Source organism: Periplaneta americana, chromosome 12 (genome assembly GCF_040183065.1).
Source record: "Periplaneta americana isolate PAMFEO1 chromosome 12, P.americana_PAMFEO1_priV1, whole genome shotgun sequence".
NCBI classification, from domain to species: Eukaryota; Metazoa; Arthropoda; class Insecta; order Blattodea; family Blattidae; genus Periplaneta; species Periplaneta americana.
The window spans coordinates 113,566,620-113,847,912 of record NC_091128.1 but is presented as its reverse complement, the minus strand read 5'-3'; the positions used below and the strand labels follow the sequence as shown (position 1 = coordinate 113,847,912).

General features: G+C 36.8%; 2 protein-coding genes and 1 non-coding gene across 5 annotated transcripts; 1 reads left to right on the top strand and 2 right to left on the bottom strand.

Moving 5' to 3' along the window:
• The first annotated feature begins 7,529 nt into the window (after positions 1-7,529).
• mRpS31 (mitochondrial ribosomal protein S31) lies at positions 7,530-62,121 on the top strand. 2 transcript variants are annotated; one of them, XM_069841983.1, is made up of 8 exons: positions 7,530-7,661; positions 8,092-8,260; positions 11,045-11,129; positions 12,542-12,695; positions 16,010-16,180; positions 22,971-23,203; positions 35,052-35,294; positions 61,969-62,121. In XM_069841983.1, exons 1-8 carry the CDS (start codon positions 7,636-7,638, stop codon positions 61,983-61,985), a joined length of 1,098 nt encoding a protein of 365 aa, XP_069698084.1. In that variant the 5' UTR covers positions 7,530-7,635; the 3' UTR covers positions 61,986-62,121. The 2 variants fall into 2 exon arrangements, with proteins under 2 accessions (XP_069698084.1, XP_069698083.1); XM_069841982.1 differs by lacking the exon at positions 61,969-62,121 and having other exon boundaries at positions 35,052-35,448.
• A 17,599-nt stretch (positions 62,122-79,720) lies between these two features.
• On the bottom strand, positions 79,721-232,350 carry LOC138710835 (zinc metalloproteinase nas-15-like). Of its 2 annotated transcripts, XM_069841981.1 has the most exons (13): positions 232,215-232,350; positions 227,789-228,110; positions 216,267-216,327; positions 167,232-167,414; positions 153,889-154,006; positions 152,596-152,771; positions 148,248-148,316; positions 145,417-145,526; positions 117,742-117,823; positions 111,268-111,378; positions 105,912-106,031; positions 95,138-95,233; positions 79,948-80,081 (listed from the first exon to the last, which is right to left on the bottom strand). In XM_069841981.1, the coding sequence occupies exons 2-12, from the start codon at positions 228,086-228,088 to the stop codon at positions 95,157-95,159; spliced, it is 1,407 nt and encodes a 468-aa protein (XP_069698082.1). In that variant the 5' UTR covers positions 228,089-228,110; positions 232,215-232,350; the 3' UTR covers positions 79,948-80,081; positions 95,138-95,156. The 2 variants fall into 2 exon arrangements, with proteins under 2 accessions (XP_069698081.1, XP_069698082.1); XM_069841980.1 differs by lacking the exon at positions 95,138-95,233 and having other exon boundaries at positions 79,721-80,081.
• TRNAN-GUU (transfer RNA asparagine (anticodon GUU)) lies at positions 95,394-95,465 on the bottom strand. The gene has a single exon. It is a non-coding gene; the product is annotated as a tRNA-Asn (tRNA).
• Positions 232,351-281,293: the final 48,943 nt, after the last annotated feature.

Below are 281,293 nucleotides of genomic sequence, written 5' to 3'. Positions count from 1 at the left end.
GATGGATGGATGGATGGATGGATGGATCAAAACTTCAGAAACTGTCTTCAGGGGATAATCGGAATATTCAGTCAGTAAGAGAAAGAATGTCACTAAGCAAATGCAATTTTCATTTTGGAGGAAGGTAGTGAAGATTAATACATCATGAATACACAATGTCTAAGAGGGATGAATAGTGATGTAAGTATATTTGAGATACTGGTACAACAAATTTTAAAATATGTTGAATAACATTATTTGAGAGTCACTAGGATGAACCTGACAGATTTTCGGGTAATACTGATGCAACTCTGTCTTTGGATGCTAATAACGTAATACTGTATCTATGGCATATTTATAGGAACATGCTGTATGTAAATGAATGATTAAAAAAATGTTTATTTTGTTCTAAAAATAAAATTGTACATTAATTAAATAATAACCCAAAGACATGTAATATTCTTCCTAATTTAACAGACTTTCAACAGCTTGCTACTGTTAAACTGTAAAAGATGGATCCGGATGTATTTCTAGTGAAATACGTTAATAAATGGATCTTTTTAAAAATGTAATTTGTTTTCATCAAACTCTTCAGTTTAGGAGTTAGGATCACTTTTTTCTACTTAAGCAATTGATATGCTGAGAGCATGATGCAGTAACCTTAACAACATGCATGTGATGTCACGCAAAGATAAATGTGTTTACAAGAAGCAGCTGCACAAAATGTGAGACTTACAGGAAAACAAAACGTAAAGAGAAAGATAATTCCCAATCTAGTAATAGTGTTATAGAAATTAAAATTTTTACGAGTATAATGCTGCATGTTATTTAAATGAAATATTAAAGCTTCATGCAACGAAGAAAGAGTAATGCAGAATATGTAGGTCATGTGAGTATAAACAACACAAAGCTCAAGCAAAAGCACTACAGACATCTATGTTAACTCTTCTTACACTTTCAATCATAAATAATAAATAATATTATAATCAAGCCAATGAATACTTTCAAAATCTTGTTGGTAATCCATTTGATTATGCATGCAACATATGTAATAGGTGGTTTATGACTGATTTGAGGCAGAAAAGACAAAACATAACTGTATTAGCTCCAGAGTTTCCAGACATAGATGTTGCTCTGTTTAAGGCTTCTCTGTTATGTGTGTCTTAATGCTAAAGGTTTAATTTTAATGCCAAGGTAAAGTTGTTTTAATACAAGACCTAATATTTAACTTTATTCAACATTATATCCTGGAACCAAAGTTCCCTAATCATTTTTTCTTATCATTTATGGTTAAAGGAGGTAAAGATGGGTCGCTGACAAGTTTTCTGTGTGATGTTTCTTGCACATAAGGAAATATGATCGAATTACAGGGAATTTTAAAGATTAAAATTTGAAATCATGATTTGCTACATTGTCACAATGTCGCTAACATGTGGAAAATGGTTCATATTAAATAATTATTTCATTATAGGACAAGAAAATTACAGTATTGGAAGGCCCATAAATCATAGAAAATTTTCAAGCTTTTTTTTTTATTTGCTATTAGATTATACAGGGTGATTCACGAGGATTTACCGTCCTTTACGGAGCTTATTTCTAAAGACATTTTGAGCAAAAACTATCATATAAACATATTCTCAATACACTAATTTAAAGTTGTTTGTAAAATTGTTTTTTCTTTAGTTTGAAGGTAAAAGAATTAATACAAATAGAGAATGAATCATTCAGAAGTATAATTTCTTTAATTGACAAGTATTATGAAGCTAAAAAGTGCTGTGAACGCCTTAGTTGCTTCGTACAGACATCCTTTTCTATTTTAACTAGAAAATTACATTATTCTTATGCACATATCACAACAATCATTACAAATCACACCACTTCCACCGATTTAATTATTTGCAGTTCAATTTTGCATCCTAATTTACAGTCTTGGAGAGTTTACAACACATTTTTAAAAATGTCGCCATCCACTTGAGTACACTTGGCCGCACATTTGTGAACGGCACTCGTTGCGCTGTGTAACTGCATAGTGCTCACGCTGGCTGCTGACCAAGATCACGTGTTCACAGCAATGTGTTCCAATAACGAAATGTACCAGTACCGGTAATTCTGTAAATACGGTATTGAGAATAGGACCCATGTTTATATGACATTTTTTGCTTAGAATGTTTTCGGAAATAAGCTCTGTAAAGGACGGTAAATCCTCGTGAATCACACTGTATATTGAAATGCAGACTGATAGGAAAATAGAAGCAATTAAACAAGAGAACATACATAGTCTGTGGCAATATTGCCAAGACTTTCCATTATTATTGATGCAGATGCAACTTGGTTGATAGGCATATAAGAAGAAATTGAAAAACTTATGAAAAATGTGGTTCTTAAAATAGAAATACAGTTGGAGAATGTATAATTGCTATCACATCAATAATTATTTAATATTTGTTTTCTAGGAAATGTGACTTAAGTTCACTGAACATTTTTCTACCATTTCTGGACCACAGGTATACCTGCATTACAGATAAAAAAATGTTGCCACTGTTAACTTCATTCATAAGACAGTTGGCTATCGTAATCTTCGTAATTGTGACCTCACGATTGTGGTTCAATGGTGGGGGGATGTTTTTGGGCATTTGCACCAGCGAATAGGGATTATAAAGAATGGACACTTCGCGACGGTACCTTTGATGTAGCCGGACTGATTTCAATGACCTTCAAGCTAGCTAAAGCGTGAGATTCTGCTTTCTCCTTAGAGTTGGCGCTGACATCACACCAGCTAGCAGTCGACACAGCGGAAATACAACAATATAATTAATACATCTAGGTACATTATGTACTCAAATAAAATAAATTGGATCCATAAAATAATAAATCCGTCATTAACTTTAATGTCTAGACTCTAGAGTTCCTTTATAATGAGAGTTGAGACGTTGACCCCAACAACAATTAAAATATGTAATGATTTGATAGCGCTGAAAATGGAAAAACAAAACTCTTGCGAGAAGTAAAACCATATACCTATATTATATTATATACAAATATTAAACGAATTCGATACTTAATTTTATATATATATATATATATATATATATATATATATATTTTATTTTAGTAGGTTATTTTACGACGCTTTATCAACATCTTTGGTTATTTAGCGTCTGAATGAGATGGTGATAATGCCGGTGAAATGAGTCCGGGGTCCAGCACCGAAAGTTACCCAGCATTTGCTCATGTTGGGTTGAGGGAAAACCCCGGAAAAAACCTCAACCAGGTAACTTGCCCCGACCGGGAATCGAACCCGGGCCACCTGGTTTCGCGGCCAGACGCGCTGACCGTTACTCCACAGGTGTGGACAATTTTATAATGTATTATATTATTTTATAATATAATTTATGATATCTGAAATATAAAATATTATTATTACAACTAGTTTGTCACTGAGAAATAAGGAAAAGCTGTTAACTTGAATTTATTTGAAGCAAAGCGTTACTGGATTATGCAATAAGGTAGGCGATGTTTGGATCCTGTGTCTCAACTCTATTCTCAATTATTTATCTTAGCGTATGCTCGATTACACTAACCTCTAGCGCTTGAAAGTGGAACTATACGCTGGCGCACAGAGAAACAAAACACAGGAAAATTCGCTCAGTGTCCATTCTTTATAATCCCTATATTTTTCGACGCTCAGGAAACGCAGTTCTCATCCCCACGAACGGAATTCCCCAGAGCGAAACACGTCGATAAAGGAAAGGATAGCGCACAACAGCAAAAAGAAGCTCTGAGGACACTACTATGGAATGCAGAGGGAATTATAAACGCGATACAAATGACGCCAGACAATATGTTCCAGCCATATGACGCAGTGATTCTAACGCAAACTTTTTGAACGAAGAAATGCATACAGAGAACGTCTACTCTATTAACTCTCTCGCTACACAAGGTGTGCATGGAAGACCGAAAGGCGGCCTCACACTGCTCCTAAAAGCCAGGCTATCGCCATTCAACATTATGTTAAAAACAGACTATATTCTAACGGTCAAAATTAATCTGTGTGTTATCATATGCGCATACTTTCAGCCGGACTACAGACAGGAAGACATCATAGACGAGTTGACAACAGCACTAAATTCAATACCACGAAAAGCACCAGTGATACTCGCGGGAGACTTAAACTGTAGAATCGACGCAGACAACCACAAATCAAAAGCAGTAATCAGCTTCTTAGAAGAAGAAGGACTCACGCTGATTAACAAGAAAGAAGCCAAAACATACATCAGTTTCAACGGGTGCAGCACAATCGACTTAGTCTTTAGTAACCAAGAAGCATCGCGACAGCAGGTGTTAGAAAGTGTAGTCGCGAGGAAACATCTGCCAGTGGACAAATGTCACCAATGCACCAGCAAAGAAACAAGAAAGAGTGAAGATAAGGAGAGAACTGGATCTAGCTGCAATAGAGAAAACGGACACCAAAGAAATATGAGACACCATACAAAACTGCAACATAGAGGAGGCAGTAAAAATTATGGAACGGTGCATCCAAGACGCAACTCTGAAAAGCAATCGACAGAATAGAAGGGCGCAACCTTGGTTCAATCAAGAGTGTTACAAGGCAAGGAAACACAATGATGGCACTAAAGAAAGCACTCAGCACACAAACAGTGGAGCACCTAAAGAGATACGTCAGCAGACGAGAATACAAGAACGTAATAAAACGGACAAAAGAAAACTTTCCGGAGGAAGAAGAACGCAAACAAATAGAAGAGGCAGAACAACAATGGTACAAGGCTATATCACCAAGACAACCACGCTTCCCGAAGGATATACCAATGACTGTATGGGAGAATCATTTCAGAAACGTACTCCAGAACAGAGAAACACGACCCAAACTGGAGCACAAGATACAGACGTGGTACCATTCACCGTAGCAGAAGTAGAACAAGCAATGCACGCGGCAAAAATGAAGAAAGCCTGCGGCCCAGACAAGATTTTTAACGAACACCTAAAGACCACGGCAACATACTTCAAAGAAATATGGACAACAATCTACAATAAGTGCCTAGAAGAAGGAAAAATTCTAGAGAACTGGAGGTGTGCAACACTAAAAGTCCTGTACAAAGGCAAAGGTAATATAAGTGACCCAAATTCATACAGGGGCATAGCCCTGGAATGCGCACCATTTAAGATACTGACAAGTCTAATAACGAAAAGACTATACAAGCTCCCAGAAGATGCAATACCAGAAGTGCAGTTCGGGTTCACAAAAGGGAAGTCGACGCTTCAGGCGGTGATGTGCCTCCAGGAACACATAGAAGAAGCACTAAATAAGCAAAAAGGGAAACTGCATGCAGTCTTTATACAAAGGCTTTATACAAAGGCTTTCGATCTTGTGAACAGAACAATACTTATAGATAAACTAGAGAACATCACTGGAAAGAACTACATCACAAGACTATTAAGGAACATCATGGAAAGCAACTATGTGCAAATTGACAACAATATCGACAGATCTCAGCCACTGGAACAGACAAATGGAGTGCTACAGGGCGATCCGCTAAGCCCGCTGCTATTCAACATAGCAGCATCAGATGTCTACAAAGACATTGAAGCAGACAATGTCAAAATCTACGCCTATGCGGATGACATGGTGATTCTATCTACAGACATAGAAGACCTTCAGACAGCGTTCAATCACCTTAAAGAATGGGCAAACAAAAACGAGCTATTCCTAAACGAAAAGAAGACAGTCACAATGACGTTCAGGAAAGGGGGTAGAGCAGCAGTCAACGACGTCATAATGTATGGAACGGAACCACTGACAAGAGTCCCACACTTCAAATATCTAGGGATCACCATGTAGACGCAGGGCAATGTAAAGGAAAGAGCAGCAGCAGCAGTGATAGCCATGAACGGAATAAAAAACCTACATAATATATCCCTGTCGACAGCAATGAAGCTTTTCGAGCTCAAAATCACACCCATAATAACATATGGAATAGATTTAATATGGGAACACCTAAGGAAAAACAATCTAGCAGACATCGAGAGAGTCAAAGCGACATTCCTGAAGAAAGCATTATGTCCATCCAAATACACCCCATCACATCTTACCTATGTATTGTCCAAGGAATCTTTCTACATCGAAGATCTGAAATATCAACTGCTACTGACATCTACAAAGGCATATGACGACCTACTCCAGGAACTAAAGGCAAAAAAAAAAAAAAAAAGAGAGAGCAGATATATGTATGGAGTTCTACGCCACGGACGCAATGATGAACATAGAATGGAAGAAGGCCAACTACGAACTGAGACATGTGATGACGCGATTCGCAGGCCATGGGTTTCACTTCAAGCTATGTAGCGTCGAAAAATACCACCAGCCGAATGATCACTGTGTATATAAGCTCTGTGGAGACATTTGCGACAGATACCATGCAGGGACGTGCGAACGTAGAACAGTGTCATTAACAAAATTTTGTGAATCGTAATTAGGTTACTAACTATATGCACATTGTGCGCTTATTATTATTATTATTATTATTATTATTATTATTATTATTATTATTATTATTATTATTATTATTATTATTATTATTATCCCTATTCGCTGTTTGCACTGTCAGAGATACAGAGACATTTAACATTTTGGAGCTACATCTCAGCTCCATCACAAAGGAAGGCAGGAAAAGTGGAAGGAGAATTATCCTTCAGAAGTAGTACATTCTCGGTTACTCTACTTAATCCATAGTTGTAAATGCTTTATTAATTCATTTTTGAGTCTTTATTTTATTTAATAGTTCGAGTATGAAGACTAAGTAATACATTAGAGCTCTCTCTTTTTTGGAGAATTGTTCTACCCCTAACAGGGAACAGGGATTCTATAGTAATATAAAATACCATGTCTTTCTTTGGTAATATTGTATATATACATAGGAACTAATCAAGAAGTCATACCATCATTCACGATGGGAACATAAACATAACAGCAAACATACTTGGTAACCATGGAAACATAACAACGACGCCATTTCGTCATATTCTGTCATATACTTCAGCGCTCCACGATTGTGTTCTGTTTGCAAATCACATAATTAAGCATAAGCATGAAAGTTTGGAGTTTGCAAACTTTCATGTTAACGTCTTACGGTAATGTTTATGTCAATGCTTATGTGAATCATTGTGAATGATCCCATTTGGTAGCCTCGGCGCAAACTTCTGTGTTTATGTTACGGTTATGTTTCATTTTCATTGTGAATGGGCCTTTAAGTTAACGCTTACGTTATGTTTAATTTTCATTGTGAATGAGCCATATGTCTGTATAACACAAATACATGGTACAGCAGTATCGCCTATCCAAATACCCTAAACAAGGAGGAACACCAATTAGGAATTAACGAAGTGTAAAATGAAAAAAAAAATCTATATATCAAGAAGGAAGAGAAAATTACAGGAAGAGATGTGGGAAATTACTTTTTTTTTTAAATGTAATATGTGATCAGCTGCCTTACGGGAAATTTTTGCCGATGTCAGAAATTTAATTTATAAATGTGGGAAAACTTAACATAAAATGTTGGCGACACTGGACTAAACAATATGTCCGAAATGTGAATTTGTGATTTCGTCGAATGTGATATATTCTTGTTTTCTTTCATTACCATGCTATCAATGCGCATTTTTACAAGGTATGTTGGTAATTATAGGCAGACTCGCTCGTTCCATTATCCACTGATAAACTCCAGAAAATGGATTACACCCTTTCCCTCTTACTTCAAAATTCCAACCTTGTGCACACAAAATAAATTATTGGTACCGAAAAGTGCCTTTTCGTAAATATAATGATGCGCATTCTACAAATGCAGACAAATCTGCTCTTTTTAGTATTTTAAGACATAATTTGGTAGGTTCAATCCGTGTCCTAAAATTTTCCCCACAGTTTTTATGTACAATATGTACAAGACTATGCTTTAGCATTTTTCCATAGAGCATACATACCTGTCACAGTAAATGGGTATCGCCTGTAGTTGATGTGCAAAAAAAGAATCCTGAACGTCCAAAGATTTGAAATTGAGGTATGTGTTGGTAAAATATAATATGTAATTTCTATACTTCCAGAGTTACCTCTTCACAACTGCCGTCTTCATGTCAGTTTCACAAACTATCACCATTGTTCTGCTCAAAACGTGAAGATCCACCGGAAGATAATGGAGAAGAAAAACCACAACCAAAGAAAAATTTGGAAGCAATAAAGAAATTGAATCTGTTACTGAAATCAATGACAGAGGTAAATAATTGTATTATGCCATACAGGGTGGAAATTCAATTTTTTTATGTAGCCTACTGTTTTAAGTCGTTTATATAGTGTGAAGTTATTAGGGCTTTAAATTAAATTTGTATCTCTACATCTTCTGCTTTTTGGAGTATTATTTAATTGTAGCTTACTGTAGGTGGAGCGTATTGAACAGATGATTAGGTGATGTTTATTCTCTATCTCAGAATTATCTACAAAAAACTGTGTCCCCATATTAGACAAGACAGCTACTTAAATTTTTCTTGCTTGTAGTATCTTTAATTTCCATTTTGATGCTTTAAGATTCACATAAATGATCTACCAGATGACTTAGTTATGTACTATGTTATAAAATACCAGACTAGAACTTCTTACTGTTGAAGCTCTGGCAAGTGGTAAACTATTTCAATGTAAGTGGTTTACCACAAGTCCTGTAGTGAGATTGCCAAGCTAATGTCTTTGACAGTTCTGTACAATGTTGTGAACAAACACCAGAAAGTACCTCGTGTGACTACCACAAATTTTATACTCTCTAGCTTTATGCCTGAAATCCCAACAGTTTTCTTCAAATAGGAAGTTTCTGCCTATTTATAGGAGTAAATATGTCGATGCTGGAAAAAGCTCTCTTCTTACTTATTTCTTGTTACGTGCGTCCAATATCATTTTATATGGATTGACTAGTCATCACCATTAGTTTCCTGTAGCTAAATATAGTGCTTATTTTCAAACAGTGAAAAACAGCTGTTTTTCTGCCAGACTTTCTTACATTGCTTCCATGTGGCAGGAGTCATAGCAGTCTCGTCGACTAGATGGGTGTGTGAATTTCCCATGGGTAGGGAAAAAAACCTCTCTTGTATAGGCCCTACTGTCCTGATCTAGCTCTGGAGATAAGAGTCTGGCTCTGTTTGTTAACATAACTTCTCTATAAAGCTTCATTGTTTGATACACTCTTTTAACACTTGTATAATCACTGATTTACGTTATAACTTCTTTACTGTGTTAATATTATAAAAATTACCTGGCTGAGTAGGCTTCGGACAATGACGGACACCATGTCGAAACTAATCAGTCCGGTAATTTTTATAATATTAACACAGTAAAGAAGTTATATCGTCAATAGCTGATAACTATAACATTTCAAGGTCATTAGGTATTTTCTGGGAAAGATTTCTCGCAGCCAAAGAGAGTGAATGGTTAGTTTTTTGTTACTTTCCAAACTGAAAAGAAATTTTAAATTGTTAAACGACATGTTAAAAGTGTTAAAATTAAAAAAAAAAGTTATGTACCTTAGACAGACGGCCCATTTCGACGCCGGTGCTGCGTCATCTTCAGTGTCTTGTAGTTCGTAAGCCACTGAAGATGACGCAGCACTGGCTTCGAAACGGGCCGTCTGTCTAAGGTACATAACTTTTTTAAAAATTTTAACACTTTTAACATGTCATTTAACAATTTTAAGTTTTTTAAACAAAGTGTTAACGTGAACCAGAATCAATGAAAAGAAATGTTCTTCTTCTTATTTCTTGCCACTAGCTTACATTAACTGCTATCTATCAAATGAATCTAACATTTTAGCAGAGTTGCATGCACTCTGTGTATGAGAAAACTGAATAAAATGCACATGAAGTGGAACAGTTGCACAGATCATGTTTACCATATCCAGTCCGAAAAACGTTAAAAAAAAAAATTCACCACATATAGGCCTATACTAGTGTTGCCATCCCTCCCATATTTCTTGGGATCTTCCGTATTTGCCCCTAATTTTTAACAGTCTCCCAGCTCCCATATTATTCTTCTCGCCGAGCATTTTTCTCCCTTATTTTTGCATAATGTAAAACATTTTTATTCTAAACATTTGATTTTGCCATGAATGATAATTGTTTATATGATGAATTTTGTTCAAGACAGACATTAAAATGTGTAGTCTTTATAGAAAGTAATGCTTGCCAGAAATGGGTTTTAGTGCTCACCCATCTAAAATCAAACTATGTTAAAGATATAAATTTTGAAAACTGGCTAGTTTTGCTCTATGCATGCCAAGTAGTAATGCTCATACAAAGAGGATGTTTCATCTCATGAACAATAATTGGACAGATGTTCGAAACATGAAACATGCCGTGAATGATGATTGTATATCAGTCTTCTTAATGTATCCAGCTGTTTCCTGACAACATAAAGTCCACTATAGTCCACTGTAGTCTATTCAGTTGTTGTTTCTCACGAGAAATGAGGGGTATTTTGATTGGTGTTCATTATAGATGCCTGTTGCTAGTAGCCAGAGTTGAGGTGTAGTCAATATATACTGCAATGATGATTGTATATAATTATGATGAATTTTGTTGTTCAAGACAGGCATTAATTCTTGTAGTTTAGCCGATTTGTATGAGTTGTATGATGGATACACACACTTCTGCTAGGACTGACCCCTCCTTCCTGTATCTCTCTCTTTCAGCTACTTGAATTTTTCTGAAATAGGATCATTTCAGAAACTGGTGAAAGATTAATATTTCTGTTGTGTTTATTTTTATATTTTTCTTATTTTATTATTGCATATTTTTGCACAATTCAACGTGTCGTGTAGATTTTTTGCACAAGTTTCTCGAAGTAGATTTATATGTTGATATGCAGTGTTTTGACAGGTTTTTCAAAGTATAAAAAAATCTCTAGTTTCAAGAACTACAGTAAATGCTATAGTGTTACTTGACAATACGTAAATACGAAATGTTTTATGAACTGCTTTTGATCAATACATAACTTAACATGTACTGTATTTTACTGTAGGAAAAATATGAAGCTCCATCATCTGGAATTGGTTCACAGCTAGCAAGACCACCAGTAAAGCCCAAGAAGGAATATGTTAAAAATGGTAATACAACATTTTTAAATTTTGGTATGAGGCAAAAATAGCAGAACTAGAAAATATATGATAAAATTAACATGTTTTTATTTCACATCATCTACAACTAATTGCTTTGTACAATTACATATAGTTTAAGAAATACTTGTTATTTTTGCCTTTATTACATAAGAAATAAGAAAATATTCAAAATATTCTTTTATAACAGATGACGTTTAATGCACTGTATTTGACTTCAAATTTATGAGCAGTACTGCCTTGCAATTTAGATTTAATCAGGGTTCTTATTTTGAGCGGGAAGGGTAACATTTTGAGTGCACTACCCCCCCCCCCCCCCAAAAAAAAAAAACACCATGCACAATGAAGTTTTATGCATGCATATAAGGTACAGTAAGAAATTATGATCTATTTGATACATTAGTACTTCCTCTACTAAATTTCTATACAAGACGTAGAATTCGATGACAAATGGAGGCTTGTAAGAAAAACTATTCTACCTAAATGTCCATATTCTGTCCTTATTCATGAGGATTCTGAATCGACACTAGATATTACACAACTGTGGAATTCTTTGGTCATGTGGTCAGTTGGTGCAACAGGACTGCTAACTTGATACACAAAACTTCCGACTTGGGTGACAACTCTGAATCAGGCTCTTTCATAAAAACTTCGTATATATTAATAATGATAAATTACGTGCAGTAGTAAATAACACACAAAATATTTCATCATCAAATGAGGAATGTTGTCCTAAAAATACACGTAATTATTTTTAGTTTTTCTCAGATTTTTGAAATGATGTTGACAGTGATTGTTCAATTGTTTCACTTTGTTCCTTTTTCAAAATAACAGCACCTTTCAAGTGAAGTTTACTCTTACCATATTCACTGATGCTTTCTTTTTGCTTTTTTAAAAATAATACATAAAACATAAGATTACAACAGAGTGGCAAAATGCAATTCTTATACCACTTTATAAAAAAAGAGAAGAAAAATTCCAAAATATATTCCAAGATACCTAATTTCAAACTACAAACACATTCAGAGAAATTTATGACCGAAACTCAGCATGGATTCAGGAAAAGTTGTTCTTGTATAAACCCAATATTCTGTCTTAAATTACTAATCGAAAAACGAAGAGAATTCAATTTAGAAATTCATCATTTGTTTGTGGATTATGAAAAAGCCTTTGATTGTGTGAAAAGAAAACTTTTGTTTCCCGGGTTTGATTCCCGGTGCCAGAATGAATTTTTCTCAAATTAATATATAATTATAGTATGGCTACTTATAGTCTATGACTATTCAGTGAGAATGACGAGACCTCATTTATGAATATATGTATATAATTGGAACACAAGTTTATGTGGAAATAATCTTTCCTGACTTGAATAACCCTATACATTGATTTTACTTCCTTTGCAGCGGAATCTTTGACTACTGCAGCGAAAGAAGTTGCCGAAGTTCTTGGAGGAGATACAAAGCAGACAGAATCAGAACTACTGAATAAACTGCTGTCCCCTTCACAAATAACAAATAAAGATGAAAAAGAGGAATCGAAGCCACCAGTCATTTTAAGGTAAGTACTTCAGATAGTGTAGGTCCCATTTTTACAGCCTTAATGGATTGATCTATGTTTCTGTGCTAGACCAGGGATAAGGGCAGTTAGGCAAAGTGACAGGTTATGATATACGCCTGTGAAGAAGCAGCTATAAGTAACAATATCGTTCTTCGTATTTCTTGAAAGAAAACATCATACATCTTGATTACACAACTTTTAACACTATAGCACTTCGGAATATGCAGTTTATTGCTTTTGCGTGTTTATTAGGTACAGTACCTTGTTGACTAGTTTCAGCCTGTTGTTGCCTATCCTCAGAACTGGTTGATCCTGGTCTTCACGTCTTTTGTTTGCATATCCTGTGGGGGTGTGTTTGTGTAGTGTAATGTGGAGTCAAAAAGTGTGTGTGTTCTGAAATTGAGTTGTGTGTTGAGAATTTCATGTGGATGTGTTTTTGTGTGCCTATATATTTCGTATTGTTCTAGTGTGTTTAGTTGGTTTTTCAGTTGAATATGTAGAATTTCCATGTCTGTGTTTATGTTGCTGTAGGTCTGGTTGGCATTTGTGATGTGTTCTGCGTATGTGGAAGTGTTTTGTAATTTTGTTAGGGCTGTGATATGTTCTTTGTAACGTGTTTGAAATGGTCTTCTTGTCTGTCCTATGTAGAAGTTGTTGCAGGTGTTGCATTTGAGTTTTGTATATGCCTGTGTGGTTGTATTTGTTTGTTTGTGTGTTGAGATGCTTTTGTTCTGTATGCAATGTTGTAATTTAATTTCTTGAATTAGGTTGCAATCTTGGGTGAGTGTTTGTGTTTTCGTATGTTAGTGTGATGTTTTTTTTGTGTTCTTGTGTTTGTGTTGTATTTCTATGTTTTTTGTAATTATGTTTTGTCTTCTTATTATATTGTCTGTTATGTTGGTGTTGTACTAATTGACACCATAGATGATCCAGGGGTTTAGAACTCCAAACTGAACTGTGCATTCCAGTGGTGTGACTTATGTTGATTATATATAAACAAATAAGAAAAGCATTAGATTCAACAGTTTTGAGTAAATTAACACACACTACTTGCTATTTATTTTTAATTTGTTAATTCATGATTTATTTGTTTATTGTTTATATGTGGTAATTATTATTTTTAATCTTATATATTGGCTCATTGTTATAATTTTTATTAATTATCTGTTTTTGACTTGAAATATTGCTAATGAGTAAATGTATGGAAATATCGCAGCCGCAATGGATGTAATAAAAATAAGAAGCATGCTTATTTTTATTGTTTACTTTTTTAAGTTTTCTTTACCCATACATTTCATCACAATTGCAATTGAAGTCAGTTTCATTGTTACGAATTAATGCTACAGTAGGAAGACAGGAACTGGCCATCCTACCCCATTATGTCCTGGCCTAGTTTCCTCATGAGTGATGCTTTATTGGTGTTACTTGTGAGGATCAAACCTGTTTTCGGACAGTTGACTAAACAACAACAATGCTGCATTTTATTGTATTTTGAATCAAATATGAATGATTTCGAAGAATGCATAATCTTTTTTAATTTTAAAGAATTTTTCATATTTTATTTTGCCGAGAACTTTGTTTTTGTGCAATATGACATACTGTGAATCATGCATGCACAACTTTGATTTTTGCTTTCTTCTGCTATAAATCATGTGGACCAGAGAGTGTATCTCTGATACTCTCGGACATGGATATCGTTCTTGGGCAGGGATGAAGGGAGGCACCAGCTGTTTGTAATATTTTAATTTTGATTCTTAAATTACAATAATTGTCTGTTGTCCTTGAATCGAAACAAGCGACATTCATTCAGTGTTATACTGTTGTAGCAAAATGAGCCATTTTGAGTATATAAGTCTACACATTGTTTATTGCAGTTTCATGGTTTTTGTCTTTTTTTTTGGCAACATAATTGAAACTGTTGTATTTTAACTGAACGGTGTAACATTGTTCGGAGATTTTTTAAAATTTTGCTGTAGACAAGCTATATGACATGCTTTGTTTGAGAACTTTTATTCTAATTTTGTTTCCTTATCGCCAAACCACCATTTCTTTGGCTCTGGCTAACATCTGTAAATTAAATCAGCCGCTAAATCCTTTTAATAAATATCTATATATATTAGTGCTGTTGATCGATCAAAATATTTAATCGATTAACTTTAAATTTAATCGATTAATCGATAAATTAATGTTTTAGTATACTGTAATATACAATTATTGTTAAATTTAACTTGTATTCGGTGATAAGCATAAGTATTAAATGTTGTATATCTGTATATATTGTATCGTTATGTTACAAAACAACTATTTAAATTACTTATTAACATATACATATATTATGAGGGTTATAATTTATTGTGTCAATTTCTCCGGGAATTTTTGAGACAAACATAAATAACAAAAAGTATGAGGACTCACCCAGTTAATACTGCTTCATCCATGATTTTAAACATGTGAGTGCATTCACATGCTCCGAAATAAGTGCCACTCTATGTTTAGGAGGCCCTAACAACGAAAAAATTTTTTTCTGTCAATCACTTCTCCACAGTCGTTCAATTTAAATCCAAACGTTTCACCGAGTTTACCTCTTAAATTCTCATATGACATAATGGAGTTTACACTTTTCACAAACCACAGAAAACTGATTTTTTTTCTTTATCAAACTAAACACACAACCTTCATATACAAACTCTGTACAGACACTGCAACTGCAAAAGTACAGCTGTCTAAACAGAAAAATGGTCCCGATTTTAATCAAACTACCAGATTTTGGAAAGAGAAGAAGGTAGTTACGCTCTTACTTGCACATAGTGTAGACATGGCTATTTTATAAGGGATGAGGGGGACGAATCCCAGAAAAGTATGTGTTTCATATGCTAGGAAGATGAGCTGACAGCAAGGTGGAAGTTTTCTTGGAAAACCATAAAACATAATAAGGGTTTCGCATTGTATTTCAACTTTCAATAGAGGTAGACTAGGTCACTGTTCTCATATCTCCACCTCTTTCTAAAGTGTTTGTGCAAAGGTTTTTCCTATACTACCTGGTTTACAGTTAGAAAATAACAGTACTATTTTGCTTTTAAGTAAGCAATTTCCGAGAGAGAAATATTGTCGGAATTTTTAATATAAGTTTGTATTAACAAATAATAATTAATATCAACTACAACCGATTAATTTTAATCGACTCGATTATTCGATTAAATATTTTTGATCAATTAATCTTACAACAGAAATTGATCGATTAATCGGTTAAATCCCACAACACTAATATATATATATATATATATATATATATATATATATATTTTTTTTTTCAGAGATCTTATATCAAGCATGAAGATTGACCGAAGCAAGAGGCCTGATGTCTTAAGTGAGACAGGAAGAGCAAAGCAAGTGAGGAGAATCCTTGAAGGTCGTGAAACAAGCACAGCGAGAGAACATGATTTACTAGTTGGAGATGATATGAAAGACCAGCATAGACCAAAAATGTAAGTTATTAGATTTTTTGACTTAAGTTTTGAGAGAGTAGTAGAACGAGACAATGATTGATCAAGAAAGATTTAAAAGGTTGAGTCTTGAATGTGTCTGATTTGAGTCAGTCTGATCCAACTCTGAGAATGATTTGTGTTGAGTCTGATCGTTACAATCTGTCAAAATGTTCTTTAGTTATGTCAGATAAGAGACATGTATTTAACTCAACTTCAGTAGATTGTACATGACCGACAATGTTCTCATGGTCAATGTGCATAGAAATATTATTAATCATAATACTATGCAGGTAGAAACGATAATTCTACAGATAACCTACTGTTGTCGATCAAAATAGTGTTGGTAGCACTGACTTATCTCTTTGTGATCCAGTGCCATATTCTTCTTTATTATGCATCCATTGATCTGGCCCCAAATTTCTTGTTGTCATGGCTGCTTATACTCCTTGTATCCAAGTCTTCTTTGGATAATCTATTTTCATTTAGTGCACAAATGTTGTATGTTCACTTGCGGCCAATTTTGAGTTAGTACCATTTTTGAAAGTCTCTTAAACATCTCTACATAATGTAAAGTATAAGAAGTTTAATTAATCTAACAATTATATACAAAACCTTATAATTATATAACAACAAATACGTCATATTAATATGAAAATGAACAAGATCTATAGATCACAATGACAAGATTAATAATTGATTAATAATTATAAAAATATTTCATTTTTAATAACAATATTGTTACCTTATATAAGTTTTGTATAGATACTATATAGCCGTCACTCAGTAAATATTATAGAAATGAAGATCTAACTTTAGATATTCTCTACGCTTACTTATATAACTCCAAAAGGTTTCATTTTCATATCATCAACAAAGCATTAATCCGTATAATTAGTGGCAAATACTCACATCATGGCATTCACTATAATAATATTTCATTTTTAATGGTAATAATGTCATAAAACATTCTTACATTTTGTAGTTTTTAATGTCCAACACACAGACAGCTGTACTCAGAAAATTACACACCACAGAATCTGACCTGTAAATTCTTTTTGGTAAGTCTTGAAGTTTTTAATAAATATTACAGAAACATTCTGAAAAAGTTACATAAATGAAGAACGACATATTGGCATTATGTCAGAGAACGTGAGTCATCTGAACTCTAAATATGGTAGCAATCCTGCAGGTCGTAGCCTTTGTGTGATATTGTTTATTGTAGTGTGTTTGTGTTTTGTTTTCTCAAGACTGACGACAGATGGATTTTGGAAAATAAGAAAATGATGTAGGAAAATTGACATTTCTCTAAAAACTACTATTTTCCTGAAAATTTTCTGAAAAACTTTGGGTTCCAAGCTTCAAAATGAGGGGTCATTTATTAAAATCCGTTCAGCCGTTTTCCCGTAATTTCCATTACCAGTTCAAATTTTATATATATTTATATATAGATATGTATAAGTTTTATTAAAATACTTTTATTTGTTTATGGTTTGCAATATAACTTTCTTCATTTTTGTAACATATTTCGATGTGTGTAATCGGTGTTTTCAAGTGTTATGTTAATATTTATATTTTGCCTTTCAAAGTTCTCCTTCCCACTATTAACTGTAACACCATATTATTAATGTTTTTTTTTTTTTTCCAGCTTTTACTTAAATACTACATATATACAGTATTGGGCTGTGTAGATAAAAAACTACTGTAAAAATTACGTTTACATTAAATTACAATGTATCAGAAATCAGTTTCTAGCTTCAAGGTAGTCTACGATTTTTTAGTCACTGTTTTCACTTCTCTCGCTATCTGTAGAGTTGTCATTCAGATTGATGATGAATGTCTCCATTTCATCCCTTATTATTTCCTTGGCCATTCGTCTGTTTGAAGTTCTTCTGCGTGGTTGAAGCACTTTTCTCAATCTGCAGCGGTCACACGGTCTATGGCTTCTGAAGTAAGTTTTCCTACATCTTTTATTTTGCCTCTCTGCCACGTCTCTTTTGACTTGAGCAAATCAATTCAGTGGGGTTGTACTGGCAGTGGTAGAGAGGCAACCTTATTACCTCATTGGACCCATAAGAGAACAAATTCGTCAAGTTCGTACTTCTTTTGCAGAGAGCAAAAGTTCGGCTCGAGTTTTTTGTTCACTAAAAGATATATTTCCCTTCAGCAACCACTTTTGAGGTTTTTTCTTCTTCCAGCTTTCAAGTAAAGCTGAATGATATGGAATGTTATCCATAATTATTACTGAAGGTTCTTCCAGACTTAATAGCTGGGCTTCTAAAAACCACTTTTTAAAAGATTCCTGGTTCATTTCCGAGTGGGAGTCCGTGCCAGACTTCTTGGAAAAGAACACCCACTTACATTGAGATATAAAACAATATTCTGTCTTTGTAGCAGAAATTTTCTTCTACCGTTAGTCCTCTTGTATTTGGAGCCTAAGTTGTGCAGCACTCATCGCATTGAACATACACTTCCGCTTTATCCATCCAGTCTTTTCATTTAGCTGTAGGAAATTCCCCAGAGTCATGAAATTTTAGCACAGTTCGTCTAGCTACGTCACAGTCAAAATCATTAAGAACACTAATGTCCAGTTTCTGAAAAGACAGTAGTTACCTGTACATACAGAGTTATCTACTATTTAACATGCTGATATGTTTAAAATGAGTTTCTGAAACAATAGTTATTGCCATCTTTACAGTTATCTGTGCTTCAACTGGTAACTGTGTCTTAACCTGTAGTTACCTGGCTGTTAGTACTCAGTCTAACAAATACCGACATGTAGTGCTACTGCATCACTGTTTTATAAGCTATAATAACTGATATTAAATAATAATATAGATTACAATAAATTAATTTACTAAATTACCAGTATAGTTTTAATATTTTAGTATTTTATTTACGTAACTTACAGAGTTAATGTTCTCTTTCTATTACATATTAGGATAATTATGTGTTTGTAAAGACAGTTTCGAATATCTCAAGTTTAATTTTCGTAATCAACTTCAGATTCTATGTCGTCAGTCAAGGAATAATTTATTCTTGAGTGCTCTACCAATACCAATGGTATTTTGGGCTCTGAAAAGTCCACTTGGACACATGAAAGCATTCATATGGAGAATCTAAAATATTTTTACATGTCTCCCACCTCAAAATCTTTGCTTCAGTGGCTGACCATGATAATATCTTTGAAAAATATTGGAGTGCAAGAGGTCAAATGACTTTATTGTTAAATGCCTGGCATTAGAAAACAACAACATTTTTACATGTCTATCAAAATGGGTGTCATAGCCACCACAGCTGACTACAGTTGCAGTTTTGTAGCAGAAGTTACATCTAGTTCTCTCCCCACTAGTATTATTTACCTTGATCACGCCAAATACCAACAATTATTGCTTTTCTACTCGTATTACAATTGAGATGGAAGTGTACATGCACACTATCATTTATCACATGGTTTTTAATTAAAAAGCTTTGCACCTACTAGTACAGAGCTCACTGTACGACTGAAAACTTTTACAAACAAAAGTAACCATATAAAAAAAATTACTAACAAAATATTAGTGGCGATATCTATGAATGACAATAGATACTGAATTTGAAAATACCTCAACTATTAGTTGCAGCTCCTGCATGTGGAGTTTGCTCCTCGAACTACTATGCATCACTTGCAGGTTGTTCAGAGTAAGGCATTACAAATTATCAGTGGATATGATTTTTATACAACTCAGTTTCAAATGCATGATGACTTTGAAATATCAACTATACCTGAATATATCAGAATAGTTGCAAAAAAATTTTGTCATACTGCTAAGAAAAATGAAAACAAATATATTTCAAATCTTGGAAATTATAATCCAGCAATGTATCATAAACACAGAACTCCAAAACATATTTTAATGTAAAATAGTACAGTAGTAACTTATATTTGAATTGCTGTTCATGATGAATAATACCATTATGTTCTGAAAAAGAAGGTTTATTGTCAAGGCTTATATGAAGCCGGAACAATAACAATACTACAAATGAAGAAGGTTGTCATCTATTATAGTCCCGTCGCTCTAATTTCCGGCAGCCAATCGCGTTGCAGGTCGGCTACATTTAAACGTATGCATCTTGTGATTCGCTGAGGAAGACGTTATTCATTTCTTAAGGCCCGATAAATACTTAATATAATCGCTCGCCATTTTGGCTCTTTCGTTGGCATTCGCAGAAAGCACACGAAGACGTTATTTGCCGCTCAATTATTTGCTGAATTACAGTGTGTTTGATTTATTATCATAGGAGCTACGACATGATAATGTTTAACGGTGTGGCAAATAGATTCCTCGTATGGTGGCTCGGCAACGAAAGAACAAAAATGGCGAACGATACTACCTACCTAGACTTTATAGAGCCTTCACTTCCTAAGACGTAAGCGAAGAGGAGTCACGCCGGGAATAACAGCGTCGCGACTATAGTTACAAGTATTGATAAATGTACATTCAACTTTCCAGAAACTCATGAAGGTTATCAGTGCATTTAAATTTATAAATGCAGTTAAGCAACTGAGAGTTAACTGAGGTATACCAGAAACCGGGCATACATTTTTTCCTCCCTTTCATAGTTTTTCCTTGAAAATGCAAACATTTTTTGGTGGGGCGGGAAAGATTTCATTTCATGAATACACCTTTGAACTGAATGAAGGCTAACATTACAGATTTCTGCAGTTACCTCTTTCTTGGCTTTTGTTGAAATTTACAGTTGCAAAAGGTGTGAAAGCTGAAATAATTGAACTAGCTGTTCCACAAGGAACTCCACTAATTGTAATACCAATAAAGAAGAGAAGCTAATAAAGTATAATATAATAAATAAATACCAGCTTCAAGATGTTCAGGTCGGCCAACTTCTGCACGTATTGCAATTTGCAATTACTGATTTTGTTTGGCTGCCTAAATCCTTCTTCTTTAGTCCTTTCAGTCAACTCACAGGGGTTTCTTGTTCCTTTCTCGCACTTACTTTGCACTCTTCAGATAATAGATCCATAGAAACACCAGGCTGAAATCATTCACTATCCATCTTCAATAGCATTATCATAGTGCAGGGACAATAGCTGCATAACAGCGAATGACTGCGGTTGGGCAAACCTATGTTTAGATTATGCTTCTACTAGGCAGCACTGCATAGTGAGCATTGCCAATTCATGCATGGAGGTAAGCGACTCGACCATCTTTCGCTTCGCCATTCTCATATCTGATGACAGCGCAGTTTTTCACACCTGTCTGACTTATCCGCTGCTTTAAATTTATATAGACTGTGATTAGTAATATAAACACCAAGAAAGGGAAGTTTTACCCTGCATAGACATTTTGCTCTCTTTGTATTTAGAGGAAATTAACTGTTACAGTAATCCTACTTGCATAATATAAAAATATTGAATTGTTCCTAAATGCATAAAATGTATAATGAGAAAGTACAGGGTGGTACACGAAATGTCATACCATTTAATTATCACATAAAAATTTTAATATTGTAGTTTCGATGTTTCTAACTGCGCTAGTGGATGCCGAAATTCATGGAAAATCCGATAGGTAGCATCACAATTCAGATGTAACCATAGCTACGAGCACAAACATCAATTTGTGAAATGGCGGACAATGGGCGATTAACTGTTGAACACAAGGTGAAAGTTGTTCTGTGTTGTGAATAAACAAAACGTTCGATTCTGGGTGAGGGAACCTTCTCGCATGCTGCATGAAAAAGAAATGTTCGGGGCAAAAGTTCTTGTATGGGCCGCAATTTCCAGCCACGGAATCATCGGTCCAATTTTCTTCGATGAAACTGTCAACCAAGTTGGATACAAAACCATGTTGGAAATCAGTTTTATCCCCCATCTCATGGCAAAAGGTGTCCCTATGGAAACACACACTGCAAACACCGTTCTGGATTACCTGCACGAAATGTTTCATCTTCATGTGATGTCACATCAACATGGGTGCGGCAAAATGTGGCCGCCTCATAGCCCGGACATAGGTGGCGATTTCTTTTTATGGGGATTCCTAAAAGAGAAAGTGTACCAAAGGAGGCCAGAAAATGTGGTGCAGCTCAGAGCCCTTCTATCTGAAGACTTGTGTCGAAAAGTGGTGACGAATGTAAGGGTTCGTTTGCAAGAGGTTTTGAGGCAAAACGGGGGTCATATGGACCATATTCTGCATTAGAGATAAAATTCCAAATCCTAATTATTAATTCTGTATAATTTTGTAAAGCTTTAATACAAATCAATACGTGTTATGTGTAAAATAAATGGTATGACATTTCGTGTGCCACCCTGTATGTCATCTTTACGATATTCATTTTTTGTCTTGGACTGAATTAATTGCGAAAATGAAATCATACTTTGTTAACCCATGTTGGAAAGGTCCACCTATGCATTGAACCAATATGATCAGCCAAGGCTTAAACTTCTCTTCTGTCAATATACAATGCATAGAATGTTACGGTATGTCTTAATAAGATAAGTTATATAATATACATAGAACGGCCCTGAGGTTCACTCAGCCTCCTATAAAATTGAGTACCGGGTCTTTCCCGGGGGTAAAAGGCGGTCAGAGCGTGGTGCCGACCACACCACCTCATTCTAGTGCCGAGGTCATGGAAAGCATGGGGCTCTACCTCCATGCCCCCCAAGTGCCTTCATGGCATGTTACGGGGATACCTTTACCTTTTTACCTTTTATATAATATACATGTGTAATGAGAGAAGAAGTAGTTGTTGCCGAATATTTCTAGAGTTAATTTGAAAATTTCTATCTTTTCAGGTATGTAAGTAAAGTTGATCTGTTTGGTGGTGAGCCACTTGGTATCTTCACAGTACCAGAATTAGGAACACACGCAATTGATGGTGATAAGGAACAGCTCTCTACCTGGAATCGACTTGAGGCTCGAGAACTTCGCTTAGCTGTGACACACCCTCCAGCTAATATATTTGAAGAAATGATTCAGTGGACAGAACAGGGAAAGTTGTGGCACTTTCCAATCAATAATGAGCAAGGTTCGTACACTACTACTCAATCACTGAATTTGTATCATAGTACTCTATATTATACAGTTCTCTTCATATTACCTCATCTCCTTAATCTACTTCTTCGTCCTCTTCCTTTTCATTGTTATCCTTCTCTAACACGTCATCACTTAAAACATTGTTCTACTTCAATCCTCATCATGATCATCATCTAGTTCGTCATTTTCACTTTTTTCCTTCTTCACTTCTCCCTCTTCTGATCTTCCTCCTACCCATCATCAATGTCGTCGTCGTCGTCATTGTCGTCGTCGTCGTCGTCGTCGTCGTCATCATCATCATCATCATCATCACCCTCACCCTCATCCTCATCCTCATAGTCGTCGTCACTGTTCTTATTGACGTCTTTGTCACTATTTAAATTCTCATTACCCTTTTTTTCTTCTTTTCATTACAATTACTGCCATCCGACTTTACAACTCCATCTCATCATTCACACTGCTATTACCCTTCCTTCCTTTTACTCTTCAAAAACCTCACTATCTCAGGTCTACTTTACTACTTCATTTCATCATCCATATCGTCATTCTTGTTCTCATCTACATTTCATTACCCTCATGCTCATCTTTCCTCCTTACTTCGCCATTTCATCATCCACATCGTTACCACAATCCTTTCCTTTTTTCCTTCCTTACTCTTTACTTCGTCATATCATCATGTACCTCGTTGTTAAACTTCGTTTCTTTTTCTCTTCATTACCACATTTACATCGCAATCTCATTATTCACATCATCATTACACCCCTTCTTCTCTTTCTTACCCTCATTGTCATCTGTCTTTACATGACCGTCTCATCATCCACATCTCCTTTCCTTTTTCCTTTCCTTTAATGGTCATCGTCTTCTTTACTTCGTCATATCATCATGTAGATTGTCGTTAGATTTCTTCTTCTCTTCATTCCCTAATGGTCATCCACATTTACGTCGCAATCTCATCATTCATATCATGTCCACACCTGTGGAGTAACGGTTAGTGCGTCTGGCTGCGAAATGAGGTGGCCCGGGTTCGATTCCTGGTCGGGGCAAGTTACCTAGTTGAGGTTTTTTCTGGGAGTTTCTCTCAACCCAGTATGAGCAACTGCTCATATGGGTAACTTTCGGTGCTGGACCTCGGACTTATTTCACTGGCATTATCACCTTCATCTCATTCAGATGCTAAATAACCTAAAATGTTGATAAAGAGTCGTAAAATAACCTACTAAAATAAAAAAAATTACATCATTATACTCCTGTTCTTCTCTTTATTATCCTCATTGTCATCTGTCTCTACATCACCATCTTATCATCCACATCGTCATTACACTCCTGTTCTCATTTTCTCTATTACCCTCATTGTCATCCACCTCTATGTTGCCATCTACTTATTTATTGTTCACATCATTGTTACACTTCTGTCCTCCTTCTGTTCGTTAGTATTATCATTGTCATCCACCTTTACGTCGCCATCTCATTATCCATATCATCAGTCCTTCTCTTCCTTATCCTCATTGTCATCTACATTTGCGTCACATCTCATCATCCACATCGTCATTACACTTCAGTCCTTCTTCTCTTTATTATCTTCATTGCCATCCACCTTTGTGTTCCTATCTGATCATCCATATGAATGTTAAACTTCTGTCCTTCTCCTCTTCATTATCTTCATTATTTTCCACCTTCGCCACATCTCATCATCCACATTGTCACTACACTCATGGAGCTACCGGCATGGCTCAGTCGGTTAAGGCACTTGCCTGCTGATCTGAAGTTGCGCTCGGGCGCAGGTTCGATCCCCACTTGGGCTGATTACCTGGTTGGGTTTTTTCCGAGGTTTTCCCCAACTGTAAGGTGAATGTCAGGTAATCAATGGTGAATCCTCGGCCTTATCTTGTCAAATATCATTTCGATATCACCAATGTCATCGACGCTAAATAACCTCGTAGTTGATACAGCTTCGTTAAATAACCAACTAAAAAAAATTATACTCCTGGACTACTTCTCTTTTTTGATCCTCATTGTCATCCTCCTCTACATTGCTACATCATCATTCACATCTTCATTAAACTCCAGTCCTCGTTTTTATTATCTTCATGGTCATTAATATTTACGTCATCATCTCATTATCCATATTAATTGTAATTATTGAGTGTAATTAGTTACCACTGCCACCAGGTATTTACCTATTTGCAGTGTTAATAAATACATACATACATACATACATACATACATACATACATACATACATACATACATACATACATACATACATATCGTCGTTACACTTCTCTCCTTCTCTTTATTACCGTCAGGATCAGGCACCTTTACTTCACCACCTCATCATCAACATCGTTATTACACTTTTGTCCTTTATCTCTATTTTACCCTCATTGTCATTCACTTTTACTTCACCATCTCATCATTGACATCGTCGTTACGCTCATGGACTTCTTCTCTTTTGTTACCCTTATTGTCATCCACCTCTACATTGCTATATCATCATTCACATCGTCATTAAACTCCAGTCCTCGTTTTTATTACCCTCATGATCATGAACATTTATGGCGTCGTCTCATGATCCATATCGTTGCTACACTTCTGTCTTTCTCTTTATTACCCTCAGGTTCAGGTACATTTACTTCGCCATCTCATCATCCATATTGTCATTACACTTCTGTTCATCATCTCTATTTTACTCTCATAGTCATTCACCTTTACTTCGCAATCTCATTAGTCATATCATCATTAGACTTCGTCCTTCTTCTTCTCTTCATTACTCTTTTAGTCATCTACCTTTACTTCACCATCTCATCATCCACATCGTCATTAAACTTCTGTCCTATTCTTGATTACTGTCATTGTCATCCATCTTTATGTCGCCATCTTATTGTTTACACGGTCATTAAACTTCCATCCTCTTGTTTATTACCCTCTCTGTCATCTACAGTAGCGTGCAAATTAATCCGAACATGACATATTTTTACATTTTCTGTCATTGTTGGCCTCACAGCTGCTCATACCGCTTTAATTGACATCTGTAGTATGTATAATTCCATTGTTGAAGGTCTGTCGTTATTTTTTTTTTTTTATAATATATCACATTTTGCCTGTCGTCTTGTACCTATAAGCATTTCAGTTGTGTTGAAGACCTAATACTGCAATCCTGTGTACATTCTGTCGTCTTCACAAATGGATACAACTCCACGAAAACGGTCTAAAATTATAACATTAGCAGAGCATTCTTCTATGACACAGAGGCAAATTGCTGCAGAATGTCACATCGGTTTGGCTACTGTTAATAAAGCGATACAGGGAGACTGGATCCATCACACCTCAGAAAGAAGGAAACTGTGGCCGGAAAAGGAAGACTTCACCTGCAGATGATTGTTTAATTGTCAGGAAAAGTAAATTAAATCCTAGACTAACTGCTGTCGACTTAACCCGCAAGTTAATGGCTACCACTGGGGCGAATATTCACGTCACAACAGTGCGGCGTAGGCTTTTGGAAGCTGGACTAAGGGCTCGTAAGCCTATTAAGCAACTGCTAACCCCTTTATGTGCAAAAAACGCTTAATGTTGGCAAAATTACATCAACACTGGACAGTGAATGACTGGAAGAATGTACTTTTTTCCAATGAGTCTCATTTCGAGGTCCACGACCATCGTGTTTCTTACGTACGGAAAGGATCTGAAAAAGTAACAGCAGCTCATCTCCAACAAGCACCCAAATACCCCCCTAAAGTAATGTTTTGTGGTTGTTTTACACGTGAAGGGCCTGGAGCATTAATACCTATCAAGGGAATGATGAATTCTGACAAATATATTCACTTATTGGAAACCAGTTGCAAAAATCATTTCCGGATGGCAGAGGTTCGTTCCAACAAGACCTGGCACCATTCCATAAGTCTCGAAAAACTACAGAATTCTTCAACAAGAAGAATATTCAGGTACTCCCCTGGCCAGGCAACTCACCTGACATCAACCCCATTGAGAACTTGTGGTCAATTTGCAAAAGAAGAATGCAAAAAATGGATTGTCCTACAAAGGAGAAGATGATTTCTGCCCTCATTGGTGTATGGTTTCGCGATGAAGAAATGAAAAATATTTGTGGGAAATTAGTGGAATCCATGCCAAGTCGTCTCAGAGCTGTTATTAGGAACAAGAGAGGCCACATAGATTACTGAGGTATGTCTTAGATCGTTTTTTTATCCCGTTTGAGTGTTTTTGCATAAGTAATTACATTGTTCGGGTTAATTTGCACACTACTGTATTTTAACATTGCCATTTCCTGAGTCGCCGTCCACACTTCTGTCTTTCTGTTCATTACCCTCATTATCATTCACCTTTATGTCATCTTCTCATTTTCGACATCGTCATTACACTTCTGTCCTTTTTCTCTTCATTACTCTTTTGATCATGCTACTTTACATTGCCATCTTATCATCGACATCGTTACACTTCTGTCCTTCTTCTCTTCATTTCCTTTACTTTCTATCTCATCATCCACATCATCATTGCACTTCTGTCCTTTTATTTTTATTACCCTTATCATCCTGCATTGCGTCACTTTCTCATCATCCACATTGTCATTACACTTCTGTTCTTGTTCCCTTCATTACCCTCTCGGTCATTCACCTTACATTTCCATGTCATCATTGATATTGTCGTTACACTTCTGTCCTTCTTATCATTACCCTTACTGTCATACCTTTACATCACTATCTCGTTATACACATCTTCATTACATGTCTTCCTTCTCTTCATTGCCCTCTTGGTCATCCATCTTTATGTTACCATCTCATCATCCATATTGTCGTTACACTTCTGTCCTTGTGCTCTTCATTATCTTCATTGTCATCCACCTTTATGTTGCCATCGTCCACAACGCCATCACACTTCTCTCGTTCTTTTCTTCATTACAGTCATTGTTATCTGCCTGCTTTATTTCTCATCTCATCATTCATATCATCATCACTTCTTTATTTTTTCTCTTTATTAGCGACTTTGTTATCTGCCCACTTTGATTTTTTTTATCTGACCATTCATATCATCATCATCTTTTTTCCTTTCTCTGCACTATTACTCTCACTGCCATCTTCCTTCTTCAGTTTTCTCCTTATCCACATCATCATCATCATCTTCTCTTCCTTCTGATCTTCATTACTCGCATTACTGTCATCTTCCTTTTTACATCTTCATATCATCGTTACTTCATGCTTGTCTTCATCACCCTCATTGCCATTGACTTCATTTACTTCTCCATCTCATCATCAACATTGTCACTACTATTCTGTGCGTCTCCTTTTCATTACCTTCATTGCTATTTTCCCTTTCATTTTTCTACCTCATGCATAAGATCATTTCCCTTCCTTTATTCTCCTCATTACCCTCACTGTCATACTCTTCATTACCCTCACTGTTATACTCCTAATTGCCTTTTCCATCTCATCATTCACTATTATTATTGTTCCCTCCTACTCTTTTGATTATCCTCATTGGCATTCTCCCTGTTTATTTCTTTCCTTTTCCCATTCCTTGCCCTTATAGAAACCCTACACTTCTGCTTTTCTCTCTCTTCAACCACAAAATCATTACCTTCTTTCCTTCTCTTCTTTATGCACATAGTTTCCATCTCATCATCCACATCATTATTACCTTCTTTCTTTCTTTCTTTCTTTCATTCTTTCTTTCTTTTTTCTTTCTTTCTTTCTTACTTTCTTTCTTTATTTCTTTCTCCTGTTCTTTATGCTTATACACTACTCTTTTGATTTTCCATCTCATCATCCACATCATCATTACCTTCTTTCCTTCTCCGTAATTTATGCTTATAGAAACCCTACTCTCTTGCTTTTCCATCTCATCATCCACATCATCATTACCTTCTTTCCTTCTCCGATTCTTTATGCTTATAGAAACCCTACTCTCTTGCTTTTCCATCTCATCATCCACATCATCATTACCTTTTTTCTTTCTCCTCTTCTTTATGCTTATAGAAACCCTACTCCTTTGCTTTTCCATCTCATAATCCACATTAACATTACTTTCTTTCTTTCTTTCTCCTCTTCTTTATGCTTATAGAAACCCTACTCTTTTGCTTTTCCAATCATCATCCATATCATCATTACCTTTTTTCTCCTCCGTTTCTTTATGCTTATAGAAACCCTACTCTCTTGCTTCTCCATCTCATCCACATCATCATTACCTTCTTTCCTTCTCTTGATGCTTATAGAAACCCTACTCTTTTGCTTTTCCATCTCATCATCCACATCATCATTACCTTTTTTCCTTCTCCTCTTCTTAATGCTTATAGAAACCCTACTCTTTTGCTTTTCCATCTCATCATCCACATCATCATTACCTTCTTTCCTCCTCCGCTTCTTTATGCTTATAGAAAACCTACTCTCATACTTTTCCATTTACCATCATCATCATCATTACCTTTTTTCCTTCTCTTCTTTATGCTCATAGAAACCCTACTCTCTTGCTTCTCCATCTCATCATCCACATCATCTTTACCTTCTTTCCTTCTCCTCTTTTTGCTTATAGAAACCCTACTCTCTTCCTTCTCCATCTCATCATCCACATCATCATTACCTTCTTTCCTTCTCCGCTTCTTTATGCTTATAGAAACCCTACTCTCTTGCTTTTCCATCTCATCATCCACATCATCATTACCTTCTTTGCTTCTCCGCTTCTTTATACTTATAGAAATTCTGCTCTCTTGTTTTTCCATCTTATCATCCACATCATCATTACCTTCTTTCCTTCTCCTCTTTTTAATGGTTATAGGAACCCTACTCTCTTCCTTCTCCATCTCATCATCCACATCATCATTACCTTCTTTCCTTCTCTTTATGCTTATAGAAACTCTGCTTCTTTATGCTTATAGAAGCCCTACTCTCTTGCTTCTCCATCTCATCATCCACATCATCATTACCTTCTTTCCTTCTCGTCTTTATGCTTATAGAAACCCTACTCTCTTGCTTCTCCATCTCATCAGCCACATCATCATTACCTTCTTTCCTTCGCCTCTTTTTGCTTATAGAAACCCTACTCTCTTGCTTCTCCATCTCATCATCCACATCATCATTACCTTCTTTCCTTCTCCTCTTTATGCTTAAAACAACCCTACTCTTTTGCTTTTCCATCTCATAATCCACATTAACATTACTTTATCTCTTTCTCCTCTTCTTTATTCTTATAGAAGCCCTACTCTCTTGCTTCTCCATCTCATCATCCACATCATCATTACCTTCTTTCCTTCTCCTCTTAATGCTTATAGAACCCTACACTCTTGCTTCTCCATCTCATCATCCACATCATCATTACCTTCTTTCCTTCTCTTCTTTATGCTTATAGGAACCCTACTCTCTTGTGTTTCCATCTTATCATCCACATCATCATTACCTTCATTCCTTCTCCTCTTTTTTATGCTTATAAAAAACCTACTCTCTTGCTTCTCCATCTCATCCACATCATCATTACCTTCTTTCCTTCTCTTTATGCTTATAGAAACCCTACTCTTTTGCTTTTCCATGTCATCATCCACATCATCATTACCTTCTTTCCTGCTATGCTTCTTTATGCTTATAGAAGCCCTACTTTCTTGCTTCTCCATCTCATCATCCACATCATCATTACCTTCTTTCCTTCTCCTCATTATGCTTATAGGAACCCTACTCATTGCTTTTCCATCTTATCATCCACATTATCATTATCTTCTTTCCTTCTCCTCTTCTTTATGCTTATAGAAACCCTACACTTTGGCTTTTCCATCTCATCATCCACATCATTACCGTCTTTCCTTCTCCTCTTCTTTATGCTTATAGGGATCCTACTCTATTGCTTGTCCATCTCATCATCCACATCATCATTACCTTCTTTCCTTCTCCTCTTTTTATGCTTATAGAGACCCTACTCTCTTGCTTCTCCATCTCATCATCCACATCATCAATTACGTTCTTTCCTTCTCCTCTTTATGCTTATAGGAACCCTACTCTCTTACTTCTCCATCTCATCATCCACATCATCATTTACATTCTTTCCTTCTCCTCTTTATGCTTATAGGAACCCTACTCTCTTGCTTCTCTATCTCATCATCCACATCATCATTACCTTCTTTCCTTCTTCTCTTTTTAAGCTTATAGGGATCCTACTCTCTTGCTTCTCCATCTCATCATCCACATCATCATTACCTTCTTTCCTTCTCCTCTTCTTTATGCTTATAGGGACCCTACTCTCTTGCTTCTCCATCTCATCATCCACATCATTTACATTCTTTCCTTCTCCTCTTTATGCTTATAGGAACCCTACTCTCTTGCTTTTCCATCTCATCATCCACATCATTATTACCTTCTTTCCTTCTCTTTATGCTTATAGAAACCCTACTCCTTTGCTTTTCCATCTCATCATCCACATCATCATTACCTTTTTTCTTTCTCCTCTTTCTTACCCTTATAGATGCCCCAATCTTTTCTCTTTCCATGTTATCATCCACATCATCATTCCCTTCTTTCCTTCTCCTCTTTTTTACTCTTATAGAAACCCTACTCTTTTGCTTTTCCATCCCATCATCCACATCATCATTACCTTTTTCTTTCTCCTCTTCTTTATGCTTATAGAAACCCTACTCTTTTGCTTTTCCATGCCATCATCCACATCATCATTACCTTCTTTCCTTCTCCTCTTTTTTACTCTTATAGAAACCCTACTCCTTTGCTTTTCCATCTCATCATCCACATGATTATTACCTTTTTTTTCTCCTCTTTCTTACCCTTATAGATGCCCCACTCTTTTCTCTTTCCATCTTATCATCCACATCATCATTACCTTCTTTCCTTCTCCTCTTTTTTTACTCTTATAGAAACCCTACTCTTTTGCTTTTCCATCTCATCATCCACATCATCATTACCTTTTTCTTTCTCCTCTTCTTTATGCTTATAGAAACCCTACTCTTTTGCTTTTCCATCCCATCATCCACATCATCATTACCTTTTTCTTTCTCCTCTTCTTTATGCTTATAGAAACCCTACTCTTTTGCTTTTCCACCCTACTCTTTAGCTTTTCCATCTCATCATCCACATCATTACCTTCTTTCCTTCTCTTTATGCTTATAGAAACCCTACTCTTTTGCTTTTCCATCTCATCATCCACATCATCATTACCTTCTTTCCTTCTCTTTATGCTTATAGAAACCCTACTCTTTTGCTTTTCCATCCCTTCATCCACATCATCATTACCTTTTTCTTTCTCCTCTTCTTTATGCTTATAGAAACCCTACTCTTTTGCTTTTTCCATCCCATCATCCACATCATCATTACCTTTTTCTTTCTCCTCTTCTTTATGCTTATAGAAACCCTACTCTTTTGCTTTTCCATCCCATCATCCACATCATCATTATCTTTTTCTTTCTCCTCTTCTTTATGCTTATAGAAACCCTACTCTTTTGCTTTTCCATCCCATCATCCACATCATCATTACCTTTTTCTTTCTCCTCTTCTTTATGCTTATAGAAACCCTACTCTTTTGCTTTTCCATGCCATCATCCACATCATCATTACCTTCTTTCCTTCTCCTCTTTTTTACTCTTATAGAAACCCTACTCCTTTGCTTTTCCATCTCATCATCCACATGATTATTACCTTTTTTTTCTCCTCTTTCTTACCCTTATAGATGCCCCACTCTTTTCTCTTTCCATCTTATCATCCACATCATCATTACCTTCTTTCCTTCTCCTCTTTTTTTACTCTTATAGAAACCCTACTCTTTTGCTTTTCCATCTCATCATCCACATCATCATTACCTTTTTCTTTCTCCTCTTCTTTATGCTTATAGAAACCCTACTCTTTTGCTTTTCCATCCCATCATCCACATCATCATTACCTTTTTCTTTCTCCTCTTCTTTATGCTTATAGAAACCCTACTCTTTTGCTTTTCCACCCTACTCTTTAGCTTTTCCATCTCATCATCCACATCATTACCTTCTTTCCTTCTCTTTATGCTTATAGAAACCCTACTCTTTTGCTTTTCCATCTCATCATCCACATCATCATTACCTTCTTTCCTTCTCTTTATGCTTATAGAAACCCTACTCTTTTGCTTTTCCATCCCTTCATCCACATCATCATTACCTTTTTCTTTCTCCTCTTCTTTATGCTTATAGAAACCCTACTCTTTTGCTTTTTCCATCCCATCATCCACATCATCATTACCTTTTTCTTTCTCCTCTTCTTTATGCTTATAGAAACCCTACTCTTTTGCTTTTCCATCCCATCATCCACATCATCATTATCTTTTTCTTTCTCCTCTTCTTTATGCTTATAGAAACCCTACTCTTTTGCTTTTCCATCCCATCATCCACATCATCATTACCTTTTTCTTTCTCCTCTTCTTTATGCTTATAGAAACCCTACTCTTTTGTTTTCCATCCCATCATCCACATCATCATTACCTTTTCCTTTCTCCTCTTCTTTATGCTTATAGAAACCCTACTCTTTTGCTTTTCCATCCCATCATCCACATCATCATTACCTTTTTCTTTCTCCTCTTCTTTATGCTTATAGAAACCCTACTCTTTTGCTTTTCCATCCCATCATCCACATCATCATTACATTTTTCTTTCTCCTCTTCTTTATGCTTATAGAAACCCTACTCTTTTGCTTTTCCATCCCATCATCCACATCATCATTGCCTTTTTCTTTCTCCTCTTCTTTATGCTTATAGAAACCCTACTCTTTTGCTTTTCCATCTCATCATCCACATCATCATTACCTTTTTCTTTCTCCTCTTCTTTATGCTTATAGAAACCCTACTCTTTTGCTTTTCCATCCCATCATCCACATCATCATTACCTTTTTCTTTCTCCTCTTCTTTATGCTTATAGAAACCCTACTCTTTTGCTTTTCCATCTCATCATCCACATCATCATTACCTTTTTCTTTCTCCTCTTCTTTATGCTTATAGAAACCCTACTCTTTTGCTTTTGCATCTCATCATCCTCACCTTTTTTTTCTCCTCTTTTTTACCCTTATAGATACCCCACTCTTTTGTCTTTCTATCTCATCATCCACATGATCATTACCATTTTTATCTTCTCATTATTACCCCCGTTGCTACCCTTCTCTTTTGCGTCTCTAGCTCAACATCCACAACGTCATTGCTCTTTTCTTTTCCTATTCATTACGCCCATAACCATCCTGTTTTTTTTTCTTCTCCATCTCATCCACATCATTATCTTTTTTTTTTTCACTTCCGTGAATACCACCCTCCTGTTTTAGTTCCCCAGCTTGCCATTCACATTGTTTCAACAGTCATTAACCTTCTTTTCTTCTTCTCTTCATCACCCTCCCCTTTTTCTTTATCATTACCCTTCTTTTTTTTTCATAACTTCCATTGCCGTCCTCCACATTTACTTCTCCCTCTTGTCATCCACATTTTCATTACCATTCTCTTCTTACCTTGTTGAGAGAGGAAGAAAAGAAATGTATTAAATGGCACAGGCATTTCATTTGTTTAATTAAAGAATAAATCATTTCTACTGATGCTCTGGAGCTGAAATGAGTGAAGTCATAATCGAGATTAGTGAAGTTGCTGTGCAGTCAGTATTCGAAAAAAATTCTTCATATATGTTGGTTTGCTGTCTGTTAAATTAGATATTTGTATTATTAACTAATCAATAATAAAAGTATACACGTGTCTTTTTTTTTTGTACATAATGACACCACGAACTGCTGATTTCGTTAGCCTGCCCACCTGATTGTTGTCATATTATTTTTTGAGGTTTCACAAATCTTTGTTTGAAACTGTTTTGGCACCATTTGTAGAACAAGCTTCTTCTTACATTTCAGGTCAAGATGAGGAGTCTAAAGTATACTTTACAGAACACGTTTTCTTAGAGCATCTTTTGGATCCTTGGTGTCCTAAGAAGGGCCCTGTGCGTCATTTTATGGAGCTGGTGTGTGTTGGACTGTCAAAAAATCCGTACATCACTGTGCAGATGAAGATGGAACATATTCACTGGTTCCGTGATTATTTTCAACAGAAGAAACAAGTCTTGGAGGAAACAGGAGCCCTGCCTCATATTAAAGACAGTGAGCCAACTGTTATAAAATAAATTCATGTATTGTAGTGTAGAATTTGGCATAGTTTTAAAGAAAAATTTCAATGGTACTTTGTCTAGCTAGAATTTCTCTGGACTATATGATTATAGTGAAAATATTTAAAAACGTGGTATTTTTAATGATGTTCTGAAAATTTAATAAAGAGGTACAGAAAAAATTCTACTGATTACTTCTTGCCTCCGAAGTTACATTAAATGAACAACGGAAGTGACAATTAAATTAGCTAAATTAATTACATTGATCTTATCCAAATTCCTATTTTTACACAAAAGAAAAATCAATAAATTTATTTAATTAATTTACCATAAATACAGTATACAGTTGAATTTCCGCTAGTCGAATGTCTGTAAGTCGAATTTTCAATATTTCTGAGTAATTTCGCATTTCCAGTGGAAAGTATGATTTAATATTAATAATTTTTTCTTCAACTCGAAGTTCTATTGCTCGACTTTTTTCGTTATCTCGAAGATTTCAAGCCGGAGACTTCAAGCATTCATCTATAAGTCGAATTTATGTACTACTGTATTATCTCGAGAAAAGGCTTTGTAGGGGTGATTTGTATACTGAGGGAAGGAAGTCCACTCTCCTCCCACGCCATTATTCTTACAAATTACAATAGACTCAAGCACTCAACCTGCACAGTCTTCTCTTGACCAGTGGGAATTACAGTCCTTTTTGTCAGAGGTACAGTGACTAGCTTTAAACTCATGAAGAAGAAGCAAGGTTTGAAAGATATGAAAACATTAAGTGAACATGAAAAATTGAACCTCATTAATGAAGTTAAAAAGGCATACAGAAAAAGAAAGTTATCGCTGTTGAAGTTAAAAAGGCATACAGAAAAAGAAAGATATCGCTGCTGAATTCCAATTCCTACAAACACAGTCTTTTTTTTTTATTGATTTATTTACATTTAAATATACAGAATAAAGAATATAATTACAAACAAGAGAAATAGAAATAAAATAATACAATCAATATAAAAAAGGAGATACAGTAGTATTAACAAAATTTGAGACCGAATGAGCAGCGCTCGTGTTCGGTCACAGTTCAGATATAATATTAATAGGCCTATAAGAGAATATAAAATAAAATAGGAAATAAAATTAAAATTACAGTTACAGAAATTATATAATACAATATTAATATGAGAGAAATATAGAAAATAATAAATAAATAAATAAAATAAAATAGGAACTAAAATTTAAATTACAGTGGCAATGGAATTATGTAATATAGTATTAACACTAGAGAAGAATAATATCGCACGTGAAAAGTAGGACAATTTACATATATATATATATATATATATATATATATATATATATATATATATATATATATTTCAAAATTATAGAATACAAATATAATATACGTTGATTAATTCATACACCTAGGCTATAAATGTATTTAATCAAATTGAAGATTAACAACTTTCTAATTTTCTTGTTATATGTTAGTGGGTTACATGTTAGAAGTTCTGGGTGTAATTTAGCTAAAGAATTGTACAACCCAGGGCCAAAATTAATGCTATGCTTTAGACCAGCAGATGTGAGACATTTAGGTTCTACTAATGTTGAATTAATATTTCGCCTTGTGTCATAATTATGTGTCTGTAATATAAACTTATTACGATTTTTATGATAAAATTTTAACAGCGTATACTTATAAATTTGTTCAATATTAAATACATTAAATTCAGAATAAATTAATTTAGTTGGATAATCGAAACGTTTCTTCAAACAAATTTTAATTATTCGTTTTTGTAGTAAATTTAACGGACTAAGATTAATTTTTGTACTTCCACTCCAAACAATTATACCATATTGAATGATAGACTGAATAATGGCCAAATAAACATTTCGTAGAACTCTAATGGGTAAGTAGCATCGAAGATTAACGAGGGTTGTCTTTACACTACAGATAGAGTTCGAGGAGCTCTATTTGCCGCACTTATCAGCTTTGTTTTCACTACACATACAGCGGAGATATGGCGGCTAGAATGTCGGCGGAGTAGCCTTCCCATTTTTTTTTCGAAAATCAGTTTGTGTTCGCGATTCAAATTTTGATACTATCGTGTAAAAAGCAAGTCAAGGGGTAGTACAGGGCCGCATCCCGTTCCTCGGTATTGCCATTATTTCCGGAGTTAGAGACTGAAATATTTTAGGTACCCAAAAATTAAGGCTTTAGCGGTGATTACTAGTGAAGATGTGGGGATGCCACAGTTAAAAGGGCGGGCCCCTGAGTCGCCCCGTTCTCCTTGTGTAGAAAAAATTCTTTTTTGGAGGGTCAAAATGACAATTTTTTGAAATTTTGCAAGTCTCTCCCGTCCAAACGCACGGGGATAGAGAGTTGTCTTTATGCTGGAGATTGAGTTCGAGGAGCTGTATTCAATGCCCCATAGACTGTGTTCCCAGTACACGTACTGCGGAGTTATGATGGCTAGAATGTCGGCGGAGTAGCCTTCCAATTTTTTTTTCGAAAATCAGTTTGTGTTCGCAATTCCAATTTTGATACTATCGTGTAAGAAGCAACTCAAGGGGGAATACAGGACCGCATCCCGTTCCTCGGTATGGCCATTATTTCCGGGGTTAGAGACTGAAATATTTTAGGTACCCAAAAATTAAGGCTAGAATAAAGTGCGGCGGATTTGCCGGATTTGAGCGGTGATTACTAGTGAAGATGTGGGGATGCTACAGTTAATTCTTTTTTGGAGAGTCAAAATGACCATTTTTTTAATTTTGCAAGTCTCTCCCGTTCAAACGCACGGGGATAGAGAGTTGTCCTTTATGCTGGTGATAGAGTTCGAGGAGCTGTATTCAACACCCCCATTGACTTTGTTCCTAGTACACGTACTGTGGAGTTATGGCGGCTAGAATGTCAGCGGAGTAGCATTCCCATTTTTTTTTTTCGAAAATCAGTTTGTGTTCGCGATTCCAATTTTGATACTATCGTGTAAGAAGCAAGTCAAGGGGGAATACAGGGACGCATCCCATTATTTCCGGAGTTAGAGACTAAAATATTTTACCCAAAAATTAAGGCTGGAATAAAGTGCGGCGGATTTGCCGGATTTTAGCGGTGATTACTAGTGAAGATGTGGGGATGCTACAGGAAAAAGAGCGGGCCCCTGAGTCGCCCCGTTCTCCTTGTGTAGAAAAGATTCTTTTTCGGAGGGTCAAAATGACCGTTTTTTGAAATTTTGCAAGTCTCTTCCGTCCAAACGCACGGGGATAGAGAGTTGTCCTTAATGCTGGAGATAGAGTTCGAGGAGGTGTATTCAACGCCCCCATTGACTTTTTTCCCAGTACACGTATTGCGGAGTTATGGCGGCTAGAATATCGGCGGAGTAGTGGTTTAAACCCTTCCCATTTTTTTCTCGAAAATCAGGGGGAATACAGGACCGCATCCCGTTCCTCTGTATGGCAATTATTTCCGGAGTTAGAGACTGAAATATTTTAGGCACCCAAAAATTAAGGCTAGAATAAAGTGCTGCGGATTTGCCGGATTTTAGCGGTGATTAGTAGTGAAGATGTGGGGATGCTACAGTTAAAAGGGCGGGCCCCTGAGTCGCCCCGTTCTCCTTGTGTAGAAAAAATTCTTTTTTGGAGGGTCAAAATGACCATTTTTTGAAATTTTGCAAGTCTCTCCCGTCCAAACGCACGGGGATAGAGAGTTGTCCTTTATGCTGGAGATAGAGTTCGAGGAGCTGTATTCAACGCCCCCATTGACTCTGTTCTCAGTACACGTACTGCGGAGTTAGGGCGGCTAGAATGTATTTTTTTTTTCTTAAATCAGTTTGTGTTCGCGATTCCAATTTTGATACTATCGTGTAAGAAGCAAGTCAAGGGGGAATACAGGACCACATCCCGTTCCTCGGTATGGCCATTATTTGCGGAGTTAGAGACTGAAATATTTTAGGTACCCAAAAATTAAGGCTAGAATAAAGTGCTGCGGATTTGCCGGATTTTAGCGGTGATTAGTAGTGAAGATGTGGGGATGCTACAGTTAAAAGGGCGGGCCCCTGAGTCGCCCCGTTCTCCTTGTGTAGAAAAAATTCTTTTTTGGAGGGTCAAAATGACCATTTTTTGAAATTTTGCAAGTCTCTCCCGTCCAAACGCACGGGGATAGAGAGTTGTCCTTTATGCTGGAGATAGAGTTCGAGGAGCTGTATTCAACGCCCCCACTGACTCTCTTCTCAGTACACGTACTGCGGAGTTATGGCTGCTAGAATGTATTTTTTTTTTCTTAAATCAGTTTGTGTTCGCGATTCCAATTTTGATACTATCGTGTAAGAAGCAAGTCAAGGGGGAATACAGGACCACATCCCGTTCCTCGGTATGGCCATTATTTGCGGAGTTAGAGACTGAAATATTTTAGGTACCCAAAAATTAAGGCTAGAATAAAGTGCTGCGGATTTGCCGGATTTTAGCGGTGATTAGTAGTGAAGATGTGGGGATGCTACAGTTAAAAGGGCGGGCCCCTGAGTCGCCCCGTTCTCCTTGTGTAGAAAAAATTCTTTTTTGGAGGGTCAAAATGATCATTTTTTGAAATTTTGCAAGTCTCTCCCGTCCAAACGCACTGGGATAGAGAGTTGTCCTTTATGCTGGAGATAGAGTTCGAGGAGCTGTATTCAAAGCCCCCATTGACTCTGTTCCCAGTACACGTTCTGCGGAGTTATGGCAGCTAGAATGTCGGCGGAGTAGTGGTTTAAACCCTTTCCATTTTTTTTTTTCGAAAATCAGTTTGTGTTCGTGATTCTAATTTTGATACTATCGTGTAATAAGCAAGTCAAGGACGAATACAGGACCGCATCCCGTTCCTCGGTATGGCCATTATTTCCGGAGTTAGAGACTGAAATATTTAAGGTACCCAAAAATTAAAGCTAGAATAAAGTGCGGCGGATTTGTCGGATTTTAGCGGTGAATACTAGTGAAGATATGGGGATGCTACAGTTAAAAGGGCGGGCCCCTGAGTCGCCCCGTTCTCCTTGTGTAGAAAAAATTCTTTTTCGGAGGGTCAAAATGAATTTTTTTTTAAATTTTGCAAGTCTCTCCCGTCCAAACGCACGGGGATAGAGAGTTGCCCTTTATGCTGGAGATAGAGTTCGAGGAGCTGTATTCAACGCCCCCATTGACTTTGTTCCCAGTACACGTACTGCAGAGTTATGGCGGCTAGAATGTCGGCGGGGTAGTTTACCCTTCCCATTTTTTTTTTCGAAAATCAGTTTGTGTTCGTGATTCCAATTTTGATACTATCGTGTAAGAAGCAAGTCAAGGGGGAATACAGGACCGCATCCCGATCCTCGGTATGGCCATTATTTCCGGAGTTAGAGACTGAAATATTTTAGGTACCCAAAAATTAAAGCTAGAAAAAAGTGCGGCGGATTTGTGGGATTTTAGCGCTGATTACTAGTGAAGATGTGGGGATGCTACAGTTAAAAGGGCGGGACCCTCAGTCGCCCCGTTCTCCTTGTGTAGAAAAATTTTTTTTTTGGTGGGTCAAAATGACCGGTTTTTTTAATTTTGCAAGTCTCTCCCGTCCAAACGCACGGGGATAGAGAGTTGTCCTTTATGCTGGAGATAGAGTTTTAGGAGCTGCATTCAACGCCCCCATAGACTTCATTCCCAGTACACGTACTGCGGAGTTATGGCGGCTAGAATGTCGGCGGAGTAGTGGTTTAAACTCTTCCCATTTTTTTTTTTCGAAAATCAGTTTGTGTTCCGGATTCCAATTTTGATACTATCGTGTAAGAAGCAAGTCAAGGGGGAATACAGGACCGCATCCCGTTCCTCGGTATGGCCATTATTTCCGGAGTTAGAGACTGAAATATTTTAGGTACCCAAAAATTAAGGCTAGAATAAAGTGCTGCGGATTTGCCGGATTTTAGCGGTGATTAATAGTGAAGATGTGGGGATGCTACTGTTAAAAGGCCGGGCCCCTGAGTCGCCCCGTTCTCCTTGTGTAGAAAAATTTTTTTTTGGAGGGTCAAAATGACCATTTTTTGAAATTTTGCAAGTCTCTCCCGTCCAAACGCACGGGGATAGAAAGTTGTCCTTTATACTGGAGATAGAGTTCGAGGAGGTGTATTCAACGCCCCAATTGACTTTGTTCCCAGTACACGTACTGCGGAGTTATGACGGCTAGAATGTCCGGGGAGTAGTGGTTTAAACGTTTCCCATTTTTTTCTCGAAAATCAGGTTGTGTTCGCGATTCCAATTTTGATACTATCGTGTAAGAAGGAATTTAAGGCTAGAATAAAGTGCGGCGGATTTGTCGGATTTTAGCGTTGATTACTAGTGAAGGTGTGGGGATGCTACACTTAAAAGGGCGGGCCCTGAGTCGCCCCGTTCTCCTTGTGTAGAAAAAATTTTTTTTTGGAGGGTCAAAATGCCCATTTTTTGAAATTTTGCAAGTCTCTCCCGTCGAAACGCACGGGGATAGGTGTTGTCCTTTATGCTGGAGATAGAGTTCGAGGAGGTGTATTCTTCGCCCCCATTGACTTTATTCCCAGTACACGTACTGCGGAGTTATGGCGGCTAGAATGTCGGCGGAGTAGTGGTTTAAAACCTTTCCCATTTTTTTTTTCGAAAATTAGTTTGTGTTCGTGATTCAAATTTTGAGACTATCGTGTAAGAAGGAAGTCAAGGGGGAATAGAGGACCGCATCCCGTTCCTCGGTATGGCCATTATTTCCGGAGTTAGAGACTGAAATATTTTAGGTACATAAAAATTAAGGCTAAAATAAAGTGCGGCGGATTTGCCGGATTTTAGCGGTGATTACTAGTGAAGATGTGAGGATGCTACAGTTAAAAGGGCAGGCACCTGAGTCGCCCCGTTCCCTTCGTGTAGAAAAAATTCTTTTTTTGGAGGATCAAAATGACCATTTTTTTAAATTTTGCAAGTCTCTCCCGTCCAAACGCACGGGAATGGAGAGTTGTCCTTTATGCTGGAGATAGAGTTCGAGGAGCTGTATTCAATGCCCCCATTGACTCTGTTCCTAGTACACGTACTGCGGAGTTATGGCGGCTAGAATGTATTTTTTTTTTTTTCGAAAATCAGTGTGTGTTCGCGATTCCAATTTTGATAGTATCGTGTAGGAAGCAAGTCAAGGGGGAATACAGGGCCGCATCCCGTTCCTCGGTATGGCCATTATTTCCGGAGTTAGAGACTGAAATATTTTAGGTAACCAAAAATTAAGGCTAGAATAAAGTGCGGCGGATTTGCCGGATTTTAGCGGTGATTAGTATTGAAGATGTAGGGATGCTACAGTTAAAAGGGCGGGCCCCTGAGTCGCCCCGTTCTCTTTGTGTAGAAAAAATTCTTTTTCGGAGGGTAAAAATTACCGTTTTTTGAAATTTTGCTAGTCTCTCCCGTCCAAACGCACAGGGATAGAGAGTTGTCCTTTATGCTGGAGATAGAGTTCGAGGAGCTGTATTGAACGCCCCCATAGACTTGGTTCCCAGTACACGTACTGCGGAGTTATGGAGCTAGTATGTCGGCGGAGTAGTGGTTTAATCCCTTCCCATTTTTTTTTTTCGAAAATAATTTTGTGTTGGCGATTCCAATTTTGATACTATCGTGTAAGAAGTAAGTCAAGGTGGAATACAGGAACGCATCCCGTTCCTCGGTATGGCAATTTTTTCCGGAGTTAGAGACTGAAATATTTTAGGTACCCAAAAATTAAGGCTAGAACAAAGTGCTGCGGATTTGCCGGATTTTAGCGGTGATTAGTATTGAAGATGTGGGGATGCTACAGTTAAAAGGGCGGGCCCCTGTGTCGCCCTGTTCTCCTTGTATAGAAAAAATTCTTTTTTGGAGGGTAAAAATGACCATTTTTTGAAATTTTGCAAGTGTCTTCCATCCAAACGCACGGAGATATAGAGTTGTCCTTTATGCTGGAGATAGAGTTCGAGGAGCTGTATTCAACGCCCCCACTGACTCTCTTCTCAGTACACGTACTGCGGAGTTATGGCTGCTAGAATGTATTTTTTTTTTCTTAAATCAGTTTGTGTTCGCGATTCCAATTTTGATACTATCGTGTAAGAAACAAGTCAAGGGGGAATACAGGACCACATCCCGTTCCTCGGTATGGCCATTATTTCCGGAGTTAGAGACTGAAATATTTTAGGTAACCAAAAATTAAGGCTAGAATAAAGTGCGGCGGATTTGCCGGATTTTAGCGGTGATTAGTATTGAAGATGTGGGGATGCTACAGTTAAAAGGGCGGGCCCCTGAGTCGCCCCGTTCTCCTTGTGCAGAAAAAAAAAATTATTTTGGAGGGTCAAAATGATCATTTTTTGAAATTTTGCAAGTCTCTCCCGTCCAAACGCACGAGGATAGAGAGTTGTCCTTTATGCTGGAGATAGAGTTCGAGGAGCTGTATTTAACGCCCCCATTGACTCTGTTCCCAGTGCACGTACTGCAGAGTTATGGCGGCTGGAATGTCCGCGGAGTAGTGGTTTAAACCCTTCCCATTTTTTTTCGAAAATCAGTTTGTGTTCGCGATTCCAATATTGATACTATCGTGTAAGAAGCAAGTCAAGGGGGAATACAGCGCCGCATCCCGTTCCTCGGTATTGCCATTATTTCCGGAGTTAGAGACTGAAATATTTTAGGTAACCAAAACTTAAAGCTAGAATAAAGTGCGGCGGATTTGTCGGATTTTAGCGGTGATTACTATTGGAGATGTGGGGATGCTACAGTTAAAAGGGGGGGGGCCCTGAGTCGCCCCGCTCACCTTGTGTAGAAAAAATTCTTTTTGGGAGGGTCAAAATGACCATTTTTTGAAACATTGCAAGTCTCTCCCGTCCAAACACACGGGGATAGAGAGTTGTCCTTTATGCTGGAGATAGAGTTCGAGGAGCTGTATTCAACGCCCCCATTGACTTTGTTCCCAGTACATGTACTGCGGAGTTATGGCGGCTAGAATGTCGGCGGGGTAGTGGTATAAACCCTTCCCATTTTTTTTTTTTTTCGAAAATCAGTTTGTGTTCGTGATTCCAATTCTGATACTATCGTGTAAGAAGCAAGTCAAGGGGGAATACAGGACCGCATCCCGCTCCTCGGTATGGCCATTATTTCCTGAGTTAGAGACGGAAATATTTTAGGTACGCAAAAATTAAGGCTAGAATAAAGTGCGGCGGATTTGCCGGATTTTAGCGGTGATTACTAGTGAAGATGTGGGGATGTTACAGTTAAAAGGGCGGGCCCCTGAGTCGCCCCGTTCTCCTTGTGTAGAAAAAATTCTTTTTCGGAGGGTCAAAATGACCTTTTTCTGAAATTTTGCAAGTCTCTCCCGTCCAAACGCACGGGGATAGAGAGTTGTCCTTTATGCTGGAGATAGAGTTCGAGGAGCTGTATTCAACGCCCCCATTGACACTGTTCGCAGTACACGTACTGCGGAGTTACGGCGGCTAGAATGTCGGAGTATTAGTGGTTTACCTTCCCATTTTTTTTTTCGAAAATCAGTTTGTGTTCGCGATTCCAATTTTGATACTATCGTGTAAGAACAAGTCAAGGGGGAATACAGTGCCGCATCCCGTTCCTCGGTATGGCCATTATTTCCGGAGTTTGAGACTGAAATAGCTTAGGTACCGAAAAATTAAAGCTGGAATAAAGTGCGGCTGATTTGTCGGATTTTAGCGGTGATTACTAGTGAAGATGTGGGGATGATACAGTTAAAAGGGAGGGCCCCTGAGTCGCCCCGTTCTCCTTGAGTCGAAAAAATTCTTTTTGGGAGGGTCAAAATGACCGTTTTTTGAAATTTTGCAAGTCTATCTCGTCCAAACGCACGGGGATAGAGAGTTGTCCTTTATGCTGGAGATAGAGTTCGAGGAGGCGTATTCAACGCCCCCATTGACTTTGTTCCCAGTACACGTACTGCGGAGTTATGGCGGCTAGAATGTCGGGGGAGTAGTGGTTTAAACCCTTCCAATTTTTTTTTTTTCGAAAATCAATTTGTGTTCGCTATTCCAGTTTTGATACTATCGTGTAAGAAGCAAGTCAAGGGGGAATACAGGGCCGCATCCCCTTCCTCTGTATGGCCATTATTTCCGGAGTTAGAGACTGAAATATTTTAGGTACCCAAAAATTAAAGCTAGAATAAAGTGCGGCGGATTTGTCGGATTTGAGCGGTGATTAATAGTGAAGGTGTGGGAATGCTACAGTTAAGAGGGCGGGCCCCTGAGTCGCCCCGTTCTCCTTGTGTAGAAAACATTCTTTTTCGGAGGGTCAAAATGACCGTTTTTTTAAATTTTGCAAGTGTCTCCCGTCCAAACGCACTGGGATAGAGAGTTGTCCTTTTTGCTGGAGATAGAGTTCGAGGAGGTGTATTCAACGCCCCCATTGAGTTTGTTCCCAGTACACGTACTGCGGAGTTATGGCGGCTAGAGAATGTCTGGGGAGTAGTGGTTTAAACGCTTCCCATTTTTTTCTCGAAAATCAGTTTGTGTTCGCGATTCCAATTTTGATACTATCGTGTAAGAAACAAGTCAAGGGGGAATACAGGGCCGCATCCCATTATTTCCGGAGTTAGAAACTAAAATATTTTACCCAAAAATTAAGGCTGGAATAAAGTGCGGCGGATTTGTTGGATTTTAGCGGTGATTACTAGTGAAGATGTGCTTCTGCTACAGTTAAAAGGGCGGGCCCCTGAGTCGCCCCGTTCTCCTTGTGTAGAAAAAATTCTTTTTTGGAGGGTGAAAATGACCATTTTTTGAAATTTTGCAAGCCTGTCCCGTCCAAACGCACGGGGATAGAGAGTTGTCCCTTATGCTGGAGATAGAGTTCGAGGAGCTGTATTCAACGCCCCCATTGACTCTGTTCTCAGTACACGTATTGCGGAGTTATGGCGGCTAGAATGTATTTTTTGTTCTTAAATCTGTTTGTGTTCGCGATTCCAATTTTGATACTATCGTGTAAGAAGCAAGTCAAGGGGGAATACAGGGCCGCATCCCGTTCCTCGGTATGGCCATTATTTCCGCAGTTAGAGACTGAAATATTTTAGGTAACCAAACTTAAAGCTAGAATAAAGTGCGGCGGATTTGTCGGATTTTAGCGGTGATTAGTAGTGGAGATGTGGGAATGCTACAGTTAAAAGGGCGGGTCCCTGAGTCGCCCCGTTCTCCTTGTGTAGAAAAAATTCTTTTTGGGAGGGTCAAAATGACCATTATTTGAAACTTTGCAAGTCTCTCCCGTCCAAACGCACGGTTATAGAGAGTTGTCCTTTATGCTGGAGATAGAGTTCGAGGAGCTGTATTCAACGCCCGCATTGACTCTGTTCCCAGTACACGTACTGCGGAGTTATGGCGGTTAGAATGTCTTCGGAATAGTGGTTTAAACCCTTCCCATTTTTTTTTCGAAAATCAGTTTGTGTTCGTGATTCCAATTTTGATACTATCGTTTAAGAAGGAAGTCAAGGGGGAATACAGGACCTCATCCCGTTCCTCGGTATGGCCATTATTTCTGGAGTTAGAGACTGAAATATTTTAGGTACCCAAAAATTAAGGCTAGAATAAAGTGCGGCGGATTTGCCGGATTTTAGCGGTGATTACTATTGAAGATGTGGGGATGCTACAGTTAAAAGGGCGGGCCCCTGAGTCGCCCCGTTCTCCTTGTGCAGAAAAAATTCTTTTTAGGAGGGTCAAAATGTCCATTTTTTGAAATTTTGCAAGTCTCTCCCGTCCACACGCACGGGGATAGAGAGTTGTCCTTTATGCTGGAGATAGAGTTCGAGGAGGTGTATTCAACGCCCCCATTGACTTTGTTCCTAGTACACGTACTGCGGAGTTATAGCTGCTAGAATATCGGCGGAGTAGTGGTTCCCATTTTTTTTCGGAAATCAGTTTGTGTTCGCGATTCCAATTTTGATACTATCGTGTAAGAAGCAAGTCAAGGCGGAATACAGGACCGCATATCGTTCCTCGGTATGGCCATTATTTGCGGAGATAGATACTGAAATATTTTAGGTTCGCAAAAATTTAGGCTAGAATAAAGTGCGGGGGATTTGCCGGAGTTTTTGCGGTGATTACTTTTGAAGATGTGGGGATGCTACAGTTTAAAAGGCGGGCCCCTGAGTCGCCCCGTTCTCCTTGTGTAGAAAAAATTCTTTTTTCGATGGTCAAAATGACCATTTTTTTAAATTTTGCGAGTCTCTCCGGTCCAAACGCACTTGGATAGAGAGTTGTCCTTGATGCTGGAGAAAGAGTTCGAGGAGCTGTATTCAACGCCCCCATTGACTCTGTTCCCAGTAAACGTACTGCGGAGTTATGGCGGCTAGAATGTATTTTTTTTTTTTTTTTTTCGAAAATCAGTTTGTGTTCGCGATTCCAATTTTGATACTATCGTGTAAGTAGCAAGTCAAGGGGGAATACAGGGCCGCATCCCGTTCCTCGGTATGGCCATTATTACGGAGTTAGAGACTGAAATATTTTAGGTACCCAAAAATTAAAGCTAGAATAAAGTGCGGCGGATTTGTCGGATTTTAGGGCTGATTGCTAGTGAAGATGTGGGGATGCTACAGTTAAAAGGGCGGGCCCCTGAGTCGCCCCGTTCTCCTTGTGCAGAAAAAATTCTTTTTTGGAGGGTCAAAATGTCCATTTTTGAAATTTTGCAAGTCTGTCCCGTCCACACGCACGGGGATAGAGAGTTGTCCTTTATGCTAGAGATAGAGTTCGAGGAGGTGTATTCAACGCCCCCATTGACTTTGTTCCCAGTACACGTACTGCGGAGTTATAGCGGCTAGAATATCGGCGGAGTAGTGGTTCCCATTTTTTTTCGGAATTCAGTTTGTGTTCGCGATTCCAATTTTGATACTATCGTGTAAGAAGCAAGTCAAGGCGGAATACAGGACCGCATATCGTTCCTCGGTATGGCCATTATTTGCGGAGATAGATACTGAAATATTTTAGGTTCCCAAAAATTTAGGCTAGAATAAAGTGCGGCGGATTTGCCGGAGTTTTTGCGGTGATTACTATTGAAGATGTGGGGATGCTACAGTTAAAAGGGCGTGCCCCCGAGTCGCCCCGTTCTCCTTGTGTAGAAAAAAAATTTTTTGGAGGGTCAAAATGACCATTTTTTTAAATTTTGCAAGTCCCTCCCGTCCAAACGCACGGTTATAGAGAGTTGTCCCTTATGCTGGAGATAGAGTTCGAGGAGCTGTATTCAACGTCCCCATTGACTCTGTTCCCAGTGCACGTACTGCAGAGTTATGGCGGCTGGAATGTCCGCGGAGTAGTGGTTTAAACCCTTCCCATTTTTTTTCGAAAATCAGTTTGTGTTCGCGATTCCAATATTGATACTATCGTGTAAGAAGCAAGTCAAGGGGGAATACAGGGCCGCATCCCGTTCCTCGGTATGGCCATTATTTCCGCAGTTAGAGACTGAAATATTTTAGGTAACCAAACTTAAAGCTAGAATAAAGTGCGGCGGATTTGTCGGATTTTAGCGGTGATTACTAGTGGAGATGTGGGAATGCTACAGTTAAAAGGGCGGGCCCCTGAGTCGCCCCGTTCTCCTTGTGTAGAAAAAATTCTTTTTGGGAGGGTCAAAATGACCATTATTTGAAACGTTGCAAGTTCTCCCGTCCAAACGCACGGTTATAGAGAGTTGTCCTTTATGCTGGAGATAGAGTTCGAGGAGCTGTATTCAACGCCCGCATTGACTCTGTTCCCAGTACACGTACTGCGGAGTTATGGCGGTTAGAATGTCGTCGGAATAGTGGTTTAAACCCTTCCCATTTTTTTTTTCGAAAATCAGTTTGTGTTCGCGATTCCAATTTTGATACTATCGTTTAAGAAGGAAGTCAAGGGGGAATACAGGACCTCATCCCGTTCCTCGGTATGGCCATTATTTCTGGAGTTAGAGACTGAAATATTTTAGGTACCCAAAAATTAAGGCTAGAATAAAGTGCGGCGGATTTGCCGGATTTTAGCGGTGATTACTATTGAAGATGTGGGGATGCTACAGTTAAAAGGGCGGGCCCCTGAGTCGCCCCGTTCTCCTTGTGCAGAAAAAATTCTTTTTAGGAGGGTCAAAATGTCCATTTTTTGAAATTTTGCAAGTCTCTCCCGTCCACACGCACGGGGATAGAGAGTTGTCCTTTATGCTGGAGATAGAGTTCGAGGAGGTGTATTCAACGCCCCCATTGACTTTGTTCCTAGTACACGTACTGCGGAGTTATAGCTGCTAGAATATCGGCGGAGTAGTGGTTCCCATTTTTTTCGGAAATCAGTTTGTGTTCGCGGTTCCAATTTTGATACTATCGTGTAAGAAGCAAGTCAAGGCGGAATACAGGACAGCATATCGTTCCTCGGTATGGCCATTATTTGCGGAGATAGATACTGAAATATTTTAGGTTCGCAAAAATTTAGGCTAGAATAAAGTGCGGGGGATTTGCCGGAGTTTTTGCGGTGATTACTTTTGAAGATGTGGGGATGCTACAGTTAAAAAGGCGGGCCCCTGAGTCGCCCCGTTCTCCTGGTGTAGAAAAAATTCTTTTTTCGATGGTCAAAATGACCATTTTTTTAAATTTTGCGAGTCTCTCCGGTCCAAACGCACTTGGATAGAGAGTTGTCCTTGATGCTGGAGAAAGAGTTCGAGGAGCTGTATTCAACGCCCCCATTGACTCTGTTCCCAGTAAACGTACTGCGGAGTTATGGCGGCTAGAATGTATTTTTTTTTTTTTCGAAAATCAGTTTGTGTTCGCGATTCCAATTTTGATACTATCGTGTAAGTAGCAAGTCAAGGGGGAATACAGGGCCGCATCCCGTTCCTCGGTATGGCCATTATTTACGGAGTTAGAGACTGAAATATTTTAGGTACCCAAAAATTAAAGCTAGAAAAAAGTGCGGCGGATTTGTCGGATTTTAGGGCTGATTGCTAGTGAAGATGTGGGGATGCTACAGTTAAAAGGGCGGGCCCCTGAGTCGCCCCGTTCTCATTGTCTAGAAAAAATTCTTTTACGGAGGGTCAAAATGAGCATTCTTTGAAATTTTGCAAGTCTCTCCCGTCCAAACGCACGGGGATAGAGAGTTGTCCTTTATGCTGGAGGTAGAGTCCTAGGAGCTGTATCCAACGCCCCCATTGACTTTGTTCCCAGTACACATACTGCGGAGTTATGGCGGCTAGAATGTCGGCGGATTTTTTCGAAAATAAGTTTCTGTTCGCGATTCCAAATTTGATACTATCGTGTAAAAAGCAAGTCAAGGCGGAATATAGGACCGCATCCCGTTCCTCGGTATGGCCATTATTTCCGGAGTTAGAGACTGAAATATATTAGGTACCCAAAAATTAAGACTAGAATAAAGTGCTGGATTTGCCGGATTTTAGCGGTGATAACTAGTGAAGATGTGGGGATGCTATAGTTAAAAGGGCGGGCCCCCGAGTCGTCCCTTTCTCCTTGTGTAGGAAAAATTCTATTTTGTAGGGTCAAAATGATCGTTGTTTGAAATTTTGCAAGTCTCTCCCGTCCAAACGCACGGGGATAGAGAGTTGTCCTTTATGCTGGAGATAGAGTTCGAGGAGCTGTATTCAACGCCCCCATTGACTCTGTTCCCAGTACACGTACTGGGGAGTTACGGCGGCTAGAATGTCGGCGGAGTAGTGGTTTAAACCCTTCCCATTTTTTTTTTTTCGAAAATCAGTTTGTGTTCGCGATTCCAATTTTGAAACTATCGTGTAAAAAGCAAATCATGGGGCAATACAGGACCGCATCCCGTTCCTCGGTATGGCCATTATTTCCGGAGTTAGAGACTGAAATATTTTAGGTACCCAAAAATTAAGGCTAGAATAAAGTGCGGCGGATTTGTCGGATTTTAGCGGTGATTACTAGTGAAGATGTGGGGATGCTACAGTTAAAAGGGCGGGCCCCTGAGTCGCCCCGTTCTCCTTGTGTAGAATAAATTCTTTTTTGGAGGGTCAAAATGACGATTTTTTTGAAATTTGGAAGTCTCTCCCGTCCAAACGCACGGGGATAGAGAGTTGTCATTTATGCTGGAGATAGAGTTCAAGGACCTGTAGTCAATGCCCCCATAGACTTTGTTCCCAGTATACGTACTGCGGAGTTATAGCGGCTAGAATGTCGGCGGATTAGTGGTTCCCATTTTTTTTTGGAAATCAGTTTGTGTTCGCGATTCCAATTTTGATACTATCATGTAAGAAGGAAGTCTAGGCGGAATACAGGACCGCATACCGTTCCTCGGTATGGCCATTATTTCCGGAGATAGAGACTGAAATATTTTATGTACCCAAAAATTAAGGCTAGAATAAAGTGCGGCGGATTTGCCGGATTTTTGCGGTGATTACTAGTGAAGATGTGGGGATGCTACAGTTAAAAAGGCGGGCCTCTGAGTCGCCCCGTTCTGCTTGTGTAGAAAAAATTCTTTTTTGGAGGGTCAAAATGACCATTTTTTGAAATTTTGCGAGTCTCTCCGGTCCAAACGGACTTGGATAGAGAGTTGTCCTTTATGCTGGAGATAGAGTTCGAGGAGCTGTATTGAACGCCCTCATATACTTGGTTCCCAGTACATGTACTGCGGAGTTATGGCGGCTAGAATGTCGGCGGAGTAGTGGTTTACCTTCCCATTTTTTTTTTTTTTCGAAAAGAAGTTTGTGTTCACGATTCCAATTGTGATACTATCGTGTAAGAAGCAAGTCAAGGTGGAATACAGGACCGAATCCCGTTCCTCGGTATGGCCATTATTTCCGGAGTTAGAGACTGAAATATTTCAGGTACCCAAAAATTAAGGCTAGAATAAAGTGCGGCGGATTTGCCGGATTTTTGCGGTGATTACTATTGAAGATTTGGGGATGCTACATTTAAAAGGGCGGGCCCCTGAGTCGCCCCGTTCTCCTTGTGTAGAAAAAATTCTTTTTTGGAGGGTCAAAATGACCATTTTTTGAAATTTCGAAGTCTCTCCCAACCAAACGCACGGGGATAGAGAGTTGTCCTTTATGCTGGAGATAGAGTTCTGGGAGCTGTATTCAACGCCCCCATTGACTCTGTTCCCAGTACACGTACTGCGGAGTTATGGCGGCTAGAATGTCGGCGGAGTAGTGGTTTACCTTCCCATTTTTTTTTTTTTTCGAAAATCAGTTTGTGTTCGCGATTCCAATTTTGATACTATCGTGTAAGAAGCAAGTCAAGGGGGAATACAGTGCCGGATCCCATTCCTCGGTATGGCCATTATTTCCGGAGTTAGAGACTGAAATATCTTAGGTACCGAAAAATTAAGGCTAGAATAAAGTGCGGCGGATTTGCCAGATTTTAGCGGTGATTGCTAGTGAAGTTGTGGGGATGCTACAGTTAAAAGGGCGGGCCCCTGAGTCGCCCCGTTCTCCTTGTGTAGTGCCAATATGACCTCTTTTTTGAAATTTTGGAAGTCTCTCCCGTCCAAACGCACGGGGATAGAGAGTTGTCCTTTATGCTGGAGCTAGAGTTCGAGGAGGTGTATTGAACGCCCCCATTGACTCTGTTCCCAGTACACGTATTGCGGAGTTATGGCGGCTGGAATGTATTTTTTTTGTTTCGAAAATCAGTTTGTGTTCGCGATTCCAATTTTGATACTATCGTGTAGGAAGGAAGTCAAGGGGGAATACAGGGCCGCATTCCGTTCCTCGGTATGGCCATTATTTCCGGAGTTAGAGACTGAAATATTTTAGGTACCCAAAAATTATGGCTAGAATAAAGTGCGGCGGATTTGCCGGATTTTAGCGGTGATTACTAGTGAAGATTTGGGGATGCTATAGTTAAAAAGGCGGGCCCCTGAGTCGCCCCGTTCTCCTTGTGTAGTGCCAATATGACCTCTTTTTTGAAATTTTGCAAGTCACTCCCGTCCAAACGCACGGGGATAGAGAGTTATCCTTTATGCTGGAGATAGAGTTCGAGGAGCTGTATTCAACGCCCCCATTGACTCTGTTCCCAGTACACGTACTGCGGAGTTACGGCGGCTAGAATGTCGGCGTAATCAGTTTGTGTTCGCGATTCCAATTTTGATACTATCGTGTAAGAAGCAAGTCAAGTGGGAATACAGGCCCGCATTCCGTTCCTCGGTATGGCCATTATTTCCGGAGTTAGAGACTGAAATATTTTAGGTACCCAAAAATTATGGCTAGAATAAAGTGCGGCGGATTTGCCGGATTTTAGCGGTGATTACTAGTGAAGATTTGGGGATGCTACAGTTAAAAGGGCGGGCCCCTGAGTCGCCCCGTTCTCCTTGTGTAGAAAAAATTCTTTTTTGGAGGGTCAAAATGACCATGTTTTGAAATTTTGCAAGTCTCTCCTATCCAAACGCACGGGGATAGAGAGTTGTGTTTTATGCTGGAGATAGAATTCGAGGAGCTGTATTCAACGCCCCCATTGACTTTGTTCCCTTTACACGTACTGCGGAGTTATGGCGGCTAGACTGTCGGCGGAGTAGTTTTTTCGAAAATCAGTTTGTGTTCGCGAATCCTATTTTGATACTATAGTGTAAGAAGGAAGTCAAGGAGGAATACAGGGCCGCATCCCGTTCCTCGGTATGGCCATTATTTCCGGAGTTAGAGACTGAAATAATTTAGGTACCCAAAACTTAAGGCTAGAATAAAGTGCGGCGGATTTGCCGGAGTTTAGCGGTGATTACTAGTGAAGATCCAATTTTGATACAATCGTGTAAGAAGCAAGTCAAGGGGGAATACAGGACCGCATCCCGTTCCTCGGTATGGCCATTATTTCCGGAGTTAGAGACTGAAATATTTTAGGTACCCAAAAATTAAGGCTAGAATAAAGTGCGGCGGATATGCCGGATTATAGCGGTGATTACTAGGGAAGATATGGGGATGCTACAGTTAAAAAGGCGGGCCCCTGAGTCGTCCCGTTCTCCTTGTGTAGAAAATTTTTTTTTTGGAGGGTGAAAATGACCATGTTTTGAAATTTTGCAAGTCTCTCCTGTCCAAACGCACGGGGATAGAGAGTTGTGCTTTATGCTGGAGATAGAATTCGAGGAGCTATATTCAACGCCGCTATTGACTTTGTTCCCATTACACGTACTGCGGAGTTATGGCGGCTAGACTGTCGGCGGAGTAGTTTTTTCGAAAATCAGTTTGTGTTCGCGATTCCTATTTTGATACTATCGTGTAAGAAGCAAGTCAAGGGGGAATACAGGGCCGCATCCCGTTCCTCTATATGGCCATTATTTCCGGAGTTAGAGACCGAAATAATTTAGGTACCCAAAAATTAAGGCTAGAATAAAGTGCGGCGGATTTGTCGGATTTTAGCGGTGATTACTAGTGAATATTTGGGGATGCTACAGTTAAAAGGGCGGGCCCCTGAGTCGCCGCGTTCTCCTTGTGTAGAAAAATTTTTTTTTCGGAGGGTCAAAATGACCATTTTTTGAAATTTTGCAAGTCTCTCCCGTTCAAACGCACGGGGTTAGGGAGTTGTCCTTTATGCTGGAAATAGAGTTCGAGGAGCTGTATTCAACGCCCCCATTGACTTTTTTCCCAGTACACATATTGCGGAGTTATCCAATTTTTGTTTCGAAAATCAGTTTGTGTTCGTTATTCCATTTTTGATTCTATCGTGTAAGAAGCAAGTCAAGGGGGAATACAGGACCGCATCCTGTTCCCCGGTATGGCCATTATTTCCAGAGTTAGAGACTGAAATATTTTAGGTACCCAAAAATTAAGGCTAGAATAAAGTGCGGCGGATTTGCCGAATATTTGCGGTGATTAGTAGTGAAGATGTGGGGATGCTACAGTTAAAAGGGCGGGCCCCTGAGTCGCCCCGTTCTCCTTGTGTAGAAAAAATTCTTTTTTGGAGGGTCAAAATGACCATTTTTTGAAATTTTGCAAGTCTCTCCCGTCCAAACGCACGGGGATAGAGAGTTGTCCTATATGCTGGAGACAGAGTTCGAGGAGATGTATTCAACGCCCCCATTGACTTTGTTCCCAGTACACGTACTGCGGAGTTATGGCGGCTAGAATGTCGGCGTAATCAGTTTGTGTTCGCGATTCCAATTTTGATACTATCGTGTAAGAAGCAAGTCAAGGGGAATAAAGGCCCGCATCCCGTTCCTCGGTATGGCCATTATTTCCAGAGTTAGAGACTGAAATATTTTAGGTACCCACAAATTAAGGGTAGAATAAAGTGCGGCGGATTTGCCGAATTTTTGCGGTGATTACTAGTGAAGATGTGGGGATGCTACAGTTAAAAGGGCGGGCCCCTGAGTCGCCCCGTTCTCCTTGTGTAGAAAAAATTCTTTTTTGGAGGGTCAAAATGACCATTTTTTTTTAATTTGCAAGTCTCTCCCGTCCAAACGCACGGGGATAGAGAGTTGTCCTTTATGCTGGAGACAGAGTTCGAGGAGATGTATTCAACGCCCCCATTGACTTTGTTCCCAGTACACGTACTGCGGAGATATGGCGGCTAGAATGTCGGCGAAATCAGTTTGTGTTCGCGATTCCAATTTTGATACTATCGTGTAAGAAGCAAGTCAAGGGGGAATACAGGCCCGCATCCCGTTCCTCGATATGGGCATTATTTCCGGAGTTAGAGACTGAAATATTTTAGGTACCCAAAATTTAAGGCTAGAATAAAGTGCGGCGGATTTGCCAGATTTTAGCAGTGATTACTAGTGAAGATATGGTGATGCTACAGTTAAAAGGGCGGGCCCCTGAGTCGCCCCGTTCTCCTTGTGTAGAAAAAATTCTTTTTTGGAGGGTCAAAATGACCAATTTTTGAAATTTTGCAAGTCTCTCCCGTCCAAACGCACGAGGATAGAGAGTTGTCCTATATGCTGGAGACAGAGTTCGAGGAGATGTATTCAACGCCCCCATTGACTTTGTTCCCAGTACACGTACTGCGGAGTTATGGCGGCTAGAATGTCGGCGAAATCAGTTTGTGTTCGCGATTCCAATTTTGATACTATCGTGTAAGAAGCAAGTCAAGGGGGAATACAGGCCCGCATCCCGTTCCTCGATATGGCCATTATTTCCGGAGTTAGAGACTGAAATATTTTAGGTACCCAAAATTTAAGGCTAGAATAAAGTGCGGCGGATTTGCCAGATTTTAGCAGTGATTACTAGTGAAGATATGGTGATGCTACAGTTAAAAGGGCGGGCCCCTGAGTCGCCCCGTTCTCCTTGTGTAGAAAAAATTCTTTTTTGGAGGGTCAAAATGACCATTTTTTGAAATTTTGCAAGTCTCTCCCGTGCAAACGCACGGGGATAGAGGGTTGTCCTTTATGCTGGAGATAGAGTAGGCTACGAGGAGCTGTATTCAACGCCCCCAGTTACTTTGTTCCCAGTACACGTACTGCGGAGTTATGGCGGCTAGAATGTCGGCGGAGTAGTGGTTTAAACCCTTCCCAATTTTTTTTTTTCGAAAAACAGTTTCTCTTCGCGATTGTAATTTTGATACTACCGTGTAAGAAGCAAGTCAAGGGGGAATACAGGGCCGCATCCCGTTCCTCGGTATGGCCATTATTTCCGGAGTTAGAGACTGAAATATTTTAGGTACCCAAAAATTTAGGCTAGAATAAAGTGCGGGGGATTTGTCGGATTTTAGCGGTGATTACTAGTGAAGATGTGGGGTTGCTACAGTTAAAAGGGCGGGCCCCTGAGTCGCCCCGTTCTCCTTGTGTAGAAAAAATTCTTTTTCGGAGGGTCAAAATGTCCATTTCTTGAAATTTTGCAAGTCTCTCCCGTCCAAACGCACGGGGATAGAGAGTTGTACTTTATGTTGGAGATAGAGTTCGAGGAGCTGTATTCAACGCCCCCATTGACTTTGTTCCCAGTACACGTACTGCGGAGTTATTGCGGCTAGAATGTCGGCGGAGTAGTGGTTTAAACCCCTCCCATTTTTTTTTTTTCGAAAATCAGTTTGTGTTCGTTATTCCATTTTTGATACTATCGTTTAAGAAGCAAGTCAAGGGGGGAAAAGAGGACCGTATCCCGTTCCTCGGTATGGCACTTATTTCCGGAGTTTGAGACTGAAATATTCTAGGTACCCAAAAATTAAGGCTAGAATAAAGTGCGGCGGATTTGCCAGATTTTATTAGAGATTACTAGTGAAGATGTGGGGATGCTACAGTTAAAAGGGCGGGCCCCTGAGTCGCCCCGTTCCGCTTGTGTAGAAAAAATTCTTTTTTGGAGGGTCAAAATGATCATTTTTTGAAATTTTGCAAGTCTCTCCCGTGCAAACGCACGGGGATAGAGAGTTGTCCTTTATGCTGGATATAGAGTTCGGGGAGCCGAATTCAACGCCCCCATTGACTTTGTTCCCAGTACACGTACTGCGGAGTTATGGCGGCTAGAATGTCGGCGGAATAGTTTTTTCGAAAATCAGTTTGTGTTCGCGATTCCAATTTTGATACTAACGTGTAAGAAGCAAGTCAAGGGGGATTACAGGGCCGAATCCCGTTCCTCTGTATGGCCATTATATCCAGAGTTAGAGACTGAAATATTTTAGGTACCCAAAAATTAAGGCTAGAATAAAGTGCGGCGGATTTGCCGAATTTTTGCGGTGATTACTAGTGAAGATGTGGGGATGCTACAGTTAAAAGGGCGGGCCCCTGAGTCGCCCCGTTCTCCTTGTGTAGAAAAAATTCTTTTTTGGAGTGTCAAAATGACCGTTTTTTTTAAATTTTGCAAGTCTCTCCCGTCCAAACGCACGCGGATAGAGAGTTGTCCTTTATGCTGGAGATAGAGTTTTAGGAGCTGTATTCAACGCCCCCATTGACTTTGTTCCCAGTACACGTACTGCGGAGTTATGGCGGCTAGAATGTCGGCGGAGTAGTGGTTTAAAACCCTTCCATTTTTTTTTTTTCGAAAATCAGTTTGTGTTCGCGATTCCAATTTTGATACTATCGTGTAAGAAGCAAGTCAAGGGGGAATACAGGACCGCATCCCGTTCCTCGGTATGGCCATTAATTCCGGAGTTAGAGACTGAAATATTTTAGGTAGCCAAAAATTAAGGCTAGAATAAAGTGCGGCGGATTTGCCGGATTTTAGCGGTGATTACTAGTGAAGATTTGGGGATGCTAGAGTTAAAAGGGCGGGCCCCTGAGTCGCCACGTTCTCCTTGTGTAGAAAAAATTCTTTTTAGGAGAGTCAAAATGACAATTTTTTGAAATTTTGCAAGTCTCTCCCGTCCAAACGCACGGGAATAGAGAGTTGTCCTTTATTCTAGAGATAGAGTTCGAGAAGCTGTATTCAACGCCCCCATAGACTTTGTTCCCAGTACACGTACTGCGGAGTTATGGCGGCTAGAATGTCGGCGGAGTAGTGTTTTTAAACCCTTCCCATTTTTTTCTTCGAAAATCAGTTTCTGTTCGCGATTCCAATTTTGATACTATCGTGTAAGAAGTAAGTCAAGGGGGAATACAGGGCCGCATCCCGTTCCTCGGTATGGCCATTATTTCCGGAGTTAAAGACTGAAATATTTTAGGTACCCAAAAATTAAGGCTAGAATAAAGTGCGGGGGATTTGTCGGATTTTAGCGGTGATTACTAGTGAAGATGTGGGGATGCTACAGTTAAAAGGGCGGGCCCCTGAGTCTCCCCGTTCTCCTTGTGTAGAAAAAATTCTTTTTTTTGGAGGGTCAAAATGACCATTTTTTTAAATTTTGCAAGTCTCTCCCGTCCAAACGCACGGGGATAGAGAGTTATCCTTTATGCTGGAGATAGAGTTCGAGGAGCTGTATTCAACGCCCCCATTGACTCTGTTCCCAGTACACGTACTGCGGAGTTATGGCGGCTAGAATGTCGGCGGAGTTAAACCCTTCCCATTTTTTTTTTCGAAAATCAGTTTGTGTTCGCGATTCCAATTTTGATACTATCGTGTAAGAAGCAAGTCAAGGGGGAATACAGGCCCGCATTCCGTTCCTCGGTATGGCCATTATTTCCGGAGTTAGAGACTGAAATATTTTAGGTACCCTAAATTTAAGGCTAGAATAAAGTGCGGCGGATTTGCCAGATTTTAGCAGTGATTACTAGTGAAGATGTGGTGATGCTACAGTTAAAAGGGCGGGCCCCTGAGTCTCCCCGTTCTCCTTGTGTAGAAAAAATTCTTATTTGGAGGGTCAAAATGACCATTATTTGAAATTTTGCAAGTCTCTCCCGTGCAAACGCACGGGGATAGAGAGTTGTCCTTTATGCTGCAGATAGAGTTCGAGGAGCTGAATTCAACGCCCCCAATTACTTTGTTCCCAGTACACGTACTGCGGAGTTATGGCGGCTAGAATGTCGGCGGAGTAGTGGTTTAAAACCCTTCCCAATTTTTTTTTCGAAAATCAGTTTGTGTTCGCGATTGTAATTTTGATACTATCGTGTAAGAAGCAAGTCAAGGGGGAATACAGGGCCGCATCCCGTTCCTCGGTATGGCCATTATTTCCGGAGTTAGAGACTGAAATATTTTAGGTACCCAAAAATTAAGGCTAGAATAAAGTGCGGGGGATTTGTCGGATTTTAGCTGTAATTACTAGTGAAGATGTGGGGATGCTGCAGTTAAGAGGGCGGGCCCCTGAGTCGCCCCGTTCTCCTTGTGTAGAAAAAATTCTTTTTTGGAGGGTCAAAATGTCCATTTTTTGAAATTTTGCAAGTCTCTCCCGTCCAAACGCACGGGGATAGAGAGTTGTCCTTTATGCTGGAGATAGAGTTCGAGGAGCTGTATTCAACGCCCGCATTATCTTTGTTCCCAGTACACGTACTGCGGAGTTATTGCGGCTAGAATGTCGGGGGAGTAGTGGTTTAAACCCCTCCCATTTTTTTTTTTTTCGAAAATCAGTTTGTGTTCGTTATTCCATTTTTGATACTATCGTTTAAGAAGCAAGTCAAGGGGGAAAACAGGACCGCATCCCGTTCCTCGGTATGGCCATTATTTCCGGAGTTAGAGACTGAAATATTTTAGGTACCGGTACCCAAAAATTAAGGCTAGAATAAAGTGCGGCGGATTTGCCAGATTTTATTATTGATTACTAGTGAAGATGTGGGGATGCTACAGTTAAAAGGGCGGGCCCCTGAGTCGCCCCGTTCTCCTTGTGTAGAAAAAATTCTTTTTTGGAGGGTCAAAATGACCATTTTTTTAATATATTCAACTCTCTCCCGTGCAAACGCACGGGGATAGAGAGTTGTCCTTTATGCTGGATATAGAGTTCGGGGAGCTGAATTCAACGCCCCCATTGACTTTGTTCCCAGTACACGTACTGCGGAGTTATGGCGGCTAGAATGTCGGCGGAGTAGTGGAGTGTCCCATTTTTTTTTTTCGAAAATCAGTTTGTGTTCGCGATTCCAATTTTGATGCTATCGTGTAAGAAGCAAGTCAAGGGGGAATACAGGACCGCATCCCGTTCCTCGGTATAGCTATTATTTCCGGTAATAATGGCGATATAGAGGATCGGGATGTATGCTTTTATTCCCCCTTGACTTACTTCGGACACGATATCATCAAAATGGGAATCTCGAACACAAACTGATTATCGAGAAAAAATAGTAAGGCTTTTTTTAAGCTTCTATTCCACTTGCATTTTCGCCGCCATATCTCCGGTGTATGTGTAGTGAGAACAGAGCAGATAAATGCAGTGAATAGTTCTCCAGGAACTCTATCTATAGTATAAAAGACAACCCTCTGTCACCAGGCATATGGGCGGTAGGGATCGAGATATGAAAAAAAAAATTGTAATTTGGCCTTGGAAAACAGAATTTTCTCTACACGAGTATACGGAATGGGCTCAGAGACCCGCCCTTTTCACTGTAGCATTCCCGCATGTTCACTAATATTCACGAATAAATTCTAGCAAATCCGGTGCACATTTTGTAGTCTTGTGCTTCAGCTGTGCATTTTATATCCCTTGCAGTGAGAGAAGTCCTTTTGACACTCTTGTTTGCATTAGGTACACATCGACTTTAGTAATGTCAAATTTCTTCAAAAGTTTGGCAATTAGTGTTGTTCTTGTTTCATCTGGTTGCTCCTTTGTTGTAGTTTTTAAGAAATACTCATTATCTTAGTAGTTCCATAATTATTTGGACTTTTATTGTAGTAATAAGCGCACAGTACTTTGTATACCTTACACCATCTGCATTGTCTGTTTCTCGTTTTTAACATTTTCAGATATTTATTATCCTTGCAGCAGACAAAATGTAGACTTCAAATTGGGCAAAATATTTCATTAAGGTACCAAGTCTAATCTCAAAATTGTGGCTATGTTGCAAACTAAAATTCTTATTTTGAATTGGTTGTAATTATTTAATGCTATGAATATACAGACATATTCTAATGTGGGATATGTTTTGAATGTTTGAAGATAAATAATTGAATTTAAAATTGTGCGTATGTACGGAATAATTTTCGCGACTGCAGTTTGCCAGTAGGTCAATTAGTAATGGAATGAAGTCTGTTCAAAAGTTATTCATTAAAAGAAAATGTTTTTGGTTGCAAATTATATTTTCAAATTTGAATGATACAAAGTTAGAAAGACATTGAGGATAAAATGTGGACTTTTTTTTTTTTCTTTTATATCAGTTGATGAATGCGTTTTGAGTAGGTCAATTTGCAATGTTTGTTTTTCTAGTAATGAATATTTTTCCTTTGTCATTCTTCATTTGCTTTGTCTTGTTTATGCATTTTATGATGTCTTTGTTGCATTGTTGATTTGAAAACATTGCTTATGTTTGCAGGCGGATTCCTCGGCTAGATGGCAGTATGTCGCTGGATTGCCTGCCAAGTGATGTTCCCTCCATGTTGCAGATTGGTGTGATCATATTTGCAGCAGAGTCCTGAGGCATGATACAGCTGGACACGTGAAGAGTTGCAGTGTGAGGAGAAAGAGTGAGTGGCTTAGTTAAATAATTCAAGTTCATTTCATGAAATGTGTTAAACACTAATTGCACTGTAACTACGTGTGTGTTAGTGTGTAATATGTATAAATGAATAGAGGAGAAATATTTCTTAACAATAAGAGACATACTGTAAACATCATAAAAGCTAATTTCATTGACAATGATTTTCAATACCCAACATGTTACAACTGTTGATAGGAGGCTCACAGTATAAAATGTTGACGTCATTAGGCCTAGTATTTCCTAAAGATAAGGAATAGATGATAGAGATGCAATGTGTAATGAATAACCTTCAGTATAGTGACTATAACATTACATGAGTGGTGATATAAGTTTATTAAGGAATGTAGGAACAGGCTATTTATTAAGTCTCTTTTAACAAAAGAATGTATAATGTTGATGATATTTGTTTTAAATATACATTTGACTATGCCTGTATACTTTGTATTTTATGACAATAAAGTAATATCACTATAAACAAAATTACATGAAGGAGTCCACTTTATTTCGCGAGCTCTACAGGCCGCCTGACCGCTGTAGTACCTGTTGAATGTGGATCGGCCCTTATCAAAGCTTTTCTATCATTGGGGTTTGGATGAGTTTATTATAGAATCATAAATCTAAACATAATAAGATGCATATCACTATGAATACAACATTTTATTTTGATCATTTTTAATGAACTTACAGTAACATTGATACTGATGATTAAACATTGTCCACACCTGTGGAGTAACGGTTAGCGCGTCTGGCAGCGAAACCAGGTGGCCCGGGTTCGATTTCCGGTCGGGGCAAGTTACCTGGTTGAGGTTTTTCCGGGGCTTTCCCTCAGCCCAATATGAGCAAATGCTGGGTAACTGTCGGTGTTGGACCCCGGATTTATTTCACCGGCATTATCACCTTCATCTCATTCAGACGCTAAATAACCAGTGATGTCGATAAAGCGTCGTAAAGTAACCTACTAAAAATAAACATTGCATCGTACTCTCTTGCTTGAAAATATTCGAAACGCAGTTTTTAAGTTACAGAAAAATTACGTTATCGAACGTTGTTTGAAAGAGAGTAATTTACATTAGATTTTGTTTGACATGTAATATAACAAAATACAGTACTGAAACCTGTTCACTCTAGTCACACCCAAGTCACTCTTAACTCGCTCTCATGTTAATCCTAAACACTTGCAAGTCACTCCCAAATCACTCTTAAGTCACTTTCCATTCACTGTCGAGTCGATCTTAAGTCACACCTAAGTCTCTTCCGATTCACTCTTAAGTCACTCCCAATCACTCTCGATTCCCTCTTAAGTCACACCCAAGTCATTCTCGATTTGCACCCGAGTCAGTCTCGATATACTCCATAGTCACTCTCGATTCACTCCGAAGTCAGTGCCCAGTCACTCCCAAATCTTTATGTCACTCTCAAGTAAATCTTAAAACACTCCCAAGTCACTCTCGATTAAGTCCAAAGTCAATTTTAAAACTCTCATAAATCAGTTAACACACACATGACTCTTGATTCACTCTTAAGTCACACCTAACTTACTATGAAGTCGCTCTCGATTTGCTCCCTAGTCACTCTTCATTCACTCCGAAGTCAATGTCGTTTCATTCCCAAATCTCTTCCAAATTAATCTTTCAACACTCCCAAGTCACACTTTAATCACTCAAGTCAGTCTTGAGTCACTCTTAAGTCACTCTCGATTCACACTCAAGTTACTCCCAAATCACTCCTGTCAGTCCTAAGTCAATGTTAAACACTCCCACGTCACTCAAAAAATCACTCTTCACAACAAATTTCAATTATATAATATGTTCAGATATTACTAATCATCAATTTTTTTTGGCAAACAGTTTACAATTATTTTATTCACAAATGACAAGAAATGTATAGGCTATATCATGTGTACCATTTAGACGAGATACAGGTACCCATTTGTTTTGCAAGAATGCAAGCATATTGTGAATTTACTAATTGTTCACATTCACGCAAACGACATACGCCATTTATACATACTTAACAAATAATACGCTTATTGTAATTAAACATAAGTCGATTGAATTTTAGTAATAACATGTGTATTAGAACTCTTTTGTAACAATTGTATTCATCCATGACATCGCCGCGACCCGAAGTAGACTATGAAAATATTCCCGTCGTCGTCGACTTCGTCTGGTCGTCGTCATCGAATTCATCTCGTCGTCGACTTCATTTCCACGTCGTTGTCTATTTCGTCTAGTCGTTGCCGTCCACTTTGCCTCTTCGCCGACGTCGACATCGTCCCGTACTTGCCGTCGACTTCTCATTGTCATTGTCGTCTGCCTCGTCGTCGTCGTCGACTTCGTCCCGTCTAATTTCGTCTCTTCGTAGTTGAAAAGTCATCTAGGTCTCGTCGTCTTCCACTTCGTCTCGTCTCCGCCGTCGGCTTCGGCCAGGTTCCCTGTCCAGAACGCCGGGATCTATGTACAGGCCTCCGCTTTCAGGATTCCGGGTTCTGGGAAAACTACTTTGCGTTCCGGGTTCAAGACTCGAGGACCTGGATAAAGAATAACCGATTCCGGTTAGGGTTCTGGGACAACACTCTTCCGGGTCCAGGACAGCGAGTTCCGGGTTCAGGACTCAGGTTACGGGTGGACACCCAAAGCCGGTTCCGGTTCCCAAACTCCGGGTTACGGTTCCAACACCCCAAACTATGGTTTCCGGGTAAAACTCCGGTTTCCGCTTCCCAAACTCCGGGTTACACTTCACAAACTGCTGGTTCTGTCTCCCAAACTTCGGGCTCCGGTTTCCAAACTCCAGGTTCCGGTTCCAAAAATCCGGGTTCCAAAGTACGGGTTCCGGTTCCCAAACTCCGGGTTCCGGTTCCCAAACTCCGGGTTCCGGTTCCCAAACTACGGGTCCCAAACCGCGGGTTTCGGATCCCATACCCCTTGTTCCGGATCCCAAACTCCGGGCTCCGGATCCATAACTACGAGTCCCAATCTCCGTATCCCAAACTCCGGGTCCCGGGTCCCAAAACTCCGGGTTCCTGGTCCCAAACTCCGGGTTCCTGGAACAAACTCCGGGTTCCGGTTCCCAAACTCCAGGTTTCGGTTCCCAAACTCTGGGTTCCGGGACCCAAACTACGGGTAGGGGTTCCAAAACTCCGGGTTTCGTGTCCCTAACTCCGGGTAGGGGTTCCAAAACTCCGGATTCCAGTTTGCAAACTCCGGGTTCCGCTTCCCAAACTCCGGGCTACGCTTCCCAAACTCCGGGTTCTTAATTGGATTACATACGTATAGATGGATTACGTATGTAATCCATCTATACTTGGATTGCACATGTAATCCATCCATAATTGGATTACATATGTAATCCACTCAGATTTGGATTACGTATGTAATCCATCCATAATTGGATCACATATGTAATCCACGTATTTGGATCACATGTATAATCCATCCATATTTGGATTACATATGTAATCCACACAGATTTAGATGTCATGTAATCCATCCATAATTGGATTACACATTTTTCCCACAGATTTGGATGTCATACATAATCCATCCATAATTGGATCATATGTAATCCGTCTATAATTGGATTACATATGTAATCCATACAGATTTGAATTACATACGTAATCCATCCATAATTGGATCACATATGTAATCCATCCATAATTGGATTACGTATGTAAACCACACAGATTTGGATTATGTATGTAATCCTAAACTCCGGGTATGGATCCAAACTCCGAGTTCCGGTTCCCATACTCCGGGAAGGGTTCCCAACTCCGGGTTCCGCTTCCCAAACTCCGGGCAAGAATCCAAACTCCGGGTTCCAGTTCCCAAACTCCGGGTTCCGGTTACCAAACTCCGGGTTCCGGTTACCAAACTCCGGATTCCATACTCCGGTAGGGTCCCAAACTCCGGGTTCCGGGTCCCAAATCCCCGGGTTCCGGTTTCCAAACTCGTATGTATGCCATCCATCATTGGATCACATGTAATCCACGTATTTGGATCACATGTGATCCATCCATAATTGGATTACGTATGTAATCCACAAAGAGTTGGATTACGTATGTAATCCATCCATAATTGCATTACACATGTAATCCATGCATAACTGGATTACATATGTAATCCACACAGATTAGGATTACGTATGTAATCCATCTATACTTAGATTGCACATGTAATGCATCCATAATTGGATTACATATGTAATCCACTCAGATTTGGATTACGTATGTAATCCATCCATAATTAGATCACATATGTAATCCATGTACTTGGAGCACATATGTAATCCACATTTGGATTACATATGTAATCCACAGATTTGGATGCCATATGTAATCCATAATTGGATTACACATGCTTTCCACACAGATTTGGATTACGTACGTAATCCATCCATAATTGGATCACATATGTAATCCATCTATAATTGGATTACATATGTAGTCCGTCCATAATTAGATTACACATGTATTCCATTCAGACTTGAATTACATACGTAATCCATCTATAATTGGATCGCATATGTAATCCACGTATTTGGATCACATATGTAATCCATCCATAATTGGATTACGTATGTAATCCACTCAGACTTGGATTACGTATGTAATCCTAAACTCCGGATAGGGATCCAAACTCCGGGTTCCGGTTCCCAAACTCCGGTCAGAGTTCCACAACTCCGGGTTCCGGTTCCCAAACTACGGGCAGGATTACAAAACTAAGGGTTCCGGGGTCCCAAGCTCCGGGTTCCGGTCACAAACTCCGGGTTCCGGGTCCCATACCCCGGTAGGATTCCAAACTCCGGGTTCCTGTTCCCAAACTCCGGGTAGGGTTTCCAAAATTCCGGGTTCCGGTCCCGAAATTCCGAGTTCCAGATTCCAAACTCCGGGTTCCGGTTCCTAAACTCCGGGTTCCGGTTCCCAAATTCCGGGAAGGATTCCAAACTCCGGGTTCCAGTTCCCAAACTCCGGACAGGATGCCAAAACTCCGGGTTCCGGTTTTCAAACTCCGGGTTCCGGGACCCATACTCCGGGTTCTTGTTCCCAAACTCCGGGAAGGGTTCCAAAACTAGTTCAGAGTCCCAAGCAACGGCACCCAAACTCCGGGTTCCGGTTCCTAAACTCCGGGTAGGGTTTGCAAAATTCCGGGTTCGGAACCCCAAACTCCGGGTTCCAGTTCCAAACTCCGGGTTCCGATTCCAAAACTCCGGGTTCCGGGTCCAAAATGTCGGTGTTAAAGTTCCGAAACCCCGGGTTCCGGGTCAAAAAGTCCGCGTTAAAGTTCCCAAACTCCGGGTTCCGGGTCCCAAACTCCGGGTTCCGGTCCCAAACTCCGGGTTCCATGTCCCACACTCCGGGTGTGGTTTTAAAAATACCGGTTCCTGGTCCCAAACTCCGGGTTTAAGTTCCCAAACTACGGGTTCCGCTTCACAAACTCCGGGATCCGAATCCCAAACTCTGGGTAGGGTTCCAAAATTCCGGGTTCCGGGTCACTAACTCCGGATAGGGTTTCCAAACTCGGGGTAGGATTTCCAAATTTCCGGGTTCGGGACCTCAAACTCCGGGTTCCGGATTCCAAACTCCGGGTTCCAGTTCCCAAACTCCGGGTTCCAGTTCCCAAACTCCGAGTTCCGATTCAGAAACTCCGGATTCCTGGTCCAAAATTCCGGGTTCCGGGTCCAAAATGCGTTAAAGTTCCCAAACTCCGGGTTCCGATTCCAAAACTCCGGGTTTCTGGTCCAAAACTCCGGGTTCCGGGTACAAAAGTCCGTGTTAAAGTTCCCAAACTCCGGGTTCCTTTTCATAAACTCCGGGTTCCAGTTCCCAAACTCCGGTCAGAGTTCCACAACTCCGGGTTCCGGTTCCCAAACTCCGGGCAGGATTCCAAACTCCGGGTTCCAGTTCCCAAACTCCGGGCAGGATTACAAAACTCAGAGTTCTGGGGTCCAAAGCTCCGGGTTCCGGTCACAAACTCCGGGTTCCGGTTTCCGAACTCCGGGTTCCGGTCCCGAAATTCCGAGTTCCAGATTCCAAACTCCGGGTTCCGGTTCCTAAACTCCGTGTAGGGTTATAATACTCCGGGTTCCGGTTCCCAAATTCCGGGAAGGATTCCAAACTCCGGGTTTCAGTTCCCAAACTCCGGACAGGATGCCAAAACTCCGGGTTCCGGTTTCCAAACTCCGGGTTCCGGGACCCATACTCCGGGTTCCTGTTCCCAAACTCCGGGAAGGGTTCCAAAACTGGTTCCGAGTCCCAAGCAACGGTACCCAAACTCCGGGTTCCGGTTCCCAAACTCCACGTAGGGTTTCCAAAATTACGGGTTCGGAACCCCAAACTCCGGGTTCCAGTTCCAAACTCCGGGTTCCGATTCCAAAACTCCGGGTTCCGGGTACAAAAAGTCTGTTAAAGTTCCGAAACTCCGGGTTCCTGGTCCCAAACTCCGGGTCCAAAAGTCCGCGTTAAAGTTCCCAAACTCCGGGTTCCGGTTCCGAAACTCCGGGTTCCGGGTCCCAAACTCCGGGTTCCGGTACCAAACTCCAGGTTCCGTTTCCCACACTCCGGGTATGGTTTTAAAAATACCGGTTCCTGGTCCCAAACTCCGGGTTTAAGTTCCCAAACTCCGGGTTCCGCTTCACAAACTCCGGGATCCGAATCCCAAACTCCGGGTAGGGTTCCAAAATTCGGGTTCCGGGTCACTAACTCCGGATAAGGGTTCCAAACTCCGGGTAGGATTTCCAAATTTCCGGGTTCGGGACCTCAAACTCCGGGTTCCGGATTCCAAACCCCGGGTTCCAGTTCCCAAACTCCGGGTTCCAATTCCCAAACTCCGGGTTCCGATTCAGAAACTCCAGATTCCTGGTCCAGAACTCCGGTTTCCGGGTCCAAAAGTCCATTAAAGTTCCCAAACTCCGGGTTCCGGGTCCCAAACTCCGGGTTCCGATTCCAAAACTCCGGGTTCCTGGTTCAAAACTCCGGGTTCCGGGTACAAAAATCCGTGTTGAAGTTCCCAGACTCCGGGTTCCTTTTCATAAACTCCGGGTTGCGGGTCCCAAACTCCGGGTTCCGGGTCCCATACCCCGGTAGGATTCCAAACTCCGGGTTCCTGTTCCCAAACTCCGGGTAGGGTTTCCAAAATTCCGGGTTCCGGTCCCGAAATTCCGAGTTCCAGATTCCAAACTCCGGGTTCCGGTTCCTAAACTCCGGGTTCCGGTTCCCAAATTCCGGGAAGGACTCCAAACTCCGGGTTCCGGGTCCCAAACTCCGGGTTCCGATTCCAAAACTCCGGGTTCCTGGTCCAAAACTCCGGGTTCCGGGTACAAAAATCCGTGTTGAAGTTCCCAGACTCCGGGTTCCTTTTCATAAACTCCGGGTTGCGGGTCCCAAACTCCGGGTTCCGGGTCCCACACTCCGGGTAGGGTTCCTAAAATACGGGTTCCTGCTCCCAAACTCCGGGTTTAAGTTCCCAAACTCCGGGTTTCGCTTCACAAACGCATGGTTCCGAGTCCCAAACTCCGGGTAGGGTTCCAAAATTCCGGGTTCTGGGTCACTAACTCCGTATAATGGTTCCAAACTCCGGCTACCGATTTCCAAATTCCGGGTCTCGCTTCCCATACTCCTATATCCGGTCTCAAAACACCGTGCCCCAAACTCCGGGTTCCGGTTCGAAGACTCCGGATCCAAAACTCCTGATTCCATTTCCCAATCTCCGGGCTCTGTCCCCAAAAATCAGGGTTTCAAAATTTCGGGTTCGTAACCCAAAATGCGGGTTCCTTCCAACTCAGTTGCGGGTCCTAAACTAAAAAAATAAAAAAAAAAACGAATTGAAAAAATCAGATTTCCAAAAAGGCAATTTTCAAAAAATAATTTAACACTTTCAAAAAAATATTTTAAAAAAATTTCTAAAAAATTGTATACAAAAAAATTTAAAAAATCGTCAAAAATTTTCAAAAAATTTTAAATAAAAAGAATTTCGAAAAGAAACTTCTAAAAATAATGAAAAAAAAAACAAAAATTAAAAAAAAACTTCAATAAATAAAAAAATCGAAAATTAAAAAAAAAAAGTTTTCAAGAAAGTTTTTCAAAAAAATATTACTAAAATTTTTGAAAATAAAAAAAAAAAAATGTAAAAAAAACAAATTTTCAGAAAAAATTTTCGTTTGAAGTCGTTTTTAAAAGTTTGAAAATTTTATATTGAAAAATTTTTTTAAAAATATTTTTTTTGAAAATTTTAGTATTTAAAATTTTTTGAAAAATTTGACATTTTTTTTTTGAAAAATTTTTTTTTTCAGAAAAAATTTTCAAAAAAATAAAAAAGTAATGAAATTTTCAATATATTCTATTTTAAAAATAAATTTTGATAAATGATTTAAAAAAAATTAATAACAATTTAAAAACATTTGTTTATTTTTTTTTAATTTTTTTAAATTTTTTTGAAAAAAATAATTTAAAAAAAATTGTCGGATTTTCAAAAAACCTTAAAAACTAATATTTTCTGAAATTTTTCAAAAAAATATTTTGAAAAAAAATTTTCAAAAAGAAAATTTAAAAAAATTTTTGAAAAATTTAAAAAGCATTTGAATTTTGAAAATTTCTTTCTGAATTTTTTTTTTGTTTTTTTTTTTTTAACTTTTTTTCAAATTTATTTTTGAATTTTCTTGTTTTTAAAAATTTGTCATATTTTCTTAAAATTTTTTTTGTAAAATTTTTCTTGAAAATATACTATTTTTAAATTCATCAAAATTCTTCTTTTATTTTTATGAATTTTAAAAAATTTTTGCTTTATTTTTAAATTATTTTTTTTTCTTTTCGAAATTTTTTTTATATAAAATTTTTTGAAAAATTTTTTTGACAATTTTTTTAATTGTTTGTAGAAATTTTTTTGAAAAATTTTTTGAAAATACATTTTTAAAAGTGTTGTTTAAAATAACTTTTTTTTAAATTGCCTTTCTGGAAATCGTTTTGATTTTTTCAATCCCTTTTTTGAATTTTTTTCGTTTAGGACCCGCAAGCCTCAGTTTATCACAGGAACCTGCATTTTGGGTTACCAACCCGACGTTGGGACCCGAAACCCGGTGTTAGGAACCCTGATTTTGGGAACAGGACCCGTAGATTGGGAAACGGAACCTGGAGTTTTGGACCCGGAGTTTGGGAAACGGAACCCGCAGTTTGGGACCCGGTGTTTTGAAACAGGATACAAGAGTATGGGAAGCGAAACCCGGAATTTGGAAATCGGAAGCCGGAGTTTGGAACCTCTATCCGTGGTAAGTGACCAAGAACCCGGAGTTTTGGAACCCTACCCGGAGTTTGGGACCCGGAACCCGGAATTTTGGAAGCGGAACGCGGGGTTTGGGATTCTAAACCCGGAGTTTGGGACCAGGAACCCGGATTTTTGAAACCGTAACCGGAGTGTAGGACCCGGAACCCGGAGTTTGGGACCCGCAACCCGGTTTTTGGGAACCGGAACCAGGAGTTTGGGAACTAACCCGGAGTTTTGGACCCGGAACCATGAGTTTGGGACCCAGATCCGGGAGTTTGTTACCCGGAACGCGGAGTTTTGGAACCCTGCCCGGAGTTTGGGAACCAGAAACCGGAGTTTTAACTTCTACCCGGTGTATGGTATCCGGAACCCAGAGTTTGGGACTCCGGAACCCGGAGTTTTGGACCCGGAACTCGGAATCTGGGACCCAGAGCTGGGATTTTGGGACCCGGAACCGGAGTTTTGGAAACCCTACCCGGCGTTTGGGAACCAGAACCCGGAGTTTGGAACTCTACCCGGAGTATGGTATCCGGAACCCGGAGTTTGGAACCCCGGAAGCCGGAGTTTTGGGACCCGGAACCCGGAGTTTTCGACCCAGAACCCGGAGTTTTGGAAACCCTACCCGGAGTTTGGGAACATGAACCCGGAGTTTGGTGCCCGCTGTTTGAGACCCGGAAGCCGGAGTTTTGGAACTCTGCCCGGAGTTTGGGAATAGGAACCCGGAATTTGGAAAGCGAAACCCGGATTTGGAACCCTACCGGAGTATGGGAGCCGGAACCCGGAGTTTGAGAACTGGAACCCGGAGTTTTAGAACCATACCCAGTGTTTAGGAACCGGAACCCGGAGTTGTGGACCCAAGAACCCGGAGTTTGCAAACCGTAACCCGGAGTTTTTGCCCGGAACTCGGAATTTAGGACCCAGAGCCGGGAGTTTGGGACCGGAACCTGGAGTTTGGGACCCGGAACCCGGAGTTTTGGAACCCTGCCCAAAGTTTTGGAACCAGAACCGGAGTTTGGAAGTTACCGGATTATGGTACCCGGAACCCGGAGTTTGGGAACCGGAATCCGGACTTTGGGAAACGAACCCGGACTTTGGAAACCGGAACCCGGAGTTTTAGAACCATACCCGGTGTTTAGGAACCGGAACCCGGAGTTTTGGAACCCATAACCCGGAGTTTGCGACCCGTAACCGGAGTTTCTGATCCGTAACCCGGAGTTTCCGACCCGGAACCCGGAGTGTGGACCCGGAACCCGAAGTTTTGGAACCCTGCCCAGAGTTTGGGAACCAGAACCGGAGTTTGTAACTCTACCGGAGTATGGTACCCGGAACCCGGAGTTTGGAAACCGGAATCCGGACGTTGGGAAACGAACCCGGAGTTTGGAAACCGGAACCCGGAGTTTGGAAACCGAAACGAGGAGTTTTGGAGCTCGAACCCTGAGTTTGGGAACAGTAACCCGGAATTTGGACCCGGAACCCGGAGTTTTGGACCTGGAACCCGGAGTTTGGGAACCGGAACCCGGAGTTTTGGACCCGGAACCCGGAGTTTTGGACCAGAACCCGGAGTTTTGGACCCAGAACCCGGAGTTTGGGACCCGGAGTTTCGGAACCCTGCCCGGAGTTTCGCAACCGGAACCCGGAAACGAACACGGAGTTTGGAACCCTACTGGAGTATGGGATCCGTAACCCGGAGTTTGGAAACCGGAACCCGGAGTTTGGGATCAGATCCCGGATTTTATAACCCTACCGGAGTATGGGAACCGGAACCCGGAGTTTCGGAATCTTGCCCGGAGTTTGTGAACCGGAACCCGGAGTTTTATAACCCTACCCGGAGTTCAGGAACAGGAACCCGGAGTTTTGGAACCCTGGCCGGAGTATGGGAACCGGAACCCGGATTTTGGATCCCTACCCGGAGTTTAGGATTACATAGTAATCCAAATCTGTGGTTTACATACGTAATCCCATTATGGATGGATTACATATGTGATCCAAATACGTGGATTACATGTGATCCAATTATGGATGGATTACGTATGTAATTCAAATCTGTATGGAATACATGTGTAATGCAATTATGGACGGATTACGTATGTAATCCTAATCTGTGTGGATTACATATGTAATCCAATTATGGATGGATTACATGTGCAATCCAATTATGGATGGATTTCATACGTAATCCAATTATGGATGGATTACATACGTAATCCAAATCTGAGTGGATTACATATGTAATCCAATTATGGATGGTTTACATGTGCAATCGAAGTATAGATGGATACATACGTAATCCTCATCTGTGTGGATTACATATGTAATCCAATTATGGATGGATTACATGTGTAATCCAATTATGGATGAATTACATACGTAATCCAAATCTGAGTGGATTACATATGTAATCCAATTATGGATGGATTACATGTGCAATCGAAGTATAGATGGATTACATACGTAATCCTCATCTGTGTGGATTACATATGTAATCCAATTATAATCCAATTATGGATGGATTACATATGTGATCCAAATACTGGATTACATATGTGATCCAATTATGGATATATTACGTATGTAATTGAAATCTGTATGGAATACATGTGTAATGCAATTATGGACGGATTACGTATGTAATCCAAATCAGTGTGGATTACATATGTAATCCAATTATGGATGGATTACATGTGCAATCGAAGTATAGATGGATACATACGTAATCCTCATCTGTGTGGATTACATATGTAATCCAGTTATGGATGGATTACATGTGTAATCCAATTATGGATGTATTTCATACGTAATCCAATTATGGATGGATTACATACGTAATCCAAATCTGAGTGGATTACATATGTAATCCAATTATGGATGGATTACATGTGCAATCGAAGTATAGATGGATTACATACGTAATCCTCATCTGTGTGGATTACATATGTAATCCAATTATAATCCAATTATGGATGGATTACATACGTAATAGATACGTAGGAGATAGAATAAGCGATAGAATAGGATAGATAGAATATGATAGAATAGGATAGATAGAATAGGATAGAATAGGAGCGATAGAATAGGATAAAATAGTATAGGTGGAATAGGGTAGAATGGGATAGATAGAATAGGATAGAACATGATAGATAGAATAGGATAGATAGAATAGGATAGAATATGATAGAATAGGGTAGAATAGGATAAATAGTATATGACAATAGGATAGAATAGGTTAGATAGAACAGAATAGAACAGGATAGATAGGATAGGACAGAAAGTATAGGATAAAACAGGATAGATAGAATAGGATATAACAAGATAGAATAGAATAGATAGACCAGGATAGAATATGATAGAACAGGATAGAACAGGATAGAATAGGATATATAGAATATGACAGAGAGTATAGGATAGAACAGGATAGAATAGGATAGATAGAACAGGATAGAATAGGATAGATAAAACAGGATAAAATAGGATAGTTAGAATAGGATAGAATAGGATAGATACAATAGGATAGAATAGGACGGGTAGAATAGGACAGAAAGAACAGGATAAAGAGGATAGAATAGGTTAGAATAGGGGAGAATAGGGTAGATAGAATAGGATAGATAGAATAGGATAGATATAATAGTATAGAATAGGATAGATGGAATAGGGTAGAATAGGATAGATAGAACAGGATAGATAGAATTGGATAGAAGAGGATAGATAGAATAGGATAGAACATGATAGAAGAGGATAGAACCGGATAGATAAATAAAATAAGGTAGATAGAAGAGGATAGATAGATACAATAGGATAGATATGATGGAATAGGATAGATAGATGGAATAGGTCAGATAGAATAGGATAGAATATGATAGAGCAGGATAGATAGAATACGATAGAATAGGATAGATAGAATAGGGTAGATAGAATAGGATAGAATGGGATAAATAGAATAGGATAGATAGAATAGAATTGGATAGATAGAATAGGACAGAACAGGATAGATAGAATAGTATAGAATAGGATAGATAGAATAGTATAGGATAGGAAAGATAGAATAGTATAGAATAGGTTAGATAGAATAGGATAGAATAAGATAGATATAATAGGTTAGAATCGGATAGATAGAACAGGATAGATAGAATAGGATAGAGAACAGGGTAGATAGAATTGGATAGAACAGGATAGATAGAACAGGATAGAACAGGATAGATAGAATGTGATAGAATAGGATAGGTAAATTGTATAGAATAGGATAGATAGAATGGTATAGAATAGGTTAGATAGAATAAGATAGAATAGGATAGATAGAATAGGATAGGACAGGATAGATAGAATAGGATAGAAGAAGATAGAATAGGATAGAAGATAATAGATAGAATAGTATACAACAGGGTAGATAGAATAGGATAGAACAGGTTAGGTAGATACAGTAGGATAGATAGTTAGAAGAGGATAGATAGATACAATAGGATTGATAGATGGAATAGGATAGAGAGATGGAATAGGATAGATGGACTAGGATAGATAGATGGAATAGGATAGATAGAATAGGATAGGATAGATTGATAGAATAGGATAGATAGATAGAATAGATAGACAGATAAATAGATAGATAGCTAGATAGATAGAATAGGATAGATAGAATAGATAGATAGAATTGGATAGATAGAATGGGATAGATAGATGTAATGGGATAGATAGATAGATAGATAGATAGATAGATAGATAGATAGATAGATAGATAGATAGATAGATAGATAGAATGGGATAAATAGATAGATGGATGGCTAGAGAGGGATAGGTACATGGGTAGATATAATGGGATAGAATAGGATAGATATAATGGGATAGAATATGATAGAATGGGATAGAATAGGAAAGATAGATTAGGATAGATAGAATATGATAGAATAGGACAGAATAGGATAGAATAGGATAGATAGAATAGGATAGATAGAAGAGGGTAGAATAGGATAGATAGATATAGATAGATAGATAGATAGATAGATAGATAGATAGATAGATAGATAGATAGATAGATAGATAGATAGATAGATAGATAGATAGATAGATAGAATGGGATGGATAGATAGATAGAATAATATAGATAGTTGGATAGGTAGATAGACAGAGATAGATAGATAGATAGATAGATAGATAGATAGATAGATAGATAGATAGATAGATAGATAGATAGATAGATAGATAGATAGATAGATAGATAGATAGAGTTGTATAGGTAGATAGATAGACATATAGACAGACAGACAGAGAGACAGACAGACAGACAGACAGACAGATAGATAGAAAGATAGATAGATAGATAGATAGATAGATAGATAGATAGATAGATAGATAGATAGATAGATAGATAGATAGATAGATATGAGATTAGATAGAATGGATACCCACCCCGGCGCCGGACAGAATCGTCTCAGATTAAGTTCCAACTCTTGGGTTCTCTCTAGTGGCCACCCTCTGCACTACATCATAGATGTCTATGAACGTGGGACTGAAGTCCACACATGTGCTGAGGTGCACTCGTTATGAGTGAGTATTTGGCCGGGATCCGACGGAATAAGCGCCGTCTTAAATCACGAAGTGATTTACGCATATCATATATATTATTTAATGTACCGAAGTACATATATTTCCATGCAGATATTCTGCGTCATACGGTGAAAGAGTAATGGAATGGATGACGCAGAATATCTGCATGGAAATATCATATGTACTTCGGTACATTAAATAATATATACCTCTCTAATTTATTCTAATCTATTCTAAATCATTCTATTCTAACCTATTCTATCCAGTCTATTCTAATCCATTCTATACATTCTAATCTAATCGTATCTATCCATACATCCATCCGTGTATCAATCCATCCATCCATGTATTGATTTAATTTAATTTATTGTAATTATTTATTTCAATTTAATAATTTTAAATTTTGTTTATTTATTTATTTTAAATCAATTTAATTTATTTTCATTTGATTTGTTTATTTAATTAATTAATTTTATATAATTTAATTAATTGGTTTTAATTTTCTTTACTTATTTTATTTCTCTCTTAATTGTATTTATTTAATTAATGTATATAATTTAATGTAATTTAATTTAGTGTAATTAATTTTAATTTGATTTATTTCTTTTTTGTTTATTTTAATTTAGTAATTTATTTTAATTTAGATATTTATTTCCTTTTTGTCAGTTTAGTTACTTATTTTAATACAACTTAATTTATATTCATTCAATTTCATTCATTTACTTTAATTTATTTAATTTTAATTTTGATTTATTTTTTTAGTTAGGTATGTATTTTATTTTAATTTACGTTAATTCAATTTATTTATTTAAATTCAATTTATCAATTTATTTTAATTTAATTTAGTTTACTTATTATTTTATTTATCTATTTTAATTCTATTAATTTAATTCATTCATTCATTTATTTAAATTTATTTATTTTAATTTAATATATTTTAATTTTATTTATTTTAATGAAATTTATATATTTAAATATTATTTATCTGTTCATTTACTTTAATTAATTTTAGTTTAATGAATTCATTTAAATTTAATTTAATATATTCATTAAATTTTGTTAGTTACTTATGCCTTAATTAATTAATTATTTATTTTAATATAATTTTATTTACTTAATATTTTAATTTTAATTTTAATTAGTTTAAATTAGTTACTTATTTACTTGTTGACTTGAACTTGATTTAATTTTTTTACTGATTTATATATTTAATTAATTTAATGAACTTATTTATTTATGTATTAATCTATTAATTAATGCATTATTTATTTAACTTGTTCATTTATTTAAATTTAATTTCATTTAATTTTATTCATGTATTGATTCATTTAATCTAATTTAATTTAATTTAATTTAATTTAATTTATGTAATTTTTTATTTATTATAGTATAATTTATTTAATTTATTATATTTTAATATATACATTTGATTTCTTTTAATTTCATTTAATACATTTATTTATTTAATCTATTTATTTACTTATTTAATTTATTTTATTTTAATATAGTTTATTTATATAAATTTAATGTAATTTAGTTCAATTACTTTTAATTTTATTCAATTACTTTTTATTTCAATATTTAATTGAATTAATGTAATTTAATTATTTTATTAAATTAATTATTTTAATTTAATTAATTTTACTTTTATTTATTTGTTTTAATTTAATGTTTGTTTATTTAATTTTGATTTATTTTACATTAATTTATTTTAATTTTATTTTATTTTTCTCTTTATTCATTTTAATTTAAACTATTTTAATTTATTTTATTTCAATTTAATTTAATTTAATTTGATTCTATTTAATACATTTATTTCTTTATTTATTGATTGATTTATTTATTCATATATTTTTTTAATTTAAGTTATTTCAAATTAATTATTTATTTGAAGTGAGTTAATTTTGATTGTATTTATTTTTTATTTATGTAATTTAATTCAATTGATGTTATTTTATTTATTTACCTATTTATTTGTATATTTTAATGTAATTTAATATATTGATTATTTTAATTTTATTAATTTATTTTATTTATTTCAATTTAATTAATTTACTATTTTAATTTTACTTAATTTCATTTTATTTTACTTATTTATTATATATTTATTGAATTTAATTAATTTTATTTTTTTACTTAATTTAATTATATTTATTGTAACTTAATTAATTTTAATTTTATTTATTTATTATAATTTAATATTATTTAATTTTGTTTTCAAAATCTTGTAATTTTTTTTTTAATTTTGAAGATTTTTGGAAATAGTTGTAATTCTGAATTTTTTTTTAAATTTTCATAATTCAAAAAATAGTTTTCTAAATTAAAAAAAATTGCAATATTTTCAACAATTTTCCTAAATTAAAAAAAAAAAGAAATTTTCCAAAATTTTTTGGAAATTTTAAAAATTTTTTAATAGTTGATGATTTTTGGAAATTTGAAAATATTTGAAATTTTTTTCATTTTGAAAATGTTTGAAAATAATTCTAATTTTGAAATTTTTTTGAATTACATTGAAACTATGAAGGAAGTGTAGGACTAGATAGGATAAAGTTAGGCGAGTTTATGTTATGTTAGGTAATAATAATAATAATAATAATAATAATAATAATAATAATAATAATAATAATAATAATAATAATAATAATAATAATAATAATAACCAAAATATGCAGGAAGCTTAGGTAAGGTAATGTAGGTTAGATAAAGTGAAGTAAAGTTAGAGGGTGGGTTGGTGGTTACATGTTTAGTAGTTAGATATGTAGGTACAATAGACAGATTTCATATGGACATTAATGTTCTCACAATGCTGCATTTTATTTAATTCATAAGGAAAGTACATCACATACAGAAATCGCATAATACTACAGCGTAATATAAAAACTTGAATTTTACATATTATATCACAATACTGCAGTTAGCAATACATATTGACGTTTCCATTGACATAAAAGTTAGTTTGACTTAACAGTAATAATCCAGAAACTGTGTCGCAATGACAATGGTTACCACATAACACACACACAAATCACTAGCACTGTTTGCACGCTTTCCTGCAGTACATCAGCATGTAATTGGGATTTGCTCTGCATTGTCCATTCTGTGACCAGGCACTGCAATATCGGTTCCAATCTTGACATCCAATGTTCTCATCAGTAGCTGAAATGGGGGAAAAATGTAACTTTAGTACTGTGTTACAGAAGTCACTTGACAAATGGCATTAATCGTTTAATCATTAAGTAGATCAACAAGAATGGTGCAGTTAGTTCGTAACTTGTTTCTTTCTTGTTGGCGTTACTATTATTTTCAGTTGTAATTATTGATACAGATCGAGATTTAAGAAGAGATCATGTCAGCTTCTGAAAAGCGAGTACACAATGCTTAATTTGGTAAGCCTACAATTATTTATTTATTTATTTATTTATTTACTTATTTAATTTAATTTTTTTTATTTATTTATTTTAATTTAATAAATTTCAATTTTATTTATTAGTTACTTGAATTTTTTATTCAATCTATTTAATTAATTAATTGATTTATTTACTTATTTATTTTAATTTAATTTATTTTAATTTATTTATTTATTAATTTTAATTTAGTTAATTAATTTTATTTTATAGCCTAATTATTGATTTATTTATTTTAATTCAAATAATTTTAATTTCATTTAGTTATTTATTTATTTACTTATCCGAGCAAAGAAAACGGACTCTGGAAGCACTGCATAAAACTAGAAGACAAACAGCAAGTGCAACAACCGAAAACTACCAACGAGAGAGGAGTATATACAAAGACCTCATAAGGACGAAGAAAAAGCAACACCTGGAGGAAGAGCAAAGAAACATGATAGAAGAGGCAGAGGAAGACCCGTATCGAGCACTGAGACCAAAAAGGCAGAAAATCCAGCCCAACATACCCATGGAAACATGGAAAGACCACATAAGGGAAGTAATCTGCGCAAAAGAAACAAGACCAATGACCAAAGTACCTGAGCCCCCACAGGGAGACGAGATCTTCACCACAGACGAAGTCATGGGAGTGATACAAAAAATGAGGAACAACAGAATGCCTGGACCAGACGGAATAAGAAACGAACATATAAAACAGACAGCACAAGAATACCTACCGATCTGGACCTCACTTCTAAATAAATGCATGGAACTGGGATACATACCAGATGAATGGAGAAAGTCAAAACTAAAACTCCTGTACAAGGGAAAAGGAGACACATCGAATCCAAATGTGTATATAGGAATAGCGCTAGAACCCATGACATTGAAACTCCTAACAGGAATCCTAGCCAAAAGACTGGCAGAGAAGCTAGACCCAATACTACCAGAAGAACAATTCGGCTTCAGGGGGGGACGATCCACGATCATGGCAGTAGAAAACCTGATAGACCAAATAAAGCAAGCGACAGGGAAACCCAAAGGAAAACTATATGTGGTCTTCGTTGACTACTCGAAAGCCTTTGACCTGGTCAACAGAAGAATACTAGTAGACAAACTGGAGGACCTAATTGGCAGAATAAGTACGACAACCCTGATATCAAATATCTTAGCAGAAAACTACATCCAGATAGATGACGGAGTAGGCACATCCGACTGGCTACCGCAGACGAACAGCATCCTCCAAGGAGACCCGCTCAGCCCGATACTGTTTAATGTCCTAACATATGATGTCACGAAAGGAATGGAAGGAGTAAGTACGTACATCTACGCCGACGACATGGTCATCGCAGCGGCAGACTTAGACACTATACAATCAGCACTAGACACGCTAAGCAAATGGGCAGAACGAAACGACATCAAGATAAACAAAGAGAAGACGGAACTGGTAGTGTTCAGGAAAGGAGGAAGACTCACCAAAGAAGAAAATGTAAAATGCAATGGCAAACAACTCAAAAGGACAAGCAATTTTAAATATCTAGGAATTACAATTCAGACGACTGGGAAAAGTTTCAGGCTACACATAAGATCGAGAGTAATGGCGGCCACAAGAGCCATGAATGAAATTAGGAACATCACACAATTATCGATCAGCACAGCTATGGACCTGTTCCGGATAAAGATATTACCCATCCTGACGTATGGCCTAGAATCAGTGGGAGAATACCTCACATACAAACAGATGGAAGAACTAGAGTGGGTGAAAGCTAGGTATTTGAAGAGAGCTCTAGGACTACCACAGAACGCAAGATCGAGACTAGTGTACGAACTAACCAGAGAGACCTTTTTGATAGAGGACCTAAGGTGCGAAATAATGCTCCCAGCGAACAACGCCTACAAACGGCTCCTACAAGATCTGCACGAGAAGAAAACCAGCATACCAGAGGAATTCTATGCAACGTGTGCGATGCAAGATAGGACCTGGACGGAAGCTAATCATGAAATGAGACACGTGACGACAAGATTGGCAACCCATGGCTTCCACCACAAGGTGTGCGGCAACAAGACTTACCACGAACCAAATGATAAGTGTGTGTGTTTTTTATGCTCAGAACTATGCCACAGATATCATATTATCAAGTGTAAGAAGAGACAGAAATCCATCGCAGCTTATAGTAAAGACAAGTAATGTTTCTTACCCCATGCACGGTGTGTGCGCATTTAAACTTATTATTATTTATTTTAATTAAATTTTATTCATTTTAATTTATCTTAATTCAATTTATTAATTTAATTATTTACTTATCTTAATTTAATTTAGTAATTAATTTATTTGTTTTAATTTAGTTAATTTAAATTTCATTTATTTAGTTTTTTATTTATTTAATTTAATTTAATTAATTTATTTATTCATATAATATAGTAATTTTATTAATTTTGATTTATTTTAATTTAATTCATTAATTTTTTACTTAAATTTATTTATTTAATCAATTAATTAATTTGATTTTAATTAATTTTAATTTTATTTACTTCAATTTAATTTATCTTAATTTATTTCTATTTACTTATTTATTTATTTTAATTAAATTAATTAATTAATTTAATATAATTGAATCGCACTTTTTAGAAAGGAACTAAGTCAAAATATGCTACTTTTCAGGAAAGCAAAAGAAACTTATTTTTATGATTAAATACCAGTGTACCAGTGACATATATAAACATCAACTTGATGTTAAATAATAAACGAGAACTGCGCACAAACTGTGCAAAGAGATGTAAATATGATTTAGATGTCCTTGCTATAAGCAGCGATACATCTGCAGCGTTTTTTACACTTTAATATATGGTATTGCAAGATGGCGGAAGGGATAGATGAACAGTTTGAATGTGCTATTAAACGTTTGCTAAACATTGCGGAAGAAGGTGGTTATTTGAAGAAGACCATGAAGGAGGGCATGCAAGAAGCGGTGAGTGACATTAGAACTTGTTTTATAAAAGCATTATAGAGAATAAGAATAAGGAAAACAAGAAGTCTGAACATGAGGTTATAGAATGTAAGACCGGAGCTACGCAAAGGGAAGACGACGGCTACTCTGGGGGACAGGTGGCGCCATCTAGCAGTAGCGAAACGAAAGAAGCCACAAGCAGCAGCGAACGCCTGTCGGCACCTGTCAGACCTGAACAAGGATGAGAGCCGCGGCGAATCTACAACATCCACCGAGTTGTACAGCAGACCGCCACTCGCGGCCTCTACTGGTCGAAATCAGAAGATGAACACGGAAGTAGACTTGGAGGAAAAAATCATTGAAAGAGTGAACCATAACCTGAAATTCATGATGGAAAATATCGCAAAGAATATAAAAAAATATGATAAGAGAAGAAATAAAGGCAGCAGCGCAACAATCAACAGTGCCACATCAAAGCCCTTTGGAGGCGGACGCAGAGTTTGTTGCTGGCAATAGACTACAGAGGGAAAGACACGGGGGACAGCAGGAACTACCCAATGACGCAGAAAGGAAAGCAGCCGAAACAGGAGCACGAATGAAGAACACAACAACATTCGGAGATCAAAGGAACCATGAACCCGATCCAGACCCAGACATATTCCAGGATAGAGGAGAAAGTGAATACACGACAGTGGTGAGGGGTAAAAACAGGAGCGTGAGAAAGCAAGGAACAGAAGCAAAACAAGATTCGAAAAGAAGAACAAAGGGTACAAGAAAAGGAGACAACAGACTAAAGTCAATGGAAAGAAGCGCATGGTTATATGTCGGCAGGTTATGACCGGACACGACAGAGGATGATATTAAAGAATACCTAAAATAAAATGGAGTGGAGGGCAGAATACACTGCGATTTGGTAAATGAGAGAATAGGGAGCAGGGCCTTTAAAGTAGGTATTCCAATGCAAAATCTGGAGTTAGTCCACGACAGTGATTTCTGGCCAACGGACGTAACCTGTCGGCCCTTTCGTCAACCTTGGAAGTACAGGGGCCCAACACAAAGGAATTAAACTCTTTACATGGAATGTAGAAGGCTTGTGGGGAGCACTGAACCTACTCCCAAAGAATTTCCTGAGTGTCTGTGACATTGGAATATTAACCGAGACAATGGTCAAAGAGGACACGGTATCCAATGTGGCGAATTTCTATAATTTTCATGCCTATGAGAAACAATGCAAGGCCCGAGGAAGGCCCTTGGGAGGTGTGGTTTGCATAATTACACCAGACCTAGCTCCTTTCAAACTCTTGCTAAGAGAGGAAAACCTATTGGTCATACATACAAAGATTGGGGCCATAGTGGCAGTATACTTCAACTCGGATCACACTGCAGCAGACATAGTCGACAGACTACGGACAGCTCTAACCCACTGTAGAGAGTGTGACAAAACAATAATTGCAGGGACCTGAACTGTGCAATAGACAAGCAAGATGAAAAATGTGAAGAAGTGATGGCGTACCTACAAAACGAGAGTTTCACAGTGCACAATAACGCCAAGACTAGACATACATAGGTCCCAATGGGGTCAGTACAATAGACCTAATACTTACACCTCACTCAAAAAAGAGCAAGCACTCATCCGCACACATATTCCTGTAATTATGCATATAGAAACCATCCCAGCCAATGTCATAGGAGAAAGACGACTCCCAACACTTGGTAAGAGACTGGACATGGATATAATAAGATCGAAAATGGCCGACAAGAACCAGATAGAAGAAAAAATACATAAGGGAAATATTGAAGAAGCTGCTGCATGGTTGAGGACATGCATAGAATGTGGATCCGACCCACAAAACATCTATATATATAATTTGAACTGGTAATGGAAATTACGGGAAAACGGCTGAATGGATTTTAATGAGTGACCCCTCATTTTCATGCCCGGCATCCAAAGTTTTTCGGAAAAGTAGTAGTTTTCAGTGAAATGTCAATTTTCCACATAATTTTCCTATTTTCCAAAATCCATCTGTTGTCAGTTTTGAGAACTAATTTTATTGAATCACGGCCGACTTGATTGAATTTCAGAACAAAACACACACTACAATAAACAATAGGCTATTACACGAAGGCCATAACCTGGAGGATTGCCGACATATTTAGAGCTCAATTCAATTTGTTTTTAAAAACTGATTCTGCAGTGTATAATTTTCTGAGTACAGCTGTGTATTGGATATTCAAATCTACGAAACTTGGGGTGGTTTGATGACATTATTACCATTAGAAATTAAATATTATTATAGTTAGTATCATGATGCGTCTATTCTTCATTAATTGTACATAATATTGATGCTATATCGATGACATGAAAGTGAAACGTTTTGAGGTTATGTAAGTAAATGTAGAGAATATCTTAATTTAGATCATCATTTCTATAATTTACTGAGTGACTGCTATATATAACTACAAAACTTAAGATAATAATATTGTTATTAAAAATCAAATATTTTTATACTTATTAAACCAGTGGGGTTGGGTCTTTTTCATATACTTAATGGTGGTGTCATTGTCTTCAGTATTGGCTCGAGAGAGCGCAAAAATTACAGTTCCTAAGGAAAGATAAAAAGGTATTACTTACTGATAAAATAAGAGGCCTAGAAAATTTTGTAGTCTCCAGATCATTTCAGCAAGATCTCTTAGTAGGATAAAATGATTTTACACTCTACATTTCAAGTACTACATGCAGCAGCTATACGAAAATGCTATTGTTCGAAAGCTTAGCAAACCTGACTTTTTTTAACTTTTGTCTACAATCCACAATGACCTGAAATAGCTACTGCTATCGTCCTGACATTAATACTTGCGTTTTCGCGTTGAAACTCAAAAACTGAAGTTGGGTAGGTTCAAGAAAAAGTATTTGGCCTAAAAAATCCATTCAGAGGGAGTATGTTTCATTGTTATGGAAGCAAATAACTATCAAAAAGACAAGTATTCTTCATTGAAAATAAATCTGAAAAATGTTTATTTGAACGTCTAACAAACTTAGTTTGCAGCAGAATTTGCTGCACAAGCCACTAGTGTAAATAGGAGAGCGAGACCCTGGTTCGATGAAGAATGTTACGATCAGAGAAAGTTGACTCTAGAAAAACTGCATAACATTAGAGAGACAAAAAATGGCAAAACCCTCGACGATTATCGACGAGAAAGAAAACTCTACAAAGATCTTACCAAGAAGAAAAAAAAGGGAACACCTGGAAGAAGAGCAGAGGAAGTGATAGAAGAAGCAGAGAAAGACCCATACCGTGCCCTCCGCCCGAGAGAACAAAAGTTCCAACCCAGCATTACCACGGAGGCATGGAAAGAACACATGAACCAAGTTATATGTGCAAAGGAAACGAGACCCCCGGTCAAGCTTCCTGTGATACCACAGGCAGAGGGGATCTTTACCGCAGAAGAACTTGATGTTAAAGATACAGGGACAGGTTTGACTAAGTTTCTTTCTCTGCCAATCAGTGCACCTTGAAAGTATTAATCATTTCATCAGTAAAAAGTGCGATTCAATTATTTTAACTTAATTTTAATTTTATTTGTTTATTTAATTTAATTTAATTTTAATTTAATTAATCTATTTTAATTTAATTTAATTTATTTATTTACTTACTGAATCATTTAATTTAATTCAATTAATTTTAATTTTATTTAATGTAATTTAATTTATTTAAATTTAATTCATTTAATTTTATTTAATTACATTTTATTTATTTATTTTAATTCAATTTCTTTAATATTTATTTTATTTTATTTGAATTAATTTTATTTTTTTATTCTTTTATTTATTTTAATTTATTGTTGTGATTTTCAGAAGGCCATGACTGATGTTCATACTTACCTAGGTATGTGATTACCTAAAATATTAGTTCATTAATCTTCAGCTGCTGGACTTTCGGATAGTGAAGTGTTATATTATTGTGAATTAGTGGCTGCTTCATCTATGTTTATGTTAGTAAGGTGGACTTTTGCCTACTTCCTATGAAATCCTTGATTTTATCATCTCGTTCTTGATTTGAAGAAAATTTTTCTGGGATTTAACAACATTAACTTTCTTATCGATCATACAAAGCTCTAATTTTTTTTAGTGTCTTACTACTTATTATTATTTTGTGTGATCTTCATTACCAGTAAGTACTGCTTTGCTTGTTTTCGTGTAAATTCTGTGAAGTGATGGCAAAATGTGTGCATAATTTCGTTAAGATATCCAGTCTTTCCGTAACTAAGGTAAACAATTCAAGTTTAGTACATGTTACATGCTTACGAAGAGGAGCTTTTACTATCAAGGAATAACGTTTTGCTTAATGTTTTCGATTTTCTTTAATGTCTTTCGAAGCTACTAAGCCATCAACATCATCAGTTTCTTCACCTATATTTGTTGAATGTAAATTATGTGGAAAAACTTACTACTAGAGACATTAATATTCACTTGGCCCACAGTCACGATTCTATGCAAGAATTGCTAAATAATATTAATGAAGACATATTATACAATCCAGAACAGAAGAGCGAAGATCCAGTGACTTCACAGATTAATTATAGCTCTAATTTAAAAAAAAAATTAATCACCTTATTGGCGATACTGATAATAATGAATTCTCAACACCCAATATAATTCAACACCATATGGAGATGAATGATATTTGCTCTTCCTCTATCACTTCAACTCATTGCCTGGTTTCAACAGCTCTATGTAAGGCATATGACAAATCTTTTTCTGAACAGGGTATCAATCTTCACATTACCCGATGTCATGAATCTTTGAATCATAATCCAACAGTATCGTCTGAGATTTCTGTGAATAATTCTCATGTTTTGATTGATTCAAGTCTTTCTTCCAATAATATTTCGGAAGGATTCTTTCCATGCCCTATTTGTCCTTCTACAGATGCCAAGAATTTCAAATCTGCTAGAGGATTAAAGATTCATTGTTCTCGAGTTCATTCTCAATCTTTTCCTCCAGATTATTCTACACCTAATTCTATAGATGATTTTTACTCTAAACTAAGTACTTACAAGAAGAATGTTAATGTATTACGCCGAATACCTAAAGGCGCTAGATCTTCAGCTGCCAGTCACTTAAGTCAACAAATTGATTTTTGTTTATCGTACAATACTACTACCTCCTGGCATGATTTATTTCTATTCACATATTTAGCTCTTTGAGTTCCTGATCGTTCTGGTAATAAATCTATAATATCTTTGTCTTTGAATATTTTACTTAATTTGCATCCATATCTACTCGTAATATGTATTTTTTTTAATTTTGTAATTAATTAAACTGTCTTTATTTATTTAATTTAGTTTCATGTATTATTTTTAATTAATTAAATAATTTATTCCATTTCATATTAATTTAATTATTCATTCATTTTATTAGTTATTTTATTCTTTTTATCTGTGTGGTTAAATTTATTGTTCCTAATTAAAATGAAGCTCCTTGTCATACTGCTGCTCTGACACTCGCATTTTCAACAAGGCTGTCAACACCACATCTCTCCTAGATGCAGAATTCGCTGTGTACAATTTACCCTTGTCTTGCTTCAGATATTCTTTTTTTTTTCTTTTTTCTTTTTTTTTTTCCTCAAGTGATATTTCTATCCAATGCTTTTGCTTCAGTAAAGTCTCATTTTACAAACCTATGGATCAACAATTGGCTCTTCTGACAAAGGAAAAATTTTACAGTCTGTACAAAAGCAACCAAATGACCTGGAAATGTACAAAAACTTGCCCAGACATGTTCAAACATTTTTAACAAGAGCCAGAATAGGTCACATTGTCACATAATTGTACCTACACCGATTTCACATTTCTGATAATCCTACTTGTTTGTGGTGTAATAATCATGATGAAGATCTAGAACACATTCTTCTATACTGTCCATCCATAAACCACAAAAGAAGTAAATTAAAATCATCAGTACCAGTTGCAGAAGACACAGCCCTGAAGTATATATTGACTACACGCCACCTCTGGCTACTAGCAACAGGCATCTATAATAAAATAAATAGATTTAATAAACACATTGTGTATATCGAGCATTGTGAGTATGTCGTACACAGTTCTTTGTCATTCATCTTTAGCGTAATATGACAGCGGCAATGTTCTTAGTGAGCACTCAAAGAGGTGATATAGCGGGCAATGCAGCATCTATAATGAACACCTATCAAAATACCCCTCATTTCTCGTGAAAAACAACAACTGAATAGACTACAGTGCCAGACTATAGTGGACTTTATGTTGTCAGCAAACAGCTGGACACATTAAGAAGATTGATTGATTGCTTCAGATATTCAAATGAAGAAAATCTCATCCAGAGAAATGGCGTCTGGAAAGGTTCCCAAAATGTTGGCTGCGTTCCCACGTTGGATGGCTATTCCTATTCGTTGCTGTAGGTAATTGGTGCAGTGAGGGTCTCCAGTAAGTCACCAAACTTCTACCAATTTCGGAAACGTGGTCTTTTGCTTCTCTTTACACCAGGAGCCTATTGTTTCCACAGCAAAGACGATGAAGGTTAATTGTCTACTAGATGTATGTATTTACGACGTTTATTGCGTACGGCAGATTCTGCTGCAGAGCTTGCGAGTTTAGAAGTTGACGGCAAGTGGGATGGAGCTAAGGTATCCACGCATGTTGTATCCCACATTAGTGATTTTCCTCTGCTCCACGGGACCAAGGTTATTCCATTAGGGCGCTTTCCATCTGTGCGACTAATCCCAGAGGGTTCTAAAATAGCAGGGATACCAGATGTTAGTGCTCTCTTGATTATGTCGTTAATTGTTGAATGTCTAAAAAAAAGTCCCTTACTCTTGACACAGCTTAGAGCATGATGACCGAAAGTGTCGACAACTTCCCTACATACACATTTATGTGGTAGACAGATTTTGCATCCAAGACGTAGAGCGACTGGAGTCTTAAAAGACTTGTTGTCCATCAGCGTTCCCATATTTGGGGAAGGTAGAGCTTGTAGCCAGGAACCCGCTTCTTTTTCTTGTAGAGCCAAAAGTTGAGCTTGGTCTGTTTCTGATGTACAAGATGTTACAAGAGAATCTAGGATGTGCCTAATAATTATATCATCCCAACAATTCTGGACGTCTGGATGAGCTGGCGGATTAGAGTTCCTGGATATATCATTCCACCTATCCAAAGCCTCCGGCAAATAGCACATTTCGACCTCATAACTGAATGAAGGAAAAATAGATTTAATGATATCGGAAACTCCATATGCAGAAGCCAAGAATTCCAGTGTACAGATGTCACCGAGTTTCCTAATACCGAGACCTCCAAGTCTAATAGGAAGACAAGCTTGTGTCCAACTTCTGTCCTCAAGTGTGGTATTGAGAATAGTTTCCAAACAATTTCGCATCATATTGTCTGATTGTTGGAGGAATAATGGAAATAGCCACAATGGAGTTGTCCTCATGAAATAGGCCAGTTTAGGAATTACTAAACAGTTTTTAAGAAGAAAATATGATATATGAGGATTAAGAGGCGATAGACGATCAAATAGCATTTTCAAAGTCAATAATTCCTGTTCAGCAATAGTTTCGATTCCTTCCAAGAAAACAGGGCAACCAAGGATGGTGAGGTCAGACTTGGAAATGATCTTAATACCTGGTGCAGAAAAGCAGATACTACAGCCTCATTCCTTTCGGAGCAGAAATAAAGTTCGCATTTATTTGAGTTGATGTCCAATCCAAGGTTAGAACAAAAATCAATTAAATTCTGAAGGTCAGCAAGAACAACATTAGGATCTCCACCTAAAGTTCCATCATCCAAATAAAAGAGGTTAAGTACACTCTTCAGATCTTTTATGACTGGATGTACTGCAAGACTGAAAAGCATTGGACCTACGGGATCTCCTTGTTTGAGATGACATAGTTTCAGACCCGAAAAAAAACAAATGTGAAGGATCCTTATAGGACTGCCAAATGAAAGTAGAAAGCTGAGGAAGCTTATCTTTGATAGCGTGCAATATTACATCTCTCTCAATACAATTAAACGCATTTTTGAAGTAAATTTTAAGTAGAATCTTATTACTGTTTGCATATCTGTTCAAAAATGTATGTACCAAATGAATAATAGCCTCACAGCCTTGTGGAGTGCCGAATCCAAGTTGATGTGGACGTAAATATTCACCAATTTCCTCTTTTATTACTAAAACTCCAGAAATTAGGTATCTCCAGCAATATGTTCAGATGGATATCAGAATTCCTTAGTCAAAGATTCATTGCCACTAAATTCAATAACTCACTTTCTAGTTACAGACAAACATATCGAGGTCTACCTCAGGGCGCTGTCCTCAGCACAACTTTATTCAATATTTATATAAATGACTTACCCTCCCTATTAGAGGAAGCAAACATGAAAACAGCACTATTTGCAGATGATATAGTTTTGTGGACTTCCGGATCTTACAGACATAGAGACAAAATTCAAAATTCTGCTCTTAAAGCTTTAAATCAACTACATGAATGGAATACATCAAATTTGATGACACTCCATTTAAGCAAAAGTAACTACCAAATATTTTCACTTAGTAAAAAAGAAAGAGAATTCAATATCCAATACAATGGCCAACACCTTCCTAGGACTTATGAATCCAAATATCTTGGAGTTATTTTCGATAGTAAGTTAACATGGAGCAACCATTTGAAATACATTTCTGAAAAAGCTCGTAAAAGATTCTCCCTTCTAAAAAGACTAGCAGGAAAGAAATGGGGGTGTTCTAGGAATACTTTGAACACTACATACAAAATGTTTATACAGTCAGTGCTGACATACTGCGGAGAAATTTTAATTACTTCACCTTTCATAAACGAAATAGAATATGTTCAAAACCAAGCTCTCAGACTCATTACTGGTGGAATCAAAACAACTCCAATAAATTCTATGAGATTCCTCACTAATATTAACAACATCAAAATGACAATAGAAGAAAAAGCACTGATTCAATATGAAAAACTTATTAGATTACCAGGAAACAATTGGCATTCATACAGTCCTCTCTGTAGGTTGAAAACTGAAAAAAGTTTCATATCCATTGTTCAAGAATTAAAACAGAAAATCAATATCCCGAATTTAAAAGAAAACCTACAAATTAAACCAAACCCTTTAACTCTATTAAATATAGAATATAATCTAAATTTAACAGAAGAAATACTAAAATCAGAAGTAAACACTGAAATACTAAAACAATTGTCTTTAGAGACAATTAATATTAGGTACCCTCCACAAAACTGGCTTCATTTATACACTGACGGATCCTTGATCTCCAGAGAACAAGGTGCCGGTGCAGGTGTTACATGCTGTCTCTTCTCACTTTATAGATCTCTTGGGTATGGAACAACAAGTTTTAATGGAGAAATCATTGCAATAAGTGAAAGTCTCAGGAATCTTCTATGCCACATCAATAAATTTAAAAATGCAGTTATATTGTCAGACTCCAAAGCAGCTATTCTATCAATAGTCTCTAAACACACACTTTCATCTCAAACAGCAGAAATAACTAAAATGCTCTCTCAATTAATGTCACTCAATAAAAGAATTGTATTCCAATGGATACCATCCCATTGTGGAATCCTGAGAAACGAGAATGCGGATGCTTTAGCAAAGAAGGGCAGCACTGCTACTTACAGACCTGTTACTAAATCTATGTATTACTCTGTGAAAAGATTTATTAAATCTACATACTTAGACTTCAACAAACAAAATTTGATAACACAATCTCAAGGGAAAAAATGGAACTCTCTGCATCAAAATCCACAGTTAATTCCCGATTTACCACGAAAATCGTCTGTAGCTGCATTTAGATTGGCAACAGGCCATGATTGTTTGGCCAAACACCTGCATAGAATTGGAATATATCAGTCCCCTAACTGTCCATTGTGCAACTCAAACCAAGAAATGGATTCGGAACACCTCAGAATCTGTGCTTCAGTGGCTGGCCATGATAATATCTTTGAAAAATATTGGAGTGCAAGAGGTCAAATGTCTTTATTGTCAAACGTCTGGCATTAGAAAACAACAACAACAACATTTCCTCTTTTACACTGATGCAGGCTAATTTAGCTACTAATCTTCGAAAAGTGTTGGCAATGGCTATGGGACGCACCCCACCATCCTTTTTGTCAATCGCTAACAATGAAGCACCATAGAAGAATGGGCAAATTTATGGATTTAATTTCCCACTCAACACGAAATTGCAGAGGTTAGTTAAAGATGTAAGTAATCTCTTTCCGGAAACACTAGCTGACACAGACACCAAGATCTTTGAGGTGCTGTGGACGTATGCCATCTATTCCAGAAGCAGAACCTGTGGAAAGCTTTTCAGTCCTGCCTTGACAGTGTCTTCAGATATAGAAAAATACTGACCATTAGGGTATGGAGGATCAGGGAAGGACGACGGTCTTGAAGGAGGCGGGTGTTTTCTAATAAAGCTTGATATGTAGCGTGGGTATAGTCCGCCACTCCTAAATCAGATGAAAGAATCCGAACCGCTCCATGTATATCTCCTTCAGCCACTTTTGTTTCTATACGGCGTACCTGGGAGGATTTTGTATTTCTTTTATTGGAAGGATAGACCAATTGAAAATCCCTTAAATTGTCTGTAATCTTGGATACAAGAGATTTTTTTCCATGTTTCTCTGGAACCTTAAGGGCAATGTAGGCGAAAAACATCAAATTTTGCCAACTTTCTTCAGTATTCTGAGAAATGTATTTGTCATTATTATTGTAGATAGCCGATCTGTGGCGAACATTTTTGCACCTTTAGGAATTCTCTTCAAAACATTTATGTTTTTCTTGCAGTTAATTAGCTTTGAATGGAAGCCATCTTGTGAGGTATGCAAGGAGTTAAAGTCGTTAACAAAAGGGACATTGGGATGGGCTCTGGACCAATGGATTCGCAGACCTCTAAAACCTTTGAAATATCTGACGACTTCATCAGGACAAAGTGGGCATGAGACAGATTCAGCAGCAGCAGCAATGGAAAGATTTTGATTATCGACTTGTAAACATCAGGAATAACATAACCACTGAGAATTAGTTTCACCAAGCGCTGTGATATCATCACTACATACGCCAACACAATCACCATGAAACCAAAACTTGCATCCATTGCAAAATATTAATAATCTGTCTTTTAGATGGTCGGAGTTACAACAGAGATGACAAGGAAGAGTTTCCTTATCTTTCACCATCTAATAAAACTGTAAAATCCATTGTTGATTGATATTGGTATAAATTAATGTAGAAATACCTGGTTACTATGTTGGATGTAAACAACCACGATAAACTCCAAATAAATAAATAAATTCGAAATTAACATAGAAAGATGTGAGACTTCTTGTTACTAACACTTCCAGGTATGTGATAAGTTATTTTCTAAATGTGAAAGCAGTAGGTTTCCAATAATTTTTCTTAAAATATGCGTATGAAAATCAACAGACAATATCTAACTATGATATCTCAAGTCATTTATTTCAATTTTTTATTTTTTTTATTGTAATTTAAATATTTATTTATTTATTTATTTATGTATTTTATTTTAATTAATTTTAATTAAATTAATTAATTCATTTTATTTATTTATTTTAATTAATTACTTAAGTAATTTTAATTTCATTTATTTATTTATTTATTTATTTATTTATTTATTTATTTATTTATTTAATCTGGCAAAGCTAAGGCCAGTAGGCCTTCTGTCCCGCCCAGCCAGGCTCTAATTGAATATAATAATACAATAATAATTATACATCTTGATTACACAACTTTTAACACCGTATCACTTCGGAATATGTATGATAAGACTTTCCTGTGTTAAATTTCAACGTACCTCATTTACATGTTTCGACCTATCTATGGGTCATCTTCAGAACTGGTCGTTGTTGGTCTTGGCGCCACTTGTTCTGTTTCCTGTGAGGATGTGTTCCTGTAGTATAGTGTAGAGTCAAAGAGTGTGTGTATTGAAGTTGAGTTGTATGTGAGAATATCTAGACATTCAAGACCGTAAAACAACTTGAAAGTGCAAATCAAGATTTCAGGTATAACTCCCTGTAAAGTTGATTTGAATAATTTCGAGGGAAAAATTGTTCCGGAGCCGGGTATCGAACCCGGGATCTTTGGTTTAACATACCAACGCTCTACCACTGAGCTACCCGGGAACTCTAATGGTAGAGTGTTGGTATGTTAAACCAAAGGTCCCGGGTTCGATACCCGGTTCCGGAACAATTTTTCCCTCGAAATTATTCAAATCAACTTTACAGGGAGTTATACCTGAAATCTTGATTTGCATAATACACGTTACTGTTCGTTAACAGAAAACCACAATTTAAGTCACACGGAGTTAGTATGCACTCGAAGTTGGTTGCTTGACGGTTGTCAGCCCACTTTGAGGCCTGTGGATATAGAGGGAAAAATTGGATCGGTGTCGGTTAGAGTTCCCGGGTAGCTCAGTGGTAGAGCGTTGGTACGTTAAACCAAAGGTCCCGGGTTCGATACCCAGCTCCGGAACAATTTTTCCCTCGAAATTATTCAACTTGAAAGTGAATAATAAAAGTAAAAGTAAATACAGTAATGGAAGTTTTATAAGTAGTGTTAGTAGACAATATTAAACAAACATTGATAAAAATAATAATAAGAATTATTATTTATTTATTTATTCATTTATTGATATTTATGTGCTGAAAAACAGCCACTGGCCAATAAAAGTCCAGCACAGTGATACAATTAATACAATAAAATGAAGAACTATGATACAAATTAAATTATTGAGATAACAAAATGAGGAAATTAGATTACATTGATTAATTTACAAGAATTAATAATATAATATTTTATGGAAAGGAGTTGATTCTTATAAAAGTATTACCTATTTGTGTATAAGGATTATGCAAATAATATTAGCAAAGACATTGGCATATTCTAATACTTCTATACATTGAATGGATCGAAATCGCCTACCTGTTAGTTAGCATTTTTAATACATCTGGAGACCGGCGAGGAAGATTTAGAATTTCTAATATGGAAGAGTTTGTGATGTCTCATGTCCTTCATAGGAATGGATCAGAGAGAGTATTAGAAATTCGTACACTTGATTGTCTGTCGTGTAAATAATTTTCAAACCAGCTTACGTAGCTTACCGATAGATAGTCCTTTATTATCTAATTTAGACAATAGACTAGAATGTAGAACTACATCAAACGCCTTACTGAAATCAAAATATTGTGACAGCGACGTGAGATTCGAACTGACGACCAGCGTCCCGCAAGAGAGAAGATCGCGCGGAGCACTTTGGGATGGCGCGCGGGCTTCACGGGGAAAGGGGAAAGGGGCCTACACGCGAGGGGAGTCTGCGCGCGCAGCTGCTACTCAACGCAGTGAATGTGGAACGACCTTCCCGACTATTCCAGAAATCCGTCGAAGTGGGAGACTCGCGAATTTTCGAGGCTACGTCGCTGTGGTTATAAATTACGGTCGCGAAGGAACGACAGCAGAGTTTTCAGTTATTCAGTCAGTGAGTAAGCCAGAGCAAGCAAGCCAGACTTGTGTGCCGGAGTTCGACTCGAGTGTGCGTCCGCATCTGCGTCAGCATCCGAAGGCCTGAGTTCGAGTGCAGTGGACCGCAGTTGGAGGGACCTGAGTTCGAGTGCAGTGGACCGCAGTTGGAGGGACCCGAGTTCGAGTACAGTGAACTGTCTCTGAAAGTCTGTGGTTCGAGATACTGTGAACTCGAGTGACTGAGATAGAAGAACTGTGAACTGAGAACTGGTAGTTCTGATTTGTAAATAGTGCTTTGTAAATATTAGTTAAGATTAACAGTTCACTGTTGTGCGTAATAGTCCAAGTAAATTGTCATTGTCGTCGGTGGAGTGCTATAACGAATACTGTGTTGAGTGAAGATCCAATTGTTGACGAGAGCGTTAAGGTGAATTGTAGAAAGGAATTATTGTTGTGACGAATAAATTACATTGTTGTTGCTAATAAAATTCACACTGGTGTCAGAATCGGGACATTATCGACAATGGAGAACCTACAGCAGATCCTGCAAGCCATCGCAGAAATGAAAGCAGAAATGAACATGCACATTAGTGAAGTAAAAGATAACATGAACAAGCACATCAGTGAGGTTAAGAACGACATAAGTGATGTGAAAGGCGACATAAGTGGAGTGAAAGGCGACATAAGCGGAGTGAAAGGCGACATCAGCGGAGTAAAAGATGACGTCACTACGCAAATTGAAAGCGTTTCAGCCCACGTAGATGGAATTGTCGCCATCGTGAAAGACGAACTCAAAGCCGATCTTGACAACCTAAACAAGAATTTTACAACTATAAACGAGACAGTAACCGAATTGAGACAGGAGGTAGACCATTTCGACGGCAAAATCCGCGATCTCGAGCGTCGTCAAGAGCAGACGAGCGAGTTGCTGGACAAGACGAGTGAGGTGATGGACAGACATGCTGAAGAAAACAAGCACATACTCACGTTGATGGACCGACATGCTGAAGAAAACAAGCACATCCTCGCGTTGGTGGATCGCCAGGCTAAAGAACAGAAACAGATAATTGCCGAGGAAGTTCAACGGGCCGTGGAAAGATCGGCGACAGAATGGAGGACCTCATATAGTGGCCCTGGGGAACCATCGCCTTCAGCCAGACATTACAACGTCAAGACGCCAAAATTCGACGGTACGACGTCTTGGGCGATATTCCGTCGCCAGTTCGAGGCCATCGCAGAGCACAATGGGTGGACGCCGGCAGAGAAAACTACTCAGCTGCTGGCCGCGCTTCAGGGACAGGCGTCGGAGATTCTTCATAGCGTTCCAGAAGATGGGACAGCCGCTGAGATAATGGCGGCCTTGGAGGGACGTTATGGTGACCATCAACTTGCGGCAGCATTCAGGACCCAACTGAAAACGAGGGTCCAACAGTCAGGCGAGTCCCTGCAAGAATTCGCGATGGCGGTGGAACAACTTGCCCATAAGGCCCTCAGGGGCCTACCTAATGACTTCATCGCTGGAGAGGCGGCCTACACCTTCGGCAGCGGAGTTCGAGACCCCGAAATCAGACAACAGCTACTCCTGGCAGAGCATCGTACCATCAACGCAGCTCTGGCGGCGGCCCTCAGGATGGAGGCGGCCAAGTCGGCGGCGGGAGTCTCAACACCGCACTGGATCAGGAGCGTCACGGCGACGGATGCTGGAGGGCGTCAACCGAAGCCACCCGAGCGGCAGTCAACGGAGCGGCGGAGACGACGGGTGCCCACCTGCTGGTCCTGTGGCAAACCGGGACACTTGAGAAGGGACTGTGACCAATCCGGCCACAGGCAGGAGAGAGAGGTGGCCGACGTCGAGGAGCGCCAGCAGTCAACGGAGCGGCGGAGACGACGGGCGCCCACCTGCTGGTCCTGCGGCAGACCGGGACACCTGAGAAGGGACTGTGACCAATCCGGCCACAGGCAGGAGAGAGAGGTGGCCGACGTCGAGGAGCGCCAACAGTCAACGGAGCGGCGGAGACGACGGACGCCCAACTGCTGGTCCTGCGGGAGACCGGGACACCTAAGGAGGGACTGCGACCGCTCCGGCCACCGGCAGGAGAGAGAGGTGGCTGACACCGAGAGAAACCAACAGTCGCCTGAGTAACGGAGACGACGGGTGCCCACCTGCTGGTCCTGCGGTGAACCTGGGCACCTGCGGAGGAGTTGCGACCGACCTGGCAACAGTCGGGAGAGAGAGGGGGCCGATGCTAGGAGGAGCACGTCGGCGCCATCATCACCGTCTCCTCGGCTCGTCCTGAAACCGGTCGACAGAAGGTGCGACGGTGGGCTGATTGCTGAAGGACGGATAAAAGGCCGTCCATGCAGAGTACTGGTGGACACCGGGGCGATGCTCACTATCGCCAGACCAGACGTCGTGCGTGGCCTACCTGGGAGGACGCCGCTGCGCCAATACGAGCTACGGACTGCTTCAGGCGAGAGCTTGCCCATCCAGAGAGAGGTCTTCCTGGACCTGACCTTGGGGAAGAGGAAACTGGAGATGTGGGTGTTCGTCGCCAACATCACCGAGGACGTCGGTTACTCGATGCGACGGTGGACGTCCGGCGCCGTATACTCCGTCTTGGTCAGGATGAAGTATTCCTGATGGACGCCGAGGACCAACCCGTGGCCAGCGAGCTCTCCTTGGAGGGCCAAGTGGAAAAGCAAGATGGCGCCCACGCAGTACGAGTATTGCTGCCCAGCCAAGCCAAGGATGGGGTGGCACCACCATAAGGAGGGAGCAGCCGGAGGACCCCAAACGTTGGACCGACTAGCAGCCTACCAAGGGACTGCCCGAGACGAGCAGTCCTAAGGAGGGAGCAATGTGACAGCGACGTGAGATTCGAACTCACGACCAGCGTCCCGCAAGAGAGAAGATCGCGCGGGCTTCACGGGGAAAGGGGAAAGGGGCCTACACGCGAGGGGAGTCTGCGCGCGCAGCTGCTACTCAGCGCAGTGAATGTGGAACGACCTTCCCGACTATTCCAGAAATCCGTCGAAGTGGGAGACTCGCGAATTTTCGAGGCTACGTCGCTGTGGTTATAAATTACGGTCGCGAAGGAACGACAGCAGAGTTTTCAGTTATTCAGTCAGTGAGTAAGCCAGAGCAAGCAAGCCAGACTTGTGTGCCGGAGTTCGACTCGAGTGTGCGTCCGCATCTGCGTCAGCATCCGAAGGCCTGAGTTCGAGTGCAGTGGACCGCAGTTGGAGGGACCTGAGTTCGAGTGCAGTGGACCGCAGTTGGAGGGACCCGAGTTCGAGTACAGTGAACTGTCTCTGAAAGTCTGTGGTTCGAGATACTGTGAACTCGAGTGACTGAGATAGAAGAACTGTGAACTGAGAACTGGTAGTTCTGATTTGTAAATAGTGCTTTGTAAATATTAGTTAAGATTAACAGTTCATTGTTGTGCGTAATAGTCCAAGTAAATTGTCATTGTCGTCGGTGGAGTGCTATAACGAATACTGTGTTGAGTGAAGATCCAATTGTTGACGAGAGCGTTAAGGTGAATTGTAGAAAGGAATTATTGTTGTGACGAATAAATTACATTGTTGTTACTAATAAAATTCACAATATATTGCATCTATTTGGCCCTGGGATTCAATAACTGGTACTATCTGATTCAAATAAGAGACTAGGTTAGTAGATTTGGATTTAGTAAATCCGTGTTGTGCAGAATTTAATTAGTTTTTTTTTTTTACAAAAAAAGAAACATGTTTGTGAATTATAGTTTCAAAAATTTTTGAGAAATTATTTAAAGTAGAGATAGGTCTGCAGTTATTAACTACATGCCTTTTGCCATTTTTAAAGACAGGAATAACTGCTGCTTGTTTCCAGTATGATGACAATACCCCAGTTTTCAAGCTTAAGTTAAATATGTGAACTAATAAAGGTATAAGAATTTCCAGAACACCCTTTTATTATAAAATTTGAAATACCATCAGTGCCCGTTGATTTAGTGGGCTTTAATTTTTTAATTGATTTCCTTACATCATCATGTGTTACTGTAGGTATAGATCGTTGCTTACGGGATTATACAAGCTGGCGCATAGCACGATCGAGAGTAGGTCTCTGTGAGTCATGACAATTTCTGCCGCTAGGTTCGCCTCTCTGCCCTATGAAATGATGAATAGTACCATTACAAAGCATTGTGCATCGTGAAAATAGTTCGATTAATTGTGCATTACTGATTGAGTACGAATATTATAAATATGCCAAGCATATTACAGTGTTATTTGAAGTTTGTTCTGCTAAGTTATATTCGAAAATTGTCTGTGTTTTGCTATGTGAAGAACTCTGTACCAACAGGTCGTATCTTTATAGGTTAAGGTAAATGTCAAAGTTCTCTCATATAACAAGCAATGCTATGTTAAAAGTGGCGAATTGCATTTTCCGACTCTCGAATGATGTGACCCGAAATGTAAAATAATTTCATGCATTGTTTCACTTACCAAGCATTACTGATATAGGCCTAATGAAAATGTGAAGGACGTGATGTAAACATTGAAGATAATGTTGTTACTGTTTTCCCTTTCTCTTTTAGAAAATACCGACAAAAGTAATGAATTATCTTCATGCTGTACTTATTAGGTAATTAATGTGTATTTGTCTGTATTTTAGACCTGTGTATTGTTACGTAATTATCAGTGAATTAGGTTAGAGAACTTAACAAGGTTAGTATGAGATTAGGTAATGCACCTCAAACTGTAACTAATAATGGCTGCTGCCGAAATAGGCTGAGGTGGTTATCGTGTGAAACAAATTATATCTGGAATATCTAGTTTTATTATATACGGATACGTAAAGTTTTTTTTTTTTTTTTGTTTTAGCATGTGTTTGTAATTTTGTGAGGTTATGTCTAGCCTAATTTCTTTTTATTCTTGTATCATTACCAATACATTAATTTATTTTATATTCATTTCAGGTGTTACATCTATGGTGGCAACTCTACTTATGTTAGGATATGAAGTAACAGTATATATTCAACTTCATCATTTGCTAAAAATTAAAGAAAACTGTATGTGTTCGACTCATTCCATCGTCATTTCTTCTTATGTATGTGAACCATGTTCGTTCTAAAAGTGCTACAATAAATGAACACTATAGACAACGTGATGGAACAATTTACAAGTTACTGTTAAAATGCTCAACATTTTCAAGTGGTGCTATACCCATTGTTTCAAAATGTACATACATATTTTTACATTTCTATAAGAGGTGTCATAAATTATTTCAGCATATTTGTAAATTCTTCAGAATTAATTCTTCTAATTAATACCATAAAGTAATGAAATAATATAGCCTAGGCCTATTTGTGATTTTATACTACCGGTATTGATGTTGATCTTGGTAAATTAATCCAATTTCACAGTGTTGTCTTTTGTATTGTGGTTCATAACAATTATAACAGTATGTACGTGGAAATGTTTTTAAAATAATAAATTCTAGCTCATGATTTTAAGTGGTCGTTTCAATGGGAGGTTATATTGGAAAGATGATCACAAATGGATAATTTACTGCAAGATACAAGAACTGAATATAAGTGAGTGTTCCGTTGAAAGTGAAAGTGAAAATTTCGTTTTACAAGAGCTGAGTAGGCGTACACGCACTAAAATACTACAGCGTTTACTATTACTATGCTCAATAGATTAATCAGTAGGCCTATAGAAATGTTTTCACCACTGCAAGAAAACATCGCGCAATAATTATACTTCTCAGTTATTGTGACGTCCGTATTTTTTTTTTTAAAGAGAGGGAAAAGTTAGGCCTTCTTGCAAATGCGTAATTATGAATTCAAGGAAATTAAAGATAATGCAGTACCTTAATTAGTTGCAATATCTTATTTAATAACAATATTAATAATATTAGGTGAAAAGGGTAGGCTATAGTGCGTATATGTAAGATGTCAAGTTAATTTATTTCCGGAAATGTTTGGTGTATGAACTGAAGTACAGAGCAGACAGTCCCTCAGTTTATATGTAATATGTTTTAATATCAAGAATGACAGCCTTTTATTGTAATATAATTGAGGAGTAGAAGTTTGCAAATTACGTCTATTGTCCATAAAATATTGTACGAAGCATTTAATAAGCAATGATGAGTCCTTTAAATGTCCCAAATGTCAATGTCTTTTAAGTGTTCTGCTATGAATATATAGGGCAGAACAGCGCTCCGAGCGGCGGAATTGGCATTACGAGGGAACCACTTCAGACTCGTTTTTCAAGCTCTATGCGCCAGCTTGTATAATTTCGTAAGCAACGGTATAGATAGACAGTCTGTACAATTGTTGTTATTGTTTTGTGCCTTAAGATTAAGTTTTTTCTGAACTGAATTGAAATGGTTAGCAAATACATTGACAATATCTCTTTCATCAGTAAGGTGTTTATCTTTAATAATTAATTCATATGGGTGGTTATCAGTTTTACGAAATGATTCAACATATTTCCAAAATTTCTTAGGTTCATTGTTTAAATTTTCATCAAATTTTTAAAGCCACATTAATTTATCCGTTTTAATTTTAGATTTTACTACGAGTAGTTTTCTATAATTAGAACAAGTTTGGTAATAGACATTAGTATTGAATCTTTTATATTTTTTGTGCGTCTTATCTTTTTTTCTGATAAGTTGACGTAAGCTGTTTGAAAACCATTCAGGATATTTAGACCGTTTAGTCATTGTGACTGGAACTGACTGAGATATGGCATTTTTAACAATCAAACATAATGAATAATAATAATAATAATAATAATAATAATAATAATAACAATAATTTATCAATATCATTAATCTCAAGTCGAATTGACGAAAGTGTTGTCTTTCAAAATCAAAACTTGTAATTCTACATACTAAATTCGATAAATCCTTGGTCTGACTTTTTCAAAGAACTTTTCATAAAAAAAGTTGTTCTGTCATTGCTCAGGTTTTGGAAATGTAATTAGCTACTGTCTATGAAATTCTTTAAAAGCTACTTTGTTATATGCGACCTATTATATTTTGTATTTTCATAGAATACATTATAAAAATTGTGTAAAAAGTAACTTTTGATCGTATCATAAAAAAATTAAAATGATCTCACTAATAATTTAAATTCTAACACCAAGATCATTGTCTCGAGGTTTCTGAGTAATCTTTGTAGTTTCAGAGATGACAAATATAATAATTTCACCATTTAACCTTAATTATATCGTGTCTAATTTATGTGTGACGGTCAGATATTTATCCAACATGCATATAGTTCTATCTAGGCCTAAATGTTGTATCTCATTCTATAGCAGCATCGCTGTTATTTACGGCAGCCAATCACGTTGCAGCTCGGCCACATTTAAATTGTGCGCGTCTTGTCATTGACCGCTCATGACGTTATGCACTTCAACTGCTGCCACATTTAGTTAACAGTTAACTAATATACTGTCCTGCAGCGGCAAGCAAGCATACAGACTATGCAACAATGTGGCCAGCTTAAGACGTCAACAAAGAGAAGGAGCCACACCGGAAATAATAGCGGTTATAGCACAGTCTAATATATACAGCCATGAAGCTTGGGATGATTTTTTGCAATTCTCGCGATAGTTGCTAGCCACTTGGAGCTCTGTGAGTACTAGGATCAACAGACTGTGCCACAGCCATCGTGATCTAATACAGGCCGTAAGACAGACCATGTAACTCGCTTAACCCGATCACGAAGGGCGGTGTTTCAACCATATAAATTAGTTGGAATGCATAAACAGTAACATATGTTTCTCTAAAATGTAGTGTAATTCCATTAATAAAATTTAAAACAATGATTATGAGACACTTCAGACATAATTCACTTGCGAGTTAAGGTGTAATATTATTTATGGTGTGAAAATTAAGTTGTTCATATGTGTAATACCTGCCTTTATTTCGATTAATTATTGCGAAATTCTTGTACATTCATTTATGCACGATTCAATAATTTTCAGTTGCACCGCACAGATATTTAGATATGTTGAAATTATAGGTTATGTTTACTGTACCAATTGCCCCTTTCTGTCTAAATTTAGTGATCTCCAAAGCCTTGCCATTCGTATGAAATTTATAGGTTATGTTTACTATATTTAACTTGTATTCCTAAATTCGCAATCATACATTATAATTAAGCATAATGTCATGTATGATACCCCGGACATTCAATTTGTCTGTATTTTAATACTACAATTGAGTACTGAATTATTGTATTTATCTACTACTTAAGAGACGAAGTAACACAATTGTACGTAGCCTACACTAATTTCATAGGAATGGTATGGTAAATGTTTTGTCTAAAATTAAGGAAGGTAAATGTGCTAAATTGAAATCACAATATAAATTCTTTTTTATTAAACCTCAAAATAGCTTCAATTTTAAACTTAAAATGTTGACGCGAACAGATTATGTTAACATGTAAAATTCTCTTCACATTAAAATAACACAGTTTTGTAATTATTTCTACAACATATTATGCAACAAGAAGTAAACGGAAATACATTACACTAAATAAAACTTAGCAATGATACGCAATAAAGTTTATAATATTTCACTGAGTTCCATACACTGAAATAGAAAACTCGAACATATGGTACATTACGGTTTGGATCGAAAAGGCATTGACTGTGCCCTATTTCGCATTGTTGTGAAAAGTTGTGTAAACTGTGAATTGTTCATTACGGGTGTAATAACTGTAAATAGCTAAAATACAATAATTTCAATAATACTATGCGACAAGGAGATGTTTGTAGCATTATAAATTGTAATAAAAAGAGGTCAGAGTTATCCTTCTTCCGAAAGATCCAGGAAGGTGAGTTTATAGAATATAATATATATTTTATGAAAATAATATATAAACCTTATGTATTTCATATTTCAATAGTGGAAGGAAGGTGTTAATTTTTTCAAAAGAACACGATATCGAAAGTACAATACATTTTATCGTCTGCTAGGAAAAGAGTCTGTGATGAGGCGATAGTAGCGATCCTGGTTGTGAGCAACTATCTATGTTTGCATATTTAGTAAGTATTGAGCTTCGTGACTGTATATATTAGACTGTGGTTATAGCATATGCAATCCTTCAGCTTACCTCCTCGGCAAGAGTGGCACGCCTGTGGGCAGTAAATAGTCATGTAGTCAGGGTTCTTTGTGCACTCTCCTATCTTCGCCCACTGCTCACAGTTCCTGTTGTAGTTACCACAGTTGGAATCTGCATGAAGAGAAGTTAATCAATATAATTGTTATATAATAGTGCAATTCTTAAAAAAAAAAAAAAAAAATCCTTGGATAATCAGACAGTCCCTATGCGGACCGATCCAATCCAACCTCTACTCCTCTACCTAAAAAAATCTGTTGGCAGGCGGCGAGTGGTCATACAACGCCGGCGTACGGACAAGTCCATGCACGCTTCCCTACGCAGACGAGTCGCACCACATAATAATAATAATAATAATAATAATAATAATAATAATAATAATAATAGTGACAGTAATACCCCCATAATAAATTTAAAGACTGCTATGACATTCTTTTCATTTTTCTCAATTTCAAAATATGTCATGCTAGTGTTTAATCTGCGTAGATGTTATTTATGTAGTAGAAAGATTTTAATTACATTTCAGAACTCACGTTTAACTCGAAAATTTTAAGCAATGAAAATATTTTGAAAACAAATTTGAAATCAGAGCGATCATTTCTATGAGAATCCGCATTTGTAACAGATTTAAGTTGTCACTCTACATACGAAAATTTGCCAGGCAAAAAAGAAAAAAACGCATTTCTTTAACTCGTAAACCAGTAAAGATATTGAGTTGCAGCCACTTTTAAAAGTAATTTCCATTCTTCCTAATCATTTCTCTCGCTTTTACCCCCTAACTAATGTGAAAAATAAAAAAAAGTCTGTCGCTTATCATGTCTATGTATATTTTCGACGGCTCACTTCGAAGTTAATAATTTTTTTTCTCATTTTCCAAAGCAGATTTTGATTTAGAATTTTTTTTTATGCTTTCGTTAGACACTTATCTATGTATCCTAAAAATTACAGGGCGTTTGATTTATTATCATAGGTGCTACGACATGATAATGTTTAACGGTGTGGCAAACAGATTCGTCGTCTGGTAACTCGGTAACGAAAGAACAAAAATGGCGAACGATAATACCTACATAGACTTTATAGAGCCTTCACTTCCTAAGGCATAAGCGAAGAGGAGGAGTCACGTCGGAAATAACAGCGACACGACTATATTATATTTCAAACACTAGGCGCCAGCTTTATATAGCTCTCAAATGGTTCCTGCATAACGCCAATTCCGGTGCTGTTCGGTTCTAGAGATTCATAGGATAACACTTAAATTACATTGATATTTGGGGCATATAAAGAACTCATCATTACTTAATAAATGTGTCGTACAGTATTTTATGGATAATGTATACCAATTTCCAATTTCTGTATCTTAATTAAATTAAAATAATTGTCATTCTTGATATTAAACGATATTACATATAAACTGAGGCACTATCTTGGAAATTGTAAATTGTGTTTTATTTAACGACGCTCGCAACTGCCAAGGTTATATCAGCGTACCGGTGTGCCGAAATTTTGTCCCGCAGGAGTTCTTTTACACGCACGAAACTGCAGTCACAATGCATGAGAAATACAATTATTGCTGATTTTTTTCTTGCATACCTTGTAGTGGTGAAAGACATTTTTATTAGGCCTGCTGATTAATCTATAGTGTTCACTATTAGTAAATACTGTTATACTTTAGTGTGTGCAAACATATTTCAAAATACTGTAGAAGTTAGAATTTAATTAAATTAGGAAGTTAGTTTGCAATATTATATGGTTAGAAATGGTTTACTCTTGTGTGTCATTCTACAAATCGAAGCACAGTAAAGAATGTGATTTGTTGTTTCATTATTTTCCACAAGGTGGACAAAGGAAGAAGTGATGTTTAGTCATTTGTCGCCAAGCAAAGCATCACGTGTCTGCAGCAGACAATTCAAAGAAGCTAACTTTAGTATTAGTACAACAAGAAAACGTTTGCTCCCTAATGTGGCATCATTTATATTTGAAAATTTCCCAAAACATAAACAAATATCTCAGGGAGTTTTATTTTTTTTGCACCCTTACGCTCATGCGCATCTGCTCCTCCCGACGACCATTTTTCTTTTGTTAATGTCTGCATATGGCTCCCATGAGGTGTATTCTGTCGTCACTTATACCCTGTGAATTTGATGAAAGTACAAAGAAAAATCTTTGGTACATCACACAGTGATAGTTTGATAGTTACCTTCACAATAAATTGCAGTAATTATTATTAATTTATTACTCATAATGTTCGGCTTGGAGGATGAGGAGCACATTACACTAAACTCCGCACGCGCAAAACTAAAATTGCTTTGCTGCGTATGTTGTATTTTAATTAATGCAAATCGTGTATATATCAATATTCAACATTGTTATAAAATATGTCATTACAGACATAATATTTAATCATAGATCCCACTATATTCTTCGAACGTGTTGAATGACGCTACTGATTGTCTTAAGAAAAGACAAACTAAGTAGTAGTAGTAGTACTAGTAGTAATAATAGTAGCAGTAGTAGTAGTAGTAGTAGTACTAGTAGTAATAATAGTAGCAGTAGTAGTAGTAGTAGCAGTCCTAGCAGCAGCAGTAGTAGTAGTAGTAGTAGTAGTAGTAGTAGTAGTAGTAGTAGTAGTAGTAATACTAGTAGTAGTAGTAGTAGTAGTAGTAGTAGTAGTAGTAGCAGTCCTAGTAGCAGTAGTAGTAGTAGTAGTAGTAGTAGTAGTAGTAGTAGTAGTAGTAGCAGTCCTAGCAGCAGCAGTAGTAGTAGTAGTAGTTGTAGTAGTAATAGTAGTAGTTGTAGTAGTCCTAGTAGCAGTTGTAGTAGTAGTCCTAGTAGTAGCTGTAATAGTCATTGTAGTTGTAGTAGTAGTAGTAGTAGTAGTAGTAGTAGTAGTAGTAGTAGTAGTAGTAGTAGTAGTTGCAGTTGTCGGAGTAGTAATAGTAATAGTTGTAATTGTAGTACTCCTATTGTTGTAGTAATAGTAGTAGTAGTAGTAGTAGTAGTAGTAGTAGTAGTAGTAGTAGTAGTAGTAGTAGTAGTGTCTGAAAGTGGAAGACATATCGTTAGTTGACTTTCAGCAATTAAAACGAATAATTATAGGAAACAAGAGCTGAAGGAAAAACACGGAACTGAAAAAAGAAATCAAATTGCCGAAGTAAATGAAGCAACTGAAGAATGTAGTCTGGAAGCAAACTTTTTAATTGAACAAATCCAGGCTTTCGGGAAACAAAATAGTAAATTCTATTTAATAAATCTGAAAATCTATATACTCTTATTTTTAATATGTCATCAACAAATCTCAAATAACACTGTAATATGCTTGGCTTGTCTCCAATCTCTGTACTCGATCTGTAATGCAAAATTTATCAAATAACTTTCACGATACTCAGTGCTTAGTAATGGAACTAATCATTATTTTATAGAACTGTGAAGCAATCCTAGCAGCAGAAATTGCAATAACGCTCCAAGTCCCGGTTTCATTCTGTGTATGCGCCATCTTGTATATATTACGTAAGCAACACAACGACAATGACACGATTTTAAAAAACAGTCTGAAAACCTATGAATAACATAATATTGTAAGGATATTATAAAAGGAAACAACATGTAGCCTAATTTCGTCCTTTCGATTTTTGAGATAGCCCAAAGGGCGACTCGGTGACTTAACAATTCCATTACTCGCCGACTGCCAATCAGGGTTAGGACTTTACGCCATTTACATTACAGTAAAATACGCGTAAATAATGCGTAATTAACGTAATAAATGTATTCTGTAATCTAATGTAGCCTAATCTTCATCTTACGATGTTTGGTGACGTATACACGTCTGTTGATGTGACATATTAATGAATTTAAATACTATTATAGTCACAATCATGCCATGGTATGAAAGAGGAACAGGAAGTCGCAGGTTCGATTCCCGCTCGAGGTTGTGAAATTTTTCTTTCATACCATGGCATGATTGTGACTATAATAGTATTTAAATTCACTGATGTAGCCTATTTATTACTTACTATCGCTTAATCAATCACTCGCTCTATTTCACTCAGTCATTCTTTTACTCACTCAATCACTCACGTATCTTATTACTTACTGTCAATTAATCAGTCATCCTATTACTCACTTACTTATTCAGTCATTCTCTTTTTTACTCAGGCACTCACTCGCTCACTCAGTAACTCACTTGCTCACTAAGTCATCTACTTGATCAGTGTCACTCAGTCACTCACTCCATCGCTCTATTACTTACTCACTCACTGATTCATTTATTCAGTCACTTGCTATTTATTTAGTCATTCACGTGATCAATGCCACTTAGCTATTCACTCAATCATTCACTTATTAAGTTACTCGATCAGCTCCTCACTCACTCTGTTACTCAGTCACACACTCTATTATTCACTGATTCAAGTCACTCTCTTATTCTACTACTTACTCATTCAGTTACTAAGGATCTCTTGCTCACTCAATCATTATTCATTTACTCTATTACATACTCATTTACTCAGTTTCTCAGTTACTTAATCACTTTCTCTATTATTCATACTTACTGAGCCACTTACTCACTCTATTACTCACTTATTTACTAACTCTTTCACTCAGTTATTCCATTACACACTCAATGAATCGCTTGAATCACTCATTTCCTCTATTACTAGATCACTTACTGAGTCACTGACTCATTCACTATTCTTCGCCTGTTTTAAGTACAACTTCAGAGATAATTAACATGCAGTTGTTAAGAGCTTATAAGGGAAATTTCTCTCCTAATATTTAACTGTTTTCAATTTATTTTTTACATATTTAAGGTAAAGAATACTGCTAATATTATATTGTGTAACTTAGGGAAAAGAATTTCCAATTTATTCTACAGATTTATCTTCTATTGGCAATAGACATAATCGTTTCAGTTTTCGTTTTATGCTCTAAAACAGACCAACTATTTCTTGTTTTAATTACTCATAGTCTACTGTCTTGTATATCGTGATCATGTCTGTAATGCCAATATCAGGAAATTTATTGCGAAATAATCTTCTTTTATCTTCAATGACTCATTCTTCACATAAGCAACGTATTAATCACTATTCTAACTTTTAACATAACACTAGACAAATGATTGACACAAATCAATAACTTTCTCTTTTATCACATAAAAGCAACAAGAAACATTTATCTCAATTGAAGCACACGTGAATTCCTTAAGTACAATTCAGATATATTTTGTTACCACAAGACATATGGTATGTTTCTAGGGGTAATAGAGTGCTTCTAAGTGGTATATTGCTAAGTGGTATATTTGAAGAATGTTGCGTAGCTTAAAATTTGACTACGTAGTGAAGTAGTTGACACTTACCGCAAAGTCTGCATGACTTGGCACAATTCACATTCATCCACGATGGATTCTTCTTGCATTCACCGCTATTGGCCCAATACTGGCACAGTCTGTTATTGTTAGAACATTCATCTGCAAGAAAAAAAAAAAGGAATAGTGTAATACTAGTTGCAAGAATGTTGTGCACATGCAGAAAAAAAAAAAGAAAAAGAAAAAAATATATATACACATATATTTTTTACTTGGTTATTTACCGACACTGCATGAACTACTAGGTTATTTAGTGTCGATGAGATTGGTGATAGGGAGATAATATTTGGCGACATGAGAATTCGCCATAGATTACCTGACGTTCGTCTTATGGTTGGGGAAAACCTCGGAAAAACCCAATCAGTTAATCCATCCAAGAGGGGATCGAACCCGCATCTGAGCGCAACTCCTGATCGGCAGACAAGCGTCCTAGCCGACTGAGCTATGCCGGTGGCTCTACATATATTAAATTCAATCATCTTCACTACAGGTAGCCTAATTGACCTTGAAACTACTGATTAATTAAAACTCAAATTCATGTATTCTTTCTGTCCTATATTTAGTATTGCCAGTGGTTTCAATATGTATTAGATGTGACGGTAACAGTGTATTATTTTAATGTAATATTAACCACTGCTTCAATATAATTTACTTCAATTTCATATACAGACTGATGCAGGAGGCCTATCTGATGATATTTTTTTTCCCCTCCTTTCTTAACTGTAAATGAGCACAAATGCTACTTAGGTGTAAATTTTTCTGACATTTTGTATATTCGATTCCCTAACCGTTTCAAATGTATATCATTTTACCTTTTAGGTGTGTTTTTCAAATTATATTTAATACGTTTTGTCAAATCTGGCAACCTTTTCATAAGGGAAACTAAAGTTATATTATTACTAGTGGCTTGTGCAGCAAATGCTGCAAACTAAGTTCATTAGACGTTCAAATACGATTTTTCAGATTTATTTTCAATGAAGAATACCAGATATTTTGAAAGTTATTTGCTTTCATAATAGTAAAATATACTCCCTCTGAATGTTTTTTTATGCCAAATACTTTGTCTTGAACTTATCTACCTTCAGTTTTTGAGTTTCAATGTGAAGACGCAAGTAACAATGTCAGGATGATCAGTGGGTTTTTCATGTGGGAGTAAAGAATAGCTATTTCAGGCCATTGTGGATTGTAGGTGGAAGCTAAAAAAAGTCAGGTTTGCTATGTTTTCGAACAATAGACATAGCATCTTGGTATAGCTGCTGCATGTAGAGCTTGAAATGTAGAGGGTAAAATCATTTTATCCTGCTAAGAGATCTTGCTGAAATGATCGGGAGACTACAAAATTGTGTAGGCCTCTTATTTTATAAGTAAAATACCTTTTGGTCTTTCCTTAGGAACTGTAATTTTTGCGCTCTCTCGAGCCAATACTGAAGAGAATGACGCATATAAATATCTACACCACACCGCCAATAAGTTAATGAAAAAGACCCAACCCCACTTGATTAATAACTATGAAAATATTTGATTTTTAATAACAATATTATTCTCTTACGTAAGTTTTGTAAGTTCATTTGTATAATAGCCGCCACTCAGTAAATTATAGAAACGAAGATATTCTCTACATCTACTTATATAACCCAAAAACGTTTCACTTTCATATCATCAATATAGCATTAAAATGTGTAATTAATGAAAAATAGTCACATCATGGCATTAATTATAATAATATTTCATTTCTAATGATAATAATGGTATCAAACCACGTCAAGTTTTGTAGATTTTAATATCCAATACACAGCTGTACTCAGAATATTGCACACCTCAGAATCAGACCTGTAATTTATTTTAGTAAGTCTTGTAGTTTTTAATAACCAATTGAATTTGAGCTCTAAATATGTCAGCAATCTTGCAGGTCATGGCCTTCGTGTAATAGCCTTTTGTTTATTGTAGTGTGTGTTTTGTTTTATTCTGAAATCACGGCCGACTGCTGAAATAAAATTAGTTCTCAAAACTGACGAAAGATGGATTTTGGATAATAGGAAAATTATGTAGGAAAACTAATGCTTCACTGTAAGTTACTATTTTTCTGAAAATCCTTGAATGCCAAGCTTCAAAATGATGGGTCATTCATTAAAATCCGTTCAGCCGTTGTTCCGTAATTTCCATTACCAGTTCAAATTATATATATAGATTTAGAAGTTGGTAGTATGGACTATTCTGAATAAAATGTTCATATAAACATCTGCCCAATTTTCAATGAATATGGACATATGCTGCTTGAATGCTATGCATAGCAAATGTTACAAGTGGCAAGAAGAGAAGACAAATTTCTTAATGATTACATTTCTTGGTTATTAACATGACATCAATACATTTGAACAGTACAACAGCAACAACCCAATAATTTCGTCCCTGGGTAACTACAACCCTGCTTTAGATAAACACAAAAGACCTAAGAGCGTACTCCACCCTCTAGCTTGGAACGACAACATACAAGACACAAATCAAATTGAACACTAAACAACAACATGACTCGACAAATAGACATATGTCTACTAACGCACTAATAATGTTATTTCTCTGTTTCAGGTTCATCACGTTATTGGCTGCATAGATATACTGTACAAGTTTTTTGTAAATAATTCTTAGAGATTTTTAATGTATTTGTATTTAAAATCATGATTAAAAGACAACCTTCCACCTCAATATATACAGACCCCACTAAAACCAATTGGCTTGTTGTCAGCACGACACCTCATCCTGCTCAAGGTTTTTCCGTGGTTTCCCTTGAGTAATGAGACAAATGTTGGAATGAGCCCTAAAAGAAATGGGCCACGGGCCACTTCCTTTCCCCCACTCTTTCTCTCCTACTATCACAAATAAATTGCTAATTTCTTAGATAAACCCAAAATATGATAATAGGGGAAAATAAATATACTATAAGTTCACAGGGCTAACGGCTTCGAGGCTGGGTACCTGGTTCTAAATAAGTGCATAGTTAACAATATAAAACATGGGGGCATGAAATATTTACTCTGCCTGCCATAATAAATTCACTTCAATTAAATTCTCCAATGTAAAAAAAAAGTTCATTTTGTTTTTGTACACTTCGCCTTTCATCTACCCCCTAAAGACAAAAATCGACAGAAGTAAGGTCTGAGGGCCATGGCGGCCAATTCATGTGACCACCGAGACCGATCCATCATTCGGGAAGTGTGATATTTAGATAATGTGTCACTACCTAACAGCTAAAGTGTACAGGGGTCCTGTCATACGGAAAGAACATGCCCATCATTATGGTCAAGAGAACTATAAACGGGTGTTTCTCTATTCATTATGAACAGTTCTGCCCTCAGATGATCGCAGAAGAGCGATATGTACTATTAATTTGTACGTAGCCAATAGTACGTAGTTATTGTTATTTCTTCATATCATTTGTAAGGCTTGCATTCAAACAGCTTTATCTCCACACATATTGAAAATTTGACATATGAGGCACTCAGAAGCAAAGTGATGCAAGTGACATTTAGTAAGTTTTGAGATAAATGACTTTGAAGTTGAAAAGGAAATTAAAAAATCTCTTACAGGACTATGTTGCTGCAAATTTACGGTTGTATATGTTGGTACCTATATTTTTTAACTTCTAAATAGAAATTATCTATTCTGAAACAGTTTAGGTAAAATAGGGTCCTAGAGTCATTTGTATTATTTTGCCATGAAAATGTTTTTGTGGAGAGTAATATAAGTGCAACGGTTTTCAGTATTTGTATATTATTTAAAGCAAGAACAACAACACTGCTTACAACATTGAAACATTCCTGTCTTAACAGCATTTGAGCTTCCTTATTATCATATTATAACACAAAATGTATCTGTATAACTGAAAGAATCAATCAATTTTTTTAATATATCCAGCTGTTTGCTGACAACATAAAATCCACTATAGTCCACTGTAGTCTTTTCAATTCTTGTTTTTCATGAGAAATGAGGGGTATTTTGATCGGTGTTCATTATAGATGCCTGTTGCTAGTAGCCAGAGTTGGGGTGTAGTCAATATATACTGCAGGGCTGTGTCTTCTGCAACTGGTACTGATGATTTCAATTTACTTCTTTTGTGTTTTACGGATGTTCTGGTTCTTGTTAAAAATGTTTGGACATGTCTGGGCAAGTTTTTGTACATTTCCAGGTTATTTGGTTTCTTTCGAACGGACTGTAAAACTTTTCCTTTGTCAGAAGAGACCCAATTGTTGATTCATAGGTTTATAAAATGAGATTTTACTGAAGCAAAGACATTGAATAGAGATATCACTTGAAGAGGTCTTGGTTGCAAATATGTTGCCTGTTTTGCAACATTATCGACTTTCTCGTTTACAGGTATACCACAATAACTAGGTATCCATTGAAATGTTATTTCCTTTTGGATTTTTTTTTTTTTTAGTTTATTTAGTTGTTTCTGAATTGGAATAATTCTATGTGCATATAGATTTGGTACATATTTGATTATATTAAATATAGCCCCCTTGGTGTCGGTAAGTATGCAAATAGATTTATAGATTTTTCAGAAATTTGAGTAACACACTGAAGAGCAGCATCAATAGCTAACAATTCAGTGCCAAGACTGGAGGAGGATGAACATGGTATGAAGTAACTTTCTTGATATTTTGTAATATATCCTGCTCCTGATGTCCCATCATCAGGGTTTATAGATCCATCTGTATAAATTTGAAGGTGATCCTTATATTATGTGCTGCAGATTAGTTCCATGGCATCTCACTTAAGAATGTATTGAGGATCATTTTTGGAATGATTTTCTGGAATTTGTATGCTATGTTCTGGAATTACCCATTTCCATGGAGGAATTTCGTTCACAACTGGAGTTTTAGCAATGGGTGTGTCTGTGATATAGACTGGTATTTCTTCTTTGTTTATTTTGTAGAAATTACACAGGATATTATCTAACAGTTTTGAAGAACATCTGAGATCTGGATGAGGCTTGCAATTTTAAATGTATTTTGAGATTCTTTTGTAATACATAGTGTCTAATTGGTTGAATATTACATTCAATTTCTAGGGCAACAGTTGATGTGGTTTTTGGTACTCTGAAAGAAGAGGTTTAAGAAAATTTTTAATTTTAAAAGAAATTCATCCTTAGTCGCTATTCATTACATCATTAGCCTCATCTGAAGAAGTCACATCTCTCTCTGCTGCAACATCTGTGTTTCTGACATGAAATACATCTGTAGGACTCCTACTGCAAGTATTCCTTGAACTTCCACATCCACGTTCTGCAGTCCTTATTATAGGCCCTTCCTCATGCTATACAGATCATCAAAGAAAGAGTGGTGTGTGGGTGGAATGAATTTCTTTAGATATTGCAAGTTGCTCCACTTAGCAAAATTTATCGTTATTGGATCACTGTATAGTTGGTCCAGCTCAATGTGTGCTGGCATTCCACGAAGATGTTTCGAATATGTAATATATTACCTCTCTTCATTATGGCAAATTCATTAGTCATAAACAGAAGAAACGCAACAACAATATGTAAACAACGCACTTGTATTAGTTTGCCTCTCAGTCAAAACTCTGTATGCATTGTAATACAAGAGTAAGGCCAATATGGAGCAGCACTGACTGGAACTGCAGTTATATTACTTTTTCTCTGAACAGAAGTGACGTTAAAAATTTAGAATATACACTTATCTCACTTTTTAAAAAATGTCACTTGTATCACTTTGCTTCAGAGTGCCTCATATAAGTTATTTAAACCAACTTTTTTCACTCAGATTTGTACATACTACCACTCCTGAAATGTAATATTTAAAATTCCTCCGGAATCGCCCTGTGTGTTTCAGTAATATCTGGGATTGTTTTGTGTTATATGTTTGGGGTTAAAGTGCATCGAAAATCTATTGCATTAATATGTAATTTTATGGTAAGGCACAAAAATCTGATTGGAAAGAAATCTATGTACGGTGTTAAACATGTGCTGAAAACATAACTACGATTTAAGGTTCAGTGTCACATTATGTGTATGGCTGTAAAGATGTTGGATAATGTGGTAAATGATTCTTGGTGACATGTACTTTTGTATTTAACACTAATGGTCAATCCCCTTTTAAAACTAAATTCAAGTAGTGTTTCTGGATACAAATCAAGTGGAGGATACACTTTCGAGCCACGACAGGAAAGTATGTGTATCTAACATGTATGTTTGGTCTGTGTTCTCTTAAACTGCGCTCTTGAGCCACAATGATCACATGAACAGAGAGTCTCAGTATTTGTGAATGTCTGATGTTGGTGTACAATCCTCATACGTACATACACCAAGCATTATAATCCTTGAGGATAGACGTTATTAATAAATTAAATTATACAGTTGTATACACGAACTTCAGATGAATGAAAACATTTGACTAGGAAGACAACATAAATTGCATGCAGAATAATATATTCTGAGATTCTACTTACATGGTATGGGTTTTGTTGGAATGACAGGTCCTACAGTTCCCCTCTGACATTCGTAGAGTCGGTTTATCTTCAGCAAATCGATCTGAAATTAATGAAAACACTTCATTTAAAATACGATAACACTGAGTTCAAAGGCACTGAATATCGGTATCAACATGTGTTTCTACAGGGCTTCAAGGAATAGACTAAGGGGACTTTTGACAATTGAAAGATCAGAGATATAGAAAGATATCCTTTCTTATAATTTTCGCTGAAGATAATTTTCTAAGTATAAAATTAATGTAATTAAAAGCAATTTTCAAAGTGAATGGAAATTGTTATGTACAGATCATTCATTACTTCGTGAATCCAAATATATGCGAATGTCGTAGCTATGGAATTAGACAATCATTTATGCACATTTCCTCAAATGAAAATGATCATTTATCACTGAATATGCACTTATTTCTGGAAATTCATTATAAAGTACTCTACACATTTTTTAATAACTTTGCAAGATTTTATTACAATTTAATACAGAATCTGGCAGAATGATCTCCCCGATTAGAAGCATAGGTAAATAGCAAAAGCAACATACATCCTATTCAACATTTTATTTTATCTTCTTACAGAAGAATGTTTGCCATTTTGACATCACTTTGTTTTAAAGATAATATCGTCCAAATGCTTGCTCTCACGAACTATACACTCTTCAAACAGTGACTGTGCATTCTTCTTCCTCAAAAAGAATGGCTCTATTATCCCAAATTGTGGAACAAGATACCAAACAGTAACAAGTTCAATGTGGAGAGGTGCTGAAGCATTTCTCGAGGGTTTTCTGCGAGCAAATATGATAATAGAGTGGTAAATATTAGGAATTTTACTGTAGATATTTCATTTTCTATTAAAAAAGTTTGATTAATAAATGAGATTTGGAGGTATATTACTGTTAATAATAAAATTGAATTAAATATTCCAGTTAAGGACAGAAGATTTTGTTTGTTAACGCAGCCCGACAAATGAAAATGAGCTTAGTCATTCATTACTGAGCACAAGGGATCGTCTGGAACATTTTCCAACATGATCTCGCAAGCATCTTGGCGGTTGAGCTAGTTACGTTGCCTAAGTTCCTGAATCATCATAACTTTATGGGGATGGAACTTGAGGTCTAGATGTAATATTCATCATATACTCCGATCAGATATTCCCAATACCAGAGTATGTTTAATGACTGAACATCGTGGAGATATGGTAACAGTATGCCTCACTGCTGCGATATTCTTGGGAGCCTGAACGTTGCGACATCTCCCGGACGATTTCTCTTTGAAAGTTGAACCTTTTGTCCGACATTTCTCACCCATATCAGTAGAGTTTTCTTATCAGGAATTCTTTCGTGTCAACCTACTCTAAAATAGGTACGAAACTGCTACAGTGTTCCAATCACAGTCATCATTTAAAAAAACTGCTCGACAACAAAATGCACGATGTTTATCTATTGTACTCTAACCACGAGAAAGTCTCCAGGGAATGAGATGGAGCGGGGTGATGCTGTGAATGAATGTTGATGTCATAAGGTCACACACGTGGGTACCTACTAGTATCTCTATTGGCTATCTCTCAAAGCACAAACGATAACACTGATATAGGCTACACATTTTTATACTACTCTAGTTACAAAATTAGATCATAGTTAATTTCCTGGTCTTTTAATCCCTCCATACAGGAAATAACATATGCAGGAGAGCGCATGATTTTTAAACTGACGTTATAACTCTAATATTATCTACTTCGCTCCAATAGATGACGCAATAGTAAGCACATTTCTTTCACGGTTTATCTCCTGGTTGGAGAACAGTATTCATGCCATGATGGTAGGTAACTGAAATGGCATAGCTTGTGCTGGTCAAAGATATACATGCTACTCAAGCGCAACTATCAAGAAACCTGTATGGCGGCCAATTAAAATCGAGGAGATCATTCTGCCGGCCCCTATATAACGAAAATACAGGTTTTAGGTTTTAAAGGTTCAGAACATTTTACAGCAAATATCGTAGGCTAATAAACTATATTTAAGAAGAAGTGAAATGTTTGTATTATTTGTGATGCAAGTTTACTTATGAAAGGACTAGTGACTTGATAAATAAATTATAAATAGTAAATATGAACAGTTAATAGAAACAATGAAACAAAGGCTATTGAAGAATGCATGGAGAGAAATAATCTTAAAATCTTACAAAATAATGTCACTTCTCACATTACTATACGGTCCTGAAATATAGACTCTGACAAGGGAACCGAATAGAGGCAGCAGAAATTAAATTGCTGAGGCTCTTTGCGGACAGTATATTCTGTTGGATTATAAAACAAATGAAGAAATAAGACAAGAGCTAAAAGTGGAAAGTGTAATTTAAAAAGTCTACAAATATCAGTAAAATTGAGTAAAACAGAAAGAGAATATGTCCTAACAGAATATCTAAAAAAATATAATGATAATAGCCATAAGAGTGGAAGATTTATTGCAAGACCAATGAAGCGCTGAAAAAATTAATTTCCGTCATAAGAATCTTGGAGATGGAGGACATACATAGAGCTTATGCTAATGATTATGTTGATGATGTACTTATTTGGAATCCTATTCTATCAGGAGAGATTTTAAGTATATACTCATTATGTTGTAATATAAAATAACAAAATATCAACAATTGCAGTCTATAAACGGTACCTGAAATTTTGCAGTATAGGCCTAACTCAAAATAGTAACTATTACAACATAGTATATTCAAACTAAAATTATATAAAATAAAAAACAATGCTAATATTTTTAAGCTACTATGTATAAAATGAATTTATATGGCTGGATGAGCAGATTAGGAGGTGGAGGATGGGACAAGCCCAGGCACACTTAGTCCAAATTTCTACGTGGGTGAGGATTAGCCGACAAATTTTGACTAGAGCCCTCTATCAGAGTCAGGATTGTTCTATGTGCCATAAATCTACGACACGAGACATATAGAGTTTCTTTAATCCCAGAAAAAGCCATGCTTAGAATTATACCGCCCCTTAAAATTCATCGCCCTTGGTTGGATCTGAATCCACGAACCTGGGCTCAATGGCTAGGATGGTAATCGCAAGATTGAGCATTGAGGAAGTTTGGAATTGTATTAGTAGATATCAAGAAAAGAAATAGACAAATAACACGACGCAGCAATATATTGTCATAGTTAAGGCTTTGTGCAAGTAGTTTACAAAATTTAAGAACACTGTAGCATACATTTTACGCGTTATAATATTTGTCACCTTACCTCCTGTGTACAATGTTGTGACACACTTATCAGCTGATCAGATTATTATCGAAAATTCAAATATCTTTCGATATAAAAATCAAGGAAAAAGGAAGAATAAGGGGAAACACATGAGAACAAACAGAATAAAAGAAGAAGAAGAAGAAGAAGAAGAAAAAGAAGCAGGGGAATACAAGAGAGAAAAAAGAGAATAAAAGGAGAGTAAGGGGGAATACAAGGAGAACAATGGAAATATAAGGAGAAAAAGAGTAATATGAGAATAACGGGAATATAAGGAAAAGCATGGCTGTAATGTCATATTGCTCTGGCGGGAGAAGAACCTTTATAGTCAGAAATATTTTAAATTAAAAAAACAAGGAAAATGAGAGGAAAAGGAGAAGACTAGAAGTACAAAGGGAATACAAGGAGATGGGGGATACAGGAAGAAAAGTGGGAATACAAGGAGAAATGGAGGAATACAATGAGAATAATGGGAATATAAGGAGAATAAGGGGAATACAAGAAGAACAAAGAAGATATAAGGAAAGAAAAGAAGGAGAAATATAGAAATACAAGAAGTACAAAGTGAATAAAAAGAAAACAAGGTGAATAAGGAGAATAGAAGGAGAAGAAGGGTAATACGAGGGGAAAAGGGAGAACATTAGGAGAATATGGGGAGTACAAGGAGAATGAGAGGAATACAAGGAAAACAAGGAAAGACAAAAACTGAATAAAAAGAGAACAATTGGAATACAAGGAGAACAAGGGGAATACAAGAAGAACAGGGGAATAAAAGGAGGAAAAAAAAGAAAATGGGAAGAACACGATCATTAAAAAGAGAGTAAGGGGAATACAAGGAGAACAAAGGGAACACAATGACAGCAACGGAAATACAACGAGAATAAGGAAAATACAAGGAATGCAAGAAGAAAAAGGGGAAAAGAAGAGGTATAAAGTGGATAAAAGGATAAATAGGGGAATAAGAGAAAATAAGAGGAGTACAAGGAGAAACAAGGTTAATACAAGAAGAACAAAGAGAAAAGGGGAATATTAGGAGAACAATGGGAGTACAAAGAGAATAATATTAATACAAATGAAACAAGGAAAACAAGGGGAACACAAGGACAAAAAGGGAAAGACAAAAAGTACAAAATGAATAAAATGAGAACAATGGGAATATAGGAATAACGAGGGAAATACAAGGAGAAAATGGGGAGTGCAATGAGAAGAAGGGGAATTCGAAGAGAAAAGGAGGATATGATGAGAACACGGGAATTAAGAGGAGAATGTGAATATAAGTAGAACCGGGAGAATACAAGGAGAAAAGGGGAACTTAAGGACAGCGGGAATATAAGGAGAATAAACGGAATATAAGGCGAGGAAAAGGAAGACAAATATAACAACAGGAAAACAAGGATAAAAGACATACAAAGACAACAAAGAGACACAAAGAGAATAAGGGGAACACAAGGAGAAGAAGGGAACACAAGGAGAAGAAGGAAGCACAAGGAGAAGAAGGAAGCACAAGGAGAAGAACGAAACACAAGGAGAAGAACGAAACACAAGGAGAAGAAGGAAACACAAGGAGAAGAAAGAAACACAAGGAGAAGAACGAAACACAAGGAGAAGAAGGAAATACAAGGAGAAGGAAACACAAGGAGAAGAACGAAACACAAGGAGAAGAAGGAAACACGAGAAGAAGGAAACACGAGGAGAAGAAGGAAAGACAAGGAGAAGAAGGAAACACAAGGAGAAGAAGGAAACACAAGGAGAAGAACGAAACACAAGGAGAAGAAGAAAACACAAGGAGAAGAAGGAAGCACAAGGAGAAGAAAGAAACACAAGGAGAAGAAGGAAACACAAGGAGAAGAAGGAAACACAAGGAGAAGAACGAAACACAAGGAGAAGAACGAAACACAAGGAGTAGAAGGAAACACAAGGAGAAGAACGAAACACAAGGAGAAGAAGGAAACACAAGGAGAAGAACGAAACACAAGGAGTAGAAGGAAACACAAGGAGAAGAAGGAAGCACAAGGAGAAGAAGGAAACACAAGGAGAAGAAGGAAACACGAGAAGAACGAAACACAAGGAGAAGAAGGAAACACAAGGAGTAGAAGGAAACACAAGGAGAAGAAGGAAATACAAGGAGAAGAAGGAAACAAGGAGAAGAACGAAACACAAGGTGAAGAAAGAAACACAAGGTGAAGAAAGAAACACAAGGAGAAGAAGGAAACACAAGGAGAAGAAGGAAACACAAGGAGTAGAAAGAAACACATGGAGAAGAAGGAAATACAAGGAGTAGAAGGAAACACAAGGAGAAGAAAGAAACACAAGGAGAAGAAAGAAACACGAGAAGAAAGAAACACAAGGGGAAGAAAGAAACACAAGGAGAAGGGAACACGAGGAGAAGAAGGGAACACAAGGAGAAGAAGGAAACACATGGAGAAGAAGGAAACACAAGGAGTAGAAGGAAACACAAGGAGAAGAAAAAATACAAGGAGAAGAAGGAAACACAAGGAGTAGAAGGAAACACAAGGATAAGAAGGAAATACAAGGAGAAGAAACACAAGGAGTAGAAGGAAACACAAGGAGAAGAAAGAAACACAAGGAGTAGAAGGAAACACAAGGAGAAGAAGGAGACACAAGGAGAAGAAAGAAAGACAAGGAGAAGAAAGAAACACAAGGAGAAGATTTGAAATGTGTTGTGGTTGTGATAAAAGTATTGAAAATTGGTTTATAGCGCCATATTGGCAGTGATAAAAGTGTTCAATATTCGTTCAGTGGTTGGTGGGTGCTTTAGGTTACCGCGATATATGCAACGAAGGGAGAAATGAACTGACTACCCTACCCAATTATCTCCTATTTAAAAGTTAGTTGCCTCATGAAGTGATGCCTTACTGGTGTCACTTATGGGCTTCCAACCACGCTTCGAACAATTGACTAAAAACAATACTATAACATATATTTTCATGTTTTATCAGGTGTCTCATTTGACCTGAGTAATTTATTAGTTGTTAGCCGGTATTGTATAAGGAATAAACGGAACATCAGTTGGAACAGCCAGACATATCGAGCCCCACGGAGTAGGCAATCCTTCAGGTCGAACGCTCTGATGATGGAACCTGTATTTAGTTTTGAAATGCTGGATATGTTTAGTTCTATGACACGGTAGAACATGGTGGAATATGCAAAAGTCCACTTCTGAATACATTAATCGTGAAAGCATAACTCGTATGCCTGTTAATATTCTTCTCTGCCAGTCCAAAATACCAAGCTGTATACGGGGATGAAGACGATGAAATTTTAACAGTTCATTGTAGGTTGTGATAAAGACAGTTGTTTGCAGGGATTTCCAATTGCTTTAATGAATATTAATATCGTTAGTTATTGACACCCACTTCATGCAAAAGTGAGGGTAAGATTGGACAATATTTAACAGCAAATAACAAACAGTCTCATTTATATCTTAAAAATATCTATTTCAGTTACGGTATTAAGTTGAAAATCACTCACCTTCCTTGAATCTATTTATTCCCTTATTTTTTTTAATAATCACTGTCTCGGTAAACACGTCCAGAAAATTATTTATTTACACTCTGACATTTGGCGGTAAATCACGTCACGAACAGTGTAGCCAACAGTGTATGCACCATTTCATTACAATCGTTCAAAAATACCTGCACTAATCGGTAATTTCCTAGAAGACGGGCAAAATCCAACATGGCTGACGAAAACTACCAAAACGTTCTGCCAACTATGAAGTTCAAATGTCACCAGACATCACAAAATCAAAGATGGAAAATCAAACATATATTCATATTTTTAAAGAAGAACAAGCCCTTCAAAAAATGAAAATATGTTTAATTTTTCATCTTTGATTTTTATGGTGTTTGGTGGGATTCGAAGTTCATAGTTGGTAGTACTTTTCTGGCAGTTTTCGTCCGCACTTTACCCCCACAAATCACTAAAACATAAAACAAAACATAATAATTTATCATCTTATCAAATAAAATTCAATTCTCATCGACGTCTTCAACGACAATCTCTTCACTTCCAGTATAAATGACACCGGCTTTAAGGTATTCTAAACTTAAACCATGCAGGCAACAAAGAACTAAACCAACACTTTGTCGTACAGTCAACTTTGCATAAATATAGCCTACCACGTGTTTACACTAAATGAAATTCTCTTCGAACACTTATTACATCTTAACTTCTACAGAAAATTCAGTAAATAATTCCTTTAAACCACAGAAAAACAGTTTTCTTCTCAACATTCAACACAATCCTTCTTCACCAGCGAAAGAACTAAACCAAAATCGACACAAAATTTAATAGATACATTTCATAACACGGTTTCCTTCCTTTCCCTCTTACTTCAAAATTCCAACCTTGTGCACATAAAATAAATTATTGGCACTGAAAAGTGGCTTTTCGTAAGCATGATGATGCCCATTCGACAAATGCAGACAAATCTACAATGTAACACCACTCACGTCAAACAACAGAGAACAACAGGACAACGTCATTATCCATGAAAAATTAATGAAAATTCTAGAATAAATGATAACTATAACCAATCAAATCGAAAGAAAATCACAAAAATCAGAAAATGAGAAACTTTCAATAGCTTTAGCCATCAGACACAACATAACACCACTCACGTCAAACAACCAAGAACAACTGATAACGTCATTATCCATTCAAAATTAACGAAAATTCTAGAACAAATGACAACTATAACCAATAAAATTAAAAGAAAATCACGGCGACACCTAGTACAAAAACCTAGAACTAACATGTAAAAGTCACTAAAAGATCACTAACATTTAACTCTGAAATAAAGAAGTTGGTAATACTTACTATATTCAACTAAGTGCCCGTCTTCTATGAAATTACCCACTAATCGATAGTGATCGATATTTTTTTTGCGTTGTGGATTATTTAGTTATTATTTGTATGAATGAAAGACGTTTTATAGTTTAAGTATGAATAGATTGCAAAAATAACAGTCAGTGTCGTCAGTAGAACATAAATGCATCCGCATTATGGAATTCAAAATTTCATGCCCCTCTGCATTTAGGGGGCAACTACTATGTTTAGCGGGAAACCGTTAATATTATAATATTTTATACTTAATCAATATCATCATTTTCTCTAACACAATTTTGGCTATCACAGAGTCCGTGGATATCCAGAGTACCGCAATCTTTTGAGCCGGCAAATGCCAACAAATCCGCCATTGTTAGTCCAGCGCGCGCTATGCAGTATACAGTTGTATAGGGAAATAATGTAATTTAAATGTGAAAAAATGCAGTGCTGCTGTGTTCAGAACTGTTCACAGAGAACTGAAAAAAGAGCACATTTGTTTTCTCTGTGACAAGGTGAAAGAAATAAGGAAAAAGGAAAGAAGTGACAATAAATATAAAAAGGAACGATCCGCTACCTAAGCGAGCATGCATTGTGAGATTAATGAATGACTGTATTTTGATATTTATTTTTTCAAAATTTGGGCCCCAAAATATTTTTTATAAAACTAATATAGAATTTAAGTTGTTTCAGCAATGATATTTCTACACAAAACAAATGAAAATCACGTACCAATTAGGATCAGTGTCAAATTTTTACCATCTTCTCCCTTTCAAATCAAGCATTTCTGAATTTAATCCTATTTGCTATTTGCAAGAATGACATAATATATTTCTGAAGTTATGAATTCATTCTTGAGACAAGATTGTATTGTTTGGCTCGATTGGAAAATGCAAAGACCGTAGAAACTAGAAACCCTATTAAGGTTAGACTGATGTGAAATTTCAATTTTCTAAACTATTCTAGGTAGATCTATGAAATTTTGTACTTTTAATTTGTAATTTTAAATTGTGTAAATTTAGGTTTTCAAAAATTGCCTATATTTTGGCCAGAATGTTTGTCTACATACGTGTCAGACCTTCAGAAACGAAACTTACTATACAATTTTCCTCTTTATTTTACTAAAAAAATAATTTAAAATATTTAATGCACTAAAAGTGTAAAAACAGAAAAATTCAACTCGAGCGTAAAAAAATAATATTAAAAAATATCTCTTCTGGCTGATATGCATATATATAATCAGGCAGTACATCTCACTTGACGATATATATCAGAGGAAGGACAATTGTTTGTAAGCATCTGAAATCTGATTAGTGGAATATGTAGCTAATCGGCAAAGTATGCATTGGAGGAAGAAAGAAAGAAACTTGCCACCCTAACCCCTTATCTCCTGGCCTAGTTGTCTCCCTTATTGGTGGTACTTATGAGGTTCAAACCTGTCTTCGGATAGTTGGCTAAACAACAACAACAACAACAACAGCAGCAGCAGCAGCAGCAGCAACAACAACAACAACAACAACAACAACAACAACAACAATGAATGTTAGGTATAATACTGATAGTAAGTTTTGTTAAGAACAGATTCAAAAACCTTTACGAAAAATCATGCAAGTAGTACAGAATCTGTAAAAAGAGTACCATTTTTAGCAATGCAAAATTTACAGAAAATTTAAGTGGAGAAAATTGACTTCAAAAGTTTGGGATAATAATGAACCAGGGCTCTGTCTTTTTTATTTTCTAGCCATTTTGAAACATATAGAACTGGCATATTATATACAGAACTCATCCTTATATACACTACCACGCTGTGCACACCTAACCTACACTAGTAAATAAAGATGACTAAAAAAATTATGTAATCTTATGACAACACTATAATAGATAAATATTAATTACAAATCACTATGGAATGTAGACACTATTATAACACTAACAATAAAACTGTTAGAAACTTGGAAATATTTCTTGTATCACAAACAAAAACCAAGCATGGAAAACACGTATACTAAAAGCCAGGTTATGAACCGACTAAAGAGGAAGTAGTTGGGATGGCGAGAGGAAAGTGCGGGTTAGAGGTGTAGCCTGTGCAGCGATGACACGTTGAGTGTGGGGGGGTGGAGGGGAGAACGAGAACGGAGCTCTTCATTGGACCTCGCGTGAAAATGTCGTCTGCTAACGAAAATCTGGCAACGGAATCAGGGAGACAGTGTAGCCAGTTCATTTGCAGTACCACGTGCATTACGAGTCGCATTTCGTACCAGTATCATTAGCTCGTGCTTTCTTAAAAACAGTAATTTTAATTACTGATATTGTGGATAGTGTTATCGAGAACTATATACAGTAGTTATTTTAAACATATCGGTGACAAACGCTGAACACGCTTTGAATCTCGCGCCACTATGTGGCAACAGATCTCAGAAAGAGAGCAACAGAACGTTGCTTCCGGTTTAGTCGGTTCATAACAACGAACACTGAAGACATAGAGTAGACGAAAACAACTTGGAAATGAAGCCGAGCTCGCGGACAGCCGCCATCACGATGCTACCAAAACATTAGCTGCCGCTTAGTATATGGATAGTTAATTGTGGTGCGCCGCTAAACCAACATCAGACCATCAAAACAGCATCACTAACCCAACCCAAGAGCGTCATAAAATGTACGCTAAACCAAACCTAGAGCGTCAAAACACGCCGCTAATCCAAACATACAGCATCAAAACCGCGCCGCTAACAAAACCTGGAGCGTCAAAAACACGCCGCTAATCCAAACCTACAGCATCAAAACCGCGCCGCTACCAAAACTTGGAGCGTCAAAAACACGCCGCTAATCCAAACCTACAGCATAAAAACCGCGCCGCTAACAAAACCTGGAGCGTCAAAAACACGCCGCTAATCCAAACCTACAGCATCAAAACCGCGCCGCTAATCTAAATCAACAGCGTCAAAAATGAGTCACTAACCCAATTCTAGAGCGTCAAAAGCGCACCGCTAATCAAAAACTAGAGCATCAAGAACGCGCCGCTAAACCAACACCAGAGCGTCAAAACCGCATCACTAACCCAACTCTACAGTGTCAATAAAGTGCAGCTATCCCATACCTAGAGCGTCAAAAGCGTAATGCTAACCTAAGTCTATAGCGTCAAAAACGCACGTTAACCCAAGCCTATAACTACAAAACTACGGCGCTAACCCAAAACCTGAGCGCCAAAAAGGCGCCGCTCACCCATATCTGGAGCGTCAAAACCACGCCGCTAACCCAACACTAAAGCGTCAAAAACGAGCCACTAACCCAAAACTAGAGCGTCAAAAACGTGATAAGAACCCAACATTAGAGCGTCAAAAACGCGCCGCTAACCCACGTCTAGATCGTCAAAACTCAAACCCGGAGCGCCAAAAAGGCGCTGCTAACTCATAACTGCAGCGACAAAAAGCGCACCGCTAACCTAACACAAAAACGTTAGAAACGAGCCGCCAACCGAAAAGTATAGCGTCAAAAACGTGATACGAACCCAACTTCAGAGCGTCAAAGACACACCTCTAACCCACGTCCAGAGCGTCAAAATCGCGCCGCTAACCCAACCCAGAGCGTCAAAAACACGCTCCTAAGAAACCTCTAGAACGTCAAAAACGTAACCCAACCTACAGCGTCAAAAAAGGCGAAGCTAATCGAAATCAAGAGCGTCAAAAACGACCGCTATCACAAACCTAGAGCGTCAAAAACACGACGCTAAGCCACAACTACAGCGTAAATAACGCAAAAACCCAAACCTACAGCGTCAAAAACGTAACAACCCAAACCTACAGCGTCAAAAACGCGCAGCTAATCAAAATCAATAGCGTCAAAAATGAGTCAATAACCCAATTCTAGAGCGTCAAAAACGCGCCTCTAGCACAAAACTTGAGCGTCAAGAACGCAACGCTAAACCAACACAAGAGCATCAAAACCGCGTCACTAACCCAACTCTACAGCGTCAATACACTGCAGCTATCCCATACCTTGAGCGTCAAAACCGCGCTGCTAACCCATCACTAGAGCGTCAAAAACGTGATGCTAACCCAACTATATAGCGTCAGAAACGCAAGTTAACCCAACCCTATAACGACAAAACCACGGCTCTAACCCAAACCCTGAGCGCGAAAAAGGCGCCGCTAACCCACACCTTCAGCGTCAAAACCGCGCCGCTAAGCCAACATAAAAGCGTCAAAAACGAGCCACTAACCCAAAACTATAGCGTCAAAAACGTGATACGAACCCAACTATAGAGCGCCAAAGACGCACCGCTGACCCACGTGTGGAGCGTCAAAACCGCGCCGCTAACTCAAACCTGGAGCGTAAAAGAAGCGCCGCTAACCTACAACTGCAGCGACAAAACCGTGCCGATAACCCAAAACCAGAGCGTCAAAAAAGCGCCGTCTTTCCAACCCAGAGCATCAAAATTGCGTAACTAAGAAACCTCTACAGCGTCAAAAACGCAACCCAATATACAGCGTCAAAAACGCGCCGCTACTCCAAATCAACAGTGTCAAAAACGTGCCGCTAAACCACAGCTGCAGCGTCATATCCGCGCCGCTAAACATACACCAGAGCGTCATAAACGCGCCGCTATGACAAACCTAAAGCGTCAAAGACACTACGCTAAGCCACCCCTACACCGTCAAAAACGCAAAAACCCAAACCTACAGCGTCAAAAACATGCCGGTAATCAAAATCAATAGCGTCAAACCCAACACTAGACCGTCAAGAACGAGCCGCTATACCAACACTAGAGCGTCAAAACCGCGTCACTAACCCAACTCTACAGCGTCAATAAAGTGCAGCTATCCAATACCTAGAGCGTAAAACCGCTCCGCTAACCCATCACTAGAGCGTCAAAAACGTGATGCTAACCCAACTCTATAGCGTCAAAAACGCAAGTTAACCCAAGCCTATAAAGACAAAACCACGGCTCTAACCCAAACCCTGAGCGCCAAAAAGGCGCCCCTATCCCACACCTGGAGCGTCAAAACCGCACTGCTAATCCAACACTAAAGCGTCAAAAACGAGCCACTAACCCAAAACTAGAGCGTCAAAAACGTGATAGAAAAACAACATTAGAGCGTCAAAAACGCACCGCTAACCCACGTCTAGATCGTCAAAACCGTGCCGCTAACTCAAACCCGGAGCCAAAAAGGCTTTCTTAACCCATACCTCCTGCGTCAAAACCGCGCCGCTAAACCAACACAAAAGCGTCAAAAACGAGCCGCTAACCCAAAACTATAGCGTCAAAAACGTGATTCGACCCACCTTTAGAGCGTCAAAAACGCGCCGCTATCCTACGTCTAGAGCGTCAAACCCGGAGCGCCAAAAGTCGCCGCTAACCCATACCTTCAGCGTCAAAACCGCGCCTGTAATCTAACACTAAGGCGTCAAAAACGAGCAGGTAACCCAAAACTAGAGCATCAAATACGTGATACGACCCATCTTTAGAGCGTCAAAAACACGCCACTAACCCACGTCTAGAGCGTCAAAACCGCTCGGCTAACTCAAGCCTGGACGGCCATAAATGCTCCGCTAACCTACAACTGCAGCGACAAAACCGCGTCGCTAAGCCAAAACGAGAGCATCAAAAAAGCGCCGTTATCCCAACCCAGAGCGTTAAAAACGCAACCCAACCTACATCGTCACAACGCGCCGCTAATCAAAATCAAGAGCGTGAAAGACGCGCCACTATACCACACCTGCAGTGTCAAAACAGCGCCGCTAACCCTACACCAGAGCGCCAAAAACGCGTCGCTATTACAAACCTAGAGCGTCAAAGACACGCCAACCCTAGAGCGACAGAAACGCAACAACCCAAACCTACAGCGTCAAAAACGCGCCGCTAATCAAAATCAAGAGCGTCAAAAACGAGTCACTAACCCAACTCTACAGCGTCAATACCTAGAGCGTCAAAACCGCGCCGCTAACCCAATACTAGAGCGTCAAAAACGTGATGCTAACCCAAATCTATCCGTTAAAAACGCACGTTAACCGGAGCCTATATAGTCAAAACCATGGCGCTAACCCATACCTGCAGCGTCAAAACCGCGCCGCTAACCCAACACTAAAGCGTCAAAAACGAGTCGCTAACCCAAAATTAGAGAGTCAATAACGTGATACGAACCCAACTTTAGAGCGTCAAAAACGCCCGCTATACAAACCTAGAACGTCAAAGACACGACGCTAAGCCACCCATAGAGCGTCAGAAACGCAACAACCCTAACCTACAGCGTTAAAAACGCGCCGTTAATCGAAATCAAGAGCGTTAAAAACGAGTCGCTAACCCAACACTAGAGCGTAAAAAACGCGCCGCTATACCAGCACCAGAGCGTCAAAACCGCGTCACTAACCCATCTCTACAGCGTCAGTAAAGTGTTGCTATCCTCTACCTAGGGCGTCAAAAAGCCGCGCCGCTAAGCCAACACTAGAGCGTCAAAAGCTTGATGCTAACCCAACTCTTTAGCGTCAAAAACGCACCCTTAACCCAGGCCAATAGCTTCAAAACCACGCCGCTACCCCAAACCCGGAGCACCAGAAAGGCGCCGCTAACCCACACCTGCAGCGTCAAAACCGCGCCGCTAACCCAACACTAGAGCGTCTGCTGCTGTTACGATATAATCCGAGTAAATGTATTTATGGGTAAAACTGCTCGATTATCAACGTCTAATAGACGAAATATATTAAGGTTCATTTCATCTTGAGGAATTATATGAGTCAAATTCACTTTTGTGAAATCTGAATATTCATAACTTGAATATCATTGATGTCCAATAGTTTTTCATGTACTGTGGAACTATTATTAAACTGGAAACAATTATATTATTAAATAATAAATAATAGTCAAAACGAAGTAACTGAAGATGACGACATACTTCCGTCTAAACGATCCTCCTAGCGATACAGGTAGGTGTGTTACATTCGATTTTAGTTATTTATATATAATATATTTTATTTTACATAGGTATTGATAGAAAAATTGCAACCAGCAGTAGAAATTTTTTCAATATTTGAGAAAGCTTCTATTTCGTATGTTATTTTCATTTGCAAACATTAATAATAATGCAATAATTATGGTAACATTTTGTATTTTGTACATAATGAAGTTCACAATAAAAAAATGTTATAGCAAAACAATTTTAACGAAGATCCTATCAATTTTTATATGGTTAAGGAGACTCTATTTCCTTTATACAGAATGGGACATCTACTGTATATGAAATACTGGCAAAAAGAAAAGAATGATAATCTGCGTTAAGCAACCAGTAAAAAGGTAAAGGTATCCCCGTAACATGCCATGAAGGCACTTGGGGGGGGGGCATGGAGGTAGAGCCCCATGCTTTCCACGACCTCGGCACTAGAATGAGGTGGTGTGGTCGGCACCACGCTCTGACCGCCTTTTACCCCCGGGAAGGACCCGGTACTCAATTTTATAGGAGGCTGAGTGAACCTTGGAACCGTTCTGAAAGTTTGGCAACGAAGTTGCATTACTAACTCAAAACAAATGGATCAACCTATGAAAGTAATTATTGTAGGTTAGCATTTTTATTGGACTAGTGGTAAAATAAGGTCAAAGTGTTTTTTTTTACCTCTCAAACTATTTAATACCATACTGCATTTAGAAGAGCTATCAATTTAAATAAGTTGTATGTAATTTATCAATGACAGTTTCCAATTTTTGCCACAAAAAATACGTGCTTAGCGATTCTGTATTACGAAACAAAAAAGAAACTGTGACAACCAGGAAATTAGGGACGTATGGAGTTCCTATTATCAAAAGATCTTCTATAACGTAGTAGCTATTTTGCAATTTTTGGTAGCAACAAGATGGCGTCAGGTTCATCAGAGCGGCTTCACTCCGTCCAATGGTATTAAGATGCTAGTGTCTACTCTATGTATTCTGTGCTCGTTGGTTAATAACCTGGCTTTTAGTATAGCAACAAGTGGAATTTTCCTTTAGACAAGAGTTGTACTCTCCCTTGTAACTGAATATCTTTTAAAGGAATGCAGCCTTTGAAGTAAGTCTAACACCTGTTGGATTCTATGAAGAAATATTTCGATAAGTCGAGAAGCTACACTGGCTCAATCGGAAATCTAATATAATACATAATGTATGAAATATAGCGTAATTTCTAAAATGGTCGCAGAATTAAGAGTGGAGGTCGTGGACGGAGAATTTAAATTAACAGTCAGAGCCCGGAGCCTTTTAAAAATGTGACCCTAAACAGCTGATAGACCGGTCGTATGGTCATGAAAATTGGCAGAGGGCATCTTTAGATCATAAATGAATTTTTAAAGATAAAAACAAAGAAACGATTTTTTTTACCAAAAATGACAAAATCTCACATCAGTGTATCCTTGGGGACATTATACTGAAATTAGTAACTTCCATATTTTTAAAGCTAAACTCACAAAATGTTTATCAGTAGTATATCTGGTTGATAATAACACATGTACAAAATTTCGTCTCTCTCTATGATAAGTGGTTTGCATTTTATTAATAACTTAATTATATAGTGTATTGCTTAATGCAAAAAGTCCCTTGCGTCACAATTTACATTACATTTCATTGATATTCACTTATAAGATTTTTTATATACATTGGAACGAACATTACTATTGGAATTTTCTGTACAGCGAATGGGTAAATTACTAGGAATTTTAATGACTATTAATTTTTTATATTTTTTATAATAAAAAATTCTAGTAATTTACTTATTAATTTTACAGCAAAACCTTATAGTAAGCTTTGATTCCATGTATGTAAGGAGCCATATAAATGAAAATCACTTAAGCATAATGGCAATTGCAGTGCAAGCGACTTTTTACATAAAGCCGTTCAATATTTTAATGAAATAATTAATAAAATGCAAACCACGTATCTTTAGGCGGATGCAATTTTGTACACTTGTCACTATTAAGCAGATATACCAGTGATCAAAATTTGGTGAATCTAGCTTCGTAAGTATGGTAGTTATTGATTTCACTGTTGTGAACTCTTAAAACTAATGAACTTCGAGTAATTTCAGTATAGTGTCCCCTTATATGCGGAAGTCGGAGAGTTTGCACGAGAAATGCAGTTGGAAATGTTTAGATTTATTGTTATTTTATTTGCAGCATTGTTGTTTTCATTTGTTACTTGTAATTTATTAAGTTCATGCTGCTGTAATACCTATAACTGTGACGTTTATGAAGGAGTGTATTGAACAGTTAAATGTATATTTATGCTGTAATAATTATTAAATAAAGTTTTTATACATTAGTATGTTGACTGACAATAATGTTCTAAAATGTAAGAATATCCTTTAGAAGTTTTTGCCCTTGAAATTAAAAATATCTGAGTTTTACTTTAAATATTCCTATCCCTAGCGTGTTGAAAAGGAATAACAATGGCGGCCAACTCGCTGATTGCGCTACTCTGGTATATCCACGGACTCTGGGCTATCATAATAATAGTACCACCTAGTGAGAAGTAGCGGAACTATTTCAAAGATATCTGATCCACAGTTTTCTTATCATGTACCGTCTGAACCATAGACTTACTAAATAACCGGTAGAACGCTCACTGGCGCTAGTGTTATGCTCCCAAATTGAACAGCCTACGGGCGGCCATTTGTTTGGTTGACCTGAATAAGTATGGTTCGTTCATGTGCTGCTTTTAATTGCAACAATGCACACGGATGTAAAGATAAAGAAGGAAGAAATGTTACATTTCACTGATTAGTTAATCTTTAATTTCTATGACGATTTTCGCTGCGTGTTATATTACAGAAGACAAACTATTGTTCTTATACGACTGTTTATGCTTCAGGTCTCCTCTGAGTAAAGATTCCCTTAAGCGAAAATGGATAGACATGTGCAATTCGCAGAGAGAATTTCTACCCTATAATGAATCATTTAGTGTGTTCAACTCATTTCTAAGATAGTTGTTACCTTTCAAACTACGTTATTACCATATACATTGTTATTGTCCTTCATCCACACTATATCCTTCATTTTCTTCAATTATTCGCCGAATTTTAACTACAAAAACTGTATAAATTATATATTATAAAAAGTTAATTTTTTATTATGACTGATTGAAAGTAACTCTTGTCTTAATTGCGGATTAATGAAACAGTTTCTTATACTACTAATCCTACTACTACGACTAGGCTACCTACTGCCAATACTGCTACTACGACTAGGCTACATACTGCTACTACGACTAGGCTACCTACAGCTACTACAACTACGCTACATACTGCTACTACGACGAGGCTACCTACTGCTACTACGACGAGGCTACCTACTGCTACTACGAGTAGGCTACCTACTGCTACTACGAGTAGGCTACCTCTACTGCTACTACGAGTAGCTACCTACTGCTACTACGAGTAGGCTACCTCTACTGCTACTACGAGCAGGCTACCTACTGCTACTACGAGCAGGCTACCTACGGCTACTACGAGCAGGCTACCTACTGCTACTACGAGCAGGCTACCTACTGCTACTACGAGCAGGCTACCTAGGCTACTACGAGCAGACTACCTCCTGCTACTACGAGCAGGCTACCTACTGCTACTACGAGCAGCCTACCTACTGCTACTACGAGCAGGCTACCTACTGCTACTACGAGCAGGCTACCTACTGCTACTACGAGCAGGCTACCTACTGCTACTACGAGCAGGCTACCTACTGCTACTACGAGCAGGCTACCTACTGCTACTACGAGCAGGCTACCTACTGCTACTACGAGCAGTCTACCTACTGCTACTACGAGCAGTCTACCTACTGCTACTACGTGCAGGCTACCTACTGCTACTACGAGCAGGCTACCTACTGCTACTACGAGCAGTCTACCTACTGCTACTACGTGCAGGCTACCTACTGCTACTACGAGCAGGCTACCTACTGCTACTACGAGCAGTATACTTACTGCTACTACGAGCAGGCTACCTACTGCTACTACGAGCAGGCTACCTACTGCTACTGCGAGCAGGATACTTAATGCTACTACGAGCAGGCTACTTACTGCTACTACGAGCAGGCTACCTACTGCTACTGCGAGCAGTCTACTTACTGCTACTACGAGCAGGCTACTTACTGCTACTACGAGCAGGCTACCTACTGCCACTACGAGCAGGCTACTTACTGCCACTACGAGCGGTCTACTTACTGCTACTACGAGCGGGCTACTTACTGCTACTACGAGAGTCTACTTACTGCTACTACGAGCAGGCTACTTACTGCTACTACGAGCAGGCTACTTACTGCTACTACGAGCAGTCTACTTACTGCTACTACGAGGAGTCCACTTACTGCTACTACGAGCAGGCTACTTACTGGTACTACGGGCAGGCTACTTACTGCTACTACGAGGAGGCTACCTACTGCTACTACGAGCAGGCTACTTACTGCTACTACGAGCAGGCTACTTACTGCTACTACGAGCAGGCTACCTACTGCTACTACGAGCAGGCTACTTACTGCTACTACGAGCAGTCTACTTACTGCCACTACGAGCAGGCTACCTACTGCTACTACGAGCATGCTACTTACTGCTACTACGAGCATGCTACTTACTGCTACTACGAGCAGGCTACTTACTGCTACTACGAGCAGTCTACTTACTGCTACTACGAGCAGTCTACTTACTGCTACTACGAGTAGGCTACTTACTGCTACTACGAGCAGGCTACTTACTGCTACTACGAGCAGTCTTCTTCCTGCTACTACGAGCAGGCTACTTACTGCTACTACGAGCAGGCTACCTACTGCTATTATGAGCAGGCTACCTACTGCTACTACGACCATTCTACTTACTGCTACTACGAGCAGTCTACGTACTGCTACTACGAGCAGGCTACTTACTGCTACTACGAGCAGTCTACTTACTGCTACTACGAGCAGGCTACATACTGCTACTACGAGCAGGCTACACACTGCTACTACGAGTAGGCTACTTACTGCTACTACGAGCAGTCTACTTACTGCTACTACGAGCAGGCTACCTACTGCTACTACGAGCAGTCTACTTACTGCTACTACGAGCAGGCTACTTACGGGTACTACGAGCAGGCTACTTACTGCTACTACGAGCAGGCTACTTACTGCTACTACGAGCAGGCTACCTACTGCTACTACGACGAGGCTACTTACTGCTACTACGAGCAGGCTACTTACTGCTACTACGAGCAGGCTACCTACTGCTACTACGACGAGGCTACCTACTGCTACTACGAGCAGGCTACTTACTGCTACTACGACGAGCCTACCTGCTACTGCTACTACGACTAGGCTACCTACTACTGTTGCCGCTACTACTACTACTACTACTACTACTACTACTACTACTAATAATAATAATAATAATAATAATAATAATAATAATAATAATAATAATAATAATAATTTTTTTTTGATTTTATGCAGCAGTTTAACCTACAGATTAAATTAATTAGTATGCATTATGGACCGTATTCATAGACATTCTTAGCGCGTACTAACGTTTTTCATATTCATAAACCAGTGTCAGCGATATGATATGTTATGAATCCTGTTTAGCACGTTTTATCTATTTGGTTACTTTACGACGCTGTATCAACATCTCAGGTTATTTAGCGTCTGAATGAAATGAAGGTGATAATGCAGGTGAAACGAGTCCGGGGTGCACCACCGAAAGTTACCTAGCATTTGCTTTGTTTAGCACGTATTGTTCCTGGTTATGAATATTCACTTTCAGAGTTCCTATGAAAATGATGCAAGCCTGACAGCCAGAATTGACAGTATCTCAATTTAGGCGAGATTTCCCAATTTCCTGGTTGAATCCCGATAAAGCTAGTCGGGATTGATAAAAATCCTGATTTGAGATATATTAGCCTAGAAAGTAACTTAAACAAATTAGTCTGTATTTCCTATTATCCGATATTTTTATTTATATTTTGACTCAAATTGTAACATTGTAAACATTGAGGTGACCCGCGGAAATTTAGCAAGTCTATGCGGTAACCCAACTGATTGCCGTAAGGCAACTCTAGTCACAAGGTAATAGTTCCCCTAGTTTTATCGCATTTTTGATTAATTCGTTTCGGTACCTAGTTGCTGCTCTCGTAATTAATAAACATTGTGTATTTTAGGTGCGTTTAGTGGCAAAAAAGATAGCGTTTTGATATCGAATTTTATACCAATAACAAACACATACAATTGCTGCGTTTTATAGTTTAGTGAACTACGTTTAAACGTGGATTCATCATCAGATGTACTGTTGCAGTACCGGTTTCGAAAAAGATAAGTTGCAAAATTAATTTAGTAGCGAATGGTTAAAACATATTCGTGGTTAAATTAAAAAAAAAAACGATTAGCGTATAATATTCACTCTACTGTGTGTCCTTTGTATTGTAGTGTTATCAAGGAAACGAATATTAGGCCTACATTAAAAGCATGCGAACACTACTTTTCAGAAAACAACTAGGCCTACTTATAAATCTTATGATAAAGTGATGATAAGTTTAATGTCTTAAGTTAGCTTCTGATATCCCGATTTCCCTCGCAGAAAACCTAGCAATTCTGCTGACACCAGAAACACGTTATGAAAGGTATATGGGAAAGAAAGTATTCTTGCTGTGAACAAAAACATTTAGCTTTCGGATACGCAATACAACACATATTCAAATAGTGGTTTCGAAATCCCGCGCGTTTTCTTCCAAACAAATGGCAGCTTTCCGCTGCTTCAATTTGGGAACATATTTCTCGCTTCTCCGCTACGGCGTGGTAGGGGCTCGGTCTGAACCAGGCTTAAGAGAACTTTGTAACAACGGAATAAGTAGACTAATCGCCAAAGATAAAATAAATTGACGAATTTTGAAATAGTTCCGCTACTTCTCAATAGGTGACGCAATTATTGAGACCGGTAAAAGCATAGACTTACTAAATAACCACTAGACCGCTCACTGGCGCTAGTGTTATGCTCCCAAATTGAACAGCCGACGAGCGGCCATTTGTTTGGTTGAGCTGAATAGCTATGGTTCGTTCGTGTGCTGTTTTTAATTGCAGCAATATACACGGATGTAAAGATAAAGAAGGAAGGAATGTTACATTTCACTGATTAGTAATCTTTCATTTCTACGACGATTTTTGCTCCGTATTACGTTACAGAAGACAAACTATTGTACTTAAACGACTGTATTATGCTTAGGTCTCCTTTGAATAAAGATTCCCTTAACAGCATGTGGATAGGTGTAATCCGCAGAGAGAATTTCTACCTTACAACAAATCATTCAATTTATTCAACTCATTTCGAACTACTTTCAAACTACGTTATTACCATATAGATTGTTATTGTCCTTCATCCACTCCATATCCTTCATTTTCTTCAAACAGATAATTATTCGCCGAATTTAAAGATACAGAAACTGTATAAATTATAAAACGTTAATATTTTAATATGACTGATTATTATTATTATTATTATTATTATTATTATTATTATTATTATTATTATTATTATTATTATGCTTATTATGCTTTTTGATTTCATATAGCAGTTTAACCTACAGATTAAATTAAAAAGTAAAAATCCTTTCATTAACCGTGGATATGAATATTCGCATTCAGAGTTCCTATGAAAATGATGAAAGCCTGACAGCCAGAGTTGCCGGGTATCCCAATTTAGGCGGGATTCTCCCAATTTCGTGGTTAAATCCCGATAAAGCGAGTCGAGATTGGTAAAAATTCCGATTTGAGAGTTAACAGCTTAGAACGTAATTTAAACAAATTAGTCTGAATTTCCTATTAACCGATATTTTTATTTATATATTGACTCAAATGGTAACTCTGTGAACATAGAGGTAACCCGAGGAAATTTAGTAAGTCTGTGAGGTAACCCAGCTGATTGCCGTAAGGCAATTTACTCTACTCGCAAGATAATAGTTCCCCTAGTTCTACAGCATTGTTGATTAATCCGTTTCGGTATCTAGTTGCTGCTCTCTCAATTAATAAACATTGTGTAGTTCAGGTGCGTTGAATGACAAAAAAGATAGCGTTTTGATATCGTATTTTTACACTAATAACAGACACATACAATTGCTGCGTTTTATAGTTTAGTGAACTATGTTTAAACATGGATTCATTGTCAGATGTACTGTTGCAGTACCGGACCCGAAAAAGAAAAGTTGCCAAGTTACTGTAATTTAGTAGCGAATGGTTAAAAAATATTCGTGGTCAATAAAAGAAAAAACGATTAGCCTATAGTATTCACTGTACTGTGTGTCCTTCGTATTTTAGTGTTTCTCAAGGAGGCGAATGTTACATTAAAAGCACGCAAACATTACTTTGCAGAAAACAATTATAAATCTTATGATAAAGTGATGATAAGTCTAATGTCTTAAGTCAGCTTCTGATATCCCGATTTCCCTCGCAAAAAACCTAGCAACTCTGCTCACAGCAGAAACATGTTATTAAAGGTATATCGGAAAGTAAGTATTGTTCCTGTAAATAAAAAAAAACATTTAGCTTTCGGGTACGCAATACAACGCGTATTCAAATAGCGGTTTCGAAATCCCGCGCGTTTTCTCCCAACAAATGGCGGCTTTCCGCTGCTTCAATCTGGGAACATATTTCTCACTTTTCCGCTATGGCGTAGTAGGGACTCGGGTAAAAGTGTGTTGGGAAAAGTTATGATGTCTTGGTCTTGGACATGGTTCAGTCAAAGAGTTTGTAATATATATTACAAACTCTTTGGTTTCAGTTAAAGACGAACAACGAAGATTTGTTCCAATTACCACTGCAGAAGAATGCGTTCATAAATTTTTGTCATCACATTTCTGGGAGTTTCGTGTTTGAAGTGTCTTTCTCCTCTCTCCTGAAGAAGTCCTTCGCAAAATTAACAGATAATCCCTGCTTTCCAAAACTGTTTAAACCTTAAAGAAATTCAGCAATTTTTTTGAGTTAACCAAAAACTTCACGCTCGCTCTTATTTCGCAGGGATAGAGCTCTGGGAGTGTTTCATGCCGTGTAAACAAAGACTGATTCAGACTGCTTTCTCTGTGTCAAAAGAAATTCTCTCAACACGGTGAAACAAATATTACCACATGCTATACGAGACCACGATAGCATTGTGGTTGCTGAAATTGTTGCAATAACAAAGTACTCTACCTAAAAAGTGTCTTGACATCCTAGATAACATGCTCACTGAATTAATGAACGCAGAATTCTCTGAAAATTGATTCACATGCCCAATTCAATCATTTTGCAGGACTTGAAAGATTGGAAAGTGTTTTGGGCGCTTAGTGTGTATGCGTGTGTAAACTGGCGTTCAAAGGTATCCGACCTACGATTTCATGATCGTGTAAGTGAAGTTTTCAACCACGGGATAAGTCAGAACCGAAGATATAAAAAAATGGACAAACTTCGAAACAGTTCCACTAGTTCTCAATAGGTGGTACTATTATTGGGAGAGTTAAAAAGTGTCAGAGGAAATGATTATGTAGATTAAGCATTAATATTATCACAATTGACAATATCAGCGGTTTCCAGCTAAACCCAGTGTTGTTTTACAATTAGTTAAGAGGGATGAAAAATTGAATTCCATAATGCGGGAATATTTATCTACAATTGGCAACAGTGACTATTATCTTCGCCATCTATTCATAGAAGAAAATAAGTAAAGAATCAACATTTACACCAACAAATTATCGATCGCTATCGATTAGTCGGGTCAGATAGGCCTATCTTTGAATATCAGTGTACGTGTGTGTGTATTTCTTATTTGTATGTATCTTCTCATTTACGATGTAATCTCGCAGAAGCTGTATTTTTCTATTTTGTAAGAACATGCAATAAATTGATGATGGAAGTAAAGAAAAAAAGATTAAATATCAATTATTAGGCTACAATATCAATAGTTTCCCGTTAAACATTGTGGTTCCTGCAATCAGCAGAGGGGGATGAAAATTTTGAATTATATATTGCTGGTATATTTATGTACTATTGGGGACACTGACTTATCTTTGCCATCTATTCATGACCATTCTTAGTCAGGTCCTTGAGAATAGCCTCACATTTCTGGTATCGATTATGACCAGTGATGAGTCATGGCTGCATCATTATGATCCTGAAGGAAAACAAGCCAGCACAGTGTGGAAAACGCCAGGTTCGCCAATACCAAAAAGGCGAAAGTTCTTCCATCTGCAGGGAAAATGATGAACCAGCATGCAGTTTCTCCTCCCACAACTGTTACAGGATCATACCATGATACCACACGTCATTATTGGTGACAATGAGGAACCACATTGTAAAGAAATGACCACAACTTTATCGAAATGGATGAAGACTGGATCATGACAACGCACGACCTCACATTACGAATCAAGTCATGCAATTTCTTGCTAAATTCAACATAACCTGTGTACCACATCCACCTTATAATCCTGATCTCGCTCCCTGTGACCTTTATTCCTGTCACTAAAGGCAAAGCTCCGGGGCATTCGATTTTAGAACTCTGGAGCGGTGCTCAAGAAATGCGATGCGATTCTAAAGGACCCGGCGAAAAATGGCCTGCATCATGTGTTCGAGAACTGGAGGAAACGCTGTAACAAGTGCATTCAAGTAAAAGGAAAATATCATGTAAACCAAACATTGAAGTAGAGTAAAAAACATTTGTGGAAAAAATCAGTCTCAGTGTTTCTTGATAAGCCCTCGTACAAACCACCTGCCTTATTTTGTGATCCACCAAAATTTCCGGCCAGTCCTGTGAAATACCAGCTACTTGGCAACTCTAGTCACTGCCAATAATTCTACATACCACCTAATATTAATACGGTATGCCTGTACTAAGTATATATTAACAACACAGTACATAATTAATATTCACAGTTTTAAAATTCATGTAAATATTATCTAAACTACAGTCTTGTTTGCAGATGACCAGATATTAATGGAAAATTCTGAAGACAGCCTACAGACAAATGTTACTACATTAAATAGAATATTACAGATGTATACCGGTAATATGAAAATTTCTACTAGAAAGAAAAAAAATCAATGGCCATGCATGGAAAGAATCAACGAAGAGTTAAAATAATGATAGACTTAGAAATAATAGAACAGGTTCATGCATTTAAGTATCTTGGCTGTACTATTTCAGCAGTTACATTTAATGCTGATCTAGAAGAAAATGTCCAGAAATATAGTAAATTAAATGGATGTATAAACAGGTATTTCGGAAAGAATATGAGGCAAGATCTAAAAAAACAGGATGCATAACATTATAACCGGCCCTTCGCTATGGAAGTGAAATATGGGTGCTAAGACAACAAGATCGGAAAAGAATAGAAGCATCAGAAATGAGGTTCCTAAGACACATCCTGGGAATCACGTTAAGGGATAGAATGAGAAACGAAGACATACGGAAAGAACTTAAATCAACAAATATGGTCGAAGAAATTCAAACATATCAACAACAATGGTATATGCATGTGCAACGGATGCCCCCTGATCTTTTCCCACGGCAAGCATGTTTTTATCAACCCCAAGGCAGACGAGATATTGGTCGGCCACAAACAAGATGGACTTTGCAGTTCCATTAGTCTCGGAATGGGATCTACTCATCCTTGATAGGAAGAAGAAGAAGAAGAAGATTATTTAAATAAAAAATATTCCGTTCAGATCAATCATTTCGTTAAATATGGAGAGATCTGGTTTGGACTACTTCTCTTGCTTAACTCTCTGCATTATAGACATGAGAAAGTGCAACATCTCAAAGTTTGGAATTATTCCAATTTTTGGGTTAGGAGAATTATTAGGAACTCTACATTTTGTGACAATACAATTGAAAAGTTTGATCTCAAAACGCGTTAAGTCCATTTGTATGAAAGGACTAGACTAGTTTTTATATCACCGGTCTACGGACTGAGCGAGTTTTCAAGTGACATGCACAATAACATAAACTTTTAGACATGGATTGGCGTTGTTTTGAAAGAAAATATGCTTAAAATATAATGATAGAGGGCTCAAACTTAATCATACATGTATAAATCATAAAAACGGCCAAATGGACTGAGTGAGTTTTGGAATCACACTCTTCAATTACTTGAGCTCAATTATCCAACCTAAAACTTTGTAGTGCTCGGGAAAAGTGACATAAGTCAGTTTCCACAAATCTTTTTTGATAATTTATTAACTTATGGAACATCTGTTCGCTTGGAAAAAATACATAGGTAATTCCTCCCATTACAATAACTCATACAGAAAAAAAAATCAAATAGACATAAACCAGTGTATAAGTTGTCAATAAATTATCAAAAAAGGTTTGTGAAAACTGACTTATGTCACTTTTCCCAAGCACTGCAGAACTAATATTAGAGGTAAAGAATTTGTATGAAAAATATTAAAATCTGATAAGGGAGTGAAGTCACGATAGAACATAAGATAATGATGCGTTTTAGTGCAATAAATTGCTTAGATAAGTGGTTCTGTTTGGTATAAAATAGTCTTTTCTCAATTACAGTTTAAAATAATTCCATGGTTGTATTACAAATTTTAAGACAATTACCTCACTGAATCCTCTTCTTTGACCAATATTAGCTGCGGGGTTCCTGGGCACGATGGTGGGAGAACGGTAGTCTTTGGAGAAAGCATATCTGCCATAATGCATCAAGGATCCTATGTAGGAAATTAAAAAAATGTGGAAGTTCCTTCAGATACATAATATTACAAAATTGCAAATTACACACAAGGCCACATAGACACATTCAAATTAAAAAAGAGAGAAACATTACGGGATAAGTCAGAACTAAAGAGATAACAATTTGACAAACTTTGAAATAGTTTTGCTAGTTCTCAATAGGTGGCACCATTATTGAGGGCGGTTAGAAAAGTGTCGGGGAAGATTATGATGTATATTAAGCATAAATTATTCTCATAATTGACAATATCAGCTATCTCCATCCAAACCTAATGTTGTTTTACAATCAGCAGGGGCCTATTCCATAAAGGTATGATGTAAATTATAAGTAAATTCTCTAGTAAGCAGTAAAAATACTAGTTTTTCTATTCCACAAAAGACTCTTCTACAATTTGTACCACAGTCTAGTATATACAGTCACGAAGCTTGAGTTGTTGAGGGTACTAGGAACAATAGACTGTGCCGGTACTATTTCGCATTGTCTGTGATGAGGCGATAGTAGCGATCCTAGTGGTTAGCGACTATCTATGGATGCCTATTCCCTACGTATTAGCTTCATGACTGTATATACCTACTAATCTATGGAATACTTTACCACTCCATACTTACAAATTACCAATGAAGTTTCATGATTGTGTTCCACAAAAGTATTAGTATTTGTAACTTACTAGTGAATTGTCAAGTATTCCCTACATATATGTACTAATGTGATTTGATTACATTTATTTCATAATATTAAGATAAATTTTTATAAATAAGTGCTACAGAATATCTTTTCTTGCTTCTATTTCCTTCAAAAGGAGCAACTATATCTTCTTTGACATTATATTTAAATAATTTTGCAGTATTCGTAACTTCGAAACAATTAAGTTTGCAGGTGAAAGTTAAGATAGTTTATTAGTGGCATCTGTTGTCTAATATGGAAAACTATCAGGGAACATTATGCGGGGATCACAGAAGAGCATTATGATAAGAAGGAAGTAATTTTTTCATTATTAAATGAGTGAACTGAAATAAATAACATAGCAGGTTACGAAATTCATAGAATCTACAAATCTTTGCTGTAAGAACTCCAGCGGGACAAAATTCCGGCACATCGGCGACGCTGACATAACCTCGGCAGTTGCGAGCGTCGTTAAATAAAACATAATTTAATTTATACACAGTCCTTAAAAATTAAAATCAATTTCTTAATAGTACGAGCGAGCCTATAATGGTAGTAATTAAGACGCAAGTATGTTTGTTTATGAAACGTGCGCAAGCGAGTTTCATAATTTTCATTCGAGCGTCTTAATTACCATTATAGGCAAGTTTCAAACGACTTTTTATGCTCGACCATATTTCTAACTTGAAATTATTCAGAAGTAGTCATTTTATTTGTATCTGACAGAAGATCGGAAGTGACCTTGCTCATAGGTCGTGAATTGTGAGTTGTGCGCAGACGCGAAAGTATTGATTTTTTCCGAGGAACAATAATGTCATTGACCTTGATGTAATGTACAGAATGCATAACCTGGAAATTGATTTAGAATTGAAAAACAAGATGACAAATTGAATTTATTTGAATATTATTTACAATTAACGCTAATTATTATAGTAACAGAACATAACCTTTGGCGACAGTATTGGATTTCCAGCCTCCGTGACGTTTCCCTCGTCTTTCGATTGCATATCCGAGAATAATCGAAAACCTGAACTTTAATGAATAGATGTACTTTAATGACATGCATTAAAGGACTGCTACCAGGTGTATAATTACTACATTTCGGCATGGTCGAGCTTAAAAATATAAGTACTGTATCACAGTAACAAAAAACTGAGAGTATAACCACGGTCTAATATATGAGTAGCTTAATATCAAAGACGGACATCTGACTTCAATCGAAATTTAGATAGCTGTGGTTTTTTATACAAATTTTCATGCTTTTGCCATTTATAGTGAAACCATATGCAAACTCTAACATTATATTTATAAAATAAATTGCCTTAAATATTACAAAGAACACTGTGAATTAAAAAATTGCCTCTAGATCAAAACTATGGAGAAGACAGATGTCCGTCTTTGATATTAAGCTACTCATATACAGTCACGAAGCTTGAGTTGTTGAGGGTATTAGGAACAATAGACTGTGCCGGTAAAATTTCGCATTGTCTGTAATGAGGCGATAGTAGCGATCCTAGTGGTTAGCAACTATATATGGATGCATATTCCTTTGGTATTGAGCTTCGTGACTGTGTGTGTGTGTGTGTGTATATATATATATATATATATATATATATATATATATATATATATATATATATATTAGAGTGTGGTATAACCATTTCACGTACTAATTACTGGAATCCTATGAATTACTAGACACATTTTTTTACCTATTGATTTTTATTCTCATTACATAAATTGTTGAAGATTTTGATGAAATTATAGCTTCAGCTCCCCTTATTATTCCCTTACATCTATCTGGCTGTCCTTTTCTCTGCATGTGTGCAATATAATCTCCTAAATAAATTATTGATGAATATCTGTCAGTGCTTAAATAAATGTACTTACAATAGTATGAAGAAAATTTCCTATCTTTCGCATTTCACAAATGAATAATTGATGATACTACGTACAGTATTTAGCCCCTGTGACTTGCACTGCACATACGATTGTGTTGAAAAAATGAATGAGAATTGTTTCATAAAACACTCACCAGTGTCATATCCTACTCCAAGAGACTGCATTATGCGCCAACTAAACTTCTGGAAATTGTGTTCAGTGCCTGTGAAACAGAATAATAATTAATTGGTATCTCATAATGTAAGAAACACACATCTTATATCATGTTTTGAATAAGTTAGTTGTCCTACTATTAGATCCTGCATCTCTTAGTGGATAGTCATACATTTCTTCCTCATATTGAATTTTGGCTAACAGGGACGTTTTGAATTAATGCTTCCTACTATTACTTTCTGGTTGTACGATGTACAGTAGTGCCAAAAAAAAAAAAACCGGACCGACCCTTGTAGCTGATTTCAGAGCCTTGTTCACTCAGAGCACGATAGACTGGTAACTAAGACTTTCGTGGTTCGAATCCTGCCTGGGAAGGAAACTTTCTTTTGTCCTTATTCAAATTTATTCCCAATAATTTTCGATTGCAGCGATATTTTACTACTTAATTAACTTGTTATTTCCAGAACATGAATTTTACCAGCAATCGAAAAGTATTGGGAATAAATTTGAATAAGGAACAAAAAAATGTTTCCTTCCCAGGCAGGATTCGAACCACAAAAGTCTTAGTTACCAGTCTATCGTGCTCTGGAGTGAACAAGGCTCTGAAATCAGCTACAAGGGTCGGTCCGGTTTTTTTTGGCACTATTGTACGTCCATAAAGGCAAAGTTCTGATTTAGAAAAGAAATAAGTCTGGGATTCAGTGGCATAAATTTACGGGTCAAGATAAAAAATTGCTCTTGAATAAGAGGGCATTCAACACAAGTCCCTAATCGTTCCTTCCAAAAGAAACATAATGGTTTCACAAAGAATTACAATATTTTTCATTACGAATTTAACAACTCAGTTCTTTACTCACATCATTTTAAGAATGAGATCCGGAGAGTGTGGTGGCTATGGCTACCATTTATAAACTGTTTCTTCAGCTATAATTCAAAATACATTTCCCCCTCTATTTCGGAGCCTGCAGTCGACTTATTGTGTCTCATTACCTTCTTAATAATTAACAAAATCAATGTTCTCCATCCAATCATAGTTTCAGTTAATTTCTCTTCTAAATTCATAATATTATTTATTTTAATAAGAAATAAGTAAATGTGATACAAAATATTGTACGTCGCAACTACGAAATTGCTTTTACAGTAATCGTTTCGAAATTCCTGCCTCGCCTAGTCACTCGTACAGTAAAGTATAATTTTTTTGTAGTAGTTACGAACACAATATTTATTTTTGGTATCAGAAACGTTGAAGACGAGTATTTTCGTAACAGTTTCGAAATCGATCTTTCTGCAGTATCAGAATATCTTCTTTTACAACCCCCTAACGAGAAAGTAAAAACAAGACTTTTGTTCGTTGTTCATGTATTTAGGTGAGAACCAGACCTCATGCTGAGCAGGAGTCAAAGTATTAGACAGAGATGTTTTTCCCTATCCGCGGGGAATTCATACTTCCGTCTAGCGGACAACAACGCTATGATACCCGCCAGACGGAAGCAGTAATAGGCGGGCAGGTGGGCGAGCGGGAGAACGGAGCTTGTTATTTATATACTAATTCTCACCACATGGAAGCAGTATGGGGCAGTCTGACGGGCAAACAACTGTTTTGCACGTGTTATTCATATAGTTAAAACCACTCTGTAACACCCATTTACAAAATTTCACTCTGTTGTCAGGCTCGCCCAGTTGCAGTTCATGCACTTGCGTTAACTTATGTGGCTTAAATTTAAGTAACTTATTTGCGACTCTAGCTGATGAATTAGACACACCAACCTCCTGCATCAAACACCTGAGAGCTTTTCGCTTCAAATTATCGAGCCTAGCACTAATATCGTATAATTTTTCTTCAGTGAGAAGTTTGTAGCGCGGCTGAGGTTTCTTATCAATTAAGAAACCAATCTCTCTCAATTTCTTGACTATATCCCGAACACTCCTTGAATTTTATGCTGAAGAATCTGAGAACTCCTTCCAGAATCTTCTTCTCACAGTTGCTACAGACGTTTTCACAAGTTTATTACGTATAAAAATCGCTGCTCTAACGTGTATACATATTTTTTATGAGCCATCTGAACTGACTGTATTGTACATAGCCAAGAAGTAGGGTCAAGATCGAGAGTACAATTTTACGAATAATGTGCAAAACAGCTGTCTGCTCTTCAGAGCACCTCATTTTGCTTCCATGTAGATAGAATTAGTCTATGAATAACACAGAGTCGATTTCTAAAACGAGGTCTAGACCACGACCATGGCTTTAAACCGCGTTTGGATTTGTAAAACGAAGTCTTTTTCATTTTTCTAAGTCACGACTCGAAACCATGGTCTGAAGCAGAGACCACGGCTGGGGCAGGTTTAGAACCACGTCTTTATGTATACAAGATGGAGGTAGTAATCAGCTGGATGATTATCAAAGGAAAATTTGTGTCTACGAGTATTAAATTTCCGGATTAGAGAGAGAGAGAGAGAGAGAGAGAGAGAGGAATAATCCCTTGTACTATATAACGACGATAATTTCTGGCGAATATTTCGATTTTCGAAGAAATCAATGCAAAATTTAGCAAGAATGCTGAATAATAATAATCTGCAACGAAATGCAAAAGGCGATAGGTTGACAATTTTTTTACATCTTCTTCTTGCTTTCAGGGAAGTAAGATATAATATATTATATTAATTATACCTTATGCCGATAGGACGATATATCTTAATTCTTAGTCTTTACAGTAGTTTTAGACATTTCATTTAATGCTCGAAAATGTTGTGGGCCTACAAGAATATGAAAAAAACGTGATTTTGTCTTCTTATTTTAAGTTTTATGCTACAGGTGCTTTCCACGTAGTAAGCTCTACTAGCCTATTATATGTGAAAACAGAACCATACCAAATTTTAGTTTCAATTGAAATTTTAATTCAGTTAATATTTAGGTTATTAATTCCTCAGAACCGTGTTTTCAGTTAATGTTGGTAGTAGTTATGAACAAACAATAAACTACAACATAAACGCTCGACTTATGCTAATTATTTGTGTAATATCATTCTGGTACCTAAAAATCCGTTCCCTATTAAATACTAAGTAATGCTAGTATTTTAAACGCACGCATATTCCCTAAATATAACAATACCTTAGCTGAGAACAAAAGAACGTGACTCACTGCAATTCAATAGTTTTATTATTTTTATTTTATTGTGCTTCCTCAAATTAGAGGCTGCCATTAGACAAAGCATAAAAAACAATATAAATGATGAAAGATAACAGAGTAAGGAAAAAATAAACAAGTACGCAAATAAACAATGGAAATTTGCAGAATAAAAAAAGTTACAAGTAAAGAAGCAATGAAAGCTAATAAGAGAAAGAAAAATATAATGTTGCGTTAGTTTTTTCAGTACACTGAATTAGAGTTCATATAGGTGGTTTCGTAAAAGTTTGACTGACTCTCTAATTATGAGGAGGGCCAATTCATTCAGAAACGATTTGTGCAGTCCTAGGGTCTTACAGAATTGAGAAGAGAAGTTAGGTATCGTCCCTCTTGCTCCAAACATCAATCCCGTAACACTTATATCGTGAAGTTGGTATTTATCTTTATAATACGGGATGGTTGGAACGTAGATTGCTCGTTTCTTCCGATGTTCATTTATTTCTAATATCGACTGTGTACAGGAATAAAAATCGATTCTTAGCTGCGTTGCCATATATAAAACCCTAGATCATATATGTAACAGGTAGGTCGGCCTTATAGACCTTGACGTTAACAACATTTACCAGGTTTACTACGCTGCCAAATAGTTGTTACATAAGGAGTCGCGTCATAATTCCCATTTGAATTGCATTACCGACTGTACTGCCATCTCGTGTTCGTTTAAGGCGGACGGGTGGCGATCCTGGCGGTTGTTCTCTTCAAAGTGCTGCCGATTTTAACATAGAGATGAGTTATCTGTTACATATATGATCCAGGATAAAACCCACGAACCTCGGTTTTTCTCAAGCCGCGTCTCGACTTCGTTTTAGAAATTGCATAAGGATTCAGACCTCGATCGCGGTTCAAAAGCCGAGGTTTGGAACCATAATTTCGTCCGTGTTTTAGAAATGACCCATACTGTTCTCCAATTCACGCACCTGTCCGCCTATTTGTACTTCATTGTGGCGGGAATCACAGTGCTTCCATCCGCTAGACAGGAAAGAGATTCCCCCGCGGGTAGGGAAAAAACCGCTCTTTAGTTTCGCCCTACGTCTATACAGTATTTCAAATCGCATCTGAAAGCCTCAAGACAACAAGAAAGAAGACACCAAAGAACGAAAGAAATTAGGTAAAGAATCCAAAAGAAATGTGGCTTTTCTATTACCTGGCATGATATTGTTCCACAGGACGCTCACGTATTCGTCGCGGTCCCCGCGGCTCTGTTCGTGCCAGAATCCACAGGCATGCATCAACTCGTGCTCCACAATGCCCTTGTACAAGCATCCAGGACCAAGGGATATGTGCTGGCCGCCCCCGAAGTGACCAACTAAGCTGCTGCAACTAAGCGACAACATGGCTTGAGTGTAACAATAAAAATGAATAGCCTATATAGCCTTTAAAGAGAAGTTTCCTTTGAGTACAAAATAGTAAACGGAGATACAATGATTTGAATATTTTTTCACATCTAAGCCGTCAAATATATCTAGGAGAGTAATGTATAATATATAATAAAGTAATGTATAATGTAAGCATATAAAGGATAGATAATAATACAACTTATTTTATGCTCGACCATGCCGAAATATAGCAATTATACACCTGGTAGCAGTCTTTTAATGCATGTCATTAAAGTACACCTACTCATTAAAGTACAGGTGTACCAAGCCAATGACAACTCAGCTTACAGGTGTTCAGCCAATGACAAGTCAGCTTTGTACCGTTATAAAACCGCAAGTGTCGATTATTCTCGGATATGCAATCGAAAGAGAATTAGCGAAAAGTCACGGAGGCTGGAAATCCAATACTGTCGCAGAAGGTTATGTTCTGTTACTATAATAATCAGCGTTAATTGTAAATAATATTCAAATAAATTCAATTTGTCATCTCGTTTTTCAATGTCGAATTCAGTAATCAAGGTTATATCAAGTTTAACGGGATTACATCAAGGTCAATGACATTATTGTTCCTCGGAAAAAATCAATACTTTCGCGTCTGCGCCCATCTCACAATTCACGACCTAGAACAAGGTCACTTCCGATCTTGTCAGATACAAATAAAATGTATACATCTGAATAATTTCAAGTTAGAAATATGGTCGAGCATAAAAAGTCGTATGAAACTTGCCTATAATGGCAATTAAGACGCTCGTATGAATATTATGAAACTCGCTTGCGCTCGTTTCATAAACATCCATACTTGCGTCTTAATTACTATCATTATAGGCTCGTTGCATAATGTACTATTATGAAATCAGTTATTAGACTGCTCATGTGAAAAAAACAAGTCTGTCCACAACTGATTCTGTCGTGTTTACTTGAACGAACAAGTGATGGCTAAGGAGAGGGAGATCATGCCTTATCCCTCCGTTCTGCTTGTGTGTTAAAGGGTTGACTCGCGAGTCAAGAAATACCGACGACTGCTATAGGTGTAACTTGAAGCTAATACGTGACTTACTTACCCAGTACCTTTCAAAAGGTGAACGTAGTCTCTCTGAGTAGTGCGAGGTACGAACCGAACGCATGTGTAGGCGTGGAAGTCAAGGACAGCTGCAGCGATTACACTCCTCTCATACAGGTCTGCAATTGAAGGTGCAAGTCAACACAATTCAAGCCAATTATTTGGGCTTTAATTATCTTAAATTAGTTAGTCGTGGTGAAGGAAAAGATGTAACGGCGGAAATATAAAAATTCGTGAAGTTTGGAAGTAAGAAACAAATTCGACCCGAAATTTTACAAAACGTTAGCAAGACCACTTTCGCTATTAAGCGAGATATTGATTACTAGGAAATTTAATACAACAAAAATATTGACAACAGCGAAGAACTGCCAGTTGTTTACTACTACAGTAAGAAGAACGCTGAATCAACGAAAGAAGAGTGTGGTGAACGAGACGTGAAATAAGTGCAGGGAATAGACGGGGAAGCATTGTAGAGTGTAAATCGTACTAGGAGTGCGAAACGAGTGAGGCAGTAGGGAAGAAGAAACTGTCTATAATCCGAGGAAGTGGTGTATCAGTGGGCTGAAATAATAGCAGGTTTAGTTATGTCCTAGATCATATATACCCAGATTGCTCGGTCTTATAGGCTTTGACGGTGACAACTTTTGTCAGATTTACTATGCTGCCATCTAGTTGTTACCTAAGGAGTCACGCCATAACTCCCATTTGAATTGCATTAGCGATTGTACTGCCATCTCGTGTTCGTTTACGGCGAACGAGTGGCGATCCTGGCGGTTGTTCTCTTCAAAGTGCTGCAGATTTTAACATAGGGATGAGCAATCTGTTACATATATGATCTAGGGTTATCTCATGGATGAATGGAATTAAACTGTTGTACTTTTTCAGTGTTATAGAATAATATATATTATTTATATTATTTTAATGTACCGAAGTACATATGATATTTCCATGCAGATATTCTGCGTCATCATACGATGAAAGAGTAATGGAACGGAGAAAAATTCTCTCCGGCGCCGGGATTTGAAGCCGGGTTTTCAGCTCTACGTGCTGATGCTTTATCCACTAAGCCACACCGGATACAACTCCGACGCCGGTTAGAATCGTATGATGACGCAGAATATCTGCATGGAAATATCATATATACTTCGGTACATTAAAATAATATATATGATACGCGTAAAATCACTTCGTGATTTAAGACGGTGCTTATTCCGTCGGATCCCGGCCAACTAGTCACTCATATCGAGTGCACCTCAGCATATGTGTGGACTTCGGTCCTGCATTCATAGACATCTATGACGTAGTGCAGAGGGCGGCCACTAGAGGGAACCCAAGAGTTGGAGCTTAATCTGAGACGATTCTAACCGGCGTCGGAGTTGTATCCGGTGTGGCTTAGTGGATAAAGCATCAGCACGTAGAGCTGAAAACCCGAGTTCAAATCCCGGCGCCGGAGAGAATTTTTCTCCGTTCCATTACTCTTTCATCGTATAGAATAATAGTTTTGTTTAAACAGTGTTATAAATAAAGTGAAACCAATGTTATAGGGCACGAGCGCTAATGTGTTGTGTAAGAAGTGTTTACGCAGCGAATTTAATGATAGGTTAACGGTCTTACTAATAAAAACTCTATATACAGACGTTTAACTCTCTTATACTTATACAATGAGTAGCTCGTTTATAAGTCGTGTGTAAATTCCTTACTAATAATCATTACATACGTCGTGTATAACAGCATAACTGTTATACAGCTACGCCATAGTTTCGTCATTACTTCATTACGAAAGGTATTAGAATATCTGAGATTCTCTATTGCATCCGGTAGAGCGCTCTAGTGTGCCGTGTTAAGAATCGATAGTACAACTGGCTCTGATCGATTACCATACTATATTTTAGTCAAAGAGTACAAGCTACAGCAATAATATTCTACTTATTCTGTTCTCTTTGGTGTGTTCTTCTGTGGTTACAAGGCATCCATCATAAAATGACAGTCGATACGAACAGCTGTTAGAGGGGCAGACATTTTTTCTCTATATACAACGCTTAAACAAGGGGTTTCGTATATAATATAACTACTGCAAAGCAATTCGCATTGTATAGTTACAGATTGTTTATACATCCATCGCTTATGCATGGTTTATTAGTAACGTTTTCTGTCTCAACTCTGCATAAGTCTCGTATAAAAACTATACACGGTTTATTAGTAAGACCGTAGTTTTTAGTGAAATAGTCAACAAGAGTTAGGTCTCCTATATTAAATAAGTTTAAACAGATTATGTTATTTACAAGAAGAAAGTATTTAGTTAGCTATGAGAAAGTAGGAAATGAAGTTAAATGTAGGAATAGTTTTTAAGTGAACTGAGAATAAGAGAAGGGAACTAGGATAAGAAGTGGATAATTAGAAGAATGGTTAAGTAAAAGTGAAGGGACATGAAATATATAGTAAGAATAGGCTTCAAGGGTCACAATAGTCTGTGTTTAAACCTGTAAATAGTGCAAGTAAGGGAATGCTGGCCCGAATATAGAAATGTGAAGGGTCAGCAGGACCGAATATGTTGAGAAATATATCATATCATATCATTACTGCAGTAAGATGGGAATTGAGTTTGTAATAGAATTTAGAAATTTGTCAGCATGACAGGTTCAATAAATTGCAAGAGACATCATTTCGAGAGAATGGAGAACGAAAAAGGCTTGTAAAAGAGCTCGTTAGGACGCTCAAAAATCGAAGGGCTGTGACCGTAAAAAGTCACTAGGTTTAAGATAACGATGGTCGACTATATGTGAAACGACTCATGTTTGTTATTGTGTGCACGGAAGCAAAGAGACGAGATTCATATGCGGAGAGTGCAGTACGAAAGTCGACAGTGGCGGACTATTTAGGCTATACTGGACAAACCAGGATTTAAGAAAATTCTAATCATTTGACGACACATCTATAGCTACTCAAAGTATTACAATGCAATACAATAGTGTATTTTATTTCGATATGTCCGTGAAGAAGCAATACTGATATACATTAACCATATATTTAACTGAATTTATGGAAGGGGGCACTTCGACCCAGCACTATGACCAAAGCTAGGAACTTCGTACCGATCTCGTTATTCAGGGAGCGAGGAGCCAGAAAATGGGCATAAAAACGGGCGACCTGCGCGACCAATGGCCGCCTTGGAGTGCATCACGTTCATGTTAAGAACCCTTACTGCATGCAACAGAGTCATATCGGCAGTATGGAAGATGTTTGAGTAACAACATATTGTTCTACTGCAAATGTGAGCGAGATTCATTCCTTGTATAAACACAGTAAGTTTTCTAGCAAACTGTGTGTGTGTGTTTTTTCAGTTTGTTCCCTCTTTGGTTTTTACTTACGGTCTTACTAATAAAAACTCTGTATACAGATGTTTAACTGTCTTATACTTATACAATGAGTAGCTCGTTTATAAGTCGTGTGTAAATTCCTTACTAATGATCACTACATACGTCGTGTATAACAGTATAACTGTTACACAGCTACGTCATAGTTTCGTCATTACTTCATTACGAAAGGTAATAGAATATCTGAGATTCTCTATTGCATCCGGTAGAACGCTCTAGTGTGCCATGTTAAGTATCGATCTGATCGATTACCACATTATATTTTGGCCAAAGAGTACAAGCTACAGCAATATTACTCTAATTATTCTATGCTCTTTGGTTTGTTCTTCTGTGCTTACAAGGCAGCCATCATCATAAAATGACAGTCGATACGAACAGCTGTTAGAGGGGCGGCCATTTTTTCTCTATATACAACGCTTAAACAAGGGGTTTCGTGTATATAACTACTGCAAAGCAATTCCCATTGTGTGGTTACAGACTGTTTATACATCCATCGCTTATGCATGGTTTATTAGTAACGTTTTCTGTCTCAACTCTGCATAAGTCTCGTATAAAAATTATACACGGTTTATTAGTAAGACCGTTAGAGTAAACGTTTGAAGATATTTACGAAATGTATTATTTTATTATTAACCTATTGTTTTGCATCATTTCTGTAAATGTTACACCCTGGTGTTATACAGAGAGAGTCAGAACTTTCTCCGCAGTGGCAGACACACTTAAATCCTGGTGTAGGTTGGTATTTCTCCCTTGCCTTAGGGGGTAGCCACGTAAACAATACCGGCGCGCTTCGCCAAGGTTATACACAAACCCTACAGCCAGCAAGTGCATTCATTCCGTAAAATGTTTTCATTTGAAGAATGAGCTTTTTTAGTGGAATAAGTGCTTCGAGAAGGTGACAAATACACTAAAAAAGTAAAACAGAAATTTAGAGAACGATTCCCAAGCTCTTATTTACCTCATCGACATACAGTGCGCGATCTGGCAAATAAATTTCGCCAGATAGGCTCCATTGTGTGGTAAACCCACAGTTTTAACAGAAGAAAAACTGTTATAGTTTTCTAATCGAATGATAAAAAGCCTTAACAAATCGGTTAGGAAATTGGCACAGCAAACTGACATATCTTATTCCAGTGCGTGTAGAACATTAAAGAATGAACTAGGATTACAGTCGTACAAGGTATCGGTCGTGCATGAACTTTTCTTTCAGGTTACGTAAATTCCCAGAATACATGGATCTGGTCCTGCGAAAATCATTGTGCAATACATGAAACACCATTGCACTCCCAGAAATTTGGGGTATGGTGTGCCATATCACGAGCATGCATTAGGCCTATAGGACAAGTTTTTTTTAAAGACAAAGTAAACTCTGAAGTTTATTGCTCAGACATATTGTTTCCTTTTACTGGACAATTAAATGAAATTTAATTAAATGTCTGTTCTTTCAACAAGACAGCTCATACACATAACAGATCTCTGCAATTGTGAGAAGAGTTTTCGACGGAATAATAATTTCACAAGAATTGTGGCCGCTGAGATCCCCCAACTAAGGCCTCCTGATTATTTCTTTTGGGGAGCAGTTAAACCTAAAATGTACCAGTCCAATCCTATCACGATCGATGAATTAAAATATGTAATAACAAACTTTTCAAATTCAGTGACGAAGGAAACTTTGAACAAGGTTTTTGAAAGTATGGTGAAACGGTAGGCCTATGTCTCCAAGAAAATGGACGACATTTTCAACATCTTCTGTAGAGTAGGTACGTGTTTTGGAATTTCAATATTATTGCCATATTTAGTGTTTGTCGCTCATTCTCCGTACCTAGAGCGCTCTCGTTTATTCCACTAGCGTAGCCAGTGGTACCACTCCATTCTGCGGATCTAGCGCGCTCTCGCTTATTCCACTAGTGCGGAGAAAGTTCTGACTCACTCTGTATTTTATAGGTGTAAATGATGTAAATATATGAAGAGTAATTGTATCAACGTCAGTCTATAGGTATTTAGCAATTTGTATAGTTGTACAGTACATAAACATAATTATCTAACTAGCTGTGCATTTACGAATGCCCCATAGGACTTTCTTTTCCGGAAAAGGGAATATTGCCTTGACGAGTTTGTTTTCCTATCCACTGTACGTTCCCATTTCTATGAGTAGCTGTAGCTGTGTTTTGATGACGTCACACCCGGCTGGACGTACTCTGCATAGGGCGATAGCGATCGGTACGAAGTTCATAGCTCTGACCATGACCTTATCAGACCAATCGCGTTGACACTTAAGCTATTCGCATTCCCAAACCCACACCTGCTCACTACGCTAAGGTACATTGAGTACTGCGCTCCTAGGATGTATACTTCGCACGAAAACATGACGACCTTCCCTCATCCCCTTCACCAGTTAACTGCAGGCACGCGCAAGGGATAAACCCTTAGCCGAGTTGCCAATTCTTGAAGTCATTGTGATTTGCGAATGTTTTTCAAACTGTGTTCTGTGAAACCGCGATTTTCAGCGAGACTATATTATCTTTGTAAATATACCTTAATTTATAATTGTACTAAAAGAAAATTAATATAAAAATGAACAAACTTATTTTAAAAACACTTTATATTTATATTTTCACTAACATGTTTTGCCTAAATAAACAAGGAAATGCAGAATTACTGTATATAAGCGTTAAATTCTCATGTTATTGAAGTTCCAGAATTTTATACTTAATTAAGGATGTTGCGCTGGTAAAATTTTCGGAAACTCTGATCATTGAATAGAAATTTATAGTACAAGAGAGTAAAATTAGATTTTGGGTGATAATTTCCACGAGCGCATAAAATCTGTTTACTCTAGTATGCTAGGCCTATACAATATTTTATTCATTACTGGTATGTAAATTTAATTTTAAATTGTAGGTCTTTTCTTTGTAATGTGTTGTTGGAAAAGAAGTTCATATATATTCATTTTATTATTGCTAATATGTTGATTGTCATGTAGAGAGTGATTTAAAAACATTTAATTCACTGCTGTAAGTTAGAAAACTTCTAAGCACTTCTGTGAATAACGTCATTATTTAGGTTGCTAAGGACGGTGAAATAAAGATCAGTTTAGATACCAGTCATGGATAAATGTATTCCTTTTACATATTTTTTCATAACACGAAAATCATATTAAAGCACAAAAGAATATATTTGTTTCTCTGCCAGTTTAGTTGCCGGTTCGATGCAAATTTTCTGTAGGCCTAAGGAACGTTATAAGATACGAAATATGATTGAATTAATTAAGGGGCATGTACACTTCTTATACCTTAAAATTCTGTTATGTAATATATAGGCCTAATATAAAATTTAAATTTCTAAACTAACTATTGAAGTTAATTCAGGTAAAACAACCTATATTAGTTTTTTTTAGTTATTTAAGGACACTATCAATTACTAGGTCATTTAATATCGATGGGATTGGTGATAGCAAAATGGTATTTGACGAGATAAGGCCGAGGATTCGCTATAGATTACCTGACATTCGCCTTACTGTTGAGAAAAACCTCGGAAAAAACCCAATCAGATAAATCAGCCAAAGCGGGAACTGAACCCACGCCCGAGTGTAACTTCGGATCGGCAGTCGAGCACCTCAGCCAACTGAGCTACGCCAGTGGCTCTTATTAGTTCTGAAGTTATGATTTTTAAGGCAAAGTGCGGCGTTGGCTATAATAGTTGTTACGTGGAATACGGCATAAGCTTTTTTTTCTTCTTCGAAAACGATATTCCTTAAAAACCCTTTTCCTGGTAATTCCGAAAGTGCTGGATAGAATCGAATGAAATTTTTTCTGCATTCTTAAACATAATGTACAGATCAGGCCAGAATATTTTCGCAAGTTTATTTGCTATTGGCGATATCTCTTTCGCGTATTGTTCACATAGTGTTCGACGAAGTAAATCACGCATAAAATCATCTATCTTACCGAATTCTGTTTTAGTTTATTTTCTCTTTAGTTGGTGAACCGTAATTCTTAATTTCTATATATTTTTTTTACCAACTCCGCCGGTTGCGTCCGATGTTAAGTGATTAAGATTTGTACTTATCAAACTGCCTCAACTTTCGATTACTTTATGGATAGAATTTCTAACGTTAGACATAATTTTAACACTTCGTTTTCTTAGCTACGCTCCTCTGCAAATAAGATATTCTGTTTTCTTCGACGGTGCTATTTGTTCTTGTCGTGATCTTCAGGTGAATCAGGAGGCCTGACTGCTCCAACACTCTTTAATCATGGCCAGAATAAATTAGACATATTGAAGCGCACAACGATATAAAACAACACGTCGACAAATGTCTAAAAAGACACTGAGAACGGGTGAAACCGAACAGGTAGAGGCAATGACTTAAATTTGGCAATGCTGGGAAGAAACGTTTCGATTATCCAACTAAATTAATTTATTCTGAATTTAATGTATTTAATATTGAACAAATTTATAAGTATACGCTGTTAAAATTTTATCATAAAAATCGTAATAAGTTTGTATTACAGACACACAATTATGACACAAGACGAAATATTAATTCAACATTAGTAGAACCTAAATGTCTCACATCTGATGGTCTAAAGCATAGCATAAATTTTGGCCCTCGGTTGTACAATGCTTTAACTAAATTACACCCAGAACTTCTAACATGTAACCCACTAACATATAACAAGAAAATTAGAAACGTGTTAATATCTTCAATTTGATTAAATAAATTTATAGCCTATGTATATGAATTAATCAACCTATATTATATTTGTATTCTATAATTTTGAAATATATATTAGTCCTACTTTTCACGTGCGATATTATTCTTCTATAGTGTTAATATTGTATTATATAATTCCATTGCCGCTGTAATTATATTTCAGTTCCTATTTTATTTTACTTATTTATTTATATTATTATTTTTTATTTTAATATTATATCTGAACTGCGACCGAGCACGAGCGCTGCTCATTCGGTCTCAAATTTTGTTAATACTACTGTATCTTCTTTTTATATTGCTTGTATTATTTTATTTGTATTTCTCTTTGTTTGTTTTGTAATTATATTTCTTTATTCTGTATATTTGAAATAAATAAATAAATAAATAAATAAATAAATAAATAAATAAATAAATAAATAAATAAATAAATAAATAAATAAATAAATAAATAAATAAATAAATAAATAAATAAATAAATATTGTATTTCTGCCACGCGGCTAGGGGTTGAGTAGAGGATGGGAGTTTATTAGGGATTACCAATTCCAAGAAGAGAGGTCGTCATGTTTTCGAGCCAAGTATAATCCCACTCGTCCTTAGGCAAGCCCCCTCAGCGGTCTCCAGCCTGCGTTCGGGGAATGCTACGGAATGAGGCGGAAAAGAGAGATATTGGAGGAAGAATTCATTCATTCATAGTTTTCTGCTCAAGGGAAGATCTTTCACTGCAAACCCAGCATTCTCCAATCTTTCCCATTTACTGCCTTCCTCTTGTCTCCGCATAGATCTTAATGTCATATATCATATGCTACCTCCTTCTGCCCTTCTGCCCCGAACTTTTCTCTTGTTCACCATTTCTTCCAGTGCATCCTTCAGTAGACAGTTTCTTCTCAGCCAGTGACCCAACCAATTCCTTTTTCTCTCCAGAGCAGTTTCAGCATAATTTCTTTCCAACACTGCTTCATTTCTTATCCTATTTGTTCATTTCACACGCCCCATCCTTCTCCATATCCATATTTCAAACGCTTCTAGTCGCTTCTCTTCATTTCGTCGTAATGTCCATGTTTCTGCCCCATATAATGCCATACTGCACACAAAGCACTTCACTAGTCTCTTCCTTAGTTATTTTTTTCCAGAGGTTCGCGTATAGATATCTAATATGGGGAAACAGGAGAACCCCGAGAAAAACCACAACTGCAACCTTGTCCGCCACAAATGTCACTATAGATTTAAAAAAAAAAATCCAAGGTCTGACCTGGAATCGAACACGAACCGCCTGCTTGACGAAGTCTGATCATTCAGCTACCGCATAGATTAAAATAATGTATACACTCATCCATATTAATGGACTCGTCCAGGTAGTTTATACACATACATGGGTGGAAATCCATCGCATCGCGAGGGACCCGAGGTGATCCTTAAGAGGATACTGATTGAGGATTTTTGGTAGGATGTGCCGGTCTCCTCATAACGTGCCAACGTTTCTTTGGTCGACCTCTTCTCCTTTCTCTATCGGATTCCAAGTCATTGTTGACTTTGGTAATCTCCTTTCTTTCATACGTTGAATGCGCTTATACGATATCAGCTGTTTTCTTTCCACTTAACCCACAATGTCTAGGTCTCTGTCCATCTTCATTATTTCTATTAAGGTCGATTATACGGAACGTCAACGTGACGGACCGGCACCGTCACCGTCACCGTCACGTCCAATGGCAACACATTCACATTTTAATGGCAAGTGACCGTCAGTTTGCCGGCTCCATGAAGAATAGAGAAGTATACTATCAAATAATATCGTAGCTTCTATGTGAGACAATAAATTGCACTGAATTTTTAGGATTCGTAGACAAATGTCAAAGGAAAGCATAGAAAAAATTTGGAATCAAAATCTTTTTTTTTTTTGGACAGTGAGAAAAAAAATTACTAACTTCGATGTCACCCGTTCAAAATAGACATTGACACTCTCAAAATTGATAAACGACAAACTTTTTTTATTTTTCACGTTAGATGGGGGTCAAAGCGAGAGAAATGTTTAGAAAGAATGAAAATTACCTTTAAAAGTGGCTGATACTCAAAATGTGCACCGGTTTGCGAGTTACGGCGAGTTAAATGCGGGGGTTTGCGTGGCGGACTTTCTAATGCAGAGTGGCAACTCTTGTCTATTAGAACTGCGGATTCTCATAGAAATCATCGCTCTGATTTTAAATTTGTTTTCAAAATGTTTCCATTGCTTAAGGTTTTCGACTTAAATGTGAGTTTTGAAATGTAATTAAAATATTCCTAGTATATAAATAACATCTATGCTGATTAAACACTCTATGGCATGAAAAGAATGAATTTATTATTGGCATTATTATTATTATTATTATTATTATTATTATTATTATTATTATTAATGTCGGTGGAAGAGAAGGCAACAAACAATTTATTTGTATATTGAAGAAGTAATTAAATTTCACAGTATATTCTAACAACCGATATAGATCAGCACGGAGACGTAAAAGATTAATGAAAAAAGTTCGTTTGTGTCAGTCCAGTGGATAAAGGTGCAGGACAATACATATTCGTGAAATCCTTTGAGATTGGTTTGCACTTCATTCGCATATCAACTCTGTCAAGAATCGATTTGTAAAAGTCTGACATACTGTAAGAAAGCGTTGCTTTTAGTCAGCAACAGTCAGAGTTTTAAGTTATCGCTGTTCGAACAGTAAAATCCATGTGCGCACGTTTGTGACTTTTCAAGCCAGTTTGAAACTGATGGAGAAACAAACCTATTACTGGCTCATGTCTGCGTCTGCTTGTCGCGCACTCCACCCGTAATCCACAACGTGCTATCACGGACAGTACGCCACTGCCAAGTCAGAGGTGCATGGCGTACTACTGGGGACAATGTTGAAAAGCAACTGACTATGGATCTCTTTTGGAAGTACTCAAGTGAGCGCTCAAGCATCCTTATAGATCCCGGGCAAGGCTGTCACTCCTATATCCACTGTATTCCACAAACCCAGGAGAGAGAATGAAATCTGGTCATGACATCCCTTTTCAGAGTTCCACCTAAGGCCACCAACGACAATATTGTCGTATTATGCATATTGGTTAAAGTGAATATGCTTTCTCCTACTACAAAAACTAAACAAATAAAGACAGAAAAGTAAATAGATAGACAGGCAGATAGGCAGACAGACACAAAGACAGGATAGGTAGGTAGATGGATGGATGAATGGATGGATGGATGGATGGATAGATAGATAGATAGATAGATAGATAGATAGATAGATAGATAGATAGATAGATAGATAGATAGATAGATAGATAGATAGGTAGATAGGTAGATAGGTATATATATATATATATATATATATATATAGATAGATAGATAGATAGATAGATAGATAGATAGATAGATAGATAGATAGATAGATAGATAGATAGATAGATAGATAGATAGATAGATAGATAGATAGATAGATAGATAAATAGATAGATAGACGGACAGAGAGATAGACAGATAGACGGATAGATATAGACAGATGGATAGATACTTAGACAGACGGATAGATAGATAGATAGATAGATAGATAGATAGATAGATAGATAGATAGATAGATAGATAGATAGATAGATAGATAGATAGACAGACAGACAGACAGACAGACAGACAGACAGACAGACAGATAGATAGATAGATAGATAGATAGATAGATAGATAGATAGATAGATAGATAGATAGATAGATAGATAGATAGATAGATAGATAGATAGATAGACGGAGAGAGAGATAGACAGATAGACGGATAGATATAGACAGATGGATAGATACTTAGACAGACGGATAGATAGATAGATAGATAGATAGATAGATAGATAGATAGATAGATAGATAGATAGATAGATAGATAGATAGATAGATAGATAGATAGATAGATAGATAGATAGATGGATGGATGGATGGATGGATGGATGGATGGATGGATGGATGGATAGATAGATAGATAAATAGATAGATCGATAGATAGAAAATAAAACAAATAAATAAAAAATAAATAAATAAATAAATAAATAAATAAATAAATAAATAAATAAATAAATAAATAAATAAATAAATAAATAAATAAATAAATAAATAAATAAATAAATAAATACTTCAGGAAAGGAAGAATTAAATGTACTAGTAATGAATGACGGGGTAGGCTAGAAAATAGTCAATTAAATATTTAAAATGTAAGAATGTAAGTAAATAATTAGATGTACAGTAATTTTGTAAGTAATTCTCTAATTCATAATTTAAGAAAAAGTAAAAGTAAGTATATTCTTATAATGAAATAGACTAAGTAACAATGAAGATAATGAAATTAATTAAGTAAAAGAAAGTAATTTAGTTAGTACGCCTAATAATAGTCTATAAATTAGCAATGAAATGTGAAGATAAAATGTTACTTAAAATATTTAAAAAACAAATAAGTAAATGAATATAAATTGGGAAATATTTTAGTTAGTGGATAGATATATAAAAAAAGGATAATTGAATAAGTAAATGTTGAAATCAAAAGTGAGAAATGTGGCAAGTAATTATGTAATTAAATTAATAGCTGAATAAGATGCAGGTATGTACAAGAATAAATAAGCCATTAATTCTGTCGTTCATTCGCAAAAGGGGATATGTCGAAAATAACAAAGTGTTGGAAAATCACAAAAACCATAGCTAAGTTAACAAATTAAAATGCTCATATATATTTTGCCTAATTAGATCACTATGGATGCATACATTCAGCATCCATGAACATTTTAATTTTTTAGGTCTGTTATGTTTTTTTTTTTTGGCTATTTCCCAACACTCTTATTTTAGACGTGTCCGCTTTTGCAAGTAGACGACATAATTTATCGTCATGTTTTAGAGCGCTCAGTTTTCCAACCAACGTATTTAAAATGGAGGTAGCCCTACATATCGCGGTGGGAACAAGGTAGCTACGATGCGAAAGTTACACTCTTACGGGCATACAATAGAATTGTTTACATTAAGAGTGAATTTAAACTGGTACTTAACCCTAGCATAAATTGACACTCTAATAAAGAGAAAGACGTTTTCTTACTACCACCAATTTCAAAAGATCTGCACGGAATGAAATAAAATCCATGAAGAAAATATATAAAACTAAAAGAGAAAGAAGAGAACGTTTCCTGACATGTTTCCTGAAGGCTGACAAAACAACACGGAAACCTATCACAGTGAATGATGTAACACTAGTTTCATTGCTTACTGAAGGAGTTTGAGATTACGTAAGGGATGATCCCTCCAGGCCAGCGCTTGTTCAGGTCTCTGATAGCGTTCTTCTCGAAGGGGCTGAAGTCTGATAGATTGACGCCAGCAATGTCACCTTCGAAGAGGCCGGCTGACAAAATAGGATCCGGTGAATCTTCATCTTGTGGGGGAACCAGAATCTCTGCAACAAACAAGGCATTTGTTTCAGGTAGACTGCTTAAATTATTCGGAGTTAAATGAATAATCATGTGATATTGGACATTATTATAATGATTATGATGATGGTGAAGAAGGAAGTGAAAACAGGTAGTAGTAGTAGTAGTAGTAGTAGTAGTAGTAGTAGTAGTAGTAGTAGTAGTAGTAACAGTTTTATTTTGTCTGGCAGAGTTAAGGCCATAAGACCTTCTCTTCCACTCAACCAGTTTTCAATAATATACATGAACTACAAAATTATGTGATAGATTCCAAAACAACACAAAAGAAGTTACCTTAGAGATTACATAAAATGTAGTAGAAAATTACAAATAGTCAAGATCAGTTACATAATATAAGAAGAATATAAAATAAAGTAGAAAATTACATATAATAAAAATCAGTTACATAACATAAGGGAAATATATACATTTTATAAGACATAAACTGCTCGAGATAAATTCGACGATTAATTCACTTGAGATATAATAAATATAGTTAATATACTAATAGGAGAATACATGTGGGTTACCAGACATAAAAAGTTGAATAGCAAAATCATACTATGTAGCATACAGATATAAACGATTAAGTAATATATCAAGATAATAAAAAGGGGGAAAAGAGAAAGAGAGAGGAGAAAAAAATAATAACTTGGTCATTTAAGACTATTTAGAAATTTCCGCAAGAGTCTAGTCTAGATACGATGGATAAAGTGATAATGATGATGGTGATGATGCTAAAGTGATAATGAACACGATGATAATAATGATACTGAATGTAATAATGGTGAAAATAATGAATCATTGATCCATTCTATGACAGTGAAGTAGATAAAGGCGATGACGAAGTTGATTCTGATTAATTTGTTGAACATAATGAAGATGATAAAGAAAAGACGAAAGGAAATGTTTATGGAGAATGCAACGAAGATGAGAGACGATGATAATAACAAAAAGATAATGAAGAGGAACGTGATTGTTCTGATGATGATGATGATGACGACGATTTTTTATTTTAATAGGTTATTTTACGACGCTTTATCAACATCTTAGGTTATTTAGCGTCTGAATGAGATGAAGGTGATAATGCCGGTGAAATGAGTCCGGGGTCCAGCACCGAAAGTCACCCAGAGGACAAAACAGCTGCAGCACATTCTGAACTTATTTTTAAGACATATTCAAGATTTTTCAAACTGCAGTAAGAAACTTGTCGCACAGAGCTACGATGGAAGTGCAGTGATGGCCTCTTCATTACATGGTGTCAAGCTAATATTAAGGCGTCTTTTCCACAAGCTCTCTTTGTTCATTGCTATGCACACTGTTTAAATTTAGCACTGTCCCAAAGTGCTTCAAATATTCCTGAATGCCGTATATTTTTTGCTGCTCTTTCTGGGCTTGCAGCGTTTTTTTTTTTTTTCCAAATCATCAAAGCGCACAAAATTTCTTGATGAATTTCTGGGAATAACTCGTCATGGCTTACTAATACTTAGAGTTGTCTTTTATAATAGTATTTTTAATTTTAGGCAGTAGTTGCAGTAGGCCTAATCTTATAGATTTTGTAAAAAAATTGGTACCAAATACAAATGTATTTTTATAATTAGTAATGTTATAAGTATTTGAATCAAATATAAATAGTAAGAAGGAAAAGAAAACTTGTCTACGCGGCTGCTTGGGTAATCTGTTGGGCCACCGCACGTCACTGCACAGTACATGAGAATAGGCCACCAAAGGGAAAACTGACAAGCAAACATTCTGATGGGGGCAGATAAAGAAGTTAAATTTTTTTCTTCCACCATGTTGTTGTTGTTGTTGTTTTATAATGCCAGGCATTTGACAATAAAGTCATTTGACCTCTTTCACTCCAATATTTTTCAAAGATATTGTCATGGTTAGCCACTGACCCACAGATTTTGAGATGTTCTGAATCCATTTCTTGATTTGAGTTGCACAATGGACAGTTAGGAGACTGATATATTCCAATTCTATGCAGATGGTTGGCCAAACAGTCATGGCCTGTTGTCAATCTAAATGCAGCTACAGACGATTTGCGTGGTAAATCGGGAATCAACTGTGGATTATGATGCAGAGAGTTCCATTTTTTCCCTTGAGATTGTGTTATCAAATTTTGTCTGTTGAAGTCTAGGTATGTAGATTTAATAAATCTTTTCACAGAGTAATACGTGGATTTAGTAACAGGTCTGTAAGTAGCAGTGCTGCCTTTCTTTTCTAAAGCATTTGCATTCTCGTTTTCCAGGATTCCACAATGGGATGGTATCCATTGGAATACAATGCTTTTATTGAGTGTTATTAGTTGAGAGAGCATTTTATTTATTTCTGCTATTTGAGATGAAGGTGTGTGTCTAGAGACTATTGATAGAATAGCTGCTTTGGAGTTCTTCCACCATGTTAATAATGTCAAAAGAAGTGCTCATACAAATTTTGGCCACTCGACCGCAATTACGAGGACGTCCAGAAAGTGATTTTCCCTGGGGCCGTTTATAGAAAAAAACCACAATTGCATAGAAATATTTATTGAAAATGATACAGCAATTGTTTGCACTATTTGTCAAAATATCCCCCACGGGAATTGAAACATTTGTCATACCATAGGATCAATTTTTGTGTTGTAGCAGTCAGCCGCCTCAGATCGGACTGCGTCTGCTCCTCATTCTGTCGATCCCATGAAATGAGAAATGTCTCAATTCCGATGGAAAATATGTTGAAAAATAGCTCAACAATTGCTGTGTCCGTTCCAATAAATTTGTCCAATGAAATTGTGTTTTTTTTCTGTTAGCGGCCCCCTGGCGAACTTATTTTTTTACGGCCCTCGTAATTGCGGTCAAGTGGCAAAAATTTGTATAAGCACTTCTTTTGACATTATTAACATGGTGGAAGAAAAAAAATAACTTTTTTATCTGCCCCCATCAGAACGTTTGCTTGTGAGAGGTAGAACTTAAACTGAGAAGATTCGATCCGGCATCGGAACTGGAATCCGGTGTGGCTTAGTGAATAAAGCGTCAGCACGTAGAGCTGAAAACCCGGGTTCGAGTCTCGGAGCAGGAGAGAATTTTTCTTTGTTCTATCCATCCTTCATCAGAACTAAAGAAGATAAACTTGCGAATTCTAAATGAGGCAGTAGAGCAAGTGGACAGATTCAAATACTTGGCATATCTGCATTGTAGGTCTACTACGTATTGTTTACACCAACTTAAAGTCAAACCACTTCATTTATACGTTCTATACACAGGAAGGTCGTCAAGGCATCAAATAACATTCCGTTTATTAACGTTCTGTTTATTAGAATGTCTCACTTTGATACATTTTTGGACGAGCTTAATTGAAATATTGAATAATAAATACATAGTGCCATTTAAAGAAACAGTGTTAGTACTCGTATCTCATTATTAAATAAAGCTATAAGGTTACCTCTGCATCAGTATTATTTTCCCCTTTCTGTTGTACACCTTTTGTATGAAACAAATTTTCATTTGGTGTTTGCGAACAAAGTTATTTTAGGTGGTCAAGATAAATGAGACATTCTGTATCTGTGACATATAAGTTTGGAATTCATACAAAGCTGTATGAAGTTGCAACTTTACTTTCAAACCACAATTTGAATTCGCTTCACTGATTGCTACATCTCTGCATTCAAGATTTCGCAGCATCGACTTCTTCCGCTAGGATTCAACTCTGACTCCTCCCACTTTAAGAGAAATAGTGAAAAAAAAAGTATCTACTACTTCGTGCTCTTACAGAAAGTGACAGTGGAGCGAAAGAAGGAACAATACTTATTGTTTCTATGTTCCACTCTGAACCACTCAACTTACTGCCTGACGAAATATTGGCGCCGTGATTCCTACACACAAACACTCCTAATATGAAGAGTCAGATTATGCTGACCTAAATCTTGTGACTGTCAATATTTACTTAAGATATGGAATCTACTTTTAACGTTAAACGTTAATGTGCTTGGCATTTAAGAAACCTGGGGCCTATTTCACGCAATACAAATTGGAAATGTACAAACTTAGTGGAAGTAGATCCTATAGCTAAAATTCCGTAAAAGGTGGATACAGACATATTGTAACGTTAATAAATGCGACCTTTTAAAAATTGTTAACATTTTGATCCCTCTCTAACAGTTTAGGAGTTAGAACCATATTTGTTTCGCTTACGCAACTACTATGCTGACAGCATGATGTAATAACATTAACAACTGCAAGAGTATAACGTCACGAAAAGATAAACATGTCTACAGGAAGCAGTCGCGCAGAATATGTGAGACTTTGTAGGAAAAGAAAAAGTGGAGAGAAAGATAATTCCCCATTAATAATGATGTAGGTCTAGCTTGAGTATTCAATCAAACAACACACTGGCGTAAATCATGAATTACATAAATAATTTGGGTGCTAAATAAATAATGGCCGTACATACAACAATGTTTCAATAAATATTTAATTTTAATACAAAGTTAAAAGTTATTTTAATATAAAATCTAATATTTGTTATCCAATATTAGTCCTTGAACCAAAGTTCCTTAGTAATTTTTTTATTTATATCTCTTCGACCCTCAATATTATTGGTTACTTTTTGAATATCTATGAGTGAAAATAATTAAAAACCATTGCTATAATATATGGAATTTACTGGAAGTAGTTTATAAAGAAGCTGTAAGTGTAGCTCTTTTGCTTAATTGCTTGAATAATTTAATTGAACTATATATATTATTTTATATCTGCAGACAATACGATAACAATATATTACGTTTTATGTTATAATACTATAATATACACATAATACAGACGACCTTCGAAGTCTTCGTTTTTGCACGTAGCTTACTGATAGGAGTCTTATCGTATGTGTACACCGGCGTTCAAATATATCTGACCAACAATTTTTTGATCGTGTAAGTGAAATTTCTAACCACGGTATAAGCGCAGTCTAGTATATACAGTCACGAAGCTCAATACGTAGTAAATATGCATCCATAGATAGTTGCTAACCACTAGGATCGCTACTATCGCCTCATTACAGACAATGCGAAATAGTACCTGCACAATCTATTGTTCCTATACTTGTTTTTTTGAAAGATGGGACATGACAGTTTAGCGGCCGAACTTGGAACTACAGTACTATGTTGCCAATATGGATTACCACGCTGCCAGCTGATGGAAGGTATCAACTGACGTTACGATGGCTGACGTTAAAACATTCATTGACAATTAACGCGAAGGTAAGAAAACAACACAAAAATCGACAGAGAATCAAAGACGAAACGTACCAATGCTAACACTGTGTGCACAATAAATGTCGCCAAGAGAGCTATTAAGCACTCGCCATGTGGGAACGGTAAGTTTGGCAACTCAACCGTTGTTACCATAGCAACAGACCTACCACGCTAGGTAACATTCAGTTGTTTTTCCGATCGCAACGCTCCTGTCATGTCCCATCTTAAAAAAAAAAAAACAAGTATAGTACCCTCATAAACTCAAGCTTCGCGATTGTATATATTAGACTGTGGTATAAGTCAGAACCAAAGATATACAAATTTACAAACTTTGAAATAGTTCCGTTAGTTCTCAGTAGATGACACTTTTATTGAGACGGGTAAAAAAGTGATTGGAAAAATTATGCTGTAGATTAAGTATACTGTAAATTATTCTCGCGATTGACGGTATGAGTGATTTCCCGTTAAATCTAGTGCTTTTTACAATCATTAGAGGAGGATGAACTTTTGAATACTATAATGTGGGTATATTTTATGTACTATTGGCAACACTGACTGTTACCTTCGGCATCTACTCATAGAAGTAATAACTAGAGAAGCCACACTTACATGAACAATTTATCGATCACTATCTTGTTGCTAAGCGACACTTTCTCTGTTAGAGCTAGCGACTTCCGTCTTCAGATCGGAGAGATAGTCGCAAACAAAATCTCTTGGACACTCACTCATAAATGCTACTAATTGTTGCTATATAAAACCCAGAAATAAAATACTGTACATAGCCTTACTTAAAATCTTCCTCCGCGAAGAGCTACATCGTGCTGTTTTCCCAGCTTCAGTACAAGTCGCCTTGCTCTACGCCAGGAGCGGCAAATATTCTCGCGCACACGAAGCGTGCTACCCGTAAGGATGTTTACGTATCTTGTACCGAGGACGATGAAGGGATGATGTTCTGAGCAAGGGTTGAACAATTGTAGCGGTGCGCCATACGTGTCAAGGTTCAGGAATAATTTTATTATTGAAAGAATCTCAATAAATAAACAAATTGTGTCATATCTGATTTATTTGCAGTATAGTCGTAATAGAAATACATCTGTCTGTACGTGTACAAGGAATTTATTCATTGGAATATATTTTTATTTCGAAAAATATACAATACGTAAACATGTTACTTAAAGAAAATTAATTGAATCTTTCTGGCAAACGAAATTATGAAACTACAAGAACATAACTTTTTGCCAACAGAATATAACAATGCCATAAATTCTTATTTGATCACAGTAAATGGATATTTAAATGGTTTGCACGCTGCTTAAGTCGAAATGTACCGTACTAAAACAATGGGATTAAAAATACGGTAACACATTTGATTAATTAAAACTATTAATGAAAATTCTTTCTATTCATTTTGATTTTGGCAGATGTCATACTGACTTCTAATTTCATTGACACTTCAAACATAAGTGTGTCTTGGAACAATATAACAACAAGGCCTAGGTATCTTTAGAACTTATTTTCTGGAAGGATGGGCTTTCTTTGTTTCTTAATTTATTTTCGCAATATCCGGATTAAGATATTTTAATGCTGCAAGCCGCAAAACAGCTTTTAATTTTGTATCCTTTACGAGTATGTTTGCTTCTTAGTCTTGGATTCATACGCTTCATTATAGAGAAGAACTTTTCACAAGCATATGTACTACTAAACATGGACAGCATATAGACTGCAAATTTGCATAGTGTTCTTTTAAATTATGTTTTCTGCATATCATGTGCTTCTTGCATATTATATATTGGGCATTTTCCCATTTTGCATTCCTAAGAAGAAATTCCACACCCAGCTGGAGTTAAAACAGTTTCAAGATTTACGCTTCTTTCCTTCCATGTATACCGTTGCATAGTAGCGAGCCCCCGGTATGATCCTGGGGCCTCGTTAATAGTCTTCCCCTCGTCAGGTACGCTTGGTATCAGCGGAGCGCGTACGAGCCAGTGATTCCTATGTGCAGCTTGCACATACGCGCGCCTATTGCCGTTCCTATTCTACACTTTTTGTCCGATACACTTTCAGTTTTTCTTAATTATTTTCTAACATGATTGTGTCACAGTCTAGTATATACAGTCGCGAAGCTCAATACGTAGTAAATATGCAAACATCAGATAGTTGCTCACCACTAGGATCGCTAATATCGCCTCATTACAGGCAATGCAAAATAGTACCGTCACAGTATATTGTTTCTAGCACCCTCAAAACTCAAGCTTCGTGACTGTATATAGTAGACTGTGATTATGTACTGTACGATGACTAAATGCTTTGATACCCGAACAATAATTCTCTGTAAACCTCCTTGATACTTGTTAGATGGACTTAGAACATGAGAAAGAAGCATCATCTGCTGCATAGTAAACCGGGAAACATCGAATCACACGATCATCATAACATAAATGTTTTTATTGTTCGCTAATAGCCTACGCTTGGATTTGGTTCTTTTCCATTTCATGCAATTAAATGAAGATCGGTAGATCACAGCGATTATTAGAACGTAAATAGGCCATAAAAAGACAAATGTAATAAACAAAGTATGAAGTGCAGAAGAGATGAGTATATACCGCTGTTATTTCGAACAAGGTATAAGAATAAACTGCTTTCAAATTATTTACGCACAGAATTAAGCTACATTTACACAGGACAGTGGTGCATATTCAAAGCTGTTAGGGTTGGCATATTTAAAACAAAAAGTTATAGGGCTAAACAGTTTATTTTAAGACATTTCATACAAGTTATTTCTCTTGTTTCCTGGTTGTTTTATTTCATCCTAATTGTTTACAACATAAAATCATAGTTGCCTTCTATACAGGCCTTTATAAAATTTACAGTTTATGAATTTACAGTGGTACTCCTGACATTATGGAGTCAAACTTTTACTTCTGTCAAACAAATATTAGCCTATTATTGATAATGATTTTTTTAGGATGTACAGAGCAAACAATTTGAAAGCTGGTATCTGCATACAGCCTATTGTCTAAAGCATGTTTTATTGTATTTATAATTAATCGACTGAAAATCATTTTAAGATGTTTTTATAAAATATTCTAGTATTCTTTTTAATTTTCTACAAACAGCTTAAAATTTCAAAATGAAAAAACTGAACTATAAAATGAAAGTTGAAAAGTACACCAGAGGATGCCAATTTTTATGTTGTACTACTGAGTCATTGAAGCACCAAACACCTTTTCCACTACATGGAACTTTTTGACAAGTAATCTCGCGATCATGATCATTCACTCACTAATCGATACTCGATGGCGACATCATAATAAAGCAGAACTTCGGATATTCACTTTGATTGGAAATGTGTCTTTGTGTTTCTGTTGTATGGTCCAAGTAATAAACAGTAAATTCAAAATAATCGGTGTTTTAATTGTGTTGTCTAAATATTTAGGGAAGCGAAATTTTGATGATGAGGATTCCCCATTAAAGAATATATGTTCATTTAAAAAATGAGAAGTTGTGTATAATTGGCTTATGCCCTCGCGGAATAATTCCTCTCAAACTCACAATGAACCATGAATAGTCAAACAGCAGGAACAGATGCTTCACTGTTTTAATGAAATCAGAATTACAAGTTTGTGCCGATTCAAAACTGGACTGTCTATATTTTTTATAATGTTGTAAAAAATTATTTCTCACTGTTAATAGATGCTAGATCAGCAGAGAAATATAAGCAATCAAACTGGGGTAAATTTGAAAATATTATTTTTTATGAAATTCAGCATTAATTTTCATAAAATTTATTATTAATTTTTTCAGTTAGTGGGATATTAATTTTATAAATAACCTTATTTAGTTTAATAACCAGTGCAATCAATTTAAAAGTGTCTAAAATGTCGTTTCTCGAATTTTTATTAAAAAAAAGAATCGGAAATTTTGTTAATTTTTACAATACCCATCTGGCAACCCTGTGTATAAAATGTTTTATATTTAAACACCCCATGATAAATTAATCACTTTAAACAGTTGAAGGGTTAATTAACTCAAGATAGCAAGATATTCATACCATTTCCACAAAATTTCAAATAATAAAAGATGGGACAGTCAAGAAGAAATGGGTCAGAATCATTATCAGCGATGTTCAGCCTTTTCCTCTAAACCCACTATGTGTGTGAAATATTGGAAAGTAAAATAATTAATGACTTTATTTCCAAAAACTTACCATTAGTTAACAGTAACATACTTACTTACTTACTTACTTACTTACTGGCTTTTAAGGAACCCGGAGGTTCATTTCCGCCCTCACATAAGCCCGCCATTGGTCCCTATCCTGAGCAAGATTAATCCAGTCCCTACCATCATATCCCACCTCCCTCAAATCCATTTTAATATTATCTTCCCATCTACGTCTCGGCCTCCCCAAAGGTCTTTTTCCCCCCTCAGGCCTCCCAACTAACACTCTATATGCATTTCTGGATTCGCCCCTACATACTACATGCCCTGCCCATCTCAAACGTCTGGATTTTATGTTCCTAATTATGTCAGGTGAAGGATACAATGTGTGCAGCTCTGCGTTGTGTAAAACGTACTGTTTCATGGAACTGTTTAAAACTGGCACAAAAAATAGTTTAAAACAAAAAAGATGTTATTTTTATTTCTTTTTAACAAAAGGTGTTAGCCAACCCTGAAGCCTGTACGGGCAAGAGCGCGCCACGGGCAGATTTCACTGCTCGCGGGTTATTTCTTTTCCCCTACAAGTATACACTAAAAGAGGGGTAGGAGTGCAAAAGTTTTCCACGCACAAGTCAATTAGAGCAGGACATTTTCCTCTAGAATTGTAGCTGGAAATAATGGATCCTTTACATACTACATTATTGAAATGGACGTATGATAAGGAATTTCTTAGCTTTACAATTCATTAAAATTTAATGAATTACGAAATGTATCAGAAGATTATTAAATTTGCAGTTAAAATTAAAGTATTACGATTTTTAGCAGCACATAGGCCAACGTAGGCATACAGGTGAGTGAACAATGTCAAGAATAAGAACCAAGCTGTTCGATGGTGGTAAGCGAGCTATGCTTAGATTTGCTTCTTCAAATAACATTTTACGGCCCAATTGTATAAAACTCCCTGACTAAAGATCATCTTTGATCGAAGATCGAAAAGTGAACCGAGTTCAGACACTTCTTCTATTGTATAAAACTTTTCTGCGATCAAATTACCTTGGTTCAAATGCAATCTAAGTTCACGTGAAAAGGATTTGGCAACATCGCATAAATAGGTGAAATACGTGATGCGCGGACCATGTTATACAGGTTTGTTCAGTGTTGCCAATCTAGCGACTTTAACTCTTTTTCAACAACAATTTCTTTTAACTTTTATATTGCTTAAATAGGGATTTAGTGACCTTTTTAGCACCCCATAGTGACAAAATGTAAGCTTTCTTTGTTGATAATGAGAAATCTAGCGACTTTACAACTACTTTTTGGCAACTTTCCGTACACTCTGTTGCAGACACTGTTTTTTTTTTGTGCATTGTAAATAATGGCGGACAATAAGAAGAAGGCTGACTGTTCTCCAAGTTGTTATCATGTTATGGTGTTTCATACTGCTAAACATAATAAAGCTTTATAAAACGACAATTTTCGTTTAGTAATACAGTTAATTGAACATTTATGAATGTATCTATCATATCCATTAATAATTAATGGTTGTTATAAACATAATATAATTATAGGTTATGTTATTTGATACTGCTGAACACGATAGAGCCTTATAAAATATAAGAATGTTTGTGTATTAAGGCAACAAATTGAAAGAAATATATATAAATGTACCTAACATATCTATTAATATTAATAATAATGGATATTTTATTTGCACAACCTGTCACTCGTATATTTCAAACGGAAAATAAATAACTGAACTTGGATGATCTAACTTAATCGGAGAAATTTCTTCAGTCAAAGTTGACTTTAGTTTGAGACAAATTAATCTCAGATTAGACTTTATACAACACAAAATTCCAAGTTCAACTGAAACAAGGATCAATTTAACCTCTGATCTAAGATTAAATGGTTTATACAATCGGGCCTACGAGACATAAAGGCTAGTGTGAGTCAGAAATCGGAGAAGCCAACCTTGGCGAAATTACATCTTAAAAGGTTTAGTTTAGCATAACAGTATCGCTATTATAATGACAATGACTTCAGCAGTTTGAGAAGTTTTATACCCGGACGCAGTTATTTTCAAATTATTTATTTGGTACTGAAAATGACAAGTAAGGTTTGATTAGTTATTCAAAATCGCATATATAACATCTTCTGTTGTGAAGTAATTTTATTGTATTTATTTAAAAGTTAAAAAAAGTGTAAAGGATTATTATAACTCGATTTTATTTACAGTTCATTTTGTTCACCCTTGTCTTTACAGCCACTGCTGCCTGTAAAGTAATATACATTGCAGCTAAGTATTATTCGACCGAGGCGAGTGGAGCCGTGGGCGTAATGTGAACTATCGCGATGGGGTATTACAACAGTCTACTATATACAGTCACGAAGCTTGAGTTCTTGAGGGTGCTAGAAACAATAGATTGTGACGGTACTATTTTGCATTGTCTGTAATGAAGCGATATTAGCGATCCTAGTGGTGAGCAACTATCTAATGTTTGCATATTTACTACGTATTGAGCTTCGCGACTGTATATATTAGACTGTGGTATTACGAACGCAGAAGCAGTAGCGCCACGGCTCCGGGCTGCAGGACTCCACTAGCCTTGGTCGAGTAATAACACGCGAAGTAATAATTAGGGAGCGGATTTTTATATGTTAAACATTTTAAAATATTTATTTTTATGTGCTAAAAAGTGCGAAAATATTTGCTAAAAATAAAAAAAAAAATATTATTTTTTTTTTAAGTATGACAAAAATACCTTACTTAGCTTGAAAAAAAAATGTTACTAGGTACTCACCAACCACACATGAGTGCTAGTAGTTGGTCGAGAATTGCAGTGAACAACAAAGGTCATCTCCAAATTCTCCATCACAAATGCATGCCTATTATCTCTGAACGACGACTTGTACTGTGAAAACGATCTTTCCACATCACGGGACGTCAGACGTGCATATTTAAAGAGAGGAATGTCACAAACACATACACCGTCAATTTCACCTACAGGCACATCCTCCAATACTTGAGAAACTTTACACATTTTTTTATATTCACTGTTTTTCCCAAACATTCTGGAATTTGTACCTTAGTAATTGTGCTTCCGAACCTGGTAGCGAGTCTAGTTTAATTTCCACGGCACGCACCTCCCTGTTTCAGACAACAGGTTTTTGGATGTTATGGTGTCATACAAAAAGCTTAAATTTGCTAATAGGAAAGCCAAATCGTTCTTAAATCAGTATATCTTGAAGGATATCGATTGATGAAGCCCGATAACAGGGAATCACAACAAGATATATTGTCTTACTTGATAGATATGAGCGAGAGGCGAGAGATTTGTTTAAATTAAATAATGTCCATACCCAAGCTCTTATCTGTTGTGTTTCACAAACAAAGCGTGGAATGAAACATAGCCCTCTCTAGTCATGGCCCGGCCCATACTACGTGGCAACGTCGGACAGCACGTTAGTTGCCGTCCTATCCTGTTGCGTAACTGTTAAATGCGAGAAAATCAGTAGGCTACATAGTTTTTCTATTTCAAAGGAAAAGTAATGGCTTCCTGAATCTTTGATGAGTTCACTAAACAATATACATCATCCTATTATTGTCAGTTATGATACACAATGTTTTTCAATCCACATACATGTATTTGTTGTAAGATATCTTTATATATTGTATTTCTGCTGAACCTGACCCTGAAAGTTGTTTAACCACAACACGTCTTATCACTTATCACTTTTTCAAAATTACCAAAATGCAGCACTAATTAAAAACGTTATCAGTACAATACTGTTCGCGAGATCATCAGTTTTATTTGCAGCTATCCCAAACAATCGTCCATTTTCGTAGTCTACAGTTTCTTATACTTGAATTTAATCTACTTGAATCTTCACCATTTTTTCACTCTCTGAATACTGCCTAACATGCACAAGAACTATCTAGTTTCAGATATTGAAGAAGGGGATACTTTAAACAACGAGGAAAGTTTTCTTAGATAGGCTAACGAGGTGCAGCAATGACAAGATGTTGTTGAGTCTAATCATATCGTAACACTTGGCATTCTGGATATAAATAAAAAATTAGTTTATAATTATTGAGGATACATCGCCCTGGGTGGCGCAGTCGGTATAGTACTGGCCTTCTGTGCTCGAGGTTGCAGGTTCGATCGCGGCCTAGGTCGATGGTATATAAGCGTGCTTAAATGCGACAGGCTCATGTTAGTAGATTTACTCGCATGTAAAAGAACTCTTGCGGGACAAAATTTCGGCACATCGGCGAATGTATTCTGTGAGCAAAGAATTTATACAGCTATTAGCAAGTTAGAGGCTATCCATATTAATACTTCGTTTGGTAGACGTCCACCATTCATGTGCACTTCCTCACTAAAATCCCTGTTTACTCTAATGCTAACAGCCATTTTAGGAGAATTAGTTACGTTTAGTTCATACACTATTCAACAAGATTCATTTTTAAATAGTGACCCTTTTTTAGACAGTTTCTTTGATACATTTTCCAAAAAAATAGAAAAATGCTACACACTGTTTCCTTCATCTGTCTCTTTCTTTTCGGTTTTTAAGGTGATTGTCAATTTCTTCTCTCCTCTGTTGCGGATTTGTTCATTTAGTTTCAGTCACACTGCTTAGATATGAAGGAAAATTTGGAAACGCATTCGGAACTGCACCTTCACACAAAACTGGATGACAGCGTTTACGAAATCTCGTCTTTTCGTCCTTGCCGGTGTATTTCTCAAAGCTCAAGTCACTTTTCCTGAAAATGTTCCTTTCATACCACAGACATGTTGATTGGTGACCAGTCTGCCAGTGGAACCCAACGAATCCATTTACTACGTAGTTCGGAATCTTTAGGAAATCAAAAACAACTTATAATTTTATCCTTCTGCTTTTATTGTCTTATCGTAGTTACTTAAGCAGCCCGGCACTACACACACATCTATCTGACATGGTTCTGAAAAATCTGTGTTATCACAGACATCACAACAATGGAAATATAGACGCAAATGCACAAGCGAGGAGAGCGTCTTACACTGAAACACATGGCACATTGCTGAGCTGATAGGACGGACTGCGACGTTGCCACATTTACCAGGGCCGGGCCATGACTAGAGAGGGCTGTGAATGAAATCATCTTCAGCAACAATAAACATTCCTAATTATGTGTTGCAAGATCTCTCCTCCTTGTCCATGTTAATTTATTCTCTAATAATAACATTGATATGTTGCCTAGCAGTTCTCAGAACTTGAGGCGATACTATTACGAAAATGGATCACGGATACAATACACAGCGCTTAGAAACACGAAGCAACCAAGAATTCTTAAAATAGATAACGTATTTCTGAGTGATATAATTGATTTAGTTTTAAAATATTTAAAAGTTCTTGTAAAAAATTATTTAATTTAAAAAACTCCAAGATTTATTGTTTATAATAGATTTCCTGAAAATATGTATTTACATATTTTTTTTGTGAAATAAAATTCGGGTTTTAAACTTGGAACTTCATGAACGGAATTTTTAACTTTGTTAATTGTGTTTTATCACACGCAAAAATAATATTTAATTACATATGAATCCGCTCCTTACTAATAATTGAAGGTCGTTCACGCGCTGTTTCTTATGCATCATCTCTGCCGTAGGACGACAATGATACAGAAAATAAAAGTGAATGGAAATATATATATATATATATATATATATATACACACATATACACTTTTATAAACCTGGAAGAATCTACGAGAAACAAAGCCAGGTGGGAGCCCTTGAGCTAGAATTAGTCAGTGCTGGTACAGCAATGCTTCATACGCTCGACTTAATTTCCTCCTGCCACGTAGTGAAATGAATTGCTGGCGATGATACCTCCCAAGTGTGCGTGCCCTAGCCACAGGTTTTGGATTATTCCCTCGGAGAGCTCCGCATCTGCCCAGACTCCTAAAGATTAATGATTCAGCTAGAACAGCAGCCAGCACTCACAGATCCTCATAGCATTAATAATGTTACACGTTTTTTTTTTGTGACGATTCGATATTAAATCGATTTTATTTGCAAGAAGACCTCCATTAACAAAATGAGCGATAAGATAGAAGTTTGTGTTATATTTTAAATTGAGATAATGATGAGAAAGCAGGGGGCGGGAAAAACACACACACACACCGGTGTGGCTCAGTCGGTTAAGGTACTTGCCTGCCGGTCTGAAGTTGCGCTTGGGAGCGGATTCGATCCCCGCTTGGGGTGATTACCTGGTTGGGTTTTTTCCGAGATTTTCCCCAACCGTAAGATGAATGTCAGGTAATCTACGGCGAATCCTCGGCCTCATCACGCCATCACCAATCTCATCGACGCTAAATAACCTCGTAGTTGATACAGCGTCGTTAAATAACCCACTAAAATACATACATACACACATACATACATAGTGTTCCGCCAAATGGCAAGTCTTTCACTGCAAACCCAGAATTCTCCAATCTTTCCTATTTTCTGCCTTCCTCTTTGTCTCCGCATATGATCTATATATCTTAATGTCGTCTATTATTTTATATCTTCTTCTGTCCTGAGCTCTTCTCCCGTTCACCAATCCTTCCAGTCTTCCGTCAGTAGACAGTTTCTTCTCAGCCAGTGACCCAACCAATTCCTTTTCCTCTTCCTCATCAGTTTCAGCATCATTCTTTCTTCACCCACTCTTTCCAACACAGCTTCATTGCCGTTGTTAAGCAACTTCTGTAACATTTTATCCATTTAACCCTCGTGCTTAAACGTTTTATGTTAAATTCGTTTGTGTACAATCTATAAAAAGAAATATCTGTTATTTGCGTGAGTTAATAATGTATGTTTTTCTTTCGAATAATAGTTCAAAAATAAATTATGAACTTTTTCGAATAATAGTTCAAAAATCAATTATGAACTATTATACTTACTGCCCTGATTATTGGGCTGTACATTAATTTATTCCTTTTTAATACATTTGAATATTTTCAAACTTTCATGCTTTTCACTCAATGTGGAACATAATTTGTGAATTCTACTGTGCGTAACAATGCTTAAAAGTGACTAACATTTTACTGTGAACTAAATTATTTTTTGAGGTTGGAGGAGTGGGCCTACATCATGTAAAATTTGCTGGACCTTGGAATGCTCAACCTATAATTTCTTAAATAATTATTTTTAAGATAGCTTTTCTCCACGTTTTATTATACCTTATTAAAAACATTAACACATTGCATGCGCGCTTACGCGCTCACACAAATAGAAACTTTGTGTAATAATGTATTGTTGTCGCAAAATTTTAACTATCAATGTTTTTTTAGATAAGCTTTCTTCCATGTTTTATCGTACCTCATTAAAAAATTAACACATTACATGCGCGCTTACGCGCTCGCGCAAATAGAAACTTTGTGTAATAATGTATTGTTGTCGCAAAATTTTAACTATCAATGTTTTCTTCAATGTTTTATCATATCTCATTAAAAAAATTAACACATTACATGCGCGCTTACGCGCTCATACAGATAGAAACTTTGTCCAATAATGTACTGTAATGTTGTCGCAAAATTTTAACTATCAATGTAGTACAGCGAAAATAATGGTTACATCATATCTTTGAATTTGATTACTGCGTCATTTTACCACTGCTATATCAGTACACATTGTTTTATTGCGGTCAATAAATCTGTGGATGACTGGATGTTGCAAAGCCCAAATCACATTTATTGCAGCAATGAATCGCCACCGACCCAAACTTCACTACGGATGGAAGATTAACCTTTTGCCAGACATTCCAAAGCAAAAATGTGTGCTTTTAAACTGTTTTGCAGATATAAATTGGAATTCGTTGTTTTGATTTCCTCCCATAGTTTTAAACATGTGTTTGCATTCTGAAGCTAGTTCGTACGTAGTGTTGAAACAAGAGAATAACGAACGCACTTTAAATCAACTATTCTTCTGCAGTAAAATAAATCTAATCAGTTAGATGTAGTAATGTGAATTAAGGTTCTTTCCAAAAGATACAAAATTAAAAGAAATCATTCAATATTTTTCCAAATACAATTTAGCGGCAAAATTAATTGGCAGACATAGCCTATGAATGGTGTTTCTGAAAAAGTGGAAGCAATGTCACCTGAGATAAATCAATTCAGGGTGTCCCATTCGTCTTGTGCACCTATTATAATTTTTTTTGTTTGGATAGGTATTGGAATTTTTGTTTTTGAACAAGGGGCTAACATGAGTGTGGAGATTTGGTGTATGTAACTACATTATGGTACAAGATACACGTGACGTCATCAATTTTTCAAATAGCACTACATACTTTAATCATGTTACATTGATTACATACTTTAAGACGAGTTCAAAAATGTATCACAATGTCACCGTCCTACTCAATAACAACTTCAAAATGAAACAAAAACGTACTTCCAATGTGATAATGTTATTCTTTGAGAGTCACAGAAAATGTACCAAAAGGTAACCATTCACATTAATGCACATTCGAAGGCGTTCCCCGAAAGACCGTATGACTACCCTGCACGTTGCTGGCTGAATGGACACAAAAGTCTGTCAAATGCGTTGCTGCATGTCGTCTGGTGTTGTCAGAATGTTCCGGTACACACTGTCCTTTACATTCCCCCACAGGAAGAAGTTGAGTGGCGACAGGTTCGGAGAACGTGCAGGCCACTGTACGTGGATTGTGGCGTCGACAGTTGTTGTGGTTTGTTTACATGTTAAGACAGCAAACACACATCACACAACGTGTACGGACGTCAGTCGTCCTTCGTTTTGTGTACAAGATGAATGGAGCACCACAACAAACGGCACATTCTGATGGCATTCATTTTGAATTTTGTTGCTGTTACTGATTGGGAAAGTGACATTATGATCCATTTTTGAATTCGTCTTATTGTGTATAATCAATGTAACATGATTAAAGTATGTATGTAGTGCTATTTGAAAAATTGATGACGTCACGTGTATCTTGTACCATAATTTAGTTACATGGACCAAATCTCTACACTCATATTAGCCTCTCGTTCTAAAATAATTCTCAAAAACAAAAATTCCAATACCTATCCAAAAAAATATATATATATATTAATAGGTGCACAAGATAAATGGGACACTCTGTATATTATCTTACAATTTGAAATATATAATATTTAGGGCTCAAAAGGACTTCTTGAGGGTTATTTAACGACACTGTATCATGTACTAGGTTATTTAGGTGATAGCGAGAGTTATTTGGCGAGATGAAATCGAGTGTTAGTCATGCGATTACCTGACATTGCTTTACTGTTGCGAAAATTCAATTAGAAAATTAACCCAAGCGGGAATTGGACCCACCCCAAAGCACAGGCCCAGGTCAACAGGCAAACGAGCCTGCCGCCTAAACTATGTCAGTAGATCAAAAGAACTAAAAGTCACTTAATTGTATTAACTACTGTTTTTGCACAAACTAAGTCATATGAATAATTTGACAAATTGCAAGAAACTGGATTTATATCATTTTCCAATATTTACATCATCCATATATGCGAAACAAGCTTCTCTGACATGGATAATGTAACAAATTTTTACGAAAAAGCTTAGAAAGAACATTGGGAAAATACTAAATTAACCAGGTATGCCCTTCATAGTTTATTTAAGTTACAGAGCTATTCATTCCATTTCCAGGTTCAGTTCACAGTCTAGTATATACAGTCACGAAGCTCAATACGTAGGGAATATGCATCCATAGATAGTTGCCAACCACTAGGATCGCTACTATCGCCTCATCACATACAATGTGAAACAGTACCGGCACAGTCTATTGTTCCTAGTACCCTCAACAACTCAAGCTTCGTGACTGTATATACTAGACTGTGGTTCAGTTCAGAACACTACAGTGAAATAATGCGCTCCAGCGGTAAATTACAACACTATTTGATGATTAAGGAAATGCGGACAAGTGAGCGATACTACAATAAAAATCCGAACGCAACGAACGAAATTTTTCCTGTAAGTGACCGCCTACCTTAAGAGTAATTAAGGAGAAAGAAGGGAATACATTAAGAACAAGGTAAAATAAACGGAGTAGTGGGAAATACAAGGAGAATAAAAGATATACGAGAACGAGGGAAATACAAGGAGAACAAAGGAACACAAAGTGAACAGGAGATCACAAGGAGAGAAAGAGGTATACAAGAGGATGATGGAAATATCAGGAGAACAAGGGGGGATACAGTGCGAAGAAGGGGATAAAAAGAGAACAAGGGAATACAGGGAGAAAAATAGAAATACAAGGAGAACAAAGGGAATAGAAAGAGAACAAGGCCAATACAAAGAGAACAAGGGAAGTGCAAGGAGAATAAGGTGAGTATAAGGAGAATAAGAGGGGTTGCAATTTTATGTGACGGTAAATTCCCAAGTTATCCTCATACCTAGTGAGAAGAAAGGCGTAGTTCTACGTGAAAATATGTAACATGGCTTCCCTCAGGAGAGAGCGAAGTTGAGAGATTTACTTCATGTAAATGAGCTGTGTTCCTGATTCAGAGCGCTGCAATCAAACTTTACCCATCGGTTTTGCCGAGCCAAAATTCAGTAATTCATTACTAGGAGCCTAAAGAGTACAACAACTAGGATAAATTCGTGTGGCTTTGTTCCACTCTTCGCCTGCTTGAGTACGTATTTGAGATCCACTTAAAACTACAGACAATTCAGAGAAGAAGACGCGGCGGTTTGTGATTTTAAGAGTTTTTATTCAACGTATCTTTTGAACTAAAGAGGCCATTCAGATATAACGAGATGGATATCCAGAGTTAATGAAGCAGTTGCGGAATAATAAATGACAGAGTAAAGAAATATTCAAGACAAATTATTATTACAAGCAACAGTAGATATTTTCGTAGAAAATAATAAGAATAAAAGGAGCAGTAAACTCTCATAAGAAGAATATATTAACAAGGGAGTACGGCAGGGTTGTTTGCCTTTGCTAACATTATTCAATATTTTCATGGACGGTTTTACTAAACAGATGGGGAGAACTGAATAATGGAAGGATTAAAATTACCAAGCGAAGAAAATTTCAAGTGTACTCTTCGCAGATGATGAGATCATAATACCAGAATTACAAGTAAATTACAGATCGCTAAAGAAATAGCTGAATATTATGCTTTTAATAATTTCAAAGAAAAAACTCTAAAGTAATAGAGTTTCGAAGTGAAATACCATGGACAATAATTACCAATAAATCTAGCTTCGTCTTCTCTTTTCATTAGGCTCAGAGTGTGTTCTATCCAGAGATCATGAATCCTTCCATCATTTTCTCCGTCTTCCAGGACTCCTTTTACCAACAAGTATCTCACAGGATTGGACAGAATTGTTCACGGCGTTCAAAGATATCTGACCTACAATTTTATGAGCGTTCAAGCGAATTTTCTAACCGCGGGAAAAGTCTGAACCTAAGATATAACAAATTGATAAACTTGAAATAGTTTCGACAGTTCTCAATGAGTGACCCTATATTAAGACGGGTAAAAAGTGTCGAGGAAAATGATGTATATTAACTGGAAATTATTTTCATAATTGACAATATCAGCGGTTTCACGCTAAACTTAGTCCTTTTTTTACAATCATTACAGGTAGATTAAAAAGTCTGAATTCTATGCGGGTATATTTATGTACTATTGGCGATACTGACTGTTATCTTCGCCATCTATTTACAGAAGTGATAACTGAAGAAGCCATATTTATGTGAACAAATTATTGATCATTATCGATTAGTCGTGATTCGTAAGTTACTGGATAAATACATTATCGTCTAATTTTGCGCGAGGGTTATAAAAGATTTCTATACATTTACAGCTACAGAAGTTTCACTTTGCCTCGGGTAGAGGTTAACATTCATTTTTTATTTATTACACATATTATTATTGTTTTAAATATTCTATACAATAATGTACAGAAAAATGAATTTTGTGCATATGGACATTTTCATACGACTTAGTTAAAATGTAGGAAAATCATATGAATTATGTGAATATTTGCCCGTTTCGAGTAATTCCCGTGCCGTGTGAATGGGCCCTCAGAGTGTGTCTTTATATGGACAAGCTTTTTAAAACATCAGCTGCTCGCGGTGCATTGATTGTGGCTGTGGAGCAATCCGAACACGTCATAGCTCGAGGGCATGATAATGTCGATAATGGCGGGAACCGGAACCAGATCTCATGTTTGCAAAGTCCTCTTCCCTGCGGACTTGCTATTCATCCTGGTCGTTCCGAGAAGAGGAAAATGTCCCTTCAGTTCGTAGCAGTAATAATGACAATAATAGTAATAATAATAATAATAATAATAATAATAATAATAATAATAATAATAATAATAATAATAATGGAAATTCAGTGTATGACGACCACTTTGATATAGTAAGGCACTGCACAACTCATTGAAATGATAAATTCAGTGGGGATATAAAAAATGCCATTTCACTCTTTCTTCTGCACTTTGTTTTTCTATTTACTGTCGTAGATGCTTTAAGAAACTATTTTTATTAAGATTTAAACGATTTTCTGTTTTTGTCATCATCGGTGTTTCTTAGAACTCTTTGTCAAGATGCAATTCTAATGTATCGGGAAAAAAATAAAAAATGCTTAAATAGGTACCAAGCGTGTCCATATGAACACAGTGTACAAGAAAGTTAAAATAGTAATTATTCTGTATAAGGCAAACTCGGCTAATTTCGCAGTATCTCATACATTAATTAGTTGTGGAGTTGTCCGTGTTCGTTTGAGCTTATAAAAAATACGGATAAATGCCAGAACCTGTCGGGGATGTTTCATGCAGGAAGATCCTATTGCAACGCATTCTGGCGAAAGTTATGCAACTATCTGCTTTAGTAGGTGTGTGTTTGCTCAGATAGAGTGAGTAAATTTGCAGTGTTGTGTTGCTGGACATTGTATCGTCGAGATATTCAGTACTGTATCACACTATGATTAATGAATTCTCCACATTCTTATGATTAATTTGAACCCTTGCTTGTTTTTTTTATCTAATACAGGTTGTTCGTAATATGCTTTTGCTGATACCCAATTTCTTAACTAGTTTCCTCTAGTTGCCGGCAGAGCAATTCGAGTGGCACGCAGATTCTAACTTCCTTTAAGAAGTGCTATGGGCTAAATATGCGCCAGCCAGAAAATCTGTCCTACCATAGAGCAGCAGCCTCAAATTTCTCGAATTTGAACGATTTTTATGATGTGGTGGGAAGTGTGTATGAGAAAGCAGAACTGAGTAACAAGCCTAATCTCATTTGAAATTTAGATGAAACAGGGTTTTCATTGGTTACGAAACCTAACAAAATTGTGTCCGCAAAAGGAACAAAGTCTGTCTACCTTCAAACAATGGCAGAGAAAGGAGGAACAGTTGTCTTGCTAGCGAAAGCGGATTCGGATTAGGCCTAAATAGTTCTCATAATGTTTTTTTCTCTGTCTTTGACATAATGTTTAATCCAGATAGATATGTGTTAGATAAATTTATTAATTTACATTTAATATGTAAGCCCTTTCCTGTTATTAATGTTAATAATTGAAGCCCAGTTGTTCTATATTTAAGGCCTAGTTTGTTAATGTGTTTTCAGTTCATGTGTGTAAACATGTACTGATGTTTTGATTACATTAAAACATGTTTTGAACTAAAAAGAGTATTTTTGAATATGCAGAAGTATTACTGCAAAATTGCCCGAGCAGTACTGCGAAGTTACACGAGTTCCTGAAACACACACATTATGATCTCATGTTTTAGAGGGAGCTATTTTCCCTGTTGAGATACACTTAAAAATAAAATTTTTATACCAACCAATACAATATTATGTCTAGTGATTAATTGCTCCATGAAGGAAATTTTTTCATGCATTTTTGGGTATAACTATAGACAGAAAATCTTAATATTGCGAATTTAGCCTAGTTTACCTTATACTGGAAATGAATAAATAATACTTACTTACTTACAAATGGCTTTTAAGGAACCCGAAGGTTCATTGCCGCCCTCACATAAGCCCACCATCGGTCCCTATCCTGTGCAAGATTAAGCCAGTCTCTATCATCATACCCCACCTCCCTCAAAAAGTAGAAATAACCTATGTTTATTATTTCAGACAGTTAAAGTTAACTGTGCATTACTACATTAATTTGTAATTATTTCTTCATTTTATCTTGTTTGGCCAAATAATCTGTTCAGTGACAATGAGCTAGTGATAAGAATGTTAAGCTGAAAAGAGAATGGTAGATAAAAGGAAAAACTCGGAGAAAACCTGTTATAGTTATCACGGCTCCCACGTATGTCACAAGTTCTGCTGGATAATGAAGTCAGATTTCGTTTGTTCTAGCTAACTGAGGTGCGTTTTTTTCAATACCGATATCTACACATTTTACATAAATTGAGTTTTCTTTTTAATTTTTTGTAGGTTATGTAACCTGCTTTGTGATGGGTAAATCCAGGGTGCGAATTAAGGAGGGATGGAGGATTTACCCCTGTTGGAAAAATCCCCTTCTCATAAATTCATATTAACATCCCTGCCAGGGAAAACTTCTATCCCCTTCACAAAATATAATTGCTTTAATTCGAGTATACTTTATAAAGTACAAAGTAAGCAAAGAAAATAATATTGATATATTATCATCACCGGTAAGCTGACAACAATCACTAACTTAGGAATTACACATCTTATCTTAAGCCTGCTCATGGATATAAATTATTATTATGATCAAGATGCAAGACAAGCAACTCAGTGCGACCAAGCGTTGAGCCGTATGGACTGAGGATAATAATAATAATAATAATAATAATAATAATAATAATAACAATAATTATATGTGTGGTATTCTCTATATAGGAATCTATCCCCCCCATCATTACAAATCTTAATTCGCACCCTGGATAAATCAGTTTCTTCATAATCCGATAACTGCGCTGTGTACAGAGGTCAAAACCTTAGCTGTTTTCGAAAATTCCTATATCTACATATCGATAGTCTAGTCCAAAAGTGCGACAACTCAAAAAAACAAGTTTTGAGATATCTTCAGTTGAAAGTTTCAAATAAATCACTTAGAAAGGAACAGAGTTCTGGTTCATAACCACGACAATTAGAAATGAGTCAGTATTCAGGACGAGTTTATCACAATCTTCCAGTTCATTATTAATACATTCCGAAATGTACTAATAATGAATTAGTAAAGTCCATAGTTATAATTATTCCTAAAGCTGTTTACTTAGTTTTTTCTTTTTGGTTGTAAATATGACTTATCTCAATACTGAATCGAAAAGATCTCCGAAAGGGGCTTTCAGTAGTATAAATAACTAAAAAATGGCAATTTTTGAGTTGTCGCACTTTTGAACTGGACAATCGATATATGGAGTGTTTTACCAAAACCTGGAATGGTGTTACATGGACTCAATAGGTGCAGATCCGAACACGAAACTTGTACAGTTAGTGCACCAGAATCTTAAAGGAAGGTCTCCTCCACTACAAATGCATATACAACGAATCGCCCCTAGCAATGTGAATTATGATCGTCTCTGGCGTAACATCAGCTCCCTTGCTTTGTCCTTTGATGTCCGCTCCACCTGGTTTAAGGCAGTACATGATGTGGTGGTCACACGCACTCGCTTTTTCTCCATCAGGTTGAGTTCAACGGAAGTTTGCCCCTCGTGTCAACAACAGGACACTATTCTGCACCGCATCTCAACATGTTCTTCAGTTATTGCCATTTTTGAACTGCCACGAGTTATGTACGGAACTTAGGTTTAATCAACTATTCACCCGAGAAGTTCCTTCGTCCCGATTTTCAAATTTCACCCCGTCCTAGACTAAATGCCATCTTGTGGCTTTTAGGTAATACAATTTACTTTGTGCTGCAAAATCATGGAGCTTTAGACAAGGCTGTATATTTGGATTTTCTCAAACGGACACGGTGGAAGACGCGACAGCACAGTTAGCACAAGATTATGTTTGGCAATTTCATTGACATTGTAGATCAGTGATAACGGTTCAAAGATCACAGAGAAAGTGTGAAACTTCTACATTAATTCATTCATATTTAATGTATAGTGTGAGAACGGTAGTAAAAAAATACGCAGTACATTTTAAATTACAACACTAAAAAAAGAACATACGGGGCGTTGTTCCCTTTGCTTCCAAGACGTTAAGTTCATTGAAACCATGTCCATATGACTTATGTCCTCTAATATTTTTGTCCACTTTCATTTATGTCCACATTTTATGTGCGTCCATTGTTTTGGGTCCATGACTGTTATGTCTATTTTTATTTAAGTCCACTTTCATTTATGTCCACTTTTACTTAAGTCCACTTTCATTTATGTCCACTTTTATTTATTGTCTTCGCGCTACGAGTTGGCGCGAGGAGTAGATAGGCGGGACGGGGGAACTTTACGCTACACTCTGACCTGAAAACTTCAGTCCACTTACTTGGCTACAAGGGAACGGAGTCAGACATAAAAGATTCCGGGCAGACATAAAAGATTCCGCATCTTCGGTGTTGTCGCTGTGACTATCATTATCACATTTTTCAAAATTGCTGGAGTATGTTCTGTCCATGATAATCGTCTGTTTATGTTCCAGCCGTGTATATTAATTCGAATCTCTCAACAAAGCCATTAGCCCCACCGCCCCCATCCTGCTGGACAACAATGAGTGTTCTGGACACATTTATGGTAGTCAAAACTCCCGTAACATTTTTATCGTGCCACCACTTGGGAAACGTTAAATTGGTAGGCCTATCTATCCGCATCTCGTCCAGATACAAAATCGGTTTTTCCACTTTCCTAACCTTTCTTATTTGCTGTAGATATCTTCACGTATTCTAATTTACAGTGTTTTCCTCATTTTTTTTCTTTTGCTGCACACTTCTTCCACCTGAAATCCTTTTTCTTCAGTGTTCGTCATAATGTTGTCTTTCATTTCAAATCAATTTTCTCTTGTAAAGGGGTAGAAGTTTGTTGCAGCTTGGTACTATTTTTTTTACTTGTTATTTAACGACACTGTATACTAACTTCTTCAGTGTCGATTGAATTGATGATGGCGAGATGGTATTTGGCGAAATGAAATCCAAGGATTCGCCATAGATTACCTGACATTCGCCTTCCGCTTGGGAAAACCTAGGAAAAAACCCAACCAGGTAGTCAGCGCAAGCGGGAATCGAACTCACTCCCGAGCGCAACTGCAGATCAGCAGACAAACGCGTTACCTCCTAAGTTACGCCGGTGGCCCTCTTTCTTTTTCAAATAAAAATTCTCAATTACATCTTTTTTTTTCAATCTCCCGTCGAAGGCATCTACATTTGCGTTTCGGTAGTCTGGACGTCTCCTCTTTTTTTTCCTCCCTCAGGTGTCGACAACGCACTTTCTTCTGTGCAGTCTTTCATTTCATTCCTTATACGCTGTGTTGTTCTTGTGGATAGATTAGAGTACTTTTCTACCTTTGCTGTAGGTTTCGTATGAGGAATGCAAAGACACTGTTGTTCTTTTTCTTCTTCACAGAATTATTTTGCACTTCTAATAATATTCCTTTCTTCGCTATAGATTGTCAATCCTTGTTTCCTCTTTGTCGACATATTTACAATAAACAAAAAACCTATTATAAACCTAAATAACAGTATATAATAACATAAATTCTATTAACTATATTATTATCAACACTATTATTACGAAAAGCAAAGGATAACTAAAGCAATACAAAGATTTACGATATACTGAAAACAATTGTCTTGTAGAAACTAATAAAACACTACAATAAATACACCACTATTATTTTCACAAAGTCGCAAAGACTCATAGACACGTGCAGTAGATGTTTGTGAAACAGGAATACTGCAGTGAACAGCGCGGTGCGCATGCGCGACTGTTTCCCCTCCGCCCCGTCTAAGTACTTCAGGCGACTTCTCCTGGCGTGACAACAGTAAGTCCACTTTCATGTCAATTCCTTTTGTACCACTGGAAGATGTTCAGGCTGCTTTTGATACTCTTATAGATAATATTGAGCCTGACATAATGGATTTAGCATTGTACATGGAAAGAACTTACATCCGAGGAACACCTGCTCGAGGAACAAGAACAGCAATGCCACCTAGATTCGCACCTGAAATATGGAACACTTATAATCAGGTTCTGGCAGGACAACATTGAACAACTAACGTAGTCGAGGGCTGGCATAACCGCTTTCAGAAACACATCGTCACACATCACGCGTCGGTCTGGAAATTCATGGAATTTTTCAAGAAAAATCAAAGGAATAATGACATTATAATAATCCAATTATTGCTTGGCGGGCATTTAATTGTGCGATACCATATTAAAAGATCATACCTACAACATTTAAGTCGAGTAGAAGAGACTGTTCGGAATTACAACCACTACAACGAAGAAGGACACATCAGAACTTGCCTCAAGGGTCATTCCATATCAAATCAACAAGGCGCTCAACCCGACCGACTCAGATTTCTTTCAAATTTTGAGGGTTTGTTTTACCTGCCGCTCTAACTAAAACTGCCGAGTTTCATATGTCCTGTGCTTTTCGTTTTCTGTCAGTGGCGTTTCAAACATGAAGAAAAATCATATTTTTGTAAGCACGCCGCTTCAATTAAAATTATATATCTCAACAACGTCTCCAGATAAATTTACAAAAATTGGGTGATACATTCTTAATATGTGATAGTTTTTATTGCTAATATTATTTTCTGCATGTATTCAATTACACTAAAAAACATGGTGAAACAATTTTCATATATTCATATTTAAAAATGCGGGGGTTCTATTTTAAGGAAAAAAATATATAGTACGGCTCAATTAGTGATATAATGAACTGATAAGTTTCAACTTGGAATCATCATAGGTTACAAAGATAAAAATTATTATGTCACTGCAAGCGTAAGCTAATCGTATAAGTCGCGATAATTATGTCCCACACATTCGTTGTATTTAATTATATTTGATCATATTCTTGAATGTCGCTATGTAATTTAACATGTATTACATAATTCGAATTTTTAAAATTATTACTTTAAATAAATTATTGTCACATGGATTTTGTTAAACCTGAAGTTCTGTAAGAATTGCTCACTTTTCATTGCTGAGATGAAATAGCCTGATCATCTTTCCAGACAGGATGCTGCGTTGTTTCAGCAGCATTTTAAAACTACTTAGCAAGTATTATACCCATCCTAAACAGCAGAACTGTATGAAACTTGTGTTCTAGGCACTGCGGTGGATTTTGCAAATCGAAGAGCAAGAATTTTTGCTCTTCAGTATAGCTTTTTTCAGTCACATAAACGGTATTAATGTTTGAGAGATGACCCGTTGTCCAGTTGTACAATTCCCTAGGTGTAGTTATTTGTTTATCGGATGGTCTCTGCAAACTAGCACAAACCGTAAACCTTTTAAGTGTCCCACCTACAACGTCGCATGCTCTTTTGTCATGCGATATGCAAAAATAATGCGATTCTGTTGGAAATCCAAAATCTTCTTCATGTAATGTGAGGTTCAGGAAATTGTTTCCTATTTTTATACTGAGCAGAGAATCCTTCGGAGAAATACATAATTTCTGTGGTGAATTACAGATGTTAGTTTTAATGACTCCATTAGATATTTTTTAAACAGATGTACAGCTGTAGTGTCATATTTCGGGCAGTGTGAAATTATTACCAGATTTTTAATAGAGACTGTATCGGATGACCATTCGTTATAATATATTACGAAAGTATGAATGGTTGTCTACACATTAGTCCTATGATATGACTGAATTTCATCTTGGATTACGAAATAATAGTTTTCAGCGAAGTCACATAACACAACAAGCTGGCATGGCTGTAGAAATGATTTCATATCACGTAGAAACTTACTTTGTTCAGATGATATAAATGAGTGAGTCAGTAAATCACCAAGTTTCTGCAAGAGACAGTCGAAAAATTTGTCTGTGGGTTTCATTATGGTCTCAAGCGTTGATCGGTCAGTCGTCGTCCACTGCTTGTAGGTCACTGATTCACTGAAGTTTTATACGAAACATTTCTCTAAACCCTCTCTTATTTTGAATGATTCAGGACATTCTGTACATTTCCTGAACAAGCAATTTATATGAGGAGGATTGCACACCATAGTAGCCAAGAAATGTTAAGTTGGAAGGTATAAAGAAAAATTTTCTTGAAATCCACGTAGACCTGAAACTTTAATAAATTGCTTCCGGCATAAGTTTTACATTCTGATAGGACACAGACACAGACAGTATAGTCCACTAACTCCAGCTAGAATACAATTTCTTGGTCAGGGTTAGAATTTTTAAACACTGCATATAATTAATTTCTGCTCTTGTGATTTACTCCCTGATTCTTTAATCACAACAAATATTTCTCACCAGGCATCATTCTGCTTATCTCGTCAGAACAACAGAATTCTTTAACTTTACCGGCAACAGCCGCGAGCAAGGGTTTTCCAGGTTTTGGATTTGGTGAACACAAAATTCCCTTTCCCTTTGCCAGGACTTTGGCTTTCCGAATTATGTATTCGAAAGCTGAAAGAAACTCTTTTTTATATTATTTACGCTCCAGCTTTTAGGTAGTAGTGTAAAAATGGTGATTTTCTCACTTTTACCTGAATTTTGAAAATTTTCCTGCAACTGAGACAAAATTTCAGAATCAGAAAGGTCCTGGTTCCTCGGCATCTTTATATCGAAGACTTTGTCTTTTGCAATATTTTCAAATTTCTGTCTCTTATATTTCTCTTGTTGTAGCCTTTCTTGTTTAATAAGGAACACACCTTGGTCAAAAAGACTTGTATTTAATGAACTTACATTTGCTGTAGAGTCGACGTATTCTTCATTACTAGAGCCATTATGAGGATTCTGCGTAATAGCATCATATTATATTTTTATTTCTTTGCGACACATAGCGCACACCTTTTGTTCCTGTTTTAAATCAGGAAATACATTAAGCATCCACGATATAACACTTCTTAAATTTTTCCTCTAATTACAGTGCCCTGATTTCTCGAAGGGATTGCAGCAAACATAGGCCTATAACGTAAAACGCGACTCCATTACATCGCACAAAACTACCACATACTACGAAAACTAACGACACTGCACTTGAAACAGATTGCACGTTTTGTATAAATTGAAGACTGTATAAACTGCCGCTCATGACGGCCTGACAGATCGATGACGCAGCTTATAAGACAAGTAGGAACTCGTGCGCATGCAGTGTTGGTGTAAAACGGGTTCAAGTGCTACAAACCAATACATTGATATATTTTTTTACTGATATTCCTGAAACGTTTCCAAAATGAAACTTACACCAAGGGGAGAATACTCTTACCTCTATAACATACATTTTTCGCGAAATAATTTATGTCCCGCATTTATAGATATTCAATGTTAAAATGTGTTTCACGTGACTATTCAATAAAGAATTCATTACTTTGATGCAAACCTATTTTTATTGAAATTTATGATCTATTAGCTTTAAAATAAGTCCAAGTTTAAGATTCTACCTCAATTAGAAGAAAAGGTATGAATTATTTTTGTTGACATAGTATGCGATTTTTTACATTTTTTCTCATATTGACAGAATTGCTGTATGGATATCGTGCATTATTGAGGGCTAAAATTTCACATAATTAATTAACTTAAGGTTCTTTACCATCCCACCAAATTTAATGAAAATCTGAGATGGTCGGGTTGAAAAGTCCACTTTTTTGTGTTGATTTGACATGGAATGGCCCTCAAAGCTATCAGTTGTCATCTGAACTGTATGAAGATGAACAGGCAGAAGAAATTGAGTAGGGAATTGAAGTCAATTTGTAGATGGACATAATGCATTGTACAATCATGTAGTGGACGTAAAAATGTGGACATAAAATTTGTGCAATTGGACTAAAATAAAGTGGACATATACTTCATTGGACATATATTTATGGACATAGTGTAATGGACTTTAATGTAATGGACATAATAAAATGGATATTAAAATTGTGGACATTATAAAAAGGACCTAACGTCTGTGTTTCGTTCCCTTAATGTTGCTGCATGTTATTGACATGGATGGTACTCAATATTCTAAGTCACTTGATATAATTTATTGTTTCTGTCAGTATAATACACATGTAAATTACATGAATATATAATTTTGATTGTAAATCAACTCTGTTAATGTGACCAAAGCTCAGAGGGAGAAAAGAAACAGAACGCCTGAATTATATTTTTTGTATTAGTCTAATTATTTATATCACTGTTATTTATGTAATTATTATTATATTTTGTTTGTGTTAGTTTTATTCTATCCTTGTATTTGTATTATTTGTAGTTTATAATAAAAAACGATAGAAAAAAAACTCTGCTACAATAAAAAACCCGATATCTACTGCAAGTAATTTAAATTTTCTCCACTAGATGCCAATTTCCTACAATAACTTAACCAATATGATAAGCTATTTTCATAAGAGACGGCGACTTAATTTTGCCGTCATGTAGCAGTTTTCCGCGCTATTTGCTACCGGACAGGCGGGATTTTATATGGAAAGCAGTGGGCGTGAATATGTCTGATGAATATTCCAGTTCTGTAGTAGAAGTCGTAAGAGGTAAGAAACATAGAAAAGTGACGATGTTCTTGAAAAACAAAATGTACTGCAGTATTTAAAGGGACACGAACACAGCAGAATCAACCTTTACGACAACTTTCGGTGACCGACGTTTTCTATAATAGGCAGGCGTGGTTTTATAATCTTATTCTACTCTTATAGTTCATGAGGAAAAGGCAAAAAAACGAAGATAATTATAGTTACATATGGCTCGAAACTGTCAGGCGACGATAGAAAACAAACGATGCGAAAACAAATGAATGAGGTGTATAAAGAATTGAATACTATTTAATATTTAAGTATAAAAATATAAGGGTGGCATTTAAAATTTCAAAGTGGTGGTGGCTGGGGATGGGGGTGAAATCCAAAATGCAATTAAGCCTGATTTCAGACTTTCCCCTCAATATCTAAATTGACATGTTTTTTTTTGTTTAAATTGAATTGAATTTAAATAATTAGTTATTTAGACTGGGAAGTATTGACATGAAAGCCTTGTATATTAAGATAAATGTAAAACCGAAGTGCAATAACATGAAAAACTCCGTCAATTTAAATTCGACTTTATCTTAGCATTATTGATTGTGCTGTAGGGGCGGGCAGCGCAAAGTGGAATGGATTTTGATATCATCTAATCCTGTCTTTGTGTTAAGCTGTATCACAAAGTTTTTATACATAAACTAATCGTTATACATCTGTCAACATTTAAACACAAAAATAATCTTATAGTGAATGAAGACAACAAAGTAATTAAAAAAATAAGAGGACCCTTTCATTTTCCACTTTACCCTCACCAAGAGGCCATAGTGGAAACTCTGAGAGGGCAAAGTGGAAATTACATGACACACTATATAAATGATAATATTGTTTAAGATACGTAAAACATAAAATAATTGTCCATATTTAAAACATTTTCAAGCACTGCAGTTGTCACATAGGCTAGCCTACTGTACATAGTCTGGAGATTAATATCTGCACAAAGTTAATGAGTCCAGTCTTTGCATTTACAACGCATGATCTAGTCTTCCGATGATGGGTCAGAATTTTGCTCTCCACAGCCCAAACAAAAAACATCTTGCTACCTAGGCGTGTGGTTTAGTGTACTGGCGGCATCGTCTTACCGGCCTTCGTTTTCACTCCTTTGCCGCCAGGTTTCCCATCTGCTTCTCGCGGACTGCCTTCTTAAATGGAAATGTCAGTATTTCAGTTTTCTGACAACGTCGTTTTCGGTTTGTTTCACCAGTCTGAAGCAGTACGCCTAGGCTTACTTTGGGGAGTGGAGCAATATCTTCTGGTGTTACATGAGGCTGCACATTCGATGTTCCACACTTTACTGGGTTGAAAGGCATCTATCTGTGTATTCTCCTGCTTCATTGGGAGACCTACCTTCGCAAAGAATAGCTTATCAATGGAACTACTAAGCTGTACTGGCAATAATGGACAGAAGATGGAGCAAAATCATCTTCTGTGAATATGTTGCGTCCATATGGAAAAATTTCAGTCCTTGAGAATCCGCTAGTGATATTCGGAACGACGAACGATTTCTCAAAGTCTTCACGGATCAGACCTGCCACATCATATTCACCGATGTGTCTTCCTGGATAGTTCCTCTGGCATTTGTCTGCTGCAACTTCAAAATGCGTTTTGAATGGCTTGTGAACTGCAACATCGACAGGCTGCAGCTTGTGTGTTGTGTGTGAAGGAACCGACAAGATTATGATCCCAATTTCTGAAGCGAATTCAAGAGCTTGCAGTGACTGGTGAGAAGTATGATCGTCAAGAACCAACAACATTGGCTTTTCTTTGTTAGATCTGATAATTTCTGCAAAAGTTTCAACCAGTGCAAAAAATTATCTGCATTGATCCAGCCAGACTCGGAGCACCAATTGAAGGAGGATTGCTGGGTAACTTTCGACGTTGGACCTCACTCATGTCGCCATCATTAATTTACATATCAATGATATTGATGCCATATCCCGGGTTCAGTTCATGGTGCAGTGTGCTGTACTTGTACAATACGGCCGTTCGGCTACCCAGTCATTCACAGAATAAGAGTGGTAAGCACAATAAGCCTTAGGCAGCAGTGTAAGCCTTCGGGTCCCTCCTCCGTAGAACAGGAAAAAGACGTAAACTATAAGCCAAATGCATTAACTATCTTGCAATTGCATATTAGGAGGAAATTCAGACTCTATGAGTGAATTCCAAATTACATGGGCAAAAAGGAAAGTTCACTCTTTCAGTTTCCAGTTTGCCCTCCACGTGGGTTACAGGTTAGATGTGGTTGTATTTTGCCAAATGAATTTTTAGAAAAAAAATTAGCCATCACAAATTCTTCCCAACACTTGTAACTGTGCTTTAAACATTAATAATAAAATCAGATGTTATATATATGGCGGATGCCTACAGATTACTTACCATAAACAAATAATTTCTTGCAGCTCGTTTCATTGTAATCACAATTCCACCATGTACAGCGATACTAGCGCTGTGCGGCTAAATAGAAACATACATACTACCATAAGCTTTGACTATTATACTGAATAGTGCTGCTCTCTGTTGTTGTAAGAGCATGACAACGATTTTTCCACTTTGCCCTCCCCTTCCACTTTGCCCTCGGCTCCCCTAGATATCGGATTTTGCAAAAACATTAAATATTGTCACTCTTATAAATTTATGATGGTGTGTAAGCATGTTTATAAATGTAAAGCATTTAGAAACTTGGCTACAAGAAGTGTCCAAATGGTATAACAATTCTATTATTGTATATTAATAAATTGTTTGATATCTCAAAACTAGATTTGAAGCAGATATCGAATTTTGAAAAAAAAAAAAAAAAAAAAAACGCACCTCAATTGAGCTACGCAAATTTTCAACGTACTATGTAAAACTTTTGTTATATTTAAAGAACAGGGAGAGAAACAGATTTAGTATTGATAGTAAAGCTAAGCTCTGATAAATAAAATATCTTCCTGACATCACAACTCTCTTTGCTTATAATCTCATAGTAACACTTTTGACTCTTCGCAGTGCCTTTATGCATGACTTTAGACGCGTCCAACTGTTTATACGAGACAGCCTAACACAATGACGTAAGCATTTTACTTGCTACTTTTAAAGTAGAGATTGAAAATCATCTAATAGTCCCATGAGAAAATTTCACAGTTTCTTTCGAGGGCTTAAAAGAAAGAACAAAAGAAGGCACATTCTCTTGTGAAAGATGAAGGACATCAGTATCTTTTATTCAATAGAATTACGAGTGCCATCTTCCGTGACAAAAGAACTCCGCCATGGAATGAGAAATGTAAGCGCTAGTCTATAAGTTTGATGCGTGTTCAAATAAAATGACGCTATTTCTCACTTGCTATCAAATCGCATGTTAGAGGAAGCAAATGGCTTTCAAGATTTACCTTCTTATCTTCGCCATATGTAATACTGAAATTGCTTCATGTATTTTGCTTTTATAAATGATCTGTGAGTCTCGCATGACGGAATAGAGTTGACTAAAAGAAAGTATCAAAGAATAAGTTTATTGATTCGAATTACTTGTTCGCTTAACATTCAATTCGATTCGATGTTCAAATATAACAGGAAAGCCAACATAATATATGTATAAATACAATATCGAATAAGGAGAAGAAACGTGAATAATTATGAGAAAAATAAGAATAAGAAGAATGGAGAGACGTTGTAATAGAAGACTTAGAAGGACAGGTTAGATGAGGGTAATTGTAAACAAGGGGTAATTGTAAATAAATGCTGTGAGAAATACAAAACTGTCAATATAAAAACTTTTATTCAGGGGAATATTTAAATTAACATGTTGGCTAACCTACAAAGCAGTTTGGCGCCAAATAGGAGTGACTGTTTAGTTGTGAACGAATGTTTTCTAAGAGTCTACAAAAAAAAAGTTGAGAAAGAATTTTGCTTCACCTTCATTTTTGGCATTGTAAGTAATCATACAGTGCTATTTTTTTTAAAGAATATGCTGTTTTTATGAGTAATGTATAGAAGTTTACATTTATTACAATGGTTTTGAGATCTCCCATAATCTCAGTTCATTAAATTATGATGTGTTTACATTTGCCCCATAGTTTTAATTGCTTGGGGGTAATTGTAAACATGTTTTACTATGGTTACATTTCGTACTTTTCAGTAATCAAAGAGACCCCACCCAACTACACTGTAGAGGATTTAGAGAGGGTTGTCACAGATGGGAAAAATAGTAACTACAGTTATCGTGAAGCCCAGGAGAGGTTCTGAGTTCCTATATCGTCATATATCATAGGTTAAAAGGACGAAATGTACCAATGACCAGAACTGGAGTTGGAAGGAGTACAGCTCTTTCTTCTAAAACAGAACAAAAAATGTTCAGTTTCTGATCGCCCGTGCGAAAATTAGTGTTTACAATTACCCCCCTCTCAAAGGAGTAAAAGTAAACAGGTGGGGTAAATGTAAAATAGCAATTAAAAGATGAAAAAAAGTCAATCTTATTATTTTAAACCCATTTTCTGGGAAAAGAAAGATCTCAAAATAACACAATGTTTCTTTGTCATGCTTAACGTTACTGAGGGTTGTGTAATGTTGAAATATATTTGAAATCAGTGAAAAGTGTTTACAATTACCCTGGTCTACCCAACATGGAAGAGGAGAAGGCCAAGAACGAGAGGAAATAAGAGGAAATAATGAATAATCAGAGAGCTCAGGAAAAAGAGATAATAGAGAATAATACGATGAGTGAAAATGAGGAAAATGAGAAGAATGAAAGGGACAGCAAATTATAGGAATACGAGGAGAATAAGGAGAAGAATAGTATCAAAGAAATAAAAAGGAGACGAATATGAAGACAAAAAGAAAATGTAGAAAGAAAAGAAGCAAAGAATGGAAATAATAAGAAATTAAGGTAACATGTTAGAAGGCAAGCAAAAGAGGACAACGGAAGACGAGGAGAAGCAGAAGGAGGGTGGAAAAGAGGAGGAGAAGAATGAGGAGGTTGGGAATAAGAGGAGCAGCAGAAGTCTGGGAAAGAGAAAAATGGAGAAAAGAAGGAAGAAAAGAATGAAGAGGAGAAGAAGGAGCGGCATGGAGAGGAGGCGTAGAAGGATGCACGGAATAAGGAGGAGAAGAATGGACAGGAGAAGCAAAGCAAAAGGATAAGGCTGGGAAGGAGAAGGAGCAGGAGAAGGGTGGGGAGGAAAAGGAACAGAAGAAGAGTAGAAGAAACAGGAGGAGAAGGATAGGGAAGAGAAAGTGGAGGATGAAGAGGAGAAGAAAGATGAAAACGAGAATTAGAAGAACGTTGGATACGAAAGAGTAGAAGAAGAATGGGGAGGAGAAGAAGGAAGAGCGGGATGGGGAAGAGAAGAAGTGGAGGATGGAGAGAAAAACGAGAAGGATAAAGAGAAGGAGGAAAAAGGATGGAGAGGAGAAAAAAGAGAAGATTTGGGAGAAAAAGGAGATAGATGGGGAGGAGAAGGAGCAGGAGAAAGATGGGAAGAAGAAGAAAAATGAATGGGAAAGAGAAATAAGTGAAGGATGAAGAGAAGGAGCAGGAGAAAGAGAGAAAGGAGAAGAAGAAGCAGATGATGGGAGGAGAGGACAAAGAGCAGAAGAAGAAGAATGGGTAGGAAAAGGAGAAAGATGGGAGAAGAAGGAGGAGAAGAAGAAAGAGGAAATGAATGGACAGAAGGAAGAGAAGGATGGGAGGAGAAGAAGGTGGGTTACAAGAAGAGAAAGGAAAAATGAAAATGAGAAGAAGACAAGAGAAAGTAGAAGTGAAAGGATGATGAGGAGGGAAAGAGGAAAAAGGAAGACAAGGTTAGTAAAAGAGAGAAGATGATGGGAAAAAGGAAAGCAAAAGAAGAGGAAGAATGTTAATGTTGAGAAGAAAAATGATAATGCGGAGAAAGGTAAGAAAAATGCAAAAGATCAGCAACAGAAGAAATGTCAAAGTGGAGGAACGGGAGTAAGAGGACAAGAAAATTAATAAAGAAGCAAAACAATACGAAAAGTGATGGGAAAAATAAAAAGTTAAGGAAAGGAAAATGAGCAGGTTGAAAAGTACGATAGAAAGGACAATAAAAATAACAACTATAGTGAGGGTCACATAAGAACAGTTCCTAAACAGAAATATTGCCGTCTTGTCAGTGTTGCCAACTGTTACCACATATCACACGATCCTACGTACTAGATGACTTATTTACTTACCGTACTTTGTGTTGGAAGGTCATTCTAAATAATTCAATAATTTGTAACATATTTTCGTAGATACAAGAAAGGGATCAATATGTCAAGTATTTTGTCTGGAAATATGAAATTCATTGGTTTGACTAAACAACTGACTCACGAGACCTAACCTAAAATATATTTTGTTTGACCACATGAAATTATTAATACTAACTCCGAAAACTTACCTGGCTACAGTCTTAAATTATAACCACAACGCAACACATAAAATAATTATTATGTATTAATATTAATGCTGATATTAATTAATTACTATATGTTCAAATTTCACTAGCTTCCAGTAACCGGCTCAGAAATCTAGTGCAATTTTAATTTCGTGGAACTCCATTGCCGACAAATATTGTCTATATTTGTCTCAGCTGCCAACATACCAGTTACAAAATCACTACATTTGTAATATTTGTCAGTATCGAAATTCGAAACGAAGTTGGCAAAATTCAACCTGCAAACTAGAAAATCAGCAAATCCGCTAGCATATGTAGTAATGGGGGGAAAATGGTTAGATTTCACCATTAGGGTATGAAGTAAACCGACCCGGACTATAATGAAAGGCAAGGAAACCAAAGATGAAGAAAAAGAGGAAAGAAAGAAGTGGAAGAAGTTCGTCGTTGAGAAGAAGAAGAAGAAAATGAGAATACGAAGGGAAAGAGGATAACCATCAGGAGACAAATGGTAGAGATAAACGTAAAATCCGAAGTAATGATGAAAGAAGAGGGAGAGAAAAACGAAAAGGATGACGAAAATAGGACAAGGGGATGAATGGTAAGGAGAAGAGCGAAAGGTGAAGAAAAAAGCAAGAAGAGGGGAAAATGAAGGAAAAGAATGAGAATATACGGTAATAAGAATAAGGAGGAAAACGTAATAAAGAAAATATGTGGTAAAGAAATGAAGAAAAATAAGGACAAAAGATGGAAAAGGATGTAAAGAATAAAAGGAGAGGAAGACAAAGGGGCTAATGGTATTGAGAAAAGCGAAAGGTGATGAAATAAACTAAGGAGAGAGCGAGGGGAAGGATAAGGTTAAGACTAATAAAAGGTGAGGAGAAAACAGAGGTCAAAGAAATCGAGGAAGGAAAAGGAAAGGATGAGAAATGATTGAGAGACATAGAAAGAAAATATGACATAGAAGTTACTGGTGAGTATAAAAGCAAAAAGTAAAGAAATTAAGAAACAACAAGAGAAGAATACAAGAAAAAGATAAGTAGTAGTCTAGCGAGGAGAAAAAATGTAAAGAAAAGAAGGAAGAAACGAATAGAAAAAGAAAAAATGAGAAAAATGAGAGAAATGAGGACAACGAAGTGTATATAATATAATAGTAAAAAACATAAGAAGGAAGAGGTGGGAGAGAAATAGAAATTTGTTGATAAATGTAAAAAGATGCGAATGGAAAGAAGAAAAGAAAATGTCGAAGGAAAAAAGGAAGGAAAGAGGAAGGAAATCGACAAGAAAAACAACGTTGAAGAGAAAGCAGGAGGAAAAAGGAGAAGAGATGAAAAGGAGGACAATGAGGTAAAAAAAGAGACAACGAGGTATAAAGACAGTAAAAAGAAAATCCATCTCACGAACAGTAAGTTTTGAACTGCACACGTAATTTTAAGTCTGCGAATCAAATTCCTTGAGCACAAATGTTCACGGTGCTCATTTTACAACGTGGGTTTATAGAAAATGTAATTTTTTGCTAGTTACACTAAGTAACGGTGTCATTTGTCGGAGCTTTTTGAACGTCTGTGCAATCCAGCTTCCTATTTACACTGCCACGCCAGGGAGAAAGAGATTAACTCGTTGGAGTACAAGGGAGATCTCTCGCTTCAGCTGTAAGCGACGGATGGATGAGAGAAGCAGAGGAAATTAAAGCTGAAGTATACGAGTAATTCTCAAGTACTTGTAAGGGATTATGGCGGTTATTTAAACAGCTAGGTGAGCTCAAAGCTTATAGGCCAACTATCTCACTCCAAAATTGATCGTCTCATTAAGGGACCTAAGAATTTTCAAGGTCAAGAGGCTGGAAATGTAGAGTAACTCACTAGAACAAGTAAGAAGGAATAAATATCATAATCGACGTATTTAAATAAAGACTTCTGAACATATTTTTAGAGAAACGTTTACATTAGGCATGTCTACCTGTTTTTGTCTTGCAACTACGAGGATTGATCTGTAAGTAAGGTTCCCTCTGTAATAGTTTCTTGCGTGCTAGGGGAAATTAATTTTATCCTATGTGTATACACTGCTTATCATTCAACGTTAATTCACTTTGGGTTTGTGCAGGGCCGGATTTAGGTATAGTGCGGCCTCAGGCAGTGACCAAATTTGCCGCTCCCAACACCCACAAATAGTTTATGAGCAGCTATTATACAGGTCATGTTTAGTTTAAATTAGTTTTTAAATGAAATGTTACAATTCTGGAAATAATAAATTACTGGAATAAAAATACATGCATCTTATTTGTGAATTATAAAGATTTCCTTCGCACTTTCTTCAGAGAGAAAGCATTGATGATGTCAACAAAGTCGATATGGCTGGTTACTGAGTCAATATTACAGAAATTACATTAGTTAGAATTTTTTCATTCCCACTACTGGATTTTTTTCTGTGGTAGATACAACCTTGGCCTTCTTCTATTTTGCATACTAATCAACAAATGACAGCTACATTGTTACATATGGAAGATCACCCTAATCTAAGGCCAATTCACACATAAAATCATTTTTTTTATTTTGATGGTTAGAATCTTGTCATTCCTAACCAACGATATCTATTTAACTGTCTACCTATCTATTAGAGATGAACAAAACTAACTGCCGTTCTCGCTCGCTGAGTTCGTTGCACTTGTTTTTCGAGTCTCGTCTCGTAACTCTTGTGCGCTTCGAGTCTCGCTCATCATTCTCGAAATAGCATTTGGTCGAAGTGGAAAGATTTCGTAACTTTGAATAACATATAATTGAAATAAATGCCATTAGAAATGTTTAATTGATACAAAAAGACAAAAGAAAACGTATCACAGTTATCAAAATGTTCTGCTTCTACTATCAGATATTACTTATGGTTATATAAATAAAATAAAATTTTCAAATAAATTTGAATTTCTAAGAAACATAAAACGTAGTGTTAAATAAAGTTTTTTTTTTTTACTTGAGATTGCATACTTGATCTCAAACATACGAGAAAAAATTTCCTAGCCTTTTAATAAGGGCCTAGTAATTAAATAAAGATTGGAGAACGGATTACTACATTGAAAGGTAGAGATGATGTTTCAAATAGGCTACTTGATTGTTTATACTGTACATACAGTATATAACAATTACCGAAACAGATAAAAGTTCAGTCTGGTATAAACAACTGTGACGATTCAAGGCTGCTTGACGTTCGAGAGTGAGTTGATCACTCCCGAAGTCCCGATGTTTGAACGTTTGATTACAAGCAGTCAACGACGGGCAATACTGTCGTGCGGGTTTTCTGCTTTGTGAGCGCTGTTAGTCTTGCATTTTCGCTCGTTGTTCATCTCTACTATCTACCTATAATTTTATTTGTCCATCTATCCATCCAATTATAGGTATCCTACAAGCAAAACTCAGTTCGGACTCCTCGCGGCGCGCATGCTATACCCCTCTTATTCCCCAGCAGTAGGATTGAGAACATGCTGGGGACGGGAGCATACGGCATCTGCGCGAGACAGTCACGCCCGCTGGTTTCTGCGCACTGAGTTTTCCTTGTTGGATGCCTATAATTATCTCCCTCACTCACTGCAATAATTAACTATTCATGCATCTAGGAAACTTTCAAGGTATCCAATAATACATTACATACGTAGGCCTACGTACCTACATATATACACACATACATACATATATACATACATATTTACATACAAGTGATGCATGATATATAAACAGCTTTCGGCCACGATTATTGTTGTGTGATGTTTAAAGAAGGTTGAACAGTTTATTTAATTCAACTTGAGACTTGTACCGTCAGAATATGGGAGCATTAGATAGCGATATATCATACTCAATTGTAGGCCTAACGTTACTTACTTACTTATTGGCTTTTAAGGAACCCGGAGGTTCATTGCCGCCCTCACATAAGCCCGCCATTGGTCCCTATCCTGAGCAAGATTAATCCAGTCTCTACCATCATATCCCACTTCCCTCAAATTCATTTTAATATTATCTTCCCATCTACGTCTCGGCCTCCCCAAAGGTCCTTTTCCCGCCGGCCTCCCAACTAACACTCTATATGCATTTCTGGATTCGCCTATACGTGCCCTGCCCATCTCAAACGTCTGGATTTAATGTTCCTAATTATGTCAGATGAAGAATACAATGCGTGCAGTTCTGTGTTGTGTAACTTTCTCCATTCTCCTGTAACTTCATCCCTCTTAGCCCATATCTTTTCCTAAGCACCTTATTCTCAAACACCCTTAATCTCTGTTCTCTTTCAAAGTGAGAGTCCAAGCTTCACAACCATATAGAACAGCCGGTAATATAACTGTTTTATAAATTCTAACTTTCAGATTTTTTGACAGCAGACTAGATGACAAAAGCTTCTCAACAGAATAATAACAGGCATTTCCCATATTTATTCTGCGTTTAATTTCCTCCCGAGTGTCATTTATATTTGTTACTGTTGCTCCAAGATATTTGAATTTTTCCACCTCTTCGAAGGATAAATCTCCAATTTTTATATTTCCATTTCGTACAATATTCTCGTCACGAGACATAATCATATACTTTGTCTTTTCGGGATTTACTTCCAACCCTATCGCTTTAATTGCTTCAAGTAGAATTTCCGTGTTTTTTCTAATCGTTTGTGGATTTTCTCCTAACATATTCACGTCATCCGCATATACAAGAAGCTGATGTAACCCGTTCAATTCCAAACCCTCTGTGTTATCCTGGACAGGCTTAACGTTACGGATTTTAAAATCATTCTAAGGTTTTGTCTTAAGAATAACATGTGTCTTAAGTTCAGTATAGATCACTACACATTTTTGTGTGTCGAAATGCAATAATCTCACGAAGGTATTAAACTTCTTTCTAACAACAGCTTTAATAGCACGTTATCTGTTCTGGACGTAATGTCTGTGTGCTGATGTTCGAGTACTTTTCTGTAATGGTTGAGAACATCAGCAAGCCATTGTCTCGTTTGTGGTGGAAGCACCGACATATGATACCTGTTTAAGTGGCGTTTCCACATCTCCGCAGGCAAGACGTAGAAAGTACGATGAAACCATGTGCAAAATTCACACGTTTTTCATATGCAGAAAAGCTCACGTGAATGTATATTGCGACTATATTCTCTTTACAACAAAACAACTCGTATACTCAAACTTTCCGCTATCACCTCTAAAGAGGAATGAAAATATGTATGACACGATATTTTATTTTCTTCTATTATGGCATGTGTGCGAAGAGTTTGTGATAACAGAGTTTCAGTCCTTATATTGATATTATAGCTGTACTAATTGTCAATTTGTCAAGCAAACAAAAAAAAATAAAGTGATGTTAGCATTATTACTACTTACGAGATTGTAGCTAATAGGTATGCTACTTGGCCAGAAAGGAAAATAAATATGAAAAAGGTATTAGTGCTTTATGATGAGATTATAAGTTACACTACTTGTAAAACAACCGAAAAAAATCCAGAGGCATTAGTATTTATAATACAATTTATAGGTATACTCTTAGTGTGCAATGAAAATAAATATGGGAAAGTATTAATGCTTTATAATGAGATTATAGTTCTGCAACGAAAATAAATATGGAAAGGTATTAGTGCTTTATAATGAGATTACAAGTTATACTACTTGTCAAACAATGGAAAGAAATATGCAGAGGCATTCGTATTTATAATGATTATAGTTATACTTCTTGGCATGCAATGAAAATATATATGAAAAAGTATTAGTGCTTTATAATGAGATTATAAGTTATACTACTTGGTATGGAATGAAAATAAATATGGAAAGGTATTAGTGCTTTATAATGAGATTATGAGTTATACTACTTGGTATGGAATGAAAATAAATATGGAAAGGTATTAGTAGTGCTTTATAATGAGATTATAAGTTATACTACTTGGTATGGAATGAAAATAAATATGGAAAGGTATTAGTGCTTTATAATGAGATTATGAGTTATACTACTTGGTATGGAATGAAAATAAATATGGAAAGGTATTAGTAGTGCTTTATAATGAGATTATAAGTTATACTACTTGGTATGGAATGAAAATAAATATGGAAAGGTATTAGTGCTTTATAATGAGATTACAAGTTATACAACTTGTCAAACAATGGAAAGAAATATGCAGAGGCATTAGCATTTATAATGATTATAGTTATACTTCTTGGTATGCAATGAAAATAAATACGCAAATATAATAATGTTTTATAATGAGGTTACAAGTTATACTACTTGTCAAAAAATGGAAAGAAATATGCAGAGGCATTAGTATTTATAATAATAATAGTATTTATAATAATATATAATGATTATAGTTGTACTTCTTGGTGTGCAATGAAAATAAATATGCGAAGGCATTCGTGATTTATAATGAGATTATAAATTATACTACTTGGTATGCAATGAAAATAAATATGGAAAGGTATTAGTGCTTTATAATGAGATTACGAGTTATAAAACTTGTCAAACAATGGAAAGAAATATGCAGAGGTATTAGTATTTATAATGATTATAGTTATACTTCTTGGTATGCAATGAAAATAAATATGCAAATATAATAGCGTTTCATAATGAGGTTACAAGTTATACTACTTGTCACACAATGGAAAGAAATATGCAGAGGCATTTGTATTTATAATAAATGATTATAGTTATACTTCTTGGTGTGCAATGAAAATAAATATGCAAAGGCATTCGTGATTTATAATGAGATTATAATTTATACTACTTGGTATGCAATGAAAATAAATATGGAAAGGTATTAGTGCTTTACAATGAGATTACCAGTTATACTACTTGTTAAACAATGGAAAGAAATATGCAGAGGCATTAGTATTTATAATAATATATAGTGATTATAGTTATACTTCTTGGTGTGCAATAAAAATAAATATGCAAAGGCATTCGTGATTTATAATGAGATTATAAATTATACTACTTGGTATGCAATGAAAATAAATATGGAAAGGTATTAGTGCTTTATAATGAGATTACAAGTTATACTACTTGTCAAACAATGGAAAGAAATATGCAGAGGCATTAGTACTTATAATAATAATAGTATTTATAATAATATGTAACGATTATAGTTATCCTTCTTGGTGTGCAATGAAAATAAATATGCAAAGGCATTCGTGATTTATAATGAGATTATAAATTATACTACTTGGTATGCAATGAAAATAAATGTGTAAAGGTATTAGTGCTTTACAATGAGATTACAAGTTATACTACTTGTCAAACAATGGTAAGAAATATGCAGAGGCATTAGTATTTATAATAAAATTATAAGTATATTTCTTTGTATATACTGATTTACAAGAAATCTAAATAAAATATCTAATAATTAATTAAATATTGTATTATAGTTCTGAAGATTTTTAGTCTTTGTGAATAATTTTATTGGAATACTAGGAAATAGTAGCTAGGCTACTTTTATTATTAAGAATTTGTTTTACGATAAATTTTCAAACGTTATATTAGAAAGATTTTAGTGGTTTGGTTATCACAGTGTGAGAATTGCTGACGAGGAAAATGTGAACCAGTGTTAAAGTAATAAATCAGTATTATCATCTATTGTAGGTACGACGATGAGAAATTTGATTTCTGCATTAGTCACTTGGTGAGCTACACACGAAGCAATGAAACATTTATTAGAGGCTTCCGAAATTGGACTGATTCCCCCTTCCCATCAGTCATCAACTCCGGAGCGCATTTACACAGCAGGTAGTAAACCCAATGACGGTTATCTGGATTGCGAGTAATGGGATATAATTTTACTTTCACATTACACAAAGAGATGGAGAGTAATACTGAAAAGATGAACTTCGAGATTGATTAAAACTCATACATTTTCAGCAACAATTTGGTTTTGCCTGCAAACCTTTGTGTATGTGCAGTTTATTTGCTATAACCGCATAGTTTTACATGCAGGATGAAAACATACGTGTTACGGAGCATTTTTAAGCGTTTCACAACCATGAAAGTCCTTTATCATGTTTCGAATAATATAACTGTTTGGAACATATATGTCCAATTGTAACTCGTACGAGGTAACCCCTGGCGTAAGCAACCCGCAGCGCATATTCTTTAAAGTCGTTTTTCCTATTTTATATGGATTTTTATCATAATATATATTTTACCTTAGCAGAGCATGCTTGACATGCAATATCTCCTGGTTCTATAGGTGTTTGGACACCTAGGCCTATGGTATGGAATATTTATTTTCTCGAAATATTAACGAAAAGCAACAAGCAAATTAAATAATGTAATATGCACACAAATATGCTGGACTCTCCCTTTCTGGATTACACATAAAAAGCTTACTTTATTATCTCAGAATTACGATAATTAACCTAATTAATAGATTGCACAGTTTATATATAGGGGAGAGTTGGGTTGTATCGGACATCGGGTAATATCGGACAGTGAGGTTTCTTTCATCTACCACCAGATGGTAGTAGCAGTGTTCAGATGTCGCATACAGAAACGTAACCATGTTACTTAGGTACTACCATCTGGTGGAGCATGAAAGAAATATCACTGTCCGATATTACCCGATGTCCGATACTACCCAACTCTCCCCTACACATGCATATACTATTATATAAATTTACATATAGTAGCTATATACAGTGTGCTTCAAAGGACTTGTAGGCTATACTTTTTTTTTTTTTTTTTTTTTTTTTTCGAAAACTACGTGGCACTGGGTTACCAAAATCTACTGTATATAAAGAATCGATTGGTGGAACTTCCGAGACAAACCGTAAGTAGGGTCAACTTTGAATTTTCAAATGAGAACCTAGGTCATGTGAGATATTTTCGGATAGGACTTATAAAAAAAACAACTTTTAGGGACTCGCCCTTATACTCTCTTGAACCTTCTTCTCCTCTCTTGACCCTATTCTACTATTTTGACTCCACTCCCTTTCTCCCCTTTTGAGCCCATTCTACTCTCTTGACTCCCTTCCGCCCCTCTTCACTCCCCTTCTCCTCTCTTGACTCTATTCTACTCTTTTGACTCCACTCCCTTTCTCCCCTTTTGAGCCCATTCTACTCTCTTGACTCCCTTCCTCCCCTCTTCACTCCCCTTCTCCTTTCTTGACTCTATTCTACTCTTTTGACTCCACTCCCTTTCTCCCCTTTTGAGCCCATTCTACTCTCTTGACTCCCTTCCGCCCCTCTTCACTCCCCTTCTCCTCTCTTGACTCTATTCTACTCTTTTGACTCCACTCCCTTTCTCCCCTTTTGAGCCCATTCTACTCTCTTGACTCCCTTCCGCCCCTCTTCACTCCCCTTCTCCTCTCTTGACTCTATTCTACTCTTTTGACTCCACTCCCTTTCTCCCCTTTTGAGCCCATTCTACTCTCTTGACTCCCTTCCGCCCCTCTTCACTCCCCTTCTCCTCTCTTGACTCTATTCTACTCTTTTGACTCCACTCCCTTTCTCCCCTTTTGAGCCCATTCTACTCTCTTGACTCCCTTCCTCCCCTCTTCACTCCCCTTCTCATCTCGTGACTCCATTCTACTCTCTCGATTTTCTTGTATTCTCTTGAGTCTTTTCACTGTCTTGACTTCTTTCTACATTATCTTTACCCTTCTATACTCTCCTGACTCTATTCTCATTTTCTGACTCTTTTCTCCTCTTCCATCTGCTATCTCTCTTTCTCTTCTCGTGCCTCGTTAAGTTTTGCTCTCTCCTTTCTTTAATATTACTCGGTTATAGAGCTGAAGAAAAGTAGGCTATTGGTATCAAGGTAGTAAATAATTTCTATATAGGTACATTGTTTACAAAATGCGTCCCTTTGCAGCGTGTCTGTACTGTCTGTAAGGAGCAGAGACAGTGAACATTCGACACATCTCAATAGTAACCTTCTTAAGTGACGTGAGATTGTATCAGAATGTCAAAAGAAAAATCCAACAAAGAACAGACAATAAGGCGACTGAATTCAGAACATGGGGAAAATGTGTTTCACTTAATTGATATTTTTTTTTTTTGTAAATTTACTCTTAATATTAGTTCCGAGTTATTTCATTTGAAACACAAGTAATCTTTTAAATGTAAATTCTATTAGGAGTTTATTCATACGGAGCGGACTGTACAAGCAGCCGCTACCGTAAATAGTCGAGTGTGCACACAAGCATTTTGCAAAGGCAGAGCTCTACGTGCGATGCAGCGTAGTCTATAAACAATACTTTTTCAGTTCTAGTTATCAAGTTCATATTCTACTAATTCCACTAATTTAATATTCCCAACTTTTTAATCTCTTTCTACAAACATAATTTCTATCAACTAGTTGCACTTGTAACATATTGACTGACAGCATATTAAAAAAAACACATTGACTGAATTCATTATGGTCCCCAAACTTTACAAAATATTAATGTAGCGTACTTATTTTTAACAAAAATTATTTACTCACCTAGGTTTTCAGCGTTCTTAAAATCTTGAGGAGTCAGTGGTTCTCCAGGTACTTCTTTCTCCTGAAAACAAAATTACATGTTTAAAATAGATATTTTCGTTTCATAGTAGACCAGGCCTGGGCACTAATACTTTAATCGAGCCACTGAAGATTTCCCCTTAACTCCACACTCCACTTTCCCTGGCTGAGACGAGTAGACAGGAAGATTGCTCAGTGACGGATTGTGTAGGACAGGCATAATAGCTTTTATGAACTTTCGGCTCTGATCGCTTGAAATCCATCACTGATACACAGTACGTACCGTGCGTTTATTTATAAAGCAACGTAAGCGGAAAGAACATGGGCGGAAGTTTCTAAGTTCCGTTTCACTTCCACGTTGTGCCCAAGACTGTAGTAGACAGTGGTTATTATATTCGTATATTTACCACGTGGTGTACAATGGTTAGTCAAAAATCATAATAATTTTATTGTAATGTAAAATACTGTAGAACATGTCTTAAAATATCTTAAGTGAAATAAAACACAGTTTTATGGAAAGATTTGGACGGCTCAGTTCAAGCCAAAAAAGCAACTTTTTCGGGAGAAGCATTAATCCTTTATAATAAATTTACAATTCATGTTTTGATTTTCATATAAGTCAGTTATTAAATACAATAAATAATTATTTATTTATTGCACTTTATAATAAATAAAATTTTAATCGTACTTTTCTATAACTTTACTTCAAGATGGACATGTGTTGTACAAAATTATATCAAGAACAATGTTTAAAAAATCAATACAAATAATTGTAATTTTAATAGGTTTTTAGAGTTATTAATAATAATAGTTTTATTTTCCCTGGCAGAGTTAAGGCCATCAGGCCTTCTCTTCCACTCAACCAGGATCAAATCACATACAGAAAAATGCATACCGGTATACAAATATTAACTTAAAAATAATAATAAACGTAATAAAGTAAAAAAGAGAGATTGAATACTTATACACAATCAGTATTAACTTTAAAATAATAATAATAATAATAATAATAATAATAATAATAATAATAACAATAATAATAATATATATAATAAAAAAGAGACTGACTACATAATCACAAACAGGAAAATACATTCTAGTATACAAGTATTAACTAAAAAAAAAAGAATTAATACATATGCATATAATCTCACAACTAAAGGACTAGTACAATTAGTATGATCAGCACAGCACGTGTTACATTGAGACAATGACAATTACCTAGATATTAGTGTTAATGGGAAAATAAAGTAATGACTGTGTAAAATAATAATAATAATAATAATAATAATAATAATAATAATAATAATAATAATAATAATAAGTAAAAATTATACCTAAAAACTAAATCTGTGCATTAAAAATATTTCTAAACAACCTAATTTTAAACAACTGAGGACTAAGACTACCCCTGATTTCCAGCGGCAGCGAATTCCATGAGCGGGCCATGGCTATTGAGAAAGAACTTGATTTTTTTATTTTAGTTTTAGTAGGTTATTTTACGACGCTTTATCAACATCTTAGGTTATTTAGCGTCTGAATGAGATGAAGGTGATAATGCCGGTGAAATGAGTCCGGGGTCCAGCACCGAAAGTTACCCAGGATTTGCTCATATTGGGTTGAGGGAAAACTCCAGATAAAACCTCAACCAGGTAACTTGCCCCGACCGGGAATCGAACCCGGGCCACCTGGTTTCGCGGCCAGACGCGCTAGCCGTTACTCCACAGGTGTAGACAAAGAACTAGAGTACAGAGATGTCTGATGACGTGGTATTGATAGCAACAGATTGTGCTATGAACGTGTATTACGATTATGATGTGAAGCTAGGAGAGTAAACCGAGAGGCAAGGTAGTTGGGTGTGGAATCATGTATAATTCGATATAGCAGGCAAAGAGAATGTACTAAACGTCGATCTTGCAAGCGGAGCCAGGAGAGTCGTAGAAAATATTCCGATATATGATCATGTCGGCGGATATTGAAAATAAATCGGACGCAGACATTATGTACACGTTGAAGTTTTTGAGAAAGTTCAGCACGTAGGTCGCTATACAAAACATCACAATAGTCAAAGTGAGGCATTAGAAGGGTCTGTACTAGAATTTGTTTGAGTTTAGTAGAAAGAAAATTTTTCAGGCGTTTCAAAGATAGAGAAACCTTTTCCACAGATATATCTGATTTGCGTATTCCAGTTCATATTAGAGTCGAAATAGATGCCGGGGTTTTTTACAGTAGCGCTGAAAGAAATTATTTTGTTGTCGAGAGAGACAAGCTGAAAGGTGTTCATATTAATAGAGGATAAAAGCCTTTGCTGTCCTAAGAGAATGGCTTTGGTTTTATCAGGATTGATATTTAGCCCACATTTTCTTGCCCAATTATTAATTGACAAAAGATCATCATTGAGGCTCGACAAACGTTCGTTAAGAGTATCAGGCCGAGAGTGTATATATACTTGAAGGTCGTCCGCATACAAATGATATGGGCAGTGCTCCACAACTGAAGAAATGTAATTAATATATAGAGTGAAAAGCAGAGGACCTAGTACAGACCCCTGAGGGACACCTGCTCTCACGTGCCGCCAAGAAGAAGAACGATTATCATGATATACACATTGCTGGCGGTCGCGAAGGTTGGAGTCCATCCATGTGACTGCACTCTCAGAAAGATGCATCTGTCTTAGCTTTGAAATCAATATGCCAATGTCGATAGTGTCAAAAGCTCGGCTGAAGTCAATAATTAGTGTCAATACAGTAATTTCACGTCTGTCTATAGCTTCACGAATGTCTTCAGAGATCTTGAGTAGAGCAGTAGTCGTACTATGGTGATTTCTAAAACCTGATTGACAGGTGTCCAATAGATTGTGTGCACCAAGGTAAGCAGTCAGCTGTTTGTAAACAATGCGTTCTAGGGCCTTCGACAGTGTGGAAAGAATGCTGATTGGTCTGTAGTCATTTGCAGTCATTGGTTTGGCGGTTTTAGGGAGTGGGTAGGTAGAGGTGATGAGGGAAGCGTTGAAAATGTGAGACAAGGAAGGGAGAATTATATCTAAAATCAAATTTATCATCAAAACATTAATGCGATCTGTGCCTTGAGCTTTAGCTTTATTATACAATTGAATTATACAAATAATTACAATTGCAATAGGTTTTAAGGGCTATTGTAGTATCTAATTAACAATCCACAATAGGCTAATATTTTGCTCATAACTAAACAAAAATTATTATAACTGCGTGAGTAGGGATAAAATGGCATATCCCACTCTGAAATAATTAACTAATTGGACTTCCTGTTGTATACCGCCTTTTTGTAACTTTTTTATGATTTAGAGTCCTACGTGCCATGTGTATATTGAGCCATTCATATCGTTGCATTTAATTAGTTTACAAATGTTTTAATTTAGTACATGTCATCACCGTCGTTTTCATATTCCGTTCGGTATTTTCCTCTTCCCGTTCTTTCTGTGGAAGGCTTGGTAAACCCCCAGCGTTACTTAGGAATAACATTCATTTCGCATAGCGAGATTAAACCTTTAATTTTTTCCATGGAAATTTTTGGTTGCTCTTTGAAAGCAGTTTCAGCATTCGTACATCACTCCAACCCCTTATTTGAAGTTTTACATGGAGTTTCTGGAATGCATTATCCTTGTAAGAAGTTTTATAAAATACTGTGTATGGTAATTCTTTTGTCAATTTTATATTTTAATATTTTCCTAGTTTACCTTGTTATTCTTTGCATCAACATTTAAACTTTTGCCAATGTTCTCTTTGGTCATTTTAAGGGTAAAAATCACCAGAGATAATTTATTTCACGACATAGGGATCACCTGTTTTATTGGTTAATCGAAAGACACTGGCCCACCCTGAAGGTATTGTAATTGGACAACTTTGGAGCATACTTTCCTTTTTCTATTGTAAGGAGATGCACTATCACCTTTACATTATAACTTCGCTCTAGAATATGGCATCAGGCAAGTCCAGAATAACAGAGAGGGTTTGAAATTAAATGGATTACATCAGCTGCTTGTCTATGCGGATGACGTGAATATGTTAAGAAAAAATCCACAAACGATTAGAGAAAACACGGAAATTTTACTTGAAGCAAGTAAAGAGATAGGTTTGGAAGTAAATCCCGAAGAGACATATATATGGTTATGTCTCGTGACCAGAATATTGTACGAAATGGAAATATAAAAATTGGAAATGTATCCTTTGAAGAGGTGGAAAAATTCAAGTAACCTTGGAGCAACAGTAACAAATATAAATGGCACTCGGAAGGAAATTAAACGCAGAATAAATATGGGAAATGCCTGTTATTGTTGGGTTGAGAAGCTTTTGTCATCCAGTCTGCTCTAAAAAATCTGAAAGTTACAATTTATAAAAGAGTTATATTACCGGTTATTCTGTGTGGTTGTGAAACTTGGACCCTCACTTTGACAGAGGAACAGAGATTAAGGTTGTTTGAGAATAAGGTGCTTAGAAAATATTTAGGACTATGAGGGATGGAGTTACAGGACAATGGAAAAAGTTACACACCGCAGAACTGCAAGCATTGTATTCTTCATCTGACATAATTAAGAACATTAAATCCAGACGTTTGAGATGGGCAGGGCATTTAGCACGTATGGGCGAATCTAGAAATGGATATAGAGTGTTAATTGGGAGACTGGAGGGAAAAAGACCTTTGAGGAGGCCGAAACGTAGATGGGAAGATAATGTTAAAATAAATTTGAGGGAGGTGGGCTATGATTGTAGAGGCTGGATTAATCTTGCTCAGGATAGGGACCGATGGTGGGCTTATGTGAGGGCTGCAATGAACCTCCAGGTTCCTTAAAAGCAGTAAGTAGATGATGAATTTATTGGGTAATATTATACATACAAATTTTATATTATCATAATTTTGTCTAAAATCCAATGCACGGGTCTTCTGACCGTACGTGCTTTGTACCCGAAACAAGTCCTCCTTTGTAGGTTCCTCCCCCACCTATGATTACATCCAACTACTCTCTACAAGAACACACATATTAAAATGGAAATGACACAATAAAACACATTATATAATATATCCTAACCTAAAAGACCTAAAAGTGTACAGTTGGGTGGATACTATTATCCCTTCCTCAGTTCGCGTCGCAGACTTCGACAGCTGCAGCTCTAAACTTTCTCGCCTTCAAGAGGAACAATCCAGTCCTTTGTTCCCATTCTCTATTCCCCATGAGGTCAAGGCATGCAAGCGAACTCCTACTCTGACTTAGCATCGAGGGTGGTAAATATTTTCTCTGTACAAGTTCCAATTCGACACACAGTAATAATATATGATTATAGAAATCCTTTTCTTTGCAAAGCGATCAAAGACGCTCCCCTTCTTCGTTGACAATTTTATTACTCTTCCATACCCCCAATCTTAGCCACGCTAAACCTGCTCTGCTATCTTTGTTATAAGAATTTATATAGTCACACGTCCCCCAGTTAAGCATGAGATCTGATTGTAAATGTAGTGAGAACTTTTTCGAACATTGAAGCTCAATCTCTTGCCTCTCGATATCAATTAGAAGTAAGTAAGTAAGTAAGTAAGTAAGTAAGTAAGTAAGTAAGTAAGTAAGTAAGTAAGTAAGGAAGCAAGCAAGCAAGTCATACATACTGTCACCCTCATTTTGTGTATGCCCCGCTTTCATGTACATGTGGGTGATAGAATCTACTATTTTGAGGCATGCACACATTGTAAATACGGTGTTTGAGACGTCTGTCATATTTTAAGCTTGTTTTCTTCCAAAAACACAAATCGTTACCTAAAAGTTTTTGTTATTGTGCACGTCACTTGAAATCTCGCTCAGTCCGTAGACCGGCGGATAGAAAAAGTAGACCAGTCCTTTCGTAAAATGGACGTAACGCGTTTTGGGATCACAGGCTTGAATTTTATTATACTTTCACTGATATTATGAAGTGTACACACATTTGAATACGAGCTGTTTGCACTGGCTTTCCCGCCAGCTCATCTCATGCCTTGATGCATATTTCCCCCCTGATAAATCATTACCGCAGTCAAACTCACTGCAAAGTTTATGACATTCCATTTTTCCCCTCGTCTCATTAAAACCACCTCCCCATTTCCCACTGAATTTATGCTATTTTTCCATATCTACTGATTAGACTTGAGTTTAGGCCAGTACCTCCATCCAGTCCATTAATGTGGGATTACCAGTACGAAACATCCATTCTCGCTATCACTTGGCACAAGGCAATGAGGAGGTCAATAGTGATGTACTGTCCGTTGGAATACAAATTAATCGCTGTGGTTATAATGCTTTATTGGTAGCTGTACGGCGACAAGGGTCTTAATCCTCAGCATGGAGCGTCATTTTATGTGCTGGAACACGTTAACCAGACGAATGGGGCTTCCAATTTCCAAGTCACAAATTCGGATTAAATCACGCCTAGCGTCAAAATTTTTTCTCTCTATACTTCTTACAATTATAAATTAAAGATTTTCACAACAGTTTAGCTTTATTTTTCGTTTGTTGAGAAACTCAGCAGCATTAAAAATTCCACAGTATTTCTATACATATTGTAAGGGGTATAAGTGCCGTCCTTTTCACAGCAGTCTGGGACGGTGTACAGGATCAAAAATGTCCGTACAACATAGGGTCAAAACTTGAGAGTTTTCCCAGAAAAATATTCTCTTATTTTATTCGCGTTATACTGCTTATATCTTTAGTAAAATTACGAAAACAATTACATCAGTAGGTATATCTAGCAAAGAGTTAATTAATATTAGTTTAAATACATATTTGTGTGATCTATTACGTTTTCGTGAAATTAAATAAAATTGCATGCTTAAATTTGTGTTCAGCAGGCAGTACTCTGCTCAGACGTGTGTACATGTCAGCTGAGTTCAAGTTCCCTGTCCATAGGTCTACTGCCGAGCGGATGACAGTTAGGTACCAGGGATTCGATAAACAACTTACAATGTCATTCACAGTTTAGGAATATCATATGTTATTAATTTATGGAGAAAGTCGTCGTAATTCAAGCGAGGCAAGAAGATGTACTGTCAATGTTTTCCGCAATGCAGGTCACCTAATCGGCGAAATTTTGTAGCAGTTTCTCAATGATTATTAGAAACTAGGAGTCTCTTACCTCGTTTAAAAATCACACAAACAGAAATTTCTTTAAAAATGGTACTGCTTTAGGGAAACTGAAGAGATTAAAATGTTGCATTAAAAAAGTTCGTGTGATTTTGTGCAGTAAACCATTATTGTTTATTTTTTAGACGTACAATAAAAATGGACCAATATTGCCAGTATTGTTAAATAAAATGGAAATTTACCATGAAGTTCTATTAATGAGATTGAAAGTTTGTATTTGCTGTTCGTTTTATGTATTCTAAACAACAGTTGTTCTGGTCCGCCCCTGCATTAGAACAGAGCATCTGTTTTGTACCGGTATGTCTGTATTTGCTTGAGCTGTACCGTGTACTTGTAAACTCCCTCCACTCCTATCCAGCAACGTTGTCAAACGCCTGATATTGTAAACTTTAATAATTAGTTAAATATTGCAATTAGAAAAAATTGTGAGGACATTGTTTCTTTCTTATGACATGAACAATCATCACTTAAAATAATGGCACTTATACCCTTTACACCTGTATACAGAATGAGGTTTACAGCAGAACGCCGGAGATAGCAGTCGCGTGTGCACAACTCGCTAACACAGTATAAAGGTTATTGGCCTGAGGAAGAATGATTGGAAGAAGTGAAGATACAGTAAGAGAAGATGGAACAGTGGCTACAGAAAGGGACTTCAGAAGAGGATAAAGTAGGTGAATTAAGTAGAGAGGAAAGGAATCATAATGTAGGATTGAATCAAGAAGCAGAAATGAAGAACGAGGCTTTAGAAAACTTCAGACTAAAGTCACAGTCTAGTATATACAGTCACGAAGCTCAATACGTAGTAAATATGCATCCATAGATAGTTGCTAACCACTAGGATCGTTAATATCGCCTCATTACAGATAATGCGAACAGTCTATTGTTTCTAGCACCCTCACAACTCAAGCTTCTTGACTGTATATACTAGACTGTGCTAAAGGTAGAAAACATCAGTAAGAAGATAGAAGAGTTGATAGCAGACCATAACAAATAGAAGAAGTAAATTTGAGAGAAGAACATGTCGACCATACGTACAGGTTAGGGAAAGGAACTAAAAGGCCGATCTTCTTGAGCTTTAAGAATATAAAGGTAAGGGAAACTATTGTGAATAATCTAGGACGGCTCTGTGGTTCAGGAGTGAGAGTAGAAACAGATATGCCATTTGAAGTGAGAAATGGAAGAAAACGGCTACTACCTCGTATGAAAGCAGCGAGATCGAAAGGTCACTGTGCTAAAATGTATGAGGATAACCTGAAAGTGAACGGAAAATGGTATGACCTGGAGTTTTTCCTGAGGAATGAAGATCACCCAGAATTTGGACTAACGAGAAGAACGAGAGAGAACAGTGGACATATTTCAGCTTTGTAGAGGGAAGCAACAAGAAGACAGCAGAGAGTCGACGTTAGCTACGTAAGCCGAGGGAAGGCGCAGGAATGGAGAAAAAAAATCATCCCAACTTCCAGGACGGAACAAGTGATATCGCAGATCAACACTCGGTAACAGGAGGGAATAGTAGTGAGTTCAGGAACCCATATAGGCCTACTGACGTACGAGGAAATGTACAATTGATGACACAACAAGAAGAAGAAAACATTAACGTGATCATACATGGTAAGCGGAATCCAATACAATTTCCCAAGTTTTTGCTTCCTTTTCGAGGTAACAATATTATTTTATATGAAACATTTCAGAGAGCAGTGTATTATGATGGGTGGGATAATTCACGTTCGGAATCTTTTACCGTGGAAAGACTCATCGTGCCATGTTTGCAGTTTTTTCTTGGGAAAGATTAATGCGGTAGCTTCCCGTTGCTTTCCGCAACAGAAGAATAAGAAATGAAGCTGTGTTGGGAAGAGTGAATGAAGAAAGAATGATGCTGAAATCGATCAGGAAGAGAAAACAATAATTATAATTTAACAGTATGTATACCTATGGATGATAGCAGAAGTGAAATATGGTATATTAGAGTTGCGTCGATTCGTGAACGAATCGTTCATTCGAACGACTAATAATAAAGAATCGTAAGAATCGATTCGTGGTATCAACGAATCGTAGTTCAAAAGAATCGTAACGAATCGGCATGGTATCGCAATCCACAATTCTATTTACTTGTTTGATGTAACCTGTCAGCGGACATTTCCGAACAGTGCTGAATGCTCCCGAGTGAGAGTGGAATCAAAATACCGCATTTGTTAAGTGTGAAAAATAATGAACACGAGCCTGAAATTTGCACAGTTAAATAGAGATGTAATGCAAAAAAAATGTTTTTGGTAATAAGGTTCAGTTGACAAATTATAATTAAGAAACACTATCTTGGATAATTTTGTAGACTAATGGAGATCGTGATGAATGGTTCCAGCCAATGAGAAAGAGACAAACCAATGTCTCGCCTCTTATGCCATATATGCGAGATATTTAGAACGTTTTTATTCTACCCGTGATTTGCAAAGGAAAGTGACCTGTGAGTCGTTCGTTGACGATTCAATAGAATCGCAGCCTGGGAAGAATCGTGGACTCGTTGACGATTCAAAAGAATAATTGGAATCGCAGCCTGGGAAGAATCGTGGACTCGTTGACGATTCAAAAGAATAGTTGGAATCGCAGACTGGGAAGAATCGTGGACTCGTTGACGATTCAAAAGAATAGTTGGAATCGCAGACTGGGAAGAATCGTGGACTCGTTGACGATTCAAAAGAATAGTTGGAATCGCAGCCTGGGAAGAATCGTGGACTCGTTGACTATTCAAAAGAATAGTTGGAATCGCAGACTGGGAAGAATCGTGGACTCGTTGACGATTCAAAAGAATAGTTGGAATCGCAGACTGGGAAGAATCGTGGACTAGTTGACGATTCAAAAGAACAGTTGGAATCGCAGACTGGGAAGAATCGTGAACGAATCGTTAGAATCGATTCGTAAGGTATGATTGAATCGTTGGAATCGAATTCTGAAAAAGAATCGTGTTGTCCAACTCTAACATTCAAATACTTTCAAAAGTAAAATACCTCAGGAAAGACCAAGGGGTAGATGGAAGGATGAGATCATGAAGAATGCCTGTAATGGGGTGTTAACAACTGGAAAGATCTGATCACGGACATAACAATGTGAAAGCGATTTCTGGCTAAGTTATTGAAGATGTATATTAAAAAACTGAAATAAATCATCAAGTGAAAACATGAACATAGACATTATTTCTCTGACTATTACACTTTTACTACGTCATACTATTTTTGATCAATAAAACGGTACGAAAGGACGTCTATCAACCAATCATGGCTGCTTATCGCACAATTTTATCGCGTCCCTAGCATTTGTTTATTTTTATCACTGCTCTAGCATTTGTTTCGTTTGCCAACATTTCAAACTGCATTGGTCTGGACGTCAAAAAAAAAAAAAAAAAAAAAAAAAACAGAAAATTACAAACCACTCCAGTCGATGCACAGCACTTTCAAATATGACTCGCATTGGCATTCAAGAACAAGAATTAATAAAGATCACTGGTCATAGCTATGCATCTTCCCTGAAATCCTATTTACAAATAAATGAAGAGCACCATTTGGAAATCCTGAATAAGTTGAGGGGTACACCATGCACATCAACGAGTTCCACTTTTACGCACACATCTATTATAACATCAACAAAACCACCAACTATTAAAACATTCAAATTTGAAAATTGTACTTTCAATAATTATTCCTTTTAAAATTATTAATGTTTATTTTTTATTTCAACATCGTTAATTAAAACTTTTCTTGTTTATTTCAACATCCCTAATTAAAACTTTTGGAATACTTGTTTATATTATTTACGTTATGTTATAGCTTCAGCTATATGATATTATTAATAGTCACTTATCAGAGATTGTTTAATACTAAGATTTATTGAAAATCATCCGTCTAGTGACGTTGATTATCCGGATAATTGAAGTGGAATGCAACTTCTTAATAAAAATGAAACTGAATCAACAAAGCCTTCTTGACTAGTAACCGTCCACAGAGTTCAATGAAGATTCCATAGTTGGCACAACTGATCAGAAGAAAACAGCTAAACATAACACACTACTGCCATCTAGCGTAATTTGTAATTTAGAGCTGGTACAATAATACATTTGAAACAGTTATATGTTCGTAAGTCAATTAATATTTTATTGTATTGGAGTACTTCGTGACTTCTAATCTTCATATACTTTCTTCTAATCTTGTAATAGTCAATTAAATCCCACTCGAGTTTTGATTTCCTCTAGATAAATCAAAACCTCTAGTGATATTACTGTTGATAAAACATATACGAAGCATAATGATATCGTGATTTCTCTATATTTCATATAACAAGTAAAATTTTGAGGTGAAGAATTAGCATTACTCACAGACTCTGGCGTTCCTGTAGGAAAATCTAGGAAGGATTCAGCTGATTCGGGTTCTGCAGCAGCTATTGCCTGGTCTTCATCCCGTCTGTAGTCTTGTGCGGCAAGTAGCACAGAGGGCACGGCATTGTAGACGTCACTGTCCTCTGTGTAAGGCTCTGCGAGTGGGGGCTCTATTTGCATCATCAGTGAATTATATGGAGTTCGATAAATGTAATATCCCTGAATGGTAGGGAGAAGTGCCACTAACACTGGTACCAGCACAATTATTATCTTGTCCATTTCGATCCGATTCGCTTCCATGGATCAAAGGTTTTGTTGCAAGCTGTTAAAAGAAGTGGGTTTCAAAATTGGAGGAGTAAACGGCAACATAAGTGCAGCAGAGTTGATGGTACTTGTTGTGCGCTCAATTAATTGGAGTTTGTTAAAATTTTAGGGCCGTATTCATAGACATTCTTAGCGCGGGCTTTCGATGGATGATCAGCGAACTAACGTTTTTCCTATTCATAAACTAGTGTCAGCGATATGATAAGATATGAATCCTATTTAGCACGCTCGTAGCCCCGGCTAGCGAAATGTCTATGAATAGCACCCTAAGTTTTTAATTTTGATTATTTTTATTTTAGAATAGAGATAAAAAAATACTTATTTTATCTAACGATTGGTAATAACTGATTTTATCTTTGAATTATTTACTGTCAATGAGCAGCTTAGCTTCAAATAATGCACAAAAATAAACAATTGTTTTCATATATTCACAATCACTAAGTTTCAGAAGCATACAACAAACACATGTACAAACACGAATACCTGTTTCATCATAAATCACTCACACTAGTAGTAGTAGTAGTAGTAGTAGTAGTAGTAGTAGTAGTAGTAGTAGTAGTAGTAGTAGTAGTAACAATAGCAATAGTATTATTGGTAGTGATAGCAGTAGTACTAGTATTTATAATAGTAATAGTAGTAGTGCTATTAGGAATAATAATAGTAGTAATAGTAATAGAGTAGTATTGTGAGTAGTTACAGTAATAGTACTATTAGTAGTAAAAGCAGTAATAGTAATATTAATAGTATTAATACTATTAGTAGTAATAGTAATACTAGTAATAGTAGTAGTATTATGAGTAGTAATAGTACTACAGTACTATTAGTAGTAATACAATTAGTAATAATAGTGGTACCTAATACTATTAGTAGTGACAGCAATAGTAGTAATAGTATAGTAGTATTATGAGTAGTAAAAGTCATAGTACTATTAGTAATAATAGCAGTAATAGTAATAACATTAATACTGTTAGTAGGCTTAGTAATAGCAATAGTAATATTAGTAAGTCTATTAGTAGTAATAGCAATAGTACTAACAGTAATAGTGGTAATACTATTAGTAGGCATAGTAATAGCAGTATTAGTAGCGTTAGTAATAGTGATAACAATAATAGTAGTAGTACTATTAGTAGTAATAGCAGTAGTAATACTAGTAGTACTATTAGCAGTAATAATATTAATATTAGTAGGCCTATTATTAGTAGTAATAACAGTAGTAGTAATAGTATTGGTAATAGTAGTGGTAGTACTAGTAATAACATAATAGTAGTGATATTATTAGTAGTAATAGCAGTACGAGAAGAAATGTACTATTAGTAGTAATAAACAGTAGCAGTAATAGCAAACCAAATAGTAATAATAGTAACAGTAGTACTAATGTTCGTAGTGATATAGTAATAGTATTAGTACTATTGTAAGTAATAGTACAAGTTGCAATAGTAATAATAATAAGTATTATTTGTGGTAATAGCAGTAGTAGGAATAGTAATAATAGGAGACCTAATAGTAATAATTGTACTATTAGTAGTAGTAGTAGTAGTAGTAGTAGTAGTAGTAGTAGTATTTTATTTAACGATGCTTTCAAATGCAGAGGTTATTTAGCCTCGAAATTCAAAGTGGGCTAGAAATTGGTACACCAAGATTTTCGGGGAAACTAAGTTTAAATGATCATGTAGGAAGTACATCTTGCGCTCATCGAACAACCCAGTTGTATGAATCTCATTACCATATTATTTTCCACTGTCTATTTGCACTTGAGATTCTTATAGTTCCCAAAAATTTCTGTAAAATTACTTTGAAAGTTTTTCTGACCTCATTTTGAACTGTTTTCATTTTTGTTTGAAATACTCGTACTTCATCTTTCATAAGTTTCCGAATATTTAAACCAACGAAAAGACTTTCTTTAACTTTTGCTTCTGATAATAATCCTACGAACTTCTTACTCACGCGTTTTAAACACTCTCCTTTTAGCAGTTCGTCTACAAATTATTTTATGAGTCTAAGTTTGATATAAAGTGGAAAGAGGAGACTTTGATCTGTCAAACTTTCCCACAAATGTAACAAAAGTTATCAGGTGAATTAAGACAACTCCTTGCAACCGTTTAGTAGACTCAAACTGAAGATATCACTAAGCCTATATGTATAAGAATCACAAAATAGAAAAAGAGAAATAGCACGTTTAGAAATTGACTAGTTGTGATAGAACTACCTCTCACAAAGATCTAATTGAAACTGAGCCGAGGTAGGGGCAACACTGTTTATTTCGGTACAATATAATGATTCACATAATAAAATTATTCTTTCAATGTATTATTTTCATCAATACTGTATACAGTGATTATGTATTAGTTGAAATCAAAACTTTGAAAATTGAAATTTGTGAAAAATTATAGGTGATGAAACGTTTTCAATATTTTTACTGAAATCAGTGATAAAAATTTATGAAAATCAGTAATTGGTTTTCAGACAATTTTTAAATTTCAGGCCTGTAAATGAAATGCCACTTGAAAAATCTCAGGGTACAATTTTCGAAACACTTTCCAGAAATGAAGAGAGAAGACAACACCCAACATTGCGTTACAATCCTTTTTACATCGCCACTATCAATTCCCCTGCACTTCCCTTAAGATTAAAAGAAAACATGCTCATCGACGGTTAACTGAAAATGAAATTCGATAACACGTCAATCTGCGGCTTTTAGATTTCTGCCCACAAAGAGTTCAAGGAGCACAGTGATGCTTCATTTCACACCCCCTGCCATTTCCCTCAACCTTACTTGTGTGAGCACTAACATCAATCAAAACGAAACACAGAAATCGCTTTACTCCAGAACCTTATATAATCCTTGCATTCATGAAGATTCTTTCCAGAATTGGAGTGCTAGCGTACTGGAAACAATCTCAGTTATTTTATTAACAGATTGGAGCCACATTATTAATAATTTAAATACCATCAAATCAAATAATTTTGTTTTACTAAATAGATGTCAGCGTGTTCCTCTATTAATTATTATCGAATAAATAATTTCTTATTTTAAACTTTATTATCTATTCTATCGTTTAAGACTTGTGATTTAATACATTATTTTGGGTGTAATTTGTCTTATATGTAAATATTTAAAACAAACATTTATACATAATAATAAGTTAAGTAGTAAAATATCGCTGCAATGGAAAAGTATTGGGAATAAATTTGAATAAGGAACAAAAAAAGTTTTCTTCCCAAGCAGGATTCGAACCACGAAAGTCTTAGTTACCAGTCTATTGTGCTTTGGAGTGAACAATGCTCTGAAATCAGCAACAAGGGTCGGTCCGGTTTCTTTTTTGCCACTAATGTACATTCCACAGGAGAGGCTACAAATGATCAATATGTAAACAAAATCAATATTGTTGTCCGTATTTCTGATCAGTTGTAAGCCGTTTTTTTAATTGAGGCGTTACTATCTTCACTTACCCTATATAAATTTACACATGAATACGATCATACAATTGTGCACAAATCTACTTTAGGGCACAAAATTAAATATTCATTGACAAACACGTTGCTATGCAAATTTACATGCATGATTAAACGATATAGAAAAGCAAATGCAAAAATAGGACCTACAAAACTTACACACAACTGTAACAAAACAATCACATTTTACCCACATAGACGTTCCTGAATCAATATCAATATTTTAATAACATAACAGTTCTAAACGATAAAAACACACATACAGTATACACGCACTCTGAATCATACACATGCATAAATATTTTCACGTTCACTCGATAAACATGTTCTGTTCATAGATTGTTTATTTAATTTTACAGTTATAAACCAAGAGGAATATTTAACAATGAATATTTGTTTAATTAGAGGTAGTAATGGAAGTATGAGTTAACGTATTGAGCGCAAAACAAATTGGCACTGAAGCAGAAATATATGTTGTATCACTAACTAGAAGAATAGACGTATATCTAGGGATTGTAATGTTACTGATTACGGAATAAAATATTAAATTGTCTCAATGTTAGTCCATTACGAAATTCGTAAAAATAATGAAACACGACAAAATCAATTTTGTATCAATTTTGTATGTAGACTAATTTCAATTTCTCACCGGTTCTTTATTTCCCGAGGGACAAAGAATAAACAGAGCGACGCAAATCCTACGATCACTGAACGTTACATAAAATGCTATAAGCTCCGCAGTCACAACCTAGCACCCGCACTGTGGGGTTAAAGCCATGACTTGCTCAAATTTATATAACTGCAGGTGGCAGGTGTATTCTCCAACATTGCGAGAGATAACACCAGTATATACCAAGTAATATTCTCGGTGCTTCATTCTCAGTTAGCTCCATTTTTAAAATACATTTATTTAACAAAGCATGAGTAGCCTATAGAAGCAAGTACTACTTTATTTAACTACCATTTTAAAATTCAGAAGCCACTAGGAGCAATAACAGATTAATAAAAATATAGAATGACACAGGTATACAGGTGTTTATAAGACGGGACATGAAGCATCCCTAAGCACTCCAGTACAAGTAGGCTTTTTGTGCTACCCGGCTAAGCCGGCCCCAGCATCCGCCACACCACGCATTCCTCTCCAGCCATCACATCAGCATACCATATTTTTGGTGACAGTGTGTCGTACCTCATAGATCTACATGAGTTTTGATGTTCCAGTCAGTGGATAGATCCTTAGGGATTCCGGTTTCTCTCTGCAGATCTATGAGTTGTGTAGAATGCACCACCACTGTCACCTTACTTACTTATGGCTTTTAAGGTTAGTGTATAAATTTTTGCTATAAATATTTACATATAAGAAAAATTACACCCAAAATAATATATTAAATCACAAGTCTTAAATCAGGGATGTCGAACAGCGCTCTCGAGCTGTGAACTGTAGAGCCTCCACTCCTTCCTTACCGTGCAACGGTTGAACACAGGTAGCAGGCAGACCGGCCGAATGATAGTAAACAAAAGCGAAACTGCGGCGACTGGTACTTGGATAGCTTTTATACATCTTACCAATTGATTAGGAACTCAGTTTAGATTTGCACTTGATGAACTCTGATAAACAAAGAATGTAGCCTACATGAGGATAATTATGATGATGATGATGATGATAATAATAATAATAATAATAATAATAATAATAATATCTACTGGGTCATTCCATGAATGTTGTTCGTTAGTGACGGAAATAGATAAATCATAATAATAATGTTGTTAATATCATGTTTAAAATAGGCCTATCAACTTTGTGTGTATGTGTTGAAGCAGAGCAACTTCAAGTTCAGAAACGTAAACTGTTTTGATATATAAAATTGATTACTTTTAGCGTGACCTGAAATTTCTTCATAGTTTTTGTTACAGATTCAAAAATATCTCCTCCTTGAGTTCGATCCTTTAGTGAAGTGACATCTACAAGATCCCCATGAACATTGAAATCTGAATCGACATTCATGAGTATACTACAGCTAGCTGCGCCTTATCTTTCCGGTCGGTACTTTCATCAATAGCTATAGTGAGTAACAAGTGGAAGTTTTTATTCTTGCTATCAGTTGTTCCTCCAAGTTATCCCCCATTTCTGATACGCGCCCTGCAACAATATTACAAGGCAAACATATAGATTTAAAATCATTAACGTATTCCGGACTTTTGCAACAGCTATGAGACAGCCTATCACAAATTCTCCGTCAGTAAATAGCTTTGAAGCCGTTGCAGTAATTTCACAAATTTTGTAGCTAGTACGAACCAAGCTTATTCTACTAACACCCGATGATCATGGAAGGTTTTCTGAATTCAATCTTGATTTTAATTCTTCTACAGCCTTTTCACGAGTGAAACCGGATAGCATTTCTGGTCCATAAGCTTCAGCATGACGTGTAGAATTAAAATGCCTTTTAATAGTATGATGGTTAATGTATCCAAGTTCTTTTCTACATATTAAGCAATGTGCCCTTCCGTCCTTTAAGATAAATAAATATTTATCTGTCCATACCAGCCGCTAGAGTTAATAGACTGCGTACAGAACTCTGCTACAGTGAGCTGACTGTCGTTTCAGCTCAGCTACGGTAGGAAACAGTATTAATCGTTTCACAGTTTGAGAGGGCTGTTCGACATCCCTGTCTTAAATGGTACAATGGATAATGAAGTTTTAAAATAAAAATATTTATTATTCGATAATAATAATAATAATAATAATAATAATAATAATAATAATAATTAATAGAGGAACACGCTGACATTTATTATAGCAAAACAAAATTATCTGATTTGATGGTATTTAAAGTTTCTGAAGATTGCTGGAAACTGTTATAGAAGGTGAATAAAAAATAAGTGGACAAACTTCAGGAGTTGATTCCTGACATGAAAAGGAACAAAAAAGTTCATATTAACATATGTCCGGAAATTGATATTTTCCAAGGTAGATGGCACTGATGACACCATTTTTTGTGCTGCAGATTGTATGTTTTGAACTAAGTTGGAAGCACAATGGTCCGCTATTTGTTCCAGGAACAAGCCGAGATGGTTTTCGTTTACGATCAAGCTACACGGACAAAGATTTTGAGAGTTGGGTGGTGCTGTCTATTAGGTTACGTGGCTCGGTAAATCAGTTCGGCCTCTCGGCCGTTTCCACGTGCTTGACCGTAAACGAAGACCATCTCGGCTTGCTACTGGAACGAATAACGGGACATTGTGCTTCCAACTTAGTTCAAATCACACAATCTGCAACACAAAAAATGGTGTCATCAGTGCCATCTACCTTGAAAAATATCCATTCTCGGACTAATATTAACTTTCTTGTTCCTTTTCATGCCACGAATCACCTCCTGAAGTTTGTCCACTTACTTTTTATTCACCCTGCATAACTGGATTTCGTGTTTATATTTCGAATTTTCAAAGGTAATATAGACATCACATAACGAGAATATTATTGGGGAATACTGCAGCTATATCGGGACAGTGATAATGCGTGTTGCTAACAAAGTTGCTACCATTAACTCTACTTAAAGTACCAGATTACACGCCAAGTCAGACTTACAGGTGTTCGCTGACGACGCAGTTATACTTTTCAGTGATATTATGCTACTAAGTAAAAATCGATATGGATTAAATTAGGCTTTGTATTTGCGCCATCTTTGATTACATTTGCAGTAACACACACATCAACGCAATATCTGCCATAAAGATGGCGTATTCTGATAAAATATAATGGAAAAACTTGACACACAACTTTTAATTTGTTATAAAATGAAATGTGCAGCTTCTATCAAAAGTTTAAGGACACCCCTTCAAAAGAAATGTTTCACTTTTGTCCTTACGCTTATGTCAAAGCCCTTGGTGTTTACACAGAGACAAAAGTCCTATGAAAATTGAAGTTTTTTGCTGCAAACTGAATCTCTCTATCTTTAAAACTGTGGATTATATAAGAACTTTTGTTATGAAAACTTACTGAAAAATTACACTCTTTGTAGGAATGGGTGTACTTAGATCAATGAATTTAGAGATATTATCTCAAGTCATTTTTTAACATGCTGCTACCTCACGTCTACGTACTGAATTTCGACCCATTTGCATTTTTTTTAAAGGAAGAGATCTATCCTTTCCACACTTGTAGAAAACTCCACAACTGTTCACTAAAATGGAGGGAATAAGCTGATTAATCAGTTTTAACAACTGTCAGTGTTACGACTTATGATGTAAGTGCAGTGACGGTCCAGGATCATTTTGCTGCGAATTTCAAACTCAAGAGAATTTTATGAAATTACAATTTTTCCTCAAAGAAAAAATCTGGATTTTAATGCGTGAACGAGATGTCACAATTTGTTCAAACAAAAAGTAATATTTGCACAAGAAGCCTTTCAGATATTTCGAACTCTATCCCAAAATTCGTTCTGGAGTATTTAATTATTTTCCTACAAAAAAAAAAAAAATGTAATTTTTCAACAAGTTTTCATAGCAGAAAAATTGTTATACAGTGCGTTTCTAGCTCGGCCGGACCGTTCCGCGGGGGCCTTTGACTGGGTGAAGATTGGCGCGCCTGCCGCTAGAGTTAAACGTAAACGACCGGCAAGTGATGGGTACGGAACACTAACTACTCTACTAGCATTAGGCTTACCTGCATCACAACAGATGTTGAAAGTGATGACCTTCAACTCGAACACATTCCCTGCATCTCCAAAAACAATTATGGTTCACTCGCAAAAGTTTATATTGACTCATTGCCTGTATTTCTCTCGTGATGTTGTCCTTCAATTCTTGTAACGTGTGCGGATTTGATGCGTACACTTTATTCTTTAACGTTCCCCATAAATAAAAATCGCATGGAGATAGGTCAGGGGAACGAGGTGGCCACAATCCTCGACTAATTATTCTGTCACCAAACACACTTCGCAATTCATGCATAGAATTCCCAGCGGTGTGCACTGTAGCTGAATCCTGCTGAAACCAGCCACTCAATCATTCATTTCTTGTTAGTTGCGGAAAAAGATATTTAAAATTGAAGTTACATAAACGTGTGAATCAACTAATGTGTCGAAAAATATGGGACCGATAATTTTACTCTTACTCACTGCACACCAAACCCCAACCTTTGCAGCGTGGTGAGGAACTTCATGAATAATATGGGGATTTTCGGTAGCCCAGTATCTATTGTTCTGAGTAGAAAAGTGACCGTGAAGATGAAACCACGCTTCATCAGTGAAGAACGTTAAAAGTGGGTCCACGTTGCCATTATGAACGGACTGCACAAACCAATTGCAATAAATTAATCCTACTTACAGGATCTTGTGGTTGTAAAGCAAGAACTACAGTTACCCTGTACGGCTTAAGTTTCAGAAGTTTCGTTGCCACAGAAGCTGACGTCTTGGAAATGTTAACCTCTTGTGCTAAACGTCGCAGTGATTTGCTGGGTGAGTGCTCTAACCGGACCCTTACTTCATCAAGCTTCTCTTCTGTCAGTACATGGCGTTGTTGAACACGTTTCTTGTTTAAATAAGATCCTGTACGTCTGACTTTATTGACCAAGTCATGAATAGTTGACCTACTAGGAATTCGAACACCTGCAAACCGATGTTCAAATTCTCTTCGACACCTTTTTGCAGAAGAGTCTTTCACATACTCATCATAGAGTAAAATACGTTGTTCTAAAGTATACTCAACCATTATTAATAGCCACTTTATCACCACGAGACAACACAATTTTACTCACAACACGCGCACAGACGTCTTTACCTCACGACAGATCCAACTCGACTGACTGGCACGTCAGCGATAGCTACAGCGCTACTCTGGCGGCAGGCGCGCCAATCTTCACCCAGTCCAAGGCCTCCGCGGAACGGTCCGGCCGAGCTACGAACGCACTGTATAATCCTCCGTTTGAAAAACAGGGAGATTGGGTTTGTAGTAAAAGAACTTCATTTCTTCACAGGCATTAAGTCCCTATATAAAACATCAGGGGATTTCATATAAGTATAAGAACAGGAGTGAAAGAACATTTTCAAAGAGGTGTGCTTAAATTTTTGGCAGAAACTGTAGTGTGAAAATATTGACAACGATCATGTGCATTAATTCATTGTCTTAAGCCTGCGTAGTAAGATTGATTTTGAGCTATTGACACAAATATATGCTTTTAATTCTACAGAAGTAAAATAAAAATAACTATTTTAGTAATAATAATAATAATAATAATAATAATAATAATAATAATAATAATAATAATAATAATACACAAAAGGGGGCACTCTGTATTCCTCGAAAGTATTGAATGACTGAGCTACGGAGAGAATTAGGTTCACAAGAAGAAAATAATACATTTCCCTATCGTTTTCTTTCACTGAAAATTATTTTATGCTGTCAGCTAATGACCGCCTTGTTTCATTATAATTTTGTATATTTGATAGTAGAAACGATACGCCATTGCGTTTTGTTGCAATTTTCTTGAAACTAAATACGTAGCCTACATATGTTCTGAAAGTGCTAGAAAAATACGTGAAAGGAATGGAATAACGAAAATAATGAAGTGATGAAGAAAGTAAAAATGTTTTGGACGTGAAACTTATGTAAATTATAGAAGGTGTTACTGCCTATGATAAATAGTGTTACTGATATTCTTTTCCTTGGCATGGTAAGAATAAATTGTACTTACTTACTTACAAGTGGCTTTTAAGGAACCCGTAGGTTCATTGCCGCCCTCACATAAGACCGCCATCGATCCCTATCCTGTGCAAGATTAATCCAGTCTCTATCATCATATCCCACATCCCTCAAATCCATTTTAATATTATCCTTCCATCTACGTCTCGGCCTCCCCAGAGGTCTTATTCCCTTCGGTCTCTCACTCTATATGCGTTTATGGATTCGCCCATATGTGCTACATGCCCTGCCCATCTCAAACGTCTGCATTCGATGTTCCTAATTGTCAGCTGAAGAATACAATGCGTGCTGCTCTGCGTTGTGTAACTTTCCCCATTCTCCTGTAACTTCATCCCTCTTAGCCCCAAATATTTTCCTAAGAACCTTATTCTCAAACATCCTTAATCTCTGTTCCTCTCTCAAAGTGAGAATCCAAGTTTCACAACCATACAGAATAACCGGTAATATAACTGTTTTATAAATTCAAACTTCCAGATTTTTTGACAGCAGACTAGATGACAAAAGCTTCTCAACCGAATAATAACAAACATTTCCCATATTTATTCTGCGTTTAATTTCCTCCCGAGTGTCATTTATATTTGTTACTGTTGCTCCAAGATACATGAATTTTTCCACCTTTTCAAAGGATAAATCTCCAATTTTTATGTTTCTATTTCGTACATTATTCTGGTCACGAGACATACTCATATACTTTGTCTTTTCAAGATTTACTTCCAAACCTACCGTTTTACTTGCTTCAAGTAAAATTTTCGTGTTTTTCCTAATCGTTTGTGGATTTTCTCCTAACATATTCACGTCATCCGCATGGACAAGAAGCTGATGTAACCCGTTCAATTCCAAACCCTGTCTGTTATCCTGAACATTCCTTAGGTTATTATTATTGAACTTTAGGTTATTATTATTGGCTTCATTTACATTTTCATTTGTTTTTAAGCTTTTTACATATTCTATTAAGTGTGAAGCCATCATATGAAATTTTACAACAGATCAACATCACTTTCATATGGAGCGAATAGCACGACTGCAGAGTAATATCATTCATAAAATTAACCTTTAAATGTGTTAATTGATGTACGGTGACTACTAAACTAGAAACGGAATGTCGTTAGATATTAAGTCCAAATTTCAGTTACTTAAATCGTCTCAATTACCAGTTAATACGTTAGATCGTGTTGTCCCGATTTCCGTTTACAGTTTCAGTTTTGTCTCATTCAAATTTGCATTTCCGACCCATTATGTTGCAATCAGACACTCATCGATTTATTATGCATGGAACAATTAAATTATAATTAAACTTCCATCTCTACATATCAACACGTTGTTTTCGTGCCACTAATAATACATACATATTTGAGGCAAGTTTTGTAAAAAAATGATAAGTCCTTGTAATGTCATCATCACCCGTATAAGCGTGTTTTCATGTAAGTTAGCGAGTCTTCCTTAATATATTTTATGTTAATGGGCTAATTTTAATGAAACTCATTCAATTACAATACAAATAATGGGAAGCTTAGCATTACATGTCACATTAACGGTATTTAAAATCATTAACTTTAAAAATTATTAGATATACAAAACCGTATACCATAAAACGAATAAATGTTGGGTTGTTAATTTCTTTGGGTTCCCGTAATTGAAGACGATATCTTTATAAACTGCACTCCATATCAGGAGAATAATGTACAGGTTGTAAAATACGGTTGACTTCGAACTATAGCACGTGATAAAACATATAAAAATATTATTAAGATATACAAAACCGATACCATAAAATGAATAAATGTTGGGTTATTAATTTCTTTGGGTTCCCGTAATTGAAGACGATGTCTTTATAAACTGCACTCCATATCAGGAGAATAATGTACAGGTTGTAAAATACGGTTGACTTCGAAATATAGCACGTGATAAAACATATAAAAATATTATTAAGATATACAAAACCGATACCATAAAATGAATAAATGTTGGGTTGTTAATTTCTTTGGGTTCCCGTAATTGAAGACGATGTCTTTATAAACTGCACTCCATATCAGGAGAATAATGTACAGGTTGTAAAATACGGTTGACTTCGAAATATAGCACGTGATAAAACATATAAAAATATTATTAAGATATACAAAACCGATACCATAAAATGAATAAATGTTGGGTTGTTAATTTCTTTGGGTTCCCGTAATTGAAGACGATGTCTTTATAAACTGCACTCCATATCAGGAGAATAATGTACAGGTTGTAAAATACGGTTGACTTCGAACTATAGCACGTGATAAAACATATAAAAATATTATTAAGATATACAAAACCGATACCATAAAATGAATAAATGTTGGGTTGTTAATTTCTTTGGAAACACGGGCGCTAGGAAAAAGGCGAGGGGCGATAAAAAGAGGAACCAAGAGTCAGGAAGTTATAGGGAAGAAAGTAGTGTAAAGAATAAGGGTGCGAGTGTAAGTGGAAATCTAGTATGTGAAAATGAAAGCGAGGGGGGGGCGAAATAAAAGAGGAATAGACGAAGAAATAAATAGAAAGAAAGACAAAGACAGAAATAAGGCAGAGACGAACAGTAAAGAAAGGTCAAAACCTGCGACAGCTGAGGATATAGCAGAGATATTTGATACGTTAAAAAAATGTGGATGTGATCAAAAAGTGCAAATAAAGTGAAACTGGAATAGTACGAAAAGTATAGGGGAGAGAGAAAGTGTATAAGCAGATATGTAGAATATAATGTAAGTATTTATAGGAAGTGAGAATAGTGACAAAGGATTAGGTGTAAGCGGAATAGTGAGAAAGTGAAAGTGAGCGCAAATAGGAATGAGAGAAAAGAGTGAGAAAGGGTTAAGAGAAGTGAACAAGTGACAGCATTAAATTAGTATTAACATTTGAACGTTGGAATAGTAAATGAATATAAGAGAAAGATATGAGAAAAGGTCAAAGAACAAATAGGACAAATAATTCAATATGATAATTTATAGAGATAAATTGAAATTGAGATTTTAGTGAATAGCAATAGTAGTTAGAGGATAAAGGGGGTGTGGAAGTAGTATAGAATATTAGATATATTAGGATTAATGAACAAATAGAGAATAGCAAATGAAATGTAGGAGAAATACTGAAGGGGAGTTTGATCAAATAACAAAAAAAGGTACATAGTGTATTGGGAGTATTTGTGTAGACGTGTACTGCAAATAATGTGTTATTGTAATAATATGTTATTGGTGGCACCGGATACAGAAATGTGAGGTACACCATTACATGTAAAGAAGTGCTGTGACGAAATATATCATATATATACAGGGACATCATTTTATTTTTACTAACATTTTTAATATTAACCTGTCTATACCTTTAGAGAACCGGAAACACCGCTTGCTCCCCCCTCCAAGACTGGAGTTCGATGATAATGGCGTAAAACACAAATCACTCTACTAGGTATGGGAAGGAAGAAAGTAGTTCATCCATTTACGTAAACTAGGAAATATCGCGATTTTGAGTTTGATAATTTTCATTAGGTTTTTCTTTAATCAAAGTACAGTACTGTATCAAGAATAAGTGTTTTTACTCACGAAGTGAGTTATCCATGCGAACGTATTCATTATGCAGTGTATATTATACTGTCTACAGCACATTAGCGTACAATATAGAGAAAGAAGTTAAATTGAAAAATAATCATAATATGAATATTTAAACACAATTTTGAAAATGGTGGCCGTTAACTTCGATACAGGCTTCAGTTCTTTTGTGCATATTATCGCACTATAGACTATTGCATCTAATTCCAATTGCCAGTTTCGTCCTTCGTACTAGTAACTCATGTTGAAATAATTCTGTACCTACTCTACGTACTGTAAATTCAATCTTCACTTCTGCCCGACCCGAAAATATAAAATTACTCAGACATGCTATCTACTGTCCGTCCAAGTGGTTATGCCGCAGGATTGTAGAAAGGGAGGAAATCACGTGACAGTTAATTACTTAACGAGGCCCTTTTATTTAAGTTAAATTAAACAGCTGTATTGTGATTGAAATCTGGATTCGCAATTTAGAAGAAACAGGCCAATATTACGTAAACTTCCAATTCCTAAGAGAAATTAATGTTTTCAGAAAAGAGCTAAGATAGCCCAGCTATTACAGAGGGGCGAGCAGAAGCAGGTGGGGGAAATCGGGATGCGACGTAGGCAAACGGACAGTACCTGTGCGAAAATATGATTCAATATTGAAAGCTCTTTCGTCACTGGAAAACGCGAACATATTTCTGGACCGTACTATATTCAGTAACTCAGTACTGCTTACTATCTGCGGTCTTGGTTCTGTGTGGAGTTGGAACTTCCTTAGTAGAAGGGGTGGGAGTGAAGTACAGTAAAAAAAACTCAGGTACAATAAAAAACGAAGTAAAAATAAAATGATGTCCCTGTATATATATATATATATATATATATATATATATATATATATATATATATTAATTTCTTTGGATTCCATTAATTGAAGATGATATCTTTATAAACTGCACGCCATATCAGAAGAATAATGTACAGGTTGTAAAATACGGTTGACTTTGAACTGTAGCACGTCATAAAGCATATAAAAAAGATTATTAAGATATACAAAACCTTATACCATAAAATGAATAAATGTTGGGTTGTTAATTTCTTTGGATTCCATTAATTGAAGACGATCTCTTTATAAACTGCACGCCACATCAAAGAATAATGTACAGTTTGTAAAATACGGTTGACTTTGAACTGTAGCACGTGATAAAACACATAAACATTTCAGTATTAATTTTAACTTAAACTATACAAATTTAGTCAGAACTTTCTCCGCACTAGTGGAATAAGCGAGAGCGCGCTGGATCCGGAGAATGGTGTGGTACACTGACGTTCAAAGATATCTAATCCGACTAATCGATAGTGATCGATAATTTGTTGGTGTAAATGTGTATTCTTTAGTTACTGCTTCTATGAATAGATGGCGAAGATAATAGTCACTGTTGCCAATTGTAGATAAATATTCCCGCATTATGGAATTCAATTTTTCATCCCCTTAACTGATTGTAAGACAACACTAGGTTTAGCTTGAAACCGCTGATATTGTCAATTGCGATAATAATTAATGCTTAATGTACATAATCATTTTCTCTGAGACTTATTTAACTGTTCCAATAATGGTACCACCTAGTGAGAACTAGCAAAACTGTTTCAAAGTTTGTCAATTTTTTATATCTTTGATTCTGACTTATCCCGTGGTTGGAAAGTTCGCTTACACGATCATAAAATCGTAGGTCGGCTACCTTTGAACGTCAGTGTAGCACTGGCTGCGATAATGGATTAAACGAGAGCACGCTAGATACGGAGAATGAATATAAAATCATTATGAAGCGACAAATCCTAAATATGGCAGTAATAAATAAATAATATTGAAATTTCAAAACACTTACTACTCTACAGAAGATACTGAATATGTCGTCCATTTTCTTGAAGTCATAAGTCTACCCGTTTGACCTTATTTTCTAAAACCTTGTTCAAAGTTTCCTTAATCACTGAAATGAAAAAGTTTGTTACTGCATATTTTAATTCATCGATCATGGTCTGGTATACTTTAGATTTAGCTGCTTCGAAAAGAAATAATCAGGAGGCGCTAGTTAGGAAGATCTCGGCGCCACAATCCTTCTGAAATTATTACTCCGCCGAAAACCTCTTCTAACAATTGCAGAGATCGGTTAGATGTATGGCACCATCTTTTGAAAGAAACAGCTATTTAATTCAAATTCATTTAATTGTCTAATAAAAGGAAACAATATGTCTGAGCAATAAACTTCAGAGTTTACTTTATCGTTAAAAAAAATTGGTCCTATAATGCGTGCTCGTGATATGGCACCACCATATCCCAATTTTCTGGGAGTGCAATGGTATTCCATATATTGCATAAGAGTTTTTGCAGGACCAGATCCGTGTATTCTGGGAATTTACGTAACCTGAAAGATGAAACCAAGCTTCGTCTGTAAAGAATTTCCTGTCTAACACGTCAACATCATGACGACGAATAAATCTTTGAAATCAAACATAATAATTTAGTCTTTTCTCATTATCTGTGGGTTTTAGTTTATGCACACCGATACCTTGTACGGCTGTAATCCTAGTTCATAATTTAACATTCTACACGCACTGGAATAAGATATGTTAGTTTGCTGTGCCAATATCAGAAATATCTAACAGTTTTTCTTCCGTTAAAACTCAGAGTCATCCAGAACGTGGAGCATCCTGCACGGAGCTTGTCTGGCGAAATTTATTTATCAGATCGCGCACTCTATCCCGATGAGGTAAATTACAGTTTGGGAAACGTTCTCTAAACTTCCATTTCGCTTTTCAGTGTATTTGTCACCCTCTCGAAGCACATATTCCACTAGAAAATCTCATTCTTCAACTGAAAACATTTCACGGAATATATGCACTTGCTGGCTATAGGATTGTGTATAAAACTTTGGCGAGGAGGCGCCGATATTGTTTGCGTGGCTACCCCCCTAAGGCAAGGGAGAAATATCAACCTACACCAGGATATGTGTGTGTCTGCCACTGCGGAGAAAGCTCTGACTCTCTCTGTATTAAATAGTACAGAGAGGTCACAAACTGGGCGTACCCCCACATGTACTGTACCTGACAGTTTAACAATCCAAGACATCGGTATGAAGACCTACATTTTCATAGCATAGCTGAATTCTGCGTCATGTCCTGGCAGATGTTTTGCGGAGATAGTCAAGAGTCACTTCGCTGAAGGCATCTTCCATAGCTGCTCGTAATTTTGCCTTTGTGTTATAGCGGTGATTTCGCACTTTGTCCTTAATGAACTCCTAGAGAGCATTATCAGGTGTTGTGAAGTCGGGACTTAGTAGAGGCCAGGCAAAAGGAGCTTGATAATCTGCAGATCGTCTTCCAATCCACCGGCTGGGAAAAGTCGTATTCAGGTATCGGCATACTTGCAATGTGAAGTGTTACGAATGTACGTTCTTTCCACCTCAACATTGTTGGTTTCCTTGGCGATTCCACACCAAAACATTCACGAAATTTCATCTTCACTGTTTCCACGGTTTCGCCGGTATGACGTCTTTCATGAAGCTAAACCGCTGTCCACTAATTTTTGTCCGATGTTAAACGGTCGGCCACGTTTCGTCTATAACTGAATGGTTATCATGATAGCATGGTACCAACGTAAACATGGTGGTACCAACATTTATATTCAACAATCACAAAGTGAAATAAGAATACGGGGGAGGGGGTATGCTCGCTTTGTGACCTCACTGTACATTATAAACTAGGACATTGGGCACTTAAGATGAAAAATGCTAGGAAGTATTTATGACATTACGATATAGAGCTATAAGTGGCCGTAATGGAGTTGTTAAGTACTCTAACAGGTTGTAATCCACAGTTCAGAAGAAAAAAAATAGATATTCTATCTTAACTACAAGTATCGAGTTGACTAGGTGTATTAGATCTGTGCAGAAAAGAATATCAAGAAAATTTCTTGAGAATGGATCTAAATCGTATCCATCTACAAATATTGGCTGATTTAAAAGGTTTAAGTTGGAATTTATAGAAGGGTCAAAGTATACCAATTCTTCAATAGGAGCTTGTGATGTCCAAAGTAATTCTCAGTCAGTACAAGCCACTAATGTCGGGATCTATACTACGATTGTATTCATAATTCTCACTTCCTGCTACCACATTTGAATCTTTTAGTTTGTAAAACAACTGGTGTTTACAAATCCAAAAAATATTTCATAGCTTATCCGCTACATATTTATTGATTTTATTTGTTTTCGATTCACTTTAAAACACTTAATATTTAAATATAACAAAATTTAAAAACTTTACAAATTTTCTCTGTGTTAACATTTGTCAAAAAAGATAACATATACTTTATTGTGCGGCATATTAAGATATATTTACTTCTTTTTAATAAATTTTAACATAGTAATGTTTTTTTAATTCTAAAGTTTTTAGAATTTTATTATATTTAAATATTTTCGAAGTTAACAGTTTATCAAATTAATATATTTGAGTCGACAAGGCATACGGTTTATGGTTTCTTTTTTACAATTTAATCCGTCATTGACGCCAAAAGAATGCATACAAAGACTTCAAAATAGTTTTGGAGATGAAGTACCATCAGTAAGGACTGTATGATTTCTTTGCAGATTTCAAACGTGGACGTACTTACATCAGCGACGATTTCCACGAGAGTCGAACTGCTACAGAGATCAGTGACAGAAATATCGACGCTGTGTGTCAAATTAAAAAATATAATCGAATCGTCTACGACGAGATTTCGGATAAAAAGGAATTAGTTGGGACACTGGCTGAAGAGAAATTGCCTAATGAAAGATGCAGTGGAAGGAATGGTGAACGGGAGAAGAGTTCGACAGAAGAAGATATCAGATGGTAGACGACATTAAGATATATGGATCATACGCGGAGACAAAGAGGAAGGCAGAAAATACGAAAGATTCGAGAATGCTGGATTTTGCAGTGGAAGATCTGCCCTTGAGCAGAAAACTATGAATGAATGAATTTGGGGTAGGCAATAGGGATAAGTATAACACAAACGATACTTCAAAATAATCTTGCTGTGAGGAAACTATGTTAGGTGGATTCCGCATAATCCACAGAAGATGAGAAACAAACATAACAGGCTTATTCTGGGTAAAAATAATGCATCAATAATACATCTCCTGTTGTTCATTTTCTTCTAAGAGGCCTTTGCCAACCGATTTTTTCCAACAAGTGTATTTTTTCACCTTCTATACACTTACCGATTATATGAAACACTTCAAACTGTGATTCTAAACATGTGGATATTGTTTATGAAATTGTAATTTTGAGAAGCTCTTCAAAAATTTTGGTAGCGACAAAAAGTACGACTTTAAAGTATCGTCCATTTCATTAATCCTCTTGAGTGAGACATTTATAGAGGCAGAGAGCGTGTATTTGAAAAGCTACAATATTTTTTCTTTGTATTTGCAAACTCATTCAACGCTTTGTAATGTGTGTACCTTTAATTAGTACATGTATAAAAGTTCTACTGTATTTTAAGTGACTTGTTTGATGTAAAAAAGCAATGTATCTCCTGCAGACTTTAAGTAATTAATTGTGCGACCTAACAATCAATTTAATTTCCTATCTAATTTTGACTTCTGACTGTAATGTATGAAAATGTTTATTTCTTTTCGTGAATAAGTACTAAAGCTGGTGTATGATCAGTACACAATAAAACAGTTTTCTGAACAGTATTATGTTTATTTAATAATTCCCAAATGTACTCTGAAATTAATCAGCTATTAAATATAACCTCGTAAATACATATAATCTATGACCAATGATAACATGGCATCCTCTGGAAGCAAATAATAAACTAATGCTGGAACCAGCTTCGAAACACTAAGATTCATCATTTGGCTATATTTTACATTAACAACTTAATTTCATAAGATTTCATGGCTTACGCTACCAGTACATCTATAATGCATCTAAACTACATATATTTATATGTAAATATTATTAGTTTTTATTCCTACAAAATTATTACCAATACGTATATCTCTGCGAAGAAATGTGATACAGTTTTTCAAAAAGGAATCCATGCATGATTTAGATGTCAGAACATTCCGAAAGGAATGGAGACACTTGATCCAGAACACACCTTGTGAATCAAAAGGAAATGCAAAAACAACCGTTCCAACATCGTTCACGATCTTGCAATTTCCAAACTGAGTTTTTCGCAACCTTTAAGAAGTGGACCGACAGTATCTTCGAAAGTATCCCGCTCTTCACTGCTTCACTGAAGTTGAGCGGTACTGGGAAGCAGGAATGAAGATGACCTTTCTTTAGTTGTTTTCATTTTTTTATAGTCAATGATCTATATATCACAAACTAGCCACTATATAAATATATATTATATCACTTCTTTTTCTTTTCCATTAAGGAATAGATACAGGTTTTGTTTCTGCTTCGTAAGTCCATCTATTCCATCGGCGTCCACATTTTATTTTCCCCTACGGTCTATAAGTGAAGACTATTTTTCGGAATCGTCATTCTTCTTTGATTTTGTGCTTGCTCCATTTCATTGTGTAGTTGTCAATGAGATCTTCAATTGCAGTCACCTTAAATTCTCTACGAATATCTATCAGAAAGGTTATGTGAAAGTAAACTAAATTCTCTTCCTGAAACTTGTAATTTTAGTCATACTGTATGTTTTCCAACCAGAATATAAACTGTAAGTAGTACAGCCATTGATAATATATTTATAGATAAAAGTAGATCGAATTCTTATTCAACAGAACCTTTAATCAATTGCCTGTCTGATCATAATGCACAATGAATGAATGAATGAATGAAAGAATGAATAACCAAGCAAGCAAAGAAATAAACAAACGAGTAAACTAATAAACTAATAAGCAGATAAGCAAATAAATAAAAAATATTATTCATTAACTATTATATTAAATCATTTACTGTGTTTTCGATGTGAGTGAAAAATTCCGAAGTGTTAATTAAAAAGAAAAAAGATTATAAATGCTGAAACTCTCCATCATTTAAATGCTGAACATCTTCATCATTTAAATGCATGCCCACAAAAAGAATCTTGGGAAAATGTATATGTATATACGGAGGAGAGTCAGAAAGTAATCTTAATAATTCTTTTATTAATTGAATATGTACGATAAGACTACAAACACTTCATCACTTTTAACATAGTATAACAGGAACATTTGCATTGAACGTACTGAGGACTATGTGGAATAAACAGTCTAAAAGAAAATACGGTAATACCGGATTATATTAATTATCCATTAACAACTGAGCCTATAACTATTCAAGAATATTTTACTGCTATAAAAAAAATTAAAGCCTACAAAATATTGTGGCCTAGATGATTTACCTCCTTATGTATAAAAACTTGTTCCGAAGTACTTATGTATCCTTTATGTTTGTTGTATAATTTAATTTTAAAAACAAAAACTTTTCCAAAATGTGGAAATTAACAAAGGTTTTCCCTGTGTTTAAATCGGGTGATAATAGTAAAATTGAAAATTATAGACCCATTGCAATACTTTGTGCCCCATCCAAGGTATTTGAGCAGATTCTATATACACGAATGTTTCAACATGTTCATAGTGCAATTGATATAAATCAACATGGATTTTTACATCCATAGGTCTACCACAAAAAATCTAATTAATTTTACACAAAAGGCATTTAATACATTACATAATCGCAGAAATTTAGACGTGATATACCTTGAATTTTCCAAAGTGTTTGACAAAATTGACCATACAATTTTAATGAATAAACTTTTAAGTTTTGGATTATCTTTTTCATATTTGCAGTTAATAACGTCATATCTTACAAACAGGCAGCAGTATGTTTCATTCAATCAAGTAAAATCAAAATCATTCACAGTAACTTCAGATGTACCCCAAGGATCCAATCTTGGTCCCTTGTTCTATTTACTTTATATCAATGACTTACCTAAACAGATTTTGCGCACTAAATGTTTACTATATGCTGATGATGTTAAATTGTATAAAGTCATTGACAAACAACAAGACGGTTTTGGTCTACAGCATGATTTGGACAGACTATATCTAGATGGAGTATTGACAATTTTCTTCTATTAAACCCTAATAAATGTTGCTTTATGACGTATTCTAAAAATAAGACATTTGCTCAAAATTCGTATGAAATTAATAGTGTGAAATTACTTAGAGTAGAATCATTTAAGGGTTTTGGGTATTTATTTTACACACAACTTATGTTTTAAAATGCACTTAAATCACATGGTAATTGATGCATATAGAAAATTAGGATTTATAATCAGAAATACAAAAGAATTAAAAATATAAATATTATTGATACTCTATATGAAACTCTAGTTAGGAGTAAGCTAGAGTATGCGTCTGTAATACGGTCACCTCAGTTCCAGTCCCATCAGATGCAAATAGAAAGGAAACAGGAAAGATTTTTACGTTATTTATATTTTAAAAAAACATCACGTGTCGTGTTATGAAAAGCAAATTTCATATAATCAGTTACTTTTTGAATTTAATTATAAAACTTTAAAATCTCGACGATTAACAAATAGTCAAATTTTACTCTATAAGACTGTTAACGGTATATTGAATAACTGTGATTTTCTTAAATGCCTTCAGTTCAATGTAAAAAGAACAGAATTACGTCATAGGCAACCTTTTGTTATTCCAATTCCTATAACTGTTTTCTTCAAGAACTCTCCATTGTTTGTTATGTGTAATATTTACAACTCTCTGTCTTTAAACAGTGATTCTCAATTAGATTTCAGTTTAACAGTTGAAAAATTTCATACAATATTAAAAAGAATTGTATTTCCTTAGATATTTAAATTATGAATAAATGTATTATAATGTTTTTTACTCTAGTTTTTAAATAATTTTACATTATTATATTGATATTTGGCATTATATTAACTGCAATATTATATTCTAGCATCTATTACTGGTATGTATTTTCTTTCTTTCGTTTGTGTTGTTTGTTTTGTTTTTTCTTATTATGTATTTTGTATATGTATCCATGTAAGTCACCTATAATTGGAAGCTTGCTTCTGTTGGTGGTGCATTTAAATAAAATAAAAAATATTCAATTAATAAAACAATTATTAAGGTTACTTTCTGACTCTCTCTCGTATGTTCGTTTGGCTTTACTTTATTATAGTTTGATTTTTCTATTATTTTATTTGTATTTCTGGTGATATGGAAGAGAAGGCCTGATGGCCTTAACTACGCCAGAATAAATAAATAAACATAAAATTCCTTTGCACAATGAAAAGCTACATTTGTTCGGATACAATTTGTACACCTTTAAAGGACAAAAACTAAAATTCTTTCAATCATTTATTATCATAATACACTGCTATCTTAAACTGACTGAGCATATTGGGAATTAAATCAATGGCTTTCCGAAAATACGCTACGAAATGTTTCATATGTAGCAATTTTCATCTCGAAAAGGAAGCAATAACGAGCAAAATTGTATTAAACTTTTTTGTTTGAAATATCTCGAAGACTGTTACCCAGAAATTCATGACATTAGGCCTATTTATGGGTCAACCTATATACTCCATACAATACCAACATATATTTTCGGGAATATAAAAATACTGTTTTATTCACAATTTAAAAAATGAGAAAGTCAAGTTTGATAAAATAACAACCGCCACTTTTCCCTTAATTATTTCCTCTTGAAAACTTTTTTACTGCGGTAAGAAAATTGAAAGTGAGACTATTCTCAGTGTAGTCTTGCGGAAGAATAAACACGTTGGGTTGAAATAATTATGGTTGCTAAATGTTAACAGCTTCTTCATATTGCTAAGTAAGAACTTAATTAAGTATGCCTTACACACTCCTCGAATAATTTCTCTTCATCATTTCATCTTTGCTGTTGTTTCTATGTAGTTATAGACCCTCTCTGTATAATGCAGCATGAAACCAACACGCGCTCTCTTCTCCGTAACATATTCTCTGAAAGCTGTTTTGTATGCGTTTAAGGAGGGACATATATATTGTCTCTGTTACAAATGGAGGGATGGTGTTACCTCTGCAATATGAGACTTTGTCTTCCCGGCTATTCGTCTGAATAATGTCTGAGACCCAACACATTAAATGTACTGCATAGGACAGAGTATTTTGTTAGGACCTCAATACCGAAATGAAACCCGGTCATTCTAAATAAAAAGAAATATAAGAGTAACCTACTGCTTAATACTCACCACGACTGTAATACATTTCTCTCACTATGACACCTGGTGACGGAGACCGGCTTCATAGAATCCCCGTGGCCTGGAAATAGTGAAGAAATGAACGTAATAAATTTATTGCTAACAAAAGACATTTATACAATTATAAGCAGATGGAGTAAAAGTTGGGGCCAGGAATCTATCCAAACACACTTAACATATACTTAACAACGATAAACATAATTAAAAGAGTCGACCTGGCTGGCAAGTTGGTATAGCGCTGGCCTTCTATGCCCAAGGTTGCGGGTTCGATCCCGGGCCAGGTCGATGGCTCATGTCAGTAGATTTACTGGCATGTAAAAGAACTCCTGCGGGACAAAATTCCGGCACATCCGGCGACGCTGATATAACCTCTGCAATTGCGAGCGTCGTTAAATAAAACATATAAATAATATATAAAGTTGTGTATAAAGTGCGAAAGTTGTGCATAAAGTGCAAATTAAAATTAAGGCGACATTTAAAATTTAATTTTTTTAAGGTGACATGTATTTATTTAGCCTGATGAGTTACTTCCTTGGTTTGAATTGTAAATTATTTAAAAATAGCGTGTAAGAGGGTCTTAGACTAGAAATGTTTAGTTTAAACGTAGTTCTGTTTATAAGCACAGTATGCATAAGGGTGTAATTATTTGACTTATTTGAACTGTTGTATCATTGAAGCGAGGTGAGTCAGTGAAATTATGGTTTTACAGTGCAATGAATAGTTCCGATCAGTGATAATTTATAGCGTCAATGAAATGTGTTCTATAGTGTCAGTGAAATGTGTGCTAAAGTGTCAGTGAAATGCGTCATAGTGCCACTACAGTGAGTGAGATGAGAGTAAAGTGAAAGACTATTGAAACTTATGTAGGGCCTATACATAATAATGTAGGTTGAAATGTTTTTATTATTATTGTGTTAAATTATATTGTGTATTCTTATTGTATTGTGTATAAAATTGTAGGCCTATTGTGTATTGTATAATTGTATTGTGTATTGTAAATTTATTGTGTATTGCTTATCATTTCTTTATTGTGTATTGTTTATATTGTGTATACCACTGCCACCGGGTGCATGCCCACTTGCAGTGTAAATAAATACGTACATAACATTTAACATTAATTAAAAGAAACAAATCGTGTTTAAAACTTTAAGGCTAAAAATTAACTTAGAAATAATACAATTTTAATTTTTACAAATTTACTCACACAAAGACATAAATATGCATTACACAAATACACATTTAAAAAAATAATAATATGCCTAATGTAATTTTTTTTTAATTTGCTGACGCTGAAATTTATTAAACTTCAGTATTTTTCAATTATTTCGTTATATAGCCTTTGATCAAATGGGAGTAGATAGTATTACTGGAACGACACTACTTAGGAAAATAAAGTTCTTAGGTCATATTATGTAGAAGGAATATAGTGCCATTGAAAAGAAGTGTTTACAGTTTCTTTGGAACACGAATTTGAAATCAAATTGGCTAGAAGATTTAAATAAAAGGGTGAGTAGATTAGATCTAAGATGTTTTATGGGAGGAAATTGGGGTAATGACTTTAAATGTAATATGTAAAATCGTAAAAGAGAGGTGTAATGAAATTACGAGACAGCAATTATATCAAAATATCAAGGATTTAAGAACATTAAGTAAATATAAGAACATTAAAACGTCATGGGAACAAGAAGAATATGTCAGAATAAATAATAGGGAAGTGAGGATGGGCTTAGCTTGGTGGAGACTAGGAATATGGAAATTGAAAAACAGGAGGGGTACCGTAGAGAAGGATATCTGCCCCCTTTGCGGCATGGAAGAAGACGCGTTCCATATATTATTAGAATGTCAAGAAACAGACAATACAAGGAAAAAGTAGATACATAAAAAATTGTTGAGTATGAATAGATATGTAGCGTATAAGAAAATATATAATACAACTAATATAAGAGAGTTAAATAAATTTGACAAATTTTTAATGGTAGTGAAGAGGAAATCGGAAGAGAAAGTTAAAAGTAATGGTGTATTAAATTGATCTTGTAGTGTGTATGTGTGTGTGTTTTCTTGTATTGTTTTTGTTTTAGCTGTGAGACTTGACATAGGTAAATCAAATTGTAAAGTAAGGCAGATCTGGAGTAATTTAGAATTGTAACACGTCTGTCTTACAGATATATGATAGATGAATAAATATATCATATCAACTTTTGATCAATTGCTCCAGTCTTTTAGATCCGTGTTTATAATGATACAATATGAATTTATTGCGATTTTTGTGTGTAAAGTTTAATAAAGCTTGGCCTAGTTGTGGATTGTCCTGTAGACATGTTCGGTTGAAATGAAACCACTCACACCAATCCTTTACAGCTGATTTCCCTAGGCATATTTCTTGATGTACTCCAACTATTCTGAGACAGACTTCAACACAGGAGTACACCCTTCTGCAGTCAAAATACGCTGTTTGCTTTTCGATGCGTCTGTCTTACACCATTCCCTTTTCCTTTTTCATTTATTCGGAGCAACAATGACAAGTATGTCAATCACATTACCAACAGAACTTATTGTTGCCAAAATCCTAAAGGCCCATTCACAATGAAAATTAAACATAACCGTAACATCAACACAGAAGTTTGCGCCCAGACTACCAAATGGGATCATTCACAATGATTCACATAAGCATTGACATAAACATTACCGTAAGACGTTAACATGAAAGTTTGCAAACTCCAAACTTTCATGCTTATGCTTACGTGATTTGCAAACAGAGGACAATCGTGGAGCGCTGAAGTATACGACCAACCCCGGACTATAAGCTTGAAACGGTGGAACCAAAAAGGTGTACTAGTATGGCCGCCAAATTACCCACAGTCCATCTCTTTTTCCGGCGTGTTAAACAGCTGTTATGTTCGTAGTATTACGATTAAGACTTCTGTTTTGTGTTGCGAATATTTTGAAAGTCTAGTAAAATTCAGCGGGTGTTATTTTTATAAAAGCTAATATTCTTTTCTGTTGGTGAATATAGTGAACAGCAATAAAAGAAAGTAGAAATGAAGTGTTCAGTTCATGTAACAACCATAATACGTTTAATAAAGCTACAGTGAAATGTACATTGATATAATAATTTACTAATTTACTCCTGTTCTCTCTACATCCATTCTAAGCCATTTACGTAAGACAAAATATAATTTTTGAAGCTTCATATGTTAGATAGAACACAGGTGGACATATTGTGCTGTTGAGTCTAATTTTTTAAATACCTGGCTTTATAAAGTATCGTAAGTTACAGAAAAGTACAGGATGAAGGTCAACCATGACATATAATTACGTAAGGTTGTTCGACAATAAAATATTATAGGGTGCAGTATTTTCAAAGACTGTAGGCTATTATTTTTTTCATCATGTTGCTACATGGCCTAATACTGGTAAATTACATTATTTTTTAAAGATAGGCTATAGAATATTTTACATTTTTATATACAGTACAAAGAATATATACAGTCCTATTATAATGCTAAATTACATTTTTAATGATCAATTGTTTTATTAATAAATGTTCAGAAAAGTGTAGGCCACATTTTTATATAGGTTATGTACTAGGCCTATCTTTTATGTAGATGTATCATTATACAGCCTAACACAGTACTAAGTTATATAGCTATACTTTATCATGTCTAAATTTACAGAAAAATGAGAAAAGTGTGCATTTGTTGCATAGGCTATAGCCAGTGCTTTTCTTCTGGAGAAAAAAGTGCTGGAGTTCTGTGTAGAATTATAACAGACTGGGAGGTGATTACTATCCAGTGTCGTTTTTAACCTCCTTTTCGCTCAACTTTCTTGGTGTGTCAGAGTTTGATGGCAGTTCTGATGATGTTGAAATTATATAAGGAACTTCTTTTAGAGTCTCTGGATTATGATACCGAACCTCAAAGGGAAGAGAAAAAAACTAGACTAATTTGTATATCAAATCTTATAGACTATAATTAAATGCACTGCACTTCATCATTGTTAAATTCTAAATATATATAGGTGGATGATATGCTTACATATTTAAGTCTTTCCACGTGCAAAGTTGGAACTGCATTTGATTTCATCTAACACTAGAGCAGGAGGAGGACCTGTCAAAACATTCTTCCAGGAAATGTTGCGAACAAATAACGCTTCTTGCCGTTGGCTGCCAATTTGGCGCATTTATAAATTTTAGCCATTCAATTTTACGACTTAAATCTTTCGGAAATCTGTAATAATGGTTAGGCCTACATACTATTATATGAATTCCATTCATTGTACGTAAATATAACAATATAATGCTTAGATATGAAAGATCACGGCATTTCCTGAAGATTTTGGTTTAGCTGTTACACCACAAACGCAACAACTAACCATTATTAAAATTTGAATTAGACATTTAAATTTCGCCATATGACATAACAGCCTGTGGCAAAATTAAATACTTGGCGGTATTTCGCGGAGAATTATGGGACAAAAGGTGTAGTTTGACGTCACATCCGTCCCATCGCTTGCAAGCATTTCCCCTTGGATCGCTATCTCCTTTCTTTTTATCCTCTCAGTATACGACAGAATATGAGGAAATGGTATCGTTGTGTTTCCATGGTTACCAAGTATGTTTGCTGTTATGTTTATGATCCCATAGTGAATGATGGTATGACTTCTTGATTATACTGTAACGTTAAGTTAACTCTTACGTTATGTTTATTTTTCATTGTGAATGAGCCTTAAAGCGAACTGAGGCCGATAATCCTGTTACATTATATTCGTAGTAATACTAAGCCGACTTTTGTTTGAACCAAGTAAATGTCAATATCATGGTAGAGGAGTTGCAAATGAATCTTACGATATATAACTTTTATATTTAATGACTGCATGCTAATCACCCTCTTTAAGCAGACGAATGCTAACTCCGTCTAAAATCGGATGAATACAGCTTACAAATATCCACAAAAACATCAAAGTTATAGCTTTTAGTGATTAATTTATGGATGCGAAACATGGGTTATGACAAAAAAAAAAAAAAAAAAAAAAAAAAAAAAAAAAAAAAAAAGGAAAGAAAACATAGTCAATAGTTTTGAAAGGAAAGTGTTAAGAAGAATTCTCGGACCCGTTAGAGATAAGGGGATCTGGAGAATAAGATATAACAAAGAAATTTACAATAGATAGACCTACAAAGATTTAGAGATTTCAGTAATAGTGAAACTCAAAACATTAGAATGGGTTGGACATGTTCAGAGAATGGACAATTCAAGCATACCGAAGATGGCTATGCATGATCAGATATATGGCACAAGACCTATTGGAAAACCTAGGAAAAGTTGGAAGGACTCAATCAAGGAAGATTGCCAGCAGCTATTGAAGTGTAGAAATTGGGAAGTGAGAGCCCGGAATAGAGAAGTTTGGAGGCAGAGAATCAAGAAGTCCAGGGCCCGTTTTGGGATGTAGCACCAATGTGATGATGATAGCTTTCAGTGGGACTTACTGAATAGAGCAAAAATTTTACCCATAATAAAATCATGAACCAGATCAATAACTTTATCTAGGCTACAATCTCACTTACGTGAAAGTAGAGAGACGTAAAAAGTGAAATACGTTTAGCCGTATGTACGGTTCAATTGAACGCACTCTCAAGACGACAAGTTTAATTAAGTTATGAACTCTCCCAGCGTTCCTTTATGGGTCTGAAAATTGGACTCTTAACAAAAGACCAAGTTCAACGAATTGGGGCTGCCGAAATGAGGTTTTTGAGACATATAGTTGGCTACATTGTGCGAGACTACAAAAGAAGTGAAGAAATATAACAGGAATTAAAGATTGCTAGTACCCTACCGACGTTACTTTAAAATTGATTTACCGATATCATACTGCTTTATGAAACATTTCAATAGGATGGAAGAAGAACGTTTTTGGTGACGATGATGATGATGATGATGCCGACGGTGATGGTAATGGTAATTATGAGGTTATTTAGTTTATACATTTTTCTGGTAGGATGGCCTTAATTCTCTCAGATTAAATAAATAAATAAATAAATAAATAAATAAATAAATATAGCCTATCAACAAATTTTTATTTCACTTTCAGAATTTACTCTAAGCGCATATAGACCTACGTTTTTTTCGATCTACAAATTAGACCAGCCATTTTCAAGCGGTTGCCGCGAACAAATGAAAATAGTAAAGGTTGTCGCAGCAAAAATTGTAAAAGTATAAATCAGAGATGTAAAAATGTGACTCTCGGAGTGATTTCCCCTCATTACCTCCTCCTACCGATTGAGGTGCGCGCGATGGAATTGAGGGAGAATCGCGTGGCTTTGACATAAACAACCCCTCCCTCAGCGTCATATCAGTGCGGTGGAGGGGGTTAATGCGTAACTCACGATTTATCCTCATTTACAACCCTTGATATAAGTGAAAAGAAATAGTAGAAAAGTGAGTCCACAAGAATCAACTTTCAGTGAACGAGACACAAGTTAACATTCAGTAAACACAGTTGAGGTGTATGAGCGGCAGAGATTCATGACTGACGCGCAGCTACTGTAGGATTCTCAGATCAGTGAAGTTAGAATATCGTACCAACCTTAAAAATATCGTATTTTACTTGTTTTTATGAAAAATGTAGTACATTAAATACCTTTGCAAAACATATTATAATATTGTAACCTTTGATATTTCCTACAATAACAAATTAAGAAAACATGCATAATACCATAATTATCTCACTAATATTGAATTTTAATAATTATTTTCTATCACTAAATTTCATACTATTTCTGTTATAAACTTCAAATAAAAATAAAAAACGTGTGTTGGTTATATTTGTGAATAATGTGTTTTTGTACTTAGGTCTAGAAATCTTGGTAATTGTGGCACGAGTGAATGTTTAGCGCATGAGCGTGAACGAGTGCGAAAATTTTCACGAGTGTTTATAATGAAGATTATACACTTGTTACATACAAAGTTTTATGTTATTCTAGTACCAAAATATGCATAAAGCTATTATAAATTTATAAACTCTAATGTCATGACTTAGTAGAGACATGAGTACCAGATATGACGTAGTGTATCTTTTTAGTAGGTTATTTTATGACGCTGTATCAACATCTCAGGTTATTAGCGTCTGAATGAAATGGTGATAATGCCGATGAAATGAGTCCGCGATCCAGCACTGATAGTTACCCAGTATTTGCTCATATTGGGTTGAGGGAAAACCTCAGAAAAAACCTCAACCAGATAACTTACCCAGACCGGGATTCGAACTCGGGCCACCTGGTTTCACGGCCAGACGCACTAACCACTACACCACAGGTATGGACGACGTAGTGTACATTGCATGGTTGCTAAGTAACAGTTTCTAAGACAATGTTATTTTGTTGTTTTGAAGGTTTTTCTCACAGGTACCGTATGTTGTATAAAAATGTGTTGTGAAGGCGGTGATGAAATCATGGAATACTAGTTGCTAGGTAACCTTTTCTGGCACCAGTGCCAGAATTAGACCAATTGTTCACGATTTATAGCGTCATAACAAGCGTGTTGTAATGCTAGAATTGCATAAATAGTCTTTATGCTCGACCATGCCGAAATGTAGTAATTATACACCTGATAGCAGACCTTTAATGCATGTCATTAAAGTACACCTACTCATTAAAGGTCAGGTCTTTCAGCCAATGACGACTCAGGTTACAACTGTTCAGCCAATGACAGGTCAGCTTTCTACCGTTGTAAAACCACAAGTATCGATTATTCTCGGATGTGCAATCGAAAGAGAATTAGCGAAAAGTCACGGAGGCTGGAAATCCAATACTGTCGCAGAAGGTTATGTTCTGTTACTATAATAATTAGCGTTAATTGTAAATAATATTCAAATAAATTCAATTTGTCATCTCGTTTTTCAATGTCGAATTCAATAATTAAGGTTATAATATTATAATATTATCAAGTTTAACGGGACTACGTCAAGGTCAATGACATTATTGTTCCTCGGAAAAGATCAATACTTTCGCGTCTGCGCACATCTCACAATTCACGACCTAGAACAAGGTCACTTCCGATCTTGTCAGTTACAAATAAAATGTATACATCTGAATACTGGTAATTTCAAGTTAGAAATATGGTCGAGCATAAAAAGTAGTATGAAACTCGCCTATAATGGTAATTAAGAAGCTCGTATGAAAATTATGAAACTCGCTTGCTCTCGTTTCATAAATATCCATACTCGATTCTTAATTACTATTATTATAGGCTCGTTGCATAATGCACTATTATCGTTAGTTAAAATCGTGCATAATAAGCCACATTATCGCATTAGTGCCATAATATTACAATAACAACTAAAACGTCATGACATATTAAGAAGGCATAGGTTGTATCACAATCTAGTATATACAGTCACGAAGCTTGAGGTGATGAGAGTACTAGGAACAATAGACTGTGCCGATACTGTTTCGCATTCTCTGTGCTGAGACGGTAGTAGCGATCCTAGTGGTTAGTAACTCTGTGGATGCATATTTCCTACGTATTGAGCTTCGTGACTGTATATACTAGAGTTACTAGACTGTGGTTGTATCATTATAAAACGATTTGCCAGTGCTATGTCATTGTTCTCATAGCAATCTCTTTCTTCATAGAACATATTAAACTTTCCATCATAATAAATCTTTATTATTTCGTTATTAATTATTGTTTTATAATGTTATCATACGAAAAACAGCGTATGAAAACTCATTTATAATATTATAAAATTAATACATTATAAACTTGTTTCATAATAGGGTCTATACTATTTTTTTTCCTCTTTCAACCTTATTTTTGCCCCATGAGCCCTTTAACTATTCATCACAGTATCATTTCCCCCTACTTACTTACTTACTTACTTACTGGCTTTTAAGGAACCCGGAGGTTCATTGCCGCCCTCACATAAGCCTGCCATTGGTCCCTATCCTGAGCAAGATTAATCCATTCTCTATCATCATATCCCACCTCCCTCAAATCCATTTTAATATTATCTTCCCATCTACGTCTCGGCCTTCCTAAAGGTCTTTTTCCCTCCGGCCTCCGAACTAACACTCTATATGCATTTCTGGATTCGTCCATACGTGCTACATGCCCTGCCCATCTCAAACGTCTGAATTTAATGTTCCTAATTATGTCAGATGAAGAATACAATGCGTGTAGTTCTGTGTTGTGTAACTTTCTCCATTCTCCTGTAACTTCATCCCTCTTAGCCCATATATTTTCCTAAGCACCTTATTATTCTCAAACACCCTTAATCTCTGTTCCTCTCTCAAAGTGAGAGTCCAAGTTTCACAACCATACAGAACAACCAGTATCATTTCCACCTATGTTGACTAAAATAATTCATATAAAATTGAAAATATTTTAATTTTTTGTGAGTTATTTAACGACGCTGTATCAACTACTAGGTTATTTAGCGTTTATGAGTTTGGTGATAGCGAGATGGTATTTGGCGAGATGAGGCCGAGGAATCGCCATAGATTACCTGGTATTCACCTTACGGTTGGGGAAAACCTAGGAAAAAACCCAACCAGGTAATCAGCCCAAGCAGGGATTGAACCCGCGCCCGAGCGCAACTTCAGACAGGCAGGCAAACGCCTTAACCGACTGAGCCACACTGGTGGCTCCTAAAATACTTTTTTTATTTATTTTTATTTTATATATTAATGCATATATATTTATCTCGTATATTTATATTTTATAGTCCCTATTCCTTCCTAAAACTCTCAAAAGTTCCCACTGGTTAGGAACCACAGCTTTAGATTATATGAGTGTGCCGCGAAATTTTAAATTACACCTTCAGTGTGCTACATGTTGAAAAACGCTGCATTAAACAGATACGCAGTACTACTTGAGATAAAGACTTAAACTAAGACAAAACAAAACATTTAAAAGGAACAAATATTCGGATCCGTGGTTAAATGCATTATTAAAAATGCGAGCTTTAGCCGTTTCGTATACCGCAGCCAAAGCATTCAAGATATTTTTATCCACATAGGAACAAGCTTATAACTACTAGGCTTGTAACAATTAAAAGCAAAATGAATCTCTAATGAACTATTAAGTTATTTAAATCAAATAAATAACTTCACAGCATTTAAATTATGGTGTTATTTTATTTGAATGACTAGTTTCGTTGTTATATCCATCATCCTCTGAATTCTAGTGGATTCCCGCGCTGTCTTCTGGTTTTCTGTTTTAGTGGGGCGTGTTCATGACTCGTAGTGTTGTGGGATATGTAGGTAGTGAAACGAACACACTTGTTACATCACACTCCATGTTTATTCCACACTAATTGCTCTGCGCTCTAGTGGCAAGCACACAAATCAAATGACAATCACTGATCTTTACGACCATCTGGTGAGTTAGTTTCGCGTTCTCCAACAAAGGGTGTGTGTTATGAAATTTACTTGAGTGTTGAGGATGTGTTGTGGGTGGGTGTGTTTTTGTGTCTATAAATTTCGTATTGTTCTAGGGTATTAACACAGTGCAGCTATTATTTATTTAATGTAATAACTTAATACTGTAGTTCATCAGTGATTATGTAAGTGTTAAAAGAATGAAAAATTAAACTATCGAAGAATATAATTTTCAAAAAGGATCTGATATGAAAATGACGTATACTTCCACCTAGTACGTTTGATGCACTTGAATTAACTTACATTTTTGTTACTGTACGAGTAACATACCTGTTTTTAGTTTATTGTGTTGAACTATCATAAGACAGTATGGAATTTAAAACATTTGCTTTGCGCTTTGATAAAATGGTAAACTTTCATTTCCTGTTGTCTCAGAAAACAATAACATGTCTTAATGTTCGATACTATGATCATATCTCACCTTCTTTCGAGAAGTTATAATGGCTTAGGTTACATGAGAAGAGAAATCTGCACTCGCTTTCTCTCTTGTATCGAATTATGCACACTTCATCCCCCCCTTATTTATTCGCCCGTTTACATACTATCTCTCTCGCTATCATAATATTAATACTCGATCACAACGTGATAATATGCTAGAAATTCCACTTCACACATCATCTCTGTATTCCTCATCTTTCACTGTTGCTACCTCTCGTCACTGGAACTCTCTGCCGCCTGAAGTCAAGGGCTGCCGAACATTGAAATGTTTCAAATCCAAGTTAGAAAATTATCTTATGACGAGTTGCCAAACTAACTTACTATTATGACAAGTGTTGTATTGCATGTTTCCACATATTCACTTTTTTATGTTCTAGTGATATTTAACATATATTTGTCTTTTTGTTTTCATATTTCCCGATAATGGTATATCTGTAATGTGATAACTTGAGCTATATATAATCATAATTTTTCTTACTGTGTGTACCTAAAAATATTGTATTCATTGTATGCTTTGTACTTCACAATTTTATTACTACTATTACTGTTATTATTATTATTATTACTGTTATCATTATCATTATTATTATTATTATTATTATTATTATTATCATCAATAATTGTCTTATTTTTTATACTTTGCTTGTCTCATTTATTTTGACCTGCTGTTCACATTTTATTATCCTTTTTCTTTCTTTCTGTATGTTATATATTATGTCTGATTATTACTTACTTGTTGTTTACATTACATTACATTATTATTATTATCTTATTCAGTTTTGTGTGTAAAACTGTAGTGTACTTTGTATATTTGTAGTGTTCTTTGTAACGCAGTTTTACTCCTGGTTGAGTGCTAGAGAAGGCCGTATGGCCTTAACTCTGCCAGGTTAAATAAACCATTATTATTATTATTATTATTATTATTACTACTACTACTATTAAATTACGAATTATACGTTTTTCTAGTTGGAATATGTAATTAATTTTGCACAAATTGATTTGGATATTGTAATAAAATTGTTTGCAAGAATACCATTTAGGAAGACTATACACCAGCTCCAAACAGGAAGCGAATCCAAGCGACAGTATTCAGATGAACAACGTAGACGACAACGAGGTCCCACCAATACTTCAAAGCGAGGTCAGGACAGCGATAGGGGAACTCAAATCCGGAAAAGCGCCCGGAGAAGACAACATCCACAACGAACACCTGAAACTCGGTCAAGACTCCTTGCTAACACCGCTTACCGCAGTCTTCAACGAAATACTCAAATCGGAGACAGTACCCCACCAATGGAAGACAAGCAAAATTATTCTACTCCACAAAAACGGTGCCAAGGACGACCTGAACAACTACCGTCCAATCAGCCTGATGTCAAATATCTACAAGCTGTTCTATAAGATAATCACAAGGAGACTCACGAAAGTACTGGATGACAACCAAGCTCCAGACCAGGCAGGATTTCGCTCAGATTACAGCACGGTGGATCATCTACAGACAATCAACCAGGTCATAGAAAAAACGGACGAATTCAATATTCCCCTCTATCTAGCATTTATAGATTTCAAGAAAGCATTTGACTCGGTAGATCACTCCTGTGTATTACAGGCGCTGAGCAATCAGGAGTCGAGCACAAATATACAACATCCTAACTAAGCTCTATGGAGACTCGCACGCCACCGTGATGACAGAACGAGAAGAACAAACATTCAGAATAGAAAGAGGAGTCCGACAAGGGGATCCGATCTCATCAAAGTTATTTACGTACTAGCCTCCGTAAGCTAAAGTGGAAGAAAAGACATGGAATCAATATAAACGGATATCGGCTCACGAACCTAAGATTCGCGGATGACATCGTACTTTTCGCTAAAAACGCCACCGACCTACAAGAGATGATACAGGAACTAAGCGATTGCAGCGCACACGCAGGCCTAAGAATGAACATGGAAAAAACCCAAGTCATGACGAACAGCCAACCACAACCAATCCAAGTCAACGCAACCAGATTACAGTACGTGGAGGAATACATCTATCTGGGCCAATTGGTTGGATTCAAAAGCTGCATGACGAGAGAACTAAAAAGAAGAATTGCATCAGCATGGAGAGCTTTCTGGTCACTGCAATTCGTACTCCTTTACAAGAAACTGAACCGCAAACTAAAGCTGGAGGTGCTGCAATCCTGTATCCTCCCAACCTTACTTTACGGCTGTCAGACCTGGAAACTGACCGTGAACCAGAAGACACAGATTCAGATCTGCCAGCGCAAAATGGAGAGGAAAATCCTAGGACTCTCCCTCAGAGACAAGATTTCCAACACCAGACTCAAGCAGATAACAAACACCAGAGACATGGTACACCAAGGGGAGCGCCTGAAATGGAAATGGGAAGGCCACGTGTCGAGACTTCAAGCCTGCAGATGGGCGCATATTTCCACCACGTGGGACCCACGCATCGGGAGGCGAAACCGAGGAAGACCTGGGACCAGATGGGCGGACTTCTTCAAGAGCCTAGCTGGACCCCTGTGGTCCAGAACAGCCAAGAACCGAGAAGAATGGAGATCGCTACAGTTTGCAAGTAACGAGTGAGAGTACAAGTCTACACACACGAACGATGAACAAAACTTATATAGCCTAGAACAGAACCTACCGTCATGCGGATTAGCTCACCGCATGATCTCTAAAGAGCTCCCCTTTTTAGGAGGCCATAGCCCTTCACGGGAAATCCAAAGGCTATTTCATTCATTCATAATTAAATTGGATGAAAAATTATAAAGGTATTAGTCATTCATGATGACTATGATGAGATTCTAACTGCATCAGTCAACCAACAGAATTATGAAAGCGAAATGTTCAGGTGAAATATTTTAAAGCCAATCCCTGCCGAGTACAGTACAAAATCGTTTTTACAACTGAGCGTGAAAACTGATAAAATTCGGCCTATTCTGGGAGAAGCGCATCTTTTCGTGTTTCTTGTAAAGTATTTGTGGGGTGTAAAGCATTATCATTTTATATTAAAATAGTTACAGAATAGAGTATATGTATTTTTTCCATAACAGTTAGGACTGCGTTAAATTATGAAAAGAATTGCGTATATATAGGTTTATTTAAGTCTTAAGAATGGACAATGTTACATAGCCAATGAAATTATTAGTGGATACCACCGAAAAGTAGAAAACGCGGTCGTTCGAAAAGATATACCGGGACATCATTTTATTTTTACTAACGTTTCTATTAATAACCTGACTATACCTTTGGATTAACGGTTGAGACCAGAAAACACTGTTTGCTACCCCCTTCCACGACCGGAGATTGATGAAACTGGCTTATAATACACGCAAATCACTTTACTAGGTATAGGAGGGAAGAAAAGTAGTTCATCCATTTACGTAAAGTAGGAAATATCACGATTTTAAGTTTAATAATTTTCATTAGGTTTTTCTTTAATCAAAATACAGTACAGTATTAACCATAAGTGTTTTTACTCACGAACTGAGCTATCCATGCGGACGTATTCATTATGCAGTGTATATTATGCTGTCTACCCCCTTCCACGACCGGAGATTGATGAAACTGGCTTATAATACACGCAAATCACTTTACTAGGTATAGGAGGGAAGAAAAGTAGTTCATCCATTTACGTAAAGTAGGAAATATCACGATTTTAAGTTTAATAATTTTCATTAGGTTTTTCTTTAATCAAAATACAGTACAGTATTAACCATAAGTGTTTTTACTCACGAACTGAGCTATCCATGCGGACGTATTCATTATGCAGTGTGTATTATGCTGTCTACAGCACATTAGCGTACAATATAAATAGTGAATTTAAATTGAAAAATAAAATCATAATATGGATTATTTAAACAAATTTTTGAAAATGGTGGCCGTTCATTTCGATAGAGGCTTCAGTTCTTTTGTGCTTATTATCTCACTGTAGACTATTGTACCTAATTCCATTTTCCAGTTTCGTCCTTCTTACCAGTAACTCGTGTTGAAATAATTTGTACCTACTCTATAAAAGAGTACCTTACGTACTGTAAATTCAATATTCACTTCTGCCCGATCCGAAAAGATAAAATTACTCAGACATGCTATCTACTGTCTGTTCAAATGGTTATCTCGCAGGATTGTAGAAAGAGGGCAAATCACTTAAAGAGGTCCTATTATTTAAATTATTTTAAAGAGTTGTATAATTATTACGTATACGTCCAGTTCCTCACAAAAAATGTTTTCAGAAAATAACTAAGGCAATCCACCCACTAGCCTTTACAGAGGGGCGAGCAGAAGCAGGTGGGGGCAACCAGGATGCGACGTAAGCAAACGGAAGCATAGTACCTGTACGAAAATATGGTTCAATAATGAATGCTCTTTCTTCACTGGAAAACGCGACCATATTTCTGGAAAGTACTATACTCACTAACTCACTGACTTTGACTGCATATGCGGCCTTGGTTCTGTGTGGGGAGGACGGTTGAACTTCATTAGTAGAAGGGGTGAGAGGGAAATACATTAAAAAACTAAGGTACAATAAAAATTGAAGTAAAAATAAAATGATCACCCTGTATAAGAACGAGTGTATGCTATAGACTATGTAAAATCGGAATCTAATCCAAGACGAATCTAAAGACAGAAAATATTACATTTAGGAATGGATAGACCAGGGAAGGACATAATGTTCCATAGCGGGCACTGCTTACATCACCCCTTCATTCCTCCCTCCACAATTATTCTGCCTGTCCGCATGTACGTCCAGCAGATAAAGGTTGGACTTGCTACCATAGCTGTTATAATCAGGGGTTTGTAAAGTGGTGGAATATGGCGAATTGTAGTTATCGTTTTAATTTCAAAGAAGCCTGGGAACAAGAGTATTTTGGGTTATGATATGAATAACGGGAAAGCCCAATGTCTCATCTGTTCAGTTGAAACTTACATGAAACATTATAATATCAGACGGAACTTCGATCTTGCACATAAAAAGGATTTTGAAGATATAAACTTGCAGGTAAGAGTTTAACATAGAATTATTAAAATAGTTTACATTAAAACAATGTTTACGTTTTATGTAGTAATAGTATTCTATCTAATATAGAAGGCACGTCCTGGGCAAACAATTTAGGCGATTTAGAGCACGTAAGTGATTATTTATAATAAACACAAAGCCATAGTAGTAAATTGGGCGGACAGGTAGCTCAGTTAGTAGAGCAGCTGGCTACGGACTGGAAGGTCCAGGGTTCGATCCCAGGTGGTGAAAGGATTTTTTTCTCGTTGCCAAACTTTCAGAACGCCCCGAGGTTCACTCAGCCTCCTATAAAATTGAGTACAGGGTCTTTCCCGGGGGTAAAAGGCGGTCAGAGCGTGGTGCCGACCACACCATCTCATTCTAGTGCCGAGGTCATGGAAAGCATGGGGCTCTACCTCCATGTCCCCCAAATGCCTTCATGGTATGTTACGGGGATACCTTTACTTTTTTTTTTACCATAGTGGTAAATTAAATGCCTATATTTTTTGAAACTTACATGAGGTGTTATTTTAGTATTGTTATTATCATTATCACTATTAATATTTATATTGTTGTGCTTTTCATTTGTTGTAGATATATTACTCAGCAGTAGTTTCATATATAATACATTTTCCTACAAGGTACCTGTTCACAAAATAATGAATGACCTGTGGATCTTGGAAACGGAAACGTGAATTTCTCACAGTTTACAGAAACGGTTGAATAAGGCTCTATGTAAAAGTTCACGAGCAGAATAATTATATTTATTTTGATTCGTTGTAGATATTTTAACTGACTTTTAATTTTGTGTGTTGCATTTGGATTCTATTTTTTGTATTTCAGTATCTGATGGCGTGGAAGAGAACACCTGACAACCTTAACTCCACTAGCAAAATTAAATAAATAGATAGATGAACAAATAAACGTAGTATTATACTATATCTGACTTGGTTAGAAATATTCAATGTAATCTCATGCAACATTAGTTTTGCGCACACCAAGGCGGAAGAGAACCCATGTTCATGTACTTATCCGTTGATGTACGCACAAGTATCTAATACGTCTGAATTGAGGGTGGACGTCGTTATTGAGGTCCCACGTTGGACGCCATTTGAGGGTGGTGTCGTTATTGAGGTCCCACGTTGGACGCCATTTGAGGGTGAGTGGTTATTGTGACCACACGTTGGGCGCCATTTGAGGGTGGGTGCGTCTCGGTGTTGCTTGAGATTGACTCAGGGTAGCCGAGGTACTGTTGTGGTATAGGATGATGTCGGGAATAATACCAAGCCGGCTACTTATATAAAAGGCAGTGTAAACTCCAAAACTATAAGTTTATTGTCGTATTCACTTGGTAAACCCTAGAGTATGTATTTCCGGCTGACTTATAATTCAATCGTTGGTCGCACCTCTGTATCGACTCTATGGCAACTCTGAATAAGCTCTATCCGATACTATAAATTCAATACTCTGCCCAGTACACTATGATCGAAGCTCCTAAACGTTGACGAGTGGTCTCGCCGATGACAAAGTTCTAACTATCGAGTCTTCGCCGGAAGAAAGACTATTAAGTTGGGCCGCCGACACGAAAAAAAAAAAAGATGTCGCGCCGTCTACACGAAGAAAAGTAGTTATCCTGTCGACACGAAAAGAAGTAGTTATTCTGCCCTGTATGTAGGGCCGTCGACACGAAAAGGAGTAGTGATTGTGCCCTGTATGTAGGGCCGCCGACACGATGAGATGTTGTGATTGTGTCGACACGAAGAGAAATAGTAGTCCTGTCGACACCAAACGAAGTAGTTATTGTGCCCTGTATGTAGGGCCGCCGACACGATGTGAAGTTGTTTTGTGATTGATCTCCGCTCCCCGTCACCCTTATTTATAAAAACCTATCCTACGCTAAAACTAACTATTCTATTGGTTAAAAACTACGTCACTTAACCGGCCTAAAATCTATTCCCTATTGGTCCAAAGTGACCTCATAAGCTGGACCAAGATCTCTTCTTATTGGGCGCGAAATATGTCATCTCTAAATTTAGACTTTGGATTTCCCATAACCTCAAATTAGTTTGTATATCTCACAAGAATACCCGTTCTTTGGAAAACCCAAGCTTGGCAGTTGCTTTCCCACGGGTCCAGTCTAACTCCGGCTTTTATGCTTCATCGAGTCTATACGAAACCCCGCTCAAGGCGGCCCTAAATCTGTCCGATGCTGACAAGTGTCGAAACACCTGTGTGGGGAAGCTAATTCTAACGAAGTCGCCAGAACATCCCCGCGAATACATGTAATAGAAATATGGAGATATCACTTCGCTAATAAATCGGTCTCTCCCTCTCCTAATTACTGCTTCAAATGCCCATCTACATAACCGTTGGAAATTCCCGAAAGAGTTTCCAATGTTATGAGATGTCCCCGCTTTCTGCCTATAACTAGCCTCATAGTTCCCCTACGCTATCAGCCGGTAACACATTATTTACAATACAATCTGATTATAATATCACTACAAGCAATTACAATAAATATTACATATATCTTCACAAGCCTTTCTATGTACACAACTCTCACACAATAAGCACAACAATGTACAATTTATATCCACATTTACATATGTACAGTCCCATTCATTCACATATTTACATTTGTTTATTCATTGATCAGTTACACACTCTGCGTGCTTGGTTGTACCAGCCGCCCTGTACAGGTTCACCTAGCTGTACGCGTGAGACTAACCATCCTACTCTTTCTCATTCCTGCCTCCTAGCCTCTCCTGTTTGAAAGGCCGCAAGAGTTGCTTGTGGTACCTTCCAACAGGTTTACTTTTTCCCCTTTCTACCAATTCGAAAGTATGGTCTCCATATTTACTTTTAATTTCGTAGGGCCCCTTGTACAGTAGCTCCATGCGTGAGTAACGTCCTCTAAGGGCGGAAGATAACTTCACGTCCCTTAGCAATACCAAATCGCCGGGTGAGGGCTCCCATTTGTGGCGATATCTTTTAACTTTACCGAGTCTATACTCAGCCTTTTTCCTGATTCGGTCGAAAGCTAGTTTACACAGTAGTTCCGCACTAGGAGGCTCACCCTCCTGTATTGCCTGCGGCAAACTCTTTATCATAGGATCGGGATCGATCCCTAACATAAGTTTGATCGGAGCTATTCCGGTCGTTGGATTGATAGAGTGGTTCATGACTCTCTCAATCACCTCACATTGCCTAAACCAGTCCTTATGGTTTCGGTGACACAGAATACGGAGGTACAGTGATATATCCCTAAGCGCTCTTTCGCAGGGATTACCGCTGGGAAAGTATGCGGAGCAATTGTATAGCTTCACTCCCGCGTCTTCCAGCCTTTTGCAAAACACTTTCGATTTATGTACCAACACATTGTCACTGAGCACCGCTGTTACCGGACCGTAAGTCGGTATGTAATCTCTAACCAGCTTGTCAGCACACAACTTACTAGAGATCTTTCTTAAAGGGTAAATCTTTACAAATTTTGTGAAGACATCGTACGTAACAAATATGTACCTGTGTCCGAAGGACGATGTGGGCATTGGACCGTGTTCGTCCACTGCTACAAGTTCATTCTTTTTACCCCTAATAACGACCTGTGGTACATTGTCATACCTTACATTTAGAGGTTTCGCCCTCTGGCAGACCTCGCAACGAGATATTACCCTTCTAACCTTCTTTGACAGTTGCTTAATATAAAATGATTCTGACATAGTTAAAATGATCCTATCACTCCCAGAGTGACACATAGATAGGTGAAAGTTATTTATAAGTTCATTCTCCATACTCGCAGGTATGTATATCTTCCACTTCTGGATATCCCTACCATGCAATTTATACAAGATACCAGAGCGCAATCCATACACTTCGTCTTTCACCTGTGAGATTTCTCTAGCTTTGTCCATTAAGGCCCTTATCGTGGAATCCTCCTGCTGCAAATCTGCAATTCTCCGAAATTTTCCCGTCAGAGCTCCATTCCTCGTGGAATCAATTTTCATCACGGCAATTTCGTACGCGGGGGCGGTGATAGTTTCCGGTAGCCCCGATTTGGAATTCAAACGAGAGAGACAATCACCAAAGATATTGTCTGCCCCCGGAATATGTCTAATCGTCACATCATGAGCCAAAATTTCGTGCACATATCTAGATATTCTAGAGTTCGTCAATTTGCATCTACTCAGAAACGCTAGGCTCACATGGTCAGTAAATATGATGATCTGCCTATTAAAGATATACTGACGGAACTTCTGTAGTGCGAAGTACACAGCAGAAATCTCTAGTTCCGTGATTGATGCGTTGCTTTCGGTACGCGACAGTCCCCTAGAAGCTGTGGCAATCACATGTCGCTTATTATCTTCATCTGTCTGACATAGAATTGCTCCATATCCATATGAAGACGCATCAGTATAAATCTGAAAAGGTAGGCTGTCGTTAGGCCTTTCCAACAGAATTGAGTCGGCGAAAAGCAGTTTCGTTCGATCGAATGCTTCCTGCTCTGCCGACCCCCACCTGAAGGGTGTATCCTTCTTCAATAATGCTCTGAGTGGGGCTACATGCTTAGCATAATTGACGAGAAACCGATTCTGGTATTGTAGGATACCTAGATACCTACGAACCTGTTTCCGGTTCCGCGGCGGCGGGATCCTCGAAATGCTCTGAATTCTCTCTTGGTCCGGTCTAATTCCGTCAGACGAAATTACGTAACCCAGGAAAACTGTCTCAGCTTTAAAAAATGCTGTTTTCCCCAGCTTGACTGTCATACCAGCCTCTCTCAATTTAGTCAATACAAAATCAATATCTCTAATATGCCTCTCAACATTATTGCCATATATAAGAAAATCGTCAATGTACTGTGCCACAAAACCTTTCGTCGAATAACCAAAAATTATGTCAAGTGCCCTTAGTAGCGCAGATCCAGAACTCGCGATGCCGAATGGGCATCGGATATACTGATAAACTTTCCCCTTATGTAGGAACGCTGTGAATTTTCTCGAGTCCTCGTCCAGCGGAATCTGCCAATACGAACTGGTCAAGTCCAAACTAGTGAATATAGAACAGTCACTGATACGGCCTAACAAAGTGTCCACTGACTCCGTCCTGAAATTATCTTTAACTGAAAACGAGTTAACGTGTCGGGCATCGATCGTTACTCTTAAGCTTCCATTGGGCTTCCTACCCCAGCACAATGCATTTACATAAGGCGAGTCTGATACTTCTATAACTCCGTCTTTTAACATATCATTTATGACTTCGTTTGCCTGATCCCGTAAAGATAGGGGGATGGGTCTACATTTATGCCGAAATTCCTCCATTCCTACCACCTTAATTTTGTGTGTATACACTCTACACAGACCCGGCGCGTCTGAAAAGACATTTAAACGGCTTCCTACAACATCCATTAAGTGTTTTCTTTCACTCTCACTCAGGCCGTGTGCCTGGCTAACTTTATCTCTCACTATTTCGAAAGTATCTGTCTTCCTATTGTTATACGCGACTACCTGCCTAAGATCGCCCGGCGAAATCTCATTACAATATCTGGCCCTACCGCTAATGAGATTACGTCCTATTTGTCTCGCCTGGACTAATTCGCCGATACACAACTCGCATTCTCCGCAGCCTACTTGACACACTCCCCTAGTTACCTCATTACCTTCCCACGGATTAACCTCTATAATTACATTCTTACAAATTTTGAGGTGCTCTACAAAAAATAACTCTTCCTGTAATTCAATCTCTCTCGCGGTTCTTTCATCTAGCTCCGATCTAGCGCTATTGCTACTGAATGGGACATGGCCTACACTGCCGTTACCTGCTGTAACCCCTAGTCTGTTTTCCCTGAAATCTAATAGCGCGTGCCATTCATAGAAGCTTTCTACTCCAATAATGATGTCGGTAGTTAACCTTTGTATCACAAGAAAAATCGCATTTAATTTCACGTCTCCGCACTCTAACTCGAACCATACTTGATATTTTACCTTTTCCTTCTTCTTGCTTAGGGCGCCCGCACAGTACAGTGAACATATGGGTAACGTTTGCAGTTTTATTCCTGAATCCCTAACCTTTTGAAAAAATTCCAAGCTGCATACATTATTTGTGGAGCCCGAGTCCAACAACACACAACACTTTATCCCAAATATTTTAGCATCTATATAAGGCAATACATAAGTCCCATTATTTTCTAACTCTGGGTTAGTAATCTCGCTCTGTCTCTTCACGCTTACCGCGTTGGTGGATTCTTTGGATAGTGACTTATTGCACTTAGCTACAGAAATCTCCGAACCCTTGAGACTTCTGTCTAGCAGTTTCCCGAGTATGATGCAGTCGGTTCCACTGCTATCTCGTCTCTATTTCTACTATTTGTAGGCTCCCGGCCCATATTCATCCTGACCGGACTTTGCTGACGCCCGTTCATGTCTCTATTCCTACTTTGTCCCACGTTACACGGTGTAGGTGGCCTATTGCACCCTTGTGAGGCCATTTCTTGTAGGACGTCTCGCCTATCTCTCTCCTGCTCCTGTCTCCTCCAATCACCTCGATTTTGCGGTCCCCTGCTAAAATTAGGCTGCCAGAATCCCTGTCTGTAATTTCTGTTCCTAAGCCAGTGTGGTTGGGTGGTAAGCCTACTATTTCCATTCTCTTGTCTTCCCGTGTACCATCGTATGTGGTTAACTCTACGCACGGGACCAACACCTCCTCTATAGTTTCTCATCCTGTTATGACTACTCTGGTTATTCCTAATATTATTGTAAGGACCCCCAAAGGGCGGGTCACTCCTTCTCTCCCTGTTGGGACCATTCCCTCCGTTCTGACCATGATGGTATCGACTATATGCATTGTTGGGGCTCCTGTCACCACCCCAGTTACTCTGATTTTGGGCTCCTGTCCTTGGGGATGAAAAGGCCGTACTTGCCCCCTTCCCCGCTTTCTGGTCGGTGGGGCTTGAACCCTTTCCTTTGCCATGTTCATAATCTGCCTGTCCACTACATTCATAGTGCGTGGCGTCCGAACCATCCAGCGCAGTCAATAAATCTATTGTTTCCCCGAAGTCTCGGGGCCCTGCTACGATCAGATTATATCTTATGTTCTCGGGATACTGCGAAATCACAGTTTGGATCAGCTCTGAATCCGGTATTGGCGGATTGAGGCTTTTCCCTTTCTTAACCAGTTCAAGAAAATAATCTATCATAGAGACGCCTCTTCCCGCGTCAAACCTGCTCTGATTAATTTCCTTCCTAATTCTTTGTTGTTGTCTTTGTCCCCAGTATCTCTCCGAAAATTTTTCTCTGAATTCCTCATAAGTGACATTATCCCCTAGGGCCACTAGCGCCCAGTTGAGTGGTCGGCTCTTTAGGCTCTTTCGTACGACAGTCATTTTTAAGTCATCCGGCACCCCTCTTACTCTAAAGTACGTTTCCAGCTCACTTATGTAATTATGTGGGTTTGAAAATTCAACCTCATCAAAAATAGGGTAACCAATCTCATTCATAATGTGAGTGGGGTACTGAGGACGGCCTAAATATGCCTTGTCGTTTACATTTATTAACTCACTACGCACGTCATCCCGTGAGGTCTGACATTCCTCACCAACACTATTGTTGACATGTCTTACATTTATGTTACTACCTGATGCCGGGCTCTCACTTGTGCCCTCTTGTCTAGAAACTGCACGGTCCGAGCTGCTATGTCCGCTTAAATTTGCGGGACTACCCCCATTTAGTACGTCGTTTATTGAGTTTAATTTACTTCTTAATTCTTCCAAACATTCGTTATCCGCCCTTTCTTTATTCTTTATGGCTCGCTTGAGACCGTCCACTTCCTGATCCATCTCACCTATTTTCTCTTCCACCGAATTCTGAATTTCTCGAACCTTCTCCACTATCGATTCCTCAACAGCTGATTTTAGATCGCTATTCTCTCTAGTAGCGCTATCTCTAACTCTAACTTCTAAATCCTTCATACTTTCTGACATCCTATCCATAGCTATCTTCAATTGGTTCTCCATTCCGATCCCATTCTCGGCTAACTTCCCCTCTAGCTTCTCTATTTTGTCCTCCATCTTGTTTCCTCTTTCCGCTAATTTTGCAATATGATCTCTAATCTCTCTCGAACTCTCCCCCAATCTATTTTCCATTTGTTTTATCTGCTCTCTACTTTCCCTTGAGTTATTTTCTAATTTACTTTCCATTTGTTTTATTTGTTCTCTACTTTCCCTCAGAATCTGCTCTCTACTTTCCCTTGAGTTATTTTCTAATTTAGTTTCCATTTGTTTTATTTGTTCTTTACTTTCCCTCAGAATCTGCTCTCTACTTTCCCTTGAGTTATTCTCTAATTTAGTTTCCATTTGTTTTATTTGTTCTCTACTTTCTCTTGAGTTGTTGTCTAATTTAGTTTCCATTTGTTTTATTTGTTCTCTACTTTCCCTTGAATTATTTTCCATGAAGTGTCTCATCTGCTCCCACAACTGTTTTAGCGTCATTTCCCCTTTGCCACTCTCTCTCCCCTGTTGCTTTTCCACCGTTCGCTCTCCCTCTATTTCCTGTCCTGCGTTATTCTCGACCTCCTCCCTAATTTCCATTATTTCCTCGTCCTTCCTTTGCTCCATGGTTCCCTTGTTTCTATTTCCTCGTCTTTGTCGTATTTTCCTAACTACTTTACTCCTATGGCTACGTAGTATCATCTATATGCTACTCTGTCATCTATCCGACGCTCGCTTTCCCAATAATAATCTAACTAGGCCTGTATTTGCACTCTACTCACTTCCAACAAATTACGCAATACACTTGTTTCACTCTTTCCCCCAAAATATCACACACAAAAAACAAATGCATATATATATATACCCAAAATATCACACCAGAAATTGAAACATATACACTTTATATATACACATTTATTCATCTTCCCGCATAATTGCCACCGCCTCTCCGAGTTGCCTTCTCTGGTGGTCTCCGTGTTGCCTTCTCTGGTGGTCTCCGTGATGTCGCGATGACTTGGTTCTATTCCCGCCTTCCAGCGTCGTTCCTCGGCTATGCAGGGCTGAACTGCTCCGTCCGGTCCTCCGCGTTGTTTGGTGCTGTGTTCGCACCCGGGGCCGGTCACTGGAACAGTTGTCTTCCTTCGAGCCCCACGTTGGAAAGCGCCATTTGAGGGTGGATGTCGTTATTGAGGTCCCACGTTGGACGCCATTTGAGGGTGGTGTCGTTATTGAGGTCCCACGTTGGACGCCATTTGAGGGTGAGTGGTTATTGTGACCACACGTTGGGCGCCATTTGAGGGTGGGTGCGTCTCGGTGTTGCGTGAGATTCACTCAGGGTAGCCGAGGTACTGTTGTGGTATAGGATGATGTCGGGAATAATACCAAGCCGGCTACTTATATAAAAGGCAGTGTAAACTCCAAAACTATAAGTTTATTGTCGTATTCACTTGGTAAACCCTAGAGTATGTATTTCCGGCTGACTTATAATTCAATCGTTGGTCGCACCTCTGTATCGACTCTATGGCAACTCTGAATAAGCTCTATCCGATACTATAAATTCAATACTCTGCCCAGTACACTATGATCGAAGCTCCTAAACGTTGACGAGTGGTCTCGCCGATGACAAAGTTCTAACTATCGAGTCTTCGCCGGAAGAAAGACTATTAAGTTGGGCCGCCGACACGAAAAAAAAAAAAGATGTCGCGCCGTCTACACGAAGAAAAGTAGTTATCCTGTCGACACGAAACGAAGTAGTTATTCTGCCCTGTATGTAGGGCCGTCGACACGAAAAGGAGTAGTGATTGTGCCCTGTATGTAGGGCCGCCGACACGATGAGATGTTGTGATTGTGTCGACACGAAGAGAAATAGTAGTCCTGTCGACACCAAACGAAGTAGTTATTGTGCCCTGTATGTAGGGCCGCCGACACGATGTGAAGTTGTTTTGTGATTGATCTCCGCTCCCCGTCACCCTTATTTATAAAAACCTATCCTACGCTAAAACTAACTATTCTATTGGTTAAAAACTACGTCACTTAACCGGCCTAAAATCTATTCCCTATTGGTCCAAAGTGACCTCATAAGCTGGACCAAGATCTCTTCTTATTGGGCGCGAAATATGTCATCTCTAAATTTAGACTTTGGATTTCCCATAACCTCAAATTAGTTTGTATATCTCACAAGAATACCCGGTCTTTGGAAAACCCAAGCTTGGCAGTTGCTTTCCCACGGGTCCAGTCTAACTCCGGCTTTTATGCTTCATCGAGTCTATACGAAACCCCGCTCAAGGCGGCCCTAAATCTGTCCGATGCTGACAAGTGTCGAAACACCTGTGTGGGGAAGCTAATTCTAACGAAGTCGCCAGAACATCCCCGCGAATACATGTAATAGAAATATGGAGATATCACTTCGCTAATAAATCGGTCTCTCCCTCTCCTAATTACTGCTTCAAATGCCCATCTACATAACCGTTGGAAATTCCCGAAAGAGTTTCCAATGTTATGAGATGTCCCCGCTTTCTGCCTATAACTAGCCTCATAGTTCCCCTACGCTATCAGCCGGTAACACATTATTTACAATACAATCTGATTATAATATCACTACAAGCAATTACAATAAATATTACATATATCTTCACAAGCCTTTCTATGTACACAACTCTCACACAATAAGCACAACAATGTACAATTTATATCCACATTTACATATGTACAGTCCCATTCATTCACATATTTACATTTGTTTATTCATTGATCAGTTACACACTCTAAATTCTCCCTCTCCTAATTACTGCTTCAGAATGTAATTGGCAAAAAAAAGTTAGAACGGCAACATAAGGAGGTGCCAGAAGTTTCTTTGAAGTTATTTAATATCCCAGCATCTGCAGTCCAACTTGAAGGGCTTTTCTATTTGTCCTTTGTCCACAATAATTGACTCAACTTCAAACGTTCCAAGAAACTGCTTCAAATAAATTACACGCTTATGTCACAAGACCGTACCAGTTATGAATATTACTGTGAATAAGTATGAGTAAGAGTGAAAATTATAAACATAAAAAATGTATAACATTTTTTCAATGAAAATTAAAATGATGAAAAAGTGTTAACCAGTGATATTTTCAGTGTTGTGAGTAAAATCAGGCCCATTTTAAAATATGTAGCAAAATGTTCTATTCAATCAGCAGTTTCTTCTTTTGGGCAAAACAATCAAACTTGCTTATTTTTAGAGTTAAATATATATGAAATTATACTCGATGAATTTAGAGCTGCTATTAAAATTCTGAAATTCAATCCAAATAAATTTCTATTATATAGAGTGATTCACGAGGATTTACCGTCCTTTACGGAGCTTATTTCCGAAGACATTCTGAGCAAAAAATGTCGTATAAATATGGGTCCTATTCTCAATATTTACAGAGTTACATTTCGTTATTGGAACGCATTGCTGTGAACGCGTGATCTTGGTCAGCGTGCAGTCAGCAGCCAGCGCGAGCGCTACGGAAATCAAAGATAGCCATATGCAGTTACGTAGAGCGACGAGTGCCGTTCACAAGCGTGCGGCCAAGTGTTCCCAAGCGGACGGCGACATTTTTTTAAAATGTGTTGTAAAGTCTCCAAGGCTGTAAATTAGGATGCAAAATTGAACTGCAAATAATTACGTCGGTGGAAGTGGTGTGATTTGTAATAATTGTTGTGATAAGTGCGTAAAAATAATGTAATTTCCTAGTTAAAAATAGAAAAAAAAAAATCTGTACGAAGCAACTAAGGAGTTCACAGCACATTTTTAGCTTCATAATACTTGCCAATTAAAGAAATGATACTTCTGAATGGTTCATTCTCTGTTTGTATTATTCTTTTACTTTCAAACTAAAGAAAAAACGTATTTTACAAACAACTTTAAATTAGTGTAACTCTGAAAATATTGAGAATAGGAACTATGTTTATATGACATTTTTTTGCTCAAAATGTCTTCAGAAATAAGAAATAAGCTCCGTAAAGGACGGTAAATCCTCGTGAATCACTCTGTATAAGTACTGCCGCAAGAAGTAGATATCACCAGTTTTCTCAATTAAAAAAGCATATTTTAAAATCTGTTAATAGATGGCAGTATAAACAATCTTTAGGAAATAATGATTTCGTACTGAAATGTAAAACAAATTGAAGTACTATAAAATATAATATAATCAAAAATACTATAAAATATAATATTAGTAATACATGAAATAAAATAAAATTATCACTTCTTCATGAAAAACTGGTTTACTACTCCATCTGAAATACTAGCATATTACGTGTAATTTAGGCTACGTAAAAAAACGTCAAGAGTAAATTACCTTGCCAATCCAGAATATGATGTACACCAATCGTAGAATTTATACTTGCTGGAGTGTATGAAAAGCATATTTTACCATGCAGCATGGAGGATGGAATGAAATTTACTGCTCTTATTGCACAAACAATATTCGTCAATTGATATACCGGCATCTTCGAGTGCTTAAGACAAACCTCACTTTTTCCTTTACAGTTGATGACATCTACTCTAGTGTACCACACATAATAATTATTTATCCTATTCTAGTCACTATTAATTATATCATAAATTATTTTATATCGTAATGTTACTTCAAAAGTGTGTAGAATCATAAGAATGCAGAATGTTTACGTAACAAAAGTCCGTTAATTACACTATGAATCTATGGGTCATCTACATTTCTTCATCCTAGACTAAAAATAAACAAAATTTAATGATGACGTACTGCCAACTATAGTGATGATAATCTTTTGTAAGTAAATTATTGTAATTTTTACACGTCATAGTATTGGAGGAGGCAGCAATTTTATTTTACCTTTTTGGAAACCTCATGCATGTGGATAATAAACTCTATGTTGCGGAAAGGTGAGCTAGGTTGGAAGTCATGCCACACTGTTAAACGTGAAATGAGTTTTAAATGTATCACCTGTCTAAATTACAGCCCCGCTGCGTCTCTGAAAGCAACACCGCATGCGGGCCCAAATTTATGCCACATTTATCGCTCTGACCATGATAAACTCCTACATGTTACGCAGGACGAAAATATATTATGTGTCAGTTGTAAAAATTTCACTCTCAAATTCATTGAACCATAAAATGCAGTAAATGACCTTTACTATCAGAATCAAATGAGGTACACTGCTTCCCCGGTTAAATAGAATGCTTTTGAACCTAATGAAAGCAGCAAAACAGTACAACGTGGTCTGTTGTGACGAGAATCCAAGCCCTTGCATAACGGTAAGACATCAAGTCACAAACACTTTCATGTCTGAGTATTTCTGACAAAATAAAATATTGGTTCTCAGACGCTATGTTCATGGATATTTCGTCCACTGTTTCGTAAA

Coding starts and splice junctions, on each gene's coding strand:
- mRpS31 (XM_069841982.1), top strand. CDS start 7,636: ATGCTATCAATGCGCATTTTTACAAG. Junction 12,696..16,009: donor AAGCCACCAGTCATTTTAAG/GTAAGTACTTCA, acceptor TTTTTTTTTCAG/AGATCTTATATCAAGCATGA. Junction 23,204..35,051: donor TCCAATCAATAATGAGCAAG/GTTCGTACACTA, acceptor CTTACATTTCAG/GTCAAGATGAGGAGTCTAAA.
- LOC138710835 (XM_069841980.1), bottom strand. CDS start 228,088: ATGGAAGCGAATCGGATCGAAATGGACAAGATAATAATTGTGCTGGTA. Junction 154,007..167,231: donor CGTAATCTCAAACTCCTTCA/GTAAGCAATGAA, acceptor CTTCAATTGCAG/ACCTGTATGAGAGGAGTGTA. Junction 117,824..145,416: donor AAAGAAGAGGATTCAGTGAG/GTAATTGTCTTA, acceptor CATTAATTTCAG/ATCGATTTGCTGAAGATAAA.